Here is a 283,061-nt window from a genome sequence, read left to right on the forward strand (position 1 = left end):
TTTGTTTCCGTATGTGGCCTCGCTGGAAAAAGTGTGGGCACCCCTGGAGTAAAGGATGTATGCTCCTCAAGACTTGTTGGACAAAAGTCCTGTTCGACGATCTGCTAATGTTCCCACCAAAGAGACATCACTTGGGTGAAGAAATCATTTGTAAAGAACAATTAAAAAAGAACAAGTGTGGAAGGTTTGTTTGTCATGATTCTTTTTTTTAACCTGTCTTGTTTATACAGCGCGGGTGGGCTTATGTGTCTGGGTGAAGTCCGGGTGGCTTTGTAATGGCATAGCATGGCATAGCATTATCCCTTTGACCGCCTGCTTTTCAAGCAGTTTTTCCAGTGGGATTCATCATCTTCCTGCTTGAGCCTGCTGCTTCGTTCGCTGCCCAACTGTCCCTGCAAGGATTTCCCTGTCTCCTATTCATCAACTCTGAGCATCAATACTCCATCCGTCCATTTCCGCTTATCCTCACTTGGGTCACGGGTATGCTGGAGCCTATCCCAGCTGTCTTTAGGCGAGAGGCGAGGTACACCCTGGGCTGGTCGGAGCATCATATTTCATATTTTACTGTCACTTATGCAATTTAAGTGACTGCCTACTGTGCAGCCCTATTATTTTCTTGCCGTGCTTCTTTTATTTTGAAGGAGGCCGCTGGAAAGGAAGGGTAAAATATGGCTGTTTCCCCAGTGAAAACAGGGAGGATGGCCGCTATTAGTTATTCACATTGCAAAAAACATGTTGAATGTGATGACAAGATGGTCATTAATGTATTTCTCCTGAGTTTATTACTGATATTATTTCAGACATTTTTACCCTTTATTGACAAGCACACCACAAAGTATATTAAAAATAGAAACATGTGTTGTTTCTTCAAATTTTTGCTCTAAAATAGCCAAGCAATGTACTGATGGCTACTACCAAGTCACTTTTGGTTTAAATACCCTTTCAGTTATTTTTCTTCAGGTGTTCTTCACTGCAATTGACACAAGCTGACCTGGCAGCTGCGTGTTTTGTGGAAGCAAGGATATTTTACTCTAGAATAAAACATCAGCCAAATTTCATTTCTGCAAAAAGATAACAGTCAAATTAAAATATAATACATTTCTTGAAATAAAGAATAGACATGTAATTACTTTGTTGAGAGAAATAACTCCAAAGTCTACTAAAGAGATGCTTTTGGTTTTTTATGAATTCCACTGCTGTGTATTGATTATAAACCTTTTAATTGCTGATTTTCATTCAGGCATTGTCGCGATAAATGCAGTCATTCACATCCGGTCGACTCCCTTACGCTGGCGACTGTCTCCGGAAGTGGTATTACGTGGCGGAGTTACCTTGACGCTTCGCTCCAACGCCTCCCATCAATTCCTCTGAAGAAGACTTCCGGTGGTGTTAATGGCGGTGGCATGGTGAATCCCACGGAAAGAGAAAAAAATCGCCCCCTTTCGTCCTCTCCCATCGATTCAGGGCAGATTCATATGCGATTTTGACTTTGACAGATTGAGCCTCGTACCGTGGATTTAACAGCACAAGCATCGCGGTGTCTCTCCGCTCGGCCATGGCGGCTCACAAACCAGTGGAATGGGTCCAGGCCGTGATTACTAGATTTGATGAGCAGGTAAGATGGGGGAATTCTCCACATCGGGGCGTCTCTTCTGTCTGCTGGACTGCAAAATGAATATCGCGTCAAGCAAATGAATCCGCTATTTCAGCTAAAGAAGCATGTGACTGCTCAAATGTGTTTTCCTTGCGAAGAGGAGGCATTTGTAGCTAGCGTCGTCCCCCACCACGGATCGTCACATTTATCCGGCCAGGTTTGCACAGACTCGGCCGGTCATCGAGGCATTGAATACCTTACAAGTTGACACTTTGGCGAGGTTAAAATGAGCGCATACGTGGTGAAGTGTTGGCTAAATCCATCTTCCACATAGCCTGATCAGCAAACGTTAGCAGGCCTAGCTGTGCGTTGTAAACAAATCAAATGTGACAGGGCGTGCATACTGCTGGTAGGAAATACTCGTTTTATTCTATTTCCTGCTATTTACACACTCTTGCAAGCCCTTTTGCACGGTTTTGTTGCTTCGTTTGTTTCTAATATGCTGAATAAGTTCCATTCAGAAACATCACGTGGTAATATTTGCATAATTTAACGTGACCGAAAAGGAGTCGGAAGAAGCAGACCTAATGGTTCGCTTACGCTTACTTTCGGAGCATAATAAACCAGGAAACTGACACCGACTGAGGGTGCGTTCACGGTCCGAATCAGGAGTTTGAAAAAAAAACCAAACTTGGGTCACTTTGGTTCTGTCTGGTTTGTACAAACACTTGTATATTTTAGTCGTGGTACTCTAAGGTAATTATATACTGCAATGAGTACATTGCCAGAGGACCCCAAACCGTGTCCCGGGTGCCATGTAAAGCTAACATACGTATAATTGTACATACATTTATCACTATATTGTAACATTAAGTGAGCTTGCTGCTGGACTACCGACTACAGTTCAAGTTATGTACTTGTAGTTTAGATAAAGTAGTTACAGAATCTGAATCTTGTTAAAAATAACATAATCACCAAAATACCAATTGAAATATTTAACAATGAACAATCTGTATAAAGAGTATACATTGAGTCCTGGGTTATGGTAGCTAGTCGCAGTAGAGGTGAGCCATTTGTGTTTCAAGTACTTTCATGTACATGTATTACAAAACACATGTTTAAATGCGGGTGTCATGTTTGGGTAGAACTCTAACAGGTGAAGCAAATTTTCTTTGGTGAACTACTCGATATTAGTAGATGAGCTACTGCTAGCATGCGAGCTACCTGTTGGGGACCCCTGTGATAGCGTCACTATCTTAAAGCTGTACACACCAGGTGTTTGTTGAACATCTTCGACCTACAACTAGTGTTTTTAAGACAACCTACGAGTATTTTTATGATAACAAGAGCCCACCCAGCCTCTATTAGCTGGGACAAAGCGAGCTAGCTAGCTGATGGTGCCGCGAGTGATACCGGTGCATGTTTATCAAAATAAAGCGCAGGGTAACATTTTTAAATTGTTTTCAAACAATTGTGCCCAAATAACAAGCTTTGTATGTAGCTATATAGCATTATTATATTTAGTTTTGAAGTTAAAACAAACATGTTTAAGCATCTGATGTTAGCACAGGAGACGCTAGTTTGTGTTGCCCTTTGACTAGTTTATTAATAGATATGACTTAGATTGGGGGGAAAAAAGGTTTTATGCTTGTCAATAAAGACCCAAGTCTGCTGTGTTTAGACTTAAGCAGTCTTTGCACCCGCTGTTAGCACCCGCTGATTTATTATGGATTGGAGTTGGGCTTATCCGGATTACTCCAGTTAGGATAAAGTGGCGTTACCGCGACGTCTGGTTATTGCTACCCTAATTACCAAATAAATCCTCCTGAATTTACTTTACTCACAAAATACAGTTTTCTAAAGATGTCAGTGTGTGGACTGAAGATGCTACCGTGTGCGTATGTGTGTGCATTAGGGGCGTAGCCAGGGCTGAACTAACAATTATTTGATTCATTGGGTGATTTTAGGTGATTTTTTGATGAATCATATTTAAACAAAAAAAGTATTTCCTCTTCTTTATTCAGAAATAGAAGATTTGAGCTGAAAGAGCAAATAATTGTTAAAATAATGAAATGCAAATCAGAAAACCCGATAACAAGATTAGTTTCAACACTTGTGCATTACTGTAAATGTGGACAATAAGCAAACATGGCCGCTGTCACACACTCACTGATGCATACATTACTCAATAATATTTATGGTGATATGGTGAAATGATATTGCATTGCAATGCAAAAATGTTAGCATGTCAGCATGCTCCTGGCCAAGGCTGGCACTTTTCTTGGAGGTTATGATTCCCGCTCAGATGCTCGGATGGTGTTGATGTACCAGGCTGGTATCACCGACACCCAACATCAGGCGAGTGACCAGAGAGAGCATCGTTAGGTTTTTCCTCGCTTTAAAAGCTAGGATGTTGGGGTGACTTAAGCTGAATTTGGCGGAGCTTCACAAGGAGTGGACTGAAGCTGGACGAGATCCACTACGCACAGGCAAATCCTAGACATGGGCTACAAATGTTGCATTCCTCAAGTCGGAAGCGTCTTACCTGGGCTAAGGAGAAAAAACTGGACTGTTGCTTAGTAGTCCAAAGTCCTCCTTTCAGATGTTCATTTGGAAATCAAGGTCCCAGAGTCTGGAGGAAAAGTGGAGCGGCACGGAATCCATGTTGCGTGAAGTTTCCACAGTCAGTGATGATTTGGGGAGCCATGTCATCTGCCCGTGTTGGTCCACTCTGTTTTCTGAAGAGCAAAACCACCTACCAGGACATTTTAGAGCACTTCATGCTTCCTTACTTTCATTTGTTAAGATATGTGATTTTTTTTGCATGTCCAAGATGAAAATAGATTGTTAAAATTAGGCAAATACCATGTGGGGAAAATGTTTGACCTTCCTATTTAGGAGCAAGGCCAAGCTGCGGGGAAACAATGATCTCAGTGACCATGTTGTGGGGCACTGCACTGCGGACAGAGGAAAGGCCTGTTTCACATTGCGTGTTATTGGCATGTGATGTTCATGGCAGAACCATGGGAGTACGTGGAGCCGTGATGGTCAACTTGTATAAACCAGAGTTATCAGGACTTTTTAAGGAGGCATAGGCATTACTAAGTACTGTAGTTCAGTGGATCATTAACAATTTTGTCATTAGCCACATTTACATGAGGAGTTTTTCTCTTTCCGAAAACAATGGTATTCATGGAAAGGAATATTCCAATCTCTTGTCTACATGCGCCGCTATAATCAACCAGAATAGTCAATGGGGCATGCCCAGTAAAACGTAAACACCAACATCACGTGATACCGACTTCCTCCAGTTTTTCTTTCACTTGTTGGAATAACTCCGTATTGCCGTTTTTCCTTTGTCCAGTCTTGGCATTTAGTTTGGATTAAAAACAAACTTTCCTTAGCAGTCCAGTGCCGATTGCTGGCCTCCATTTTTAAAAGTGAAGAACGTCTTGCGCTGCGTGTTACACCATATCTCAGCATTCGCTGAAAGAACGCACCCGGGATAAATTTAAACAGGAAATGATAAAATGCTAATATTTGCTAATATTTTATAATCGAACTCAGGACATGTTTTATATAAATATATATTTTTTCTTTTTGAATGAAAAGTGTACTTGTGAACGGCGTATAGAAGGGTTTAGATTAGATGGGGTTTAGATGGCGCTAATGCACACCAAAGCTGCTTGCCAACCGCCAATAAACAACAGAAGAAGAAAAACACCAGGAAGAAGAACTCAGTCTGACAACTTTCCGTTTGAGCGGGTACAAGATACCTCAATCGGATTAGGGAAAGGAATATTCCACCCTTGGGAATCCCATGATATATTCATTGGGATTGGCACTTTTCTTTGGGAATGAGGTGTATACAAAGGTTACATTCTTTCCCTTTCAGCAAATAACACGAATGCAATTGTAATATTTGGCTCCATTAATGAAGTGTATTTGATCGATGAGTGGTTATTTATAGTCAATTTTGAAGAAGGGATTTTGGGCCCATAATGATTTACAAGTGATGAAAATATTTGAAATACATTTTAAGCCGCCTACATCTGGTCGGCTCAGTTCATGACTTTCATATTGTGATGTTTATGTACTTCCCTCATCAAATCAAGCCGGATGTACCAGTTGGATATAACTCAATTTTGAGGCTGCTTGTGTGCGTTTTTCCCCGAAACGGGTAAACGTCAAAAGCCTCAGCTTTAAAACGGTGATTCCATTCAGTTTCCCCATCTTGGTTTTCTTTCCCTGCAGCTTCCCATCAAAGTTGGACACCAGAACACCCACACTAAAATCAGCACGGAGCACAACAAAGAATGCCTGATCAACATTTCCAAATACAAGTTTTCACTCGTCATTAGTGGCCTCACAACCATCCTCAAAAATGTCAATAACATGGTAAGTTATCACGTTTCACTTCCATTATTTATGTTGCGGCCTCATTGATAATGAAATAGATCCCTGCTATTTGGAGATCATCTGCAAAAGGCAAAACAAGTATTTGATCCACCCGTGAAAATGTCTCTTTTTGACACAAGATGACGTTCTACTATATATAGACCATATAGATCAACAGATTCACATCTGTGATTAGATTCAGCTCCAGAACCCTCCACATCTCTCTTCAATTGCCATTGTTCATTTGAGACCAGGTTCAGTAGATCCAGCCGCATTTTTAGTTTTACCTTCTTTGATCTACACTTCTACTAATGTGGTTGCTATCCCAAACAAAACACTGGAAAGAGTATGGATCAAATATTGTGCTACTACTGAGACTGCTGCCCCCGTCACCCGGATAAGTGGGGTGACAGATATATATTTATATATCTTCTTTTCTGTGTTTCTCCACAGGGAGAACTTGACTATAAAAAAAGGTTTGAGGTTGAGAGCCACTGCTGTACTAATTGACTGCTTTTGTTTCCATATGGTAGCGTATATTTGGGGAAGCATCGGAGAAAAACCTCTACCTCTCACAGCTCATCATTCTGGACACATTGGAGAAGTGCCTGGCTGGGGTGAGTTTTTTTTGGTTCCTTTGTCTTGTGCCATTAGACAAGTTTTACAGGGTAACCCATTTAAGTCGGCCCTGGTTATTATATTCACGACCTCTCTGTCAACCAACTCATGGAAGAAAAAAAACCACGGGAATAGCGGCATACCCGGTAGTATCGGCAAAAAAAATACACTTCAAGACCTGAGAATACAATACAATAAACGGGATGAGTGATAATATTCACAGGATAAATGACGACGATGATGATGGATGGGTTTGCTTGAGACATTGTGATGAGCTGGTATCGCGGCGACGGGGATCTGACTAATTCTGAGCCTGGCGATGTCATAATATGCAAAGCAGATGCGTAAATTTACTCCCATCACAAACGCTGGGTCATTATGATTTTTCTCATTGATCGCTAATCAAGCGACAACCTTTTGAAATAGTGTAAAAAAAACTATGGCGCCTACAGGGTAAAGTTGTCATCAATGTAAACTGCTTTTGTTGACATAAAATGTTGACGCGCCGCTTGTGTCAACATGATTTGTAGTATTTAAAGTAGTAAAACCAATTGACAAATAAAAAAAATCAAAATTATTTTTACGTCTGTGGCCAAAATGACAAATAAATGTGCAAGCAAAGGTTATGTCAACAACCGCTTATGTTGATGTCGCGTGTCTTGTGGACAGATCTCGACACAACATACGCAATTCCTGAAAACGAATCTAATGTCTTTCTTTGGTAGCAATCCAAAGACTGCCTGCGCCTGGATGAGACCATGCTGGTGAAGCAGCTTCTGCCGGAGATCTGCCATTTTATCCACACGTACCGCGAGGGCCACCAGCATGTAGCCGAACTCCGAACCTCTGCCTCGGCGGTTCTCTTCTCTCTTAGCTGCAACAACTTCAACGCTGTTTTCAGCCGCATTTCCACCAGGTAGCCTGCCGCTATTTGCTATTAATCACTCCCACCCTTGTCAGACGGTGCAACGACTGGATACGCTACACATTTACTTTTTACTATAACCGCCTGCACACAGGATACTTTGTAATTCATGTTTGTTCCCGTAGGCTCCAGGAGCTGACGGTTTGCTTGGAGGATAATGTGGATGTTCACGACATAGAGCTGATGCAGTACATCAATGTAGACTCCTCCAAGTTGAAGAAGCTACTACAAGGTTATACTTTTTAGCGCTTGAAAGATATCTGATTTTTCCGGACTACAAGTTGCACTGCGCCTCATCTTTAGGTGTTGATAAAACGAAGAAATACGACTTGTATATGTTTATCATATGCTACATGACATGACAACTTGTACTCCGGAAAATATGCTATGCATGACTTTGCTGTTGGTTGCATCCCAAATGGTTAAATTTGTTCTATTTGTGTTGGCTTTCAGAAACCGTTCTCAAGTTTAAAGCCCTTAAAAAGCCTGCCCAGCTGGCAGTCATCAACAGTTTAGAAAAGGTGAGTTCAATGTTTTAATGTAGTAAGCTTTTCTATTAGTGTAAGCGCATCTTTTGTGTATGCAGTTGTCATTGTCACCGAATGCAGCAATGTAGTATACACCAAATTATTGACACTCATAGCCATTCAATTGAAATCGGGTACAGAGTTGCAATTTATTTGTTGTGCTGGGTGAGGATAATTGGTCAAGATGCTTGTGCATTAAGTTTTTAAAATTAAAAAATAATTCAAAATAGCCTGGAACTTATTTCAATTAAAGCAATGTACAGTAAAGTCTCGTTATATCGATATCGGTTAAAACGAATTACTACTTATTACGATACTATTTTCATTTCCCGGCAAATTTCTAGTCTTTTATGATATAATTAGCTCCGTTAGTACGATACACGGTTATTATGATAATCCGGTTACTACGATGCCCTTTTCATCTCCCGCCAGCCAATTTGGTCTGCTTATATCGATACAAAAGCAGCTTAAATCAATCTTTGCTTAAGGATTTCAATACCAAAAAAGAACACGGCGAACGGCTGCTTCCAGTCAACTTTATTTTTCACACTTCCACCACCAGAGTGCAGCACACACAGCGGAAAACACCCGTCCCTCGCGCCTACCCCTCCGGGTGGCTACACCTTCCCTATCGATAGTTCCGGGGTGAATTATGTCCCGGTAACCGGTAATCACTACAGCGTAAGTTCATTTTTATTTACTGTAGTACAAAATGTATTGTAGTACAAAAGCATGCTAGATACGCAATCCATGAACTCAAGGAGAAAATTACATGCCATATCAAAGATCCGCCCACTTTTAATGCAGTTCGGCGCAGGATCGGATATATGGATAGTCCGGTTATATCGGTATTTTTTCCGACTCCCGAGAATATCGATATAACGAGACTTTACTGTATATTTGGAATAAAGTAAATACGTACTCTTTCCATTTAAAAGGTTGTTTCCAACAGTGCTATGCTGTGGTTTATGTTTGCTGAAATGACACAAAAGACAAGGTCGCTAATTATGAGGCCTTGATAAATTGACATATAAGTGTATGCGTCTGCGTCATCCGTTATTCTTTGTGTGGTACACCGGCTGGATGACGAGGGGTCACTCTGAACGTGTCTATGTGCATTAGCTCGTTATGAAATGAACACAGAAGTGAGCATCTCCTAGCCTCGCAGCGGGGCTACACGAGTGCTAGCACTTTGCAAGAAGACGTGAATAGGAATGAAGGCACAACGGCGACAGGTTGAAAACCGAATGCCACACTTCCAGTGTCAACGCTTACTGATGCTAGGGTTAGGGTTAAGGTTAGGATGATCTATGGAGTAAATATTGGAGGAAACAATGGAATATGGTGCACTGTCATATCCATTATTTTAGCCAGCTCAAATATGAACCTCCCATGATAGTTTAACAATACATACTGTAACTGTGTGTAAGTTTTATTGAATTGATCATCTATACAATGTAGCGTCGCAGAGTGCTGTGCTGTACAGCAATTGTAAAAAAGGCTGGAAAGCACATGGTTAGAGCTCACATTTGGTTAATATTCTGCATTATACGTTGGTAGTGTATTGTCTGTTTTCATCCACCTATTGTGTTGCTGTGTGTAGGAGTAGGGATTGTGTGTGGCGTGGTGACGCGTGATTGGTAGTTAATATGGTCTGCCACACACAGGTACACTACTCTTGAGTACCATCTAGTGGCTCAAATGTGACATGAGACAAGGATCTTTGAATGATAATTGTTGTTGTTGATAATTGAAATAATTATTTTTTTTTAAAAAAGCCAAAATGATCGAATATCGGTCGATAATTGTGCCAATTTTTTTTATTTCTGCGCCGCTTGTTCATCTGTGTGGATGTTCTTATTCTTACTCTTCTGACAGTTGTTCTTCTGACTTATTGCCAGGCATTTTGGAACTGGGTAGAGAATTATCCAGATGAATTCACCATGCTCTACCAACGTCCTCAAGCGGATATGGCAGGTATAAAGACAACAGATTGTTTAGTAAATAACCATAGTAGAATGATTTCTGAATGAAGTATGTTAATTGGGGAGTACCCCAGGGTAGCTATGGATCCAGATGTAGGTTACCACCATGGGCGTGTGACTAAGGAGTGAATGAATAATGGCTTCACTTCATTGTGAAGCGCTATTTAAACTCTGATCCGTTATTATTAATCTCAATATAATTAAATAGGGAAGACACGTCACAGAAACGGTCTCTTCCATTTAAACATCTCCACCCACCACGGGCAAGACTAAAGGATCTGCACAGGACTGGAACGGCCTACAAGACCAGCAACTGTGAGCTGTCTGAGAAGGAGACTGGCACAGTAAATTGGAAGTGGAAGAAATAGTAAACGGCCCTTGCTCTGTAACACTATTTAAGATTTATCCTCGTTGGGAAAGGATGATTGTGGGAAGGGTCCGAGACCGGCCCAGTATTACAATGATTCAAACGGAGTTGGGAGCACAGTCGCCAAGAAAAGCATCAGTAACACATTTTGTTCTAATGGATTGAGATCCTCCAAGGTCCCAATGCTGGAGAAAACACATGTGCACACCCGTCTGAAGCTCAGCAATGAACACCTGAATGATTCCGACAAAGCCTGGGAGAGTGTGGACAGTTGGAGGCAGAGAGATGCTGAATGTGAGCCCATGGAGGGACACCATCCCTACTGTCAAACATGGAGGTGGAACCATTCTGCTTCGGACGTTTGCCTGACCAAAATTCTCCAAGGAACATCTGACTTCTGTGCTTGCCACAAAGGGTTTTTCCACAAAGTCCACCTACGTATAGATTTCAATGAGTGATATCACATTCCACACTACGCGACGGGGATATTGCTGCCTTTTCAATGCGTTTGTGTCGTCTTTGCAGAAGCCGCCGAGAAGCTGTTTGACCTCGTGGACAACTTTGCAGAGAGTGCCAAGAGGAAGGCTGCAGTGTGGCCACTTCAGATCATCCTCCTCATCCTCTGCCCAGAGATCACTCACACCATCTCCAAAGACAGCGTGGAAGATAGCAAAGCAAACAAGGTGGACGTGGGAGTGGTATTCAAGGGCAGCAGTGACGGGGACCATTGAAAAGTTGTACCCGAGTCTCCAGACTGACTGACTGCTGTCCTGTTGTGTCTGCAGAAACTGTTCTTGGACAGTCTTCGCAAGGCTTTAGCCGGTCAGGGTGGCAGCAAGCAGCTGATGGAGAGTGCGGCCATCGCTTGCGTCAAGCTGTGTAAAGCTTCCACTTACATCAACTGGGAGGATCACTCAACCATTTTTCTACTGGTCCAATCGATTGTCATGGATCTCAAGGTCTGAATGCACTCATTTTATTCTCTAGTTGCTGCTCATGACTGCTGGATAACATACACCTAATGTCACATTCTCCGACAAAAGTCAATGCAAATGGTCATGTTATGATTTAGCGTATTTCAAACATGCTTCATAATTTGTCATGTTTACAATTAGACATTACATGTTGGCACTCGTCTGAGAAGGAGTAAGAAGAAGCGGCTCCTGCAGTAGACTCCTACCCCTTCTCCACGTCTCAGCAATTATTGATACATTTAACCTGCAACAATCTGGCTATGACCAGCAACTCATCAAGTCCTGCACCCCCGTGTTCTTACTGCTGAAAGGTTTCATCCAAATACATGCTGGCCTGATTTTATCGACATAAAATCGACATGCTCTATTTATTCCATTTATGTTGTAGTATGACCACCATCGTTCTTAGAACAGCAGATATGTGCTTAGGGCACCATTCTTATTACTACACCAGCTTAAATTAAATTTAGTATTCTTCAATGAATAGTTTCCTCTACTACAGGGATTTTCAAAGTGTGGGCTACAGCCCCTTTGTGGGCCGTGGGGGTACTGCAGGTGGGCCATGAGCGGTCATTAAAAATATGATTCATTTTTGCAAATGTTATTCTTAAAATTACCGTATTTTCCGAAAGGCCAAAAATGCATAATCAGGTAGAAAAAAACATACATAAGTTGCATTGGAGTAAGTAAGTAAGTTGCATTTTTTGCGGGTAATTTATTTTCCAAACTACTTGACCAAAACAGACATTAGGTCCTCTTGGAAGGCAAGTTGTAACAATAAAAGAATAGAGAACAGGCTGAATAGGTGTAAGATATGCTAACACAATGCTTATTCAGCTACACTAAAAATAAACATGAACACAAAAGGTGGCCAGTGTTTATGGAACATAAACACTTTTTTCATTTACAAGTCGCAGGAACAGCCAACCTATGGAAAAAAAAAAAGTGTGACTTATAGTCCGGAAAATACGGTATTTTTATTGTAAAATATTTATTGCACGATTTAAAAAAAATGTATTTATAGGCCCAAGTAATAACCTATTGAGTGTTATTGACCTGTCACAGTATTTAAGGAACCCCCTTGTGGACCACGAGAGGGCTTTAAAAATATGATTTTCATGATTGGAACGTAGCTCTCTGGTCATCGTGCCAGGGGGTCATTAACGGAGGAGCACGTAGTACGTATGTAGTGGTGGGAAAAATGAATTCTGTTTTGTGTGTACACCACAGATTAAAAGTTTGGGCTTCCTTTATCCCTGTGCTTTCATTTCAATCCTGAATCTTTATAATAATAATAATAATGATGATAATAATAATAGTTAAGTGCCCTGAGATGGCAGCATTTTGCTTATGTACTGTTTATAGGACAAAGGTGGGCCGCAGACATTTTTTAGATTTTCAAGTGGGTCCTGAGTTGGTAAAGTTTGGGATTGTGTATCATTGAACCTGATACTCTTCATCCCACAAGGCTTTGCTGTTCAACCCAGCGAAACCCTTCTGGCGGGGGGCAGGCAGCCAGAATGCGGACGTGGAGCTGATGATGGACTGTTTTGTCTCCTGTTTCCGCATCAATCCTCACAACAACCACCACTTCAAGGTAGACTACAATAAAGTTGGGATCATGACTTATTTGAATCTTAATCTCAGTCAGTGCCAGCGAATGCATGTATAATTTCAGTTTGCTTTTACAACAATGAGTTGAAAATAATATTTCACACGTATGGGGAGTTCCCTCAAGCAAAGCTATGCTATGCTTCAAGCCGTATTTGTTTGCCGTTAGTTCTAATGATGGAAGTCTGATGTCCGCCTTGCTCTACTTGAAGGTCTGTTTAGCTTCCTCTTCGCCCTCCACCTTCCACTTTGTCCTGGTCAACTCCCTGCACAGAATAATTACCAATGTAAGTTTATAAATATTATATATATATACACTATATTTGGCTTCTTGAATGACATGAGTTCATTTTTCTTCTTTCAGTCTCATCTGGACTGGTGGCCCAAGATCGATGCTGTGTACTGCTACTCTGGGGAGCTCCGTTTTATGTTCTCGGACACCCTCAACCGGGTCATCCAAGGCGCTGGCACCCACGCTCCTCAACGAATGACGCCAGTGAGTGTACACTTGCTACAACTCGCGAGACAAACTGGAACACGTGCACCCGCAACGTCACTGTATTCCCATCTCTCCTCCTCCACAATAGAAGATTCCCGAATAACTCCAAACGAATCCACAATATCTCAATTGAATTCATGTGATCACTCCTCCCATGAGCACCCATGTTGAGACAGAAATGACATGCTATCATGTGAATAAGATGCTGCTGTATATTATGTATTATGTCATACATTGTAGCCTTTGAGTTTGGCCTACACATGATCCGCTTTGGGGTGCATCACCATGTTCACGCTAAAGAGATAGCTGCCACGATGCTCAGCATGCCGAACGAGGAAATAGTGCATAAGTCTGATAATAAGTCATAATAATGCATAAGTCATTTACGAGAAAACGAGAAATATCACATTTTAATCTTGTGACACCCCTAATAAGTACATAATCTTCCGTTACTTTCACATAATGTTGCGCAGGATGAATAATTTATGGAAGTGCGATGTAACCACAAAACATCATAACACAAGGACCGCCTGTATTTCCTTTAGGTCAACTTTTAGCATCATATGTCACGTCTTATTTTGTCTCTCAGAGTCTGACTTTCAAAGGCAAGATGACAACCAGCCTTAAGTTCAAAGAGAAAGCTACAGAACTGGACACTCGAAGTTACAAGTGCCTCCTCCTTGCGCTCGTCAAGCTCATCCATGCTGACCCCAAACTCATGTTGCATGTGAGTCGGCCTCCATATTCTCCATATTCCAGCCTTTTTTGTCTCACCTGGCTAATTTTTCTGTATTGTCCCGTAGAACCCAGTGAAGCAAGCTCCAGAGATGCAGAGCACCACGGCCGAGCTCATCATTGGCCTGGTGCAACTCGTGCCTCTGACCAACACCACGCAGCTCTCACAGGAAGCCATGGAGGTGCGAGGCTGGGTTCATTTTTACATTACCGGTCATCACACTGCAACTGCATTATTACCAGCTATGAAGAGTAGCGTTCAAAGACACTTCGGAACTTGTGTTGAAATCACATGTTGAGTCTAGATGTATTCTCTGGGATTTCCCGGCAGTATCAAATCGTACTTCCGCAGTAATATATGGGAATTTCTCTTGGAAATCAATAACGTATGTTACACCCGCAAACGTAATACAAATCTGCAGCTTTGAATGGAATAGTCCCGCAAATGTAATAAAATTTGCCTACTGCAAATGTAATACTGAATTTCCTGCAAATGTAATAACTATTACATTTGCAGGAAATTATTACATATGTGGGAAAGTGAAAATCTGTAAATAACTTCCCGCAAATGTAATATGAGACAAAATAATGATCTTTGTGGTTGTTCTCGTTGTTTGTTCTTTCTTCTTTTAATGAGGGCAAAGGTGTGGATGTCATTTTGGGGATTTTAACAAGATAATTCTTTTTTTTTGTGGAAAAAATATTATTTTTTATAATATTATACATTAAAGAAATCTTTAATTATTAAATTATAATTTATTTTAAATTAAAAAAGATAACATAATTGTGATAATTGCAATTGTTTTAATAAAATGTTATTACTATTATTATTATTATATTATTTCTTTTGATTATTTCTTCCCCATATACACACAAAATCACACATACAATAATATACTGGAACTAAAACGCACATGTACGACCACAAATAAAATGTAATAATTATAATAGTAATAGTAATGTAATAGTTATTACATTTGCAGGCAATTCAGTATTACGTAAATTTTATTACGTTTGTGGGAAATTTGCAGGGATTATTACATTCAAAGCTGCAGATTTGTAGTACGTTTGTGGTTTATTACGTTTGCAAGTGTAACAAACGTATCTATAATTTACAGCACTCATATATGCCTGGTAAAGTCCCTGTCCCTGTGTAGGCTCTTTTAGTGCTGCACCAACCAGAGACCATTGAGCAGTGGAATCCTGATGCTCCTATCGAGACTTTCTGGGATATCAGGTACTTTGCATTTATTGCATAATAAATGGGGAATCTCTGTGACATGTCCCATCCTGGTCATACATTGTGTTTAGAATCTGTTCAAGAGCTGCCCTAAAAGCATACATTGTATTTTTTAAATTTTTATACACAGGTGCTAAAACGGTTATCATATACGTACCTATACAGCATATTTTTTTATTTTACGTAAATAGTAGAAATGATCTGATCGATCGGCCACCAATAGGTATCAGCCAATATCAGTGAAAAAGCCCGTCATTGTAATGTATTACCTAGTTATAATTTTAGCAATATTACTGAAGTATTTCAATTAAGATTTTGTGTTTTGGCACAAAATTCCATAAAAATAAAAAGGCATTGTTTTTGGAAAAATGTGGATGTTTTTTAGCTTTCAGATGTACCGAATTGACCGCAGTGTTGGATGTAAACAAAACTCATCCCAGTACTAAAATGTGCTGCCAAACATAGAATACATACTTATTGAGATAACTGGACAGTAAAAAGTCAACAGGATTGCAGTCTTGATACTAGTCTTTCAATACCGAAATTGCAGCCTTGCATATCAGCCGATACTGATATTGATCCGATATCAATACAAATCATACATACTTTAATTATGTATTTTGTAGGGTGTAATGTTAGAAAAGGCTTCATCAGAAAAATAGGCAGCAATAGTAAATATGAGCAAAAACTCACCGGTTTACTTCTTGATGCAGGTGCGGTATCGTTGTATCCACAATGTACACTACCGCTCAAAAGTTTAGGATCACTTGGAAATGTTTTTGGCCAGTCTGTTGACACTGGTGTTTGACGGCTACTATTTAGTGCAGCTGCCAGGTCTTTGTCTTAAACTACACACTCTCAGATATTTGTGCAGCGTTTTTCTGTACTTGTTAGACCCAGTTTGTGCTGCTCTCTGAAGGGAGTAATTAACAGCATTTTTTAGATGTCTTTTCTAATCATCTATTAGCCTTATAAAATGATGAACTTGGATTAGCAGCCATACCAGGAGATTGATGCAGAGGACTGACAGTTGTTGATAGTAGGCCTCTATGCAAAAATATACATCCTTCTTTCTAAATCATCTCATTCATTTTCATTGTTGGAGAAATAGAAAAAATTGTATGTGAAATGCATGAAAATGTGTTTTTCTTTGGGAAAACAAAGAAATTTCCAAGTGATCCCAAACTTTTGAGCGGTAGTGTATGACAGTGAGGCATAATACGGCGAGAGTCCAAGTGCTCAATGAAGCAATTAAACCCAACATTACCCATCACCAGCAGTCCCATGTGACGCCGATTCATGTTCCTGATGAGATTGGTGGTGTTAAACTTTTCAGTTCTGTGCCACATGAGAACCATGTGCATAGCAAGTTTTACACTCAGCTGCCGCATCTTTGATATCAGTCGCGGGCACATTAGCAAACACTGTTGTTGTGATCACATGGACTCTATCGGGTCGCTGCTGGAAAGACGCGTTAGAGCGGAGTCTGGAATCGACTTCTTATACCAGAGTTTTATGCCGGCCAATGTAAACAGATATTGTTTTGTTGCTGATATCAGCCTGATACCGGTATCGGACTAGGATCACTACTTGATACAGATACTTGGGGGTCATTATTGAGCAGAAATGTATATCATGATCTTATCCGCATGGTCAACAGACATGACATTGAAAATCAATTTCTTCTTCCATAAGTTCACAGGTGCTGTTTCTCATCTGCCGCAAGCTGATTGGCCAGCAAATGGTCAACGGAACCGAAGTTCTCAAGTGGCTGAGAGAGATCCTCATTTGCAGGAATAAGTTTCTCCTCAAGAACAAGGTACCAACACCAAAGTACACGCAGACAGAGAATGGAATGTGATTGGTTTTTTGAAATGTGGTAAGCCAGTTAGTGACATTGTTGGCAAACGGCGGCTTCACGACGGTTGCTGTTATTTGCTGTTTATCGATTCGCGATTGAAATGTTTCACGGCGCTTAACTCCGCCTCCTCCTTGCACGGTGGTAGCTATAGGCCCAAAAACAAGTCTTCCCCTGAAAGAGGTTGATTTTCCAAAATCAGCAGGTGATGATCCACCCACCCTGTGATGATCCATGATGATAGCCTTTGTGCTTCTGCAGGAGTGCGCCACCATGGGCGGAGGCATCCCAATCTGCCGGCAAGCGCAGACCAAGCTCGAAGTATGTCTGTACATGTTCCTGTGGAGCCCGGACACCGAGGCAGTGTTAGTGGCCATGTCATGTTTCCGCCACCTCTGTGAGGAGGCCGACATCCGCAGTGCTGCCGACGAGGTGTCCGTCCAGACCATCCTGCCCAACTACGCCACTTTCAGTGAACTTGCCTCCATCAGCAACATGATGGGAACAGGTCAGTCGAGTCGAGCTGATCTTTCACATCTTTTCTCTAATAGATGCGTACGTTCTTTTGTTTAGGTCGCTCCACGTTGCAAAAGCGAGTAATGGCCTTGCTTAGGAGGATCGAGCATCCCACACCAGGAAACATTGAGGTGAACGTCATGTTGTCCCTGTTAACATTTTGTTCTATACATATGGAAGCAAATTGTATGAATTTTTCCCCAAGAAGCATCTTCAAACATAAAATATAAGTCACTGAAAAGGCGATTCAAATTGGGACTTTACATTGGTCACAAGGCGTCAATTGTTAGACTTGATCGCCAAAACAACAGGCTTTTATTGCGGCTTTAATTTCTCACAACAATAACAACCTACGGTACTGATGATGATAATAACACGGGCTACTATTGCAGCCATAACCCACGACAAGATAAAACTCCATTCTGAATCTCTGATGTCATTTCCTGTCCACCACCCATTGTGCTTCCCTACTAGCACCGGAGAAACGCGTATACTGCGACACTCACGAGCACAAGTCTTATTTGTCATAAATGACTTTTCTCATATGATTATATCTACTATATTAGGTAATATCGATGTAAAGGTAACTGTAGGGGTGTCATTTCATGTCTACAGGTTTCTAATAATGTTATGTACATTTAGGAAATTGTAAACACATTTCCATGCCATAACTCCAAAAATATTTCATTATGAAGAAGGAATCTTATTTTGTGGAACTTCATTTATCTTGATATGGTCTGGAACAACTACCCACTACATATGGGGAAAATAAAGCTAACAAAATATGATCTATATTAGCTAATATTTTATATATATATAAATGTTAGCTAATATTAAAACATAATATGACAATATTCATTTTGGTGTGTCTTCTACTCTGTTTACTTGCTTTTATTCAACTCCATTCTTCTGTAAAGTGTCTTTGAGTATTTTGAAAATGTATTATTATTATTTATTATTAATGTTACCAAAAATATGTTGAAAATGCATACAATCCCTCACACGTTCTCCTGTATGATCGGTACCGGTTAAATGATAATACATGGAGTCGGGCTGGAGTTTCTCTTGGTGGCTTGACTGCTAAAGCTGTAATGAAGAAATCAATATGAATTACATATATTTTACATTTGAATTTCTTTTAAAAATATGTATGTGTCAAAATGTAAATATGAGTCCAGCACTGTTAATAATCTTTGTTTGTGATGCTTCCATGCTCAGGCTTGGGAGGACACGTATGCAAAATGGGACCAGGCGACAAGACAGATTCTCAATTTCCCCAAAAACAAGGCAGACGATGGGCAGGTAGCTATTCTACTGAGGGCATTGAACTCAAGTGACATGTCGCAATAATGGCGGCAGATTTGGCACACAAAGCTGCTAAAATGAGTTCAGCACTTCCGGTAAAACTTCCCAGGCTGATTGTCTCTGTGGTCCCTAAACAGCAGGAGTGGATCAACATGACGGGCTTCCTCTGTGCCCTGGGTGGGGTGTGTCTCCAGCAACGCAGCACCCCCGGCCCCGCCACCTATAGTCCACCGATGAGCTCCATGAGCGAACGCAAGCACTCGATGATCTCCATGGGCCCGTGTGAGATCTCCAACCCTTTGGCCTCGGCGTCCTGCTCATCATCGGCCGCCAGTGAGACGCCGGTCAGCCGCTTTCTTGACCGGCTCCTGGCCTTACTGGTGTGTGGCCACGACCGAGTCGGCCTCCATGTCCGGACCAACGTCAAAGACTTGCTGGGGCTGGAGCTTAGCCCCGCCCTTTACCCCATGCTCTTCAACAAGCTGCGGAACAGTATTGGCAAATATTTTGAGACACAGGGACCGGTGAGTGATATCATAAACCCCAAAGTTGCTACTATTAATTAGTAAGTGCAAAAATGGCAAACTAGAAGTGACCGCTTTCTTTCCAGGTTCCAATCAACGACACAAACACGCAATTTGTGGAGCAGACCATCGCCATCATGAAGAACCTGCTTGATAACCACACAGAGGGCAGTTCGGAACACCTGGGACAGGCTAGCATTGAGACCATGATGCTCAACCTGGTCAGGTCGGGATAATCTTGGTCACTACAGTCACATTTTACAGTGGTGCTCAGTAGGGGTGTGTATTGGCAAGAATCTGGCGATACCATACGTATCGCGATACTAGGCTCACGATACCATATATAACACAATACTGTTAATAAGGCCATATATTTTTTTTTTAGTTAAAGATGATTTCCTGGGAAAAACTGAATTACACCAGCAATATGCACTTACTAAACACATTTTTATCCCATTAGAACAGTATGTTATGCTGTATCACAAACTTAAAGTGTAGCATTTGGATAAATAAAGTTTTAAATTTACAAAAAAACCCCATAAAAAACAAATAAATGAAATGATGTCTCAAGATCCTGCTCAAATGTTGACATTCTATTAGCTGTGAAAAAATGTATACAGTATACAGTCCCTGACTTATCCACCATCAGAAGAGTAACTAACATCAGTAAAAAGTCCTTTTAGGATGCTTGAAATAAGCATTATTTAACTAAATAGTCATATCAATTTGAAAAAGAAAATATCTGAAATATCACAGTACTACTTTTGTAGTATACAAAAGGACCTTGGCACTGCTTTCAGAAATCAGAAATCAACCTTTGCCGTGTCTGCACTTGAATAAATACCATATACAGTCTATGATAAATGCAGAAAAATATCCATATCATACTTTTTCATGTCGACACAGTATCGTGGAACGAAGTAGTGCGATATATATCGCCGACTTGATATTTTCTTACACCCCTAGTGCTCAGGGCTGCGGATGTCTTTGCAGTTTATTCATCTGGCGTGTTTCTTCTTCAGGTATGTACGCATTCTTGGCAACATGGTCCATGCTATCCAAATCAAAACCAAGTTGTGCCAGCTGGTGGAAGTCATGATGGAGAGGCGTGATGATCTTTCTTTTTGCCAGGAGATGAAGTTCAGGTAATTTCTTTCACATTTGCGCGCACATAATCTATTATTACTGTGAATCCCTGCGTATTTGCAATTATCAACCCAAACGCTTGCCTTATTCACAGTGCGACCCAAAGCAACACAACAGTTAATACATGTGGAAGACAGAACTGTACCACACACACCGTGGGTGTTGGAAAAACACACAGTGATGTAGCCCTTTATTCTTGTCACTTATACACAAGTACAAGCGGAATAGTGCTAGGTTTCGCTGGTCTTGCAACTTGTGCAACTTCCGGGGGTGTCTGTGTGCCGGTATCTGCTACTCCCCCCTCACTTCAGTACCACTTAAAAGTTACAATGTCATCATCAACTTGTAAAGAACTGAGAAAGACTGACCGCAAATCACATGACAGCCACAAGAGGGTGCCCTAGGGGTGTGTACCAGTATCTGCTGCTACTATCATTTTGGAGTGAGATCGAGAGTCCGGTTTGGTTTTACGAGTACTAGAACTCAAATCCACCCTCAAATGCCACTTATAGTCCAGTGCGACTTTATTTCAATTTCATTTTATCCACATTTTAAAGCTGGAACGCCCCCACATCCCTGATAGTTTACCCAGCATGCCTTGCGGATGGTAAATGAGTCTAAAATCTTATTTTGTTTTTATACCAGCATAGTCTAGTGCAATTACATTGTGTTCCACATGTTGCATATATATTTTTGGTTGCACCGTGAGTGAGGGGGGCGTTTGGTTGGTTGACCTCCTGTTGGTTTGTGTTGTGGAAAGATTACACTTCCTCAGGCGGGAAAATGATGACACCATTATTGTTGTATTGTTTTCAGGAACAAGATGGTGGAATACCTCACAGACTGGGTGATGGGAACCTCCAATCAAGCAGCTGATGATGACATCAAGTGTTTGACGAGGTACACACGCAATTTCCGTGTTTGAGTGTTTGACAAGGATATGTTACATCGCTCCTGTTTTCCTCTGTGTCGTTTCCAGGGACCTGGACCAAGCCAGTATGGAGGCAGTTGTGTCTCTGCTTGCTGGTCTTCCTCTACAACCTGAGGAGGGTGATGGGGTGGAGCTGATGGAGGCCAAATCCCAGCTCTTTCTCAAGTTAGACGACACTTCCTACATTTGTAGTTTGTTGTTGAGATCTTTTTAATCATTTGATAGGCAATCAATTGATAGGCAAGATCATACCTTTGTTTAACCTTCCTCTTGTGTTAGCTTTCTGGTATCATCTCTTATGTTAAATCAGCTATAAAATCAAATTCATCAAATTAGCTTCTCATGTCTTGGTTACCTTCTTAGGCTTCCTCATCCATGAAAATGTTGCTTTTAATATTTTGGTGTGGGCATGGAGGCCTTTTTGGCTGATTAAAAGTACATTCTTCAATTTATATTTGATGAATTTGGTGCATGTATTGGAGCTATATGAATACAAAATCAACAGAATAAAATAATCCAGATCAATATCTTTATCAAACAGCTTAAATTGTTACCGGGTAGAATCGGTGTCCAGGTAGCAGGGTATCAAACTGTCAACTATTTCTGGCTGCATTTACATTACATTACAAGCAGATGTCGACTTCCATCTTTATGCTATTTTGTGCTTATTTTGTCATTCTAATGAAGGCATAAAGTGTGAATTGAACAGAAACTACTACTCTTTGCATGGAGTTCTGCATTTGGAAAGAGGTAACTGTTCTAAAAACCTTTGTTTCTGTGCAGGTACTTCACCCTGTTCATGAATCTGCTAAACGATTGCAGTGAGGTAGAGGATGAAGGCCAGGCAGTGGGGGGTTGCAAGAGGGGGATGTCACGACGCCTCGCCTCGCTCCGCCACTGTACTGTCCTGGCCATGTCCAACCTCCTCAATGCTAACGTAGACAGCGGCCTGATGCACTCCATTGGTACTCTAACTTCCTGTATCATGTTACATTTCACTTTCCTTTCACCCCTAATGATTGATTCCCGCTAATACGCAGGTCTAGGTTACCATAAGGATCTCCAAACCCGAGCCACATTCATGGAAGTGCTGACCAAGATCTTGCAGCAGGGTACAGAGTTTGACACCCTGGCCGAGACGGTGTTGGCTGACCGCTTTGAGAGGCTGGTTGAGCTGGTCACCATGATGGGAGACCAGGGAGAACTGCCGATCGCCATGGCGCTGGCTAATGTTGTTCCAGGATCCCAGTGGGTGAGAATCTGCATGATTGGATATTCTTGGCCGTGTAGTAGGAGGCCTGTCGGGTAAAAAAAAAATTGTAATTGAATCTAGGGAGTACAGACTAAATCATTAGAAAGGTCAGAGAAGAAATGGTCACACTAAAAAGATGCTTTGATGATAATAGATTGTCCTTGAACCTAAATAAAACTAAAATCATGCTGTTTGCTAACAGCAGAAAGGACACGCACCAGCAAATACAAATAGACGGTGTAGACATTGAAAGGGTAATGAAAATACATTTATGGGGATCATAATAGATGAAAATATGAGCTGGAAACCTCATATTACAAATATACAACATAAGGTGGCCAGAAATATTTCAATATCGAACAAAGCAAAATTTGTTCTCAATCAGAAATCACTCCACACTCTTTATTGCTCTCTGGTTCTACCATATCTTACTTATTGTGTGGAAATATGGGCTAATCACTATAAAAGCAATCTTCACTGGCTAAATGTACTGCAAAAAAAGAGTAGTGAGGATAATTCATACTAACTCCTTATTTGTAAAATGACAAATACTTCAACTTGCTGATATAGTTCATCTTCAAACAGCTCAAATAATGCATAAGGCTAAAAATAAGCAATTAGCTTTTACTGTATAAATAAAAGCTATTTTTTGGTATTTTGCCTTTTATGCACTGCTATTATTCTGACCTGTATTCATTTCTATTTCAAGGATGAGCTGGCCCGGGTCCTGGTGACGCTGTTCGACTCTCGTCACCTCCTTTACCAGCTGCTGTGGAACATGTTCTCCAAAGAGGTGGAGCTTGCGGACTCCATGCAGACCCTCTTCAGGGGAAACAGCTTGGCCAGCAAAATAATGACCTTTTGCTTTAAGGTAGGGAAACACAAAAACTCCAGACCACATGTCTTAGAGAGAACCTTTACCCCTTAGATGCACGAGTGACTGGACCCTCCACTCTTCCATAAGTGGCTCCAAAATCACCCATACTACAATCAATGCCTTTTTATGACAATTTTGCCATTTTGGTTAGGAATAATCACTTGTATGATATTTAGTATTATATTTAGGACCACACAAGAATGATTTCATGTTAGAAACATCTTCATTTTTCACTTTTTTACATCTTTGAAAAAGAAAATGACCCCGTACAACAATAGAAAATGGGAGGATCCATTGTGTGTTGCATAAAGGTAAGTTAAAAATGTCAATGGCATGATATCAAAAATATGATTTTTGAGGAATACCTGGAATATGAGATGATAACAATATTTAATTACAAAGATATTTCAAGAAAACAACCTGACCGGGTCATTTTTGACCCACTTAGATACATTTGTGCTATGAACGTAACCTATAAAATCACTCTACCCTCAGTTCGGTATATGGTATCATCCATTAAACAGCACAGCCTGACTGTGGCATTCATAGTGCTGATTGGTTTGGAACTTCTATTGGTGGGAGGTCATTTATATTCAGAAATAGAACTGTAATAAAAAATATTTTCACTGCGATATTACCGCTATTTATTGTGTTTGTATGCTAGGTCTATGGAGCAGCATACCTGCAGAAGTTGCTGGATCCTTTATTAAAAGGGGTCATCACCACCCCAGACCACATCAGCTTTGAGGTGGACCCCACAAGGTATGAACCCCCTTAGGTCTGGTGCTTTTTCCTACTTTTCTACAAGTGTGTGGTGAGTTCCGAGTTCATCTGATCTGCAAACCCCCTTAATCATTCAGCCCCAGTTGGGTGACATCCACAAAAACACACATTTGTCCTCTCTATCCACATGAGCGGCGCTTCAAAACACACTCACCGACTCATGTGCTTTTTTCCAATTGAAAACCAGACACAGGTACCACAGCCGACTTGGTTAGGTATCAAAACATTCTCCAGCTACGTTACTGCAGTCCTTAATCTCCATGGGACCCTATGCCAACCTGAAAGTCAAGTCAAGACGGTTGTTAATGCCCCCCCATCCCACCCCCCGCCCCTTTCTTACCTCCCAGGCTGGAACAAGATGAGAACTTAGAAGAAAACCAGAGAAACCTGCTGCAGATCACCGAACGCTTCTTCCATGCCATCACCGGCTCATCCAGCGAGTTCCCTCCACAGCTTCGCAGCGTCTGCCACTGTCTCTACCAGGTAGACCCCCAAACGTCACGCCCCCATACATTCTAACCCAGCTCTGACCTGTCAGCGTCACTCCTACGTTTCAGGCACCTAGCTTTCCGTTCTCTACAGCTTCTCTTGAGCTGATCTGCAGCCTCTTTTCCTTCTTCATGATTATACCCCAATTAAGCTTTTGTCCCACAAGGCAAGCAATTGAAGCTTTACATGAAACAATAAGGGCCTTATGTTCTTGATTTTTGCCATCATGATAGCCGTTTGCCAGTTTTGACTCATCTAGGAATTTGTCATCTTCACAGTGCAGCAAACGTCACAGAGCGAGATAGTAAAACTAAGTGAACATTTGATTTGTAATCTTGGCTAGAGCATTAGCATTAATCATTAATCAGCCTAGCATTAATCAAAGTCTAATGTAGATCTAAAAATGACCGACTGGCTGCACTTGACATGATTTGACTGTTTTAGTAATGAAACGGTATCATGAAAGTATGATGAAAGTATGTATTAAACCTATTGTCATTTGCTTTTAATGATGGCAAAAACTGCTTAGATGAGGTCCACTGAAGTCCAGTTACTAGAGAGACTAGTACGGGGGTAAGGTTGCGGTCAAAACTAGCATTTGCAAGAAAATATGTGTGCGTATTAGTGTACAGTTGTGCATAATTGTATTTCAATTCTTTTATTATGAAGCTAGTGAAGACGAAGACAGGCGTGACACTGGATGGTACAACCTGTTCACATATATCCAAGTCAAACACATACAGTACATAACCCCCTCTAATCGACTATATGGCAGAGGTGTCAACCTGTGGCCTGGGGGCCATTTGCGGCCTGCATCTCACTTTTTATTGGCTCACTTGGAATATTCTGTTCACAACATTAAACACATCAAACATTATGAAATATGATCAGAAAAGCGAAAGGACGTAAATATCGAATGTTAGAACAAAATAACAGCTGATGTCACATGAAGGCTCGACAAAGTGCATTTTTTTTTGTATGTAAGTAATTGTTTTCTTTGACAGTAAAGTGTGTAGCTTTATTCCGCTCCATCAGACTTTCGATGCTTCATTTTGACATCAACACAAACTCGGCCATTTGTGCTTCTCCATTGTGCCGGGGCCACCTTTTATGTTAGGTTTATTTGAACGGAGACACAGAATGTAAAAAAAACATTAAATAAAGGCTATACTGTAAATCAAGGATAGATACACGACCGCTCAAAAGTTTGGGATCACTTGCAAATTTCTTCATTTTCAAATTTCAAGACATTTTCATGCATTTCAAACATTTTTTTTCCATTTCACAAACAAATAAAATGAATGAGATGATTTAGAAAGAAGGATGTATATTTTTGCATAGAGGCCTACTATCAACAACTGTCAGTCCTCTGCATCAATCTCCTGGTATGGCTGCTAATCCAAGTTCATCATTTTATAAGGCTAATAGATGAGTAGAAAAGCCATCTAAAAATCTCTTACCATGCTGTTAACTACTCCCTTCAGAGAGCAGCACAAACTGGGTCTAACAAGGACAGAAAAACGCTGCACAAATATCTGAGAGTGTGTAGTTTAAGACAAAGACCTGGCAGCTGTACTAAATAGTAGCCGTCAAACACCAGTGTCAGTATCAACAGTGAAGCGGCCACTTCGGGATGCTGGACTTCATGGCAGGACTGCCAAGAAAAAGCCAGATCTCAGACTGGACAAAAAAAAATGTCTAAGTCATCCCAAACTTTTGAGCGGTAGTGTAAGTACATGGAAAAACAAACCAAACCTGGCTGAAGACCCTTCAGCCAGGTCACCAGGGTTGCCCCCCCACCTCCGGAGGTTAATTTGGTCAGAGAAACACCGTCAAAAGTTCATTGGCAAAATTCAAGTTTATGTATCTTCTGGAGATCTTCTGGACCATCATAGGCACTAAGGCTTTTCTAGGAGACTGTGCTCCCAACTCCCTTGACATCATGAACCTGCTGCTTGGCTTGATGACCAGTGAGCTATGTTCCAATCATAAATTATATAAGGTTCCTAAAATATTGTGACAGGTCAATAACACTCAATAGGTTATTACTTAGGGCTATAAATATTTTTTAAATAAATAATTTATTTAAGTAAATAAATATTTTACAATAAATATTTTTACAAAATAACATTTGCAAAAATGAATCATCTTTTTAATGACCTCTCATGGCCCACCTGCAGTACCGAATCGCTGATCTAGACTATGACTCTTTGTGCTCTACATGGTGTTGAATCCAAGTGTTGACATCATGTCAATAACCGTACACATGTACATGCGTGCATATATTTCTTGCCTTTTTGACTGCAACCTTACGCCTGAGACTGGACTCACTGAAGACACCCTTCCCATCGTAGGATGTGCTCAAGAAGTTCCCTCATTTGTATGAGCAGTCAGAACCTACACATTTCATCCAAGGCTGTGATCACATCCGACACACCAGCACATGAAAAAACGTCAACTTGAAGTCCTATTGGATGTTTTAAAGAAGTCATTTTCTAACCATTGATGCCATTAGGATTATATAAAGATCAACAATAGGCCTCCAGGTTCTTTGACTTTTAGTTCAAATGATTGTAGAAGAAGAAGCTGATAACTGGCAGCAATGTTTCAACTTTACATCAACATATGTTCCGATCAGCTCCACCCCCGCTGAATCATTCAGATCAAGCACGTCTGCCGCGTGTGGGACTTCCTGTCCTTGTGGGAGTCCCCTGCAAAACCTGCCTCAAAAATATCTCACCGGGGGTGGCGCTTGAAAAAGCTTTAGATTGGTGCGGCATTAGCGCTTGGCCATTTTCATTGTGTAAAAGTAGCTCTCAGAAGGAGAAAGGAGAGCTTTAAATGTGTTGGTCCATTCTTAAACACATACAGGTATTTCTATAGAGGCTTGTGTTTGCATTGTAGCCACGCCCATGATTCCGACACCACAACAAATGCAGCGGGTGTGATCACAGCCTAATGAGTGGAAGCATCGTAATTCATCAATCATAACGCATTTCACCGACTTTCAGCTGCTGCTACTCTTGCCCTTACCACGGCGCTGCTCCTTTACACTACGTTTTGGCACTTCCTCACTCGTGTTGAGGTATTCAATGTGCCGCTGATCTAGTGTAACTTGCGCAACATCCACGGCCATGAAAAAGTTTGTTTTTTTTGGACATATGATTATTTTATATCTTTGCTTTTTTTTTCCCCATTCTCATTTTGAGTTACCTTTGACGGCCTTTTAATTTTCCCCCCTAAAGTACGCTAATTCCAGCAATGCCAGTGTATGCATGGCAAGCTTCTTTAGCCAAGCAGCAATTAACAAGTAGCTGTGTGACACCTCTTCTGTGCTTGACACAAAGTCTACACCTGAGCTATGTTTAAATCTGAATTGATAGGGTTGTGTGTGCGTGTGCGTGTGCGTGCACGTGTGTAGCTGGTGCCGTGACCATGATTGTGCTCGTCTCTGTTCTGTAGGCTACTTGCCACTCTCTACTGAATAAGGCAACTGTAAAAGAAAAAAAGGAAAACAAAAAAGCAGTAAGTTTGCAGAATCTATTTTCCCTCAGATACTTTCCCCCCTAGCAAAAAAAAACAATTTTTTTTTGCATTTTACTCACTTGGTTTTATTGTCTTCATTAAAAAAATAAGATTTTATTTGGTGTCCTTCTCAAGCTGTCAATTCTTTTCTGTATTTTCAACTCTGTACAATATGGATGCAGCGATTGATGACAAGATTTATCAATTTAAAATCTAAAAACATGTCGGGACTAACACTGCTGAATGATGTCGTATGACATCAAAGTCAAATTTGAACGTCTCGATAATCCTTTGTGGATCCCTTCCGCATACACGAGTTTATTGTCACAACCCCGCAAATTTACGATTGTTGGTCACTTGCCTTAAAATCTCCAGCAAGGTGAAAAATTGCAACAGACAATCTGTGAGGAGGCTAAAGATTCCATCTTACCATTCATTAGTGGTGAGTATCTAATGGTAATGGTAATGGTTTCATTTCATTTGAACATGCATCAGATTCCAATTGAGTACATCCCATAATCAGTTCCCAGTTCCACATGTCCAAAAGGAGTAGGAAGAAGCAAAGCTTATTAAATCCTACCCCTCCATCTGGTACTTTTACAATCACTAACTCTTACATTTGTTCACTTCCTGCTTTCCTAATATAATTGAAGTTATTTATTTCTTTATTTAATTAATTGTTGTATTTTTTTAATTTATTTTTGTATTTTTTCATTCATTTTTGTATTTTTAAAATATATTTTTTTTAAATAATGTTTAAATTTTTTAAATACATTTTTAAAATATTTTTTTTATTTTTTAAATATTTTTAAAAAAAATTTATTTTTTTCATTAGAACATGCATCAGATTCCAATTGAGTGCATCCCATAGGAAGAAGCAAAGCTTATTAAATCCTACCCCTCCATCTGGTACTTTTACAATCACTGTTACATTTGTTCACTTCCTGCTTTCCATAATATAAGTTAAGTATTTTTTTTGTAGTTTTTGTTTTAGTTTTATTTCTTGTCCCGTACCGAAATAGGAGGTGATATGAGCATCCAATGCCATAATGGGTACCATAGTAAGTGTCAATATAGTGATATATATAGCACATCATGACTGGTTCAAGACTCTTCATCCTTGTATTTAGCAAACATCAACTGCTTGTATTGTTTCTTGAATTGGCTCATGAAACAATACAAGCAGTTGATGTTTGCTACATTTTATCATTTTATACTTCAAAGGTTTAGAAATTGTGTCGGGAGTGAAGGAGTCGTGCCATTTTTTTGTGTAATCCTGCCAACAAAAGATGCATCTAGGCATTGAAAACTGGGTTCTAAAGCATGCTTTTATGTTTATTTGAAATATCATAACAAAAGAACAAAGAGATCAAAACGTACAGAAAATAACTGAATCATCATTTCCTGTATCGCTGCATCTCTAGTGTACAACCTTGTATTACAATCACTGTACTAATATTGGCACCATTTTATGCATTTTCAGTTCCGTTTTCCAGGAAGCCGTGGCATTCATTCTTCTCTTACTGTCGGAACTCATCTTTGCTCTTTTCACTCTTTCCTCAACATTGTCATAATTCTGATTTATAAACCTCGCATTTCATCTGCATGCTGCATCAGTTGACTTAACTCATATGACTTCAACAATCGGAAATATCCTGATAATATGTGACAGTTTTTAAAGATTTAAAGTGTTTTTTTTTCCTTTAAGCACCCCTTACAAGCCTAGCTCCCTTGCATGTCCCTTAAAGGGGCAGCACAGTCTTATTTCCCTGTCCTTCCCCCAGACACCACAGCACAATTGTTTGGTTGTCAATGAAATACACAAAACACTCACTGTGCAATTTGCATCCCAAAATGGACCCATTTTCATTCAAAGCCATCATTTCTCAGATGATATTGAATGTTTAGTGTTGTTTTCCCGCTAGGAAAGTAAGTTTGTCAGATCTTGAAAGTGTCTGAACTAAAATAAAATGTAGTCATTTTATGATCTTGATTGATAATTATCAAGCATTACAATTTGGGAGTTCTGGGTGTACACCACCGCTAACGTCGGCTAAATAGGCTCCACTTTACTTACTTTTTTTTTTTGCACTTTATTGATTTTACTTGAATTCAGTGCATTGAATTCTAACCGCTCTAATGTATATAAATGACGATAAAATGGATAAATGAACATTTCACATCACTTTTTCCTTTCCTGAAGACTCCTGAGTCACATGGGATATTTTTTCTTTTGGGTGTTTAATACCATGGGATTAGATATGAAAACACAGGCCATTGTTACTCTATACCGTAGATCCCTCCTGAGATGCGTACAACGCTAGTGACCAATTCACTCCTCTGTGCTCGCCAACAAGGGTTCCCCCGTACCAAGTACCAAGTCACATTTTGCGGTGATGGCAGACAAAATTTGTTCCAAAAGGTGTAATATCTCGGGCACATTATTCTATGTTCTGTATCTTTACTCACCGTTTGTTCACATAAAGCCAGCATTTGTCTCGTTATGGTCTTCTGCTCGTTAGGAATATTGATACTGCGCTGATATTTCTGATCATTGCTTCATTGTGACCTTTATCATATTCATGTTGGTCTGCTCTTTGCTAAATCTCGGCCCCCTTGCCCTAATTTCTCCTTTTTGTTTTATTTGTGACATTTCTTTTCTGTTTTTCACTTTTCAACTCGCCCTGCTTTTTTTTTTCCCCGTATTCCTTCCCACAGGTCGTGAGTCAGAGGTTCCCACAGAACAGTATCGGTGCGGTGGGCAGTGCCATGTTTCTCCGTTTTGTCAATCCGGCTATCGTATCCCCCTATGAGGCTGGAATCTTGGAGAAAAAACCCTTGCCGAGGATAGAACGAGGTCTGAAACTCATGTCCAAGGTACGGATGAAGTGATGTTTGTACTTTTGGTTGTCGAGTACCTTGAAATTTACATTTAGCTTCAGTTTTACATCAAAGATTGACAAAATGGCGTTCAACCCAAAGGAATTACCACCCTTCCAATGCTATTACTTTAAATAAAAAAAAATAAAAAAACATGTTGTCAAATCAATTAATTGACTATAAAAGATATATAAGCGATACATTCAGAGTAATTATGTGTTATATTTCACATTGAAATAATACATACTTTAGTACAGTTTCTTCATATTTATTTCTCTCCAACAAAATGGCAGACGTTATCAAAGCTAATCTCCCATACACATAAATGTACACATTCCGACACTTTCCAAGGAAAATAACATAGCACGTGAAATGAAGTCCACGGAGCTGGACACATCCAAGATGGAGAACTTGGACGCAGCCTTTCTTAAGAGATATTACCAATCTGTAGTCACAGCAAAGTGTGGCCTATTGTGGCTTTTTCGGTAAAGTTGTTGTTATTGTCCTCATTAACGTGTCAATTGTGTATTTTCTTGTAGATTTTGCAGAGCATCGCCAACCATGTGTTGTTCACCAAGGAGGAGCATATGAGGCCTTTCAATGATTTTGTGAAGAGCAACTTTGATTCAGCTCGAAGGTGAGACCCTCATGGTAACGACAGCCATGGAGTATCTCCATCGATGACTGTAGTTATAACCATAGAAATGGCTGACGCTAGCAACCACATGGGCACTTTAGACCAGGGGTCCACAACCTTTTTTTTGCACCACGGATGATGTGATTTGGGTTTTTTTTTCACGGCCCGACAATGTGTGGCAGAAAAATAACACGACTGGGCTAAAAGCAAATATTAAGTGCAGGGAAATATAACTCACCTGATGAATCAGTGGAGGTCTGAGCTAGTTTCGTTGAGACGAGATGGTTCCATCCTGGTGTGATGGGAGACGTTATTGAGTCCTTAATAAATTATTGATTATTTCTGTGTGGCCCGGTAGCAAACGCACCACGGACAGGTACCGGTCCCCGGCCCGGCGGTTGGGGACCCCTGCTTTATGCTACATCAGGGGTGGGCAAACTACAGCCCGGGGGCCACATTTGGCCCACCAAGCGTTTGAATCTGGTATTTCAGTACAGTAAAGTCTTGTTATATCGATATCGGTTATATCGAAGTACTGCTTATTATGATACTATTTTCATTTCCCGGCAAATTTCTAGTCTTTTATGATATAATTAGTTCCGTTAGTACGATACCCGGTTATTATGATAATCCGGTTACTACGATGCCCTTTTCATCTCCCGCCAGCCAATTTGGTCTGCTTATATCGATACAAAAGCAGCTTAAATCAATCTTTGCTTAAGGATTTCAATACCAAAAAAGAACACGGCGAACGGCTGCTTCCAGTCAACTTTATTTTTCACACTTCCACCACCAGAGTACAACACACACACCGATTCCCGCTCTTCCTGGTTCACAGGTCATGCTCAACCCGCCCCACATAGCTGGCCAAACACATGCCTGCAACAGAAGAACCAACTGACATAGCATTCACACCTATTCCAACGAAGACACAAGCGTACAAATACATGTATTTAATTGTGTTGTATTCAGATATCTTTTTATAGAATCTATACACACGAGAGAAACCACAAACGCAGTTGGTTCTTCTGTTGCAGGCATGTGGGGCGGGTTGAGCATGACCTGTGAACCAGGAAGTGCGGGAATCGGTGTGTGTGCTCTGGTGGTGGAAGTGTGAAAAATAAAGTTGACTGGAAGCAGCCGTTCGCCGTGTTCTTTTTTGGTATTGAAATCCTTAAGCAAAGATTGATTTAAGCTGCTTATTTGCAGCTTGCAGTGCATTATTGCCCACTTTTAATGCAGTTCGGCGCAGGATCGGATATATCGACAGTCCGGTTATATCGATATTTTTTCAGATTCCCGACAATATTGATATAACGAGACTTTACTGTATTTCAACTATTATTTTAGCAATGATGTATTTCAACTTTTTTAACTTTGAACATACAAACTGGCAACTTGACTTGCAAGTCGGATGTCTTACTTTTGTTGTTTTTTTTTATGAACTATAAAATGAAGTGACATAGTTTGATGTGGTGTGATGTTTAAAGTGCTCCTGAAAAAAAGAATATGAGAACATACAGATGATAGTATAACACTTTTACACATAAAATTAGACAAATAATTCAAGGAAAATTCTAAGCATAAAATAGTGTGTATTAACTATATGTTCTGGCTCCTTGGACAATTTTGTTAGCTCAAAGCTAATGCTCCAAATATTTTCTACACACTTAAAAGGGCCCTATGCTACATTTGAAGTTATCCGTGGTTTTATTTTGGTTTGAATTTTTTTGTCACAACCTTGACATATGTGGAGTGTTTTTTTGAGAATATTCTTTTGTGCTGGATCACTCATAAAACCACGGAAATGACTAGGTTAGCGCTCCTTTTAGCGAACAACTGCAGGCCTACTTTGGCTTCACTTTTCTGTGTAATTGTGGTCTTCTTTCCTTGTTCCCATAGTTTTTTCTTGGACATAGCATCGGACTCTCCGCCGAGTGACTCCGTAAACCACAGTCTGTCCTTCATCAGCGACGGCAACGTGCTAGCCCTCCATCGACTATTATGGAACAACCAGGAGAGGATTGGCCAGTACCTCTCCAGCAACAGGTTGGCATGTGCAGTACCAATGAGTAATACCACGCAGCAGTTACTGCGTATGATGACTATGTATGTGACTCTTTGCTAACTGCCTTTCCAGAGATCATAAGGCCGTGGGCAGGCGTCCTTTTGACAAAATGGCAACCTTGCTGGCCTATCTCGGGCCTCCTGAACACAAACCCGTGGCCGACACTCACTGGTCCAGCCTCAACCTGACCAGTTCCAAATTTGAGGAATTCATGACCAGGTAAGATTGAAGATATTCAAGATATTCAAGATATCACAGTGATTGGCAAGTGTGGGCCGTGGTGGTACTGCAGGTGGGCCATGAGAGGTCATTTAAAAATATGTGTTTTTGCAAATATCATAATTAAAATAAATAACTTTTACTGTAAAATATTTATTGCACAATGAAAAAAATATATTTATAGGCCTAAGTAATAACATATTGAGTATTATTGACCTGTGACAATATTTTAGGAACCTTATATAGTTTAGGATTGGAACGTCGCTTTCTGGTCATCGTGCCAGGGGGTCATTAACGGAGGAGCACGTAGTACAGGGGTGGGCAAACTTTTTGACTCGCGGGCCGCATTGATATGACAAAATTTACCGGGGGGGCGGGGGGGGGCAGACTATATATTTTACACGTAACAGTCCACCTGGTATTATTGTATCTGTAAAATTATTATTTATTATTTTATATTTATATTTAAATATTTTAAAAATAATTAAATATTATAATAATTACAATAAAATTAAAATAATAATAATTATTATTATTATGTAAAATATGCAAATATAACAATATTATATATAATAATATAATAATTAGCATTAATATAATAATTATAATAATCATAATAGTTCTAATAATTATTATAATAATCTAATAATAATAATAATTATTATTATTATTATTATTATTATTATTATTATTATTATTATTATTATTATTATTATTATTATTATTATTATGTGCTTGTGTCCCTTTTTTCAGGAGCACTTTGTAAACAACAGACCATGTCAAAAAATGAAATTGATAAAACCATCAAAAGGTTGGCTCAGGCCATGATGCCAGGTTGTATGTTGAGTTTAAATGAAATACTTTGGAAAGATTGGGCGGGCCGTATTCAAACACTTGGCGGGCCAGATGTGGCCCCCGGGCCGTAGTTTGCCCACCCCTGACGTAGTATGTAGTGGTGGGAAAAAAATTGAGAATGAATTCTGTCTTGTGTGTACACCAAAGATCATTTCAATCCTGAGTCTTTATTATAATAATAATAATAATATAATAAGTTAAGTGCTCTGAGAATGCAATCTTCTATGTACTGTTTATCGGACAAATTTTTTTAGATTTTCAAGCAAGCCCTGAGTTGGTAAAGTTTGGTAACCCCTGCAATAAAACATGGGTACCATTCATTTGACAAATGACCTTGCAGGGAAATGATTGATAAATCTTCTCTGTCTTGTAGACACCAGGTGCACGAGAAAGAGGAGTTTAAAGCCTTAAAGACCCTCAACATTTTCTACCAGGCAGGGACGTCAAAAACTGGCAATCCAGTATTCTACTATGTGGCTCGCAGGTAAGACCGGAAAAAATCATTATTCCTTAAATATACTCTACATTTAAATGACCTTGACACAGCAATTGAGTACTAAGTACTGGCCACACAGAGTGAATCCTTTGGATGGTAAAACATCTCCAATTCGGGCAAATCATGAGACCATCATTGTTTTGTTCATTTGAATGCCTGGCAACTAAACTAGAGCAACATGTCTTTGGACAAAAGTGTTTCTTGTATCATGCATTTATTCCGTAATTCAACATAAGCAGTCCGCAAAGATGAAGCAGGAGTTGGATCACCACTACCATCCAGTGTGGGTCTAAAACCTGTATAAACCCCTCCACAACGCAACCCAACACCTGACCGGCGCATGGCCGCAATTCTTTGTTCCCTGGAAGCATCTTGGCTTCCTGGTGAAACATGCCTGAGTGTCCAATGTGTGGCGTAGGGGCCATCTGTGGAACGTGGCTTAAACGTGCAGACGTGCATGATATCAAAAATATGTTTTTGAGGAATACCTGGAATATGAAATAACAATTTTTCATTACAAAGATATTTCAAGAAAACAAGGTTGGGGTAGTAACACAAAAACTAAAATGTCTTAAAATGTATAAAAAGTACGTTAAAAATGTGAATGGCATGATATCAAAAACATGTTTTTTGAAGAATACCTGGAATATGAAATGATAAAAAATGTTAATTATGAAGATATTTCAAGGAAACAACCTGACCGGGTCATTTTTGACCCACTTATGGAAGGTTGGGGTAGTAACACAAAAACTAAAATTTCTTAAAATGTATAAAAGGTAAGATAAAGTGAATGGCATGATATCAAAAATAGGATTTTTGAGGAATACCTGGAATATGAAATGATAAAAAAAAATTTCATTACAAAGATATTTCAGGAAAACAACCTGACCCGGTCATATTTGACTCACTTATGGAAGGTTGGGGTAGTAACGCAAAAAATAAATTTCTTAAAATGTATAAAAGATAAGTTAAAAATTTGAATGTCATGATATCAAAAACACGTTTTTGAGGAATACCTGGAATATGAAATGAGAAAATGTTTTCATTATGAAGATATTTGAAGAAAACAACCTGACCGGGTCATTTTTGACCCACTTATGGAAGGTTGGGGTAGTAACACAAAAACTAAAATTTCCTAAAATGTATAAAAGGTAAGTTAAAAATGTGATATGATAGCAAAAACATGTTTTTTTAGGAATACCTGGAATATGAAATGATAAAAAATTTTATTACGAAGATATTTCAAGAAAACAACCTGACCGGGTCATTTTTGACCCACTTATGGAAGGTTGGGGTAGTAACACAAAAAATAAATTTCTTAAAATGTATAAAAGATAAGTCAAAAATGTGAATGTCATGATATCAAAATCATGTTTTTTGAGGAATACCTGGAATATGAAATGATAAAAAATTTTCATTACAAAGATATTTCAAGAAAACAACCTGACCAGGTCATATTTGACCCACTTATGGAAGGTTGAGGTAGTAACACAAAAAATAAATTTCTTAAAATGTATAAAAGGTAAGTTAAAAATGTGAATGGCATGATATCAAAAACATGTTTTTTGAGGAATACCTGGAATATAAATTGATAAAAAAAATTTAATTACAAAGATATGTCAAGAAAACAACCTGACCGGGTCATTTTTGACTCACTTATGGAAGGTTGGGGTAGTAACACAAAAAATAAATTTCTTAAAATGTATAAAAGATAAGTTAAAAATGTGAATGTCATGATATCAAAATCATGTTTTTTGAGGAATACCTGGAATATGAAATGATAAAAAATTTTCATTACAAAGATATTTCAAGAAAACAACCTGACCAGGTCATATTTGACCCACTTATGGAAGGTTGAGGTAGTAACACAAAAAATAAATTTCTTAAAATGTATAAAAGGTAAGTTAAAAATGTGAATGGCATGATATCAAAAACATGTTTTTTGAGGAATACCTGGAATATAAATTGATAAAAAAAATTTAATTACAAAGATATGTCAAGAAAACAACCTGACCGGGTCATTTTTGACTCACTTATGGAAGGTTGGGGTAGTAACACAAAAAATAAATTTCTTAAAATGTATAAAAGATAAGTTAAAAATGTGAATGTCATGATATCAAAATCATGTTTTTTGAGGAATACCTGGAATATGAAATGATAAAAAATTTTCATTACAAAGATATTTCAAGAAAACAACCTGACCGGGTCATATTTGACCCACTTATGGAAGGTTGGGGTAGTAACACAAAAAATAAATTTCTTAAAATGTATAAAAGATAAGTTGAAAATGTGAATGTCATCATATCAAAAACATGTTTTTTGAGGAATACCTGGAATATGAAATGATAAAAAATTTTCATTATGAAGATATTTGAAGAAAACAACCTGACCGGGTCATTTTTGACCCACTTATGAAAGGTTGGGGTAGTAACACAAAAAATAAATTTCTTAAAATGTATAAAAGGTAAGTCAAAAATGGGAATGTCATGATATCAAAAACATGTTTTTTGAGGAATACCTGGAATATGAAATGATAAAATGTTTTCATTATAAAGATATTTCAAGAAAACCGGGTCATTTTTGACCCACTTGTGCATCTCAGGGTTAAATAAAAAAACCCAAAAAATCATACTTATATACTTTTCTTCATTCTGGTGTATGGTCTCTCATGAGTTGGGCGTCTCGGGACACTCCTACTGCATGACCCTTGGATCTTGTCCTCTTTGACCAGTCCATTCCATACTCTGTTTTATTGCGTACGTAATAAGCCTTTGTTATGTTTGCTCAGGCTCGTGATGTCGTCCAAAAGTAGACACTGATCTTATGTCGTCTGACTCCTCCCTTATTTCCGGTTGAAAGGACATCTTTTTGGAGAGTTTTTTAGGCAGGAAGGTGGTGAGACAAATCTGTCCCGATGAGCTCAGTGCTACTTGTCCATTGTCAGCTCCTCCGCTGACAAACGGTGTCGGTCCTGCCCAGTCGTTCATCGTTATGTGCTGTTTTTGCAGTTTACGTTTCTTGATATAGATAACCAAGAAGCTAACTATCATCAGCGCCAAAGCCAAACCTATTAGGCCTGCTACTACTTCACTGTCAAATGGTTTCTCGGGTTTTTCCTTAGTGGGTTTTATTTTATTATCTGCCTTTGTGGTGAGGATGGATGTTGTTCCCTCAGTGAAACGTGGAGCATGACTACTCGTAAACAGGATCGTATTAGTCGGTTTGTTTTCAAGAGTTGCCGAAACTGTGCTTGCGGCAGCTTTGAGAGTTGAGTCTGTGGACAAATATCTGTAGTCCATGTTAGTCGTGGAGAATTGGAGAGTCTGTCCTGTGTCCTGGTTTTGGGAAGACCCTCCCAGCACTGGACCTACAGTCGCCGTCATGGCGTCTGTGGCTATTTCTGCTGATGAGTTACTCGTGAGGCTGGTTGCTGTTGCTGCTGAGTCTCCATCTGACATGTTCCTGGAAATCAGAACGTGGGTTCGAGGAGTTGTTGACCAGAGTTTGTCGCTTTCCTTCTCGGTTTGATCCACCGCCATTGGTTGTGTAGTACTGTCAGGCAGTTCATTTAACCGATAGAAAGTGACTGTTGGGACAGAACGTTTACTAGTTGTCACTTGCGTTGTACTGACGAGATGGCGAGATGTCACTGCACCGCTTGATTTCAGTGTCAAAACTAAGCTTATAAAATGGAGGATCATCGTTTCTTCTTAGTCAGTCTTAGCACCTGGAATTATAGAAATTTATTTCAGATATAATGCTTATCACAGCATGTTAATTGGCTATGGTTTCATTTATTTTGAACATGCATTCAGTTTACTATTATTGAATGCTTCATGTTACGATTCCCAATTCCACATGTCCGGAAAGAAGTAGGAAAAAGCAGGTTAAGGCTTGTCACATTATTTAAGCCCTCTAGACATTAACTAACACCCCTATAGTCACCTTTACACGAGAGTCAACCAATATAGTTGATATAATCAGACAAAATAAGCCATAAATAAGACTCCTGCAAAATGAGTGGCGGTTGGGCAGGAAGTAATGTAAGTAATGAGTTTTCGCCGATGTTATTATTATTATGATGCATGTCGCGAGATCATTTAAACCTGCAATAAAGGCCTGTATTTTTGTTCATTTAACCATTTTATTTCTTGAAAATGCTTAATTTAGGCCAAACATACCTTAGATTTGCTCAAATATTGTGTGCTTATTTTTTTTTGTACTTTAGCATTCAACCACAAAATAGTATGATTTATGAATTAATATATATTTTTTTAAACATGAGGCTGAAGAAGTCACAGAATTTGAAGTCCAAAGTGGCGATGGATGAGCAAAACAAAAAATTATCAATGCAGTTGTTTTTACTTTTGACATATTTTCCATTGACTTTAAAGTAACCATCAAATAGGCACTTAGTGTAATAAATGTATATTAAATCTCTTATTTCCAAATCACCTTTAACAATAACATGAACTAAACTGACTTTGAGACTTTGATATATTTTAATGATATCTTTAATAAACCTTTTTTTTAATCTATTCATGCCAGAAACATGCTAGAAACATTTTTGTCATGTGTTCATGTGCATCAATTCATTGCATTTTGAGACTAATATGTGAGTCCTTTTATTTATAATTTTGAAAGCATAAAACAAAAATCAGTCAATTGTAAAGTAGTTGCTTACCAATGATCCTAGGGTCCTTGTCAACCACTTCAGCTGCGTCTTTCACCAATGGAGTATGTGGTAGCGGTACGGTATCATGCCCGTTTGGCAGCATGCCTCTTCATTTAAAGCAGGAACAACCGTTTTTAAAGTCATTTCTGTCCAAATTTGGGAAGACTTGACTTTTTTTTTTTCTTTCTTTTTTTTTTTTTTTTTACTTTGAGGAAGTCTCGGTTGTGAAACAGTTGATCCCAGTGCAATCTATGAAATCTACAACTGCGTTAACACATAGTGAAGCACTTACTGTGTTTTCTCTAATTTGATCAAAAATCAACACACCTTATAATCTGCTGCGCCTTATGTGTGCACTGAGTTCCAAAATCTGTAAAAATGTACAGAAAATGCGCTTAATGAAACAACATTGCCCCGATTTCGCCACTACTGAAAAACCAAACCAAGTCAAGCAAATGAACTCGCAGGGTATATAACTCGCAAATATTCCAATTCCATTGGGTTTATTTGCTGAAAGGGAAAGAATGTAACCTTTGTATACACCTCATTCCCAAAGAAAAGTGCCAATCCCAATGAATATATCATGGGATTCCCAGGGTGTTTTTCTTCTTCTGTTGTTTATTGGCGGTTGGCAAGCAGCTTTGGTGTGCATTAGCGCCATCTGTGGAACACAATCTAAACCAGGGGTGGGCAAACTTTTTGACTTGCGGGCCGCATTGATATGACAAAATTTAGGGGGGGGGGGTGGGCAGACTATATATTTTACATGTAACAGTCCACCTGGTATTATTGTATCTGTAAAATTGTCATGCAATCTGCTATTATTATTTATTATTTTATATTTATATTTAAATATTTAAAAAAATAATAAAATATTATAATAATTACAATAAAATTAAAATAATAATTATTATATTATTATTATGTAAAATATGCAAATATAACAATAATATTATATATAATTAATATAATAATTAGCATTAATATAATAATTATAATAATCATAATAGTTCTAATAATAATTATAATAATCTAATAATAATAATAATTATTATTATTATTATTATGTGCATTTGTCCTTTTTTTCAGGAGCACTTTGTAAACAACAGACCATGTCAAAAAACAAAATTGATAAAACCATCAAAAGGTTGGCTCAGGCCATGATGCCAGGTTGCATGTTGAGTTTAAATGAAATACTTTGGAAAGATTGGGCGGGCCGTATTCAAACACTTGGCGGGCCGGATGTGGCCCCCGGGCCGTAGTTTGCCCACCCCTGAAGGGTTTAGATTCTAAACCCTTCTATACGCCATTCACAAGTACACTTTTATTCAAATATTAAAAAATCTAAATATATATATATAATTTATATATTAATAGAAATAAATAAATAAATAATATATTTTTTTTTTATTTTTATAAAAACTTCAATTAAATATATGTATTTATATATTCTATTTTAATAAAATTAATTAAAATTAAAAAGAAAGCAGGCAAGGCAAGCAGCTTTGGTGTGCATTAGCGCCATCTGTGGAACAGAATCTAAACCCTTCTATACACCATTCACAAGTCCAGGTTTTTCTTATATAAACATAAAAACAAAAAGATTTAGATTAAAACTTTAATAAAAAAAATATATATCTATATAAAAAATGTCCAGAGTTTAATTATAAAATATTAGCAAGATTGAATTGTATCTTTTCCTGTTTAAATTGATCCCGGGTGCGTTCTTTCAGCGAATGCTGAGATATGACGTAACACGCAGCTCCAGACGTTCTTCACTTTTAAAAATGGAGGCCAGCAATCGGCACTGGACTGCTGAGGAAAGTTTGTTTTTGATCCAAACTAAATTTCAAGACTGGACGAAGGAAAAACTGGCAATACGGAGTTATTCCAACAAGTGGAATGTAGACAAGATTGGAATATTTTTTTCCATGTATACCATTGTTTTTGGAAAGGTCATTCGGAAAGAGAAAAACTCCTCATGTAAACGTGGCTAATGATGAGGGGGAACCCGGCATGTTTGATGGCAAAGTTGACCCAGCTGTTCAATTCAGATCCAGAAGATGAGGACTTGGGTGGATTTGGGGGAGAAGATTAAAAAATATATATGGTGAAATAGTAGAATAAATTCTGTTTTGCCTTTTTTTTGCTTATTATACTCCTTATAATACAATACACCTTATGTATGTATGTTATGTATCTGTTACAGTAGATCTAGCATAAAAATATGAACTGTTAGTGTCCTTGGAAAGGACAATAATAATTGACATTCTGAAGGAGACCGTTCCAAGTTAAAGAAGTCATTGATTTTAAACACAATCACACTCACAAATTACAAATACTTTTATTTAAAACATAAAAAATGAAAAGTGTGCCGCCTCTAATGAAGTTAATCCTGTAAACACAAGAAATATCCATTGATAGGCAGTTAGAAAATGACCTCAAATGCCAGTGCCGTAGCCACAGTTCATCAGAAAACAATGGAACATAACACACAATAGAACCGCAGGTTAGCGTCATGAATCTGTTCCGGTAAGCCGCACACAAAACACGTTTTTATCGTTTGAAACTTGAAGCCTAACTGTGTTAGTTGTTAGTCAGAAACTGATGACATCATAGACGCCAACTTCCACTTCCTGTTTTCGTGTATGACCAAACTAACAGGGCGCTTGGTGCAAAACGCCTTGTCAAATTGCTCCTTCAGTGGCGTTTGATGCTGGAGACTACCAGATGCTGGAGACTACCAGACTATGTCGACTGTGTCACACAACAAGCGGCATGTCCTCTAGATCTTTTGGGTTTTCCAAACAAGAGTCTTTTGAGCTTGAACTCACCATCTGACCGTCCCTATCGTCAAGATCCAAACCTGCAGCAGAGGCCCCGTGATCAGTTCCCGCCTGAGCCCCCTCATCTTTCTGGTGCTTTTCTTCCTCCGCCATGTTGTCTGCGCCCACATCATCAAGCATGACACTGGTTTCACAAGGCCCGACCAGTCCTCCCAGTTCCGGCGGGTTAGTGTCCCAGTAGTCTGTACTGCTCACCAAGTACATGTTGGAGTGGGAGTTTCGTGGAGCGTAAACCTGCCGCCGAATGTGGCAGACTTGGCAAGCTAACGCCACGGTAGCGACCAGCAGGCACACGATCAGACCCGCTGCTGTACCTACAGCAATCAGACCCGTCTCTGCATCAACCCAGCAGTATGCTCGCGTGCCATTGTTGAGCGCATCAAAAAGCTCAGGACCGTTTGTAGTTTGGTTGGGCTCGATCGATAAAAGCGAAAGGTTTGCTTTGGTGTCGCAGAGTAACGGCATGAGAAACAAACACAGAGCTCTCGTTCCTTCCATTCTTTTCTGTAATAAGACAAAAGATTACAGAGAGAAGGTTTTTTTTTTTGCTGCGGGGCTTAAAGTTACCATGAGTGTCAATTCAAGTATACATTTCAGGATATTGCCTAAACTTTCGAGTGTTGCACAAGATTGTGTAAAATACTTACTTCCTTTGTGAGTTCTTGGTGGAGTTGCAGAAGTGCTGCTGGTGTTCTTCAAATGGTTTGAACACCCTTTAAGTTGCGGTTGTTTTGGATCCTTCACTTTTGTAAAACGAATCTGCCAACAAAAAAAGAGACCTATCTTTATATTTGTTAAATACTCGGCCAGTGTTTCCCTGTCAATTTGCATCCTAATAATTATTTTTTTTGTATCATGCCAGATCACAACAGAAATAATTTAAAAATACATTTCACCTAACCTGGTTACCTTTTTTCATTGGACTATTTCTCTTATTTACACCACCTAACTCTACATTGATGCTGGTTTTGTGTGCAAACAAGCGCATATTTGTGTCTGTTCGTGCTGGGGTGTTTTTCACTGAAAGCCACATACTAAAAAATGAAAGGATGCAGGGGCCATTTTGATATTTGAAAGAATTTATATATCACGAAAAAAAACCTTCAGTCTTTGCTTTTTTCCGTATTTTTGCAGTGATTTTTAATTTGAATCTGAAATAATCTTTTGTAAATTTTCTTTTTGTAAAATAATGACTTTACACCAATAATATTTTAACAAAAACCCCCTTTGACCTAGTAGTGGAAACGCTATTCATTGTCAGACAGTACTTCCAGTCGCCACCACCTCCAAATATCGTTTTTACTTCCCTTATGAGCAAATTCTTGCGCAAATAGAAAAAGACGATTTTGTGGTGAATTGGCGCTGGAACTCTTCCGAACTTCACGGATCAGAGCACGTGCCTGTCTTTAGGTGTTAAGGCGCCCAAGCGCGCTACGAATAGCGAGTACCCAGTGACATGCTCTAAACCGAAACCAAAGTTCAACAATCGTGTTTTTCTGTGTTTTCTGTAGATTCAAAACCGGCCAGATCAACGGAGACCTGCTTATCTATCATGTACTCCTCACCCTGAAACCGTACTACGCCAAGCCCTACGAGATTGTCGTGGACTTGACTCACGTGGGCCCCAGCAACCGCTTCAAGACTGACTTTTTGTCCAAGTGGTTTGTGGTCTTTCCCGGTTTCGCCTACGAGAACGTGGCGGCCGTCTACGTCTACAACTGCAATACTTGGGTGAGAGAGTACACTAAATACCACGAGCGGCTACTGACCGGCTTGAAGGGAAGCAAGCGGCTCCAGTTCATCGACTCTCCGGCTAAGCTTGCCGAGCACGTAGAACCCGACCAACAGAAACTGCCTGCTGCCACGCTGACTCTTGAGGAAGACCTCAAAGTCTTCCATAACGCACTGAAACTGGCTCACAAAGACACCAAGGTTTCAATCAAGGTGAGCTATTTCATCAGTGAAGGCAACGTGACCGTTACTTAGGAACCATTACTTAGAAACCATTTCTTTGTGCTTATCAGGTCGGCTCGACAGCGGTGCAGGTGACCTCAGCTGAGCGAACGCGTGTTCTCGGGCAACCCGTCTTCCTTAACGATGTCTACTATGCCTCGGAGATCGAAGAGATCTGTCTGGTAGACGAGAGCCAGTTCACCCTCACCATGGCCAACCAGGGCACGCCTCTTACCTTCATGCATCAGGAATGCGATGCCATCGTTCAGTCCATCATCCACATTCGCACGCGATGGGAGCTATCGCAGCCGGACTCAATCCCCCAGCACACTAAGATCCGGCCCAAAGACGTTCCTGGAACGCTGCTCAATATCGCCCTGCTCAACCTCGGCAGTTCTGACCCCAGTCTGAGGTCAGTCCTCCAGATCTGTTGCCGTTCTCTTCAACGACCCTCTTATAAAAACACTCTGATAGTAATCAGCCAGAGGTTTTTCTTAGTCTGATTGACATCTCGAAGTGCTGCTCAATCTGTGATGAAACAGTTTCAAAGTAACCTTTTAGCAATGATTACCACATGACTATTTTTTCAAAAGATATACAGTACAATATCCCGGAAATTAATTGAATGGTATTGTGCCCAATGTCTATCAACTTTCAAAAATTGTCCAGTCAGACCAGGAAAAAAATAGCTACATATGCAAAATCCAGTGTTGCTAAATTGGCAACACTGATCCCTCTTGCCACATCTTCTTATTTTCTGGCAGACTTTGTGTGTAAATTATATGTTGATCTGTTTTTGCAGTATTTTCTGCTTTATTTAGGACTGAAAAGTTTGAAATGAACTTGAGCTTTATTCAGTTCAACCTCACGTCCTTAGGAACAGCACTCCTTTGCTGTATTTTGGCAACACTACAATCTCTTTTCCGTCCTTGCTCAGGTCTGCAGCTTATAATCTACTGTGTGCCTTGACCTGCACCTTCAACCTAAAGATAGAAGGCCAGCTGCTGGAGACGTCGGGCCTGTGCATCCCGGCCAACAACACTCTTTTCATCGTGTCCATCAGTAAGACGCTAGCGGCCAACGAACCGCATCTGACACTGGAGTTCCTGGAAGAGTGCATCTCCGGCTTCAGCAAATCCAGTAAGCACCCTCAACACCATTAGCAGCACTGACACCTACAGACGGCCATCTTGATGTGACGTAACGTGGCACATTCACCGTTCGCCATTCATAGTCCTGCACATTTATGGATTTTTGTCTAAATGTTTTTTTTCTCTTTCTTTTCTCTCCTTTTTTCTTTCTTCATTTCCTTTCTTTTTCTTTCTTCTTTTTCTCCTTTTTTTTTTTCTCTTTCCTGAAAATTCCGATCCATTTGGTTACCTTGAACACAACCAAACACACAAAAATCTAAAATCCTTGCTGTGCTTGGCAGAGTTAATAATAATAATCATCATCGATAATAATAATAATAGTCATCACCATCATCATAATCATCATAATTATAACAATAATCATAACCATAGCCATTGTTGTTATTATTATTATTATAGTTATTCTTATTATTTTTTTATAATAATAATTATTATTTTTATTTTGTGTTTAATTGTGTTCAAAACTACCAAATGGATTGTAACTAAACCCTCAGTAATCGTTGGAAATTTTGGGGGTGATCTGGATCGCCGTCAGGGTATAATAATGGTCACGAGTGAGGGAAAGTGGGAGCGTGAGGTCAACAGACGGATCGGTGCAGCCTCGGCAGTAATGTGGTCGCTGTACCGGACCGTCGTGGTGAAAAGAGAGTTGAGCCGGAGGGCAAAGCTCTCAATTTACCCCCCCCATCTATGTTCCCACCCTCACCTATGGTCATGAGCTTTGCGTCATGACCGAAAGAGCGAGATGGCGGATACAGGCGGCTGAAATGAGTTTCCTCCGTAGGGTAGCTGGACTCACCCTAAGAGATAGGGTGAGGAGCTCACAGTAGAGCCGCTTCTCCCTCACATGGAGAGGAGTCAGTTGAGGTGGCTCGGGCATCTAGTCCGGATGCCTCCCGGACGCCTCCCTGGTGAGGTGTTCCGGGCATGCCCAGCCGGGGAAGGGCCCCGGGGCAGACCTAGGACACGCTGGAGGGACTATGTCTCACAGCTGGCCTGGGAACGCCTTGGTGTCCTCCCGGTGGAGCTGGAGGAGGTGGCCGGGGACCGGGAAGTCTGGGCTTCCCTACTAAAACTGCTGCCCCCGCACGCCGGACCCGGATAAGCGGAGGAAAATGGATGGATGGATTATTATAGAACAATATAATAATAATAACAACAGTAACACTACCACTATTATTATTTATTTTATTCTTTTTCCCAAAATATTTTTTGAACTCTACCCGCAATGACCCAAACCTTGACCTCCAAACCAAGCCACGTACCAAAGCGTGATCACGGCGCACCGTTCCGCACTTGATGCCGCTATAGCGCGTACATAATGATTTGTTGTTGTGCAGGTATCGAGCTGAAGCATCTGTGCTTGGAGTACATGACGCCCTGGCTGCTAAACCTGGTTCGCTTTTGTAAGCACAATGACGACGCCAAGCGCCAGCGCGTCACCGCCATTTTGGACAAGCTCATCACCATGACCATCAACGAAAAGCAGATGTATCCCTCCATTCAAGCCAAGATCTGGGGCAGCTTGGGTCAGGTGAGTCCGCCACACCGACAACTTGTAGCGGTTCTAATATGTATTTCGACTTCAGGTATTTAGTTATCTTTGGAAATGCTTTCTCCTTAGATAACAGATCTGTTGGACGTGGTCTTGGACAGTTTCATCAAGACCAGCGCCACGGGAGGCCTGGGCTCCATCAAGGCTGAGGTCATGGCTGATACTGCAGTGGCTTTGGCATCAGGGAATGTTAAACTGGTCTCCAGTAAGGTGAGGTTAAACCCGGTCTGGCACCAAATACCTTTTCATGATGTCATATGTGCTATATATATCACTATATTGACACTTACTATGGTACCCATTATGGCATTGGATAGTCATATTATTATCATAACATTATAAAAAAAAAAGACCATAAACTGTATTATGGAAAGCAGGAAGTGAACAAATGTAACAGTTAGTGATTGTAAAAGTACCAGATGGAGGGGTAGGATTTAATAAGCTTTGCTTCTTCCTACTCCTTTTGGACATGTGGAACTGGGAACTGATTATGGGATGCACTCAATTGGAATCTGATGCATGTTCTAATGAAAAAAATTAAAATTTTTAAAAATTATTTTAAAAAAATAAAAACAAAAAATTGTTTAAAAAATGTATTTTAATTTTTTTTCAATTATTTAAAAAAAAAAAAAAAAAATAAAAAATGTATTTAAAAAAATCAAAAAATTAATTTAAAAAATACAAAAATTAATTAAATAAAGAAATAAATAACTTCAATTATATTAGGAAAGCAGGAAGTGAACAAATGTATCAGTTACTGATTGTAGAAGTACCAGATGGAGGGGTAGGATTTAATAAGCTTTGCTTCTTCCTACTCCTTTTGGACATGTGGAACTGGGAACTGATTATGGGATGCACTCAATTGGAATCTGATGCATGTTCAAATGATATCAAACCATTACCTTTTAGTCCATGAAAAATGATCAAAATACTTCTTACAATATGGCCCCATATTAAATGCTTCTTAATGCACGAGTTCATGTCACCGTTTGTAGTTCATTTAAACATTTTTATGGGCTCAAAAATCATGCAGTTTTACCCTCATGCTGACATAATCATACAGTACTACTGTTCTGTTGATCTGGTTATATTATCATACAGTATTATAGTCATGTTGAGGTTATCGTATAGGACTATCCTCACGTTGACATTGCAGCATATTATCCTCCTGTTGACGTAATAATACAGTATTTTATATGCACGGCATTGAATTAGTCTGTAAATAAATACTTACTTCTTTGAAGAAATAAGTCCAAATGAAATCTTCCACGTCTTGGGGGAAAAACTCTTCATCTGTGTACGCGCTGCATCAATGGGGCTTACGACTGGGATAAACAACACACACACACACACAGACACAATAGTAAGCCCAGGCCCTGGCTCCTTTTATTGCAGACGCCAGCGTTGCCGTAAAAGGGGGCCATTGTGTAGACCGTTTCATCAGAGCAATCAGTGTTGACTCAAGCAATCGTCAACTTAGTGTGCGTATTTGGCGTCGACCGTCAGGAGATTCTGCTTTACTTTTCAAATACATCCTAAATGACTTGTAATTTGTTATTATTTGTATTAATCAAACAGTTGGTTGCTCGCTAACTATAAGACATTTGTATGAATATATGTTTTTATAGGGGTTTAGCATAAAGTTGCAACATTTCTGGTTAATAGGAGAAATGACCTTGACAAGGATGTTTGAATGACAGTCCTCTTCCTTGTTCCCTGACAGGTCATCAGTCGAATGTGTAAGATCATAGACAAGACCTGCTTGTCGCCAACACCGACGCTGGAGCAGCACCTGATGTGGGACGACATTGCCATTTTGGCACGCTACATGCTCATGCTGTCGTTCAACAACTCGCTCGATGTCGCCGCCCATCTGCCATACCTATTCCACGTGGTTACCCTGCTGGTCGCTACCGGGCCGCTATCCCTCAGGGCCTCTACCCACGGCTTGGTCATCAACATCATTCATTCCCTCTGCACTTGCTCACAGCTTAACTTCAGTGGTGAGGATTGAAATCTGGGCCGCAGCCGTAGATATTTATTTCAATCGATGTACTTGGCGTTAACTGCGTTTCTGTTTTACACCCGTTTCAGAGGAGACTAAACAGGTTCTGCGGTTGAGCCTGACAGAATTCTCCTTGCCCAAGTTCTACCTGCTTTTCGGCATCAGCAAAGTCAAGTCGGCAGCTGTCATTGCCTTCCGCTCCAGCTACAGAGACCGATCCTTCTCCCCAGGATCATACGAAAGAGAAACCTTTGCCCTTTCCTCCTTGGAGACCGTCACTGAGGCCTTATTAGAAATAATGGAGGTCAGTCACCAAGTTGTGCTTTCACGCTTTCATATAGTTACAGCATGTACTGGGAGTAATGATGTTAAAATGGTAATGGTTTTATTTCATTTGAACATGCATCAGATTACAATTCATTTATTTTATTCATTTTTATAAATTTTGTTTAGTTTTAAAATGTTTTTTAAATTTTTGTCCCGTACCAAAGTACTCGGTGATATGAGCATCCAATGCCATAATGGGTACCATAGTAAGTGTCAATATAGTGATAGATATAGCACATCATGACTGGTTCAAGACTGTTCTTCTTGTATTTCTCAAATTTATTTTATTTATTAATTTATTTTATTAATTTTTATTTTTTTTTTTAATGTTTTTTTCATTTTTGTTTTCCATTTTTGTCCCGTACCAAAGTACTTGGTGATATGAGCATCCAATGCCATAATGGGTACCATAGTAAGTGTCAATATAGTGATATATATAGCATATCATGACTGGTTCAAGACTCTTCATCCTTGTATTTAGCAAATTTCTTTTATTTATTAATTAATTTTATTAATTTTTATTAATTTTTTTTTTAGTTTTTACTTTTTTTTTGTCCCGTACCAAAGTACTCGGTGATATGAGCATCCAATGCCATAATGGGTACCATAGTAAGTGTCAATATAGTGATATATATAGCACATCATGACTGGTTCAAGACTCTTCATCCTTGTATTTAGCAAACATCAACTGCTTGTATTGTTTCTTGAATTGGCTCATCGTTGTGCATTGTTTGATTTCCTTACTCAATCCATTCCATAGTTTGATTCCATATACTGTAATGCTATGCTAATGCTAACGTAGTCCTAGCATAGAAGTGTTTCAAATGTACTTCTTCCCTGAGATCATATTTCTCCTCTCTTGTAGAGAAGTATTGGATGACATTTTTAGCTAATTGCTTATTTTTAGCCTTATGTATTATTTTAGCTGTTTGAAGATGAACTATATCAGCAAGTTGAAGTATTTGTGATTTTGTTCTCTGTAGGCGGCATTATGAATGATCCTTACTGACAAGCCTTAATTGTTGTCTAATGAATTGCTAGCTAGTGACTTAACATGCACTAGCATCCATAGGATGTCTCCTTAGTCGGTGTTGTTCAGTACTACTGCTACACAGGAAACTAAATAGCTAGTCAAAGAGTTGTTGTTACATCCTCTGGGTAAAACACTGCCCCTTAGAGTTTTGGCAGAGAATTGCACGTCACAAGCTCACAAAGGCATGACTCGGATAAAAAACACTACTACAAATACGTTTACAGATTTGAAGTATTTTGAAAAAAATAACCAATCACATTGGTTTTTAAAATATATGAATTTATCATGCTGTTTTGTTGATGAATACACCCTATTAGTCAAAAATATGCATATTCAAGCAAATTTCAGGCCTAAAAATGGATAAATGAAACACAATACAAATAACGGGTGACAGAAAAAAGCCGGCCCTAAGCACAAAAATATTCTATATAGAAATAAGGAATCCCACTTGCAGAAATTCAATTCTCACAGTCGGCTGTGGAACCAATTAATTACTGTAATTCCGTTTAATTACATTCCTTTTTGGGAAATGAACTGTCACTAATTAGTTTTTCTGTGTTCTTGGTTTTCCAGGCTTGTATGAGGGACATCCCAGCCTGTAAGTGGTTAGACCAGTGGACGGAGCTTGCACAGAAGTATGTCGTTTTGTCTCACTTAAACGCAAATGCGTGCCAATGAGAAGAATGTAAAATGACCATTTGTGCCCAGGTTTGCATTCCAGTACAACCCGTCTCTGCAGCCCAGAGCTCTGGTGGTGTTTGGCTGCATCAGTAAAAGGGTGAGCCATGGTCAGATCAAGCAGATCATCCGCATCCTCAGTAAAGCCAGTCCTCTTCTCAGCATCGATCGGGTAAGAAAGAACGTCTGTTTTATCAGGCCGGGACATTTAGGAATTGAAAAATCTTGTTTTCAACTTTCCTTAGGGTCTTGAGAGCTGCCTTAAGGGGCCTGACAACTACAACAGCCAAGTGTTAATTGAGGCCACGGTCATTGCGCTCACCAAACTGCAGCCTCTGCTCAGTAAGGTATAGAACAACTCATGTTCCAATGTGTGGATGGATCCGTGTTTGCTGGGGCTCTAAGACCGCACAAAAGAACTCCAGTGTGTTGTGTTTCATGATTCCAAACGAAACTGAAAGGCTTTCTTCCGCAGGAGTCTCCGATGCACAGGGCGCTGTTCTGGGTTGCAGTCGCTGTGCTCCAGCTGGATGAAGTCAACCTGTATTCTGCTGGAACCGCTTTGCTGGAGCAGAACCTCCACACCCTGGACACCATGCATGTCTTCAACGACAAGGCAAGTCACATCTTCCAGAGCAAAGCCTGCACTGCAAAAAACATCTAAAAACGGTAGATGCACGTCAAAGCGACTGCTGTTTTGGCTTTAATTAGACAAGAAAAATTAGGAGAAATGATACATTTTCACGTTGGTGATCAACATTTACAATCGTCCCATTTTTATAGTAAGTATTTTGTATAAGTATTATATTATAAATAAGTCTCGTTATATCGATATTCTCGGGAGTCGGAAAAAATACCGATATAACCGGACTATCCATATATCCGATCCTGCGCCGAACTGCATTAAAAGTGGGCGGATCTTTGATATGGCATGTAATTTTCTCCTTGAGTTCATGGATTGCGTATCTAGCATGCTTTTGTACTACAATACATTTTGTATTACAGTAAATAAAAATAAACGTACGCTGTAGTGATTACCGGTTACCGGGACATAATTCACCCCGGAACATTATTCACCCCGGAAAGGTGTTCCCACCCGGAGGGGTAGGCGTGAGGGACGGGTGTTTTCCGCTGTGTGTGCTGCACTCTGGTGGTGGAAGTGTGAAAAATAAAGTTGACTGGAAGCAGCCGTTCGCCGTGTTCTTTTTTGGTATTGAAATCCTTAAGCAAAGATTGATTTAAGCTGCTTTTGTATCGATATAAGCAGACCAAATTGGCTGGCGGGAGATGAAAAGGGCATCCTAGTAACCGGATTATCATAATAACCGTGTATCGTACTAACGGAGCTAATTATATCATAAAAGACTAGAAATTTGCCGGGAAATGAAAATAGTATCGTAATAAGTAGTAATTTGTTTTAACCGATATCGATATAACAAGACTTTACTTTATATTAATTCATAAATCATGCTGTTTTGTAGCGGAATGCAGCCTATACATACAGTATGCATAATTCTATTCCCAACTTGGGCATTTTCAAGTGTAAGAACGACAAATAGACTTCTCTTTTTGGACACATGGTCCAAAAATTGTGAAGTGTAATATGTGATGTATACTAAAGTAAAACATATGTATGTTCAAATCAATGAAACAATTAGGCATTGGATGTCAGTAATGTTACTGTAGTGTTGGATGAGACACAATCATCGGGCTTGAGTTGTTACTGACTTTGAGCCTAATTTCTCACAAATGGGTGGGTTTCCCCACAATGACAAATATTTATGTCTATTTTTTTTTCTGGCTGCTTTAGAGTCCAGAAGAGGTGTTCATGGAGATCAGGCGTCCTTTGGAATGGCACTGTAAGCAGATGGACCACTTTGTTGGGCTGAACTTCAGCGCTAACTTCAACTTTGCACTCGTGGGCCACCTTCTCAAAGGTATTTCACCTTTGAAAAAGACTTGTTGGTAATGTGCATTTTCACCATACAGCCAACGTTTTGGGAAATCCATTGACGTCAGGCTGATGGCATATTATGTAGGGGCGTGTATTTCCAATGTATAATTCTGTGTCTTGTAAATTAAGGAAATGATTATTTCCCAACCGCAAGTAGATGGATTTACCAAAAACAATATGGTCAAGAAACGGCATGTTTGTCTGTGGAGTCCAAGACAAACAGGAAGCCGCCCAAGAAGCGCTTCCCGATTCTCACCGTTTGATGTTTTTGGTCATGTGCCTCCAGGTTACAGACACCCGTCAGCCACCACAGTAGCGAGAACCGTGAGGATCCTTCACACACTCTTGGCTCTCATCAGCAAGCATCTGAAATGTGACAAGTTTGAAGTCAACACCCAGAGTGTGGCGTACTTGGCTGGTATTGGCGCGCTTACCAACTGGCTGGAATCTCACAATCTTCTACTGTGTTTACTGATAATCGTATGGTTTTTTTTTTGTTTTTTGCAGCACTGCTGACTGTGTCTGAGGAAGTCCGAAGTCGCTGCAGTCTCAAACACAGGAAGTCGCTACTAATTTCAGACCTCACGATGGATCCTGTTCCGATGGACACCTATTCCAGTCTCATCAGTGATCCCAGCTGCAGGTCAGCCGGTTGACATGTTAATATTTTATATCATGCTCTTTTAAATCAGCTTTCTTATCGCTGTCCATTTCATAGCAGCACATCCTTATTCTGATTATTATGATGGTCGGGGCAGATGTATGTAACCATATTCTGATCATTTGATTATCCTTCATTTTCACATTCCTTTTCTTTGTTGAAAAAGAAGAGGGATATATTTGTGGGGTCCAATTACCGTATTTTCTGGACTATAAGTCGCTCCGGAGTAAGTCGCACAAGGCCAAAAATGCATAATTAGGTAGAAAAAAACATACATAAGTCGCACTGGAGTATAAGTCGCACAAGGCCAAAAATGCATAATCAGGTAGAAAAAAACATACATAAGTCGCTGCGGAGTATAAGTCGCACAAGGACAAAAATGCATAATCAGGTAGAAAAAAACATACATAAGTCGCTGCGGAGTATAAGTCGCACAAGGACAAAAATGCATAATTAGGTAGAAAAAAACATACATAAGTCGCACAAGGCCAAAAATGCATAATTAGGTAGAAAAAAACATACATAAGTCGCACTGGAGTATAAGTCGCACAAGGCCAAAAATGCATAATCAGGTAGAAAAAAACATACATAAGTCGCTGCGGAGTATAAGTCGCACAAGGACAAAAATGCATAATTAGGTAGAAAAAAACATACATAAGTCGCACAAGGCCAAAAATGCATAATTAGGTAGAAAAAAACATACATAAGTCGCACTGGAGTATAAGTCGCACAAGGCCAAAAATGCATAATCAGGTAGAAAAAAACATACATAAGTCGCTGCGGAGTATAAATCGCACAAGGACAAAAATGCATAATTAGGTAGAAAAAAACATACATAAGTCGCACAAGGCCAAAAATGCATAATTAGGTAGAAAAAAACATACATAAGTCGCACTGGAGTATAAGTCGCACAAGGCCAAAAATTCATAATCGGGTAGAAAAAAACATACATAAGTCGCTGTGGAGTATAAGTCGAACAAGGCCAAAAATGCATAATTAGGTAGAAAAAAACATACATAAGTCGCACTGGAGTATACTAAGTCGCACAAGGCCAAAAATTCATAATCGGGTAGAAAAAAAACATACATAAGTCGCTGTGGAGTATAAGTCGCACAAGGCCAAAAATGCATAATCAGGTAGAAAAAAACATACATAAGTCGCTGTGGAGTATAAGTCGCACAAGGCCAAAAATGCATAATCAGGTAGAAAAAAACATACATAAGTCGCTGCGGAGTATAAGTCGCACAAGGACAAAAATGCATAATTAGGTAGAAAAAAACATACATAAGTCGCACTGGAGTATAAGTCGCACAAGGCCAAAAATTCATAATCGGGTAGAAAAAAAACATACATAAGTCGCTGTGGAGTATAAGTCGCACAAGGCCAAAAATGCATAATCAGGTAGAAAAAAACATACATAAGTCGCTGTGGAGTATAAGTCGCACAAGGACAAAAATGCATAATCAGGTAGAAAAAAACATACATAAGTCGCTGTGGAGTATAAGTCGCACAAGGCCAAAAATGCATAATCGGGTAGAAAAAAACATACATAAGTCGCTGTGGAGTATAAGTCGCACAAGGCCAAAAATGCATAATTAGGTAGAAAAAAACATACATAAGTCGCACTGGAGTATAAGTCGCACAAGGCCAAAAATTCATAATCGGGTAGAAAAAAAACATACATAAGTCGCTGTGGAGTATAAGTCGCACAAGGCCAAAAATGCATAATTAGGTAGAAAAAAACATACATAAGTCGCACTGAAGTATAAGTCGCACAAGGCCAAAAATGCATAATTAGGTAGAAAAAAACATACATAAGTCGCACTGGAGTATAAGTCGCACAAGGCCAAAAATTCATAATCGGGTAGAAAAAAAACATACATAAGTCGCTGTGGAGTATAAGTCGCACAAGGCCAAAAATGCATAATCAGGTAGAAAAAAACATACATAAGTCGCTGTGGAGTATAAGTCGCAGAAGGACAAAAATGCATAATCAGGTAGAAAAAAACATACATAAGTCGCTGTGGAGTATAAGTCGCACAAGGACAAAAATGCATAATCGGGTAGAAAAAAACATACATAAGTCGCTGCGGAGTATAAGTCGCACAAGGCCAAAAATGCATCATTAGGTAGAAAAAACATACATAAGTTGCACAAGGCCAAAAATGCATAATCGGGTAGAAAAAAAAATAAGTCGCATTGGAGTATAAGTGTCATTTTTTGCGGGTAATATATTTTCCAAACTACTTGACCAAAACAGACATTAGGTCCTCTTGGAAGGCAAGTTGTAACAATAAAAGAATAGAGAACAGGCTGAATAGGTGTAAGATATGCTAATACAATGCTAATTCAGCTACACTAAAAATAAACATGAACACAAAAGGTGTCCAGTGTTTATGGAACATAAACACTTTTTTCATTTATAAGGCGCTCTGGAGTATAAGTGGCAGGAACAGCCAACCTATGAACCTATGAAAAAAAGTGCCACTTATAGTCCGGAAAATGAGTGTATGAGAAATACTGGAGTCGACACCATGCATGTTCAAGGTGCGGCTCGTGGGCCATTTGTTGCCCACAGCTTAGATTTTGTTTGTTTTGGGTTTTTTTGACTCGTGGCACATTGTTGAAATGAAACCAAATGGATATCATTAACACACGATGAAGATGTTGTCAAAAACCTGAGTAAAATAGTTCTTTAAAATGACATTTTAATGACACTGTTTGATTTCTGGTGATTATGTGTCGCACTTCTGCCCTTCAGAACGCTGCGAGAAACTCAACCATGGACATCCCCTCAGGTTTCCGAGCGCTACCTTTCAGCTCACCACTACCCCACAGTGGGCCAAATAAGCCCACGTACGCGCAAGTCGATGAGCCTGGACATGGGACAGCCGTCACAGGCCACCACAAAGAAACTTTTGGGTACGCCGCAATGATGCAAACACGCACCCAACATATGTGCTCAGTGAATTTTGCGTGCTTGCATGTTTGGTAGGTACGAGGAAAAGTTTCGATCATCTCATATCCGACTCCAAAGCACCAAAGAGACCTGAGATGGAATCGGGCATGACCACCCCTCCCAAAATGAGGCGTGTTGCAGAAAACGATTATGAGATCGGTGAGATGACAGATCAGCTGATATGATCCTGATATGATTGCTGGTGTGTTCAAATGCAATTCATAATTTCAGAGACACAAAGAATAGGAAACTCCCACCTCCGCAAGGTGTCTGTCTCGGAATCCAATGTTCTGCTGGACGAGGAGGTGCTCACCGACCCCAAGATCCAAGCTCTCCTTCTCACTGTGCTGGTAAAAAACTAAACAAAACAAAAAAAAAACATTCCACCCACCAAGTATCTACTGTTGAATTGTTTTGTGGTCTTGGTCTGGTTTTTCTTCCTAGGCCACCCAGGTCAAATACACCACGGATGATTTTGATCAGCGGATTCTCTATGAGTACTTGGCTGAAGCTAGCGTTGTCTTCCCAAAGGTTTTCCCAGTTGTGTAAGTAGTACCCGTAGTACCCAGTGTACCCAGTACCCAGACTTTGAGACATGAAATATCGCTTTTACACACTTATAACTTTCACTGTGAGGCCTTCAGGCGCTCTCGTAATTCTTACTTTTTATTGACGTACCCCTGGGAGTACGCCGACCCCACTTTGGCTACCACTGCCCAGGTAGACTGAGATCTGAGACATGAACAGGACGTTGCTGACGGGGACCACAGCTTGTGCTAGTCTTGTGTTCGTGTTGTTTAAAAATGTGTTTACTTGTGCAAATGCATGCTCTGGTTTTTTTAACAGTCCCACACGACGTTCCTTCATTAGGAGTTCCGTTTGGAATTGCATCCCCTCCGCTCTCCTCTTGTCGTTCCCCTGTCGTTCCAATAACCTATACAGCAGGGGTCTCAAACTCAATTTTCCTGGGGGCCACTGGAGCTAGGGTCTGGGCAAGGCTGGGCCGCATCAGGTTTTCCAAAACAAAAAAAAAACGCAAAAAAAATATACAAACTTTTTCAGTGCTTTGGTTCCGATTTTCTACAAGAAAAGCTCTGATAAAACATTCCACTGTTCTCAAATATCTTAATTTTTATTTTTCTACACAAAATAAGATGAAAAATAAATAAAAAAATAGTAATAAATAAATATAATAATAATAATAAAAGGGCAAATAATACAAACTTGAGAAAGCACATATAGTTGGTGGGTAGACAAATGATTTTTTTCAGATTAAAATGAACAAAGCATTATTAGAGCCCTGTAGACATGACAAAACACGACTATAGTCACATTTATACTCTTTTTATTTACAACATATTGCGCAACTGCAGCGTCTTGAGACACATGCTAACTCGCAAACTAGAGAGCTAGCCACCTAAACGGTAGCCTTCAAGTTATTTCCTTTCAACTTAAATAGCCAAAAACTTACCACTTCCACACGGATAGGGAGGATAACTATTAAGAGTTATTTAACCTTTAACATGAACATGAATCAAACGTAATAATTTTTTCTGGGTACATGATACCATACAGCATCCATATCAAACTTTAAACTTTCATATCAAGGCGGGGGCCTCAAACTAGTGTCCGGCGGGCCACATTTGGCACGCGGCCGCGTGTTTGAGACCCCTGCTATACAGTAACAAGATGTGGAATTTGAGTAAACAAAATGTAGTACTGCACTTGGATGAATGAGTGTTATTGCACATAAGTCCAGTATGGCCCGTTTGAAGCATTATTATACATAAAGGTGAGGTGTATGTTTTAGTAGTACAAAAATAAGTATGTTCATTTATGATTGTTGGCTTTGGGAAAGAAGCTGTCCCTGAGTCCGTTTTGTGTATTTCTCCTCCTTAGGCACAACCTGCTGGACTCCAAGATCAACACGGTGCTGTCCATGTGCCAGGACACCAACCTCCTGAACCCGGTCCACGGCATAGTCCAGAGTGTGGTGTATCACGAGGAGTCTCCCCCACAGTACCAGCCCTCCTATTTACAAAGTAAGAAGTGCTGCTTTCGCTGAACACACGGCTTTCCGCTATTTGGACCCTGTCACCCCACCCTGTCTATACCTCTCCCCCTTCTGTTCATTGTCCAGGCTTCGGCTTTAATGGACTGTGGAGGTTTGCCGGTCCTTTCTCAAAGGTAAGAGTCAGAGATTTGTACATAGATGGTGAAAATGCGATGAAAAAGCTCCAAAGAAGGAGGTCATGACTCTCGGTTTCATCGGTTACAAGCGACATTAAACTCGTCACACAGCGGCTTGACAGCAGCTATTTGAGCATCTAACTGCCAGAACAGGAGTTCATTTTGGAATGAGCACAAAGTGATGTCTCCTGTTTTCTGTTTTTCACCCCCACAGCAAACCCAAATACCAGACTATGCAGAGCTGATTGTCAAGTTCTTGGAGGCACTGATTGACAGCTACCTGCCCGCAGCCGAGGAGGAGCGAGGGGAGGAGCAGCTGCGGACGCCCACCTCACCTTACCCTCCCACCAGCCAGAGCCAGCTCAGCATCACTGCCAACCTCAACCTGTCCAACTCCATGACCTCACTGGCCACCTCGCAGCACTCGCCAGGTCTTCACACACGTAGCGATACCCGTAGACGCGGCGTTGGCGTGAAGTGAAGCGTTCCTGAATAAGACCTGCTTCGTGCCGCTGTGTCTTCCTCCAGGTGTGGACAAAGAGAACGTCCAGTTGTCCCCCAGCTCGGCTCTCTCCGGCGGGGGTCGAACTCGCCACGGCTCAGCCAGCCAGGTCCAGAAGCAACGCAGCGCCGGCAGCTTCAAGAGACCCAGCATCAAGAAGATTGTCTGATGGTCTGATTGTCCTTCCTCTCCCTCCTCTCGCCCCCCCCCCCCCCCCCCTCCCATTTGCCGACTCGGCGTCATGCTGCATTTTTATCTTTTTACGATTTTAAATCCTTCGGCGTAGTTGCTTCCGCACAGAGGGAATATTCCACCGACTACGTTCTCTGCTGCTTGAGATGAGTTGCAAACGTTCAAGACGGAGAAGCTGCTGTGTGGACTCTGCTCGGCGCCAGTTTGATTCCCTGCAGCCAAGACGGCCCGCACGTCAACCATGACACTAATATTCATCCGGTTTGGACACTCCTGTGAACAAGGCGCTTCTCCGTGGTCGGACGTCGATGGACCACGCTCGTCCTGTGAAGAGCCTTCCTCGTCTGAGCGGATGCCAATCTCCTTTGCGTGCTTCGCCCAGCCGGAAAGGACGACTCCAGATATAAAGATGTTGGCGTTTTCTCCATAGTGTGCCTTTGTCTGGATTTTCAGTGTGTACAATTTGTAAAGTAAACGTCAAACCTCGGTGTGGACACGGAACAGGTACTAATTACGAAGGTGCAATGTGGACGTCACAGCAGGCCCGCAGTCATCGCCGGATATACAATCATCCATGTTGCCTGCGAGTACGTCAGTACGTGTAAATAGCGCTCAGCTCCGTTTTTGTTTTTCTTCATTTCACCAAATCCTCTCGCTTTTTTGTGTGTCATTTGTTTTTCAGCACTGTACAGTTTTAATTTGGACAAGGAAAGATTATTCGGTTTGATTTTTACTTGATTTTTATCATCTAGACGGACAATTGGCATTCTCCGCAATGTTTATTTTAATGTCATCCATGTTTTATTGGGTTGTAAAAAGGCAATGATCCCCGCATATTCATTATTCAGCTTTAACATCCCCACTCATTTTTGGTTTAAATCTTTGCTTTTTTTTCTCTCTTGATTTTTTTTTTTTTACAGAAAACAAATCTCAGTCACCCCAAGTCGGTAAAAATGTATGAATACGTGATAATCCAGCATACATGTCGAACATAACGTGTCCTGTGTGCAAAGATGGCGGCGTCCTGTTTGGCTACGGAAGCTTCTAGAGTCGACTCTCTTCCAACAAAGTAAGCAGAAGTTAATATTTAATGGTAAATTGTTCCAGGAATTACAACAGGGGAACAGTGTGGATTATGTAGACGCGGCTCGGCGTCACCACCAGGCTAAAGACTACACCGTGACCTGTCCGTCATCTGTCCACTGATGATCTGACATTCTCATTCCTTGGGGATTTTATACTATAAATGGATTTAATTCAGCCTCCCATGTAAATATAGATATGTGAAATTAGCGTGGGACGTTCAAGGTCAGCTTTCCTTTGTTGGACACACAACTATAAATAATGTACATAATGAAATGAATTGACTTATGTTCATCTCCAAAAAATGTATTCAATCTTTCCCTTCATGTCTGATTCGGTTGCGACCTGGCCAAACCAAACCTTCTCATTTGGACTTTTCTCCTTTTTTTTTACCATCGCTTCCACGACGTTCCAATGAAACATCTTCAACTAAACGCAGCCAGGGCCGTTTGGAAGCCGGTTTTTGTTTTTCTGAATGGAAATGGTAAGGATGACGTGTCCATGACCTCTTAATCAAGCGGTTAACTTGCACTATTTTAATAACGATCATGGTTTGTCAAGCAAAGCTAAAAATGTGGCATGTTTTATTTGATGCTTATGCAACGTTCATGTCACTGGTATTATTAGTCTTTAGTTTTTAATGCAGTATGTGTAACAGCTGTAAATACTTTATGTACAATTTGAGATGGTATATTTACTACACTGTATATACATGTGATATTGTATCATTTTGTTTTTGTAAAGCAGTTGGTTTCTGTATAATAATATACATATTGAGCTATTCCAGTGTTAGTAATAAAATGTTTCGCTCTCCATTCTTTGGACTGGTACCATTTGTGCTGCTTTCCAAAATGCAGGTGAAAGTGGGTGTGGATTAGCCACGATGCTCCATCGAGATGGTCGAGGAGAGTGTCACATGAGTACAGTAATCCCTCATTTATCACTGTTAATTGGTTCCAGATCTGACTGTGATAAGTGAATTTACACACAGCTTATTTATAAATTGTAGTAGGTAACCTGTTTACGACCTTCTAGATATGCTTTTTAAAGTCATTATTAGAGCTCTCCAGACAGGGAATAACACCCCTATAGTCACTTTTACACTAATACCACTCAATATAGTAGACATTGCGTGTCTCATGGAACATGACAGACATAACATTTGCTTAAAAATATGCTTATTTTGGGGCTATTAATAGGTCATATTCAACCATAAAACACCCGTTTGAGTGCTTATATTTTGGGAAAATGTGATGGGGAAAATCCACAACAATTCTGTATTGTCTATACCAGGGGTCGGCAACCTTTACTATGAAAAGAGCCATTTTACCCAATGCCCACTGAAGAAAAATAGCCTGGAGCCGCAAAACATATAGTATGTTTAAAACAACATTGGAGGGAATTTGGGGGTATCAAAGTAGTTCAGATAAGAAAAGACGAGTTGGAGTACTCTTGCTAGTTTTGGAGATAAACTTACATAAATGTATGTGTAAACTACTGTAAACGTAAAAACAAGTTCCCATGCCGCTGTTTTTAAATTATCTCGAATTTATTTTTTAGATTTGTAGGTAAGTATTACTTGTTTTTCTTCATGTACTGAACTGGATAGCAGTCAGAACTCACTCAGGATGCATTCATGGTCTCAGACAAAGTTGGATTTTTTAAAACTCATTACAAAAGACGTGCATTTTCCCCACTCGGGTGTTAAAAATATTCAAGCATCGCAAAGGGAGCCACAATAAAGAGGCTGAAGAGCCACATGCGGCTCTGGAGCCGCAGGTTGCTGACCCCTGGTCTATACCCAAAGTTGGGATCTCAATTGGTCCACTTCCATGCTGAAAGGACACACACATAGGGTGCTACCAGGGATTTTGGACCCCATGAGAACCAATCACATTGAAGCACCCCCTTTTTGTCAGTATCAATCCGCTGTAAGGATTCGCTGCTTCTCCACCCCTAGTCGGAATCGAACCAGGCGCGCAGTCTAGCGTTTTTGTCATGGCTGGTGGGGGCAATGTCGTTATTTTTACTTCCTGTGTTAAAGTGTCACCATTTTCTAAGAGAACGAGAAAAATTGTAGAGCGTATGAACATTATGGGGTTATGAATAAGATAGCATTTTCCGTCTGCGGCTTCCGCGCTGGTGTAGCTCAGTGGTTACTTCGTCTAGTATCAATTCTCATTCAGAATTCGCTGCTTCTCAATCCCTACCCGGGATCGAACCACGGGCGCGGTCCAGTGCTTTTTGTTATTTTGTTTTTTTTCTCTTTCATATAAATGAGTGGTTGTATCCATCTTTACCAGTCCGTATATTGTTATCACATGTCCCAGAATGCATTGCGACATAGTCTCCGTGTCGAGTTATGAATAAGACAGCATTTCTTTCACGTGCGTCCCGCGCTGGTGTAGCTCAGTGGTTACTTCGTCTGGTATCAATTCTCATTCAGAATTCGCTGCTACTCAATCCCTACCAGGGATCGAACCACGGGCGCCGTCCAGTGCTTTTTATTATTTTGTTTTTTTCTCTAATATAAATGAGTGCTTGTGTCCGTCTTACCACATGTCCCAGAATGCATTGCAACAATTCGTGTTTGCCTTCAAAGTTTTAAAGGTCAGTCTTCTCAGAGTTATGAATAAAACAGCAATTCTCTCTCCTGTCACCCGCACTGGTGTAGCTCAGTGGTTACTTCGTCTAGTACCAAATCACTGTCAGATTTCGATGCTTCTCCATCCCTACCCGGGATCGAACCACGGGCGCCGTCCAGTGTTTTTGTCATGGTTGGGACCAATGTTGTTATTTTTACTTCCTGGGTTGAAGTGTCACCATTTTCTACGAGAAAGCGAAAACTTAGTAGAGAGTGTCTAGCAATGGACGGCTGTATAGATGGATGCCAGTTATATCGCTATGTCCGTTTTTTATTACTATGTATGGAGTTATGAATAAATTAGCATTAATCCCGCTATGTTGCCGCACTGGTGTAGCTCAGTGGTTACTTCGTCTGGTAACAATTCTGTCAGAATTCGATGCTTCTCCATCCCTTCCCGGGATCGAGCCACGGGCGCCGTCCAGTGTTTTTGTCATGGTTGTGATAAATATCGTTATTTTTACTTCCTGCGATGGAATATATGGAATCAATTAAATAAAAATAGAGAATGTGTTGCAATGGATAGATAGTGATAGTATATTATGTATTACATAACACATGATACATAATCAAATATTATTATCAGTTAGACGTGGACTATACTCAATAATTATTCATTTTGAAAAGGGAAATATTGGTCACATGCCACTTAAGAAGGGAAAAAAAGCGATGTGTGCAACTCAAAGGTGCAATGCGCTCTCTGCTGGTGACTTGCAGTACTACATGACTCTCATTCGGCTGCAATATGAAATCAATTATTCTCACATCCAATGGCAATAAATATATTCAATAAATGAAATAAAAACATTTTTCTCCGTGTCCTGTTTGTAGTTTATTTTCAGACCACGACGACGGAGTTTTGAAGAAGATAGGATTGATCCCACGTTTTTGTCGCACTGGTGTAGCTCAGTGGTTACTTCGTCTAGTAACAATTCTCTATTCAGAATTCGCTGCTTCTCAATCCCTACCCGGGGTCGAACCACGGGCGCCGTCCAGTGCTTTTTTTAGTTTTTTGCTCTTTAATACAAACGAATGTCAATTTATTAGCAGGAAAACAGAGCACACGTTGTCTTTCCGGTAGATGTTAGCCACTGCATTAACAGTGCAGTAACATTTACTGAAGCTCTTATTCTACGCATTTGCATCCAAGTTACTCTATCCAGCATGCTGATTATACTGCCCTCTACAGTCCACATGCTAAACAGCAGCTTCAAACTACACAATACACCGGTCGCTACAATTTGATATTCGGTTTTCGTTCGCTCCATCGCAGTTCACTTTTTACAAACTCCCAGTTTTGGGGATTTTTAAGTATAATTTTAGTGCTTTTGAAAATGTTCTACTGCGTATGAGTGAGGTTAAAAACCTAGCTTGGCCCTTTAAGATAAATTGCATTATGGGAAGTTGAGTGTTGTAGTCTTTCTGCGTCCCGATTGGCTATTGTCCCCTGTTGTGGTCGCCATATTCGGCTAATAAACTCGTTAACAATTAACGACAATTAATAGGCTCCACACGACCTCATTAAGGACAAGAGGCGGACAAAATGGATGGAGGGAATGTTCGATTAAAAGACCAAAGTTTTCCAGAACAAAGTGGAAGGTAAATAGAGTTTTAATCATTTTTCATTTAGTTGAGCTTACCCATATACCGCACCTAAGGTTATATTTTTCAGTAAATGAAGAGCTAGAAATGTCTCAGAAAGTAAAGGAAGTCGGCGACTTGATGACATTTTATTTGCAGCCAAAGCGAAGCATTCAGTTTCCTAAAAAAAGGATTGACACTGATTAGCACCATGACTAGTACAATGGACCCCTGTACAGTCACTGCTCCGTAAATTCAAAAATATTTGGTAAAATATATATATAGAGTACATATATTTGTTTTAATTTATAAATACATGATAATAGAGGTAAAATATAAAGCATACATGTACCACATGTACTAAAAAAAAGTCCACAAGATTATGCTTCACTGATCGTGTTTGTTCGACGGTACTTGAATGCACCATAGTGGCTTGCGTGTCACAGAAGTTTTGTGGTCTATTGAAGTACTATCTTCAACAATCAATCCGACTTCAAAACTTGCAGGACTCAAGTTAATAATATATGATAGTAAATTGTCTGAAATTACAACCGCAAGCAGTATAAATGATGTTGGCGGCGCTTGGTGAAACGCCTTCTCTAGCCTGCTAGCCTGCTAGCTTACATCATCATTCCTTAGTGGCGAGTACCTCTAGGTTTCATACTGGAAATGTGTTTAATGAGCGTCTGAGGCATATTTAGGGCTTGAAGCTGCATTGTGTCACAAGTGAACAATGGCAGTTGTAGAGACCAGAGCTGAATCTAATCACATAATTACATTAGCCACGTATACATGGAGCCAAATATTCCAATTCCATTCGGGTTATTTGCTCAAACGGAAAGAATGTAACCTTTGTATACACCTCATTCCCAAAGAAAAGTGCCAATCCGAATGAAAATATCATGGGATTCCCAGGGGTGGAATATTCCTTTCCCCAATCCGATTGAGGTATCTTGTACCCGCTCAAACGGAAAGTTGTCAGACTGCGTTCTTCTTCCTGGTGTTTTTCTTCTTCTGTTGTTTATTGGCGGTTGGCAAGCAGCTTTGGTGTGCATTAGCGCCATCTGTGGAACACAATCTAAACCCTTCTATACGCCATTCACATGTACACTTTTATTCAAAAAGAAAATGCATATCTATATAAAACATGTGCCGAGCTTAATTATAAAATATTAGCAAGATTGAATGTTATCTTTTCCTGTTTAAATTTATCCCGAATGCTGAGATATGGTGTAACACGCAGCTTGAGATGTTCTTCAATTTAAAAAAATGGAGGCGAGCAATCGGCACTGGACTGCTGCGGAAAGTTTGCTTTTGATTAAAATTAATTTCAAGACTGGACGAAGGAAAAACTGGCAATACGGAGTTATTCCAACAAGTGAAAGAAAATTTCGAGGAAGTCGGTATCACGTGATGTTGGTGTTTACGTTTTACTGGGCATGCCCCATTGACTATTCTGGTTGATTATAGCGGCGCATGTAGACAAGAGATTGGAATATTCCTTTCCATGGATACCATAGCTTTCGGAAAGAGAAAAACTCCTCATGTAAACGTGGCTAATCATTGCAAGTGTTCACCTGAAATGGGAGAAGTCAATGTCAAGCTGGCAGGATGGCAAGTATCCAAAGTAGACATTTTAATGGTCATGTCAATTACTCCCGGTCTTTTGCTATTGGCTGGTGGGCCAGGACAGTCACTCCCACTAAAAGTGAGGATCTACGGTCTATGACGATGTTGCATCAACAAATGTAATGACATCCGATGCTCCAGCAACTCTGACACTAACTTCATACAAACAAAAAAACATTAACGATGTAAGAATCCTTTAATTGTGGTTACCTCCTACGGGGCAGGGACACTTGAAACGAACGCGATAATCCGAGCACGTGCCACCACTCTGGTCCTCGTTTTTACAGATGAATCCTGTAGACGTGTCAGATCTGTTGGGAAACACAATCATAGCCTTTTACTATCAAGTGTATTGATATTAATGGTATAACAATAGCATGACCAGACTTTCGGTTTGGTTGATTGTTTTTTGTTTTGCCCATTTTACTTTATTTGAGTTTAAATGTTTTGTCAGGTAACGTTTGTTCCAGGAAGATCAGTGAGCACTCACACATGAATGACATCGCCCGTCGAAGCCACGCTCAACCCCGATGTAGTTTGGACTTCAATTTCAGATGGCGTGGCGCAGATTTGACCCGGATTTTCTTTGCGCAGGTCAGCAAGTACCTCGTGGTCTGCGGTGAAAGAGGGGTCGTCTCGATCGTACCATGCAGTCCAGCATTCTGCACAAGGCGTGTCAAGGTAATGCCATGATAATGAAATCGGATATATGCAGTATGTTTTTCAGTCTATTTAAAATTGGAATTGATATCAAATGTACAAATTTCTGAAGTGGTTACCTGGCGGGCAAGGACACTTGAAACGGACACGATAGTCTGAGCACATGCGATTGTTCTGGTCACTGTTTTTACAGGCGAATCCTGTCTTGGTGTTGGCTCTGTTGGGAAATAAAAGCAAGCCAATCAGGACCACTGAAGCCCTGTAACCGTTTACTGTCAGTTTAGATATGGATCAGTCCAAAAATCAATTGTATTGATAGCAAGGGTCGTATTGGTAATGTGATGAGGGGGATATTTTTCACTTTGTATATTCATTTAGTTTCACAAATATTCTTTTGGTTGTGTTGAACACGTTGCTGCATCGTTGATATTGCTATATTTGCCGTAATTTCCTATGTATACTTTTTGTTCACGTTTTGAACCCTGCAATTTGTACAGTGATGTAGCTCATTTACAGCAAAAAGTACAGTTGCCTTTTCCGGACTACAGAAAAGGATAGCTCGATGGCTAATTTTCCTGGAGACAAAAGTGACAACAACAGCAACGATGTGGCGAAAGAATAATGACACTGTTCAACTGCGATGCTGAAGAAGACGACTTTAGTGGTTTTAGTTTCCAGGAGGAGGAAGAGGACAGCAATGAATGACTTTTCCGGTTACTGTTAAACTAATCATGTTACATTATTATTGTGCGGAAATATGGGCTAATAACTATAAAAGCAATCTTCACTGGCTAAATGTACTGCAAAAAAGGTCAGTAAGGATAATTCATAATGCCGCCTACAGAGAACATACTAACTCCTTATTTCTAAAATCACAAATACTAAAACTTGCTGATATTGTTCATCTTCAAACAGCTAAAATAATGCATAAGGCTAAAAATAAGCAATTAGCCAAAAATGTCATCCAATACTTCTCTACAAGAGAGGAGAAATATGATCTTAGGGAAGAAGTACATTTGAAACACTTCTATGCTAGGACTACGTTATGCTAGCCATAGCATTTCAGTATGTGGAATCAAACTATGGAATGGATTGAGTAAGGAAATCAAACAATGCACAACGATGAGCCAATTCAAGAAACAATACAAGCAGTTGATGTTTGCTAAATACAAGGATGAAGAGTCTTGAACCAGTCATGATGTGCTATATATATCACTATATTGACACTTACTATGGTACCCATTATGGCATTGGATGCTCATATCACAGAGTACTTTGGTACGGGACAAAAAATATAAATTAAAAAAAATTAAATAAAATGTTATTTTATTTTTTTATTTTACTTTTTAATTTAATTTAATTTAATTTGAAAAAAATCTTAAACTATATTAGGAAAGCAGGAATTGAACAAATGTAACAGTTACTGATTGTAAAAGTACCAGATGGAGGGGTAGGATTTAATAAGCTTTGCTTCTTCCTACTCCTTTTGGACATGTGGAACTGGGAACTGATTATGGGATGCACTCAATTGGAATCTGATGCATGTTCTAATGAAATTAAACCATTACCATTACATGTAAAAAATGTAATCAAAACATCTTTCTTGAGTAATATATTTCCCATGTTACGACATGGACCCTTGCGGCTTAAAGACGGGTGCACTTCATGTTCAAGTCCGGAAATGTTGGTATATATTGTTACATACAACCAAGAAAGAAATGTACTTACACATGAATCACATCGCCTGTGGAAGCCATGCTCAAGCCAGATGTAGTTTGGACGTCAATTTCATAAAAGTCACTGCAGATTTCACCTTGTCTTTCCCTCCACAGGGAACTAAGAGTCTCATAGTCTCCAGTATAGGACGGGTCGTCGCGATCAAACCATTTAGTATAGCAGTCTGCAGAAGGCATGCCAAGTTCAAGGAGTTCATCAACATCGAAAAAAATGCATTTCATTGTGAGGGGAAGCTTGTTACTGAAGAATGAGAATACTTGGACACGATGTCACTTAGGAATAATTTAGAAGAGATGTCCAAAGTGCAAAATCTCAACACATGACGAAAAAACGACTTCTGCCCTCACCAGGGCAAATAATTGCTATTGTCTCCACTTTGCACTCTAACGATGAAGTAAATGCTTGGAATATAATTGCTTATACGTACCGTATTTTCTGGACTATAAGTCGCACTGGAGTATGTCACACAAGGCCAAAAATGCATAATCAGGTAGAAAAAAACATACATAAGTCGCACTGGAGTATGAGTCGCACAAGGCCAAAAAGGCATAATCAGGTCGAAAAAAACATACATAAGTCGCTCCAGAGTATAAGTCACACAATGCCAAAAATGCATTTTTTGCGGGTAATTTATTTTCCAAACTACTTGACCAAAACAGACATTAGGTCCTCTTGGAAGGCAAATTCTAACAATAAAAGAATAGAGAACAGGCTGAATAGGTGTAAGATATGCTAACACAATGCTTATTCAGCTACATTAAACACAAAAGGTGTCCAGTGTTTATGGAACATAAACACTTTTTTCATTTATAAGTCGCTCTGGAGTATATGTCGCAGGAACAGCCAACCTAAGAAAAAAAGTGCGACTTATAGTCGGGAAAATACGGTATATCCAGTATGTAGTCAACCAAATGTAGCCTGCTTACCCCTGGCTTGCACCTCAGGTCCTAAAAAGAAATAAAAAGATGGATATACATATAAATCAAGGACCATGATGGGAGACAACACAGAGCGCTATAATATAATATCATTCATGTGTAATGTTACATATATTGTTCATGGTAAATGTATTTTTATTTGAAGGTAACCCAACTTATACTACCACAAAAGTACTTAGAGTTGAGTTGTAAGGGTTTCCGTAGCATTTGTAAGGCGAAAAGTCGATATTTATCTTGCTTGTTTTATATGAATTTGTGGAATTTAGCAACAGTTCAATTGTAATCCAACACATATGTCTATGTTAAAAGCGGACATTTTAAAAACTTTATTATCAACTGCAGTACCATTTATCAACTCTTATATAGTTTTGGAGTGTGACCAACCGCGGGGAAGTGGGTGTGCCTGGAGGCGGGCCATGGGTGGAATAAATTAAAACAGTTTTTTGGCGAAATGCACAAAATTCAAATAAATACAGCTGGAATAGGTGCAGATTCTGTAAGATCTAGAAAGCTTTCTGTGGCGGTTATTGTGTGTAGCTGCTCTATAGGAGTCCACAACTCTAAAAATGAGCATAATAGGTCCCCTTTACGGCTTCTGAAGTATTGGCGATCAATGTCGGGAGTAACAGCTTTCAAAAATAGCAGTATTATTTTTCTTAAAGAAATCCGATATAGTAGAACAGTTATTTTAATTAATTTAGTTACTGTATTTCGTTGGGTTACTTTTTTTTATAAAACCTTCAAATAAATACTCTTGATGAAAGTGCCTTATCGTTAGTCCTTTACGTATGTTTGTATACGCTATTAAAAAGCGAGACCTTAAAATCATCTCACCAGTATGCAGGGCGGCAATCAGGACACATGCCTGTGGGATGATTATTATTATATATTATTGGCACAGTGCTGCATCAAATCCGACATACGTTATTGAACTTTATACATTACCCATGCGATCATTGGCGGCGATGCCATGTTTCGATCAAGAGGGGAGACCTAAAGATGAAGTTTTTATCATGTTAACAGTCACAGTGAAGCTGGAGCCTATCCCGGCTGACTTGTGTCTGCCCTGGACCAATCAGTCAGTCAGTCCCACGTTTATTTCGCTTATCAAAATATATGCCAGTCGATGATGAAGGCGTTCTTGGAAGTCAGAACTGCATGAATTAATAATGAAGAACGAGAGTAAGGATATTCTATTTTCAGGTGACGGAGTTCTTACCTTGCCAAACGCAGTTGTTGCTTGTCCTCCGTCAAAACGGTCAAAGTGTGCAGCCTTAAATACTTAAATACCGCGCCGCTTCCCACAGCCATAGATGCCATTGTTGACGAAGTTCTTGGGGGCTGGTTGGAGGGCGTATTAAAGTTTGAAGTTCATTTAATGTTCTATTTAATGTTATTTTTGGATTTACATTTTATGAACAGACAAACAAAGTAATCACCTTGTTTAAAGAAGCAGATGACTGGAAGTCTTTGATCTAATATGAAGCTTTCTGCTCCTCCACAGCAAATGAATAACATGTTGAGGAAAATGTGTACAAAGCCTTGATTGACAGCGCCATCTAAGGCATGCTTGCATATCTGAAGGAGATCCAACCGACAAAAAGCTATCTAATTGTATCTTACGGCATGACAAAAAGTGTCAAGTGGGGATCAAAACCCGCCATACTTGTGTACTTGTATGTGCTGTGTACTTCACATTACACACTAAATGACTTACATATGCACGACTTGACTTTGAATACTATTTACATTTCTTTGATGATCTGAAACATGGCCAACACGGTGGACGGGTGGTTAGCAGGATGGCCACTGGGAAGACCTGCATTCGAATGTCCGCTTGGGGATCATGTGTAGTTTGCATGTTCTTCCCATGCATGGGTTTTTTCTGGGTACTCGGCTTTCCTGCCATATTCCAAAATTGGGGGAGCAACTGGCTCGAACTTCCTATCGTGGTGGGGTGGGAGTGTCCCTCCTGATGGGTTGGGGAGGGTGGTAGTGGATCTAAGTTGGTTCCTGCCTGAGCTGCCCCTCGGGGGTACTGGGGGTGTACTGTATGCAGTACCTCAGTATCTGCCTCTGGGCGGGGGTCCCGGCCTCTGCTGTTATGGCCCTGGTCCATGGTCAGGTTTCTGGCCGGATGGGGGCGGAGGCCGGCCATGTTGGTGGGCACCCCAACATGGGGGGGTTGCAGCTGCAGGCTCCGGTCTACTTTATTGGGGGGGGTCTGCGGTGGGGACTTCCTGGACCGCTCAGTGCTGGGTTTGTTTGCTCGGTGGAAGAGGATGGATGCCCCCCTGACCTGACGGGTTCTTGGGTGGGGTTGCCTTTTGGCGAGGGATGCTCTTGCTATTCACTGCAGATCCCCTGGAGGGTTTGGCACGGGGCTAGGACCAGAAAATGCCCCATAGCAGGTCGTGTCAAGTGAAAGAACAAAACATCCTTGTTTTTTTTCAAACGTTATGCAACATTCAAGCAATAAAAAGAACAAACTCTGGGCCATAAATAGCCCCCAGGTACACACAACAAGGTGTGTCATCTTATTCATGGTCTTGTTCAGGTTGGCAAAGGTTTCCAGCTAATTACAAGATTATGACAATATTAATTTGCCAAGGGCGTTTCTGCTTAAATCAATCTAATAATACAAATGAACCTTAAACAGGAAGTGGCCAAAGTACAATAAAATGCAAGCATGCCAGCGCCACAGATCGTTAGAGCATCAACTTCACTGCCTGCTTCTGTAGGGCTCCACGGGCCAGATAGTCAGTTCCTGCAGGAACAGTAGGAATGTCCTGAGAACCGATTGAAGAACCTTGCCGCTGCATATGGAGCCTAGTTGGAGAACCTTGGCATGTTTTTTTTTCATTTTCATGTACTTTGTCTCATCACAATATTGTCAGGATCCCCTCCCCCCTCCAGACCCATCTTTACCCCCCCCGTTCCCATGACTGCACCCTTTGGTAAGCATCATCCTTGATGCCTTGGAAGCTTTGTGGCGTCATCCTTGACGGCAGCCCTTAAAAGCCCACGGAGAGGTGGAGACTCCACCAGATTGTTATCAACCTTGGAGTGGTAACGCTTGTTCGCTTATGTTCATGTATCATCGAGATTCCTGTTTTTGATCATATTTTGTGCATCTTGGCACTGGGATACATCTTTGGCCTGCTGCCTTGCTCGCTGCCCTGCCGTCCTGGTCAAGCCTGTGTGGATTTTCCCTTCTGATCCTTCAATAAAGGGTCTTCTTTAACCATACAAAGGCGTCTGCAATTTGGAGTTCATCCACAACGCCGACAGAAAAGCCTATCTTTCTATGGTTACACATTTTTTATTCGTTTCTCTTCCTAGAAAACGGCTACATTTAAAGACAGGAAGTGAAGGAACTATCAGTAATATGGAGAAGGGGCGAAGGGGTAGGATTCAATGAACTTTGCTTCTTCCTTCTCTTTGGACATGTTGAATTGTGGAAATGTAATCACGTGATGTTCTTTCATGTAACTTGCATGTCAGAAACCAATAAACATGACCAGTTGTAATCTGCCATCTTTATTTGATTGGGAAATGGGCGTTTACAAAGATGATCAATTACAAAGACAACTTTGACAGAGAAGGGAAGGGAAAAAAAGGAAGGTCAATTTGGACTTTAATCATTTTTCACTAGATTAACTTTACCCATATGCCGTACTTGAATTTACATTTTTAGCAGAAATGAATCAACGTTTCATTTGTCTCTTAGGGTGTTGAGGAGGTCAGGGACTTTGCGTTGTTTCATTTGCATCCAAAGGGTACTTCAACTTGAGGATTGGAAAAGGCGTTGGAGGGGCCATATCTGGAAAAGGATTCACATTGACTCATCAGTTCATGTACGTACACGGGTTGATTATTACGATTATGCTGCACTGATAATGTCATTCCGTGGAAACTTTTTCGGGGGGCCCTTGAATGCACCATAGTTGTCTGCTCTCAGATGCAAAATTTGTTTCGGCAATCAGTTTGGCCTCAAATTGCAGTGAGGTGAACACAAGTTAATATGTGAAAATCCATATTTTTATGACTCTGGGTTTTATCTTGCATGGATTCATGACATCCAACGCCCCAGCGACTCCCACACTGACTCTGTACACAAAACCATCATCATCAACAAATCATTTAAACGTGGTTACCTCGTGGGTAGCAGAAATCGAAAGGACACTTGAATCGAACACGATAATCCGAACACGAGCCACGCTTCTGGGAAGACTTTTTACAGATGAATCCTGTAATCGGGTCGGCTCTGTTGGGAACGTAAGGCAATCACTCCATCAATCAATCAGGACAACATCGTAAAGCTGCAACTTTGAACACTTTAGCTGCAGAAAAGCCAGTCGGGGGGTTGACTCGTCCACAGTTCGATCGTATCAACACTGAACATTACCTTGAATTTATTTTCAATGAAACAGAAGAAGATCTCGTACTTACACATCAATCACATCGCCCGTTGAAGTCATGCTCTTCCCAGATATAGTCTGGACTTCAATATCAGATGGTTTTAGGCAGATTTTATCTGGATATTGTCTGCGCAGGTGAGCAAGAGTCTCATAGTCTCCAGAACCAGTGGGGTTGTCCCGATCAAACCACTGAGTCCAGCAATCTGCAGAAGGCATGTCAAGTTGGAAAAGATGAGCAATAGCAATAGCAGTATGGTTGCCGGATAGCACTGCACAGTTCCAATGGACGTTTGTGGAAATAATGGCCTATTTTTCAGATAATAATAATAAAATCGTATGTTTTGCCCATTTGCGGGGCCACGCAGGACAATGCCAAACCCTGCTTCAGCCCTCGCAAGGGAAAATCATTCAATTCATGAAGTGGTTACCCGTTAAGGAGCAGAACTCATTGGGACACTGGAAACGAACACGGTAGTCCGAACACGAGCCAAACCGCTGGGCTGAGTTTTTGCAGATGAATCCCGTAACGGTGTCGGCTCTGTCGGGAAAACACAACTGTGTCAATCAGACTGAAACCTTTGACTGTCATTGAAATATGGACAGTATAGCAGTGTGTGGTGTTGATGTTTGGAGTATCGATCTGTGGCTGAGCCTCACTGGTGGAGAATGAGACAGTGTTGTACAGTACAACCGGTCGTACTTACAAAGTAATTACGTTGCCTGTTGAAGCCATGCTCGTCCCGTGTGTAGTTTGGACTTCAATATCAGTTGGGTGTGGGCAGATTTGACCGGGATATTCTCTGCGCAGGTCACAAAGAGTCTCATAGTCTCCGGTAACGGTGGGGTTGTCCCGATCAAACCATGGAGTCCAGCAAACTGCAGAAGGTTGATTGACCGATTTGAGTGGCGTATACTAATACAACGAGCAAGTGACTGATGACCTTTACCGGGCGGGAAGCAGAACTCGATGGGACACTGGAAACGGACACGATAATCCGCGCACCGGCCATGCCTCTGGGCAGAATTTTGACAGATGAATCCTCGAGTTGTGTCAGCTCTGTTGGGAAACACAATCCAGCCAATCAGGACATCTTAGTAACACTAGAACCTTTTACAGTTTTGATATGGACCATAGGGCGGATGAGCTTTGGGGGGAAAAAAGCCAAGCTGCCAAATATTTTTTTTTCAATCACACAAATGGCTTGCAGGTCTGCTTCCAGAAAGAATGCTAGTACTTACACAGTAATCACATTGCCGGTTGAAGCCATGCTTATCCCAGACGTGGTTTGGACTTCGATACCTAAGGGTGTTGGGCAGATTTTATCTGGATATTGTCTGCGCAGGTGACCAAGAGTCTCGTAGTCTCCGCTACCAGAGGGGTTGTCACGATCAAACCATTGAGTCCAGCAACCTGCAGAAGGCGTGTCAAGTTGGAAGAGTTGATCAATACCAACAAATAAATACAAATCCTTAAATTAGTTGATTGACCATTTTTGATTCTTTCATAGTGCCTGCTACACCTATCACTGCTGTACCACCGACATTTTACAATGTAAACATCAACTTATGAAGACAACTGAATTGTAATCTCGTAATCCCATTTGCATTTATGTCTGAAATACGGCCATTTTCACGGTTAACAGAAAGTTCAAGTCATTAAGTATTTACCTGGTATGTAGCAGAAATCGAGGGGACACTTGAAACGAACACGATAATCCGAGCACCGACCACGCCTCTGGTCAGCGTTTTGACAAATGAATCCTCTCCTCGTGTCAGCTCTGTTGGGAAACACGATCACATAAGTCGGTAGAACTTTGTACCACTGTAACGTTGGACTGTCGGGTTCGATGTCCCCTTTGGGGGTGGGTGGACCAGTCCAAATATGGATCGTATTGCTGCGATCATTCTTATTCTTATTCGTATCAGAAGCATGATGAGAATTAGTATTTTTTTCTTCAAATATTTTCTTTAAGCTACGTTCACACCGACGCCAAATCGATGGCGAATTAAATCGCCGAGCAAAGCGGCGGCAAAGCGTAACAAAGCTTAATGAAAGCGTAAAGACCGTAATATAGCGTAAGAAAGGCCCCCACCCCCTGGTGCATTCACATTCACCCGGAACAGTCGGACACCCAAGAGCACAACGTCAACATGAATACGTCAGGGTCGCTACAATATGCTCTGGATCAGAGGCGGGATGCAGTCGGGATCTCGAAATTTTCCATTGCGTAACAGAGCTTAAACATATCTGAGGAGATCGTGAGATTTTTTGAAAAATGACGCCAAATTCGTCGCCGATTCAAAGCGCGACATTCGGCGTCGGTGTGAACGTAGCTTTAATATTTTTGTTCAGTCTGTACAGTACAAATAAATAAATAGATATAACCAGTTTGCCAATAGTACTTCATAGTGGGGTGGGGGTGGGGGGTGTAAAAACATTTCTGTCTTCCAGTGGGGCCATGACAGAAAGTAATGGACAGAAAGAACGTCGAGTACTTACATAACAATCACATCGCCTGTTGACGCCATGCTCAACCCGGATGTAGTTTGAACTTCGATATCGATGGGGTTTTCGCAGATTTTACTGGGATTTTCTTTGCGGAGGTGAGCAAGAGTTTCGTAGTCTCCTTTCCCAGAGGGGTTATCTCGATCAAACCACGGAGTCCAGCAATCTGCAAAAGGCATGTCAAGGTGAAAGAGTTGATCAATACCAGGATCACGAAGAACGGAAAATCGATTGATTGAGGCATAGATTGAGTCTACCTGTTTTTGAAGAAAAAATATTATATTTGAGTCCCTACTCGATGTCCTTCCCCTCCCACTCAACCTTGAAACGGTCGCCCATGAACAAAATACCTTCACCAATATCGATCTTTATGTTTGTTCCCCCTAGGACCAACTGAATGCGGCCGCCCAACCCACTTTTGGTTGCGACCCACCAGTTGACAACAGGTAAAACTCTTATTTACATTTGAGACCTCATACAGTAGAGAGGGAATAAACAAAATGGAGCCTATTTACCCTTTGGGACTTGTGGCGCGACGTTTCCTGGAAAACAAACAAGAGGATGGATGGTAAACACACAACACGGTAACATCATGGTAAATGCATTTATTATGAGATAACTCAACTTTTACAAAAATGTAACTGCAGGCTTTCCATAGCAGTTATGAAGGATTGTTGATAGGCAAAATTCCCCCCAAAGTGCAGTTTTCCTTTCAGGCTTAAAGTCAATCAAGGTTTATTTAGATCACGTTCAAATATTTCAGTAGTTATTCACGCTAAAGCTCGAATTAGTCAATTGCCGTAAAGGGGCCGCCTTCTATGGTAAGGTACTTTACTTGACATTCATCAGGGAAAACCAGGATGTGGAACAACAGTATCTTCTAGGAAAGTGCATTCACAGCACAGAAACATTGTGTAGTAATAAAAATATAAAGTATATATTATGTAAATAACGGTAATAATGATCTTACCAACATGCAGGGCCGCAATCAGGACACACACCGTTACCCATCTGATCATCATTGGCGATGCCATGTTTCTACCAAGAGAGGAGACATTTTCAGGAAAAAAATATATTAATCTGACGTTATTATTTTTACGGGAAGGCTGGAGCCTATCCCAGCTGACATGGGCCCTGGTGATTGGGCATGCAAGGATAAGGATCCTTGGATCAAAGGCCACTGTGATTGTTTTTGGTACAGTGGATATGCTAAAAAGTCATTTATACAAGAACATGTTTGGTTTTTTATTATAGCTTGACAAAGTAACTTTAATATTTCAACTCTATGCTACTAAAATGACAGGATTTTTAAATCATGCAATCATCAAATTGCGTTCCTTTTCTTGTTAAAATACAACTTTCTTCTCGTAATATTTTGACTTTATTCTCGTAAAATTTATTTTCCAAATATTACTTTGTTATTGTAGATTTTCTTCTTGAATTTTGACTTTATTCCCATAGGGATTTGACTCTATTATAACTTTTTTCCAAATTCACATTCGAAAATTACGACTTTTTTTTGCTTTGTTTGTCTCTTGTTATATTAAAAATGGAAAACAATAAGGTATTTTTTCTTTATTCAACTTGAGTCCCAATTGCAAGTATACAAACACGTAGTTCTGAAGAAAGAGAGCATCCTAAAGTTAACAAATGATATCGCATGCAAATAAAAAAGTGACAGTACTTACAGGATAGGATGCTGCGGCTGGTCGTCTTGCCAAAATGGTCAACGCATCCAGCCTTAAATACTTTAAGGCAAGGACATTTTCCATTTCAAGGCATTTCACACGCCCAAAAATGCTAAAGACGACAGACCCCCAAGGCAGTGGTCCTCAGTTATTTTCTGCCATGCCCTGCCTTGGGGACACAAATGTTTTTACACCGGCCCCTCAATTGAAAATACTATATAAAAAAAAAAAAAACTAACACAATATATACTTCTTTCTCTGTACAAATCACCTGGCATGGATAACACTGTGGAGCAGGGCTTGATGAGTTGGCCGGGTTGTTGTCAACTTAATAGGGTTGCACTGTAATCCATCTCCGTTGCTATGGAGACATAAACGGTATCTGCTACTCCTGAGATATTCAAGTCAAAAACCAGTCCAAGATTCCAAAGAGTAGCAGTATCATGTCTTATCTTCCAAGTACGTATATTTCTATTTCTATTTCTATCATTGTCTGCATGTTATCTTTCTTGTACGGATTTGACTGGTAAGACAAATCAGTGGCCTGAAAGTATTTGGTGATTCCGGACTATCCGAGGACGGATCTCCTTTTAATGTGACCTCTTGCACAAGACACACCAGCCCCTGTTGGAATGTGGTTCTTTGCTACGACTGATTTGCATGTCTTAAACTCAGAATCCGGCTTGACCAGACGGATCCTGAAAAGCGGACCGTTCCGCATTCTACATCTGTTTGCAAAGATTTGAATCTGTGTAAGTCCTTCTATTTGATTCTATTTGGGCTTTTTCGCCACAGCACTTCTGTTTCTTAAACTGTTATTTCATGATGCAGTGGAAAACGTGTCTACCTGGCCAACCCTTTTTAATACGCCGCAAATTTGGCTGCATCATCGTTTGCATCATCATTTGCGTATCTAATGAACAGCGTGTAGCTATTTTGACTCAGGTTACTCAGGTACTCAGGTTATTTACGCAACCATTAAGAAATTAGATATAATTATATTTATCATCGGATTGATTAGAATTATGATATCAACTACCTGTAAACTTTGAAAATGTGAATGTAAAATACTAAAAATTAATATTAGTATACAATAGTATTTCAAATTTTATATCCAGTATATGTTTAGTGATAGAGATGATTTTGACTTGTAGCTTGCATGCTGCAAAAGTGAGTCCAAAACGGCAAGAAGCACAAGAACATACTAAATAGCAGCGGTTGGCAAACAGGAAAAAAGGCAGAAAAATGAATGACTGGGACGATCGGCATGAGAGGACATGATTGACGCTAGGGAAGGTTGGGGAAACAATGACTCTGGGGGATGAAGTAGCACTACTCCAAACAGAAAGCAGATGGCAGATTTGGGTGAAGGACCGCCTTCTGTTTTTTTTTTGTTGTTGTTGTAATGCTTTGGATCTTTCAAAAAAAAATGTGCAAAATGCAAATTTCCAACTGGTTTTAAGATTTTGATCACTTTAATGGTGGAATTCATGTCGATTGTGTCTGATTTGGCTATTGTGTTGCTGTTGTGTCAGTTCGCTGCTGATGCCTTCACTGACCTTCTATGATCTGAAATGTCTTTTGTTTCCTGCCAACTGTGCATTCAACGACAATTAGATTTTCCAGTAGAACTGACAGAAATAAGAGTAATTGCCTTTATTGTACGGTTTTGGTGGTTTAATGTATTCATCTGGATTTAGATATCTTTTTTGTGTCTTATACAAACCATAAACTCTATCATTCATTGTAAACATCTTACATACACTGCTTATGCAAACATAATCATGTGATGTTTTAATGTCTCTTGCATGTGAGAAACAAACACATTGACCACTTGTAATATGCTACCTTTATTTGAGACTGATTTGATCCAAATTACAGTTCTAATTCATTTACATTTAGTTGAATTTAGCCATATTCCATAAATGAGTAATTTTTTTAGAGTAAATCAATAGCTTTAAAGGAGTTGTCAGGAAGGGCCGTGACTTGATGGTATTTAAACAGGTCAGACCCGATGAATAGGAACCATTTCTGGAAAAAAAGGATTCACACTGGTTAGTCATATACGATACATATACGTACATACATACATACATATACCGTATTTTCTGGACTATAAGTCACTGTGGAGTATAAGTCGCACAAGGCCAAATAAGCATAATTAGGTAGAAAAAAAACATACATAAGTCGCTCCGGAGTATAAGTCGCACAATGCCAAAGATGCATAATTAGGTAGAAAAAACATACATAAGTCGCACTGGAGTATCAGTAGCACAAGGCCAAAAATGCATAATCAGGTCGAAAAATACATAAGTCGCACTGGAGTATAAGTCGCACAAGGCCAAAAATGCATAATCAGTTAGAAAAAAACATACCTCAGTAACATTGGAGTATAAGTGTCATTTTTTGCGGGTAATTTATTTTCCAAACTACTTGACCAAAACAGACATTAGGTCATCTTGGAAGGCAAGTTATAACAATAAAAGAATAGAGAACAGGCTGAATAGGTGTAAGATATGCTAACACAATGCTTATTCAGCTACACTAAAAATAAACATGAACACAAAAGGTGTCCAGTGTTTATGGAACATAAATATTTTTTTCATTTATAAGTCGCTCTGGAGTACAAGTGGCAGGAACAGCCAACCTATGAAAAAAAGTGTGACTTATAGTCGGGAAAATATGGGATAAATACAGGTGGTCCTCGGGTTATATTTGAGTTGCGATCCTAGACTGTGATTTATTTTTAATAATTTGATTGATTTAAATAGGGAACAGCAAATATTAATGAACATTTTTACAAATGTAAATATGCCAGATTAGATTATAGATGCCATATATCGATAGTGATGTAAATCATACCTAACTCAAATCCGAAGTCAGTGACTGTACCACATTTGGCCTATGAAAATGCTTCAATTCACAAAGTGGTTACCTGAAGGGGGACAGAAGGGACACCAGAAACGAATGCGATAATCCGAGCACATCCCATGCTTCTGATCCATGTTTTTACAGATGAATCCTGTCTTGGAGTCGGATCTGTTGGTAAAGCACAGTCATGTCAATCAGGTGGATAAATGGAATGATAAAAAATATATATTTTTGTTGTTGTTGTGTTGCTCATATTGTTACATTTTTATGTTGTTATTTGTGCTCTGAAAAGAGTAAAAGGAATTTAACAATGTTTACTCAATGATTAATTAAGATGGCGCCGCCCGAGTGCAAGCGAGTTAAGGCAGCCTTTTTTAGTTTTTAATATTTATGACTTTCTTTCAAATTGTTAGACTTGGAGAATTTGACTTTTGTCCAATTTTAACAAAAGCAGCATTGATGTAAATTTGGTAACAATAATTTTGACACAAAGACAAATTTCTTCATCCAAGGGAGGCTCTGGGGGCAAATGGTACATTTTGCTTTTCTTTAGTCATTTTGCACTATTGACCTTTATTTCATTTGTTAAATAGAAATAGAAAAAATAAAAAGAAATGTTTTTGCAGGTAATACACGCTCCCCTTACAGCAAGTACTTACGTATGAATCACATCGCCTGTTGAAGCCACGCTCATGCCAGATGTAGTTTGGACTTCAATATCTCGGGGTGTTTGGCAGATTTGACCCGGATGCTCCCTTAGCAGGTCACGTAGAGTCTCGTAGTCTCCGTTACCGGAGGGGTCGTCTCGATCAAACCATTTAGTATAGCAACCTGCAGAAGGCGTATGAAGTTGAGTTGATCAATACCAACATAATCACATACCTCTTTTAGTAATTCAGATCCAATACATTCAGATCCAATACATTAAGTCGATATAATTGCGATGTTTAAGTCATGAGGTTTTTACCTCTTCGGGAGCAGAAATCGAGGGGACACTTGAAACGAACACGATAATCCGAGCAAAAGCTGTTCTTCTGGTCAGAGTTTTTACAGATGAATCCCACCTTGCTGTTCCATCTGTTGGGAAACACAATCATGTCAATCAGGACCAGTTTGGAACACCATAACTATGCCTGCAACTAACAATTATTTTAATCGTCCACTAGCCAGACATCTTTTTTGGATTAGTGGACTAGCTAAATGCTAATTGTGTTTATGAACTGCTGGACATGTTGGAGTCCACAGCTTGTTTTGAACTCGCAACTCGCTGTCAAAACCTACTCTAATAAATTCCCAAGTGTGGATACTCGGAGGAGAAATATCCACCCAAGTCAGATGTGAGTGTGGAAAATAACCGTCCTTGCATTGTTGATATTGTTGATATATTTATACCTTACTAACAAACTCTGGGAATACATTGGTGGACACAGGAGACTTTGAGGGGAAAAAAAGGAATGAAATGACCGCCAATAGTCTATTTTGCGCTTGTTTAGTTATTTTTAGTTATTTTGAGTTATCTGGTTTCAATTTCAATCAAAGAAATGTTTTTGTTGGTAATACACGCTCCCCTACAGCGAGTACTTACATGGCAATCACATCGCCGGTTGAAGCCACGCTCATCCCAGATGTAGTAAGGACTTCGATATCAGTGGGGGTTTTGCAGATTTGACCCGGATTCTCCTTTTGCAGGTCACGCAGAGTCTCGTAGTCTCCGTAACCAAAGGGGTCGTCTCGATCAAACCATCTAGTATAGCAACCTGAAGAAGGCGTATGAAGTTGAGTTGATCAATACCAAGATAATCATGTACCGTATTTAGTAATTCATATCATTTTTACAAAGCGCTGGTGTATTGGATGTAGATCAGATCCAATACATGAAGTCCATATAATCGGGATGTTTAAGTCATGAGGTTTTTACCTTTTGGGGCGCAGAAATTGACCGGACACTTGAAACGAACACGATAATCCGAGCAAAAGCCGTTCTTCTGGTCAGAGTTTTGACAGATGAATCCCACCTTGCTGTTCCATCTGTTGGGAAACACAATCATGTCAATCAGGACCAGTTTGGAACACCATAACTATGCCTGCAACTGACAATTAATTTAATGGTCCACTAAGTCAGACATCGTTTTTGGATTAGTGGACTAGCTAAATGCTAATTGTGTCTATCTGATTTCATTTTCAATCAAAGGAATGTTTTTGCTGGTAATACAGCGAGTACTTACGTGGCAATCACTTCGCCCGTTGAAGCCACGCTCATCCCAGATGTAGTAAGGACTTCGATATCAGTGGGGGTTTGGCAGATTTGACCTGGATTCTCCTTTTGCAGGTCACGGAGAGTCTCGTAGTCTCCGTTACCGGAGGGGTCGTCTCGATCAAACCATTTAGTGTAGCAACCTGAAGAAGGCGTATCAGGTTGAAAAACTTGATCAATACCAAAATGGATACAAATATTACCATGAGTTGATTGGCTACTATGAGGTTCTGAGGTTCTCTCTGAGGTTTGGCACCCTATAAATGTCACCCCAAATGTGTGTTTGTGTGTTCTTTAGAGTGGTGTGACTGAGGATGTCAGACCAGGCGGGAGGCGCGAGACATGGCTCTGCTGGACCCGATCTCAGCTGACTTTGGGAGATACAGTAGGTGGGTCGCCAGCCAATCACAGTTCATTGAACTAAAAGCTTGTATCATCATTGCTTGTCGTCAAAGGTCATGCCGAGTACTTCAGTCATACTTTAAAGGCAAGGCTTTGGGTAGTAATACTGTTTAGTACCTTTGATAGCTCATATATCCCAAATAAACAACATGTAGCCTGCTTACCTGTTGCGGCTTCCACATTGTTTCCTAAAAATGGGGAAAAAAAGAGGCTAGCTATAAAAACCAAGGAAATGATGATGGATCCAGCACAGACCAAATGGAAGCCATAGAAGAAAATACTACCATATACCACATATACCAATACCATTTGTATGTAAACGCAACCTAGTAGACATGGAGGAGCATTCACAGCGAAGTTTCTTTAAAACATCACATGCCAATTTCACATAAATTATGACGCTTTTTCAACGTCAAATCCATTTATTTAAGTTGTATTATTTTGACATTCTTGATCAATGTATAATTCTATAAATAATCAGTATTCATTAAAAATAAGTAATCATTTTTAAATGGTCTTACCAACATGCAGGGCCGCAATCAGGACAAACGCCTGCAGGATCAAATGTATTATTATTATTATTATTATTAGCACAATGTACTTTTAAATCTTATTAGCAGTATTTCAATAAATTTTATACATTACCCATACAATTATTATTGAGGATGCCATGTTTCTATCCTTTAAAAAAAAATGAAGAAATGTGTTAATTTGTTTTAAGAGTCCATAATAATAATAATTATTACGCGCTGTTATAAGTGTGAAAGCTCTTACCATACAGGATGCTGGTTGTTGGTTGTCGTCCGTCCAAATGGTGGAAGCGGGCAGCCTTAAATACTTTTGGCGAGAGATAACCAATCATTCAAAGAAACATTCCACTTGACAGACTTCCACGCACCCAAAGATGCCAGAGGTTACGGGGTTCCTAAAGCAGCGGTAGTCCTTTATCCAGTGGACATATCATTCAGAAATGCAATTCCGAGCCGGATAATATATGAATATTTATTAATATGAATTGCTGGCATTGCTCAAGCGTGAATAAAAACACTAAAGGCTTGCTAACCTTGGAAGAAATCAAACTGGTGGCACAAACAGTCCGATAAAATGAAATCAGGGCTCAAGTTGACCCGTTGTTGTGCTTTAGTCGTTCCGTCCTCGTTATCTGCACACCAAGCAATTTATAAGATAACGTGGCATAAGTTGGACTTGCAACTTGTATATTTTACATCACATCACAACTCTCACCACTGTATGAATTCATAAGCAGAATAATATACAGTAATACCATGTTTATCATATTAATTGGTTCCAGACCTGACCCTGAAACCGAGTAGGATTCCTATTTGTCTTCATGTGCGGCTTTTAAAATGATGTGAAATTCTTTGGACATTTTCACATCGAAGTGTACTCAGTTTTCTTGCCAGGGGTTTATGAATAAATGGCAGTGTACTTATTTTGAGAGTACAGTAAATGTACATTTATAAAAGTTCACTGACTACTTTATATTGTATTAAAGTATGATTTATTTGCAGAAATTTAAGCGGGCACTTTTGACGAGGGATGTAAATCGCGTTGTGATGGACAATTCCAATGGAATCCAGACACGCAGGTTCCCATACGATACATTTTAAAACCAGAATGATCCAGTGCGGTGCAATCGATTTGATTCAATTCCACAGTTAACGGTTGTTGACGTAGACATCTGAAACCGAGCATTCGGAGCCACAACCCAAATGTCCTTCAGAGCTCAGTGAAGAACCAGTCAGTATCCTGAAGGTCTTCGGTGATACAGGACTATCTCAGGATAGCTGTGACCTCTTACACGAGACACACCAGCACCGGTTGGGATGTGCTACTTTTTGTTGTTTCCATGTTATGAGTTATTGAAATCTTGACCAGTTTGACCAGACCGACCCTACAGATCGGACAAACCGTCCTGCAATCCGTATCTGTTATCTGACCTCATTGCAAAGATAATAGTCCCTTTGTCCTTCTTTCCACAGCGTTCTGCACCCTCCATCATAGTCATTCATACGTTTATTCATTCTGTTGACTCCACTTTCTTTCAGATATAATTCTAGGATCAGTAAAAACTATCAGGACCACAGGAATACCAGAATTTGCACACATCTACTTCAGTCCTTGTCTATGTTGTTGGTTCCTATACTAAATCATTTCAGTTAGTTGTGTACTAAATACGCTAGCTTTCGTATGTTATGTTACTATTTGCAGTGTCGGAAAGGCTTATTGTTTTGAAATGCTTATTGGAACGCCGCTTGGAATGCTGTAAGACAACAGCCACTAACACAATCAATACATAATAACATGTTATTACTTATTGTTTTCTTCATTCACTCGCACAACCACGTCTAACGGCTTTTTCTGCAGAGAAGCAAATTCAAGTCCAACACCTCAAACATTTCAACAGGAGAAAATGATTTTCATACCAAAATAACTACATTTATTCACAGATTTACAACCAGGGGCGTCACTAGGTTCTGAGGACGGGGGGGCTTAGCCCCCTGGAGACACACAAGATATGAATGAATGTAGTAGACATTCAAAAAAATCCCCCAAAATCCAAAAAAACAAATAAGGAACAAGAAGCGCCATATAACTTTCCCACTTTTGGACAGATTTAGTAGAGATACCATTAAATGTACACAAGTACACACAATCTATACTGCAAAACCAGTGGACATCAATTATATAATAATCATTATATAATATTATTAATTAGCCTATTATTATTATTATTATCATCATTATTCTTATTCTGATTATTACTACTTCTACTACTACTAGTAGTAGGCTAGTATTAGCTTGCTTATTGGATTGTTTATTAGCCTGCTTTTGCCCTATGATATGAACTTTGTCAGAGATTTTTTTTGTAAAAAAAAAAAATCTACAAAAAATAAAACAATCTATAAAAATATCAAATTATTTAGGGGTGCATAAGAACATTTTAGGGGGGCTGAAGCCCCCTAATAAGCCGAATGCCGCCACTGTTTAGAACAGGGGTGGGCAAACTACGGCCCGGGGGCCACATGCGGCCCACCAAGCGTTTGAATCCGGCCCGCCAGTTCCTTTCCAGGTCTTTCAACTTTCATTCATTTTCTACCGCTTTTCCTCACAAGGGTCGCAGGGGGTGCTGGAGCCTATCCCAGCTGTCTTTGGGCAAGAGGCGGGGTACACCCTGGACTGGTGGCCAGCCAATCACAGGGCACATATAGACAAACAACCATTCACACTCACATTCATACCTATGGACAATTTGGAGTCGCCAATTAACCTAGCATGTTTTTAGAATGTGGGAGGAAAACCCACGCATGCATGGGGAGAACATGCAAACTCCACACAGAGATGGTCGAGGGTGGAATTGAACCCTGGTCTCCTAGCTGTGAGGTCTGCGTGCTAACTACTCGACCGTATTTCAATTTTTAATATATTCATACAAACTAGCAACATGACTTGCTAGTCGGATGTCTTATTTAGTAAAAAAAACCCCAACAAAACTGTTAAATTAAATGACATAGTTTGATGTGGTCTGATGATTAAAGTGCTCCGGAAAAAAAGAACATGAGAACATACAGCTGATAGTATAACACTTTTACAGATAAAATTAGATTAATAATTAAAGGAAAATTATAAGCATAAAATAGTGTGTGTGTGTTAATACATTTTTATTTAAATATGTAATGATATATTTAAATATTTAATATATATATATATATTTTATTTATATAAATAAATGTATAAAAATATATATATATTATATTATATACATATTTAAATATATAAATATTTATTTATATAAATATATATGTTAAATATATGTTCTGGCCCCCCGGAGAATTTTGTTAACTCAGTGCGGCCCACAAGTCAAAATATTTGCCCACCCCTGGTTTAGAACATAACAATGTAATAATAATGGTACCCATTATGTCATTGGATGGTCATATCACCTCATACTTGCATTATTAAAAAAACAAAAAAACACAAAAAAAACCTTAAACTGTATTATGGAAAGCAGGAAGTGAACAAATGTAAGAGTTAGTGATTGTAAAAGTACCAGATGGAGGGGTAGGATTTAATAAGCTTTGCTTCTTCCTACTCCTTTTGGACATGTGGAACTGTGAACTGATTATGGGATGCACTCAATTGGAATCTGATGCATGTTCAAATGAAATTAAACCATTAGCATTAGCATTACCATTACCGTAACAGATTCTGAACTATTCACAGATGTTTACATGTGTGTGTAAACGATTGACGTGTGTGTGCATACAACAAGTACAACAACGGCGTCACCAAGGTCACCTCTATCTTTTGCGATTGTGACAGATTCCCAGCAGGACAAACTCTGTCCCAGTGGAAGCTGCCTGTACTTTTGTCTCTGCTGGATTCGTCCGTTTTCCTCTGGAAGTCCACAGTTCAGCAACTTCTGTTGCCGCCAATCACAGGAAAATAGAACTATTCCCCCCTGCTGGGACAGAAAATACATTGAGTACGAGTCTGAAATTCACACCCAGGATGCGTAAGACTTGTTGACCTGTTGCTCCCGCAGGAAAAGCAAAAGACGTTGATGGACGTCTTTACTTTTGGTCGTTAGGTTTTGAAAAGACGTCAACAGATGTCTTTGGCACTGAATGAGTTACCAACAGTGTTGGGCACGTTACTTTCAAAAAGTCATTCGTTATCGTTAGTAGTTACTTCTCCAAAAAAGTAACTGAGTTACTCCACTACAAAAGTAACTAGTTACCAGTAAAGGTAACTATTGTATTACTCGCGCCTCTGGATTTGCAGACCAGGGTGGTAGTAGGTTGGAGGTTGTGGGACAACTATAGGGGGTTCACACTCAGCCTCCCTAGGAAAGTCTTATCCAGTGTGCTGGAGGGAAGGGTAAGGGGATAAGGGTAAGGCCGTAAGTCCAATCTCCGCTACAGCCTTGCAGGTGTACTGGGGGGTACATAGGAATTTGCCCATCCGGTCTACATGTGCTTTGTGGTCTCGGAAAAGGTATTGGACCGTGTCCCTCGAAGTGTCCTGTGGGGGGTGCTCCGGGAGAATGGGATTGGTGCCATACGGTTTCTTGTCCACTTGGAGCAGAAGCCTGGTTCGCATTGCCAGCACGAAGTCGAGCCTGTTTCTGGTGAACTTTGTCACTGATTTTCTTCGTAATCTTCATGGACAGAAATGTTATGTACAGCTCAAACATCAATGGAGTTCAGTTTTGGGGCCTACGGATCTGGTCTCTACTGTTTGCAGACGATGTGGTCCTGATGGCCTTATCGGGCCGTGACCTTCTGCGTTTACTCGAGTGTCAAGCTTCTGGGATCAGACTCATAAGTCCAAATCTGAGGCCATGGTTCTCAGTTGGAAAAGGGATTTGACCGTGTTGGGCGTGAGTTCTTGCCCCGGGTGGACGAGTTCTTGTATCTCAGGGTCTTGTTCATATTTAGGGAAGGTTGGAGTGTGAAGTTGTTGTACCAGACCAGACAAAGCTGAGCCAGATGTAATCATGTGACATTCTTCTATGTAACTTGCATGTCAGGAACAAATCAACCATGACCAGTTTTGATATGTTACCTTTATTTGATTGCGAAGTCAGTGATGACAAGAAGACAAGTATGAATCATATTTCATTTCATTCTGTTTACCCATCCACCGTAACTGATTTTTTTAGAGGAAGTCTTGACCTCTGAATGTTTCAGGAAATCAGTGGCTTGCTGTTATCTCATCCGCACAGGCATCCAAAGCGTACTTGGTAGTCATAGCAGTCTTCACCCTTCTGGTCACTGTGGCGACAGGCAAAACCTTCAGAAGGACTGAACCTAAAAAAAAAAGGGTTCACACCATTTAGTCGTGTTTACTCTTTAGTAACAAAGAAATTTAGGTTTTCATATTTCTGTTTTAATATGTAGTTGGACTTTGAATAAATCGTTTATTTTTCAACTTGCAACCTGGCCGAGAACAGGCGTATCCACATGTTTTCAACCAAGGGCCAAATACTCAAAAAATGAAAGGATGAAAGGGACACTTTGGGATTTTGTGGAGAAACATGAGTGGCTATGCTAAGAAGGTATAGCAATGTATTCACAATGTAGGCGAATAAGTGTATTATTAGTATGAACTTTTTGATATTTTTTCCCCAAATATTTGTTTCTTAAATAATCATTGTAAATTTATTTTTGGGATGCTGACGTTATTCCCATAATGCCTTTTTTCATGTTAGAATACAGCTTTTTTTTTCATTTTTCCATTTTAACTCATTTCCATTTTCGCCGTTGTGTGTTCAAGTATTCCAACATTCTATTGTAAGTTTTCATTTTTAATTATGACTTTATTTCTTCTTTAATATTTCAATTTTATGCTATAATCTTACAAGCTTGGAATTTTTTTGGGCCAGTTTGAGATATGGCTTTTTCTTGGCAATCCAGGTTACGACCTGCGAGGCGTCTTTGTCTTAAACTACATACTCTCAGATATGCATCGTTTTTCTGTCCTTGTTAGACCCAGTTTGTGCTGCTCTCTGAAAGGAGTAGTTAACAGCATGGTAAGAGATTTTAGTTTGGCTTTTCTAATCATCGATGCAAAAATGTACATCCTTCTTTTAAAATCATCTGATTCATTTTCATTGTTTGTGAAATGGAAAAAAATGTTGGTGAAATGCATGAAAATGTGTTTTTTTTTTTGGAAAACAAAGACATTTGATCCCAAACTTTTGAGCGGTATTGTACCTTCTGGTTGACCGCATAGTGTACAGTAAAAGATATACTGTACATCTGAATCTTAACCACAATACTTTTTAAAACTTACTTGTAAGGTATCTGCCCAGAATTGACGAATGGATATCCGTCTTCAGCAGTGACAACTTCTATGGAGACAGGGTGGTCACAGATGACATCGGGATACTTGGTGGAAATTTTTTCGAAGAGCTCAAAGTCCCCCGTTCCATTTGGACTGTCACTATTGAACCAATCGGTGAAGCACACTGTTGGGCAGAGCATCGTTATCGTTAGTTGCATTTCATTTGTATGGATTTCCATGATTGTTTTTTTTTTTAGGAATGATCCCTGTCTTACCGTTCGCGTGGCAAAAGTCAAGAGGACACTCAAAACGTACACGATAATCGGAACAAATTCCCTTCTTCTGGTCTGAATTTTTACAGATGAATCCAGTGTCGGTGTCAGCTCTGCAAGCAGACAAGTTCAGTGAGAACATTGTGAGGCGTCCGGCCAAATATCAGGTGATTATTACAGGAGACATATTACACGAGTTCCAATACTAGAGAAACCCATATACTGTGAATGTATAAAGTACCGCTGGTGCATTCCATACTTACACATAAATCACATCGCCTGTCGAATCCACACTGCCTCCGGATTTAGTCTCGACCTTAATTTCAATCGGAACGTCGCAAATTTTGTTTGGGAATTTGCTTCTCAGTTGAGTAAGCGTCTCAAAGTCACCCCCGTCCCTGGGGTTGTCGCTGTTCAACCACTCGGTCCAGCATACTGATGCAGAAATGACATACAAATAAAATCAGTTCTTGTTCCGGGACAATTGATACTCTCTTAGCACACAACACAACGTTAAATGGTTGAATCGGGGTTACCTGGTGGGTTGCAGAAATCCAGGGGACACCTGAAGCGAACGCGATAATCTGAGCACAAGCCGCCATGAGGCTGACCGTAGTTTTCACAAACGAATCCTGTAATGGTGTCAGCTCTGTTGGGGAAAACACCAGCATGTCAATCGGCACAGCTTTGGAACTTTGATCGTGGCAGGATAGGAGCCATATTTTTCACTTTATTGTCACAGCTGTCCGATCATATTTTTACCTTGTTGATATTGTTCAATTCGAGAAGCTTTTGAGGGTAAGAAAAGCAGACGGCCGATATAGCCAAAGACAAAATCGTATAAAATATGTGAAAATGGTATTTTAAACAATAAAAAAATAAGATAAGATATGCCTTAATTCGTCCCTCGGTGAGGAAATTAGCATTGCACAGCAGCAAGAGAACAGAATCAGTTAAGCAGTACAAAATACACAATATAAAAATAAAGAATATTAACAACCCAAGTATTAACAAATTAACAATTTTACCCAGGGTTATATACAAATACAGTGTGCAAGATAATATGAAATATGAGATGAAATTAATTAATTCATCAAATTACAATTAATGAATCAAATTTTTTAATCATCAAATTAAAATTAATTAATCAATTAAGAAATACTATAATACAAATACTATATCAATTAAGCTTTATTCACAATTCACACCTTTACGTTTATGATCAGTCATCGTTTCAACGGACAAATGATCAAAGTATCAAGTATTTGACTTGAGAAAGGATTTTAGAGCATGAAGAGCTGTTCTCGGAAGTATCGCCATATCATGGCAAACATACGCGTACATGTTTTTGCAGGTAATATCTGCTCCCCGTACAGAAAGATCAGCAAGCGCTTACACAGCAATCGCATCGCCCGTCGCAGCCACGGTGAAACCATCTGTCGTTTGGACTTCGATATCAAGTGGGTGTTTGCAGATTTCATATGGATTTTCATCACGCAGGGATGCAAGCGTCTCAAAGTCTCCTCGACCAGCGGGGTTGTCACGATCAAACCATTTAGTGTAGCAATCTGCAAAATGCATATCAAGTTGATCAATACCAAGACTGTCAAATGAATGCTTTCAATTAGACTCATTTTTTATTGTGCGACATATACAGGTCACAAGAAATGAGAATACTTAATAATAATAATAATATCACTCATAAATACCTCAACAACAACGGATTTCACAGGATTACCTTGGTCTTTGCAGAAATGGCTGGGGCAGATGAAACGAACTCGATAATCAAAGCAAATTCCGCTCTTCTGGTCGTCATTTTTGCAGCTAAAGCCGATGGCAGGGTCAGCTCTGTGGATGAGAAAGAGGTCGTTTTAATCCATACAGCCTGGAGAGCCCACAACTCAATTCAATAGACCTGATTGCATGGAAAAGTATGGAAGCTTTCACCTGTGCTCTGACAAAAAATTGCATGGTGTCGCTAAAGTCTGGACACATAATGATAATAATTAAAATAATTTAAAATAAATTATATAGTATGAATTAATTAATGTAATATTATGCAATATATTTAGATTTACTATAGACTTTTTTTAATTCATAAAAAAAGAACTTTGTAGTTTTATATCAGCATTACTCCCATAATAAGTGATACATAAAGTACTTACATATGGATGATGTCGCCTGTTGTAGACGGTTTATGTCCGTCTACGGTTTCCACCTCGATGTCAATTGGGTATTCGCAGATTGCATCGGGGAATTTGCGACGTAGCAGGCCAAGTAACTCAGAGTCTCCGTTCCCTTTGCTGGGGCTATCTTGATTAAACCAGCGAGTATAGCACACTAAAGAAATAATAAAAAAAAAAACATTCTCAGCTGTAGTTTGAAGTATTTCATCCGTAAGCGCTCAGTCATTTGCTCTTCGGGTACAATGATGGGAGATATACGGCAGAACAAGTGGAACACGTACAGTAGACCACAATGATGTGTTTTTGTAATAAAGTACCGTATTTTCTGGACTATAAGTCGCACAAGGCCAAAAAAGCATAATTAGGTAAAAAAAAAACATACATAAGTCACACTGGAGTATAAGTCGCACAAGGCCAAAAAAGCATAATTAGGTAAAAAAAACATACATAAGTCGAACTGGAGTATAAGTCGCACAAGGCCAAAAATGCATAATCAGGTAGAAAAAAACATACATAAGTTGCTCCGGAGTATAAGTCGCACAAGGCCAAAAATGCATAATCAGGTAGAAAAAAAACATACATAAGTCGAACTGGAGTATAAGTCGCACAAGCCCAAAAATGCATAATCAGATAGAAAAAACATACATAAGTCGCACTGGAGTATAAGTTGCACAAGGCCAAAAATGCATAATTAGGTAAAAAAAACATACATAAGTCGAACTGGAGTATAAGTCGCACAAGGCCAAAAATGCATAATCAAGAAGAGAAAAACATACATAAGTCGCACTGGAGTATAAGTCGCACAAGCCCAAAAATGCATAATCAGGTAGAAAAAAACATACATAAGTTGCTCCGGAGTATAAGTCGCACAAGCCCAAAAATGCATAATCAGATAGAAAAAACATACATCAGTCGCACTGGAGTATAAGTTGCACAAGGCCAAAAATGCATAATTAGGTAAAAAAAACATACATAAGTCGAACTGGAGTATAAGTCGCACAAGGCCAAAAATGCATAATCAGGTAGAAAAAAACATACATAAGTCGCACTGGAGCATAAGTGGCATTTTTTGCGGGTAATTTATTTTCCAAACTACTTGACCAAAACAGACATTAGGTCCTCTTGGAAGGCAAGTTGTAACAATTAAAGAATAGAGAACAGGCTGAATAGGTGTAAGATATGCTAACACAATGCTTATTCAGCTACACTAAAAATAAACATGAACACAAAAGGTGTCCAGTGTTTATGGAACATAAACACTTTTTTCAATTATAAGTCGCTCTGGAGTGTAAGTGGCAGGAACAGCCAACCTGTGAAAAATAGTGCCACTTATAGTCCGGAAAATACGGCAATACCAATTAATGTTAAAGTTGTATACTTTCATAGTTCATGATATATTCCTTATTTGAACGCCAGAGTTTTTATGTACTTTCAATTGAACAAAAGAACACAAGAACTGAAATTGACAAATACAAGTTTTCATGGAACGTTTAAGGATAAAAGTTGATACTTCCTTAGCTGGTTTCATCTGAATTCGTTGAAGAAATATTGGTGACTTGTTACAATGACTCCAAAGCCACATTTCAACAGTTCATTTGTTTGGTTTAGACAACAACAAAAAACTGAAAGTGGCGTATGATTACCTTCTGGTTTGCAGAACTCAAGGGGGCACATGAAACGAACTTGATAATCCGAGCACAAACCCTTTGGCTGGTCGCAAGTTCTGCAGACAAATCCGGTTTTTGTGTCGGCCCTGCAGGGACAAAAAGAGGACTGGGTCAGTATGTATTCATCCTACTGTACGTAGGATGAATTGAGCACTTCAGACATGTTGAAAAGCCAAAACACCACACAGACACACATATTGTATGAAAAACATCAAGTACTTACGCATAAATCACATCGCCCGTTGACTCCACACTCTTCCCCGATGCCGTTTTGACCTGGATTTCAATTGGGTGTTCGCAGATTTGCCACTCATAAGTGTTTTGAAGATCAACAAGAGTCTCAAAGTCCCCATCACCGGATGGCTTGTCTCCATTAAGCCACGGCGTCCAGCATTCTAGAGTAATCATGACAAAGGTGGGACATTTTTCCATCATCCATCCAGTTATATCTACTTGCGTATATCTAGCTGTAGGGCACATGGGCAATTGCCCAAGCCGGCAAGGATGAGAGGGATCATATTTATATGTGCTGTTAGGAATGGAATATTTTCCCTCTGCTATCAACAAGCCTTCAAAGCAGAGGGAAAATATTAATCCTCTGCTTTTGAAGCAGACATGTTCAAGGCCTGTTCCTAACGGTGCCCAGCATTTATTTGCGCGTCAGGTCAAAATACAGTATATGTGTCAGATGAGTGCCCTCTACAGGCTGCCAGGTGAGGTTGTCAACAAACATGTCAAAGAGACGGTCAAAACCGTTGGGTGCACAGTATAAAAATAGAGTAAAGAAGAAGAGGTACAAAGGATGACCTTCTATGGGGCAGAAGTTGATGGGGCACTTAAAACGAACACAATAATCCGAGCACTGGCCGCTTGACTGGTCTTCATTTTTACAGATGAATCCTCTGGTTGCATCAGAACTGCACAGGGAAACAGATTCAGTTGCACTTCAAATGATTCATCAAATGTATATTTCACTTCATACTTCATACAGTGGAGCTTGCTTAAGTCCAGATTCCTCGGAGTGGCTGACTCGGATCGACACAACCAAAACTAGCCATTCCTCCGAGATGTAAGTCAAGGATTTGTAAAACCTTTGTTGTTTAGCAACCACCCTGCCTTATTTCTTTTCATTGACTTCAACGTCATTCGACGTAAACTCATACGTTTTTCACTGAATGATGGACAAAAGTGGTAGACCATTCAGCATTTAGACGGGTTGTCAACTTAAGCCAGTTCCACTCTGTTAATTGTGTTGCAAGTTTCTAAACTTTGCAATGATGGTTGATCTCTTAAATATCAAACATATGTACACTGCCGCTCAAAAGTTTGGGATGACTTGGAAATGTGTTTGTCCAGTCTGAGATATGGCTTTTTCTTGGCAGTCCTGCCATGAAGTCCAGCATCCCGAAGTGGCCGCTTCACTGTTGATACTGACACTGGTGTTTGACGGCTACTATTTAGTGCAGCTGCCAGGTCTTTGTCTTAAACTACACACTCTCAGATATATGTGTAGCGTTTTTCTGTCCTTGTTAAGACCCAGTTTGTGCTGCTCTCTGAAGGGAGTAGTTAACAGCATGGTAAGAGATTTTTAGATGTCTTTTCTAATCATCTATTAGCCTTATAAAATGATGAACTTGGATTAGCAGCCATACCAGGAGATTGATGCAGAGGACTGACAGTTGTTGATAGTAGGCCTCTATGCAAAAATATACATCCCTCTTTCTAAATCATCTCATTCATTTTATTTGTTTGTAAAATGGAAAAATAATGTTTGTGAAATGCATGAAAATTTGTTTTTCTTTGGAAAACAAAGACATTTGCAAGTGTTCCCAAACTTTTGAGCGGTAGTGTATATATTCACGCTATATCCAGTTCTTACACAGTGATATTATCTCCCGTTGAAGACACATTGTCTCCAGATACCGTCTGAACCTCAATTCCGATGGGCACCGGACAGATCTCTGACGGGTGTTCAAGGCGCAGTTTTTTCAGAGTCTCAAAGTCCCCGCGCCCAGAAGCGTTATTTCTGCTAAACCATGGAGTCCAGCATTGGCGAGCTAACGTCCAGGTAGGATATGGTGGTTGCAGTTGGTTTTGCATGGGGGGTGACAGAAGACAAGTCACAAACAAAGGACTTTTGTAAAGCACCAGAATAACCAAGCTGAAAACACAAACTTACATGAACGACCGTTCAGAAAACCAGCTTGCACCTCGTTTCCTAGAAAAAGACGTAAAAATGGACATAAAAATATAGCAAAACGATGGAGGGGCCAAGTGAAACTCATAGAAGTCTTTTTGAGGTTTTATCTAAAATATTCATTCATTTTCTACTGCTTATTCTCATGAGGGTCGTGGGGGGGTGCTGGAGCCTATCCCAGCTGTCTTACACCGTGGACTGATGGCCAGCCAATCCCAGGGCACATATAGACAAACAACCATTCACACTCACATTCATACCTACGGACAATTTGGAGTGGCCAATTAACTTAGCATGTTTTTGGAATGTGGGAGGAAACCGGAGTACCCGGAGAAAACCCACGCATGCACGGGTAGAACATGCAAACTCCACACAGAGATGGCCGAGGGTGGAATTGAACTCGGGTCTCCTAGCTGTGAGGTCTGTGCACTAACCACTCGACACCGTGCAGCCCAGCTTGTTTTATATATCAATTAAAAAAAAGAAAAATTCCTGTGGAGAGTCCGACTATGCCAAAGAATTAGTTTTGATGTTCTTGATCAAAAATATGTCATATGGAATCAATGTAAGATGATCATAATAACAGATCATAAAGCAGTTTTTACCATGGATGATAATACTGTAGATAAATGATATCGTGCATGGTTGCATGATTTAAAAATGATCGTACCAGCATGCAGGGCCACAGTAAGAACACACACCTGTCGGATAAAACATATTATTAGCACAATGTTCTATTAAATCTAATGTACAGTATTTCAGTTGATACATTACCCATCCGATCATGAACTGGGCCGCCATGTTTCTATCTAAAGGGGAAAAAAAGTGATGAGTGTTGTTAGCTATCCCAGTTGACTTGTTTACGCTCTGAAGTGATCAATCCCTGATATATTTTCTTACATTTTCTTCACATGCAGTGTAAGAAAAGACAAGTCAAAATAAAACAAATGAAATAGCAGTTGAGAAAATGACAGTAAAACTGGAATGTTAGAATAAGAGATTGAGAATAAATATATAAATACTGGAATAGCACAATTCATAAGAAGCGTAATGATAAAGCATTATTAAAAGTCACAAGTGCAAGTACACATATTAGTTGTTTACAAATAATAATCTATGCTGTGAAAAATGCCAAAGCTCTTACAGCGCAGGATGCCGCCGTTGGTTGTCCTCGATCAAAATGGTCAACGTATCCCAGCTTAAATACTTGAACATCCAAGGAAGATCGCCCACAGGAACATTCCAGTTGATGTCATTTCACACACCCAACCATAAACGAGCGACAATTAGTTTGCCATTTAAAAGTGATTATAGATAATCAGAGAGTGTCTACTAAGTGTTTTGCTGAATCATTGAGCAACTTAACAAACAGAAAATGGAATTGGACCTTGTGCAGATGCAGCAAGGGTGGCTTGCCGTGTCCACCCGGTGGACGGTGAGGTCCGTTGGTGGCTGAGCGCCGGTCTTGACTTCTCGGCTCTGGTGCTTGGCCTCCCCGTGGCTTGGAGCTGTGGAACTTCCTCTCCGGGGGTGAGCTGTTGGGCAGGTGTCGGACGGCTCGCCTGTGCGCCCCCTCCGCTTGCTCATGTGCGGGCCTCCCCGCCTCGCCCGCTCCTTTGTCTGCCTCGCTGCTGTAGCCCCGACGCCGTGGTCAAGGGGGATCTGGGGTGCTATCCCCTGGCGGTCCGTGTCTCCCTAGGCTCGGGGCCTGGTTGTGGGTCTGGGACCTGCCCTATAACGCCCCGCACACCCCACCCGGGGACGTCCACGGTGTGCTTGCTTGTGTGCATATTGAGTGGATGGGGTGTGCATGTATGTCTGAGCTATTTTTATGTATTTATTAAATACTTATTAGTTTTATTATGATTACATGTGTGTGTATATATATATATATATATATATATATATATATGTGTGTGTGTGTATCTATAGCTATATAGATATACAGGGGGTGGGGTCTGCGGGGGTCTGGCGCTGGGTGTTCCATCTCTGCCGCCCGGTCCTCCATCGGGCAGTGGGTCCGGGCCTCTTCTGTCCCGGCTGGGGCAGTCCTGTGTCAATGATCGGGCCTGGGGTTACCTGGGGCGAGCTGGGTTCCGCTTCCTGGGGGTGTGTGGGGGTGCGAGGGGGCGGTGCCTCCGGCCGTGGGCTGGGGCTCCCTTCCGGTTGTCAGGAGCGCCCTTCTGCCCTAGCGGGGTATGGTCTCCCACCAGTCTCGGAGGTGTGGCCCTCCTCCAGCCTGCTGGCGCCCTGTTGCTGGTTGGGATTGCTCTTCCATGGCCTCTTGCTGGTCTCTTCGGGGGGGATGCTTCGGGGGTGGGTCTAAACATATCATGCCAAAACATATTTTGCCATGAAGCAAATATGCGACAAACACGGCAAAACATTGGGAGAAAGAGTACCACAAGCTACCCAGCATGCCTTGCGACAGAAATATAGGAGTGTAATTTCTGCATGGAAATTGCACATAGATATGTTTGTCAGTCGGTTACTTTGTGTGTCGTGTGCGTTGACATGTTGTGTTGTTTGCATGGCCTTCAGATGGCATAGGACTATTTTGGTGACTCAAGCGTGCCGCAATCGCACTGCAAGTCATGTTGCCAGCTACGCTTTACGTGTACACCCGACCTCTCGCCAAAGTCAGCTGGTATAGGCTCCAGTTCACCCACCACCCTATAGGATATGAAGGGCTGGATTAGGATGTTTATATGCACTATAACAAGCAGGCTTTAGAAAACCCCTGACGTTTCAGGTGTGTCACCTCATTTTCATACCATCGGAGGGTGGCAAAATATCATTTTGGTCACATCATTATTCATCATTATTGTGCAAAGGGCGTCTCTGCTTAAAATTAGTCATTGTAAAAGTTCAACTTGGAACCTGAGTGAGCCAAATCCAATTAAAGCCTTGTAAGGAGCAAGGAAACAAGAACAGATTCAGTCGCCAGCCAATCAGGGCCACAAGTGCAAACACTCGCATTCACCACAATTAAGCTAACATTCATATTTCTGGAATGTGGGAGGACCCGGATAAAACAAACACACACAAGGGAGAAAATGCTCCACACAGAGATGCCCAAAAATAGATTTGGATTCAAATCTCCTGAGCATGTGCAGGCCAACGTTCACCACAAGCAGACTCAATGCTGACAATGCCAAACAGGCTCCTTCTCCGCTTGTACAAGAACCGAATGGCACCGGCTCCCATGGCATCCCGTACTGCCAGGACACCCCCCGCAGGACACCGCAAGGGACACGGTCCAAGTCCAGAAAGCACATGTAGACAGGTTGGGTTGGCAAAAATGTAGAACTTGTCCAGTGTTCCGTGACTGGGACTAAAACCCCATTGCACCTCCTGTAGCTGAGGTTCAATGAACGCCCATACCCTGTAGTTGTACCCTGTGACCCACCTGTCGTTGGAACACACCGGTCACCCTTCTTAAAAGTGGGGACAACCACACCAGAGGTACTGTCCCTGACCCCGACTCAATATTAGTCGAGAGAGTCTTGACTCTGCTTCCTCTATGGAAGGGATGTCGGTGGGATTGAGAAGGGCCTCAAAGTATTCCTTCTACCGTCCGCCTGTATTCTCATCATTGGAACTCCTTCTGTGTGAATTTTAAACATGAAAATATGAGATGTCACCTTTCAGCTGCATTGCACCGTTTTTTGCATTCTTGCATTCTTCAATCAAGCGTTGACTTGGCAGCTCCAAGCAAAAACTGTCCAAACAATAGATTGGGCTTGGTCTTAGTTTATTTGCGCAAGTTAAAGATAAACCCTTGCAACTGTTCATTGGGCTTAATTGTTTGTTGAATGTTGTCTTTTAATTAATACTCCGCCCCACATAATAGCTGTACTTTATTCCAGGTGGACATACCTGGGATGTCGGTGGCATTGGCCGTCCACCTCACTGACGTGAGCTCGAGTATGTAAACTCATTTGACACGCCTGCCACGTTCCGCTGTTTTATTTGGAACCCTCCCAGCGCTCATTTCCTGGTTTGGATATTTTCACCCATGACAGAATGAACAGAAACACTTTCTACTACAGAAGACTAGTATGGAGTAGAGGTGCTCCGATTGATCGGCCACCGATCAGTATTGACCCATATCAGTGCTGCTGTTTTTGTCTCTCTCTCTCTCTACCGGGCCGCACGGTGGCCGGGTCAGATGATCGGGAAGACCTGGGTTTGATTCTCCACTTGGGCATCTCTGTGTGGAGTTTGCATGTTCTCCCCCCGTGTTTTCTCCGGGTACTCCGGTTTCCTCCCACATTCCAAAAACATGCATGTTAGGTTAATTGGCCACTCCAAATTGTCTATAGGTATGAATGTGGGTGTGGAAGGTTGAAGTTCGCATTCACTTTAAACGGTTGTAAGTAAGGCTTGGGAATTTCACAATGTTGTTTATGAAGCCATCTTCACCACTTGGAGCAAAGTTCCCAATAGCCTCCTGGAAACACTCACATCAAGCATGCCCAAACTAATTTTTGAAGTGATTAACAAGAACGGTGGGGTTACTCTTTACCGAGTCCGGAGATTTTTTTTTTGTTCTGGTTTGGAGAGTTGTCATTTTTTGAGCAATAGTCTTAAACTTTTGAACAGCCAAAAACACAAAATCATTAAAAATTCAAAAATTTCAAGTAAAACGAATGGGTGTCAGTATTGGGTGTCTGTATTGGCAATAGGATCAATAGCAACATTCCCAGTACTGCCCAAGCCAATTAGAAAGTGCAGTGCAGTGTAGTGATGGCAGTCAGGGACATGTTTGCTTGTGCTACAATTCAACAGCACCACCTGGTGGAATTTCAGCGCCGTACACATTATTCAACTGAGGATTAACCAATCACCATTACATACAGTGTAGTACACAACAGTACTACAAAAGTGTAGGTCTAACTCAGGAATATGAAATGTTATGAAATATTCAGAAATATGAAAAGGGTGTCAAGGCCACAATATGTTCAGAAGTAATATATATTTCAAGAAGAAACTGCATGTCAGCTTTGTGATATAGGTTAAAAAAATCGTATTGTTAGGATGTACTTCTGTCTTTGCTCTTTGTTCATTTCGCAAATATTTATTTTATTTATTATAAATATTTCAACTTTACTTTAAATAATCTTTGTAAATTTTATTGTTGTTCTCATAATTATTTTACTTTATTCCCACAATATAAGTTATCTCAAGCTGAAACCAACTTGGGTCTAAAATACGGTAATAAAAACACTAAATACACAAATTTAATGAAACCATAATAATAAATAAAGAATTTCTGACATTTATCACCATTGCTTTTTGTGAGGAGGAAGTAATAGAGTCAGGAGAAGCATTGATGAGCTCCAACCAAAGCACTAGCAACTTTTCCATCTCAATAAGACCACGACACTTCTTAATTATTGCTGTCGCTCTGATAGAAGCAGATTCTTGAAGAGTTTAGTGATTTCCGATGCTCTGTGGGGACATGAACACACCATAAATCCTGACTCTGTGTGTTTTTGTGTGGATGGGGGCGGAGGATGATGCCTACTGCAGGGAGGACAGTTGAGTTTGCTGATGTTGTTTTTTTTCGTTATTATACCCTGTTTATTGTATAAAAAAATAATTGTAAAAGTTCATATGGTATTTTTACATTTAAATTAAATTATTCAGAAATAAGTTGAGAAAGAGACATACTGTAGGCTGAATCATAAAATCATTCAAGAATCTCATTTGTTGCAATTAAAAACGACAAGTAAAACGTATCGGTATCGGCCTCACTCAATCCTGTATCGATACCTAATTTTGCCGTATCGCCCTTACCCAGTGTGGAGCATGGCAATCACTGCTGTTGGCCATGATGCCATTGCCGCATCGTCACTTATCGCGAGACTACAACGCGAGATTTGAGCAGCTGTTGAGTGTATGTGTTTTTTAGACTAGTTCTAGTCGGACAACACGTGGGGGGAAGAGGTTGACTTTGTATGGGACACTTTTTTTATATATAAAGAAAAACCCGACACTTACTTTGACACCAGCCTTGCTCTCACCGTGGCGGCATCAAGGACTCGAATTTTCCGTAAGTGAAACCGATACATGTAGAAATGGTGGCAAGGGTTTGTAACTGCATGCTCACGCAGCATGGCCTGGGTCACACAAACTCGCCGCGATGTGACGGCCTTTTACACACACAACTTGTGTTAATGATGGTCGTGCGTTTCTTCCAAAGTCGCTTGACTGGCCATGTCATTGAGCAGCTAGCTTGTGCGGCGTTACCAAAGCTAGCTCCATGTTTCTGACATAACAAGACAAATGTCTCCCCGAGTGTTAGTAAAGCGAACGCCCGAACAAAATGAACATTAACAGTCGTGACAAGCAGTCACAAGCAGCGGTAACTCTTTCATTTTAGTCAGGCTGGTTAGCAAGCTAACGCCGAGGTCTGAGGCCGATCCGGTAAAGATGGACTCTTGTTGGCTAGAATGTCCTTAGGTTACATCGAGACGCCGGTGCGTTACATTGTGTTTCAATCAAAAGCATGAAAAACGATGTTTGTCGACACCATTAGGTTGTCCGGGCCGACAATAATGTCATATTCTTGTCACCGTTCTTTGACTTTTGTACGTCATTCCTAAAATGACGTATAAAATGGTATCCTCAACGAGGCATGCTTTATTCCCAGCAGTGCCAGTTAGCTTAATGCTATCAGCGAAGCTTTTTGGAATTACTCGTATGTTTCGCGATACACACTATTTATTAAACACATATTTACATATTATTATACATCTATAGCATGCATACATATTGTTGGATTTTGATATTATTCAGTGGTACTAACTTCGCATTTCCCTTGGTCAGCCACCAGCCTGGTTGGGTTATTTAAATTCAAAGGTTGTGTTTTCAGCGTTTATCAAAAGCATGCCTTTTTCAATCAGTAAAACAAATGTTCCGATGTTTAATATTTGATTTGTCCTTTATGTCATTTCAAGGGGACAGACGTCCCTGTTGTAGCTTCCGGTTCACGCTGTGGTACATGATGCTAACTTGTCGGCTAGCTAACGCCAGATTAAAAAAAAAAAACTCCAACGCGACTTTTATTATATTTTAGAATGTTTTAAGCAATACCTCCACCAAATTAATTGTTTGTGGGGATTTATTGTTTAACGTTTTGGCGTTAAGAGTGACCTTAGAAGTTGGTGTTATGACCTTTTAGTGTACTTTTAGAGCACCAACTAAATGCTTTGTTAGTGTCACGTGGGGTTCTTACTGTCTGGCGATAGGCTAGGTTTTAAATTGGACAGGCTGAGAATAGTGCACAAGGAGCTGTTAGCACTATACCTGTCGACTAACCAGACACAATTCACAATGTAACATGTTCGTGACTGGAACAATAAAACCTGTTCAACAATTTTTCTAGAAAGACATGCCCAAAATGAATCAAGGTTTTTTCTATAAAGTTGATTTCTGTATCAAAGTAAAGGGGGAAACTTGAATACTTTAGCATGGATAAGAGAATGTAGGTAACTGTGCTACCGGGATACACAAAAACGTTCCTGGGATTTCTTTTGGCAGATTGGAAAAAAAAATGGTCATCCACATAAGTCCCATCCGGACGGAACGGATTGCTGGGTGAAAATGAGGTAATACACAAAGTACACCTTTGTGTGGTGCTGTAAACAGACACACTCGGGCTGAATGAGTATATTTCACGGTTTTTACACTGCTTAGTGACGAGCGTAAAAGACGGCATGCACCTTTTTATTGTTGTACCAAACCCGCGACACACACGGAGGACATACTACCGGCCTTGAAAATGAAAGTGCCCTTTGCGGTCTGTGTAAACAAGTGCCATAAAAATATCTACATATGCAGTTGGAATTGCATGGGTGACTCCATCTTCCTTAACCACAAGCACAGGCATTACAATTTGTCAAATATTTTGTTGCAATGTGTGCAGAGGCTGACATCCCATTGGAACAGGTCGCCGCTTTGTTACCAAATACTAAATGCGCTTTACAATTTGAGACAACTGTATTTAATTATGGCTGTTCTATAAAAGTCTCAGCTGAATTTAAATTGTATACCATTTTTATGGTCATATCGTGATACATCTGAAAAATATCGAGCTGTGTGCTAAAGTCTACATCACCCAACCCTAGTCACCGATAACAGAGGTTTTGTTCATATATTGACCTACATTGGATTGGTTAGCGTCTTTATGCACAAAATGTATCAAAGAGCCCCTCGCATGTTTACATTTTTATCTTTCAAGCTCGGGCCAGGTTTGTCACATCAGTCTTTTTTATTTAAATTGTATTTTTTTATGAGATTGACATGACAAAGACTTTCAGTAATAATACCGTACATCCTTTTATGATGAGACCCAAGGTCTGTTAAGGAAAGGCATGTGCGCAGGACCTTTTTTTAAACATGGAGGGAGGGAGTCATTCCTGTAAGTGGCCATATGGTTGCTCTAGGTGTGCCTTTGGATGTATTTTATTTCTGCTGAAGAAAAGCCTGCATGACAATTTAAAGTCTTTAGAATAAGTGCACTTAATGATTTAAATGAAAAAAAAACAGCAGGGGTGAAATGTGCAATATCTTTTGAATAAAAAAGCTATCAGGTCATGCAACCTTTAATTATAACATCATCTTTGGCAAAAGGGCATTCTAATATTTTGCTGGTCATGTTGGACAATGATTTGTTTTGTGTTGAACCTCCCACCGTTGTTAAGTCAAATATTAAATCACAAAATATAACAACAAAAAACTGAAATGTTGATACGAAGAACTGTTTTTTTTTCTTGAAAAGGGGAGTACCACCATGAACTCCGGACTACACTCGGCTACACTCCCTTTTTTTTTTAATTATAATTTTTTTTACAGTTTTGAACCCTGCCACTTCAGGAAATGATACAGCAAATTGGCTGAACGAACTACAGTTCCCATGAAGCTTAGAGTGCAGTGTCAGGAAGTAGTGCATTTCTGAAGTGGACACTAATATCAAGTTTTGAGGTCTTATGCAATGATTATGTTTTGATCTGACTATATTCTTCGATTGGGGTTTGGAAGCATCTCACGGCGCATCACCAGTGCTAGCAAGTGATGGCGGGGACATTGAGTGGAGGTAGGATTGCAAGGTTTATAGTGTCTTTCTCTTACAAGACACTGAGCTAATCTGTCTTTGTTGCTCGTTTCTCAATTTGTTTAGACAATTTCTTACATTTTTTTTGTCGCATATGGCACGTATGTCATCAATAGCAACATTTATTTACCATGCACAGCCTTTGTTTTTGTGGATTGGGTCAGGGCACACAATTTTTGACGTAGCTTCAGACCCTTTTTCAATCTTTGCGTCCAACTTTTAAGTCAAACATATTTTGCTAAGTATATATTGGTTTAAAATAGGAACAATGTAGAAACATCTTCACTGAAAATGTAAATGTGTGCCTTAATATCCCACCACCTATTTAACAGATCCGCCATTGTGCGCCTCAGCTTGCTGCCACTCGCTCATTTTCATCATGGTCATAGTGCCATCGCGGTGTCCTCCAAATGTTTTCGTCGGCCCTGCAGCTCTCCGACTTAGATTTCCACTTTGGTTTTGGAAAAGTTTCGCTTCGTCGTCTTTGGCTTCTTGGCTGCCACGATTCAGAAGAACCGAGCGAAATACAATCGAGAGTCATTAAATATGGATGCCACTTTACATCGACCATTCATGGTGAGTTGAAGGCGTGGCGAGGACGTGATGTGAGGTGCATTTGGACAGCGGCAGGTATAAATTTCAGTAGGGAAACGCAGGGATGGGTTTACACTTGTAACTTGGTGTCTTGCAAAATGGAGATCTCGTATTGCAAATGAGCTACAGCTTTTTCTCTCTCTACCTGCAGGTGTAGCTAGTGTCCTGAGGAGATGCCGCTGAGGTTTCGCTCGGTCGTGCCCTACACACTACCCGGAGTCCTCGTATTGATTGGTTGGTGGTGGTACACCTCCCGTAAGAAAGAGCGCCTCACCAGCCATGACAAACCGTGTGAAGCTCCAGCTACCGCGGCCCTGAGGACGTCTCTAGCAGTGGGTAGCAATGGCGTGTGTGACAAAGGCACTGTCACCCCTACAAACGACACGGAACATCACCTCCTCTGCAGACATTCAACAGTTACCAGTCAAGACGAGGGTCATGAAAACATCTCCCAGACTCTTGTTCAGGATGCATATGCAACATGTTCGGTCGGACAAACTTCCAAAGATGCGGTGTCTGATACTAGTGGAATGAGACTGAATGTGGATAGACCCCCGGTCTCAAGCCTGCCACCACATGAGCGGGGGGGCGACAGTCACAGAAAAGAACACGGCTGTTCGCAGAAAATCCCTGAACACGCCTTGGCGACAGAGACGGAGCTCTACATAAAGAGCGACCTAACTTGTGCTGTCAAAGAGATTGTCTCGCCCTGCCGATCCACCAAAGTTACGCACTCGGTCTCCACGTCGGTGTGCCTTTTGGACAAAGAGAGGCCCGAGCCAGAGGGAGAAGTTGCAGAGAACCACAACACCATAATGACGCAGAATGACGGCTGTGTAGTCACCCCCGCTAAAGTGCAGAGAGTGACTTCATCACAGTTTGATTCCCTAGATGATCACACGTCGCTGCACGACTTCAATCAACACATTTTAACCAGCACCCCTACCTCCCCGCTTCTGACCTCTGATGCCCAGACCGCTTCATTGACTGAGCAGGAAGTCCCAATTCATAGCGCGCAGCAGAATTTGGAGGTTCTGGCAGCTGGACTCATAACTGAGGTCATCTCGGCAGCCACCCAGCAGGTCCTCGGTGTCGCCAGCTGCCAGGTGGCAGACAAAGGCAAGAAGTGCCACCACCGTGGATTGTCTGACGCATCTCAGACAGACCACGAGCCTCTACAGGTGGAGGTCAAACGGAGCACAGAGCAAGTGATGCCCAATGGCTGTTCTGCGGCGTCTGTCTGGGGGTCTGAAGTCAGTGGGTCGGCTCACCAGGCAGACGATACGCGGGGAGACCCCTTGCCAAAACTGTCTCACCAAGCAGCAACGAGTACACCTCTACCAAGCCTGGACCCAAAAGGTGTGGAATCGGCCACACAGGCTGAAGACTCTGCTTGTAGTACATGCTACTCCGAGGATGGCATCAGCACAGAGGACCAGCAACTGTTTGACAAGAAGCGGGACATCTTCCAGGTTAGAGACTTGTCCGAAAAAGAAGACGCACTACCCCAATCACTGGTTGAGACCGCTACAGAGGCCATGATTTTGGCTTTGACCGAAGAAGATTCAGTGAATGTAAATAGACCTGACGGAATGGACTTGAGGAATGGAGCTCATGGTGCGTGTGAAGTGGAAACAGACCAGTCTGGAGGTGAGTTATGAGTGTTTCTCTCTCTATGTCGGGGGGTCTCAAAGTCAGCTTATCTGTGGGCAGCTGGAGGTAGAGACCGGGCGAGGCCGGGCTACATGAAGTATTCCACAAATTGGAATGCAAATATGGAAATGTATTGGGATGTAAAACCATGTACTGTTGGTTCTGCCCAACATGGTTTACACTCGACAAGCATCATCATGCCTTGGTGTTATTGTAGTGTCAACAGTATGTAACGCTGTTTCTTCTTCTCTTAGGCAGTTGGCATCCACAGTTGAATGTTGACTTTACTTAGCCTGGCTGCATTCCCTGGCATCATTGTGTCTAAGTAGAGAAACAGGTTTTTGCATTTCTGGTCCCAGCTTTATTCCCTGCCATATTGCTTTATATTGCATTATTTAATAATCTATTATTTACATTTCTAAAATCAATTCAGCATCGTTTCACTGTCCCGTGAGATGCACTGAGTGTTTTTTTCTGCCACTCCCAGGTTGCAATAGGAAAATGAAACAAAGTGTTTAAGATAAAGTCAAACCCAAAATTATATATTTTTAGGTTTCAGATGATTTCCCTTGCACACCTAGTATAAAAATGTTAACTCAAACTTGAGTATGATAAATAAAAAAATAACTAATAAAAAATAAAATGCTGAAAGTTAGTCATCCAATCAGATATGTTCAGTGCTGCAAGAAGTGTTTGTAACAAAAGCTTATTAAAATAAGACAAAGGATCAGATGGGCATAACATTGAGATAATGGCCACCAAAATCTATTAACGCTGACAAGCATATTATAGCACGATGTAATGTCTCCTGTCTAAGATGTCTTAGATTCTTTTATGTCAACTATATTGGGTAATACAAGCGTAGAACTCGGTTCCCTTTGTGAACGCATGCACACGCGCGCAAACACTTCAGTTACACATGTGAAAATTATAATAAATTATTTTCATGTAAAACAACCATTTTTTGTTTAATATTGTGGCATAGTTGTTTACATATTTTGGCTTCATTTTTGTCAAAGTGAAAGTTGTGCTTCAAATATATTCTTTCACACAAAGCTGTTTTTCTCCCCAAACTGAAACTTAGCCAAGTTCTACTGATAATTGGTAAAGAACGGAAAACGGTATGAACAAGCTTTCTTTGATGAAGGATGAGTCTAATCTTTCCCGTGTTTATGTATGTTTATATATGCCTTGAAAGAGACATCATTCCTTCGAGTTTGGCAGGTCTGCTAAAGTTGCTAAAGTGATGATCTGATGACGTGAAAGTGAATAAATGATGTGAGGATGCCGGACTTGTTAAATCGCTCCCTGGAACAGGCGGCAAAGCCACACATCGACTTAACTGCAAACCTGGTGGGTTGCCTGAACGCAATTTGAGAGCGATAAAACAAAACAAAGTCCACCAAACCTTTAGACTCCAGAGTTCTCCTTCATGTACTTCTTGCATCGCGTTCAAGTGATATTGCATAATATGCTGATAACGTGCTATCACATAAGTTATACTGCTTAAGTCTGAACAGTGACGCTTTTCCCTCATGTAAAGGTATAACTGCTGTTACTAACATTGTGAACATGACTTTCAAATAGTCTGATTACATTTTGAAATTGGAACATAAATACAATCCAATGTGACAAAAAAAAATTCACACCTACAGCATTCGGAGTGTGCCGATACAACCTTTTCACTTACGATGGGATACTGATATTGCAGCCTTGAGCATCAGCAGGTCATATGAAGTCTTGCCAGGATCCTCTCACCTTTTTGAAAAAACATTTTTGTGGTGCAACTTTGAATGCGCGGTAGGGTTGGTTGTGTTCATCTTTTTTTTAATCATAAGCTGTTGTTACAAACATGGATTTGTGGAATTGGGTACAGTTGTGAAAATAGCCCTTCGTCGCATTAAAAATCTAACTTTTTCTTACACACCATCACCAATGATATTGTTTGGCTTTTGTAACAAACCTGTCAATCAAGTCCCTAATCCAATAAAACTTCAATAAAAGTCCATGCTGTAGAAAATAAATTGGAACGATGGGTGTGCAGAATACTTTTAGGGTAGGACTAATCATTTGACATGGTGTTGGATCAATTTGTGGTGTGATTAAGAATATGTGACATTTATGATGCAATTCTAATTTGACGGCCCCTTGTACAAACAACCAGCAGAACATGTTTCCCAAATTACGTAATTATTGAATTAAATCCAAATCTGTTTTTGCATAGATCAGCCTTTCGGAAATATGCAAACGCGCTACGTTTGGTTGATGTTCCCAGTCAAATAAGCACATTGAAATCAGCAATAATTCAATGGAAAAATGGCTGTGATCATTGCAGCACATGTGGTGCACGTTGTATATTGGCTAAGTAAAAACAGGCGTCTTGTTAGATGTTTTTAACATTGTTGTGGAAATAGAGGCCTAGACTGCAAGCGAGTAAACTCTGGTGTGGAAAAAGTAGCTTGCTCTGGACTGCAAAAAAGAAGTCTTTAGAAAGAGGCATCGACTGTTTTGTTGATACATTACTGGCCCAAATTGCATACCGCTGTACTGAGAGCAACAAATACACTGAATATTTGAATTTGTGTATAGTTTGTGTATATATTAACGGCAAAGGACAGTCTTGTCTGTAAATACTGTCAAGGTTCGTTACTTTGAGTGTTGTTCTCAGACATTGTTGCTGGAGAACATCAAGCTTGTGTGCCAACCATTTAGTGAGAGACCAGGTCTCACTGGCATTGACAGACTACTATTGACTTGATGGATTTTGGTGTGTATGCCAATCACGGGGGAAGACCGGATAATGTGATCAGCTTTCAAGGCTTTTTCCAATTTCCTACCCCATCTGTGGTCACGGAGCTTCCATGGAAAACAAAGGAGCCAACCTTGTCCAGCTTTTTGTTAGCAATTGTGAGTTTTGACTTGTCTTACGGCCGACGCACATGATCTTAATCCTTTTGTTCTTATTCACAGCCCAACTTGACTGACCAAGTGGTCCGTCATCCGTTGCAGGCAATATTATGTTGGTGCCAACAGCACAATATCGATGGAGAAATCTAAATTCAAATTGAGGCGGATGATTTTGTTGATTCCGTAGGATGCTTAAGGTTGGCTGCTCTATTTTACGGCTCAGAAGAAAGTCCAAGAAAGGACAAACAGGAACACAGAAAGGATTCAGTAAAGTAAAGTAAAAGCCGCCACACCTTTTTTTTACGTGAAAACAATGTTAAGTTGTTTTATGAATGGACATAATGTATATGCCGGGGGTCGGCTACCTTTACTATGAAAAGAGCCATTTTACCCCCAAAGTATGTTCAAAACAACATTGGAGGTAATTTGGTATTTTTTTGGTATCATAGTTCAGATAAGACAAGTTGGAGTACTCGTGCTAATATTGGATATAAACTTCCTGATTTGTTTACTCTGGCGCAAACAAGTTCCCATGCCGCTGTTTTTAAATGATCGCTAATTTATTTTTTAGACTTGTCAAATAGCTCTGGGAAAGTATTACTTATTTTCCCTCATGTTTACCTGTGTGAGAGAGAACTGAATAGCATCCTGTCTGCTCATCCTCATGCTCATCCAATCACCAGCCAGAACTGTCAGGACACAGTTGGATTTTTTTGAACTCATCACAAAGACATGCATTTTCCCCGCTCAGGTGTATGCTACGGCAGAGGTGCCCGTTACGGCTATCGCGACGGTGTGGGTCGCGTGTCGCCCACATCGTAACCATCACTTTGTAGATGTCATATGACATCAGTCATCTGACATTAAGCCCCCTCCCGATTGGCTCTTTTGCTTTGGCCAAAAAAAGTGCATGTTGGCAACCACACACACGGATCATGCAACTTTCATCTTCATTATTCAGATTACGGATAAACTAACTCAGCAGTCAGATGCCTAAATCTTGAACAAAAGTTACCCGTTCGCTTGTAGCGGCTGGTTGTGTAGGACAAAAGTCAGTTGTTTCATGAACCCTCCATAGAAATGTGTTTCCTTGACTTAATCCTTTTCATTTCTTGTATGAAATGTGTACTGTTTGACAGCAAATGCTAACTGGACTTAAATGGCATATTACTCACTTTATGTACACAAGTACTGGAATTATGTTTGATACCCTTTACTTGCCATGTTGATTTGAATTGCTGAATGATACTAATTTGATGTCCTGTTAACTTTGAAGCTGTGAATGTGAAATGCTAATCATCAATATTTAGTATAGTAGTTGCAAAGTTTAGCGGTTAGATTTTGTTATATGCTATGTTTTTGGTACCCTCCGGGACTGGTTCCCGGCTAATGACACCGATGGACAATTCAGAGTCGCTTTTTTGGCAGACAACAAAGTTAATAAGCAGCTGTATGCTTTCTTCATTTTCTTTATGAAATCCTTGCTTACCAAAGTCCATCCATCAAAAAAAATCTACGCCATCATTTTAAAGTTCTCAAATTGATTTCAGCAGAGCTGGGCTGATAAAGATTTTAGCCCAACATTTTTGCAATGATTGTGGTGCACCGTTTGCTTTTGAATAACTACCTGTCACTACCTGTCCAGGCTCTGATGTGAACAGCATGGACTCGGGTGACAGTGGCTGCACGATGGGCGCTGGGGAAAGTCACAGAAGCCAAGCTTCCTCCTCGAGCTCAGACATAGTCTTCTGGGAGATAGAGGTTCCAAAGGTGAGACAGAACTGTCTTAATGTGTACACTCCATACCCAATTTCACCCACGTCATACTTATTGAGAGCAGCCAGCTATTTTTACTAACTTATTTATGATAAATGCCTTTGCCAAGGCATTCATTTGCCATAATAATTGCATACACAATTTGTCATATTGAAGTCGGGGGGGGAATCAAGACAAGTATGTAGTCCTTTTCTCTGCTTTAATGGAGAAATATACGGCAACCCACTTAAGTTGGACCGGTTTGTCGACAACTAGTCTTCCGACCAGCTTGTCAAGTCCTGGTTCACTGTGTTGTTCTTAGTCTGCTGATGACGTCACCATTTTATTGTGTTGTTAACTTTATCTTTCTAGTTAAAGGGTTGCCTAATATACTCATTTTCTGGCCTTTGTTTTGAGCTATGGAGTCCTATAGAGCGGCTCCACGTGTCCAGATCATCCTGATTCTGCACTTCTCACTGCAGCCTTTCCATTGATGCCTTCCTACCCAAATGGGTAAAAAAAATGTGTTGTCTTGCTGGAAAGGACATAACAACCACGTTAGTTGAATACTTTGAATGAGGACACATTTTGCCCAACTAAGTCATCATCCTAAATTGCGAGTCAAGTTGAGGCTGAGTCCATAGTAAGACCCCAGTCCATGTTGCTTGACTCAAGTCCATACTTCTGGTTTTATTATTTCATTGCACCTTTCAGCAAAATGACTGTGAATGTTGATGTTTTCATTCTTGGCCAACCCTTTTTCACACTCTTGGATGTTTGTGACTGCAGCAATAGTTAATTAGTACCTGTTTCTTTATCGTGGCTCCAAGACTGTACTTACATGAGGCTGTTTGTGCCGTGCTGGACTTTGTGAGCCATGCAGTGAGGTTTATGGCTGGAGAGGCAGTGACTTCATTGGAGTCACATTTACATGTATGATCCCTCCTGGTGTACCACAACCATGTCTGTCCCACCTATTGCATTTTCTCTTCAGCAAAATAAGCATTTTTATATTTTATCTCAATTACTCGTGTTTTTTTTTCCCATTTTAACCCCCGCACACATTATGAAATGTATTACCCTTAATGACCTGCAAGGAGTGATGACATTATGGCCATTCTATGGTTGGTATACATTGCATGCCTGCACGTGCATGGAATTGTGCTACCGGCTGGCTTGCCTCTTCCAGTCGTGATGAAAAAAGGGAAGCGTGCTTTTCCTGGGCGCCAAATTACTTCTCTTAAAATTTAAAAAGATCCTGGTGTTAGTACACCCTAAAAATGTCAGTGAATAATCTTACAGTGGCATCTTTTATCATACTTCTCACCCTTATCTACGTATGGCTGTTTTCTGAAAACTAGTGCCTCAGGTATCATTACTACTATTACCTTTTCATGTATACGGATAATGATGCAGGTAAATGAGAATGGAACAATTTGAATGATTTATTTTCTGTACTGTAAGTAAATTAGAATTTATCATCAGTTGAATTTGTTTGAGAATGTTTTTGCTGTCTGTCTTGTCCAGCTTCTTGTCGGCCGCTTAATTGGTAAGCAAGGAAGATATGTGAGTTTCCTGAAGCAGACCTCGGGTGCAAAGATCTACATCTCAACTTTGCCTTACACCCAGGAGTTCCAAATATGCCACATCGAAGGTGAGTCGGGGTTTCATGTCCACGTCTCAATAGGGCCAGCATTGGTAGTCTGACTGAGCAGGGAATTGGATGAATTTATCACCGCTGTGTTTGACTGAAGTGGGTCTAACCTCATATTTTGACGTCAACCCTGCCAGGTATGCAGCAGCAAGTTGACAAAGCTCTCTCTCTGATTGGGAAGAAGTTTAAAGATCTGGATTTGACCAACCTTTATGTACCCCCGCAACCACCCCTGACATTGCCATCGCTCCCCATGACTTCCTGGGTAAAAATGGATGTTTGCTGAGTCATTGTTTCACACAGTGTTCTTCATAGTTGGAATAATGTCCTATAATATTATATATACATATATAATATAATAATACAACATCAAGGGTGTCCAAACATTGTCCACTGAGGGCAGAGCTATAAAAAAGATGAATGTGGGGGACCAATAATATCACTATTATTGTTATTAATTAGTTGTTACTTTGCAAAAAAATAGTAATAATGAACAGCAAGACATCATTGCTTCAAAAGTTGAGTTTGCAACAATTGGTTGTTGATGATAAAACAAAGAAAGGTGGTGATTTAAAATACTCATTTAAAAACAGTATCTACATACATCAAAATACAACAACCATTACAATACAATATAATAAAATACAATGCAAACAACCAACCCAGATTAGGCACAGCAAGTGAAGACTGAAGGCTGGAGCTGGTCATCGCTTTGAGCACAGACCTAAAACCTTGCTTTTTAATGCACAAGACTAGACACACACAAACTAAAAAGCACGTCTAGAAGCCTCAAGGTGGGGCTTAACAAGAAGAAACTGATGTTTGGGTCGGTCACCTGTCCAGACACAGTCTCAAGTTCTTGTTTTTTAATGCACAAGATTAGACACATGCGATCCAGAAAATGATATGTAAATGTTACACTGAGGGGCGGGGGGAGTGGGCTAATAAATTGACAATAAAAGCACAAATACTGTGGATTTCAGAAAACAGATGGAATGATATGGCACTCTACAAGAAGCAATGAAGTCTGGAAAATTAAATAATAAAAAAAAATCCAAAAACTGTTACAACTATAATGATGAAAATGGTAATATTAATGATGATTATAATAATGGTAATAATGATAAAGATTATATCAATAATGATAATAATATTACAATGATGATAATAATAAGAGGGGAAAACAAGACTGTGGCATGAACATGATTATATCTTGCAAAAAGGGCTAGGCATTTATAAGCTTTTGCTTCAGCCTACTCCTTTTGACCTACTCCTTGACCGGGTCACAAGCCCGTTTTGGGCTTGTGATCAGATAGCTGAATACAAATGGAAATAATGGAAAGTTATATTTTCATTGATGTAAGAAATGCACTGTAATGTTTCATATATTTGCCCCCCAAAAAAAAAATAATAATAAAAAGCAATTAAATAAATCCAAAGAAAAAACAGCTTAATGTCAGCTTTGTGGTACAAGTGTAGTAAGCAATCAAATGCTATTGTCATTTACTGGTTTATAAAACAGAAACACAATGTCAAATGAAAATCACCAGAGGAATGCCGTCGGCACGATAATGGCATGGTTTATTGTGAGTGACGGGCACAATGTGTTTGTACCGGATGCCAATAGATACCGAACAACAAGCCCTGTGCAGCCATCATAATCATGAAAGTTGATGTGCACTTACTGGGCGTGGCACACGATTCATGCTCTACATCCATGTATCCATTTTAGATTCATGTGATCCAACTACATCCATCTGTGTTTGGCAAGTTGCCATTCTGGATGACATGTCCATCTAACATAGTTTAAAAGGTCCATGGATTGCATCCATACTAGGAATAAAGCATTGGATTTAAGCACAGCAGGCTTTATACGGATGTGTGGCATGAAACGGCATCAACATAACTACTGAAGAATTACGCTAACAGGAGGCGAGACATGGACTTGGTGGATGTCCGTGCTTATGTGTGCTCTTATTTTTTTATTCTCAGGTTGTAACATCATGTTTGTGCTGTACTTTGTTGTCCAGCTTCTTCTGCCCAGTGGCGTGACCGTGGAAGTGATCGTGGTGAACATCGTATCAGCCGGGCACGTCTTTGTCCAGCAGCACACTCATCCCACTTATCACGCCTTGAGAAGCCTGGACCAGCAGATGTTCCTGTGCTACTCCCAGCCGGGCACACCCACCCTTCCGTCGCCGGCTGAAGGTAACCTGACTTGCACAGCTTCAGAATGACATCATTAGTTTTTGACAACGTCATGACAACAAAAGAATCAACAAAAGTTATGACATTGGATTTTTGCAACGATCAGCAAGAGCAGAAGAGCCGTCTTAAGTGATGCTCTTTTGTACAAATTTAGCACAGTGTCTCACTGCCTTTTTCCCTCCAGTTGGAGTCATATGTGCTGCTCCGGCAGTGGAAGGAGCCTGGTGGAGAGCTCAGGTCATCACTTTCTACAAAGAATCAAATGAGGTGGAAATAAGATATGTTGATTATGGCGGCTATGACCGGGTCAAGATTGATTCACTACGGCAAATACGGTAAGATTTGGTTGCTTGTGCTTTCAGTGTTGCTGTAACATGTGGACGATGGAGAAGGGTCACTTGGGCATGAATGCAGAAATGGCTTTTTTGTGCTGAAATGAAGTGTCAACAAATAAATGGCTAATTTAATATTAGATTATAGAGCGTGTGGAGAAGCTAGTCGCTGGTTGGTGTGGTGTGCCGAGGTGTCACTACGCCAGTCATGTAGTTCTTCGGCATAACCATGTTAAAAATATATGTTCTAAGAAAATATTGAATTTATTGATAATGAATCCTACTTTGTGGAAATTCGCTTAATGCGGTCTGGTCTGGAACCAATAAACTTGTGACTGTAGAGCTGACTGTATATTGGCATGTTCTCAAAAAAGATTTGTATTTACCACATCCAGCTATTCGGGGGTATTGTTTAGTAGAGTGATAAAATGACATCGAGGTGTGTTTTACATTCAGCATCTTGATGCCTCTTTCTTCCAGGTCTGATTTTGTAACGCTACCGTTTCAAGGGGCTGAAGTATTACTTGACAACATAGCGCCCCTACCAGGTACGCTAGTATTGCCGTTGAAATGCTAATAGTTGAATTCTGGTTAGTTATGTATTCTTTATGTCTACGACATCAATCAGGAGAAGATTGTTTCTCGTCTGAGGCCACATCAACACTAGAAGAGATGACACGAGGTGTTTCATTGCTTGCACAGGTAAGCTTTGGCCCGTCAAGTCCTTCAGACCGTTCACGTTGATTTGGTGTTGACCGCTTCTTTCTCCGGCTCTTAAAGGTCTCAAACTACGATAGTAATACAGGTCTCCCACTGGTTCATCTGTGGAACATAATGGGGGAGGAGGTAAGGCACCCCAGCAGAATGTTTCTTATTCATGGATTTAGCTGTACTTGCATGCGTACGTGTGTTACGAAGAAAAGGTTGCAGTGGAACCAAATGGGATTTAAACACACAAAGTAAAACGGCCGCTTACAGCCAGCAACTTGTGTCTTTGTAAAGTTACACACGGCTAGCATTGGAACGTTATGAAGCATGATTAGCGGCACACTCACAACCATCAAAAGGTTATAAGAAATGTCAAGAATATTGTAAAATATTGCATTCACATATATACAGACCTTTATACTATATAGACCTTTATACAAGGTCACCAAATGCACACACAGCATCAGCATTTTTGGACAATGATAGGAAGGGGAAAATATCAACCTGAGAGAGTCAGACTTTCACACAAGCATGGTGCATTCGAGGACCACTGGGAATAAACAATGAAACATCAGCAGACAAACATGCAAATCTTTGCTTCTGAAAGTTTTCAATAGGCTTCTTTTTTTTATTGGCCTGTTTTGTCTGTAAATATTTAACTGCCTAGGGGTGGCCAATCTGTGGCCTGTGGGCAATTATTAGACATTAAAATGCCTTTTAATGTGTGAGGCATGTTAAAGAGATTATTGCAAATGTTGATTTGAAATCGTGTCAAGTCAGTTTTTATGGGCCTAACAATTATTTGAGGTTTTCAACCATTCGGTGGTGTCCCCCAAACATAGCCCCCCATGTAATATGGGGATCTACCGTATGGATAGATTCATTTTAAAAATGGTTTGTTTTGTCGTATTTTGCTGTCAAAGCGTTATTTGTTGTCTTCTTCAGGTCATTTCAATTAACCGCTCGCTGGCAGAGAGGGGCCTGGGGGCCTGGGTGGATGGATTTTGAACCATCGCATTCAAAGACACATCACTGGATGAAGAGTGTTTAGTTTTGTTTGGTTTTTTTTTTTGTTTGTTTTTTTTGGTCCTGTTGTTCCTTTTCGTTAAAAAAAAAAGGATGAAATAAAAATAGTTTTCAGGCATACACAAACAGCACTGGTCCACAATTAGATCATTTAAATGACATTTTTGGTATAGGATGTAAGTGAATAAAGGTTCAACTCGTATGTTTTTCTCCCAACACACACTGGGTCTTAGCACACTAAAAAAATCAAACCTGTGTAGACACTGAACTAGAACTTCACTCACAACTCTGTCAGAACATTTCTTTTGGTTGTAAGAACTCTTTAAGAAAAAAAAAGTTTCCATCAGCCATCTATCGGAAGGGCATGTCATTGCTTTGTCGAGGCCTAACAAGGCTATATTAGTTACCCGAGGTGTGGACTTGACTATACAATATCATCAAAGACTTGCGACTCGACTTGGATTTTGACATCAATGAGCTTTTCAGTGAATGCGTTGAGTAAAGTGTCTAATTCACTTTTTCGGGGATCTAACAGAATATGGATTTAGCTTTGCTGTGAGAGAAGCGTTTCAAGAGAGTAGAAGCTGAGGGCTGAGTTGGTTACTTGCAGTTTTCTATCCAACCACTTGGGGGGCAGTGTTGTGCTTAGAGTTGCTTTCGAGCAATTTCGTTTCCTGTGGAGAAGTCGTGAACAATGTCGACAATTAACGGCCACATGATAACACAACGGCGTAACTCTGAAATAGTAAATAATTGCATTACCAGTTACCGAAGAGCATTTTAACGCTATTAGTCCCAACATGGATTATTTCCTCCTCGATTCTGTCCATCCTTATCCAAGCGTTTTACTCACAAGGCCAGATGTGGACTACGCATGTATGGAAATACGATAGACCGGTGTGATTTTCTGATCAAGATCCTCAATGATGACCCAAAGGGAAACAAAGCTCCTAGACAAACACCATCAGTGAATGTTCATTCAAAACAGTGTGGTTGGAAGAACACAAGCTTTCTTGTCTTGAAACATTTCATGGCGGCCTCTTTTTGAAATACAGTACTGACAATTGTGCTGGATTGTCATTTAACATCTACTCCATTTTTATAAGAGCCTGCTAAATTTAAATCTTTATACTTGCAGTACCGCTAAACCGACTTGTGACATATTGGCCTAACGCAGGACTAACTAATGTATGGTATGTGGGTGGTAAGGTTCATTAGGAAAAGTGTTTGACTGCTGCCAAGGTCTTAACGAATGGGGTGTCCAAACTTTTCTGAATGAGGCCCTTGCTGGAAACAGCTTGGACACCCCTGTCTAAATGTGTTGGATTTGCAGACATTTGAAGGAAAAAAACAAATACAAAGAGGGGACATCAAAAGGTTACATGGAAAAGATGCAATAAAGAAAACAAAATCAAAGTTGCAGAGTTAAAACAACTAACATTTACGCTTACTAAAATGCTTGTGAAGCACACTTGAGAACTAGTCCACAGTCCTCTTTGTGTGGTCAGACTTGCAAGGGAAGGGCCCCGTGTACGGTCTATCCCCATATTTCCATTCGCCGTTCTCAAATCCAAACTACAGTAAAGTCTCGTTATATCGATATCGGTTAAAACGAATTACTACTTATTACGATACTATTTTCATTTCCCGGCAAATTTCTAGTCTTTTATGATATAATTAGCTCCGTTAGTACGATACACGGTTATTATGATAATCCGGTTACTAGGATGCCCTTTTCATCTCCCGCCAGCCAATTTGGTCTGCTTATATCGATACAAAAGCAGCTTAAATCAATCTTTGCTTAAGGATTTCAATACCAAAAAAGAACACGGCGAACGGCTGCTTCCAGTCAACTTTATTTTTCACACTTCCACCACCAGAGTGCAGCACACACTGCGGAAAACACCCGTCCCTCGCGCCTACCCCTCCGGGTGGCAACACCTTCCCTATCGATAGTTCCGGGGTGAATTATGTCCCGGTAACCGGTAATCACTACAACGTAAGTTTATTTTTATTTACTGTAGTACAAAATGCATTGTAGTACAAAAGCATGCTAGATACGCAATCCATGAACTCAAGGAGAAAATGACATGCCATATCAAAGATCCGCCCACTTTTAATGTAGTTCGGCGCACAATCGGATATATGGATAGTCCGGTTATATCGGTATTTTTTCCGACTCCCGAGAATATCGATATAACAAGACTTTACTGTATTTTTATCCACAACGTGACAGTACCATATGGAATATGTGGGTATCAAACACAAATGCACTAATACGTGCGTGACATTCATAACCCACAAGGCATGCTGGGAAGCCCAGGTTCACACCTCCCCAATGGGGTTACCCAGCATACCTTGTGGAGTCCATATGCTAGCATAGTTATGAGTGTGTAGGTGTTTTTTTTTTCGGTATCCACATTGTCCGTGTGGTTTTACTTTTGGTTGGTAGGCATTTTGGGTTGGGTACACCCTGGACCGGTCGCCAGCCAATCACAGGGCACGGCTTGAACAGCGCGTCAAAATTTGACGTCTTCAGCCACTCAATGTTGCTAACAAGCGGGGCTCTACTGTACACTTAAAAATAAGCAGTTAAAATGTGACATTTTTGTATTGTTTCTAAATCCTCACTCTCGTATGGAGACACGTGTGGAATGATGGATGTGAAACTTGTTTTTAAACACAGTGTGTTGCTTCCATAATCAATTCCCCAAATCTATTTGGCCAGGGGTATGCAAAGTGCGGCTCACGGCTCATGTTTGGTTGGTCGTTGGCATTTTGTAAAAAAACAAAGTCATTAAGATGTTTGATTAGTGATTAAACGCATTTGCTTTATCACCGATTACGCAACTCTTTCATATTTTGTCTTAAATGTACAAACTGTACCCACAAGCATCCTTTAACAGAAGAGTTTGGACATCCCTGTGTGAGAACCTGTACATACGGAGGCCTTTTGTATTTAAACACTTCCATTCAACAACAATAGCGGAGCAGTGGCCATGTTGTTACTGTCTCTCGGGAACGGGTGTATTCTTGCTCTTCCAATTCTTCCAATGCCAATGTAAATGAATCACGTCCCACCGTACCTACTATAGTTTCTCTGTAAATAAGATCTATTACTCTACTTTTCTAGAATACTGATAGAAAGGAACATAAAGGGAAAAGTCTTATTTATGTATTCCTGTCCTGGGTCGTTCCGCCTCAACCGTTCAGTCACGCTTACTATTTTTTTTGAAGCTGTGGGACTGGTTTTTGTGTTTGCATAGCTAGACAAGTCATTATTGGATTATTTTTAAACAAGTGTTGCTGTGCCCAAATGAATTAAAACATGTACAGATGAGGGTTTTGTTGTAAGACTATTTGGATTGTACAGAACTATTGGGGGGAACAATAAAGTGTGTCAAACGTGTTTGTGTTCACTTTTTTCAAAGTTGTCTTCATTATTTGAAGTATAAATAAATTGATCTGAAACATTGGAATTTGATGTTGGAATATAAATGTAATGCTACTCGAATTATTGACTTTTGAGTTAATGGCATTAATCTATAAGAATTACATCTAAACATTACACCAAAAATCAGACATATTGTAAATATTAAAAAAATCACATATGTCGATGTTATGACGTTAGAATCGATACTGATACTACAAGGTATTGATATTCGGGAATACTCGGGCAACATCGGCTAACATCCTGGAGCATGGAGAGTCGGCACATCAAAATAAAAGCACGCCAGTAAAATAACACGGTTGTATTACAGTTTTGGTGTTAATGTTTAATTTTGGTGTTAATATGTTAATAGACAGTTGAGTCACAGATCACAATGTGGCTCATTTTCTTGGAAATGTTTCCCGAATTTTATGACGTAAATGACAGGTGTGGGTCTACGATTATACTGTGTGTGTGTGTGTTTCTGTGAATTACCAATTTTTAATGCTGTGAAAGGCTACTTTTAAAAGGTATAATTTCAATTAGAATTTTTTAATTATTATTTTGGACTTAGTATATGAACGCTCAACAGGCTAACGTGACACATCCGGTTGCTAGCTTCGGTAGCTTGGTGCTAACAGCGCGAAGGGACAGTTATACTTCACGAAACTGTCCACGATGTCTGGTCTAATGTGAATCATCTCCACTGTGGATACTTGTATCTTTTCAGCCGGTGTGCCAGTGAGTACCAGCGTCCTTCCCACTGTATTTCGACTCGTAGTTTGTTTGATTTGATATAACGGGGCCGAGGCCTTAAGGGTCAATTTGTCAGCAGCATCACACACAAACGTCCGTTAGCTGCGGTCGCTAGCATCAGCGGAGTCCTTATATTTTCCCATTAAAAACGGATTCTATTGTTAAAAGTTACACATTCACCAAACGAGTCTGATTGTTGTTTGTGAGTCGAAATTTGGTGCGTACTGGTTAGCAGCGGGTTGATGCTGCCACACAGGCAAGGGAGGGTCGAGCGAGCGTCAAATGCAAACAACACAATATCTACTTCCATATTGGAAAATAATGACTCCGCGTTACTTTAGATTAAACGTGCTTGACCCAGACAGGTAAACTACTAGCTGTCTACTCATGGAGTCGTTTGCGTATACACTGATTCGCATCCTCAGATTCCAAATTTGTTCCTGATGCCTCAGGCATAAAAGTAGCTATTGGCTGTCCCAAAAGCCTCGTCTTCCACTTTCAAATCAACATTCGCATTAAAGGTGACTGTTGGAACACATCTGTCAGTTCCAGCTCTCTTTTATTGCCATTGTTAGTTCACAGCAAGGACGTAAGGTTGTGGTTGCACACTTGAGTTGACGCTCCGGAAAACAGCGCCCCCTGGCGCTCCGTCAGAGAACTGCACGTCAAATCCTGGCATAAGAACGACGTGCGATTTTCAAAATCTCAAATAACAGCATAAAAAGTCTCTCGATTTGTCGCCAGGGCCTGGGGGGTTGGGGGACGGGGTGTTTCAGAACACTTGCTAAATATAACTGAGGTGTTCTGTCCCATTTGGCTTATTTGGGATATATTATTAGATATATTACATAGATATATTAGATATTGTTAAAAACAAGTCACATGCCTGTATGTGTATTCATCAAAGAGCATGATACAAACCCTTGATACAAATTATTGTGGCCATTATGATGACTTCTTTAATACCCATGTGACATAACTGTGACATGCTTTGTGATGTTTGTACAAAGCAATCTAAAGAAATGACTATGAAGACTATTGAAATATTGTCACGGCTTCTAACAGGAGTCGACTGGAGAGACCACTGTTGTGTACGGTAAGGAGTATTGTTCCTATGTTACAATTTGATGTTATTGGTTACCAACCAAACGTGTGTTCCTGTAAATTGAAGTCAAAGTGTGACATTTTTTCTTTTTCTTTTGACACAAGTTTCTTTGAATTCAATAGTGTTTCTCACCTCCAAACCGTAAGTCAAAATGGAGTGCCACCGTATGGTCAAATAAAGGTGAGAAACTCTATTTAATTCAAGAACCAACATATGACAAAAAAGGAAGATGGTGTCTTTGGGAACCTTAAATGATCATTGATCCCTTCCATTTCCATACATCTGTAATTGTTATTAGCCAAAATAGAATTACAAAAATTAGAAGCCGCTGATGACATCATAGACGGGCGACTGATTAAAAAATCTATTCAGAATGTAGGACTCTCAACGTTTTAATAACCTGACAAAACGCGCCATATTGTATGCTAACCGGAGGCAAAATTGCAGTATAGATTTTCAAAGTTAACCAAAAACACGCTGACTGCTTTCTGCCTCGGTCATGACCAGTATACCCGACTAATTGTGAACAAAGCCAAACCCGTCAATTAAAGTCTTTGTAAATGAATAAAATACCCTATGCAATATAATAATATTGAGGCTTTTTTTCCTTTTTTCTCCCGTTGTAGGTTGTCATAACCTGTAAAAGTGGCTGTAGTTTTCAACAACAACATGTAATGAGCCATAAAGGGCTACCATGGCTATCTTATAAAGGGGCATAAATTGGGGCGGCTGGAAGAGAGGACGTACTGTGTTGGGAACAACACGTATCGGCCATCCTAGCTGTAGGTTGGCCAGAACTGGAGGATGACCAGCCTGTTCAAGCGCAGCAGTAGCAATGGAGGGTCCAGAAGTGGTGGCGGCAGCGACGGGCAGGGTGAGCTCAACAACAGCAGGCCCAACCGGCAGGTGCGCCGCTTGGAGTTCAACCAGGCAATGGAGGACTTCAAGACCATGTTTCCATCGATGGACTATGAAGTCATCGAGTGTGTCCTGCGTTCCAACAACGGAGCCGTGGATGCGACGATTGATCAGCTTCTGCAGATGACCATTGATGGACAGGTTTCAAACGACAGCTCAGACTCTGATGACAGCATCCCGCCAGAGGTCAGTGGAAAGCGTCTAAGGCAGGGGTCTCAAACTCAATTTACCTGGGGGCCACTGGAGCTAGGGTCTGGGCAAGGCTGGGCCGCATCAGGTTTTCCAAAAAAAAAAAACGCATTTATTAAAAACAGAAAAATATACAAACTTTTTCAGTGCTTTGGTTCCGATTTTCTACAATAAAAGCTCTGATAAAACATTCTACTGTTCTCAAATATCTTAACTTTTATTTTTCTGCACAAAATAAGATCAAAAATAAATAAACAAATCAAGAATAAAGAAAATCAATCAATCAGATTAATAATAAGGCAAATAATAAAAACTTAAAAAACCACATATAGTTGGTGGGTAGACGAATTATTTTTTTCAGATTAAAATGAACAAAGCATTATTAGAGCCCTGTAGACATGACAAAACACGACTATAGTCACATTTATACTCTTTTTATTTACAACATATTGCGCAACTGCAGCGTCTTGAGACACATGCTAACTCACAAACTAGAGAGCTAGCCACCTAAACGGTAGCCTTCAAGTTATTTCCTTTCAACTTAAATAGCCAAAAACTTACCACTTCCACACGGATAGGGAGGATAACTATTAACAGTTATTTAACCTTTAACATGAACATGAATCAAACGTAATAATTTTTTCTGGGTACATGATACCATACAGCATCCATATCAAACTTGCGCAGGCCGCACTAACATTAAACTTTCATATCAAGGCGGGGACCTCAAACTAGTGTCCTGCGGGCCGCGTGTTTGAGACCCCTGGTCTAAGGTCATCATCATTAGTTTGCAATAAAAGCAATTTAAATAACTCAACAAATCTAAACAACGATTTGAATGGTAATACTCGTTTACTGTCCCCGCAGATCCTGGAGAGGACTCTTGAACCAGACAGTTCGGATGAGGAACCGCCTCCTATCTACTCCCCACCCACATATGATATGCACATTTATGACAGAAAATTTCCCGAAGCCACACCAGCGCCCCCGCCAAGGTAAGTAGGAAGAATTGGACTCAGTAAGCGCACCCCTTGGCTAGGCTAGGCAGTTCCAACATCGCTCCCTCACTCCATTGGGCTTTTTTTATTGTTTACATGAAGACATTTGAATGGAGGAAGATGCTGCATTGTCATAGTCACCTCTTAAGGATATGTGTTCTTGGTAGAGCTAGCTATCACTCTACTGTTGCTACAGTTTTGGTGTTAGTATCGGTATTAGTTAGAATTATATCTCAAAGTAAACAGCTTCAATTACATGATGAATAAATATGAGAGGGAGGCGTGGCAGCATACAAAGTCTCCGCTAAAGGTGTGTGCACCTCCAAAAGCAAACAAATTTAATCGCTGTAGTATGGAGAGCCAAATAGTGCTTTTCTTGGGTTATTGTCATAAAATGCTAGCAGCATGAGAAATGTGGCAACCTGATTGCTGCAGAGCACAGCTTCTTTTCCTTCAATAACCTGTTACTCAATATTATTACCCAAATGTTGTTGTAATGTGTTTTTTTTTTTTTTACTTTGCCTCCCTCACAGATTTGAAGCCCAGCCGCCTTCAGGTCATAAGGAGGTCAGAGGTTTCAGAAACTGGAACCCTCCTTTGCTTGGGAATCTCCCGGATGATTTCCTGAGGATCCTGCCACAACAATTACAAATTATAAAGGTAAAAAAAAAAAACGATCATATTTAAAGACTCATCTGGTCTCCACAACAGTTGTAAGACTTGTGGAAATAATAAAGGATAACTAATCAATTACAAGTTACTAAAAAGTAGGGTTCTCAAACATAGCTAATTAATTTCATTATGTTAACATTTTTAATGTAATGAATTGATATGCATCATGGCAAGCCGCAGAGTAGAGATGTGGCGACCATAAGAGACCATAACATGCAAAGTTTGCAAAGCAATGGTGATGGCAAACATGGCAAATGAGTTTTCCCATCTCAAGCACAACACAAGAGTTGTGTACGACAAGTCTCTCATGAAGTGCTAAAACGGGTAAAGGTTTGGAGGTTTTTATACAAAACTATTATATCATTATATTGCGATACATTTTGTGAAACATGCTAAGGTCCGTATCGCCCACACCTAAAGGGGTTTTTTAGTTACGCAGCCTCGGCAAACTAAAACTTATCTAAGTATTGACATTAAAGGAGGCAGGTGAGACCTCATTTACAATGGATGCTGAATTATTTTGATTGTAACTGTTTATCCTGTTGTCCATCGCAGAGCACTCAAGGCCATCTCCCCCCACCTGGTTCGTCATCCTCATCTTCAGGCTCTTCAATGAACCACTGGACAGCCCGGTCAACCGCTCGATCTGGAGCTGCAAGCACCCCCGGTGGTACAGGTGCTACAGAGCAAGACAAGAAGCTAAAGCAGTATCTGGAAGACGAGCGCATCGCCCTTTTCCTCCAAAACGAGGAGTTCATGAGAGAGCTGCAGCGAAATCGGGACTTCCTTGTTGCCTTAGAGAGAGGTATGAGTTTGAAACATAGTGTGGGGCGGGTTAGTAAAAAACAGGTCTAATGTGGAATCAACCACCTTCAGCTTTTTTGCTCATTCCTGCATTGCCGAGTATCAGAAGCAAGACATTTAAAAAGCAGTTTTGGGACTTGTGGACCCAGAGTTGAGCATGAGCCACCACTACGCTAAAGGCTTTAGGCTTTAGGCCAGGGGTTCTCAACTGGTATCAACCTGGGACCCGCGTTCTCTATGGTCATTTAGTCGTGACACACTTTTACATCCATCTTATTTTTATGCGTCCATTCATCCAGTTTCTCACCTTATGTTGACCTTTACCAGATCTTCTGTACGTGAACGTCTTAAGATGCGTACAGAGCTCCCCAGGGGGTAAACTAGTTGCTACACCTCCATGTAGTATATTGTGTGTGCATTTAGGTATATTTATGGCTAAATATGTACCGGCATATTAACTTTGATCTCTGCATTTAGATCGCTTGAAGTATGAATCCAAAAAATCAAAGCTTGGTTCATCGAGCGTGGAAAACTGCGCAGGTAAGAAATAATCCCACACATGTATAAAATTACAAATCCATTATTACCTAAATAGCTGGCAACAAGTGAGTACCAAGGTCACAGTCTCCCACAACACACATCTGAGACAACAACATCCTTGCGGAGGAAGGGGGAGTGGCCGCGTGTGTCTTTGGTGTCATCATGGAGGAGTGGAAGAGCCATTTTGACTGTGGAGGTTCCATCACTTGTTGCCAGCTATGTAGTAAATCTCCGAAGCCAAGTATGACAATAATGTAATATGGTGAGGAAAAATACCATGGTTTTCATAGCATAAAGTTGAAATGTGAATAAAGATGTTAAGTGAAAGAAAAACAAATAAAGTTGTAATTTTTGGAAAATTAGGTTGTTACGAGAATAATTCAAAATATTTTGGGATTTAAATCATAACATCTACAAAAAAGTTTGAATAATTGGAAACAACAGAACAATACAGAAAAAAAATTAGTCTAACACTAAGAAGTATGCATTTTCACAAGAATAAACTTGTAATATTTTGTGCTTGTTAATGCAATATTTTCTCTGCTCTGCAGGGGGCAACAGTGAGGCGTAGGCGTTAGGATGAAGCAACAGTAGATGTCTTCCATTTAAATATAACTCATTCATTCATTCACTACCGCTTTTCCTCACGAGGGTCACGGGGGGTGCTGGAGCCTATCCCAGCTGTCTTCGGGCGAGAGGCACCCTGGACTGGTCGCCAGCCAATCACAGGGCACATATAGACAAACAACCATTCACACTCACATTCATACCTATGGACAATTTGGAGTCGCCAATTAACCTAGCATGTTTTTGGGATGTGGGAGGAAACCGGAGTACCCGGAGAAAACCCACGCATGCACAGGGAGAACATGCAAACTCCACACAGAGATGGCCGAGGGTGGGAATTGAACCCTGGTCTCCTAGCTGTGAGGTCTGCACTAACCACTAGACCGCCGTGCCGCCCTAAATATAACTCAACACTTAGAAAAAACAATAGACACTGAAAATTTGACTTTAAACCACAGCCATTATGCAAAATGTCCATTTATCAAATATAATGACACAATAATCTGATTATTTACGGATGGAGCAGCTCTGTGTCCAAAACAGACATTTTTACAGGCTTCTTGTTGTGTTGTTTTTGCCATTCACGACGTAACCCTCGTTAAAAGCAGAGCTCTACTCTCTTTGTCTTTATTGATTTTTCTGTTCTATATAAAAATGTTGTTTTATGAATGATGATGTATTAGATAAAGAAATTGTCCTAGTGCTTCATCTTCTCCGTATGCAACCTTGATGGATAACAGTTTGACAACCAAAAACAATAATCTAGTGCCCAGATTTGATATAGCGTTCATTCCCATGATGAGCGTTATGTAAACTTCTGAGCAGAACGCGTGGCTGTATATCTGTCTAGAGTACATCCCGTATGAGTACAATGTGTCTGTGTTGTTGTCTTTGCGCAGGGGAACCGTTATCTGCGTCTTCTTGGGAGGCCGTGTCAGACGATGCACTCTTCAGAGACAAACTCAAACATATGGGAAAATGTACGTATTCTGCTTCGGAATAGAAAGATTCCATATGTGTGTAGTAGCACTTTCATTCCTTTTCAGATGCTCACAATAATTTTTTTTTTTTGTTTCAGCCACAAGAAGGAAGCTGTTTGAAATTGCCAAAACCTTCTCAGAAAAGACAAAAAGAAGAAAGTCAAAAAGGAGAGCACTTCTAAAACACCATTCGTATCCTTACTTGTGTATTTCTGAAACATGATCAGTAAAGTTGACACATAAAAGGAAATGAATTTATTCATCTGGTGTAATCCACTGTTTTATTCTGGCGGTAAGTCTCATGTTGAGGTTTCTGACTTCCTGTTTGCTCATAGTTTGATGTCAATATTTGACGGTCACGTACGTAATCTTGCAGTATTAGCTTTTCTTAATTAAGGTGCTTACCAGATTGGGGACCGCTAATTCCACAGCCAATCTCCTTGACGATGTTGAAGGGAACTCCTGCGGTAAGAAATTCATGTCGTCTTTTTCCACCGACCAAACTACAGTGGTGTGAAAAAGTGTTTGCCCCTCCCTGATTTTTTATTTTTATATTTTTGCATGTTTGTCACATTTGAATGCTTCAGATCAGCAAATAAATTAGAAAATTCAGTTTTTGAATGAAACTTTTTATTTAGGGAGAAGAAAAAAACCTACATGGCCCTTGTGTAAAAAGATGATTTAAAACATATCTGGTGTAACACACCCGAGTTCGGAAAAGGTATATCAAGGTATTTCTAAAACGTTGGGACTCCAGCAAACCTCAGTGAGAGCCGTTATCCACAATCCATTATACACGTTCAAAACATTGAACGCTGGTGAACCTTCCCCGGAGTGACCAGCCAACCAAGAGGTCAAAAAAGACCCCACTACACTGAAAGACCTACAGGCCTCACTTGCCTCACTTGAGGTCAGTGTTAATGACTCCACCGTAAGAAAGACGCCGGGCAAAAACGGGCTGCAATGGCAGAGTTCCAAGACCAAAATAAGACATTGATGATCCCTAAGACCTTTGAGAAAGTACTATGTGGTCTGATGAAACAAAATCTTGACATCTGACGTAAAAGCAACGCCGCATTTCAGAAAAAGTTTCATCATACCAACAGTAAAATATGGTGGCGGTAGTGTGATGGTCCGTGGCTGTTTGGCTGCTTCAGGACCTGGAAGACTTGCTGTGATAAATGGAGCCATGAATTCCGTGTGTCTGCCAAAAACCCTGGAAGGAGAATGTCTAGCCATCTGTTGGTGACCTCTGGCTGAAAACCAAAACACACCAGCAAGTCCACCTCTAAAAAAAACAAGAAAAACAGTCCTGACCTGAATCCAATTGAGATGCTGTGGCATGACCCTAAAAAGGCGCTTTGTGCTGGAAAACCATCCAATGTTGCTAAATTGCAAGAATTCTGCAAAGATGAAATTTCCTCCAAGCCAAAATCAGCTGGAATAGATTTGTGTCCACACGATGTTCAACAGGATAAGCAGAAGATTTATCAGTGACTGAATAATCAAGGGCGGTCTAGTGGTTAGCGCGCAGACCTCACACCCTCGGGCATGCGTGGGTTTTCTCCGGGTCCCACATTCCAAAAACATGCTAGGTTAATTGGCCACTCCAAATTGTCCATAGGTATGAATGTGAGTGTGAATGGTTGTTTGTCTATATGTGCCCTGTGATTGGCTGGCCACCAGTCCAGGGTGTACCCCGCCTCTCGCCCAAAGACAGCTGGGATAGGCTCCAGCACCCCCTGCGACCCTCGTGAGGAAAAGCGGTAGAAAATGAATGAATAATCAAAAAGGATTAAGTAGTCCCTTTCTAACGAACCTCAAGTCCAGCCCAGTATCTTAATCTCTACAAATTCAAATTGTGTCCATGATCACCTGTATTTTGGAAATGTGTGACGCCAATGAACAAATCACACTTTAACGGGAGATGGATTCTGATGTTTCTGTGCCGGTCCCCAGAGGAAGAATGTCAATCTAGAAGAGGGGTCACTCAGGAAGAGAACGAGCAACGCAACGAGCCAGACTCATGGTAAGGACCTGTCTCCCACTCATCCCACACAGTCTTACATAATACAGTCTCTGGCTGACTTCAGCCTCCATTTTGCACATTTGATTGAATACAGTTTAATTTGAGCTGTTGGTGGCAGTAATGACATAGTAACGCATGCTAGATTAATTGCCATAGGTATGAATGGTTGTTTGTATGTATGTGCCCTGTGATTGGCTGGCCACCAGTCCAGGGTGGACCCCGCCTCTCGCATGAAGTCAGCTGGGATAGGCTCCAGCTCAACCCCAGTGAGGATAAGCAGCATAGGAATTAGATGCATGGATGGGCATTTGGAAGTGCATTGTTTGTGTTTTGTAGTATTTGTGCATTGCATTGTAGTTAGAACGTTATGCTAGTCAGGTTCTTAAAACTTTTTATATTGATAGACATTTGAAGACATTTGTACTATATTTGTACTGTGCATCTATCCGTTTACCTGCATGATGCTGTACATCCTGGAAATGTGGGAAATTCTGCTCTTCCATGAGAAAGATACTTGTGGTGGAGTTACATACACTTCCTGTATTTTATAATTTTATAATGCAGATGTTGACTTTTTAGTAACAACACGGTGAACCAGGACTTGATGGGTTGATCCGTGTAAGACGGGGCTGTCCGCATAAGCCACTGGTTTTGTATACGTTGTTTTGGACCAATCATCCAGTGATAAAAGAAATGATCTTCTGCATTTCAGATCCTCCCAGTCTCCATGGTATCATGGTTGCTTCGGTTGAATGAGAATCGGTGATGGCCTCGCCCAAAAACCAGCCAACTGAAAGCTCTGCTCCCCTCCTTCCCATCCTAAGGAGAGAAAAGCGGGCTCTTCTTCTTTGGATGGACTGTCAATTCTTATGTTATGAAATACAGTATTCCTGTATTGTTTATGTACCATTTTAAGTGTAAAGGAAAATGTATTAGTCCCTTCTTTTTTTTTTTTTTTATGAACCGCTTCCTCAATACCTCTCTTTCAGGGGTGCACTAGCTATAGCGATGTATCTTTTGTTACTTGTTCAGTCGTATACAGTAGCATTTTTGTGTGTTTGAGACTCTGCATCCTCAGGTTGGGCATTATAAATCCAAAACTTGGAAAGTGCCCCTTTCTGTACACTATAAACCGGTGGCTTTCAAAGTGAAAGGCGATCCTTCCTGAGGGTATGCAGCTTTAGAAAAATCAAGACAAAATATATTTTTAAACCTGCTAAGCTAATGGATAGTTTTGTTTTTGTTCTTACAGTGAGAGAAACATGTTTTGGGTTTTTTCGTCAGTATCACCTTTAATTGTTAAAAGTACCACATTGTGTTTTATCTCCTTTAAGGGAGGCTCACCGTCTTACATTTTGACAATTCCCACAGTAAGCCATGTGAGGATTTAGTTTCCCCCTCCCTCCCCATATTGTATTTCTTGTTTCAACTTTATTTTTCATGTATCAGAATATTCCGGTCATGGAAGCTGAAGCCGACCAGAAGTAAACATAAAGTTGGCAACAAGTTCAGTGGTTGATTGCGATCCAAACGAGCACCTTAAGAACGGCTGAAATTAGGGATGGCCTGACACCACTTTTATATGACTAATACCTTTGCTATAGTAATATATTACTGTAAATCTGCTGTTTTTTTGTCTTTCATTCAATTCTCAGAAAATAGGCCGTTTGCTTCTTCACCATTAGTAGTACGAAATATGTGATAACCCAGGTAAAATGTATAGCATGCATGTACCACACTAGGTTTTGACACGTTTTTGTCTTTATGCTTCACTGATTTTCAGGACGCGTTCAGATTTTTGCACTTTGTTGGGCAGACTTTGAGTTGCAAGTTTAAGCTGCAGAAGCGCTGCTTCGACAGTCAGCCTGGTCTCAAAACCTGCAGCAAAGCCAACAGAAGTTAGTATGTTATGTTTAAGTGTAACATTGGTACCAACAACTGCGAAAAAAATGCACAAAACCAAAAATTCTGGATGTTGATCATTCATGAAGGTCCAGCGACTTTTGAGACAAACCAATGTTAGGTGCTGGAGGACAAGCAGACAAGAACAAACGTATGGTGACTTCAACCCAGACCACATCAACCACAGGGAACAACTTGCTCGATCTGCAGAAGATCCTTAAAAGCTCAACTATCAGCCTCCCAAGGGTACAACAGTCCCAAAAGAGACCATTATGGAAGAGCCAGCCAAATACCAGGTACATCATAATCAGAATAAAACAATTTATGAATACAATATAAGACAGTATAAACATTCACAGTGGGGGTGAAGTGTCTTGCCTATGGACACGACTGACTCTGGCTGGAGGGGGTGATGATCAATCCGCCACCCTTCCAGTTTCTGGACAACCTATCTCCTGAGCCACTGCCACCCATGTATGGTTTGGATCTGCAACCAAACAGGAACAGATTACAAAGTTCCGGCAACTCTGCAGAAAATTGAAGCCGACCTTCCCTCCATGTGACCTGTATCGGTCCAGGGCCAGGAAGCGGGCAGGAAACGTGGCTGCAAACCCTCAGGTAGGCGCTACAGAGCACTGCATACCAAAACAGTTTCTTCCCCAGGCCACCATGACACACTTGAACCTGTCAGTGTTGAGCAGTTGAATGTAAATACCACCCCCCCCCCACTAAATGTAGAAACTTGAATTGCACTTGACAATTGTCATATTATCATCCCTTTTGCACATCTTAATCTTACGTTTTATTTATTTCTCAGTGTTTGTGTATAATTACAGTGAGAGCTAATTTTAACCAGAGGCTAATTTCTAGTTTGTGTAAGCATACTTGGCCAATAAAACTGAAAGATTTTTTTTTTTAAGTAAAAAGCACAAATAATGAACATTTTGGGTCTCGACCTCTGTTTTGTTTTGTGTGTAAGGAGTACATACGTCAATAATTACTAACTCTTGTGTGTTTTACATTGCATCAACTGAGGAATCCACGCCAAGGTGAACTTAATAGTATTGCCATGGTAACGCTAATGACGTTAGAAATCCCGCCCACACATAGGCTCCTCCCCTTAATGAAAATAGCCTGCTTCCAGTCGAGAAGCCATAAAAGTGTACACTGTGATTTGAATGACTGCACCTGAAACGGTTTTATTAGACAGAACAGTACCGGGCAGTGAAGTATTGTAGTAGAAGTCATATTTCAAGAAGGTTTTGCGACAACTGGGCTCTCCGCACAGGACTACTGGTTTGACGCGGAGGGATATTTTCTGACGGGAGCTCACGTTGGAAGTGGAGGAAAAAGGCGCTTTCTACATCCGCATCGTCACTCTCGAAATAATCCGTGTTCTACCGTCGGTGCTTGACTTGTCTTCTCGGCCTCTGCTTTTATTTAGATGGCAAGCTTCCCAGACTCTATAAGCGAAAATGATATAGGTAAGTAAAGTCCGACGTGTGCCATTTTTTGTGTGCGCCTGAAGGCCCCGAGTCTCTGCTAAACATTGTACGTTTTGTCATCATGCCCGCCGCCTATCAAAACATCGTGGCTTCCGCAAATATATATATTGTATATACCATAATGGCGGAGGCGAGTCGTTAAAAATGCTTAACGTCTGAAAGATAAGGTATCGTGGGTTTGAAAGGGTTTTATACGACATAGACGTATTTCCAACCAAATCCGTCGCCTTCACGTAGCACAGCGCGTCACGTCCTACTTCTTATCGTAGGACAAGAATGTGTGTCCATTGCTGCGAATTGTTTGCTTTATATGCGCATTTCCTTCGCCGATGTAAAGTTAAATACACGTTTTAAAATATTGTGGATGTAAAGATCAATGTCACCGTGTCGGACCAGTCCCTCCCCCACACTGGTGTCAAGTAATGGCTTGGCCACTCTCTCTGCTCAATGACGTTTCAGCATAGTCGTTAGAATAACGATTAACTGCACTTGAATCAACTCACAATAACGTTTTGTTTTTTTGTTGTTTAGTAGCTCGAAAACCACAGAATGATTGACTTATGTTATGTTTTCATAGAGAAGCCAGTGAAGCGGGACTATGCTGTGACTGTAAAGTGTAAACATGGAATCAACGTGGATTCTTAGCATTATTAGCTGCCAGGTGATTTAGTACCGGTTGTTTTTGTATTGAGCACAGATACCATGTATGACTGCACTGTGCTGGTATGTAGTATGCTCAAGTTAAGTTGGGTGAGTTTGAATTGCATAAGCCGCACATACTGTATTTCTTAAATAGCATAACAGCTTCTCCTCCTGGGCTTTGTTGTATTCGTTTTAATTTTCCATTTGGTTTGGGAGAGCAGATGCTTCCTGGGCTTCAGTGTCAAGGCTTTTCCCTGGTTTAAGGGAGACATTTCATGTCTTAGGATCTTTTCAACTATGGCTGCACCATATTGGTAATTAGTGAGATATGCGATCTGGGTGTCTAATTTTGCGATAACGATATTATTGCGATATTTTTTTGTTCCCCCTAGAAATATAATCTGCATGAGCCATTCATTCATTCATTTATTTTCTACCGCTTTTTCCTCACGAGGGTCGCGGGGTGCTGGAGCCTATCCCAGCTGTCTTGAAACTTAATAATTTGACCCAATTAGCAAGTTAGCATCGTACTCAGTTCCATCTGGGAGCAGCGCCGTAACTTTAACAACATGTTTGATGAGATGCTTTATCTTGACGTGTATTTTCCCTTTTATTCCAAATCATTTCCTGCATTTATTTGTACCCAGCATCATAAGCCTTTAGCTTCATTGCTAATCCAAAGCAAAACAGGGCGGGGTAACAGGGTAGGGTAACAGTATGGGCGGGGCAAAAGGTTTTCCAAAAAAAACGCATTTATTAAAAACAGAAAAATAGACAAACTTTGGTTCTGATTTTCTACCATAAAAGCTCCGATAAAACATTCCACTGTTCTCAAATATCTCAATTTTTATTTTTCTGCACAAAATAAGATGAAAAATAAATAAACAAATCAAGAATAAAGAAAATCAATCAATCAGTAATAAATAAATATAATAATAATAATAATAAAACGGCAAATAATAAAAACTTAAGAAACCACATGTAGTTGGTGGGTAGACAGATTATTTTTTTCAGATTAAAATGAACAAAGCATTATTAGAGCCCTGTAGACATGACAAAACACGACTATAGTCACATTTATACTCTTTTTATTTACAACATATTGCGCAACTGCAGGGTCTTGAGACACATGCTAACTCGCAAACTAGAGAGCTAGCGACCTAAACGGTAGCCTTCAAGTTATTTCCTTTCAACTTAAATAGCCAAAAACTTACCACTTCCACACGGATAGGGAGGATAACTATTAACAGTTATTTAACCTTTAACATGAACATGAATCAAACGTAATAATTTTTTCTGGGTACATGATACCATACAGCATCCATATCAAACTTGCGCGGGCCGCACTAACATTAAACTTTCATATCAAGGCGGGGGCCTCAAACTAGTGTCCTGCGGGCGACATTTGGCCCGCGGGCCGCGTGTTTGAGACCCCTGACCTAAAGTCTTGCCCAAAGTAGCTTATCGCATTATTTTGCAGACAAACTAAAAATGACTCAAGCATTTCAAACGCTGCATTTACTTGCATTAAAACACATGAATATGTTCATGTGTATTTTTCATGCAAAATGGAAACTGTTTGATGCAAAAGCTTTGACAAAACCTTAACATCTACATTCAGTTTTGTACCTGGAAAAATACAATCTTTAAACTTAAAGTGCAGTTTGAAGCAGGAGCTTTGCCGTTTTGTTCCTATAATATAAACATTTTTATACTTCCCATTCACCAAACTGAAAAGACCCCACGTATATGGGACCCTATGATTTCTGCATTCATGGAATTGGCCACAAAAACAGACATTTTGCGCCGAATCTTGAGGAGTTGATATAATGTGAATGAAATGCTGTCCTTGTGAGGATGAGGAACGTTTGTGTGGGGAAGTGCTATGTTCCCTGCGGGCCGCTCAACCGTGGCCGAATTTCATGACAAACACTAGCTTGACCCCTAGCGAAATATACACGCCTAAACAGCGACCCGAAACGCCGGGTTTGAAACTCCTCTCTTACGGAGTGTGGATGGAAGCCAGTAAGCTTAGTTTAGTTTAGCAGAGCATGCTAGTGCAGCCGATAGGACTTTCCGATGAAACAAACGGCCCGTGAGATGTTTTACATGTCTGAACACCGATTGGTTACAATGCATTTGTGTTTTTACAGGTAAGGCTAAGTTCATTGGTGAACTCCTGGTGCCTGTTGCTCCCTTTGACCAGAAGTCGGGGCGCGAGGCGTGGACAGTAGCCTTTGCGCCCAATGGTTCTTACTTTGCGTGGTCTCAGGGTCATCGTATTGTCAGGCTTATTCCCTGGACAAAATGTCTGACAAACTTGTAAGTGATGAAGTTTTAAACAACACAAGTTTAATTCCCCCCAGAACTACTAATCGTGGTGGCCCTTGTGTTTACTTTCTCATTTTTAGTTCTATGAGCCAGGTCGGAGAGGGCACCAATGCTTTAAGCCCCCGACACTTTTCCCGTCAGAACAGTGATGGAGGCCAGCTAATACAGGCGGCGGGCGATCCCCGAGAGCACACGATTGACTGTGGCGACATCGTCTGGGGTTTGGCCTTCGGCTCGTCTGTGCCTGAGAAGCAGAGCCGCTGTGTGAACATCGAATGGCATCGCTTTAAATTCGGCCAGGACCAGTTGCTGCTGGCAACCGGGCTCAACAATGGTCGCATAAAGATCTGGGATGTTTACACAGGTAAGAACAATTACAACATTTTTACCGTGCAAAAGACCTTCTGCTTATAATGTTGACACTGTCGGCAATACAGGGTGACCCAAAAAAAACGGGCCCCAGCTCTAATTAGGCCCCGTTTCTTAGTGTTTTGTCTGAATGAAATGAAATGAAATGAAACTTTGGTCATAATTAGTTTATTATTTTCAAAACATCACATCGAAACACTAGGGTCTTTGGCCTTTTTTTCTCCGTTCTGCAGCATATGTTCTAGATGGCCTCCATTTAGCTCCGTGCATTTCTTGAGGCGCAGCACGAAGTTGTCCATGACGTTCTTACAGACTGAATTGATAATGGCTCTCATCTCCTCCCTGATGGCCTTCTTGAGTTCCGTAATGGTTCTGGGTTTCCCTGCGTAGACTCTGTCCTTAAGATAGCCCCAAAGAAAAAAATCAGGGGGTCTTAGGTCACTCAAAATCAGTCTTGAGACTGAACCCTCCGAAGTTCTCTTTCAGCCAATCGCGGGACATGTTTGAAGTGTGAGAACTTGCTCCGTCTTGCTGGAAGCAGAACTTGCTCATGAGCGATGGGTAGATGGTCTGGAGTTCATTCTTGAAGGTTTTGAGGACCTCCACATACCGCTCCTTGGTGACCGTCACTGCTGCGGCAGATTCTCGGCTGTTGGCTTCTTGGGACGTCCCGAGTGGCTTCTCACTGGCAGCATTGAGGTTCTCCCATACTTCTCGAAGTGGTCCACCCAGTTCTGAATTCTGCTTTTGGATGGAGCCTTTTCACATTCGAACTGACGCATGAAACTGTCCTGGGCTTTCTTAAACGAGCCTGTCTTGTAATAAAATCTAACACAGTGTATTCTTTGTCCCAGCTCCCACTGGGGTCTTGGTGTACTCACGGTCGTTGATTCTGCCATGTCCTGTAAAATAAGGGCAATCAGTGACTAAATAATGGCGATATCACAAAGTGTACAGGGGCCCGTTTTTTTTTGGGTCACCCTGTACAGTGGAACTGTCAACCAACTCATCAACTTCTGCTACGCTGTGCTGTTCCTATCATTTAAAAAGTGCCAGCTTCAGCCATTGTGGACATGCTGTATGTGGTTGACTCCTTTTGTTGAGGAAAAAAATCAGTCCATTTATGTCAATGTGTTGTAGTATGCTTAACCTCCACATTATGGCTAAGCAGGGTGAAAAGGCTACAGCAACATAACTACTTCTAGCAACACTTGCAGTAGTCAAGTCATAGTGTAAAATTACAGCAGCAGCTCAATATAAAATATGAAAACAGACGTTTGCACAAATGAGATAAATCTGAACAAAGTCCCAAGTAAATGTGTAAGGTGCGATGGTTATTATTAGTTTTGATTTTGATTCATGTTAACAATCACTTATGCAGATGTGAGGCAGCCAGCCTGAAGGCCGTAGACTGAAACAGGTTCCCTATTCCATATTGCCGTTTATTTTTCTCTTGACATGTTTGTACATACTAGTTTTTTAATGATTAATGATGTTGGGCTGCATCTTTATACACACTGTAGTGTGAATTACTTAATGACTTACTCCATGTTGGAGTTCCACAATCATATAATCAAATCATCACAATCAAATAAAAGACACTGCACTTGACGTTTGCACCAGGGGCGCACGATAAATATTGGCCTAGGAACGATGACGTCAAACCGATAACATTAGAAAATAGCTGAGATAACTGTTGATTTAGTACTGATGTCATATTTGGTAAGGGCAAATGGAAAACAAATATATAGTGCATCCCCAGTTTGCACGCATCGTTATTACATTTTGGTTGCATTTTGCAGGAAAGCTGCTGCTGAATCTGATGGATCATTCCGACATAGTCCGAGACTTGACCTTTGCTCCAGATGGCAGCCTCATGCTGGTCTCTGCATCCAGAGACAAGACCCTCCGTGTGTGGGACCTCAAAGATGATGGTATGTACTGCTGATACGGTATATGTCAAACGCCTATCTTCTTTTTGCATTTTTGGAGGTAATTTCTGCCCAGCATCCTGTGCAAAGGTTTTCCAGCAAATAACCAAGTCCCACATGCTTGGGCTTCAAATACTTCCTTTCCTGCAATCCAATACAAATTAATTTTTAACCTTTTCACACTTACTTTTTTTGCACTTTACAATAAACTGACCATAAAAATGCCAAATACCAGAAAAAAGACAAACAAAATGTGTTTTTTCTTTAGGTAACATGGTGAAGGTTTTGCGGGGTCATCCAAACTGGGTCTACTGCAGCGCCTTTTCTCCCGACTCGTCCATTCTGTGTTCTGTGGGAACAGGCAAAGCTGTACGTATACACATTTCTCCTGGTTTACTGTGATTGCATTGATTTGCTAGCTTATCGGTGTGCTGATGCTTGTGAATAGCTATGCTCAATCAACCAAAAAATGGAATGAAAACCCATCACGGCACTGCTATCTTTTTTCCACACTAGAAACGACTACGCTCTGACTCAAAACTGACTCGCATCTAAATCTTGTTTGATTTTGTCTACTGTGGGGGAAATGGATCTGGTGTCCTGAAAGTTCCAATAAGAGCTTTTCTTAGGGTAGGAATCTCAGGGTACCTCACAATACAATAGGATTGATTCTCGGCTCATGATAATGATGGTATCTTCATAGCGTGAAAACAAAAACAACATTTCATAGATATTTTCAACATAATATAAGCAGGGCAGAAACGGTGACAGTGACACTATTTGAGTGCAACATGACTCTCAACAGCGCTAGCAGTGACTCGCATGTCTCGCAGTCGTATCACAGGGATATTCTGCCAAGCGAGTTGAATGGAAAGCCGGACTCGCCTGTTCCTTGAAGGTAGCTCAGTTCGAAAGTAGCTCTATTACTATGGTAACTCATAACCTAGTCCCCACCAGGTTATGTGTGTAATGTATTTTAGTGAAACAAATGTCACATTCTGACAAAAGTCCTCATCCACACTAAAGAAAAGCCCGAGTCAGTCCCACCAGTGAACCTCATAGCGCCGTTCTTCCACCGTGTCATGTAAAATGGTGACTCGGTGATCAAAATAAAAATAGTGGTGAGAGCGCATCCTATAGTTTGCCGTATCGATATTTCATCATCATCCAATTTCCTTTCAATTGCAGTGTGGGAAACGGAAGTATGAGTAGGTAGTTTTAACTAAAACACAAAGCAACAAAAACTCCAAAAGCTCCTAAAAGGTGTTTAACAAAGAGTTCATTCATAGACGGGCCATCATAAACCTTGCAATTGTCAAATGAAGCAAATCAAACATGGTAGTAGACGTGGTGGTAGCTTTGACAGGCTGTGTGTCCCTACAGTGTGTGTGTCTTGCTCTCCCTGTCGCAGGTGGTGGCAGAGCTCAGTGTGTGATTGATTTTGAAGGGAGCGCCGCGCTGACATTTTGCGCAGCCGGTGTAAACCTGGGACGCACATTGCCCAAAGGCCCGGCCAGGGGCAGCTTGGCACCTGACCCGCAAGGTCATTCTGTACGTAGGTGCTGCTCCGTGTCTGTCTACCTCTGCTGTCGCAGTTCCTCCTATTTATTTGATTAATTTTCATCTTTAAAAAAAAAAAAGATCATTAAACTGGTCATTTATTATTCCCTCTGTCCACCCTCTCACCACCACCTATCTGCTAAACCCACAACACACCACCCTTACCTTTTAAGTGGTAGCTTCACCATCTACTGCATCCACATCTTCTAGTCATTTGGTCAGATGTATTTAGTTATTATTATTATTAGTTGCCTTCAGTGCCACCCGTGTAGCCTCACACTCACAATAGGCAGCCGTCGGGGCTTTTGCCATTGACTTGGTACAAAGGCTGTGTTCACAGTTGTATCACTGAACTAAAGGCGTGCCGTGAAAACGCATCAATTCCAGTCTGATTGGTGATCTCCGTGGCGTAGTACATACACGGTGGAACACGTTGATGTTGACATCCGATTGGTGATCTCCGTGGCGTAGTACGTACACGGTGGAACACGTTGATGTTGACATCCGATTGGTGATCTCCGTGACGTAGTACGTACACGGTGGAACACGTTGATGTTGACATCCGATTGGTGATCTCCGTGACGTAGTACGTACACGGTGGAACACGTTGATGTTGACATCCGATTGGTGATCTCTGTGACGTAGTACGTACACGGTGGAACACGTTGATGTTGACATCCTGTCTACTGTAGTAATTACAATCAGCAGAATCAAAATCGAAACTTGACATTTCTTGCGCAGTTCCTCGTGAATGTAGTCCAGGGGTGTCCAAAGTGTGGTCCAGGGGCTATTTATGGCACGCAGCTGGTTATTTGTTGGCCCGCCGTAATTTCTCAAGAACTAAGTCAAAATATTAAGAGAAAAAAGTCACATTTTGATCAATAAAAAGCAAAAGAATGCCACACATCTCAAAGTGTGCATGCACGTTCCCTTGTGCTGCTGCTTCTGCTCTAGGAAATGAACTTATCACTCACGTTATTACGATCATTCCAATTTGAAACGGTTGTTTTACTGCAGTTCATCATTAATTGCGGTAATCGTTCCATCCCAAGTCATAGTATTATATTACGAAAATGTATGAAGATTATTTTAGGAGAAGTTGAAATATTTGGCAAAACATCGGAGCAGAGTTCATGCTAATATGTGTTGCTTTACAAAATATCAAGTGTCCCTTCATCCTTTCGTTTTGAAGTACGAGGGACCTCACTGGAAAAGTGTGGATACCCTCACTTGGGCGATAATGAGGAATTTGACAATTCCAGACCCCTGTCGACATAAACAGACTGATTTTTCATAGATTAGGTTGACAAAAGCGCTCAACCGTGTTTGACCAGAACAGGCCCACACAGGCTCGTCCGTGCTTTCTGCTATGATTTGCCACACGGCCGTGTCTGTGCTCTGCGTCGTGTTCACATTGGATGTGCTTTAAGTCCGCTTTACACCAGGTTCCGGGTTTATCGTATGACCTACAGAAGTTCCATTTTAAGCGCGGCAAGTGTGAACACAGCCAAAGAAAGGCGTACCTCGCACGTTCAGAGTCTGTGGTTATTGTGATGACTTCATCCACCACGCAACGTTTTCTTTTGGCAACCTTCAACATTCCCAATCCATCCATTTTTGAAAGTCGCCAATTTCCATGCTTGTAATTAATTCAATGATTGAATTGGTTAAATAAAATGTAATGAGCATTTTAGATTGCCTCTACTAGCAACTAGCCACACACCCACACAAAATGTCCCCAAAACAAACACGGTGAGGTGCAGAAGTAGCATATTTGTAGCATATTTGTAGCATTAGACCTTTTCCCCCAGTTAAAAAAAGACTGGTCATAGATGGCTGCTAAAAGAAAGATGTCAACTAAATCTTTGTGTGTAAGTGTGTGTATGTGTGTGTGTGTATGCTTAATGCTTTTGCCAGAGGTGTCAACCCTTTGGCCATAAAATATTCTTTTCTCTTGCAGTATCTGTCGTAGGCTTCTGCCGGAGGTGCGAGCCTATTGTAAACAGAGAGAACTAAAACTCTGAAAGGGGAAACCAGTGGAGTAACATTATGTTACCTTAAGTTACTACTTGTTTCATTTTCTCTTTTTTTTTGTTCAATGACTAGGAGTAATGATGTAGCTTCTTAAATATTGATAAATGAGTAGTGTGTAGAGTTAAATGATGTTGTAGTTTTGAAATGTTAGCCATGTTGTAGTGTGAAGTGACTGTTAATATGTTTCATAGAAGTATTGCAACATGTAGCCTTGCTTCTTGGTTTTAAGTTATTCATCTGCATATTAACACCAATTATCTATAATTGCTCCTAATTGAATTGCTAAACTATGTATGTGCAGACAGTCATGTTAGGGGTAAAAAAACAAAACGTCCATACTGATTTTAACATCACTATTCTTCATATTGCAGGTGTTCTTATGGAACATGGATAAGTACACGTTGATCAGAAAGTTGGAGGGGCACCACAATGACGTGGTGTCCTGTGAGTTTTCACCAGATGGGGCGCTTTTGGCCACCGCCTCCTATGACACCCGGGTCATTGTGTGGGACCACCACAAGGCCACCATCCTCCTGGAGCTGGGGTAAGACCCGGATGATTTGGACGCTGTTCCATACTTTTGAAGTCATGCGGTCGAATCGATCGTGAGATTATTTATTTGACGACGCAAACCTGTGTTGTTTTTCTTTCTTCGTCTTTTTCCAGTCACCTCTTTCCTCCTCCGTCACCGATTTTTGCTGGGGGGTCGAATGACCGTTGGGTGCGCTCCCTGAGCTTCTGCCCTGATGGCCGCCACATTGCCAGCATTACTGACGACAGGTAAGACATCCATTTCCTTTCGCTGGCCGTGTCTGCATAACAGACATCCTCAAATAACCTTGGGAATTGCACGCGGCCTCACTTCTCTTTTTTTTTTTTTACTTCCTGGTTTCTGTATTTACAGTCTCCTCTGTGGTTAGCGGTGCAGTCATGTCCCATGACCAAGTTAATGTTTTCTTAAAATGTTTACACAATTCCCTATTGTTTGAGCAAGATCTGCCAAGAAACAAAAACCTTGACGAGGCCAAAAGATGACGAGATGAAGTCGAAACTAATGTGGGTGGGGTCAATGTCTCAGTGTCAATTTTAAGGAAAACTTACATTTTGTCCATCATCCACAATCCACATGTGAGACATGAACATATGTCTCTCCTTTCTGTGCATTCTAAAGATATAAAAAGGGGTAAAAAGATGCAGCTAAAGTTAGTGTCCTTGTTTATAGTGTGGGTATTGCACACTTGGTTGTTGGAACAGTTTATCTTTATAGAGGCTGATAGCTGAGGGAAGGAAAGATCTGAGATATGCGTCCTTCACACACCTTGTATTCTGCGTTATCTTATGGATGTAAAAGGATTCAATGTTGTGGTTGGTGTTTTTCATAGCGGGCTTTGTAGGCGGCGTAGGTGTGTCTGTTTTTGTTTCTCCTGAATTGTAGACGCTTCCAAATAGAGCTGTCCTACCTAGTCTTTGAGCATGAGGTGCCGAAGCCAGCTCTGGCGAGGGGCGATATGTCTTCTAGATTAGAGCACTGCTTGGACGAGAAGTGAAAGGTTTTCTATACTAGTGCTGTCCTATCTAGTCATTCTACAGCTGTCCTATCTAGTCATTCTACAGCTGTCCTATTGAGGCTTTGAGAACACACTGACAAAACATGACAAAATCTACTTCATTGCAAACACCAAAGGTTGTCAGTAGCAGCCCAGGTTGTTCAGATTATTTAGTTGAACATTCTCTTCTGTGGCGTCTCTTCAAGGTTGTTGCTTGTCTCGGTGTAAACATTTTTAACACAAAACAAAACACAACAATTCCAGTTATGACCGTTGGCGCGCTGTTCAACCGCTGGCCTCATCTGATCCCTCAGCGTTTCCATGCGTGCAGCAGAGAAGCTCCACCGCCGCCTGTTGTTTTGACCGTCTTGAGCCCACAGGGAGCTACAGTATGTGGCTTTGTTTGGATAGGTCACATGGCTGTCACAAGGTAGCTATTTATCAAGATGACCGCTGGCTGACCGAGCAGGAACTTTTATTTGGACGTGAAGCAGGGGAAGTTCCATGAAATGAATTTTTTTTTCTGGCAGATCACTTTGGCCATGAGTTTCAAGTCATCTGATTAAATGAGCAGATCTGTTACAGACAACAACTGTAGGCCCTGTAGGTCAATGCTCCATTCTGACATAAACCTGTACTGCCGAAATCCTTTTTTGGACACAAGTAACACGAGTGTAACAAGTATAAATGTACAAGTACTCGTCACTGAATCATATTGTAAGACAGGGGTCACCAACCTTTTTGAGGCCGAGGGCTACTTTGTGAGCACTGATGAGCATGAAGGGCTACATGACCTGTTTGCGGTGAACTTCCAAAGTGACAAAACTGCACGGATCACTTTTTAGTAATCAGAACAAAAGGAATAGTAGTAGTAACACTATGTGAAGCGACTGCTCACATATCAATGTTCATTATTTTCCACAATAACGGTAACAAAAACATATTTTTTAACAAGAAACATTTATTTATGTGCTCACATATTTGAAAGTCAGAGGGAACACCTTTCTGTGATTTTTTTTTTTTCACCTGCCTAGTGAAAAAGTCCTTTGTTTGTCCAAAGCTGCCTTTAACAAACGGGCCCTTTCCGTCCTTAATGCGCTGCCGGGTGGGTAGCTCGCATTGAAGGGTTCGTGACAAGTTTTGAAGTTTGAAGTTTTGGTATTGCAACAGTCGTCCCGCAAATAAGACACATACATTTTTCTTCAAAATACGTAAAGAAAAATTCTTCCTCCCAATCACTGTGGAAAATGTAAGTCCTTTTTCGCTTTTCTGCCATGTTTTTGGGGGCCAAACTGCACAAGTAAGTTAACTCCTCATCACCGCTGCACTATATCAGAAAAGTGGTGAGCGGACGCGTGCGCACACATGAACTTTGACTTGAGGTAAGAGTTTGTTATAAAATATTTTTGTTTTAATTTTTGATGTTATAAGACAATTTAAAAAATACATTAATGTAAGCAATTCTGATTCAAAATTTAAAGCACAAAATAACTGATAATTTGTGACCTTAAGTGGTCCACAGCGTTGGTGACCCCTGTCGTAAGACAATCCATGAACAGATGGAATTGGAGTTAGCGCTGGAGGCTAGGAAAGGTGTTTACCCAAGCCACGTCTAGATAGTCCCTAACCCTAACCAGTTTACCAGTACAGGTTAACTGGTGCTCACTTGACTCCACGTTCATAGGCTCGTGCTTCCATAGCCAAACAAACTTTAGAGTCACAGCACACAATTATGGTGTGTTCAAGGACCAGTGAAATCTCAAGCATAAAGACATAACATGGAAATTGTGATCTTTCTGACAGAATGCATGTATGCTGTATATTGGACCTAGATTATCACATATTTCTACACTGGGACTGATTTAACCACAACTCTTGTTGACTAGCTGTTTAGCTTCCTGTGTAGTAGTGAATAGTGGTAACTGAAGCCACATACAGATGTTGCTGGAGCTTACTGATGTGGGACAGCAGTCACTTATTTATTCTCATTTTCATATCATACTGCAATATGTATTTCTGCCGCCTCCCCCAGCAGGTTCCACTGTAGATGGTTTTGACCGATTGTGTTTCCTTCCTCTCCATCAGACTGGTGCGTTTCTGGAGTATTGAAGAAAGAGCTCCTCAGGCCGTGGCCTCCCTGTCCAACGGCCTTTGCTGTGCCTTCTCTCCTGAAGGAAGTGTCCTTGCCGCTGGGTGAGATGATGTGGACACATATCGGAGGGGGGGGGGGGGCACACATCTCCACTCTTCCGTGACCATCCACTGATTTCCATGGATTTGCTGCCGTTGTCAAACATGTCCATGTCGTTTCCAGGACTCGGGACGGTGGCGTGCACTTCTGGGAGTGTCCTCGTAGCACTGCCTCGCTGCAGCACTTGTGCAGGATGGCGCTCAGGCGGGTGATGACAACGCAGCAGGTGGAGTCTTTGGCCATTCCCACACCGCTTCGTGACTACTTGTCCTACAAAGTCATCTGATTCTTCTCCGCCGGTCCAACCCCGCATCACGAAAAGACGGAAATAAACACTTAGTCTCTGTTTTGCTCTTTTTATAAGATCTCTGAAGCCCTTAAATAATAATTTAATTAGAATCATCCTCTCCAAATTCCCAGCACAGTGTCCCAGATGTTATTTTGTATATATTTATTTTTGTAATTGCTTGTTAAACTGCAGTATGCTTGAGTTATCATTGCGCTATCAATGCAATCCTGAAGGTCAACTTCTTCCCCCTCTTGTCTCATCAGTATCTGCATCCATCACCACTTTTGTCCTTGAAGTATTCATCTCTTCACGCGCTTTCTGGGATTATTATCAGTAACTACACAAGCAGTCTTAATCTTTTCCTCTGACTTGAAATGGCTGTTGCACTTAAGTACAAAGAGCTTTTTGCGGGAATGTGTTTTTTTTTTCTGTTTTCTTGTGATTGAGATGATGCGTGTGAGTTTTATGTTTGGGAATGTTTTGTGAATATTTAACACTGTCACTTTTTAAAAAAAAAAACAAAACAACTTTGATTAGCACTAGAACATGGCAGACCCAGACACTCTTTTATATGGTATCCACCAACCAGGCAAAAAGTTAGAGCATATCAATCAACCCAAGCTGTTTTTGAAATGGGCCTATTGAGGGCGGCTGTAATGCTTTTGATTTGCTCAGTAGCGTCTCACATGATCCATGTCTGACAGAGGTTGGAAGTGTTGGCTCTGTGTACAATTTGCTGCAAATTCCACGTAAATATGAGTGTGTGCAGAAACGCACTTGTGTTCATCATGCAGAGCAAAGACATATCGTCCATTTAGTGTGAGCCAACATAAACAATACCCCCCTGAAACTGCTTTGCAAAGAAAAAAAAACCCACTAGGCTCTACTTTTGTTTAATCTGTCCTGGAACCATGATGTGATGTGCTTAGCAAATGTCTACATGTATATGTTTTATTATCAGTGTTGGATGACCTCTCATGAAAGCAAAGCAGAGTCCGTGCTCAAGTGCTAAATTGTACATAACTTTTATAGGCAGTTCAATGAGGTATGTAATACATAACTTGAGCTTTTTCCACCCAATGTGTAAGTACTTTTCAATATTTTTTTTGTATTGTTTTCTTTATGAAAATATATAAGCAAGTCATACTCAAGCCGACATTTAATGGGCAGCGCTGATAAATAGCAGCCGGGAGAAGTATGCACAATCCAAAGTACCGTTTTAAGATGCTGCGTTTGCTCACGTTGGGTTTGTGTGCCAGCAGGACGACGTGGATAAGCTTTGTGTTGTTTCAGTCGGCAGGTCACTACGGAGTTGTCACATTGTTCTGAGCAATAAGGTTGCATCACCAAAACTTGTGTGAGTACTTGTGACCTTTGGAGTGAGAAGTCTCAGTTTCATGCAGTATCAATTGTTGGTTATCACCTCTGAATGTAATTTCCTGCCGTTTTAGGATACTTTTTTTTTTGTTTCAATAAAGGTTTTTTGAAGATAGATCTGATGGAATCTTGTCTTATTCCAGGGATTTTCTTCAATGCCACCGTGTCACTAATGTTGGAAGGGCAAATAGGAACAATGAAATCGGTTTCGCAAACACCAAATGGGACGTGTGCATGTTGGGTTCCTGCAGATAGTGTAGTCTTCCCCTTCTTCTCTGCTGTCATCACGTGCTTCCATATGGACACGAGTCACAGTGAAAGACAGGAAGTGAGTCACTGTTGTGTTATGGAGCTTCAAGGCCAAGAGGGGTGGGGGGGCCGTAACCAGAGCAAAGGTCGTGGGCGTCTCTTTCCCGAGTGAATGGTCTTATATGGTAGAAGCACATGCATGCAGAAGCCAACTTTTAACATACACTTGCATACTTGGACTTAAGTGCGTTCACACTGTGTACAAGCAAATACAAATGTCAGTACCCGGCTGGATGTGTGTAGTGAGTGTGCATAATATACAGTGTTACAGTATTGTATGTTTTTATCTCATATGTCGCAACAGTACACATAGTAGCTTTTAGCCGTTGTTGCCCCCTAGAGGCCTTTTGACTTACTTACACACTTATAATGTACTACTGTTAGTTACTTTCCCCCCAATATAGTAGTCATGGAATTACTCCCTTATAAATAGAATTAGTTCTTGCCCTCTGATTTTCTTACCGTAGTACAGAGGCTCAACAAGCATTTTATGACAAAATGCGAGAGGGTACGGCCCCACTGCAAGCGGTGCACACAGAACAGAGACCTCTAGTGCCAAAACGCAGAACTACAGCACACAGACTTCCCACGATGCCATTTTTCTTAAAGGGCCACGCTTGGACTGAAACATGACGCATGACGCACCGGAAATGACGGTCGTAAGATTCAAATGAAGCACGGCCGGCCGGAAGCGTCGCCCGGCACGCTATAGAGCGGTTTCAAATAAAAGCGGGACGACCGGAAGCCCCGCCAGAATTGTATGAAAATGAGGGCAACCTGCCTCTTATGCACTTAAAATTAAGTGTGAGTAGTAAGTACGCAAACTCTCTGAAAAACAATATTTTGTACACGCTATTAAAGCATTATAATTGTTAAATGGCTTTAAGTAACCTTTAAACGGCATACATTGAGCTAGCTTAAGTAGCACACGGCCGTCAACTTCAGAGGCTCATATTCGAAAAACTAAAGCAGACAACAGGCTGAATTCTATATAGTTTAAAAGCATATTGACTGCGCTTTCCCTCCTCTTCCCCCCCCCTTTTTTTTTTTTACAGAACTCCCGTCTCTGGCAGGAGGCTGGTCCACCGGGCACACCTGTAATTGATTGCAGCAGCTATTAGCAGTGAATATGGCCACCTTGTGGCAATTTGCGCATGCGTCAGAGGATCGTTTGCACTGAGACTTCCCAAGGACAAGTTCGAGGGCGCCATGTTTTCACTGGAAGACTGTATGGACAGTCGTTTAACAAGGAAATTCATCGATGTGGAGCCATATGGGTAGGTCATATGCTTATCTGACTTTTTTCTGTCACCTTTCCTGTTTCTGTTCAATGTTTACGTCAGTGTTATAATTTGACATACTCGACGTTAGCATTAGCTTACCTTTAGCCTGCCAGCTAGCTAGCTAGCTAGCTATCAACTGCGAGCTTTGTGGAGTTGTTTTCGGTTGCAGAACAGGAGATTTTTATGTTTATTAAACGTGTAAGGATTCATCCCTTTTATATATGTTATTTGATTATTTTGGCATCAGCAGTGTCCTCTAAGCCACGGGAACCGCGTGTAGCTTAAACATTTGTTGAAGTATGCTAGCGACCTGAGTCTTGTGGATACCGTCGGGGAGCGGGAGTTTTTGTTTGTGACAAGTATTCCATGGAAGTGAATTTTGGAACTTTAATTTCACCTATACACATACGCGACACATGATATTTTCATGATTTGTCACTACAATGTTGTTTAGTCCTCTATGTGTAAAGCAGCAGCTTGCACCAACTAAGACGCCTGACTGACAAGTGAAGGAATGAAGGGACTTATATTTTATCCTTTGATACAAAGGTTTTAGTTTTACTTGATTAGCCGTTGTCTAAACTTAAACCAGGCTCCACCCTGGCCCCCCCAGCCTTCCACATTTCGGCCTTTCCCTTAATACTCTTTTCATATAATTATAAGTGCATATACAGTGCATCCGGAAAGTATTCACAGCGCTTCACTTTTTCTACATTGTGTCATGTTACAGCCTCATTCCAAACTGTATTAAATTAATCTCTTACCTCAAAATTCTACACAAAATACTCCATTATGACAATGTGAAAAAAGGTTTTTTTTTTTTACATGTTTTGAATTGATTAAAAATAGAAAACAAAAAAATCACATTTACATAAGTATTCACAGCCTTTGCTTAATACTTTGTTGATCCACCTTTGGCAGCAATTACAGCCTCAAGTCTTTTTGAATATGATCCGACAAGTTTAGCACACCTATCTTTAGGCAGTTTTGCCCATTCAGTCTCAAGCTCCATCAGGTTGGATGGGAGACGTCTGTGCACAGCCATTTTCAGATCTCTCCAGAGATGTTCGATCGGATTCAAGTCTGGACTCTGGCTGGGCCACTCCAGGACATTCACAGAGTGGTTCTGAAGCCAATCTTTTGAGATCTTGGCTGTGTGCTAATGTCTACTGTCTATATGGTCAAGGTACATGACCAGTCTACTGACGTCAAGAGCGTTGTGGAGCAGGTTTTCATCCAGGATATCTCTATATATTGCTGCATTCATTTTCCTTCTATCCTGACTAGTCTGCCAGTTCCTGCTGCTGAAAAACATCCCCACAGCATGATGCTGCCACCACCATGCTTCACTGTAGGGATGGTATTGGCCTGGTGATGAGCAGTGCCTGGTTTCCTCCAAACATGGCGCCTGGCATTCACACCAAAGAGTTCAATCTTTGTCTCATCAGACCAGAAAATTTTGTTTCTCATGGTCTGAGAGTCATTCAGGTGCTTTTTGGCAAATTCCAGACGGGCTGCCATGTTCCTTTTACTAAGGAGTGGCTTTCGTCTGGCCACTCTACCATACAGGCCTGATTGGTGGATTGCTGCAGAGATGATTGTCTTTCTGGAAGGCTCTCCTCTCTCCACAGAGGAACGCTGGAGCTCTGACAGAGTGACCATCGGGGCCTTGGTCACCTCCCTGACTAAGGCCCTTCTTCCCCGATCGCTCAGTTTAGAAGGCCGGCCAGCTCTAGGAAGAGTCCTGGTGGTTCCAAACGTCTTCCATTTAGGAATAATGGAGGCCACTGTGCTCATTGGGACCTTCAAAGCAGCAGAAATTTTTCTGTATCCTTCCCCAGATTTGTGCCTCAAGACAATCCTGTCTCGCAGGTCTACAGACAGTTCTTTTGACTTCATGCTTGGTGTTTGTGCTCTGACATGCACAGTCAACTGTGGGACCTTATATAGACAGTTATTATATTTCCAAATCATGTCCAATCAACTGAATTTACTGCAGGTGGACTCCAATTAAGCTGTAGAAAGATCTCAAGGATGATCAGTGGAAAAAAGATGCACCTGAGCTCAATTTTGAGCTTCATGGCAAAGGCTGTGAATACTTATGTAAATGTGATTTCTTGGTTTTCTATTTTTAATAAATTCAAATAAACTTTTTCACGTTGTCATAATGGAGTATTTTGTGTAGAATTTTGAGGTAAGAGATTAAATGAATACAGTTTGGAATGAGGCTGTAACATGACAAAATGTGGAAAAAGTGAAGCGCTGTGAATACTTTCCGGATGCACTGTATAAGTAATAAATAAAACGCTTTAATATCCAACTCAACAGGTGATTTGAATCATGAGGGTTGACTCATGTGATTCTGTGCACCCAATCAGGATACCACCCCTTGATCACATGACACACCTTAACCTATAAATAGCCAAGAGGAAGACACACATGGGGAAACACCTGCTGCACAGGTAGGCTTGCAAATGTATTTCAAAGCAACAATATGTTTTAACACTGCTGCATCTAAATGAGTTCTAGGCACCAACTACCATTGCTGCGACCGGGAGCACTACCTAGGAGCATTTCATAGATCAGGGGTGCTCATTAAGTCGATTGCGGAGGTGGTACTGGTCGATCGCGGCGTGACATAAAAAAAATATCATCCTAGCATCAATGCTACTTGATTGATATACAGAGCAGCCATTCAGATGACAACTGAATGTTGCCCTTTGGGTGACCAATCAAATCAAACAACGTCTCTAAGTGCAGCAGAACTTACGATGTCAGCCTATCATCCATCCCCGTTACTTGATTGACATACAGGACAACCAGTCAGATGACAACTGAATTTTGACCTTTAGGTCACCGCTCATGCGTAAACAACGATGCAAAGCGCTAAGCTAGTCGGCGAATTGCGTCAGATTTTAAGCCCTCGCTAAAGTTTATGGTCACTAAAATGAGTGAAGGAGCTGGACCAAGTAAAAAGGCAAAAACATATCACTTCCATACGGAATGGGAGGTGGACTTTTTTTTTCACAATGTCTTTTTCGAAGTGCGTTTGCCTGGCTAACCTGGCTAACCTGGCTAACCTGGCTAACCTGGCTAACCTGGCTAACCTGGCTAACCTGGCTATCAGCAGCTACTGTCCGGACTATGCATCCCTGGCTGATTCAATTCAGTGCAAGTCATCAAAGTAAACTCAGGTAATTACAAAAAATGTTAATAGTTAATTATGTGTGTTTTGCAATATTGGCTCATTTGGTTATGTAAGGTACATCAACATACATTGTACGTACAAATAGTCCTCAATACATTTGAAAATAAATAGATGTTTTGCATTTTTGTAGCGGGTAGATCATTGTGACTCGGTCATTTTAAAAGTAGCTCGCATGTTGAAAAAGTGTGAGCACCCCTGTCATAGATTATGGATTGAATGTGTTGCTAAAATTAGCTTCACTTAGCTTAGCCACCCAGCCTCATTGTGTAGGCTGGTCTGATCTGGTTAATTCTTCTTCCTTCTTAATTTATTTCGGACATGCATACTATGTATACACTTACAATATCTATATATATATATATATATATATACTATATATACTATATATATACACACACACACACACGACACCTCATTACTACACATGTCTGAAAAGGAGCAGGAAGAAGCAAAGCTTAATCGATGTGGCTCTGTGTTTACACAGGTGAGTTTTGGTACAGGAAATTGATGGTCTCCACGTGGATGAGCTGATGACGACCCACCTGCTCCTTCAGGGCTGGTAGGAGGTTGGTTGCACTGCAGCCAACCTGAACTGTTCCCCAATTTTTTCCAATTTATTTTTTTTTGGTCACTACCTCTCACACAAAGTCCTCATTATTGGGTCACCAAGACTCCATGGACTAATTATCAGTGGAACCATTGGATATACTTGTATATCCTAGTAAATAGCACCCACTGAATGGCCATTCAATCAGCTACACCTTGAGCACTTCAACTTTGAAACGTAATTGTCACTGTATACCTTGTATTTTATTTTATTTTGTTTATGCTTGTAGATATCCATACACTACCTAAAGCAAACTCAGATTTGTGTATTTTTCCCTCTCTCCCTGAGTCTTACCTAGCACTTCTGGTCATAGTCAGATATTTTCCCGACAGGCAACTAATTACTGCTAACTGCAACTAATTAAACACTGGTTACATATGACTTATTTAAGACTATTTTTTTCCAATATGGCCCTATTACTCATCCCAGTTTTGTCACATTGAAGGATGTGATTTCCCTTTTTCGAGGACATATAGATGGGATTTCCATATTAAATATGCTTTTTATGTTTGTCATGCTGGATTGTGGCTGAAGTCAATGCAAGATAGGTTCTCACATAATAGTGGAAGGAATGAACATTCCCCATATATTAAAATAGCGGTGCTGTATTCCAAAACAGTAAATATGAAATAATCACATTGTTTGTCTAATTGTATGTTGCACAATTTCATTGTCATCTCCTGTTTCTTGTCTGTAATATTTTATATTTGTCCTGTATATTCGATTTTAGTGACTCCTTCGGCTTTTATTTTGAAGCTGCAACTATACAGGAAGTCCAAAGGCGCTTGCGTCACGACGCAGGCACGTGTGCGGAAGTCAACTGCCTGACCCGCCCCACGTGGCGTGAAACAAGGCCATCGCGAAAATAAAGGTAAGTGTTGTCTTGCGTGTTTGCTGGACCAAATCCACACGTGGTTCTCCGTCATGCCGATCAAGAAGTGAAAATATGAACTTGCTTGATTGGCACTGTCAAAATTGTAAACGATAACTTGGTTATTGTGATTGTAGCTTTCTGTGTTTTAGAACCGCATAACATTGCAACGAGCTATGGTAAGATTTTGCCAAACTAGTAGTTTATTTCCACCTGATGATGAATAAAACCCAAAATTTATCATTTACAATGGTTAGTTAAACTTCCTGGCAAATGACATGGTAACATTTGAAACGGTCTACATTGTTGTCATTGAATGATTGCATGTTTGTCTTTCATAGGAAGGGTATCTGTGATTGCCCTCAGCAAAAAGCAAAGAAAAGAGCAAAGGAAGATGGACAGAAGGAACAAAGCCAATCAGCTACGCAGGAATAAGAGACATGGTATTTCCAAATGGTAATTAAGCGCAAATAATACTCTAAAGCTTTCACATCTTTGTTGTTTTAGCTTCTAAGCGAGAAACGTGGTTGAGGCAGCAGGGATGGTCCTCATCTGGTTGCTGAACTTTTTGCTCAACTGAAGAGAGTACCAGGCATCTGCTGGGGATACAGGCGTCCCTTGTTTATCGCGATGAAGTGCTTTCACAGCTGACTGCAATAAGGGAATTTTTGTCAAGTAAGATTCACTGCATGAACCAAGAGATGGCCGCCGCCTTAAGCATAGCATGCTACCGAGCTAACTACTTTGCGTTGAATTGGTTTATTCTAAACTGAAAAGGGTTTCAAACCGAGTAGGAACAAAGCTTGACACTTTCAGTTGGAATCCCAGAACTTTTTTCCCTCTTGTTGGACACGACATGGCCGACTCCATACAGCGTTAAAGTCATGTCAGCTAAGCAAATGTCTCATCACTATAACATGACTGACATGATTGCAATACTTTTTGACTAATAGGCCATAGTCGACCACAAAACAACAATCATAATTCATTTTTGAAAAAACGCAATTTAGCAAGGAGACGACTATGCTGCATGTAAATATGGTTTTATAATAGAATGTGAATCAAGGTGACTATTATTGAAGTTTTTGTTCATCTTACTGCCAATCAATATGAGTTGAGTGAATCATTGTGCATTGTATTGAAGCTCGGATGTGATTTTTGCACACATGACATCCACTCTCTGCCGGATTTAGCAAAGATGGCAGATGGCCTCGTACTTCTGCTGAAGGATGGGACGGCTATGGAGATTGTCTCTCCTGTCTTTGTGCTCAGGGCCTCCCCAGCCATGGTAAGTGTAACTCTTAGTGTGTACTATACAGTATTACGTTTGTGTTGACACCCTTGTCGCTCTTGTATGTCAGGGTGTGTCTGACCTTCCTGTAAAGAAGAAAGTGGAGTGTCCAAGATCACAGAGCTCCATTTCCCAGAGGCCCGTCTCTTTTGTCTGGACACAGAACAGGATGCCACCCTGCTGCTCAGATATTTGGCCACTCGAAAGCAAAGAAAGTTAGGGTTCCGCTCCAGACGTTCCCATCTTGTAGCTCAGTGTGTCACTTTTACCCCAAACGCCACTGACGAGGGCATGTCGGGTGGACGCACTGGCCTTGGCACCCTCTTGGAGTGGACAGACGTTAGTGGACACGGAGACTTTAGGCCAAGTCGGATGGATGCACCAAAGGACCCTCTGCCCTTGAACACAACTGCGCCCAGACCAGCGAAGCCTGGCAAAGACGGAGAGATTGACATGCAGGTAGGGTTGAATTTCATTCATGGATAGGTAGCCATGTAGGTTAAGTCAATTTTATTTTTAGAGCATCAATGAATTGCAGAAGATGTCATGACGCTTTCTAGAGCAGGTCCAGGACCACACATCGGGGGAAAAAAAGGGAACCTGAAGAGTATAATGGTGTTTACCATATGTCTGTCTCCCTTAGGATGGTGATGATACGGAGGCACCAGTGTGGATTCTAGTGAAAGCAGACCCATCCTGCAGACTGAAGTGGAGGTGGATCCCATGGATGGAGAGCAAACATGGCCCACAGAATCAGAGCTTTAGGAGGCTGAAGGTGCATTTTTAAGCATACAGTGGGAACTTTAAATTGTATTTATTTTTGATACCCGAGCATCTAATGTATGTTGTTTAGAAGCCAGAAAGAGCAAACGTCTGAAAGTCCAGAAAGGAACGTCTGACCAACAGGCTGCATGGATTGTTGATGAAGATGACCAAAATGGTGCCCTGGATGAAGAAAGCAGTGAAGATGATGATGGAGACGACATGACATGGAGGTACGCATATTATGTGGAACATATTTAGAGTTTGTGTATGTTGAATACTTTAGTGTTGTATTGCACATGAAATGATGTGGCGGGTCAGAACATTGGGCTATGAAAAGTCCCAAGTCCTTCGCCACAAGGCTTTTTAAGCTGACACAACAGCATTGGACATGTTTACTATCTTGTTCAAGTTGAAATCCATGAGATAACACAACAACGACAAACACCACCTAGACCCGTCATTTCCCAAGTCCAACACCCCTCTGTTTCTGTACCTTCATTTTCTTCATTCTTCCTCTCCTCCTTTATGACCGACAACTATGCATCTCTGGTTTTGGTCAGCATCACAGACGTTGTAGGATATTTTTGGAGCGACACATCTGTGTGCGTACGTGACCCACACTTTGTGCAGTGAAATTGAACTGCACTGTATCATACTGATATTTAACATACACAACATTCATTAATTTTCTACCGCTTATCCTCTCGAGGGAGCCTATCCCAGCTGTCTTGTCGAGAGGTGGGTGGCCAGCCAATCCCAGGGCACATATAGACAAACGACCATTTGGACCCGGAGAAAAGCCACGCATCCACGGGGAGACCATACATGCAAACTCCACAGGGTGGATGGCCCAGGGTGGAATTGAACTCGGGTCTCCTAGCTGTGTGGCCTGCGGGCTAACCACTCGCTTTAACGTTGTCACCAAATGTACCTCAAACAATAGCAGCAAGTAGCCAAGAGTATCAGCTGATGTACTCGTTTCCACACATGCACTGCAGCCGTCCTCCCTCATCAGGGTGAGTGTGGGTGTTCTCTTCTAGCTGCCTTTGCTGATATTCTTTTGGCGTGGTTGCATATTAAAGCCGGATTGGATCGGAAGTGACAAATCCCCAGTGAAATTCTTCCCATATTATTTGTAGCTGTGACTCATGCTCACCAGCTGCTTTGTGATTTGCATCCCAAACATGACGTCTCTTGTGTCCTACTCACTCAGGATGCCGAGGAGGAGGAAGAGGACGTTATGATGATGAGACGGCGGCGGCGGAAGAAGGTCTTCAACGTTATGGTGAGGCCCGAGCCAATGAGCTGTTTCCAGATGAGGTGGACACCCCCCTCGCCACAGCTGCCAGAATCGGGTTGGTTGGGCGCAGTTTCCTAGTATCAGTATATGCTCATATTGGCAGGTTTCTTAATGTCATCACTCCAAATACCTATGAAATGGAAAAGTGGCTGGAATGCAGATTGACACGTTTCTGTTCATGGCTTGACCTCTTGTATCTTTGTCCTGTACTGGCAGATTCTGAAAACCTGCCTCACAACTATTCACGTATCTTCCGCTTCCAGAGCTTTGACCGCACCGTAAAATGAGCACGTCTCCATCAAGCTCTACAATCTTTGCTTTGTACTTAACTCTCCTGTTGCAGGTGGGCTGGTATGTCACACTGCATGGTGGTAGAATAAAATGTAAATACAATTATTAGAGTGTTAAGTTATCACCCTTATCTGTTTGCTTAGACAATAGTCTTGAGTGTTTTAAAGCAGGAGCATTCCATGATGCTGACCAGCTACTCACAGCATCAGTAATCCTGCAGGTGCCTGGGAATGCCAGCAGCAACCTTGAAGAAGTTTAATCATTCAAAATGTGCTTTCACTGTCACTGGTGAGTAGCATATCTTTATCTTTATCATGTAATATTCTTGTATTAAACCATCATTACCACAGACGTATTGTGAGCTAAGACGATGGGAAATTTGCAAAAGGGCTTGTTTGAACTCTGCTAATGTTCTAGCTAACAAGTGTTTTGGCTAACCTTCTAGCTAACGTTTATAGTTAATTAAACCTAATTAGTCGACTGGTCTCGGGTATATATTGATGTAGTATATAGTATTGCGTTTTAGCATTGAACATTCTGCCAATCGCCGTCTGACAGATAATAATCAGGTTCCAAAGTGAGGTGGGTTTGATTGGAAAGCTCATTTTGAGTGGGATTTTCTTGGAGGGAATTTCGTCACTACTGTTAGCCAAATGAAAAAACTTATATAGACAGAGCTGCTCAAGCCTTGAGTACAGAGCTTGAGCTAGAGTACAGAAACAAAGGTGCTGTAGTACGACGGTGCCAGATATTGACCCCAATCATTTAAGAAGGGGTCTTTTTTTGGTCTTGTTTATGATAGTGTTACTTAACAGCTTAATGTGTAGCTTTCAGGGATTCAATGAGTTTAATTATCATCTCATCAGTTGATGTGTGTGAGTGCATCTGACATAATAATTTAGAAAACATGGAGAGAAAAAGTCGCCCATTGTTCAACATCTAGGCTGGCTGTACAGTCATAGCTAGTATATAGTTTGTGCTAAAATTGTGTATTTGACCTGAAATTGTATTTTATAGTTAGTGGGTGAATGTTAACCACAAAGCATTTACCTGTGCAAAAACAATTATAGAAAGTGCCCCTTGTTAACTTCTCTCAACCGTTGTCTTCCTGTCCCATTTAGAATTGTCCAGATCACACTGCCAGAAAGTGTTCTTTGCCACGTGAGTCATTGAAATGTATTAGTTTGCCACATTTGCACAATGTACATGTTGTCAGTTTGTCCTAATCTGTCATTTTCAGTTCTGATATTACCGCACTTGCAAGCTCAAATTGCAGTAGGCCATGTGACATGCATGATGACCACTAGTTGGCGGTACATACCAAGTAGAAACAGCAGTAGATTACAGTGACCCCTAGTTGGCAGTACATAGCAAGTAGAAATAGCAGTACATTAAATTGACCACTAGATGGTGCTATTTACCGAGTAGAGTAGCAGCAGTACATTAAAGTGAACAGTAGATTAAAGTGACCACTAGATGGTGCTATTTACCGAGTAGTGTAGCAGCAGTACATTAACTTGACCACTAGATGGTGCTATTTACAGAGTAGAATAGCAGTACTTTAAAGTGACCACTAGTTGGCTGTACATAGCAAGTAGAAACAGCAGTACATTACAGTGACCCCTAGATTGCGGTGCATAGCAAGTGGAAATAGCAGTACATTAAATTGACCACTAGATGGTGCTATTCACCAAGTTGAATAGCAGCAGGGACCACGGACTGACTTTTAAAAACAGGGGCCGCTGGCTTTAAGTAGCCAATGACTTGTGGTTTTGTATTAACCACAAGTGATGATCCCCCGTTGACAACCAGGGTTAGGGTCCGGGGTAGGATAAGGGTTGGAGTCAGGGGTTAGGATGAACTGAAGTGTCCGTGCTGTCTTCTACAGGCTGGATGAAGGCGAGCCTTGCTAGCGCTCTCCACTCACACCAGGCCTGTGGGACAAAAACAGTATCTGCAGCTTCTTCAACTCTGGGTTCTTCTCCCCATCTTAACCAATGGAAGGGTTAGGAAGCGATGGAAGCGATAGTCAAGAGTTGGGTAGAGTCAAAAGTTAGCAAAGGTGCTGTGTTTGTGCTTCTGGGTTCTACTGTTGATCCCAAAGGACAACACCAGTTTTTCCACCTTTTGTGTGAACGATTGCCTTGGCAAGAAGAGCCTCGGCATTCCTGAATGTGGCCCCTGGAAAGCTGTCCACCTGCAGGTCTGGGAAGTCATGTGGTGGGAACCGGGACAGATTGGAATCTCCCTGGATGACGAATCTCTTCCGCACGGTAAGTTGCCAATCGACCATTTTCCTGGTGGTGTTCCGCCTTAGAGGGCCAGCCTTAGAGGGCCCAGCCTTAGAGGGCCCAGCCTTAGAGGGCCCAGCTGGCCCTCTAAGGCTGGCCCTCTAAGGCTGGCCCTTTAAGTCTGGCCCTCTAAGGCTGGCCCTCTAAGGCTGGCCCTTTACGGCTGGCCCTTTAAGGCTGGCCCTTTAAGGCTGGCCCTTTAAGGCTGGCCCTTTAAGGCTGGCCCTTTAAGTCTGGCCCTTTAAGGCTGGCCCTCTGAGGCTGGCCCTCTGAGGCTGGCCCTATAAGGCTGGCCCTCTAAAGCTGGCCCTTTAAGCTGGCCCTTTATGGCTGGCCCTTTAAGGTTGGCCCTCAAAGGCTGCCCTTTAAGGCTGGCCCACTAAGGCTGGCCCTTTAAGCTGGCCCTCTGAGGCTGGCCCTCTGAGGCTGGCCCTCTGAGGCGGGCCCTCTGAGGCTGGCCCTCTGAGGCTGGCCCTTTAAGGCTGGCCCTTTAGGGCTGGCCCTCTAAGGCTGGCCCTTTAAGATGGCCCTTTAAGATGGCCCTTTAAGGCTGGCCCTCTAACGCTGGCCCTCTGAGGCTGGCCCTCTGAGGCTGGCCCTCTGAGGCTGGCCCTCTAAGGCTGGCCCTCTAAGGCTGGCCCTCTAAGGCTGGCCCTCTAAGGCTGGCCCTCTAAGGCTGGCCCTCTAAGGCTGGCCCTCTAAGGCTGGCCCTTTGAGGCTGGCCCTCTGAGGCTGGCCCTCTGAGGCTGGCCCTCTGAGGCTGGCCCTCTGAGGCTGGCCCTCTGAGGCTGGCCCTTTAAGATGGCCCTTTAAGGCTGGCCCTTTAAGGCTGGCCCTCTGAGGCTGGCCCTCTGAGGCTGGCCCTCTGAGGCTGGCCCTCTGAGGCTGGCCCTCTGAGGCTGGCCCTCTGAGGCTGGCCCTTTAAGGCTGGCCCTATAAGGCTGGCCGTCTAAAGCTGGCCCTTTAAGGCTGGCCCTTTAAGGCTGGCCCTTTAAGGCTGGCCCTCTGAGGCTGGCCCTCTGAGGCTGGCCCTCTGAGGCTGGCCCTCTGAGGCTGGCCCTCTGAGGCTGGCCCTCTAAGGCTGGCCCTTTAAGCTGGCCCTTTAAGCTGGCCCTTTAAGGTTGGCCCTCAAAGGCTGCCCTTTAAGGCTGGCCCACTAAGGCTGGCCCTTTAAGCTGGCCCTTTAAGCTGGCCCTCTGAGGCTGGCCCTCTGAGGCTGGCCCTCTGAGGCTGGCCCTCTGAGGCTGGCCCTCTGAGGCTGGCCCTCTGAGGCTGGCCCTCTGAGGCTGGCCCTCTGAGGCTGGCCCTCTGAGGCTGGCCCTCTGAGGCTGGCCCTCTGAGGCTGGCCCTTTACGGCTGGCCCTCTGAGGCTGGCCCTTTAAGGCTGGCCCTATAAGGCTGGCCGTCTAAAGCTGGCCCTTTAAGCTGGCCCTTTAAGCTGGCCCTTTATGGCTGGCCCTTTAAGGTTGGCCCTCAAAGGCTGCCCTTTAAGCTGGCCCTCTGAGGCTGGCCCTCTGAGGCTGGCCCTCTGAGGCTGGCCCTCTGAGGCTGGCCCTTTAAGGCTGGCCCTTTAGGGCTGGCCCTTTAGGGCTGGCCCTTTAGGGCTGGCCCTTTAGGGCTGGCCCTTTAGGGCTGGCCCTTTAGGGCTGGCCCTCTAAGGCTGGCCCTTTAAGATGGCCCTTTAAGGCTGGCCCTTTAACGCTGGCCCTCTAACGCTGGCCCTTTAAGGCTGGCCCTTTAAGGCTGGCCCTCTGAGGCTGGCCCTCTGAGGCTGGCCCTCTGAGGCTGGCCCTCTGAGGCTGGCCCTCTAAGGCTGGCCCTCTAAGGCTGGCCCTCTAAGGCTGGCCCTCTAAGGCTGGCCCTTTAAGGCTGGCCCTCTAAGGCTGGCCCTCTGAGGCTGGCCCTCTGAGGCTGGCCCTCTGAGGCTGGCCCTCTGAGGCTGGCCCTCTGAGGCTGGCCCTCTGAGGCTGGCCCTCTGAGGCTGGCCCTTTAAGGCTGGCCCTCTGAGGCTGGCCCTCTGAGGCTGGCCCTCTGAGGCTGGCCCTCTGAGGCTGGCCCTCTGAGGCTGGCCCTTTAAGGCTGGCCCTATAAGGCTGGCCGTCTAAAGCTGGCCCTTTAAGGCTGGCCCTTTAAGGCTGGCCCTCTGAGGCTGGCCCTTTAAGGCTGGCCCTATAAGGCTGGCCGTCTAAAGCTGGCCCTTTAAGCTGGCCCTTTATGGCTGGCCCTCTAAGGTTGGCCCTCAAAGGCTGCCCTTTAAGGCTGGCCCTTTAAGGCTGGCCCTTTAAGGCTGGCCCACTAAGGCTGGCCCTTTAAGCTGGCCCTTTAAGCTGGCCCTCTGAGGCTGGCCCTCTGAGGCTGGCCCTCTGAGGCTGGCCCTCTGAGGCTGGCCCTTTAAGGCTGGCCCTATAAGGCTGGCCGTCTAAAGCTGGCCCTTTAAGCTGGCCCTATAAGGCTGGCCCTTTAAGGTTGGCCCTCAAAGGCTGCCCTTTAAGGCTGGCCTTTAAGGCTGGCCCATTAAGGCTGGCCCACTAAGGCTGACCCTTTAGGCTGGCCCTTTAAGCTGGCCCTTTAAGGCTGGCCCTTTAGGCTGGCCCTTTAAGCTGGCCCTTTAAGGCTGGCCCTCTAAGGCTGGCCCTGCAAGGCTGGCCCTCTAAGGCTGGCCCTGCAAGGCTGGCCCTCTAAGGCTGGCCCTGCAAGGCTGGCCCTCTAAGGCTGGCCCTTTAAGCTGGCCCTTTAAGGCTGGCCCTCTAAGGCTGGCCCTCTAAGGCTGGCCCTCTGAGGCTGGCCCTTTAAGCTGGCTCTTTAAGGCTGGCCCTTTAAGCTGGCCCTCTAAGGCTGGCCCTTTAAGCTGGCCCTTTAAGCTGGCCCTTTAAGGCTCGCCCTCTAAGGCTCGCCCTCTAAGGCTGGCCCATTAAGGCTGGCCCTTTCAGGCTGGCCCTTTCAGGCTGGCCCTTTCAGGCTGGCCCTTTCAGGCTGGCCCTTTCAGGCTGGCCCTATCAGGCTGGCCCTTTCAGGCTGGCCCTTCAACTCTGTTCCTCTAAGGCTGGCCCTTTAAGCTGGCCCTTTAAGGCTGGCCCTTTAAGGATGGCCCTTTAAGGCTGGCCCTTTAAGCAGGCCCTTTAAGCATGGCCCTTTAAGGCTGGAGCTTTAAGGCTGGAGCTTTAAGGCTGGCCCTCTAAGACTGGCCATCTAAGGCTGGCCCTTTAAGCTGGCCCTTTAAGGCTGGCCCTTTAAGGCTGGCCCTTTAAGGCTGGCCCTTTAAGGCTGGCCCTTTAAGGCTGGCCTTAAGGCTGGCCCTCTAAGGCTGGCCATCTAAGGCTGGCCCTTTAAGGTTGGCCCTTTAAGGCTGGCCCTTTACGGCTGGAGCTTTAATGCTGGCCCTCTAAGGCTGGCCATGTAAGGCTGGCCCTTTCAGCTGGCCCTTTAAGGCTGGCCCTTTAACTCTGTTCCTGTAAGGCTGGCCCTCTAAGGCTGGCCCTTTAAGCTGGCCCTATAAGGCTGGCCCTTTAAGGTTGGCCCTCAAAGGCTGCCCTTTAAGGCTGGCCTTTAAGGCTGGCCCATTAAGGCTGGCCCACTAAGGCTGACCCTTTAGGCTGGCCCTTTAAGCTGGCCCTTTAAGGCTGGCCCTTTAGGCTGGCCCTTTAAGCTGGCCCTTTAAGGCTGGCCCTCTAAGGCTGGCCCTGCAAGGCTGGCCCTCTAAGGCTGGCCCTCTGAGGCTGGCCCTCTAAGGCTGGCCCTTTAAGCTGGCCCTTTAAGGCTGGCCCTCTAAGGCTGGCCCTGCAAGGCTGGCCCTCTAAGGCTGGCCCTGCAAGGCTGGCCCTGCAAGGCTGGCCCTCTAAGGCTGGCCCTTTAAGGCTGGCCCTCTAAGGCTGGCCCTCTAAGGCTGGCCCTCTGAGGCTGGCCCTTTAAGCTGGCTCTTTAAGGCTGGCCCTTTAAGCTGGCCCTCTAAGGCTGGCCCTTTAAGCTGGCCCTTTAAGCTGGCCCTCTAAGGCTCGCCCTCTAAGGCTGGCCCATTAAGGCTGGCCCTTTCAGGCTGGCCCTTTCAGGCTGGCCCTTTCAGGCTGGCCCTTTCAGGCTGGCCCTTTCAGGCTGGCCCTTTAACTCTGTTCCTCTAAGGCTGGCCCTTTAAGCTGGCCCTTTAAGGCTGGCCCTTTAAGGATGGCCCTTTAAGGCTGGCCCTTTAAGCAGGCCCTTTAAGCATGGCCCTTTAAGGCTGGAGCTTTAAGGCTGGAGCTTTAAGGCTGGCCCTCTAAGGCTGGCCATCTAAGGCTGGCCCTTTAAGCTGGCCCTTTAAGGCTGGCCCTTTAAGGCTGGCCCTTTAAGGCTGGCCCTTTAAGGCTGGCCCTTTAAGGCTGGCCTTAAGGCTGGCCCTCTAAGGCTGGCCATCTAAGGCTGGCCCTTTAAGGTTGGCCCTTTAAGGCTGGCCCTTTACGGCTGGAGCTTTAATGCTGGCCCTCTAAGGCTGGCCATGTAAGGCTGGCCCTTTAAGCTGGCCCTTTAAGGCTGGCCCTTTAACTCTGTTCCTCTAAGGCTGGCCCTTTAACTCTGTTCCTCTAAGGCTGGCCCTCTAAGGCTGGCCCTTTAAGGCTGGCCCTTTAAGGCTGGCCCTTTAAGGATGGCCCTTTAAGGCTGGCCCTTTAAGGCTGGCCCTTTAAGGATGGCCCTTTAAGCATGGCCCTTTAAGGCTGGAGCTTTAAGGCTGGCCCTCTAAGGCTGGCCCTCTAAGGCTGGCCCTCTAAGGCTGGCCCTTTAAGGCTGGCCTTAAGGCTGGCCCTCTAAGGCTGGCCCTCTAAGGCTGGCCTTTTAAGGCTGGCCCTCTAATTCTGGCCCTCTAACGCTGGCCCTCTAATTCTGGCCCTCTAACGCTGGCCCTCTAAGGCTGGCCCTTTAAGCTGGCCCTTTAAGGTTGGCCCTTTAAGGCTGGAGCTTTAATGCTGGCCCTCTAAGGCTGGCCATCTAAGGCTGGCCCTTTAAGCTGGCCCTTTAAGGTTGGCCCTTTAAGGCTGGCCCTTTAAGGCTGGCCCTTTACGGCTGGAGCTTTAATGCTGGCCCTCTAAGGCTGGCCCTTTAAGCTGGCCCTTTAAGGCTGGCCCTTTAACTCTGTTCCTCTAAGGCTGGACCTCGAAGGCTGGCCCTCTAAGGATGGCCCTTTAAGGCTGGCCCTTTAAGGCTGGCCCTTTAAGGATGGCCCTTTAAGGCTGGCCCTTTAAGGCTGGCCCTTTAAGCTGGCCCTTTAAGGCTGGCCCTTTAAGGATGGCCCTTTAAGGCTGGAGCTTTAAGGCTGGCCCTCTAAGGCTGGCCATCTAAGGCTGGCCATCTAAGGCTGGCCCTTTAAGCTGGCCCTTTAAGGCTGGCCCTCTAAGGCTGGCCCTCTAAGGCTGGCCCTCTAAGGCTGGCCTTTTAAGGCTGGCCCTCTAATTCTGGCCCTCTAACGCTGGCCCTCTAACGCTGGCCCTTTAAGGCTGGCCCTTTAAGGATGGCCCTTTACGGCTGGCCCTTTAAGGCTGGCCCCTTAAGGCTGGCCCTCGAAGGCTGGCCCTCTAAGCCTGGCCCTTTAAGATGGCCCCTTAAGGCTGGCCCTTTAAGCTGGCCCTCTAAGGCTGGCCCTTTAAGCTGGCCCTTTAAGGCTGGCCCTTTAAGGCTGGCCCTTTAAGCTGGCCCTTTAAGGTTGGCCCTTTAAGGCTGGAGCTTTAAGGCTGGCCATCTAAGGCTGGCCCTTTAAGTCTGTTCCTCTAAGACTGGCCCTCTAAGGCTGGCCCTCTAAGGCTGGCACTTTAAGGCTGGAGCTTTAATGCTGGCCCTTTAAGGCTGGCCATCCAAGGCTGGCCCTTTAAGCTGGCCCTTTAAGGTTGGCCCTTTAAGGCTGGAGCTTTAATGCTGGCCCTCTAAGGCTGGCCATCTAAGGCTGGCCCTTTAAGCTGGCCCTTTAAGGTTGGCCCTCTAAGGCTGGCCCTTCAAGCTGGCCCTTTAAGGCTGGCCTTTTAAGGCTGGCCCTTTAAGGCTGGCCCTTTAAGGCTGGCCCTTTAAGGCTGGGCCTTTAATGCTGGCCCTCTAAGGCTGGCCATCAAAGGCTGGCCCTTTAAGGTTGGCCCTTTAAGGCTGGCCCTTTAAGCTGGCCCCTTAAGGCTGGCCCTTTAAGCTGGCCCTCTAAGGCTGGCCCCTTAAGCTGGCCCTTTAAGCTGGCCCTTTAAGGCTGGCCCTTTAAGCTGGCCCTTTAAGGTTGGCCCTTTAAGGCTGGCCCTTTAAGGCTGGAGCTTTAATGCTGGCCCTCTAAGGCTGGCCATCTAAGGCTGGCCCTTTAAGGCTGGCCCTTTAAGTCTGTTCCTCTAAGGCTGGCCCTCTAAGGCTGGCCCTTTAAGGATGGCCCTTTAAGGCTGGCCCTTTAAGGCTGGCCCTTTAAGGATGGCCCTTTAAGCATGGCCCTTTAAGGCTGGAGCTTTAAGGCTGGCCCTCTAAGGCTGGCCCTCTAAGGCTGGCCATCTAAGGCTGGCCCTTTAAGCTGGCCCTTTAAGGCTGGCCCTTTAAGCTGGCCCTTTAAGGCTGGCCCTTTAAGGCTGGAGCTTTAATGCTGGCCCTCTAAGGCTGGCCATCTAAGGCTGGCCCTCTAAGGCTGGCACTTTAAGGCTGGAGCTTTAATGCTGGCCCTTTAAGGCTGGCCATCCAAGGCTGGCCCTTTAAGCTGGCCCTTTAAGGTTGGCCCTTTAAGGCTGGAGCTTTAATGCTGGCCCTCTAAGGCTGGCCATCTAAGGCTGGCCCTTTAAGCTGGCCCTTTAATGCTGGCCCTCTAAGGCTGGCCATCTAAGGCTGGCCCTTTAAGCTGGCCCTTTAAGGTTGGCCCTTTAATGCTGGCCCTCTAAGGCTGGCCATCTAAGGCTGGCCCTTTCAGCGGGCCCTTTAAGGCTGGCCCTTTAAGTCTGGCCCTTTAAGTCTGTTCCTCTAAGGCTGGCCCTCTAAGGCTGGCACTTTAAGGCTGGAGCTTTAATGCTGGCCCTCTAAGGCTGGCCATCTAAGGCTGGCCCTTTAAGCTGGCCCTTTAAGGTTGGCCCTTTAAGGCTGGCCCTTTACGGCTGGAGCTTTATTGCTGGCCCTCTAAGGCTGGCCCTTTAAGCTGGCCCTTTAAGGCTGGCCCTTTAACTCTGTTCCTCTAAGGCTGGACCTCGAAGGCTGGCCCTCTAAGGCTGGCCCTTTAAGGATGGCCCTTTAAGGCTGGCCCTTTAAGGCTGGCCCTTTAAGCTGGCCCTTTAAGCTGGCCCTTTAAGGATGGCCCTTTAAGGCTGGAGCTTTAAGGCTGGCCCTCTAAGGCTGGCCATCTAAGGCTGGCCATCTAAGGCTGGCCCTTTAAGCTGGCCCTTTAAGGCTGGCCCTCTAAGGCTGGCCCTCTAAGGCTGGCCCTCTAAGGCTGGCCTTTTAAGGCTGGCCCTCTAATTCTGGCCCTCTAAGGCTGGCCCTTTAGGCTGGCCCTTTAAGCTGGCCCTTTAAGGCTGGCCCTTTAAGGATGGCCCTTTAAGGCTGGCCCCTTAAGGCTGGCCCCTTAAGGCTGGCCCTCGAAGGCTGGCCTTTTAAGCTGGCCCCTTAAGGCTGGCCCTTTAAGCTGGCCCTCTAAGGCTGGCCCCTTAAGCTGGCCCCTTAAGCTGGCCCTTTAAGCTGGCCCTTTAAGGCTGGCCCTTTAAGGTTGGCCCTTTAAGGTTGGAGCTTTAATGCTGGCCCTCTAAGGCTGGCCATCTAAGGCTGGCCCTTTAAGTCTGTTCCTCTAAGGCTGGCCCTCTAAGGCTGGCCCTCTAAGGCTGGCACTTTAAGGCTGGAGCTTTAATGCTGGCCCTTTAAGGTTGGCCATCCAAGGCTGGCCCTTTAAGCTGGCCCTTTAAGGTTGGCCCTTTAAGGCTGGAGCTTTAATGCTGGCCCTCTAAGGCTGGCCATCTAAGGCTGGCCCTTTAAGCTGGCCCTTTAAGGGTGGCCCTCTAAGGCTGGCCCTTTAAGGCTGGCCCTTTAAGGCTGGCCCTTTAAGGCTGGCCCTTTAAGGCTGGCCCCTTAAGCTGGCCCTTTAAGCTGGCCCTTTAAGGCTGGCCCTTTAAGCTGGCCCTTTAAGGTTGGCCCTTTAAGGCTTGCCCTTTAAGGCTGGAGCTTTAATGCTGGCCCTCTAAGGCTGGCCATCTAAGACTGGCCCTTTAAGTCTGGCCCTTTAAGTCTGTTCCTCTAAGGCTGGCCCTCTAAGGCTGGCCCTTTAAGGCTGGCCCTTTAAGGCTGGCCCCTTAAGCTGGCCCTTTAAGCTGGCCCTTTAAGGCTGGCCCTTTAAGCTGGCCCTTTAAGGTTGGCCCTTTAAGGCTTGCCCTTTAAGGCTGGAGCTTTAATGCTGGCCCTCTAAGGCTGGCCATCTAAGGCTGGCCCTTTAAGTCTGGCCCTTTAAGTCTGTTCCTCTAAGGCTGGCCCTCTAAGGCTGGCACTTTAAGGCTGGAGCTTTAATGCTGGCCTTTTAAGGCTGGCCATCCAAGGCTGGCCCTTTAAGCTGGCCCTTTAAGGTTGGCCCTTTAAGGCTGGCCCTCTAAGGCTGGCCCTCTAAGGCTGGCCCTCTAAGGCTGGCCCTTCAAGCTGGCCCTTTAAGGCTGGCCCTTTAAGGCTGGCCCTTTAAGGCTGGCCCTTTAAGTCTGTTCCTCTAAGGTTGGCCATTTAAGGCTGGCCCTTTAAGGCTGGACCTTTAATGCTGGCCCTCTAAGGCTGGCCATCTAAGGCTGGCCCTCTAAGGCTGGACCTCTAAGGCTGGACCTCTAAGGCTGGCCCTCTAAGGCTGGCCCTTTAAGGCTGGCCCTTTAAGGATGGCCCTTTAAGGCTGGCCCTTTAAGGCTGGCCCTTTAAGGATGGCCCTTTAAGGATGGCCCTTTAAGGCTGGCCCTCTAAGGCTGGCCCTCTAAGGCTGGCCCTCTAAGGCTGGCCCTCTAAGGCTGGCCATCTAAGGCTGGCCCCTTAAGCTGGCCCTTTAAGGCTGGCCCTCTAAGGCTGGCTTTTTAAGGCTGGCCCTCTAATTCTGGCCCTTTAAGGCTGGCCCTTTAGGCTGGCCCTTTAAGCTGGCCCTTTAAGGCTGGCCCTTTAAGGCTGGCCCCTTAAGGCTGGCCCCTTAAGGCTGGCCCCTTAAGGCTGGCCCTTTAAGCTGGCCCTCTAAGGCTGGCCCTTTAAGCTGGCCCTCTAAGGCTGGCCCTTTAAGCTGGCCCTTTAAGGCTGGCCCTTTAAGCTGGCCCTTTAAGGCTGGCCCTTTAAGGCTGGCCCTTTAAGGCTGGAGCTTTAATGCTGGCCCTCTAAGGCTGGCCATCTAAGGCTGGCCCTTTAAGCTGGCCCTTTAAGGCTGGCCCTTTAAGTCTGGCCCTTTAAGTCTGTTCCTCTAAGGCTGGCCCTCTAAGGCTGGCACTTTAAGGCTGGAGCTTTAATGCTGGCCCTTTAAGGCTGGCCATCCAAGGCTGGCCCTTTAAGCTGGCCCTTTAAGGTTGGCCCTTTAAGGCTGGAGCTTTAATGCTGGCCCTCTAAGGCTGGCCATCAAAGGCTGGCCCTTTAAGCTGGCCCTTTAAGGTTGGCCCTTTAATGCTGGCCCTCTAAGGCTGGCCATCTAAGGCTGGCCCTTTAAGCTGGCCCTTTAAGGCTGGCCCTTTAAGTCTGGCCCTTTAAGTCTCTTCCTCTAAGGCTGGCCCTCTAAGGCTGGCACTTTAAGGCTGGAGCTTTAATGCTGGCCCTTTAAGGCTGGCCATCCAAGGCTGGCCCTTTAAGCTGGCCCTTTAAGGTTGGCCCTTTAAGGCTGGAGCTTTAATGCTGGCCCTCTAAGGCTGGCCATCTAAGGCTGGCCCTTTAAGCTGGCCCTTTAAGGTTGGCCCTTTAAGGCTGGCCCTTTAAGGCTGGCCCTCTAAGGCTGGCCCTCTAAGGCTGGCCCTTCAAGCTGGCCCTTTAAGGTTGGCCCTTTAAGGCTGGACCTTTAATGCTGGCCCTCTAAGGCTGGCCCTTTAAGCTGGCCCTTTAAGGTTGGCCCTTTAAGGCTTGCCCTTTAAGCTGGCCCTTTAAGCTGGCCCTCTAAGGCTGGCCCCTTAAGCTGGCCCTTTAAGCTGGCCCTTTAAGGCTGGCCCTTTAAGCTGGCCCTTTAAGGCTGGCCCTTTAAGGCTGGAGCTTTAATGCTGGCCCTCTAAGGCTGGCCATCTAAGGCTGGCCCTTTAAGCTGGCCCTTTAAGGCTGGCCCTTTAAGTCTGGCCCTTTAAGTCTGTTCCTTTAAGGCTGGCCCTCTAAGGCTGGCACTTTAAGGCTGGAGCTTTAATGCTGGCCCTTTAAGGCTGGCCATCCAAGGCTGGCCCTTTAAGCTGGCCCTTTAAGGTTGGCCCTTAAGGCTGGCCCTTTAAGGCTGGCCCTCTAAGGCTGGCCCTTCAAGCTGGCCCTTTAAGGCTGGCCCTTTAAGTCTGTTCCTCTAAGGCTGGCCCTTTAAGGTTGGCCCTTTAAGGCTGGACCTTTAATGCTGGCCCTCTAAGGCTGTCCATCTAAGGCTGGCCCTTTAAGCTGGCCCTCTAAGGCTGGACCTCTAAGGCTGGCCCTCGAAGGCTGGCCCTCTAAGGCTGGCCCTTTAAGCTGGCCCTTTAAGGCTGGCCCTTTAAGGCTGGCCCTTTAAGGATGACCCTTTAAGGCTGGCCCTTTAAGGCTGGCCCTTTAAGCTGGCCCTTTAAGGATGGCCCTTTAAGGCTGGAGCTTTAAGGCTGGCCCTCTAAGGCTGGCCCTCTAAGGCTGGCCATCTAAGGCTGGCCCTTTAAGCTGGCCCTTTAAGGCTGGCCCTTTAAGGCTGGCCTTAAGGCTGGCCCTCTAAGGCTGGCCTTCTAAGGCTGGCCCTTTAAGCTGGCCCTTTAAGGCTGGCCCTTTAAGGCTGGCCCTTTAAGGCTGGCCCTTTAAGGCTGGCCCTTTAAGGCTGGCCCTTTAAGGCTGGCCCTTTAAGGCTGGCCCTTTAAGGCTGGCCCTTTAAGGATGGCCCTTTACGCAGGGCCCTTTAAGGCTGGCCCTCTAAGGCTGGCCCTCTAAGGCTGGCCCTCTAAGGCTGGCCCTCTAAGGCTGGCCCTTTAAGGCTGGCCCTTAAAGGCTGGCCCTTTAAGGCTGGCCCTTAAAGGCTGGCCCTTTAAGGCTGGCCCTTTAAGGCTGGCCCTTTAAGGATGGCCCTTTACGCAGGGCCCTTTAAGGCTGGAGCTTTAAGGCTGGCCCTCTAAGGCTGGCCCTCTAAGGCTGGCCATCTAAGGCTGGCCCTTTAAGCTGGCCCTTTAAGGCTGGCCTTTTAAGGCTGGCCTTAAGGCTGGCCCTCTAAGGCTGGCCCTCTAAGGCTGGCCTTTTAAGGCTGGCCCTCTAATTCTGGCCCTCTAAGGCTGGCCCTCTAAGGCTGGCCCTTTAGGCTGGCCCTTTAAGGCTGGCCCTTTAAGGCTGGCCCTTTAAGGCTGGCCCCTTAAGGCTGGCCCCTTAACGCCTGCCCCTTAAGGCTGGCCCTCTAAGGCTGGCCCTTTAAGCTGGCCATCTAAGGCTGGCCCTTTAAGCTGGCCCTTTAAGGCTGGCCCTTTAAGGCTGGCCTTAAGGCTGGCCCTCTAAGGCTGGCCCTCTAAGGCTGGCCTTTTAAGGCTGGCCCTCTAATTCTGGCCCTCTAAGGCTGGCCCTCTAAGGCTGGCCCTCTAAGGCTGGCCCTTTAGGCTGGCCCTTTAAGGCTGGCCCTTTAAGGCTGGCCCTTTAAGGATGGCCCTTTAAGCATGGCCCTTTAAGGCTGGAGCTTTAAGGCTGGCCCTCTAAGGCTGGCCATCTAAGGCTGGCCCTTTAAGCTGGCCCTTTAAGGCTGGCCCTTTAAGGCTGGCCTTAAGGCTGGCCCTCTAAGGCTGGCCCTCTAAGGCTGGCCATCTAAGGCTGGCCCTTTAAGGCTGGCCCTTTAGGCTGGCCCTTTAAGCTGGCCCTTTAAGGCTGGCCCTTTAAGGCTGGCCCCTTAAGGCTGGCCCCTTAAGGCTGGCCCCTTAAGGCTGGCCCTTTAAGCTGGCCCTCTAAGGCTGGCCCTTTAAGCTGGCCCTTTAAGGCTGGCCCTTTAAGCTGGCCCTTTAAGGTTGGCCCTTTAAGGCTGGCCCTTTAAGGCTGGAGCTTTAATGCTGGCCCTCTAAGGCTGGCCATCTAAGGCTGGCCCTTTAAGCTGGCCCTTTACGGCTGGCCCTTTAAGTCTGGCCCTTTAAGTCTGTTCCTCTAAGGCTGGCCCTCTAAGGCTGGCACTTTAAGGCTGGAGCTTTAATGCTGGCCCTTTAAGGCTGGCCATCCAAGGCTGGCCCTTTAAGCTGGCCCTTTAAGGTTGGCCCTTTAAGGCTGGAGCTTTAATGCTGGCCCTCTAAGGCTGGCCCTTTAAGCTGGCCCTTTAAGGTTCGCCCTCTAAGGCTGGCCATCTAAGGCTGGCCCTTTAAGCTGGCCCTTTAAGGCTCGCCCTTTAAGGCTGGCCCTTTAAGGCTGGCCCTCGAAGACTGGCCTCTAAGGCTGGCCCTTTAAGCTGGTTCTTTAAGGCTGGCCCTTTAAGGATGGCCCTTTAAGGCTGGCCCTTTAAGGCTGGCCCTTTAAGGCTGGCCCTTTAAGCTGGCCCTTTAAGGATGGCCCTTTAAGGCTGGAGCTTTAAGGCTGGCCCTCTAAGGCTGGCCCTCTAAGGCTGGCCCTCTAAGGCTGGCACTTTAAGGCTGGCCCTTTAAGCTGGCCCTTTAAGGCTGGCCCTTTAAGGCTGGCCTTAAGGCTGGCCTTAAGGCTGGCCCTCTAAGGCTGGCCCTCTAAGGCTGGCCTTTTAAGGCTGGCCCTCTAATTCTGGCCCTCTAAGGCTGGCCCTCTAAGGCTGGCCCTTTAGGCTGGCCCTTTAAGCTGGCCCTTTAAGGATGGCCCTTTACGGCTGGCCCTTTAAGGCTGGCCCCTTAAGGCTGGCCCTCGAAGGCTGGCCCTCTAAGCCTGGCCCTTTAAGCTGGCCCCTTAAGGCTGGCCCTTTAAGCTGGCCCTCTAAGGCTGGCCCCTTAAGCTGGCCCTTTAAGGCTGGCCCTTTAAGCTGGCCCTTTAAGGCTAGCCCTTTAAGGTTGGCCCTTTAAGGCTGGAGCTTTAATGCTGGCCCTCTAAGGCTGGCCATCTAAGGCTGGCCCTTTAAGTCTGTTCCTCTAAGGCTGGCCCTCTAAGGCTGGCCCTTTAAGGTTGGCCCTTTAAGGCTGGACCTTTAATGCTGGCCCTCTAAGGCTGGCCATCTAAGGCTGGCCCTTTAAGCTGGCCCTTTAAGGTTGGCCCTTTAAGGCTGGCCCTTTAAGCTGGCCCCTTAAGGCTGGCCCCTTAAGGCTGGCCCTTTAAGCTGGCCCTCTAAGGCTGGCCCCTTAAGCTGGCCCTTTAAGCTGGCCCTTTAAGGCTGGCCCTTTAAGCTGGCCCTTTAAGGTTGGCCCTTTAAGGCTGGCCCTTTAAGGCTGGAGCTTTAATGCTGGCCCTCTAAGGCTGGCCATCTAAGGCTGGCCCTTTAAGCTGGCCCTTTAAGGGTGGCCCTTTAAGTCTGGCCCTTTAAGTCTGTTCCTCTAAGGCTGGCCCTCGAAGGCTGGCACTTAAAGGCTGGAGCTTTAATGCTGGCCCTTTAAGGCTGGCCATCCAAGGCTGGCCCTTTAAGCTGGCCCTTTAAGGTTGGCCCTTTAAGGCTGGAGCTTTAATGCTGGCCCTCTAAGGCTGGCCATCTAAGGCTGGCCCTTTAAGGTTGGCCCTTTAAGGCTGGCCCTCTAAGGCTGGCCCTTTAAGGCTGGCCCTCTAAGGCTGGCCCTCTAAGGCTGGCCCTCTAAGGCTGGCCCTCTAAGGCTGGCCCTTCAAGCTGGCCCTTTAAGGCTGGCCTTTTAAGTCTGTTCCTCTAAGGCTGGCCCTCTAAGGCTGGCCCTTTAAGGTTGGCCCTTTAAGGCTGGCCCTTTAAGGCTGGACCTTTACGGCTGGCCCTTTAAGGCTGGCCCCTTAAGGCTGGCCCTCGAAGGCTGGCCCTCTAAGCCTGGCCCGTTAAGCTGGCCCCTTAAGGCTGGCCCTTTAAGCTGGCCCTCTAAGGCTGGCCCCTTAAGCTGGCCCTTTAAGGCTGGCCCTTTAAGCTGGCCCTTTAAGGCTAGCCCTTTAAGGTTGGCCCTTTAAGGCTGGAGCTTTAATGCTGGCCCTCTAAGGCTGGCCATCTAAGGCTGGCCCTTTAAGTCTGTTCCTCTAAGGCTGGCCCTCTAAGGCTGGCCCTTTAAGGTTGGCCCTTTAAGGCTGGACCTTTAATGCTGGCCCTCTAAGACTGGCCATCTAAGGCTGGCCCTTTAAGCTGGCCCTTTAAGCTTGGCCCTTTAAGGCTGGCCCTTTAAGCTGGCCCCTTAAGGCTGGCCCCTTAAGGCTGGCCCTTTAAGCTGGCCCTCTAAGGCTGGCCTTTTAAGGCTGGCCCTCTAATTCTGGCCCTCTATGGCTGGCCCTCTAAGGCTGGCCCTTTAGGCTGGCCCTCTAAGGCTGGCCATCTAAGGCTGGCCCTTTAAGCTGGCCCTTTAAGCTGGCCCTTTAAGGCTGGCCCTTTAAGGCTGGCCCTCTAAGGCTGGCCCTCTAAGGCTGGCCTTTTAAGGCTGGCCCTCTAATTCTGGCCCTCTAAGGCTGGCCCTCTAAGGCTGGGCCTTTAGGCTGGCCCTTTAAGCTGGCCCTTTAAGCTGGCCCTTTAAGGCTGGCCCTTTAAGGATGGCCCTTTAAGCATGGCCCTTTAAGGCTGGAGCTTTAAGGCTGGCCCTTTAAGTCTGTTCCTCTAAGGCTGGCCCTCTAAGGCTGGCCCTTTAAGGTTGGCACTTTAAGGTTGGCACTTTAAGGCTGGACCTTTAATGCTGGCCCTCTAAGGCTGGCCATCTAAGGCTGGCCCTTTAAGCTGGCCCTTTAAGGTTGGCCCTTTAAGGCTGGCCCTTTAAGCTGGCCCCTTAAGGCTGGCCCCTTAAGGCTGGCCCTTTAAGCTGGCCCTCTAAGGCTGGCCCCTTAAGCTGGCCCTTTAAGCTGGCCCTTTAAGGCTGGCCCTTTAAGCTGGCCCTTTAAGGTTGGCCCTTTAAGGCTGGCCCTTTAAGCTGGCCCCTTAAGGCTGGCCCCTTAAGGCTGGCCCTTTAAGCTGGCCCTTTAAGCTGGCCCTTTATGGCTGGCCCTTTAAGGTTGGCCCTCAAAGGCTGCCCTTTAAGGCTGGCCCACTAAGGCTGGCCCTTTAAGCTGGCCCTTTAAGCTGGCCCTCTGAGGCTGGCCCTCTGAGGCTGGCCCTCTGAGGCTGGCCCTCTGAGGCTGGCCCTCTGAGGCTGGCCCTCTGAGGCTGGCCCTCTGAGGCTGGCCCTCTGAGGCTGGCCCTCTGAGGCTGGCCCTCTGAGGCTGGCCCTTTACGGCTGGCCCTCTGAGGCTGGCCCTTTAAGGCTGGCCCTATAAGGCTGGCCGTCTAAAGCTGGCCCTTTAAGCTGGCCCTTTAAGCTGGCCCTTTATGGCTGGCCCTTTAAGGTTGGCCCTCAAAGGCTGCCCTTTAAGCTGGCCCTCTGAGGCTGGCCCTTTAAGGTTGGCCCTCAAAGGCTGCCCTTTAAGCTGGCCCTCTGAGGCTGGCCCTCTGAGGCTGGCCCTCTGAGGCTGGCCCTCTGAGGCTGGCCCTTTAAGGCTGGCCCTTTAGGGCTGGCCCTTTAGGGCTGGCCCTTTAGGGCTGGCCCTTTAGGGCTGGCCCTTTAGGGCTGGCCCTTTAGGGCTGGCCCTCTAAGGCTGGCCCTTTAAGATGGCCCTTTAAGGCTGGCCCTTTAACGCTGGCCCTCTAACGCTGGCCCTTTAAGGCTGGCCCTTTAAGGCTGGCCCTCTGAGGCTGGCCCTCTGAGGCTGGCCCTCTGAGGCTGGCCCTCTGAGGCTGGCCCTCTAAGGCTGGCCCTCTAAGGCTGGCCCTCTAAGGCTGGCCCTCTGAGGCTGGCCCTCTGAGGCTGGCCCTCTGAGGCTGGCCCTCTGAGGCTGGCCCTCTGAGGCTGGCCCTTTAAGGCTGGCCCTCTGAGGCTGGCCCTCTAAGGCTGGCCCTCTAAGGCTGGCCCTCTAAGGCTGGCCCTCTAAGGCTGGCCCTCTAAGGCTGGCCCTCTGAGGCTGGCCCTCTGAGGCTGGCCCTTTAAGGCTGGCCCTATAAGGCTGGCCGTCTAAAGCTGGCCCTTTAAGGCTGGCCCTTTAAGGCTGGCCCTCTGAGGCTGGCCCTTTAAGGCTGGCCCTATAAGGCTGGCCGTCTAAAGCTGGCCCTTTAAGCTGGCCCTTTATGGCTGGCCCTCTAAGGTTGGCCCTCAAAGGCTGCCCTTTAAGGCTGGCCCTTTAAGGCTGGCCCTTTAAGGCTGGCCCACTAAGGCTGGCCCTTTAAGCTGGCCCTTTAAGCTGGCCCTCTGAGGCTGGCCCTCTGAGGCTGGCCCTCTGAGGCTGGCCCTCTGAGGCTGGCCCTTTAAGGCTGGCCCTATAAGGCTGGCCGTCTAAAGCTGGCCCTTTAAGCTGGCCCTATAAGGCTGGCCCTTTAAGGTTGGCCCTCAAAGGCTGCCCTTTAAGGCTGGCCTTTAAGGCTGGCCCATTAAGGCTGGCCCACTAAGGCTGACCCTTTAGGCTGGCCCTTTAAGCTGGCCCTTTAAGGCTGGCCCTTTAGGCTGGCCCTTTAAGCTGGCCCTTTAAGGCTGGCCCTCTAAGGCTGGCCCTGCAAGGCTGGCCCTCTAAGGCTGGCCCTGCAAGGCTGGCCCTCTAAGGCTGGCCCTGCAAGGCTGGCCCTCTAAGGCTGGCCCTTTAAGCTGGCCCTTTAAGGCTGGCCCTCTAAGGCTGGCCCTCTAAGGCTGGCCCTCTGAGGCTGGCCCTTTAAGCTGGCTCTTTAAGGCTGGCCCTTTAAGCTGGCCCTCTAAGGCTGGCCCTTTAAGCTGGCCCTTTAAGCTGGCCCTTTAAGGCTCGCCCTCTAAGGCTCGCCCTCTAAGGCTGGCCCATTAAGGCTGGCCCTTTCAGGCTGGCCCTTTCAGGCTGGCCCTTTCAGGCTGGCCCTTTCAGGCTGGCCCTTTCAGGCTGGCCCTATCAGGCTGGCCCTTTCAGGCTGGCCCTTCAACTCTGTTCCTCTAAGGCTGGCCCTTTAAGCTGGCCCTTTAAGGCTGGCCCTTTAAGGATGGCCCTTTAAGGCTGGCCCTTTAAGCAGGCCCTTTAAGCATGGCCCTTTAAGGCTGGAGCTTTAAGGCTGGAGCTTTAAGGCTGGCCCTCTAAGACTGGCCATCTAAGGCTGGCCCTTTAAGCTGGCCCTTTAAGGCTGGCCCTTTAAGGCTGGCCCTTTAAGGCTGGCCCTTTAAGGCTGGCCCTTTAAGGCTGGCCTTAAGGCTGGCCCTCTAAGGCTGGCCATCTAAGGCTGGCCCTTTAAGGTTGGCCCTTTAAGGCTGGCCCTTTACGGCTGGAGCTTTAATGCTGGCCCTCTAAGGCTGGCCATGTAAGGCTGGCCCTTTCAGCTGGCCCTTTAAGGCTGGCCCTTTAACTCTGTTCCTGTAAGGCTGGCCCTCTAAGGCTGGCCCTTTAAGCTGGCCCTATAAGGCTGGCCCTTTAAGGTTGGCCCTCAAAGGCTGCCCTTTAAGGCTGGCCTTTAAGGCTGGCCCATTAAGGCTGGCCCACTAAGGCTGACCCTTTAGGCTGGCCCTTTAAGCTGGCCCTTTAGGCTGGCCCTTTAAGCTGGCCCTTTAAGGCTGGCCCTCTAAGGCTGGCCCTGCAAGGCTGGCCCTCTAAGGCTGGCCCTCTGAGGCTGGCCCTCTAAGGCTGGCCCTTTAAGCTGGCCCTTTAAGGCTGGCCCTCTAAGGCTGGCCCTGCAAGGCTGGCCCTCTAAGGCTGGCCCTGCAAGGCTGGCCCTGCAAGGCTGGCCCTCTAAGGCTGGCCCTTTAAGGCTGGCCCTCTAAGGCTGGCCCTCTAAGGCTGGCCCTCTGAGGCTGGCCCTTTAAGCTGGCTCTTTAAGGCTGGCCCTTTAAGCTGGCCCTCTAAGGCTGGCCCTTTAAGCTGGCCCTTTAAGCTGGCCCTCTAAGGCTCGCCCTCTAAGGCTGGCCCATTAAGGCTGGCCCTTTCAGGCTGGCCCTTTCAGGCTGGCCCTTTCAGGCTGGCCCTTTCAGGCTGGCCCTTTCAGGCTGGCCCTTTAACTCTGTTCCTCTAAGGCTGGCCCTTTAAGCTGGCCCTTTAAGGCTGGCCCTTTAAGGATGGCCCTTTAAGGCTGGCCCTTTAAGCAGGCCCTTTAAGCATGGCCCTTTAAGGCTGGAGCTTTAAGGCTGGAGCTTTAAGGCTGGCCCTCTAAGGCTGGCCATCTAAGGCTGGCCCTTTAAGCTGGCCCTTTAAGGCTGGCCCTTTAAGGCTGGCCCTTTAAGGCTGGCCCTTTAAGGCTGGCCCTTTAAGGCTGGCCTTAAGGCTGGCCCTCTAAGGCTGGCCATCTAAGGCTGGCCCTTTAAGGTTGGCCCTTTAAGGCTGGCCCTTTACGGCTGGAGCTTTAATGCTGGCCCTCTAAGGCTGGCCATGTAAGGCTGGCCCTTTAAGCTGGCCCTTTAAGGCTGGCCCTTTAACTCTGTTCCTCTAAGGCTGGCCCTTTAACTCTGTTCCTCTAAGGCTGGCCCTCTAAGGCTGGCCCTTTAAGGCTGGCCCTTTAAGGCTGGCCCTTTAAGGATGGCCCTTTAAGGCTGGCCCTTTAAGGCTGGCCCTTTAAGGATGGCCCTTTAAGCATGGCCCTTTAAGGCTGGAGCTTTAAGGCTGGCCCTCTAAGGCTGGCCCTCTAAGGCTGGCCCTTTAAGGCTGGCCTTAAGGCTGGCCCTCTAAGGCTGGCCCTCTAAGGCTGGCCTTTTAAGGCTGGCCCTCTAATTCTGGCCCTCTAACGCTGGCCCTCTAATTCTGGCCCTCTAACGCTGGCCCTCTAAGGCTGGCCCTTTAAGCTGGCCCTTTAAGGTTGGCCCTTTAAGGCTGGAGCTTTAATGCTGGCCCTCTAAGGCTGGCCATCTAAGGCTGGCCCTTTAAGCTGGCCCTTTAAGGTTGGCCCTTTAAGGCTGGCCCTTTAAGGCTGGCCCTTTACGGCTGGAGCTTTAATGCTGGCCCTCTAAGGCTGGCCCTTTAAGCTGGCCCTTTAAGGCTGGCCCTTTAACTCTGTTCCTCTAAGGCTGGACCTCGAAGGCTGGCCCTCTAAGGATGGCCCTTTAAGGCTGGCCCTTTAAGGCTGGCCCTTTAAGGATGGCCCTTTAAGGCTGGCCCTTTAAGGCTGGCCCTTTAAGCTGGCCCTTTAAGGCTGGCCCTTTAAGGATGGCCCTTTAAGGCTGGAGCTTTAAGGCTGGCCCTCTAAGGCTGGCCATCTAAGGCTGGCCATCTAAGGCTGGCCCTTTAAGCTGGCCCTTTAAGGCTGGCCCTCTAAGGCTGGCCCTCTAAGGCTGGCCCTCTAAGGCTGGCCTTTTAAGGCTGGCCCTCTAATTCTGGCCCTCTAACGCTGGCCCTCTAACGCTGGCCCTTTAAGGCTGGCCCTTTAAGGATGGCCCTTTACGGCTGGCCCTTTAAGGCTGGCCCCTTAAGGCTGGCCCTCGAAGGCTGGCCCTCTAAGCCTGGCCCTTTAAGATGGCCCCTTAAGGCTGGCCCTTTAAGCTGGCCCTCTAAGGCTGGCCCTTTAAGCTGGCCCTTTAAGGCTGGCCCTTTAAGGCTGGCCCTTTAAGCTGGCCCTTTAAGGTTGGCCCTTTAAGGCTGGAGCTTTAAGGCTGGCCATCTAAGGCTGGCCCTTTAAGTCTGTTCCTCTAAGACTGGCCCTCTAAGGCTGGCCCTCTAAGGCTGGCACTTTAAGGCTGGAGCTTTAATGCTGGCCCTTTAAGGCTGGCCATCCAAGGCTGGCCCTTTAAGCTGGCCCTTTAAGGTTGGCCCTTTAAGGCTGGAGCTTTAATGCTGGCCCTCTAAGGCTGGCCATCTAAGGCTGGCCCTTTAAGCTGGCCCTTTAAGGTTGGCCCTCTAAGGCTGGCCCTTCAAGCTGGCCCTTTAAGGCTGGCCTTTTAAGGCTGGCCCTTTAAGGCTGGCCCTTTAAGGCTGGCCCTTTAAGGCTGGGCCTTTAATGCTGGCCCTCTAAGGCTGGCCATCAAAGGCTGGCCCTTTAAGCTGGCCCTTTAAGGTTGGCCCTTTAAGGCTGGCCCTTTAAGCTGGCCCCTTAAGGCTGGCCCTTTAAGCTGGCCCTCTAAGGCTGGCCCCTTAAGCTGGCCCTTTAAGCTGGCCCTTTAAGGCTGGCCCTTTAAGCTGGCCCTTTAAGGTTGGCCCTTTAAGGCTGGCCCTTTAAGGCTGGAGCTTTAATGCTGGCCCTCTAAGGCTGGCCATCTAAGGCTGGCCCTTTAAGGCTGGCCCTTTAAGTCTGTTCCTCTAAGGCTGGCCCTCTAAGGCTGGCCCTTTAAGGATGGCCCTTTAAGGCTGGCCCTTTAAGGCTGGCCCTTTAAGGATGGCCCTTTAAGCATGGCCCTTTAAGGCTGGAGCTTTAAGGCTGGCCCTCTAAGGCTGGCCCTCTAAGGCTGGCCATCTAAGGCTGGCCCTTTAAGCTGGCCCTTTAAGGCTGGCCCTTTAAGCTGGCCCTTTAAGGCTGGCCCTTTAAGGCTGGAGCTTTAATGCTGGCCCTCTAAGGCTGGCCATCTAAGGCTGGCCCTCTAAGGCTGGCACTTTAAGGCTGGAGCTTTAATGCTGGCCCTTTAAGGCTGGCCATCCAAGGCTGGCCCTTTAAGCTGGCCCTTTAAGGTTGGCCCTTTAAGGCTGGAGCTTTAATGCTGGCCCTCTAAGGCTGGCCATCTAAGGCTGGCCCTTTAAGCTGGCCCTTTAATGCTGGCCCTCTAAGGCTGGCCATCTAAGGCTGGCCCTTTAAGCTGGCCCTTTAAGGTTGGCCCTTTAATGCTGGCCCTCTAAGGCTGGCCATCTAAGGCTGGCCCTTTCAGCGGGCCCTTTAAGGCTGGCCCTTTAAGTCTGGCCCTTTAAGTCTGTTCCTCTAAGGCTGGCCCTCTAAGGCTGGCACTTTAAGGCTGGAGCTTTAATGCTGGCCCTCTAAGGCTGGCCATCTAAGGCTGGCCCTTTAAGCTGGCCCTTTAAGGTTGGCCCTTTAAGGCTGGCCCTTTACGGCTGGAGCTTTATTGCTGGCCCTCTAAGGCTGGCCCTTTAAGCTGGCCCTTTAAGGCTGGCCCTTTAACTCTGTTCCTCTAAGGCTGGACCTCGAAGGCTGGCCCTCTAAGGCTGGCCCTTTAAGGATGGCCCTTTAAGGCTGGCCCTTTAAGGCTGGCCCTTTAAGCTGGCCCTTTAAGCTGGCCCTTTAAGGATGGCCCTTTAAGGCTGGAGCTTTAAGGCTGGCCCTCTAAGGCTGGCCATCTAAGGCTGGCCATCTAAGGCTGGCCCTTTAAGCTGGCCCTTTAAGGCTGGCCCTCTAAGGCTGGCCCTCTAAGGCTGGCCCTCTAAGGCTGGCCTTTTAAGGCTGGCCCTCTAATTCTGGCCCTCTAAGGCTGGCCCTTTAGGCTGGCCCTTTAAGCTGGCCCTTTAAGGCTGGCCCTTTAAGGATGGCCCTTTAAGGCTGGCCCCTTAAGGCTGGCCCCTTAAGGCTGGCCCTCGAAGGCTGGCCTTTTAAGCTGGCCCCTTAAGGCTGGCCCTTTAAGCTGGCCCTCTAAGGCTGGCCCCTTAAGCTGGCCCCTTAAGCTGGCCCTTTAAGCTGGCCCTTTAAGGCTGGCCCTTTAAGGTTGGCCCTTTAAGGTTGGAGCTTTAATGCTGGCCCTCTAAGGCTGGCCATCTAAGGCTGGCCCTTTAAGTCTGTTCCTCTAAGGCTGGCCCTCTAAGGCTGGCCCTCTAAGGCTGGCACTTTAAGGCTGGAGCTTTAATGCTGGCCCTTTAAGGTTGGCCATCCAAGGCTGGCCCTTTAAGCTGGCCCTTTAAGGTTGGCCCTTTAAGGCTGGAGCTTTAATGCTGGCCCTCTAAGGCTGGCCATCTAAGGCTGGCCCTTTAAGCTGGCCCTTTAAGGGTGGCCCTCTAAGGCTGGCCCTTTAAGGCTGGCCCTTTAAGGCTGGCCCTTTAAGGCTGGCCCTTTAAGGCTGGCCCCTTAAGCTGGCCCTTTAAGCTGGCCCTTTAAGGCTGGCCCTTTAAGCTGGCCCTTTAAGGTTGGCCCTTTAAGGCTTGCCCTTTAAGGCTGGAGCTTTAATGCTGGCCCTCTAAGGCTGGCCATCTAAGACTGGCCCTTTAAGTCTGGCCCTTTAAGTCTGTTCCTCTAAGGCTGGCCCTCTAAGGCTGGCCCTTTAAGGCTGGCCCTTTAAGGCTGGCCCCTTAAGCTGGCCCTTTAAGCTGGCCCTTTAAGGCTGGCCCTTTAAGCTGGCCCTTTAAGGTTGGCCCTTTAAGGCTTGCCCTTTAAGGCTGGAGCTTTAATGCTGGCCCTCTAAGGCTGGCCATCTAAGGCTGGCCCTTTAAGTCTGGCCCTTTAAGTCTGTTCCTCTAAGGCTGGCCCTCTAAGGCTGGCACTTTAAGGCTGGAGCTTTAATGCTGGCCTTTTAAGGCTGGCCATCCAAGGCTGGCCCTTTAAGCTGGCCCTTTAAGGTTGGCCCTTTAAGGCTGGAGCTTTAATGCTGGCCCTCTAAGGCTGGCCATCTAAGGCTGGCCCTTTAAGCTGGCCCTTTAAGGTTGGCCCTTTAAGGCTGGCCCTCTAAGGCTGGCCCTCTAAGGCTGGCCCTCTAAGGCTGGCCCTTCAAGCTGGCCCTTTAAGGCTGGCCCTTTAAGGCTGGCCCTTTAAGGCTGGCCCTTTAAGTCTGTTCCTCTAAGGTTGGCCATTTAAGGCTGGCCCTTTAAGGCTGGACCTTTAATGCTGGCCCTCTAAGGCTGGCCATCTAAGGCTGGCCCTCTAAGGCTGGACCTCTAAGGCTGGACCTCTAAGGCTGGCCCTCTAAGGCTGGCCCTTTAAGGCTGGCCCTTTAAGGATGGCCCTTTAAGGCTGGCCCTTTAAGGCTGGCCCTTTAAGGATGGCCCTTTAAGGATGGCCCTTTAAGGCTGGCCCTCTAAGGCTGGCCCTCTAAGGCTGGCCCTCTAAGGCTGGCCCTCTAAGGCTGGCCATCTAAGGCTGGCCCCTTAAGCTGGCCCTTTAAGGCTGGCCCTCTAAGGCTGGCTTTTTAAGGCTGGCCCTCTAATTCTGGCCCTTTAAGGCTGGCCCTTTAGGCTGGCCCTTTAAGCTGGCCCTTTAAGGCTGGCCCTTTAAGGCTGGCCCCTTAAGGCTGGCCCCTTAAGGCTGGCCCCTTAAGGCTGGCCCTTTAAGCTGGCCCTCTAAGGCTGGCCCTTTAAGCTGGCCCTCTAAGGCTGGCCCTTTAAGCTGGCCCTTTAAGGCTGGCCCTTTAAGCTGGCCCTTTAAGGCTGGCCCTTTAAGGCTGGAGCTTTAATGCTGGCCCTCTAAGGCTGGCCATCTAAGGCTGGCCCTTTAAGCTGGCCCTTTAAGGCTGGCCCTTTAAGTCTGGCCCTTTAAGTCTGTTCCTCTAAGGCTGGCCCTCTAAGGCTGGCACTTTAAGGCTGGAGCTTTAATGCTGGCCCTTTAAGGCTGGCCATCCAAGGCTGGCCCTTTAAGCTGGCCCTTTAAGGTTGGCCCTTTAAGGCTGGAGCTTTAATGCTGGCCCTCTAAGGCTGGCCATCAAAGGCTGGCCCTTTAAGCTGGCCCTTTAAGGTTGGCCCTTTAATGCTGGCCCTCTAAGGCTGGCCATCTAAGGCTGGCCCTTTAAGCTGGCCCTTTAAGGCTGGCCCTTTAAGTCTGGCCCTTTAAGTCTCTTCCTCTAAGGCTGGCCCTCTAAGGCTGGCACTTTAAGGCTGGAGCTTTAATGCTGGCCCTTTAAGGCTGGCCATCCAAGGCTGGCCCTTTAAGCTGGCCCTTTAAGGTTGGCCCTTTAAGGCTGGAGCTTTAATGCTGGCCCTCTAAGGCTGGCCATCTAAGGCTGGCCCTTTAAGCTGGCCCTTTAAGGTTGGCCCTTTAAGGCTGGCCCTTTAAGGCTGGCCCTCTAAGGCTGGCCCTCTAAGGCTGGCCCTTCAAGCTGGCCCTTTAAGGTTGGCCCTTTAAGGCTGGACCTTTAATGCTGGCCCTCTAAGGCTGGCCCTTTAAGCTGGCCCTTTAAGGTTGGCCCTTTAAGGCTTGCCCTTTAAGCTGGCCCTTTAAGCTGGCCCTCTAAGGCTGGCCCCTTAAGCTGGCCCTTTAAGCTGGCCCTTTAAGGCTGGCCCTTTAAGCTGGCCCTTTAAGGCTGGCCCTTTAAGGCTGGAGCTTTAATGCTGGCCCTCTAAGGCTGGCCATCTAAGGCTGGCCCTTTAAGCTGGCCCTTTAAGGCTGGCCCTTTAAGTCTGGCCCTTTAAGTCTGTTCCTTTAAGGCTGGCCCTCTAAGGCTGGCACTTTAAGGCTGGAGCTTTAATGCTGGCCCTTTAAGGCTGGCCATCCAAGGCTGGCCCTTTAAGCTGGCCCTTTAAGGTTGGCCCTTAAGGCTGGCCCTTTAAGGCTGGCCCTCTAAGGCTGGCCCTTCAAGCTGGCCCTTTAAGGCTGGCCCTTTAAGTCTGTTCCTCTAAGGCTGGCCCTTTAAGGTTGGCCCTTTAAGGCTGGACCTTTAATGCTGGCCCTCTAAGGCTGTCCATCTAAGGCTGGCCCTTTAAGCTGGCCCTCTAAGGCTGGACCTCTAAGGCTGGCCCTCGAAGGCTGGCCCTCTAAGGCTGGCCCTTTAAGCTGGCCCTTTAAGGCTGGCCCTTTAAGGCTGGCCCTTTAAGGATGACCCTTTAAGGCTGGCCCTTTAAGGCTGGCCCTTTAAGCTGGCCCTTTAAGGATGGCCCTTTAAGGCTGGAGCTTTAAGGCTGGCCCTCTAAGGCTGGCCCTCTAAGGCTGGCCATCTAAGGCTGGCCCTTTAAGCTGGCCCTTTAAGGCTGGCCCTTTAAGGCTGGCCTTAAGGCTGGCCCTCTAAGGCTGGCCTTCTAAGGCTGGCCCTTTAAGCTGGCCCTTTAAGGCTGGCCCTTTAAGGCTGGCCCTTTAAGGCTGGCCCTTTAAGGCTGGCCCTTTAAGGCTGGCCCTTTAAGGCTGGCCCTTTAAGGCTGGCCCTTTAAGGCTGGCCCTTTAAGGATGGCCCTTTACGCAGGGCCCTTTAAGGCTGGCCCTCTAAGGCTGGCCCTCTAAGGCTGGCCCTCTAAGGCTGGCCCTCTAAGGCTGGCCCTTTAAGGCTGGCCCTTAAAGGCTGGCCCTTTAAGGCTGGCCCTTAAAGGCTGGCCCTTTAAGGCTGGCCCTTTAAGGCTGGCCCTTTAAGGATGGCCCTTTACGCAGGGCCCTTTAAGGTTGGCCCTCTAAGGCTGGCCCTCTAAGGCTGGCCATCTAAGGCTGGCCCTTTAAGCTGGCCCTTTAAGCTGGCCCTTTAAGGCTGGCCCTTTAAGGCTGGCCCTCTAAGGCTGGCCCTCTTAGGCTGGCCTTTTAAGGCTGGCCCTCTAATTCTGGCCCTCTAAGGCTGGCCCTCTAAGGCTGGGCCTTTAGGCTGGCCCTTTAAGCTGGCCCTTTAAGCTGGCCCTTTAAGGCTGGCCCTTTAAGGATGGCCCTTTAAGCATGGCCCTTTAAGGCTGGAGCTTTAAGGCTGGCCCTCTAAGGCTGGCCCTCTAAGGCTGGCCATCTAAGGCTGGCCCTTTAAGCTGGCCCTTTAAGGCTGGCCTTTTAAGGCTGGCCTTAAGGCTGGCCCTCTAAGGCTGGCCCTCTAAGGCTGGCCTTTTAAGGCTGGCCCTCTAATTCTGGCCCTCTAAGGCTGGCCCTCTAAGGCTGGCCCTTTAAGGCTGGCCCTTTAAGGCTGGCCCTTTAAGGCTGGCCCCTTAAGGCTGGCCCCTTAACGCCTGCCCCTTAAGGCTGGCCCTCTAAGGCTGGCCCTTTAAGCTGGCCATCTAAGGCTGGCCCTTTAAGCTGGCCCTTTAAGGCTGGCCCTTTAAGGCTGGCCTTAAGGCTGGCCCTCTAAGGCTGGCCCTCTAAGGCTGGCCTTTTAAGGCTGGCCCTCTAATTCTGGCCCTCTAAGGCTGGCCCTCTAAGGCTGGCCCTCTAAGGCTGGCCCTTTAGGCTGGCCCTTTAAGGCTGGCCCTTTAAGGCTGGCCCTTTAAGGATGGCCCTTTAAGCATGGCCCTTTAAGGCTGGAGCTTTAAGGCTGGCCCTCTAAGGCTGGCCATCTAAGGCTGGCCCTTTAAGCTGGCCCTTTAAGGCTGGCCCTTTAAGGCTGGCCTTAAGGCTGGCCCTCTAAGGCTGGCCCTCTAAGGCTGGCCATCTAAGGCTGGCCCTTTAAGGCTGGCCCTTTAGGCTGGCCCTTTAAGCTGGCCCTTTAAGGCTGGCCCTTTAAGGCTGGCCCCTTAAGGCTGGCCCCTTAAGGCTGGCCCCTTAAGGCTGGCCCTTTAAGCTGGCCCTCTAAGGCTGGCCCTTTAAGCTGGCCCTTTAAGGCTGGCCCTTTAAGCTGGCCCTTTAAGGTTGGCCCTTTAAGGCTGGCCCTTTAAGGCTGGAGCTTTAATGCTGGCCCTCTAAGGCTGGCCATCTAAGGCTGGCCCTTTAAGCTGGCCCTTTAAGGCTGGCCCTTTAAGTCTGGCACTTTAAGTCTGTTCCTCTAAGGCTGGCCCTCTAAGGCTGGCCTTTTAAGGCTGGCCCTCTAATTCTGGCCCTCTAACGCTGGCCCTCTAAGGCTGGCCCTTTAAGCTGGCCCTTTAAGGTTGGCCCTTTAAGGCTGGAGCTTTAATGCTGGCCCTCTAAGGCTGGCCATCTAAGGCTGGCCCTTTAAGCTGGCCCTTTAAGGTTGGCCCTTTAAGGCTGGCCCTTTAAGGCTGGCCCTCTAAGGCTGGCCCTCTAAGGCTGGCCCTTTAAGGCTGGCCCTTTAAGGCTGGCCCTTTAAGGCTGGCCCTTTAAGCTGGCCACTTAAGGCTGGCCCTTTAAGCTGGCCCTCTAAGGCTTGCCCCTTAAGCTGGCCCTTTAAGCTGGCCCTTTAAGGCTGGCCCTTTAAGGTTGGCCCTTTAAGGTTGGCCCTTTAAGGCTGGCCCTTTAATGCTGGCCCTCTAAGGCTGGCCATCTAAGGCTGGCCCTTTAAGCTGGCCCTTTACGGCTGGCCCTTTAAGTCTGGCCCTTTAAGTCTGTTCCTCTAAGGCTGGCCCTCTAAGGCTGGCACTTTAAGGCTGGAGCTTTAATGCTGGCCCTTTAAGGCTGGCCATCCAAGGCTGGCCCTTTAAGCTGGCCCTTTAAGGTTGGCCCTTTAAGGCTGGAGCTTTAATGCTGGCCCTCTAAGGCTGGCCCTTTAAGCTGGCCCTTTAAGGTTCGCCCTCTAAGGCTGGCCATCTAAGGCTGGCCCTTTAAGCTGGCCCTTTAAGGCTCGCCCTTTAAGGCTGGCCCTTTAAGGCTGGCCCTCTAAGGCTGGCCCTCTAAGGCTGGCCCTTCAAGCTGGCCCTTTAAGGCTGGCCCTTTAAGGCTGGCCCTTTAAGTCTGTTCCTCTAAGGCTGGCCCTCTAAGGCTGGCCCTTTAAGGTTGGCCCTTTAAGGCTGGCCCTTTAAGGCTGGACCTTTAATGCTGGCCCTCTAAGGCTGGCCATCTAAGGCTGGCCCTTTAAGCTGGCCCTCTAAGGCTGGACCTCTAAGGCTGGCCCTCGAAGACTGGCCTCTAAGGCTGGCCCTTTAAGCTGGTTCTTTAAGGCTGGCCCTTTAAGGATGGCCCTTTAAGGCTGGCCCTTTAAGGCTGGCCCTTTAAGGCTGGCCCTTTAAGCTGGCCCTTTAAGGATGGCCCTTTAAGGCTGGAGCTTTAAGGCTGGCCCTCTAAGGCTGGCCCTCTAAGGCTGGCCCTCTAAGGCTGGCACTTTAAGGCTGGCCCTTTAAGCTGGCCCTTTAAGGCTGGCCCTTTAAGGCTGGCCTTAAGGCTGGCCTTAAGGCTGGCCCTCTAAGGCTGGCCCTCTAAGGCTGGCCTTTTAAGGCTGGCCCTCTAATTCTGGCCCTCTAAGGCTGGCCCTCTAAGGCTGGCCCTTTAGGCTGGCCCTTTAAGCTGGCCCTTTAAGGATGGCCCTTTACGGCTGGCCCTTTAAGGCTGGCCCCTTAAGGCTGGCCCTCGAAGGCTGGCCCTCTAAGCCTGGCCCTTTAAGCTGGCCCCTTAAGGCTGGCCCTTTAAGCTGGCCCTCTAAGGCTGGCCCCTTAAGCTGGCCCTTTAAGGCTGGCCCTTTAAGCTGGCCCTTTAAGGCTAGCCCTTTAAGGTTGGCCCTTTAAGGCTGGAGCTTTAATGCTGGCCCTCTAAGGCTGGCCATCTAAGGCTGGCCCTTTAAGTCTGTTCCTCTAAGGCTGGCCCTCTAAGGCTGGCCCTTTAAGGTTGGCCCTTTAAGGCTGGACCTTTAATGCTGGCCCTCTAAGGCTGGCCATCTAAGGCTGGCCCTTTAAGCTGGCCCTTTAAGGTTGGCCCTTTAAGGCTGGCCCTTTAAGCTGGCCCCTTAAGGCTGGCCCCTTAAGGCTGGCCCTTTAAGCTGGCCCTCTAAGGCTGGCCCCTTAAGCTGGCCCTTTAAGCTGGCCCTTTAAGGCTGGCCCTTTAAGCTGGCCCTTTAAGGTTGGCCCTTTAAGGCTGGCCCTTTAAGGCTGGAGCTTTAATGCTGGCCCTCTAAGGCTGGCCATCTAAGGCTGGCCCTTTAAGCTGGCCCTTTAAGGGTGGCCCTTTAAGTCTGGCCCTTTAAGTCTGTTCCTCTAAGGCTGGCCCTCGAAGGCTGGCACTTAAAGGCTGGAGCTTTAATGCTGGCCCTTTAAGGCTGGCCATCCAAGGCTGGCCCTTTAAGCTGGCCCTTTAAGGTTGGCCCTTTAAGGCTGGAGCTTTAATGCTGGCCCTCTAAGGCTGGCCATCTAAGGCTGGCCCTTTAAGGTTGGCCCTTTAAGGCTGGCCCTCTAAGGCTGGCCCTTTAAGGCTGGCCCTCTAAGGCTGGCCCTCTAAGGCTGGCCCTCTAAGGCTGGCCCTCTAAGGCTGGCCCTTCAAGCTGGCCCTTTAAGGCTGGCCTTTTAAGTCTGTTCCTCTAAGGCTGGCCCTCTAAGGCTGGCCCTTTAAGGTTGGCCCTTTAAGGCTGGCCCTTTAAGGCTGGACCTTTACGGCTGGCCCTTTAAGGCTGGCCCCTTAAGGCTGGCCCTCGAAGGCTGGCCCTCTAAGCCTGGCCCTTTAAGCTGGCCCCTTAAGGCTGGCCCTTTAAGCTGGCCCTCTAAGGCTGGCCCCTTAAGCTGGCCCTTTAAGGCTGGCCCTTTAAGCTGGCCCTTTAAGGCTAGCCCTTTAAGGTTGGCCCTTTAAGGCTGGAGCTTTAATGCTGGCCCTCTAAGGCTGGCCATCTAAGGCTGGCCCTTTAAGTCTGTTCCTCTAAGGCTGGCCCTCTAAGGCTGGCCCTTTAAGGTTGGCCCTTTAAGGCTGGACCTTTAATGCTGGCCCTCTAAGACTGGCCATCTAAGGCTGGCCCTTTAAGCTGGCCCTTTAAGCTTGGCCCTTTAAGGCTGGCCCTTTAAGCTGGCCCCTTAAGGCTGGCCCCTTAAGGCTGGCCCTTTAAGCTGGCCCTCTAAGGCTGGCCTTTTAAGGCTGGCCCTCTAATTCTGGCCCTCTATGGCTGGCCCTCTAAGGCTGGCCCTTTAGGCTGGCCCTTTAAGCTGGCCCTTTAAGGATGGCCCTTTACGGCTGGCCCTTTACGGCTGGCCCTTTAAGGCTGGCCCTCGAAGGCTGGCCCTCTAAGCCTGGCCCTTTAAGCTGGCCCCTTAAGGCTGGCCCTTTAAGCTGGCCCTCTAAGGCTGGCCCCTTAAGCTGGCCCTTTAAGGCTGGCCCTTTAAGCTGGCCCTTTAAGGCTAGCCCTTTAAGGTTGGCCCTTTAAGGCTGGAGCTTTAATGCTGGCCCTCTAAGGCTGGCCATCTAAGGCTGGCCCTTTAAGTCTGTTCCTCTAAGGCTGGCCCTCTAAGGCTGGCCCTTTAAGGTTGGCACTTTAAGGTTGGCACTTTAAGGCTGGACCTTTAATGCTGGCCCTCTAAGGCTGGCCATCTAAGGCTGGCCCTTTAAGCTGGCCCTTTAAGGTTGGCCCTTTAAGGCTGGCCCTTTAAGCTGGCCCCTTAAGGCTGGCCCCTTAAGGCTGGCCCTTTAAGCTGGCCCTCTAAGGCTGGCCCCTTAAGCTGGCCCTTTAAGCTGGCCCTTTAAGGCTGGCCCTTTAAGCTGGCCCTTTAAGGTTGGCCCTTTAAGGCTGGCCCTTTAAGCTGGCCCCTTAAGGCTGGCCCCTTAAGGCTGGCCCTTTAAGCTGGCCCTCTAAGGCTGGCCCCTTAAGCTGGCCCTTTAAGCTGGCCCTTTAAGGCTGGCCCTTTAAGCTGGCCCTTTAAGGCTGGCCCTTTAAGTCTGTTCCTTTAAGTCTGTTCCTCTAAGGCTGGCCCTCTAAGGCTGGCACTTTAAGGCTGGAGCTTTAATGCTGGCCCTTTAAGGCTGGCCATCCAAGGCTGGCCCTTTAAGCTGGCCCTTTAAGGTTGGCCCTTTAAGGCTGGAGCTTTAATGCTGGCCCTCTAAGGCTGGCCATCTAAGGCTGGCCCTTTAAGGTTCGCCCTTTAAGGCTGGCCCTCTAAGGCTGTCCCTTTAAGGCTGGCCCTCTAAGGCTGGCCCTCTAAGGCTGGCCCTCTAAGGCTGGCCCTTCAAGCTGGCCCTTTAAGGCTGGCCCTTTAAGTCTGTTCCTCTAAGGCTGGCCCTCTAAGGCTGGCCCTTTCAGGTTGGCCCTTTAAGGCTGGCCCTTTAAGGCTGGACCTTTACGGCTGGCCCTTTAAGGCTGGCCCCTTAAGGCTGGCCCTCGAAGGCTGGCCCTCTAAGCCTGGCCCTTTAAGCTGGCCCCTTAAGGCTGGCCCTTTAAGCTGGCCCTCTAAGGCTGGCCCCTTAAGCTGGCCCTTTAAGGCTGGCCCTTTAAGCTGGCCCTTTAAGGCTAGCCCTTTAAGGTTGACCCTTTAAGGCTGGAGCTTTAATGCTGGCCCTCTAAGGCTGGCCATCTAAGGCTGGCCCTTTAAGTCTGTTCCTCTAAAGCTGGCCCTCTAAGGCTGGCCCTTTAAGGTTGGCCCTTTAAGGCTGGACCTTTAATGCTGGCCCTCTAAGGCTGGCCATCTAAGGCTGGCCCTTTAAGCTGGCCCTTTAAGGTTGGCCCTTTAAGGCTGGCCCTTTAAGCTGGCCCCTTAAGGCTGGCCCCTTAAGGCTGGCCCTTTAAGCTGGCCCTCTAAGGCTGGCCCCTTAAGCTGGCTCTTTAAGCTGGCCCTTTAAGGCTGGCCCTTTAAGCTGGCCCTTTAAGGTTGGCCCTTTAAGGCTGGCCCTTTAAGGCTGGAGCTTTAATGCTGGCCCTCTAAGGCTGGCCCTTTAAGGCTGGCGCTTTAAGATGGCCCTTTAAGGTTGGCCCTTTAAGGCTGGCCCTTTAAGGCTGGAGCATTAATGCTGGCCCTCTAAGGCTGGCCATCTAAGGCTGGCCCTTTAAGGATGGCCCTTTAGGGCTGGCCCTTTAAGGCTGGCCCTCGAAGGCTGGCCCTCTAAGGCTGGCCCTTTAAGCTGGCCCTTTAAGGCTGGCCCTTTAAGCTGGCCCTTTAAGGATGGCCCGTTAAGGCTGGCCCTTTAAGGCTGGCCCTCTAAGGCTGGCCCTTTAAGGCTGGCCCTCTAAGGCTGGCCCTTTAAGGCTGGCCCTTTAAGCTGGCCCTTTAATGCTGGCCCTTTAAGCTGGCCCTTTAAGGCTGGCCCTTTAAGGATGACCCTTTAAGGCTGGCCCTTTAAGCTGGCCCTTTAATGCTGGCCCTTTAAACTGGCCCTTTAAGGCTGGCCCTTTAAGGATGACCCTTTAAGGCTGGCCCTTTAAGGCTGGCCCTTTAAAGCTGGCCCTTTAAAGCTGGCCCTTTAAGGCTGGCCCTTTAAAGCTGGCCCTTTAAGGCTGGCCCTCTAAGGCTGGCCCTTTAAGCTGGGCCCTTAAGGCTGGCCCTTTAAGCTGGCCCTTTAAGCTGGCCCTTTAAGGCTGGCCCTCTAAGGCTGGCTTTTTAAGCTGGCCCCTTAAGGCTGGCCCTTTAAGCTGGCCCCCTAAGGCTGGCCCTTTAGGCTGGCCCTTTAGGCTGGCCCTTTAAGCTGGCCCTCTAAGGCTGGCCCTCTAAGGCTGGCCATCTAAGGCTGGCCCTTTAAGCTGGCCCTTTAAGGCTGGCCCTCTAAGGCTGGCCCTCTAAGGCTGGCCCTTTAAGGCCGGCCCTTTAAGGCTGGCCCTTTAAGCTGGCCCTTTAAGGCTGGCCCTCTAAGGCTGGCCCTCTAAGGCTGGCCCTTTAAGGCCGGCCCTTTAAGGCTGGCCCTCTAAGGCTGGCCCCTTAAGGCTGGCCCTCGAAGGCTGGCCCTCTAAGCCTGGCCCTTTAAGCTGGCCCCTTAAGGCTGGCCCTTTAAGCTGGCCCTCTAAGGCTGGCCCCTTAAGCTGGCCCTTTAAGGCTGGCCCTTTAAGCTGGCCCTTTAAGGCTAGCCCTTTAAGGTTGACCCTTTAAGGCTGGAGCTTTAATGCTGGCCCTCTAAGGCTGGCCATCTAAGGCTGGCCCTCTAAGGCTGGCCCTCTAAGGCTGGCCCTTTAAGGCCGGCCCTTTAAGGCTGGCCCTTTAAGCTGGCCCTTTAAGGCTGGCCCTCTAAGGCTGGCCCTCTAAGGCTGGCCCTTTAAGGCCGGCCCTTTAAGGCTGGCCCTCTAAGGCTGGCCCCTTAAGGCTGGCCCTCGAAGGCTGGCCCTCTAAGCCTGGCCCTTTAAGCTGGCCCCTTAAGGCTGGCCCTTTAAGCTGGCCCTCTAAGGCTGGCCCCTTAAGCTGGCCCTTTAAGGCTGGCCCTTTAAGCTGGCCCTTTAAGGCTAGCCCTTTAAGGTTGACCCTTTAAGGCTGGAGCTTTAATGCTGGCCCTCTAAGGCTGGCCATCTAAGGCTGGCCCTTTAAGTCTGTTCCTCTAAAGCTGGCCCTCTAAGGCTGGCCCTTTAAGGTTGGCCCTTTAAGGCTGGACCTTTAATGCTGGCCCTCTAAGGCTGGCCATCTAAGGCTGGCCCTTTAAGCTGGCCCTTTAAGGTTGGCCCTTTAAGGCTGGCCCTTTAAGCTGGCCCCTTAAGGCTGGCCCCTTAAGGCTGGCCCTTTAAGCTGGCCCTCTAAGGCTGGCCCCTTAAGCTGGCTCTTTAAGCTGGCCCTTTAAGGCTGGCCCTTTAAGCTGGCCCTTTAAGGTTGGCCCTTTAAGGCTGGCCCTTTAAGGCTGGAGCTTTAATGCTGGCCCTCTAAGGCTGGCCCTTTAAGGCTGGCGCTTTAAGATGGCCCTTTAAGGTTGGCCCTTTAAGGCTGGCCCTTTAAGGCTGGAGCATTAATGCTGGCCCTCTAAGGCTGGCCATCTAAGGCTGGCCCTTTAAGGATGGCCCTTTAGGGCTGGCCCTTTAAGGCTGGCCCTCGAAGGCTGGCCCTCTAAGGCTGGCCCTTTAAGCTGGCCCTTTAAGGCTGGCCCTTTAAGCTGGCCCTTTAAGGCTGGCCCGTTAAGGCTGGCCCTTTAAGGCTGGCCCTCTAAGGCTGGCCCTTTAAGGCTGGCCCTCTAAGGCTGGCCCTTTAAGGCTGGCCCTTTAAGCTGGCCCTTTAATGCTGGCCCTTTAAGCTGGCCCTTTAAGGCTGGCCCTTTAAGGATGACCCTTTAAGGCTGGCCCTTTAAGCTGGCCCTTTAATGCTGGCCCTTTAAGCTGGCCCTTTAAGGCTGGCCCTTTAAGGATGACCCTTTAAGGCTGGCCCTTTAAGGCTGGCCCTTTAAAGCTGGCCCTTTAAAGCTGGCCCTTTAAGGCTGGCCCTTTAAAGCTGGCCCTTTAAGGCTGGCCCTCTAAGGCTGGCCCTTTAAGCTGGGCCCTTAAGGCTGGCCCTTTAAGCTGGCCCTTTAAGCTGGCCCTTTAAGGCTGGCCCTCTAAGGCTGGCTTTTTAAGCTGGCCCCTTAAGGCTGGCCCTTTAAGCTGGCCCCCTAAGGCTGGCCCTTTAGGCTGGCCCTTTAGGCTGGCCCTTTAAGCTGGCCCTCTAAGGCTGGCCCTCTAAGGCTGGCCATCTAAGGCTGGCCCTTTAAGCTGGCCCTTTAAGGCTGGCCCTCTAAGGCTGGCCCTCTAAGGCTGGCCCTTTAAGGCCGGCCCTTTAAGGCTGGCCCTTTAAGCTGGCCCTTTAAGGCTGGCCCTCTAAGGCTGGCCCTTTAAGGCTGGCCCTTTAAGGCTGGCCCTCTCAGGCTGGCCCTCGAAGGCTGGCCTTCTAAGGCTGGCCCTTTAAGGCTGGCCCTTTAAGGCTGGCCCTCTCAGGCTGGCCCTCGAAGGCTGGCCTTCTAAGGCTGGCCCTTTAAGCTGGCCGTATAAGCTGGCCCTTTAAGGATGGCCCTTTAAGGCTGGCCCTTCAAGGCTGGCCCTTTAAGGATGGCCCTTTAAGGCTGGCCCTTCAAGGCTGGCCCTTTAAGGGTGGCCCTCGAAGGCTGGCCCTCTAAGGCTGGCCCTTTAAGCTGGCCCTTTAAGGCTGGCCCTTTAAGCTGGCCCTTTAAGGCTGGCCCTTTAAGGCTGGCCCTCTAAGGCTGGCCCTCTAAGGCTGGCCCTTTAAGGCTGGCCCTCTAATTCTGGCCCTCTAAGGCTGGCCCTTTAAGCTGGCCCTTTAAGGCTGGCCCTTTAAGGCTGGCCCTCTAAGCCTGGCCCTTTAAGCTGGCCTTCTAAGGCTGGCCCTTTAAGCTGGCCGTATAAGCTGGCCCTTTAAGGATGGCCCTTTAAGGCTGGCCCTTCAAGGCTGGCCCTCGAAGGCTGGCCCTCTAAGGCTGGCCCTTTAAGCTGGCCCTTTAAGGCTGGCCCTTTAAGCTGGCCCTTTAAGGCTGGCCCTTTAAGGCTGGCCCTCTAAGGCTGGCCCTCTAAGGCTGGCCCTTTAAGGCTGGCCCTCTAATTCTGGCCCTCTAAGGCTGGCCCTTTAAGCTGGCCCTTTAAGGTTGGCCCTTTAAGGCTGGCCCTTTATGGCTGTTCCTCTAAGGCTGGCCCTCTAAGGCTGGCCCTTTAAGGTTGGCCCTTTGAGGCTGGCCCTTTAAGGCTGGACCTTTAATGCTGGCCCTCTAAGGCTGGCCATCTAAAGCTGGCCCTTTAAGCTGGCCCTTTAAGGTTGGCCCTTTAAGGCTGGCCCATTAAGCTGGCCCCTTAAGGCTGGCCCCTTAAGGCTGGCCCTTTAAGCTGGCCCTCTACAGCTGGCCCCTTAAGCTGGCCCTTTAAGGCTGGCCCTTTAAGCTGGCCCTTTAAGGCTGGCCCTTTAAGCTGGCCCTTTAAGGTTGGCCCTTTAAGGCTGGCCCTTTAAGGCTGGAGTTTTAATGCTGGCCCTCTAAGGCTGGCCATCTAAGGCTGGCCCTTTAAGCTGGCCCTTTAAGGCTGGCCCTTTAAGTCTGTTCCTCTAAGGCTGGCCCTCTAAGGCTGGCACTTTAAGGTTTGCCCTTTAAGGCTGGCCCTTTAAGGCTGGAGCTTTAATGCTGGCCCTCTAAGGCTGGCCATCTAAGGCTGGCCCTTTAAGCTGGCCCTTTAAGGTTGGCCCTTTAAGGCTGGCCCTTTAAGGCTGGAGCTTTAATGCTGGCCCTCTAAGGCTGGCCATGTAAGGCTGGCCCTTTAAGCTGGCCCTTTAAGGCTGGCCCTTTAAGTCTGTTCCTCTAAGGCTGGACCTCTAAGGCTGGCCCTTTAAGGCTGGCCCTCTAAGGCTGGCCCTCTAAGGCTGGCCCTTTAAGCTGGCCCTTTAAGGCTTTCCCTTTAAGCTGGCCCTTTAAGCTGGCCTTTTAAGGATGGCCCTTTAAGGCTTTCCCTTTAAGCTGGCCCTTTAAGATGGCCTTTTAAGGTTGGCCCTTTAAGGCTGGCCCTTTAAGGCTGACCCTTTAAGGCTGGCCCTTTAAGCTGGCCCCTTAAGGCTGGCCCTTTAAGCTGGCCCTTTAAGGCTGGCCCTCTCAGGCTGGCCCTTTAGGCTGGCCCTTTAAGCTGGCCCTTTAAGGCTGGCCCTCTAAGGCTGGCCATCTAAGGCTGGCCCTTTAAGCTGGCCCTTTAAGGCTGGCCCTCTAAGGCTGGCCCTTTAAGGCCGGCCCTTTAAGGCTGGCCCTTTAAGCTGGCCCTTTAAGGCTGGCCCTCTAAGGCTGGCCCTCTAAGGCTGGCCCTTTAAGGCCGGCCCTTTAAGGCTGGCCCTCTAAGGCTGGCCCTCTAAGGCTGGCCTTTTAAGGCTGGCCCTCTAAGGCTTGCCCTCTAAGGCTGGCCCTTTAAGCTGGCCCTTTACGGCTGGCCCTTTAAGGCTGGCCCTTTAAGCTGGCCCTTTACGGCTGGCCCTTTAAGGCTGGCCCTTTAAGGCTGGCCCTTTAAGGCTGGCCCTCTCAGGCTGGCCCTCTCAGGCTGGCCTTCTAAGGCTGGCCCTTTAAGCTGGCCCTTTAAGGCTGGCCCTCGAAGGCTGGCCCTCTAAGGCTGGTCCTTTAAGGCTGGCCCTTTAAGGCTGGCCCTCGAAGGCTGGCCCTCTAAGGCTGGCCCTTTAAGCTGGCCCTTTAAGGCTGGCCCTTTAAGCTGGCCCTTTAAGGCTGGCCCTTTAAGGCTGGCCCTCTAAGGCTGGCCCTCTAAGGCTGGCCCTTTAAGCTGGCCCTTTAAGGCTGGCCCTTTAAGGATGGCCCTTTAAGGCTGGCCCTTTAAGGCTGGCCCTTTAAACTGGCCCTTTAACGATGGCCCTTTAAGGCTGGCCCTTTAAGGCTGGCCCTTTAAGCTGGCCCTTTAAGATGACCCTTTAAGGCTGGCTCTTTAAGGCTGGCCCTTTAAGGCTGGAGCTTTAAGGCCTGCCCTTTAAGGCTGGCCATCTAAGGCTAGCCCTTTAAGCTGGCCCTTTAAGGCTGGCCCTCTAAGGCTGGCCTTTTAAGGCTGGCCCTCTAATTCTGGCCATCTAAGGCTGGCCCTCTAAGGCTGGCCCTTTAAGTCTGGCCCTTTAAGCTGGCCCTTTAAGGCTGGCCCTTTAAGCTGGCCTTTTAAGGCTGGCCCTTTAAGGATGGCCCTTTAAGGCTGGCCCTTTAAGGATGGCCCTTTAAGGCTGGCCCTTTAAGGCTGGCCCTTTAAAGCTGGCCCTTTAAGGCTGGCCCTTTAAGGCTGGCCCTTTAAAGCTGGCCCTTTAAGGCTGGCCCTCTAAGGCTGGCCCTTTAAGCTGGCCCTTTAAGCTGGCCCTTTAGGCTGGCCCTTTAAGGCTGGCCCTTTAAGGCTGGCCCTCTAAGGCTGGCCCTCTAAGGCTGGCCCTTTAAGGCTGGCCCTTTAAGCTGGCCCCTTAAGGCTGGCCCTTTAAGCTGGCCCTCTAAGGCTGGCCCTTTAGGCTGGCCCTTTAAGCTGGCCCTTTAAGGCTGGCCCTTTAAGGCTGGCCCTCTAAGGCTGGCCCTCTAAGGCTGGCCCTTTAAGGCTGGCCCTTTAAGCTGGCCCCTTAAGGCTGGCCCTTTAAGCTGGCCCTCTAAGGCTGGCCCTTTAGGCTGGCCCTTTAAGCTGGCCCTTTAAGGCTGGCCCTTTAAGGCTGGCCCTTTAAGGCTGGAGCTTTAAGCCTGGCCCTCTAAGGCTGGCCTTTTAAGGCTGGCCCTTTAAGGCTGGCCCTCTAAGGCTGGCCCTCTAAGGCTGGCCCTCTAAGGCTGGCCCTTTAAGCTGGCCCTTTAAGCTGGCCCTTTACGGCTGGCCTTTTAAGGCTGGCCCTTTAAGGCTGGCCCTTTAAGGCTGGCCCTCTAAGGCTGGCCCTTTAAGCTGGCTCTCTAAGGCTGGCCCTCTAAGGCTGGCCCTCGAAGGCTGGCCCTCTAAGGCTGGCCCTTTAAGCTGGCCCTTTAAGCTGGCCCTTTAAGGCTGGCCCCTTAAGGCTGGCCCTTTAAGGCTGGCCCTCTAAGGCTGGCCCTTTAAGCTGGCCCCTTAAGACTGGCCCTTTAAGATGGCCCCTTAAGGCTGGCCCTTTAAGGCTCGCCCTCTAAGGCTCGCCCTCTAAGGCTGGCCCTCTAAGGCTGGCCCTTTAAGCTGGCCCTTTAAGGCTGGCCCTTTAAGGCTGGCGCTTTAAGGCTGGCCCTCTAAGGCTGGCCCTCGAATGCCGGCCCTTTAAGCTGGCCCTTTAAGCTGTTCCTTTAAGGATGGCCCTTTAAGGCTGGCCCTCTAAGGCTGGCCCTTTAAGCTGGCCCCTTAAGGCTGGCCCCTTAAGGCTGGCCCTTTAAGCTGCCCATTTAAGGCTGGCCCTCTAAGGCTGGCCCTCTAAGGCGGGCCCTTTAAGCTGGCCCTTTAAGGCTTTCCCTTTAAGCTGGCCCTTTAAGGCTGGCCCTTTAAGCCGGCCTTTTAAGGATGGCCCTTTAAGGCTGGCCCTTTAAGGCTGGCCCTTTAAGGCTGACCCTTTAAGGCTGGCCCTTTAAGTCTGGCCCTCTAAGGCTGGCCCTCGAAGGCTGGCCCTCGAAGCCTGGCCCTCTAAGGCTGGCCCTTTAAGGATGGCCCTTTAGGGCTGGCCCTTTAAGGCTGGCCCTCGAAGGCTGGCCCTTTAAGGCTGGCCCTCGAAGGCTGGCCCTCTAAGGCTGGCCCTTTAAGGCTGGCCCTTTAAGCTGGCCCTTTAAGGCTGGCCTTTTAAGGCTGGCCTTTTAAGGCTGGAGCTTTAAGGCTGGCCCTCTAAGGCTGGCCATCTAAGGCTGGCCCTTTAAGCTGGCCCTTTAAGGCTGGCTCTCTAAGGCTGGCCCTCTAAGGCTGGCCCTTTAAGGCTGGCCCTCTAAGGCTGGCCCTTTAAGCTGGCCCTATAAGCTGTTCCTTTAAGGATGGCCCTTTAAGGCTGGCCCTCTAAGGCTGGCCCTTTAAGCTGGCCCCTTAAGGCTGGCCCCTTAAGGCTGGCCCTTTAAGCTGGCCCTTTAAGGCTGGCCCTTTAAGCTGGCCCCTTAAGGCTGGCCCCTTAAGGCTGGCCCTTTAAGCTGGCCCTTTAAGGCTGGCCCTCGAAGGCTGGCCCTTCAAAGCTGGCCCTTTAAGCTGGCCCTTTAAGGCTGGCCCTTTAAGGCTGGCCCTTTAAGGCTGGCCCTTTAAGGCTGGCCCTTTAAGCTAGCCCTTTAAGGCTGGCCCTTTAAGGCTGGCCCTCTAAGGCTGGCCCTCTAAGGCTGGCCCTCTAAGGCTGGCCCTCTAAGGCTGGCCCTTTAAGGATGGCCCTTTAGGGCTGGCCCTTTAAGGCTGGCCCTCGAAGGCTGGCCCTTTAAGGCTGAACCTCGAAGGCTGGCCCTCTAAGGCTGGCCCTTTAAGCTGGCCCTTTAAGGCTGGCCCTTTAAGCTGGCCCTTTAAGGCTGGCCCGTTAAGGCTGGCCCTTTAAGGCTGGCCCTTTAAGGCTGGCCCTTTAAGGCTGGCCCTTTAAGGCTGGAGCTTTAAGGCTGGCCCTCTAAGGCTGGCCCTCTAAGGATGGCCCTCTAAGGCTGGCCCTTTAATGCTGGCCCTTTAAGGCTGGCCCTCTAAGGCTGGCCCTCGAAGGCTGGTCCTCTAAGGCTGGCCCTTTAAGCTGGCCCTTTACGGCTGGCCCTTTAAGATGTCCCTTTAAGGCTGGCCCTTTAAGGCTGGCCCGTTAAGGCTGGCCCTTTAAGGCTGGCCCTCGAAGGCTGGCCCTCTAAGGCTGGCCTTTTAAGGCTGGCCCTCTAATTCTGGCCCTCTAAGGCTGGCCCTCTAAGGCTGGCCCTCTAAGGCTGGCCCTTTAGGCTGGCCCTTTAAGGCTGGCCCTTTAAGGCTGGCCCTTTAAGGATGGCCCTTTAAGCATGGCCCTTTAAGGCTGGAGCTTTAAGGCTGGCCCTCTAAGGCTGGCCATCTAAGGCTGGCCCTTTAAGCTGGCCCTTTAAGGCTGGCCCTTTAAGGCTGGCCTTAAGGCTGGCCCTCTAAGGCTGGCCCTCTAAGGCTGGCCTTTTAAGGCTGGCCCTCTAATTCTGGCCCTCTAAGGCTGGCCCTCTAAGGCTGGCCTTTTAGGCTGGCCCTTTAAGCTGGCCCTTTAAGGCTGGCCCTTTAAGGCTGGCCCCTTAAGGCTGGCCCCTTAAGGCTGGCCCCTTAAGGCTGGCCCTTTAAGCTGGCCCTCTAAGGCTGGCCCTTTAAGCTGGCCCTTTAAGGCTGGCCCTTTAAGCTGGCCCTTTAAGGTTGGCCCTTTAAGGCTGGCCCTTTAAGGCTGGAGCTTTAATGCTGGCCCTCTAAGGCTGGCCATCTAAGGCTGGCCCTTTAAGCTGGCCCTTTAAGACTGGCCCTTTAAGTCTGGCACTTTAAGTCTGTTCCTCTAAGGCTTGCCCTCTAAGGCTGGCACTTTAAGGCTGGAGCTTTAATGCTGGCCCTTTAAGGCTGGCCATCCAAGGCTGGCCCTTTAAGCTGGCCCTTTAAGGTTGGCCCTTTAAGGCTGGAGCTTTAATGCTGGCCCTCTAAGGCTGGCCATCTAAGGCTGGCCCTTTAAGCTGGCCCTTTAAGGTTGGCCCTTTAAGGCTGGCCCTTTAAGGCTGGCCCTCTAAGGCTGGCCCTCTAAGGCTGGCCCTCTAAGGCTGGCCCTTTAAGGCTGGCCCTTTAAGGCTGGCCCTTTAAGGCTGGCCCTTTAAGCTGGCCCCTTAAGGCTGGCCCTTTAAGCTGGCCCTCTAAGGCTTGCCCCTTAAGCTGGCCCTTTAAGCTGGCCCTTTAAGGCTGGCCCTTTAAGGTTGGCCCTTTAAGGTTGGCCCTTTAAGGCTGGCCCTTTAATGCTGGCCCTCTAAGGCTGGCCATCTAAGGCTGGCCCTTTAAGCTGGCCCTTTACGGCTGGCCCTTTAAGTCTGGCCCTTTAAGTCTGTTCCTCTAAGGCTGGCCCTCTAAGGCTGGCACTTTAAGGCTGGAGCTTTAATGCTGGCCCTTTAAGGCTGGCCATCCAAGGCTGGCCCTTTAAGCTGGCCCTTTAAGGTTGGCCCTTTAAGGCTGGAGCTTTAATGCTGGCCCTCTAAGGCTGGCCATCTAAGGCTGGCCCTTTAAGCTGGCCCTTTAAGGTTCGCCCTCTAAGGCTGGCCATCTAAGGCTGGCCCTTTAAGCTGGCCCTTTAAGGCTCGCCCTTTAAGGCTGGCCCTTTAAGGCTGGCCCTCTAAGGCTGGCCCTTCAAGCTGGCCCTTTAAGGCTGGCCCTTTAAGTCTGTTCCTCTAAGGCTGGCCCTCTAAGGCTGGCCCTTTAAGGTTGGCCCTTTAAGGCTGGCCCTTTAAGGCTGGACCTTTAATGCTGGCCCTCTAAGGCTGGCCATCTAAGGCTGGCCCTTTAAGCTGGCCCTCTAAGGCTGGACCTCTAAGGCTGGCCCTCGAAGACTGGCCCTCTAAGGCTGGCCCTTTAAGCTGGTTCTTTAAGGCTGGCCCTTTAAGGATGGCCCTTTAAGGCTGGCCCTTTAAGCTGGCCCTTTAAGGATGGCCCTTTAAGGCTGGAGCTTTAAGGCTGGCCCTCTAAGGCTGGCCCTCTAAGGCTGGCCCTCTAAGGCTGGCACTTTAAGGCTGGCCCTTTAAGCTGGCCCTTTAAGGCTGGCCCTTTAAGCTGGCCCTTTAAGGCTGGCCCTCTCAGGCTGGCCATCTAAGGCTGGCCCTTTAAGCTGGCCCTTTAAGGCTGGCCCTCTAAGGCTGGCCCTTTAAGGCCGGCCCTTTAAGGCTGGCCCTTTAAGCTGGCCCTTTAAGGCTGGCCCTCTAAGGCTGGCCCTCTAAGGCTGGCCCTTTAAGGCCGGCCCTTTAAGGCTGGCCCTCTAAGGCTGGCCCTCTAAGGCTGGCCTTTTAAGGCTGGCCCTCTAAGGCTTGCCCTCTAAGGCTGGCCCTTTAAGCTGGCCCTTTACGGCTGGCCCTTTAAGGCTGGCCCTTTAAGCTGGCCCTTTACGGCTGGCCCTTTAAGGCTGGCCCTTTAAGGCTGGCCCTTTAAGGCTGGCCCTCTCAGGCTGGCCCTCTCAGGCTGGCCTTCTAAGGCTGGCCCTTTAAGCTGGCCCTTTAAGGCTGGCCCTCGAAGGCTGGCCCTCTAAGGCTGGTCCTTTAAGGCTGGCCCTTTAAGGCTGGCCCTCGAAGGCTGGCCCTCTAAGGCTGGCCCTTTAAGCTGGCCCTTTAAGGCTGGCCCTTTAAGCTGGCCCTTTAAGGCTGGCCCTTTAAGGCTGGCCCTCTAAGGCTGGCCCTCTAAGGCTGGCCCTTTAAGCTGGCCCTTTAAGGCTGGCCCTTTAAGGATGGCCCTTTAAGGCTGGCCCTTTAAGGCTGGCCCTTTAAACTGGCCCTTTAACGATGGCCCTTTAAGGCTGGCCCTTTAAGGCTGGCCCTTTAAGCTGGCCCTTTAAGATGACCCTTTAAGGCTGGCTCTTTAAGGCTGGCCCTTTAAGGCTGGAGCTTTAAGGCCTGCCCTTTAAGGCTGGCCATCTAAGGCTAGCCCTTTAAGCTGGCCCTTTAAGGCTGGCCCTCTAAGGCTGGCCTTTTAAGGCTGGCCCTCTAATTCTGGCCATCTAAGGCTGGCCCTCTAAGGCTGGCCCTTTAAGTCTGGCCCTTTAAGCTGGCCCTTTAAGGCTGGCCCTTTAAGCTGGCCTTTTAAGGCTGGCCCTTTAAGGATGGCCCTTTAAGGCTGGCCCTTTAAGGATGGCCCTTTAAGGCTGGCCCTTTAAGGCTGGCCCTTTAAAGCTGGCCCTTTAAGGCTGGCCCTTTAAGGCTGGCCCTTTAAAGCTGGCCCTTTAAGGCTGGCCCTCTAAGGCTGGCCCTTTAAGCTGGCCCTTTAAGCTGGCCCTTTAAGGCTGGCCCTTTAAGGCTGGCCCTCTAAGGCTGGCCCTCTAAGGCTGGCCCTTTAAGGCTGGCCCTTTAAGCTGGCCCCTTAAGGCTGGCCCTTTAAGCTGGCCCTCTAAGGCTGGCCCTTTAGGCTGGCCCTTTAAGCTGGCCCTTTAAGGCTGGCCCTTTAAGGCTGGCCCTCTAAGGCTGGCCCTCTAAGGCTGGCCCTTTAAGGCTGGCCCTTTAAGCTGGCCCCTTAAGGCTGGCCCTTTAAGCTGGCCCTCTAAGGCTGGCCCTTTAGGCTGGCCCTTTAAGCTGGCCCTTTAAGGCTGGCCCTTTAAGGCTGGCCCTTTAAGGCTGGCCCTTTACGGCTGGCCTTTTAAGGCTGGCCCTTTAAGGCTGGCCCTTTAAGGCTGGCCCTCTAAGGCTGGCCCTTTAAGCTGGCTCTCTAAGGCTGGCCCTCTAAGGCTGGCCCTCGAAGGCTGGCCCTCTAAGGCTGGCCCTTTAAGCTGGCCCTTTAAGCTGGCCCTTTAAGGCTGGCCCCTTAAGGCTGGCCCTTTAAGGCTGGCCCTCTAAGGCTGGCCCTTTAAGCTGGCCCCTTAAGACTGGCCCTTTAAGATGGCCCCTTAAGGCTGGCCCTTTAAGGCTCGCCCTCTAAGGCTCGCCCTCTAAGGCTGGCCCTCTAAGGCTGGCCCTTTAAGCTGGCCCTTTAAGGCTGGCCCTTTAAGGCTGGCGCTTTAAGGCTGGCCCTCTAAGGCTGGCCCTCGAATGCCGGCCCTTTAAGCTGGCCCTTTAAGCTGTTCCTTTAAGGATGGCCCTTTAAGGCTGGCCCTCTAAGGCTGGCCCTTTAAGCTGGCCCCTTAAGGCTGGCCCCTTAAGGCTGGCCCTTTAAGCTGCCCATTTAAGGCTGGCCCTCTAAGGCTGGCCCTCTAAGGCGGGCCCTTTAAGCTGGCCCTTTAAGGCTTTCCCTTTAAGCTGGCCCTTTAAGGCTGGCCCTTTAAGCCGGCCTTTTAAGGATGGCCCTTTAAGGCTGGCCCTTTAAGGCTGGCCCTTTAAGGCTGACCCTTTAAGGCTGGCCCTTTAAGTCTGGCCCTCTAAGGCTGGCCCTCGAAGGCTGGCCCTCGAAGCCTGGCCCTCTAAGGCTGGCCCTTTAAGGATGGCCCTTTAGGGCTGGCCCTTTAAGGCTGGCCCTCGAAGGCTGGCCCTTTAAGGCTGGCCCTCGAAGGCTGGCCCTCTAAGGCTGGCCCTTTAAGGCTGGCCCTTTAAGCTGGCCCTTTAAGGCTGGCCTTTTAAGGCTGGCCTTTTAAGGCTGGAGCTTTAAGGCTGGCCCTCTAAGGCTGGCCATCTAAGGCTGGCCCTTTAAGCTGGCCCTTTAAGGCTGGCTCTCTAAGGCTGGCCCTCTAAGGCTGGCCCTTTAAGGCTGGCCCTCTAAGGCTGGCCCTTTAAGCTGGCCCTATAAGCTGTTCCTTTAAGGATGGCCCTTTAAGGCTGGCCCTCTAAGGCTGGCCCTTTAAGCTGGCCCCTTAAGGCTGGCCCCTTAAGGCTGGCCCTTTAAGCTGGCCCTCTAAGGCTGGCCCTTTAAGCTGGCCCTTTAAGGCTGGCCCTTTAAGCTGGCCCTTTAAGGTTGGCCCTTTAAGGCTGGCCCTTTAAGGCTGGAGCTTTAATGCTGGCCCTCTAAGGCTGGCCATCTAAGGCTGGCCCTTTAAGCTGGCCCTTTAAGACTGGCCCTTTAAGTCTGGCACTTTAAGTCTGTTCCTCTAAGGCTTGCCCTCTAAGGCTGGCACTTTAAGGCTGGAGCTTTAATGCTGGCCCTTTAAGGCTGGCCATCCAAGGCTGGCCCTTTAAGCTGGCCCTTTAAGGTTGGCCCTTTAAGGCTGGAGCTTTAATGCTGGCCCTCTAAGGCTGGCCATCTAAGGCTGGCCCTTTAAGCTGGCCCTTTAAGGTTGGCCCTTTAAGGCTGGCCCTTTAAGGCTGGCCCTCTAAGGCTGGCCCTCTAAGGCTGGCCCTCTAAGGCTGGCCCTTTAAGGCTGGCCCTTTAAGGCTGGCCCTTTAAGGCTGGCCCTTTAAGCTGGCCCCTTAAGGCTGGCCCTTTAAGCTGGCCCTCTAAGGCTTGCCCCTTAAGCTGGCCCTTTAAGCTGGCCCTTTAAGGCTGGCCCTTTAAGGTTGGCCCTTTAAGGTTGGCCCTTTAAGGCTGGCCCTTTAATGCTGGCCCTCTAAGGCTGGCCATCTAAGGCTGGCCCTTTAAGCTGGCCCTTTAAGGCTGGCCCTCGAAGGCTGGCCCTCTAAGGCTGGCCCTTTAAGGCTGGCCCTTTAAGCTGGCCCTTTAAGGCTGGCCTTTTAAGGCTGGCCTTTTAAGGCTGGAGCTTTAAGGCTGGCCCTCTAAGGCTGGCCATCTAAGGCTGGCCCTTTAAGCTGGCCCTTTAAGGCTGGCTCTCTAAGGCTGGCCCTTTAAGGCTGGAGCTTTAATGCTGGCCCTCTAAGGCTGGCCATCTAAGGCTGGCCCTTTAAGCTGGCCCTTTAAGACTGGCCCTTTAAGTCTGGCACTTTAAGTCTGTTCCTCTAAGGCTTGCCCTCTAAGGCTGGCACTTTAAGGCTGGAGCTTTAATGCTGGCCCTTTAAGGCTGGCCATCCAAGGCTGGCCCTTTAAGCTGGCCCTTTAAGGTTGGCCCTTTAAGGCTGGAGCTTTAATGCTGGCCCTCTAAGGCTGGCCATCTAAGGCTGGCCCTTTAAGCTGGCCCTTTAAGGTTGGCCCTTTAAGGCTGGCCCTTTAAGGCTGGCCCTCTAAGGCTGGCCCTCTAAGGCTGGCCCTCTAAGGCTGGCCCTTTAAGGCTGGCCCTTTAAGGCTGGCCCTTTAAGGCTGGCCCTTTAAGCTGGCCCCTTAAGGCTGGCCCTTTAAGCTGGCCCTCTAAGGCTTGCCCCTTAAGCTGGCCCTTTAAGCTGGCCCTTTAAGGCTGGCCCTTTAAGGTTGGCCCTTTAAGGTTGGCCCTTTAAGGCTGGCCCTTTAATGCTGGCCCTCTAAGGCTGGCCATCTAAGGCTGGCCCTTTAAGCTGGCCCTTTAAGGCTGGCCCTCGAAGGCTGGCCCTCTAAGGCTGGCCCTTTAAGGCTGGCCCTTTAAGCTGGCCCTTTAAGGCTGGCCTTTTAAGGCTGGCCTTTTAAGGCTGGAGCTTTAAGGCTGGCCCTCTAAGGCTGGCCATCTAAGGCTGGCCCTTTAAGCTGGCCCTTTAAGGCTGGCTCTCTAAGGCTGGCCCTCTAAGGCTGGCCCTTTAAGGCTGGCCCTCTAAGGCTGGCCCTTTAAGCTGGCCCTATAAGCTGTTCCTTTAAGGATGGCCCTTTAAGGCTGGCCCTCTAAGGCTGGCCCTTTAAGCTGGCCCCTTAAGGCTGGCCCCTTAAGGCTGGCCCTTTAAGCTGGCCCTCTAAGGCTGGCCCTTTAAGCTGGCCCTTTAAGGCTGGCCCTTTAAGCTGGCCCTTTAAGGTTGGCCCTTTAAGGCTGGCCCTTTAAGGCTGGAGCTTTAATGCTGGCCCTCTAAGGCTGGCCATCTAAGGCTGGCCCTTTAAGCTGGCCCTTTAAGACTGGCCCTTTAAGTCTGGCACTTTAAGTCTGTTCCTCTAAGGCTTGCCCTCTAAGGCTGGCACTTTAAGGCTGGAGCTTTAATGCTGGCCCTTTAAGGCTGGCCATCCAAGGCTGGCCCTTTAAGCTGGCCCTTTAAGGTTGGCCCTTTAAGGCTGGAGCTTTAATGCTGGCCCTCTAAGGCTGGCCATCTAAGGCTGGCCCTTTAAGCTGGCCCTTTAAGGTTGGCCCTTTAAGGCTGGCCCTTTAAGGCTGGCCCTCTAAGGCTGGCCCTCTAAGGCTGGCCCTCTAAGGCTGGCCCTTTAAGGCTGGCCCTTTAAGGCTGGCCCTTTAAGGCTGGCCCTTTAAGCTGGCCCCTTAAGGCTGGCCCTTTAAGCTGGCCCTCTAAGGCTTGCCCCTTAAGCTGGCCCTTTAAGCTGGCCCTTTAAGGCTGGCCCTTTAAGGTTGGCCCTTTAAGGTTGGCCCTTTAAGGCTGGCCCTTTAATGCTGGCCCTCTAAGGCTGGCCATCTAAGGCTGGCCCTTTAAGCTGGCCCTTTACGGCTGGCCCTTTAAGTCTGGCCCTTTAAGTCTGTTCCTCTAAGGCTGGCCCTCTAAGGCTGGCACTTTAAGGCTGGAGCTTTAATGCTGGCCCTTTAAGGCTGGCCATCCAAGGCTGGCCCTTTAAGCTGGCCCTTTAAGGTTGGCCCTTTAAGGCTGGAGCTTTAATGCTGGCCCTCTAAGGCTGGCCATCTAAGGCTGGCCCTTTAAGCTGGCCCTTTAAGGTTCGCCCTCTGAGGCTGGCCATCTAAGGCTGGCCCTTTAAGCTGGCCCTTTAAGGCTCGCCCTTTAAGGCTGGCCCTTTAAGGCTGGCCCTCTAAGGCTGGCCCTTCAAGCTGGCCCTTTAAGGCTGGCCCTTTAAGTCTGTTCCTCTAAGGCTGGCCCTCTAAGGCTGGCCCTTTAAGGTTGGCCCTTTAAGGCTGGCCCTTTAAGGCTGGACCTTTAATGCTGGCCCTCTAAGGCTGGCCCTTTAAGGCTGGCCCTTTAAGCTGGCCCTCTAAGGCTGGACCTCTAAGGCTGGCCCTCGAAGACTGGCCCTCTAAGGCTGGCCCTTTAAGCTGGTTCTTTAAGGCTGGCCCTTTAAGGATGGCCCTTTAAGGCTGGCCCTTTAAGCTGGCCCTTTAAGGATGGCCCTTTAAGGCTGGAGCTTTAAGGCTGGCCCTCTAAGGCTGGCCCTCTAAGGCTGGCCCTCTAAGGCTGGCACTTTAAGGCTGGCCCTTTAAGCTGGCCCTTTAAGGCTGGCCCTTTAAGCTGGCCCTTTAAGGCTGGCCCTCTCAGGCTGGCCCTTTAGGCTGGCCCTTTAAGCTGGCCCTTTAAGGCTGGCCCTCTAAGGCTGGCCATCTAAGGCTGGCCCTTTAAGGATGGCCCTTTAAGGCTGGCCCTTTAAGGATGGCCCTTTAAGGCTGGCCCTTTAAGGCTGGCCCTTTAAAGCTGGCCCTTTAAGGCTGGCCCTTTAAGGCTGGCCCTTTAAAGCTGGCCCTTTAAGGCTGGCCCTCTAAGGCTGGCCCTTTAAGCTGGCCCTTTAAGCTGGCCCTTTAAGGCTGGCCCTTTAAGGCTGGCCCTCTAAGGCTGGCCCTCTAAGGCTGGCCCTTTAAGGCTGGCCCTTTAAGCTGGCCCCTTAAGGCTGGCCCTTTAAGCTGGCCCTCTAAGGCTGGCCCTTTAGGCTGGCCCTTTAAGCTGGCCCTTTAAGGCTGGCCCTTTAAGGCTGGCCCTCTAAGGCTGGCCCTCTAAGGCTGGCCCTTTAAGGCTGGCCCTTTAAGCTGGCCCCTTAAGGCTGGCCCTTTAAGCTGGCCCTCTAAGGCTGGCCCTTTAGGCTGGCCCTTTAAGCTGGCCCTTTAAGGCTGGCCCTTTAAGGCTGGCCCTTTAAGGCTGGAGCTTTAAGCCTGGCCCTCTAAGGCTGGCCTTTTAAGGCTGGCCCTTTAAGGCTGGCCCTCTAAGGCTGGCCCTCTAAGGCTGGCCCTCTAAGGCTGGCCCTTTAAGCTGGCCCTTTAAGCTGGCCCTTTACGGCTGGCCTTTTAAGGCTGGCCCTTTAAGGCTGGCCCTTTAAGGCTGGCCCTCTAAGGCTGGCCCTTTAAGCTGGCTCTCTAAGGCTGGCCCTCTAAGGCTGGCCCTCGAAGGCTGGCCCTCTAAGGCTGGCCCTTTAAGCTGGCCCTTTAAGCTGGCCCTTTAAGGCTGGCCCCTTAAGGCTGGCCCTTTAAGGCTGGCCCTCTAAGGCTGGCCCTTTAAGCTGGCCCCTTAAGACTGGCCCTTTAAGATGGCCCCTTAAGGCTGGCCCTTTAAGGCTCGCCCTCTAAGGCTCGCCCTCTAAGGCTGGCCCTCTAAGGCTGGCCCTTTAAGCTGGCCCTTTAAGGCTGGCCCTTTAAGGCTGGCGCTTTAAGGCTGGCCCTCTAAGGCTGGCCCTCGAATGCCGGCCCTTTAAGCTGGCCCTTTAAGCTGTTCCTTTAAGGATGGCCCTTTAAGGCTGGCCCTCTAAGGCTGGCCCTTTAAGCTGGCCCCTTAAGGCTGGCCCCTTAAGGCTGGCCCTTTAAGCTGCCCATTTAAGGCTGGCCCTCTAAGGCTGGCCCTCTAAGGCGGGCCCTTTAAGCTGGCCCTTTAAGGCTTTCCCTTTAAGCTGGCCCTTTAAGGCTGGCCCTTTAAGCCGGCCTTTTAAGGATGGCCCTTTAAGGCTGGCCCTTTAAGGCTGGCCCTTTAAGGCTGACCCTTTAAGGCTGGCCCTTTAAGTCTGGCCCTCTAAGGCTGGCCCTCGAAGGCTGGCCCTCGAAGCCTGGCCCTCTAAGGCTGGCCCTTTAAGGATGGCCCTTTAGGGCTGGCCCTTTAAGGCTGGCCCTTTAAGGCTGGCCCTCGAAGGCTGGCCCTCTAAGGCTGGCCCTTTAAGCTGGCCCTTTAAGGCTGGCCCTTTAAGCTGGCCCTTTAAGGCTGGCCCTTTAAGGCTGGCCCTCTAAGGCTGGCCCTCTAAGGCTGGCCCTTTAAGCTGGCCCTTTAAGGCTGGCCCTTTAAGGATGGCCCTTTAAGGCTGGCCCTTTAAGGCTGGCCCTTTAAACTGGCCCTTTAACGATGGCCCTTTAAGGCTGGCCCTTTAAGGCTGGCCCTTTAAGCTGGCCCTTTAAGATGACCCTTTAAGGCTGGCTCTTTAAGGCTGGCCCTTTAAGGCTGGAGCTTTAAGGCCTGCCCTTTAAGGCTGGCCATCTAAGGCTAGCCCTTTAAGCTGGCCCTTTAAGGCTGGCCCTCTAAGGCTGGCCTTTTAAGGCTGGCCCTCTAATTCTGGCCATCTAAGGCTGGCCCTCTAAGGCTGGCCCTTTAAGTCTGGCCCTTTAAGCTGGCCCCTTAAGGCTGGCCCTTTAAGCTGGCCCTCTAAGGCTGGCCCTTTAGGCTGGCCCTTTAAGCTGGCCCTTTAAGGCTGGCCCTTTAAGGCTGGCCCTCTAAGGCTGGCCCTCTAAGGCTGGCCCTTTAAGGCTGGCCCTTTAAGCTGGCCCCTTAAGGCTGGCCCTTTAAGCTGGCCCTCTAAGGCTGGCCCTTTAAGGCTGGCCCTTTAAGCTGGCCCCTTAAGGCTGGCCCTTTAAGCTGGCCCTCTAAGGCTGGCCCTTTAGGCTGGCCCTTTAAGCTGGCCCTTTAAGGCTGGCCCTTTAAGGCTGGCCCTTTAAGGCTGGAGCTTTAAGCCTGGCCCTCTAAGGCTGGCCTTTTAAGGCTGGCCCTTTAAGGCTGGCCCTCTAAGGCTGGCCCTCTAAGGCTGGCCCTCTAAGGCTGGCCCTTTAAGCTGGCCCTTTAAGCTGGCCCTTTACGGCTGGCCTTTTAAGGCTGGCCCTTTAAGGCTGGCCCTTTAAGGCTGGCCCTCTAAGGCTGGCCCTTTAAGCTGGCTCTCTAAGGCTGGCCCTCTAAGGCTGGCCCTCGAAGGCTGGCCCTCTAAGGCTGGCCCTTTAAGCTGGCCCTTTAAGCTGGCCCTTTAAGGCTGGCCCCTTAAGGCTGGCCCTTTAAGGCTGGCCCTCTAAGGCTGGCCCTTTAAGCTGGCCCCTTAAGACTGGCCCTTTAAGATGGCCCCTTAAGGCTGGCCCTTTAAGGCTCGCCCTCTAAGGCTCGCCCTCTAAGGCTGGCCCTCTAAGGCTGGCCCTTTAAGCTGGCCCTTTAAGGCTGGCCCTTTAAGGCTGGCGCTTTAAGGCTGGCCCTCTAAGGCTGGCCCTCGAATGCCGGCCCTTTAAGCTGGCCCTTTAAGCTGTTCCTTTAAGGATGGCCCTTTAAGGCTGGCCCTCTAAGGCTGGCCCTTTAAGCTGGCCCCTTAAGGCTGGCCCCTTAAGGCTGGCCCTTTAAGCTGCCCATTTAAGGCTGGCCCTCTAAGGCTGGCCCTCTAAGGCGGGCCCTTTAAGCTGGCCCTTTAAGGCTTTCCCTTCAAGCTGGCCCTTTAAGGCTGGCCCTTTAAGCCGGCCTTTTAAGGATGGCCCTTTAAGGCTGGCCCTTTAAGGCTGGCCCTTTAAGGCTGACCCTTTAAGGCTGGCCCTTTAAGTCTGGCCCTCTAAGGCTGGCCCTCGAAGGCTGGCCCTCGAAGTCTGGCCCTCTAAGGCTGGCCCTTTAAGGATGGCCCTTTAGGGCTGGCCCTTTAAGGCTGGCCCTCGAAGGCTGGCCCTTTAAGGCTGGCCCTCGAAGGCTGGCCCTCTAAGGCTGGCCCTTTAAGGCTGGCCCTTTAAGCTGGCCCTTTAAGGCTGGCCTTTTAAGGCTGGCCTTTTAAGGCTGGAGCTTTAAGGCTGGCCCTCTAAGGCTGGCCATCTAAGGCTGGCCCTTTAAGCTGGCCCTTTAAGGCTGGCTCTCTAAGGCTGGCCCTCTAAGGCTGGCCCTTTAAGGCTGGCCCTCTAAGGCTGGCCCTTTAAGCTGGCCCTATAAGCTGTTCCTTTAAGGATGGCCCTTTAAGGCTGGCCCTCTAAGGCTGGCCCTTTAAGCTGGCCCCTTAAGGCTGGCCCCTTAAGGCTGGCCCTTTAAGCTGGCCCTTTAAGGCTGGCCCTTTAAGCTGGCCCCTTAAGGCTGGCCCCTTAAGGCTGGCCCTTTAAGCTGACCCTTTAAGGCTGGCCCTCGAAGGCTGGCCCTTCAAAGCTGGCCCTTTAAGCTGGCCCTTTAAGGCTGGCCCTTTAAGGCTGGCCCTTTAAGGCTGGCCCTTTAAGGCTGGCCCTTTAAGCTAGCCCTTTAAGGCTGGCCCTTTAAGGCTGGCCCTCTAAGGCTGGCCCTCTAAGGCTGGCCCTCTAAGGCTGGCCCTCTAAGGCTGGCCCTTTAAGGCCGGCCCTCTAAGGCTGGTCCTCTAAGGCTGGCCTTCTAAGGCTGGCCCTTTAAGCTGGCCCTTTACGGCTGGCCCTTTAAGATGTCCCTTTAAGGCTGGCCCTTTAAGGATGGCCCTTTAACGCTGGCCCTTTAAGGCTGGCCCTTTAAGTCTGGCCCTCTAAGGCTTGCCCTCTAAGGCTGGCCCTCGAAGGCTGGCCCTCTAAGGCTGGCCCTTTAAGGATGGCCCTTTAGGGCTGGCCCTTTAAGGCTGGCCCTCGAAGGCTGGCCCTTTAAGGCTGAACCTCGAAGGCTGGCCCTCTAAGGCTGGCCCTTTAAGCTGGCCCTTTAAGGCTGGCCCTTTAAGCTGGCCCTTTAAGGCTGGCCCGTTAAGGCTGGCCCTTTAAGGCTGGCCCTTTAAGGCTGGCCCTTTAAGGCTGGCCCTTTAAGGCTGGAGCTTTAAGGCTGGCCCTCTAAGGCTGGCCCTCTAAGGATGGCCCTCTAAGGCTGGCCCTTTAATGCTGGCCCTTTAAGGCTGGCCCTCTAAGGCTGGCCCTCGAAGGCTGGTCCTCTAAGGCTGGCCCCTTAAGGCTGGCCCTTTAAGCTGGCCCTCTAAGGCTGGCCCTTTAAGCTGGCTCTTTAAGGCTGGCCCTTTAAGCTGGCCCTTTAAGGCTGGCCCTTTAAGCTGGCCCTTTAAGGTTGGCCCTGTAAGCCTGTAAGGCTGGCCCTTTACGGCTGGAGCTTTAAGGCTGGCCCTCTAAGGCTGGAGCTTTAAGGCTGGCCCTCTAAGGGTGGCCATCTAAGGCTGGCCCTATAAGAATGGCCCTCGAAGGCTGGCCCTTTAAGCTGGCCCATTAAGGCTGGACCTTTAAGCTGGCCCTCTAAGGCTGGCCCATTAAGCTGGCCCTTTAAGGCTGGCCCTCTAAGGCTGGCCCTCTAAGGCTGGCCCTTTAAGCTGGCCCTTTACGGCTGGCCCTTTAAGATGTCCCTTTAAGGCTGGCCCTTTAAGGATGGCCCTTTAAGGCTGGCCCTTTAAGTCTGGCCCTCTAAGGCTGGCCCTCTAAGGCTGGCCCTCGAAGGCTGGCCCTTTAAGGATGGCCCTTTAGGACTGGCCCTTTAAGGCTGGCCCTCGAAGGCTGGCCCTTTAAGGCTGGCCCTCGAAGGCTGGCCCTCGAAGGCTGGCCCTCTAAGGCTGGCCCTTTAAGGATGGCCCTTTAGGGCTGGCCCTTTAAGGCTGGCCCTCGAAGGCTGGCCCTCTAAGGCTGGCCTTTTAAGGCTGGCCCTCTAATTCTGGCCCTCTAAGGCTGGCCCTCTAAGGCTGGCCCTCTAAGGCTGGCCCTTTAGGCTGGCCCTTTAAGGCTGGCCCTTTAAGGCTGGCCCTTTAAGGCTGGCCCTTTAAGGATGGCCCTTTAAGCATGGCCCTTTAAGGCTGGAGCTTTAAGGCTGGCCCTCTAAGGCTGGCCATCTAAGGCTGGCCCTTTAAGCTGGCCCTTTAAGGCTGGCCCTTTAAGGCTGGCCTTAAGGCTGGCCCTCTAAGGCTGGCCCTCTAAGGCTGGCCTTTTAAGGCTGGCCCTCTAATTCTGGCCCTCTAAGGCTGGCCCTCTAAGGCTGGCCTTTTAGGCTGGCCCTTTAAGCTGGCCCTTTAAGGCTGGCCCTTTAAGGCTGGCCCCTTAAGGCTGGCCCCTTAAGGCTGGCCCCTTAAGGCTGGCCCTTTAAGCTGGCCCTCTAAGGCTGGCCCTTTAAGCTGGCCCTTTAAGGCTGGCCCTTTAAGCTGGCCCTTTAAGGTTGGCCCTTTAAGGCTGGCCTTTTAAGGCTGGAGCTTTAATGCTGGCCCTCTAAGGCTGGCCATCTAAGGCTGGCCCTTTAAGCTGGCCCTTTAAGACTGGCCCTTTAAGTCTGGCACTTTAAGTCTGTTCCTCTAAGGCTTGCCCTCTAAGGCTGGCACTTTAAGGCTGGAGCTTTAATGCTGGCCCTTTAAGGCTGGCCATCCAAGGCTGGCCCTTTAAGCTGGCCCTTTAAGGTTGGCCCTTTAAGGCTGGAGCTTTAATGCTGGCCCTCTAAGGCTGGCCATCTAAGGCTGGCCCTTTAAGCTGGCCCTTTAAGGTTGGCCCTTTAAGGCTGGCCCTTTAAGGCTGGCCCTCTAAGGCTGGCCCTCTAAGGCTGGCCCTCTAAGGCTGGCCCTTTAAGGCTGGCCCTTTAAGGCTGGCCCTTTAAGGCTGGCCCTTTAAGCTGGCCCCTTAAGGCTGGCCCTTTAAGCTGGCCCTCTAAGGCTTGCCCCTTAAGCTGGCCCTTTAAGCTGGCCCTTTAAGGCTGGCCCTTTAAGGTTGGCCCTTTAAGGTTGGCCCTTTAAGGCTGGCCCTTTAATGCTGGCCCTCTAAGGCTGGCCATCTAAGGCTGGCCCTTTAAGCTGGCCCTTTACGGCTGGCCCTTTAAGTCTGGCCCTTTAAGTCTGTTCCTCTAAGGCTGGCCCTCTAAGGCTGGCACTTTAAGGCTGGAGCTTTAATGCTGGCCCTTTAAGGCTGGCCATCCAAGGCTGGCCCTTTAAGCTGGCCCTTTAAGGTTGGCCCTTTAAGGCTGGAGCTTTAATGCTGGCCCTCTAAGGCTGGCCATCTAAGGCTGGCCCTTTAAGCTGGCCCTTTAAGGTTCGCCCTCTAAGGCTGGCCATCTAAGGCTGGCCCTTTAAGCTGGCCCTTTAAGGCTCGCCCTTTAAGGCTGGCCCTTTAAGGCTGGCCCTCTAAGGCTGGCCCTTCAAGCTGGCCCTTTAAGGCTGGCCCTTTAAGTCTGTTCCTCTAAGGCTGGCCCTTTAAGGATGGCCCTTTAAGGCTGGCCCTTTAAGCTGGCCCTTTAAGGATGGCCCTTTAAGGCTGGAGCTTTAAGGCTGGCCCTCTAAGGCTGGCCCTCTAAGGCTGGCCCTCTAAGGCTGGCACTTTAAGGCTGGCCCTTTAAGCTGGCCCTTTAAGGCTGGCCCTTTAAGGCTGGCCTTAAGGCTGGCCTTAAGGCTGGCCCTCTAAGGCTGGCCCTTTAAGGCTGGCCTTTTAAGGCTGGCCCTCTAATTCTGGCCCTCTAAGGCTGGCCCTCTAAGGCTGGCCCTTTAGGCTGGCCCTTTAAGCTGGCCCTTTAAGGATGGCCCTTTACGGCTGGCCCTTTAAGGCTGGCCCCTTAAGGCTGGCCCTCGAAGGCTGGCCCTCTAAGCCTGGCCCTTTAAGCTGGCCCCTTAAGGCTGGCCCTTTAAGCTGGCCCTCTAAGGCTGGCCCCTTAAGCTGGCCCTTTAAGGCTGGCCCTTTAAGCTGGCCCTTTAAGGCTAGCCCTTTAAGGTTGGCCCTTTAAGGCTGGAGCTTTAATGCTGGCCCTCTAAGGCTGGCCCTCGAAGGCTGGCCCTCTAAGGCCGGCCCTTTAAGGCTGGCCCTCTAAGGCTGGCCCTCTAAGGCTGGCCTTTTAAGGCTGGCCCTCTAAGGCTTGCCCTCTAAGGCTAGCCATTTAAGCTGGCCATTTAAGGCTGGCCCTTTAAGCTGGCCCTTTAAGGCTGGCCCTTTAAGGCTGGTCCTTTAAGGCTGGCCCTTTAAGCTGGCCCTTTAAGCTGGCCCTTTAAGGCTGGCCCTTTAAGGCTGGCCCTTTAAGCTGGCCCTTTAAGATGGCCCTTTAAGGCTGGCCCTTTAAGGCTGGCCCTTTAAGGCTGGCCCTTTAAGGCTAGAGCTTTAAGGCTGGCCCTCTAAGGCTGGCCATCTAAGGCTGGCCCTTTAAGCTGGCCCTTTAAGGCTGGCTCTCTAAGGCTGGCCCTCTAAGGCTGGCCCTTTAAGGCTGGCCCTCTAAGGCTGGCCTTTTAAGGCTGGCCCTCTAATTCTGGCCCTCTAAGGCTGGCCCTCTAAGGCTGTTCCTTTAAGCTGGCCCTTTAATGCTGGCCCTTTAAGCTGGCCCTTTAAGGCTGGCCCTTTAAGCTGGCCCTTTAAGGTTGGCCCTTTAAGGCTGGAGCTTTAATGCTGGCCATCTAAGGCTGGCCCTTTAAGCTGGCCCTTTAAGGCTGGCCCTTTAAGTCTGTTCCTCTAAGGCTGGCCCTTTAAGGCTGGCCCTTTAAGGCTGGCCCTCGAAGGCTGGCCCTCGAAGGCTGGCCTTCTAAGGCTGGCCCTTTAAGCTGGCCGTATAAGCTGGCCCTTTAAGGATGGCTCTTTAAGGCTGGCCCTTTAAGGCTGGCCATGTAAGGCTGGCCCTTTAAGCTGGCCCTTTAAGGCTGGCCCTTTAAGTCTGTTCCTCTAAGGCTGGACCTCTAAGGCTGGTTCTTTAAGGCTGGCCCTCTAAGGCTGGCCCTTTAAGGCTGGCTCTGTAAGGCTGGCCCTCTAAGGCTGGCCCTTTAAGCTGGCCCTTTAAGGCTGGCCCCTTAAGGCTGGCCCCTTAAGCTGGCCCTCTAAGGCTGGCCCCTTAAGCTGGCCCTTTAAGGCTGGCCCTTTAAGCTGGCCCTTTAAGGCTAGCCCTTTAAGGTTGGCCCTTTAAGGCTGGAGCATTAATGCTGGCCCTCTAAGGCTGGCCCTCGAAGGCTGGCCCTCTAAGGCCGGCCCTTTAAGGCTGGCCCTCTAAGGCTGGCCCTCTAAGGCTGGCCTTTTAAGGCTGGCCCTCTAAGGCTTGCCCTCTAAGGCTGGCCCTTTAAGCTGGCCCTTTAAGGATGGCCCTTTAAGGCTGGCATTCGAAGGCTGGCCCTCTAAGGCTAGCCATTTAAGCTGGCCATTTAAGGCTGGCCCTTTAAGCTGGCCCTTTAAGGCTGGCCCTTTAAGGCTGGTCCTTTAAGGCTGGCCCTTTAAGCTGGCCCTTTAAGCTGGCCCTTTAAGCTGGCCCTTTAAGGCTGGCCCTTTAAGGCTGGCCCTTTAAGCTGGCCCTTTAAGATGGCCCTTTAAGGCTGGCCCTTTAAGGCTGGCCCTTTAAGGCTGGCCCTTTAAGGCTAGAGCTTTAAGGCTGGCCCTCTAAGGCTGGCCATCTAAGGCTGGCCCTTTAAGCTGGCCCTTTAAGGCTGGCTCTCTAAGGCTGGCCCTCTAAGGCTGGCCCTTTAAGGCTGGCCCTCTAAGGCTGGCCTTTTAAGGCTGGCCCTCTAATTCTGGCCCTCTAAGGCTGGCCCTCTAAGGCTGTTCCTTTAAGCTGGCCCTTTAATGCTGGCCCTTTAAGCTGGCCCTTTAAGGCTGGCCCTTTAAGCTGGCCCTTTAAGGTTGGCCCTTTAAGGCTGGAGCTTTAATGCTGGCCATCTAAGGCTGGCCCTTTAAGCTGGCCCTTTAAGGCTGGCCCTTTAAGTCTGTTCCTCTAAGGCTGGCCCTTTAAGGCTGGCCCTTTAAGGCTGGCCCTCTCAGGCTGGCCCTCGAAGGCTGGCCTTCTAAGGCTGGCCCTTTAAGCTGGCCGTATAAGCTGGCCCTTTAAGGATGGCCCTTTAAGGCTGGCCCTTTAAGGCTGGCCCTTTAAGGCTGGCCATGTAAGGCTGGCCCTTTAAGCTGGCCCTTTAAGGCTGGCCCTTTAAGTCTGTTCCTCTAAGGCTGGACCTCTAAGGCTGGCTCTTTAAGGCTGGCCCTCTAAGGCTGGCCCTTTAAGGCTGGCTCTCTAAGGCTGGCCCTCTAAGGCTGGCCCTTTAAGCTGGCCCTTTAAGGCTGGCCCTCTAATTCTGGCCCTCTAAGGCTGGCCCTCTAAGGCTGGCCCTCTAAGGCTGGCCCTTTAAGCTGGCCCTTTAAGCTGGCCCTTTAAGGCTAGCCCTTTAAGGATGGCCCTTTACGGCTGGCCCTTTAAGGCTGACCCCTTAAGGCTGGCCCTTTAAGGCTGGCCCTCTAAGCCTGGCCCTTTAAGCTGGCCCCTTAAGGCTGGCCCCTTAAGGCTGGCCTTTTAAGCTGGCCCCTTAAGGCTGCCCCTTTAAGCTGGCCCTTTAAGGTTGGCCCTTTAAGGCTGGAGCTTTAATGCTGGCCCTCTAAGGCTGGCCATCTAAGGCTGGCCCTTTAAGGCTGGCCCTTTAAGTCTGTTCCTCTAAGGCTGGCAATTTAAGCTGGCCCTTTAAGGCTGGCCCTTTAAGCTTGCCCTTTAAGGTTGGCCCTTTAAGGCTGGCCCTTTAAGGCTGGAGCTTTAATGCTGGCCCTCTAAGGCTGGCCATCTAAGGCTGGCCCTTTAAGCTGGCCCTTTAAGGCTGGCCCTTTAAGTCTGTTCCTCTAAGGCTGGCCCTCTAAGGCTGGCACTTTAAGGTTGGCCCTTTAAGGCTGGCCCTTTAAGGCTGGAGCTTTAATGCTGGCCCTCTAAGGCTGGCCATCTAAGGCTGGCCCTTTAAGCTGGCCCTTTGAGGTTGGCCCTTTAAGGCTGGCCCTTTAAGGCTGGAGCTTTAATGCTGGCCCTCTAAGGCTGGCCATGTAAGGCTGGCCCTTTAAGCTGGCCCTTTAAGGCTGGCCCTTTAAGTCTGTTCCTCTAAGGCTGGCCCTCTAAGGCTGGCCCTGTAGGGCTGGCCCTTTAAGCTGTCCTTTTAAGGCTGGCCTTTTAAGCTGGCCCTTTAAGGCTGGCCCTTTAAGCTGGCCCCTTAAGGCTGCCCCTTTAAGCTGGCCCTTTAAGGTTGGCCCTTTAAGGCTGGAGCTTTAATGCTGGCCTTCTAAGGCTGGCCATCTAAGGCTGGCCCTTTAAGGCTGGCCCTTTAAGTCTGTTCCTCTAAGGCTGGCCCTCTAAGGCTGGCCCTTTAAGGTTGGCCCTTTAAGGCTGGCCCTTTAAGGCTGGACCTTTAATGCTGGCCCTCTAAGGCTGGCCATCTAAGGCTGGCCCTTTAAGCTGGCCCTTTAAGGTTGGCCCTTTAAGGCTGGCCCTTTAAGCTGGCCCCTTAAGGCTGGCCCCTTAAGGCTGGCCCTTTAAGCTGGCCCTCTAAGGCTGGCCCCTTAAGCTGGCCCTTTAAGGCTGGCAATTTAAGCTGGCCCTCTAAGGCTGGCCCTTTAAGCTGGCCCTTTAAGGTTGGCCCTTTAATGCTGGCCCTTTAAGGCTGGAGCTTTAATGCTGGCCCTCTAAGGCTGGCCATCTAAGGCTGGCCCTTTAAGCTGGCCTTTTAAGGCTGGCCCTCTAAGGCTGGCACTTTAAGGTTGGCCCTTTAAGGCTGCAGCTTTAATGCTGGCCCTCTAAGGCTGGCCCTTTAAGCTGGCCCTTTAAGGTTGGCCCTTTAAGGCTGGCCCTTTAAGGCTGGAGCTTTAATGCTGGCCCTCTAAGGCTGGCCATGTAAGGCTGGCCCTTTAAGCTGGCCCTTTAAGGCTGGCCCTTTAAGTCTGTTCCTCTAAGGCCGGACCTCTAAGGCTGGCCCTTTAAGGTTGGCCCTTTAAGGCTGGCCCTTTAAGGCTGGAGCTTTAATGCTGGCCCTCTAAGGCTGGCCATCTAAGGCTGGCCCTTTAAGGCTGGCCCTTTAAGTCTGTTCCTCTAAGGCTGGCCCTTTAAGGCTGGCCCTCCAAGGCTGGCCCTCTAAAGGCTGGCCCTCTAAGGCTGGCCCTTTAAGCTGGCCCTTTAATGCTGGCCCTTTAAGCTGGCCCTTTAAGGCTGGCCCTTTAAGGATGACCCTTTAAGGCTGGCCCTTTAAGGCTGGCCCTTTAAAGCTGGCCCTTTAAGGCTGGCCCTTTAAGGCTGGCCCTTTAAAGCTGGCCCTTTAAGGCTGGCCCTCTAAGGCTGGCCCTTTAAGCTGGCCCCTTAAGGCTGGCCCTTTAAGCTGGCCCTTTAAGGCTGGCCCTCTAAGGCTGGCTTTTTAAGCTGGCCCCTTAAGGCTGGCCCTTTAAGCTGGCCCCCTAAGGCTGGCCCTTTAGGCTGGCCCTTTAGGCTGGCCCTTTAAGCTGGCCCTTTAAGGCTGGCCCTCTAAGGCTGGCCATCTAAGGCTGGCCCTTTAAGCTGGCCCTTTAAGGCTGGCCCTCTAAGGCTGGCCCTTTAAGGCCGGCCCTTTAAGGCTGGCCCTTTAAGCTGGCCCTTTAAGGCTGGCCCTCTAAGGCTGGCCCTCTAAGGCTGGCCCTTTAAGGCCGGCCCTTTAAGGCTGGCCCTCTAAGGCTGGCCCTCTAAGGCTGGCCTTTTAAGGCTGGCCCTCTAAGGCTTGCCCTCTAAGGCTGGCCCTTTAAGCTGGCCCTTTACGGCTGGCCCTTTAAGGCTGGCCCTTTAAGCTGGCCCTTTACGGCTGGCCCTTTAAGGCTGGCCCTTTAAGGCTGGCCCTTTAAGGCTGGCCCTCTCAGGCTGGCCCTCTCAGGCTGGCCTTCTAAGGCTGGCCCTTTAAGCTGGCCGTATAAGCTGGCCCTTTAAGGATGGCCCTTTAAGGCTGGCCCTTTAAGGCTGGCCCTTTAAGGCTGGCCCTCGAAGGCTGGCCCTCTAAGGCTGGCCCTTTAAGGCTGGCCCTTTAAGGCTGGCCCTCTAAGGCTGGCCCTCTAAGGCTGGCCCTTTAAGCTGGCCCTTTAAGGCTGGCCCTTTAAGGATGACCCTTTAAGGCTGGCCCTTTAAGGCTGGCCCTTTAAACTGGCCCTTTAACGATGGCCCTTTAAGGCTGGCCCTTTAAGCTGGCCCTTTAAGCTGACCCTTTAAGGCTGGCTCTTTAAGGCTGGCCCTTTAAGGCTGGAGCTTTAAGGCTGGCCCTTTAAGGCTGGCCATCTAAGGCTAGCCCTTTAAGCTGGCCCTTTAAGGCTGGCCCTCTAAGGCTGGCCTTTTAAGGCTGGCCCTCTAATTCTGGCCATCTAAGGCTGGCCCTCTAAGGCTGGCCCTTTAAGTCTGGCCCTTTAAGCTGGCCCTTTAAGGCTGGCCCTTTAAGCTGGCCTTTTAAGGCTGGCCCTTTAAGGATGGCCCTTTAAGGCTGGCCCTTTAAGGCTGACCCCTTAAGGCTGGCCCTCGAAGGCTGGCCCTCGAAGGCTGGCCCTCTAAGGCTGGCCCTTTAAGCTGGCCCCTTAAGGCTGGCCCTTTAAGCTGGCCCTCTAAGGCTGGCCCTTTAAGCTGGCCCTTTAAGGCTGGCCCTTTAAGGATGGCCCTTTAAGCTGGCCCTTTAAGGCTGGCCCTTTAAGGCTGGCCCTCTAAGGCTGGCCCTCTAAAGCTGGCCCTTTAAGGCTGGCCCTTTAAGCTGGCCCCTTAAGGCTGGCCCTTTAAGCTGGCCCTCTAAGGCTGGCCCTTTAGGCTGGCCCTTTAAGCTGGCCCTTTAAGGCTGGCCCTTTAAGGCTGGCCCTTTAAGGCTGGAGCTTTAAGCCTGGCCCTCTAAGGCTGGCCTTTTAAGGCTGGCCCTCTAAGGCTGGCCCTCTAAGGCTAGCCCTCTAAGGCTGGCCCTTTAAGCTGGCCCTTTAAGCTGGCCCTTTACGGCTGGCCTTTTAAGGCTGGCCCTTTAAGGCTGGCCCTTTAAGGCTGGCCCTCTAAGGCTGGCCCTTTAAGCTGGCTCTCTAAGGCTGGCCCTCTAAGGCTGGCCCTCGAAGGCTGGCCCTCTAAGGCTGGCCCTTTAAGCTGGCCCTTTAAGCTGGCCCTTTAAGGCTGGCCCCTTAAGGCTGGCCCTTTAAGGCTGGCCCTCTAAGGCTGGCCCTTTAAGCTGGCCCCTTAAGACTGGCCCTTTAAGATGGCCCCTTAAGGCTGGCCCTTTAAGGCTCGCCCTCTAAGGCTGGCCCTCTAAGGCTGGCCCTTTAAGCTGGCCCTTTAAGGCTGGCCCTTTAAGGCTGGCGCTTTAAGGCTGGCCCTCTAAGGCTGGCCCTCGAAGGCCGGCCCTTTAAGCTGGCCCTTTAAGCTGTTCCTTTAAGGATGGCCCTTTAAGGCTGGCCCTCTAAGGCTGGCCCTTTAAGCTGGCCCCTTAAGGCTGGCCCTTTAAGTTGCCCATTTAAGGCTGGCCCTCTAAGGCTGGCCCTCTAAGGCTGGCCCTTTAAGCTGGCCCTTTAAGGCTTTCCCTTTAAGCTGGCCCTTTAAGGCTGGCCCTTTAAGCCGGCCTTTTAAGGATGGCCCTTTAAGGCTCGCCCTTTAAGGCTGGCCCTTTAAGGCTGACCCTTTAAGGCTGGCCCTTTAAGTCTGGCCCTCTAAGGCTGGCCCTCGAAGGCTGGCCCTCGAAGCCTGGCCCTCTAAGGCTGGCCCTTTAAGGATGGCCCTTTAGGGCTGGCCCTTTAAGGCTGGCCCTCGAAGGCTGGCCCTTTAAGGCTGGCCCTCGAAGGCTGGCCCTCTAAGGCTGGCCCTTTAAGGCTGGCCCTTTAAGCTGGCCCTTTAAGGCTGGCCCTTTAAGGCTGGAGCTTTAAGGCTGGCCCTCTAAGGCTGGCCATCTAAGGCTGGCCCTTTAAGCTGGCCCTTTAAGGCTGGCTCTCTAAGGCTGGCCCTCTAAGGCTGGCCCTTTAAGGCTGGCCCTCTAAGGCTGGCCCTTTAAGCTGGCCCTATAAGCTGTTCCTTTAAGGATGGCCCTTTAAGGCTGGCCCTCTAAGGCTGGCCCTTTAAGCTGGCCCCTTAAGGCTGGCCCCTTAAGGCTGGCCCTTTAAGCTGGCCCTTTAAGGCTGGCCCTTTAAGCTGGCCCCTTAAGGCTGGCCCCTTAAGGCTGGCCCTTTAAGCTGGCCCTTTAAGGCTGGCCCTCGAAGGCTGGCCCTTCAAAGCTGGCCCTTTAAGGCTGGCCCTTTAAGGCTGGCCCTTTAAGGCTGGCCCTTTAAGCTAGCCCTTTAAGGCTGGCCCTTTAAGGCTGGCCCTCTAAGGCTGGCCCTCTAAGGCTGGCCCTCTAAGGCTGGCCCTCTAAGGCTGGCCCTTTAAGGCCGGCCCTCTAAGGCTGGCCCTCTAAGGCTGGCCTTCTAAGGCTGGCCCTTTAAGCTGGCCCTTTACGGCTGGCCCTTTAAGATGTCCCTTTAAGGCTGGCCCTTTAAGGATGGCCCTTTAACGCTGGCCCTTTAAGGCTGGCCCTTTAAGTCTGGCCCTCTAAGGCTTGCCCTCTAAGGCTGGCCCTCGAAGGCTGGCCCTCTAAGGCTGGCCCTTTAAGGATGGCCCTTTAGGGCTGGCCCTTTAAGGCTGGCCCTCGAAGGCTGGCCCTTTAAGGCTGAACCTCGAAGGCTGGCCCTCTAAGGCTGGCCCTTTAAGCTGGCCCTTTAAGGCTGGCCCTTTAAGCTGGCCCTTTAAGGCTGGCCCGTTAAGGCTGGCCCTTTAAGGCTGGCCCTTTAAGGCTGGCCCTTTAAGGCTGGCCCTTTAAGGCTGGAGCTTTAAGGCTGGCCCTCTAAGGCTGGCCCTCTAAGGATGGCCCTCGAAGGCTGGCCCTCTAAGGCTGGCCCTTTAAGGATGGCCCTTTAGGGCTGGCCCTTTAAGGCTGGCCCTCGAAGGCTGGCCCTTTAAGGCTGGCCCTCGAAGGCTGGCCCTTTAAGGCTGGCCCTCGAAGGCTGGCCCTCTAAGGCTGGCCCTTTATGCTGGCCCTTTAAGGCTGGCCCTTTAAGCTGGCCCTTTAAGGCTGGCCCTTTACGGCTGGAGCTTTAAGGCTGGCCATCTAAGGCTGGCCCTTTAAGCTGGCCCTTTAAGGCTGGCTCTCTAAGGCTGGCCCTCTAAGGCTGGCCCTTTAAGGCTGGCCCTCTAAGGCTGGCCCTTTAAGCTGGCCCTATAAGCTGTTCCTTTAAGGATGGCCCTTTAAGGCTGGCCCTCTAAGGCTGGCCCTTTAAGCTGGCCCCTTAAGGCTGGCCTCTTAAGGCTGGCCCTTTAAGCTGGCCCTTTAAGGCTGGCCCTTTAAGCTGGCCCCTTAAGGCTGGCCCCTTAAGGCTGGCCCCTTAAGCTGGCCCTTTAAGGCTGGCCCTCTAAGGCTGGCCCTTTAAGGTTGGCCCTCTAAGCCTGGCCCTTTAAGCTGGCCCCTTAAGGCTGGCCCTTTAAGCTGGCCCTCTAAGGCTGGCCCTTTAAGCTGGCCCTTTAAGGCTGGCCCTTTAGGCTGGCCCTTTAAGCTGGCCCTTTAAGGCTGGCCCTTTAAGGCTGGCCCTCGAAGGCTGGCCCTCGAAGGCTGGCCGTTTAAGGCTGGCCCTTTAAGCTGGCCGTATAAGCTGGCCCTTTAAGGATGGCCCTTTAAGGCTAGCCCTTTAAGGCTGGCCCTCGAAGGCTGGCCCTCTAAGGCTGGCCCTTTAAGCTGGCCCTTTAAGGCTGGCCCTTTAAGCTGGCCCTTTAAGGCTGGCCCTTTAAGGCTGGCCCTCTAAGGCTGGCCCTCTAAGGCTGGCCCTTTAAGCTGGCCCTTTAAGGATGGCCCTTTAAGGCTGGCCCTTTAAGGCTGGCCCTTTAAACTGGCCCTTTAACGATGGCCCTTTAAGGCTGGCCCTTTAAGGCTGGCCCTTTAAGGCTGGCCCTTTAAGCTGGCCCTTTCAGCTGACCCTTTAAGGCTGGCTCTTTAAGGCTGGCCCTTTAGAGCCAGCCTTAAGATATAAAGGCATATCTTAAGGCTGGCTCTTTAAGGCTGGCCCTTTAAGGCTGGAGCTTTAAGGCTGGCCCTCTAAGGCTGGCCATCTAAGGCTAGCCCTTTAAGCTGGCCCTTTAAGGCTGGCCCTCTAAGGCTGGCCTTTTAAGGCTGGCCCTCTAATTCTGGCCATCTAAGGCTGGCCCTCTAAGGCTGGCCCTTTAAGGCTGGCCCTTTAAGCCTGGCCCTTTAAGGCTGGCCCTTTAAGGCTGGCCCTTTAAGGCTGGCCCTTTAAGGCTGGCCCTTTAAGGCTGGCCCTTTAAGGATGGCCCTTTACGCAGGGCCCTTTAAGGCTGGCCCTCTAAGGCTGGCCCTCTAAGGCTGGCCATCTAAGGCTGGCCCTTTAAGCTGGCCCTTTAAGGCTGGCCCTTTAAGGCTGGCCCTCTAAGGCTGGCCCTCTAAGGCTGGCCTTTTAAGGCTGGCCCTCTAATTCTGGCCCTCTAAGGCTGGCCCTCTAAGGCTGGCCCTTTAGGCTGGCCCTTTAAGCTGGCCCTTTAAGGCTGGCCCTTTAAGGCTGGCCCTTTAAGGCTGGCCCTTTAAGGATGGCCCTTTAAGCATGGCCCTTTAAGGCTGGAGCTTTAAGGCTGGCCCTTTAAGGCTGGCCCTTTAAGGCTGGCCCTTTAAGGCTGGCCCTTTAAGGATGGCCCTTTAAGGCTGGCCCTTTAGGCTTGCCCTTTAAGGCTGGCCCTTTAAGGCTGGCCCTTTAAGGCTGGCCCCTTAAGGCTGGCCCCTTAAGGCTGGCCCCTTAAGGCTGGCCCTCTAAGGCTGGCCCTTTAAGCTGGCCATCTAAGGCTGGCCCTTTAAGCTGGCCCTTTAAGGCTGGCCCTTTAAGGCTGGCCCTTTAAGGCTGGCCCTTTAAGGCTGGCCCTTTAAGGCTGGCCCTCGAAGGCTGGCCCTCTAAGGCTGGCCCTTTAAGCTGGCCCTTTAAGGCTGGCCCTTTAAGCTGGCCCTTTAAGGCTGGCCCTCTCAGGCTGGCCCTCTAAGGCTGGCCCTTTAAGCTGGCCCTTTAATGCTGGCCCTTTAAGGCTGGTCCTTTAAGGCTGGCCCTTTAAACTGGCCCTTTAACGATGGCCCTTTAAGGCTGGCCCTTTAAGGCTGGCCCTTTCAGCTGACCCTTTAAGGCTGGCTCTTTAAGGCTGGCCCTTTAGAGCCAGCCTTAAGATATAAAGGCATATCTTAAGGCTGGCTCTTTAAGGCTGGCCCTTTAAGGCTGGAGCTTTAAGGCTGGCCCTCTAAGGCTGGCCATCTAAGGCTAGCCCTTTAAGCTGGCCCTTTAAGGCTGGCCCTCTAAGGCTGGCCTTTTAAGGCTGGCCCTCTAATTCTGGCCATCTAAGGCTGGCCCTCTAAGGCTGGCCCTTTAAGGCTGGCCCTTTAAGCTGGCCCTTTAAGGCTGGCCCTTTAAGCTGGCCTTTTAAGGCTGGCCCTTTAAGGATGGCCCTTTAAGGCTGGCCCCTTAAGGCTGGCCCTCGAAGGCTGGCCCTCGAAGGCTGGCCCTCTAAGGCTGGCCCTTTAAGCTGGCCCCTTAAGGCTGGCCCTTTAAGCTGGCCCTCTAAGGCTGGCCCTTTAAGCTGGCCCTTTAAGGCTGGCCCTTTAAGGATGGCCCTTTAAGGCTGGCCCTTTAAGGCTGGCCCTTTAAAGCTGGCCCTTTAAGGCTGGCCCTTTAAGGCTGGCCCTTTAAAGCTGGCCCTTTAAGGCTGGCCCTCTAAGGCTGGCCCTTTAAGCTGGCCCTTTAAGCTGGCCCTTTAAGGCTGGCCCTTTAAGGCTGGCCCTCTAAGGCTGGCCCTTTAAGGCTGGCCCTTTAAGCTGGCCCCTTAAGGCTGGCCCTTTAAGCTGGCCCTCTAAGGCTGGCCCTTTAGGCTGGCCCTTTAAGCTGGCCCTTTAAGGCTGGCCCTTTAAGGCTGGCCCTTTAAGGCTGGAGCTTTAAGGCTGGCCCTCTAAGGCTGGCCCTCTAAGGCTGGCCCTCTAAGGCTGGCCCTCTAAGGCTGGCCCTTTAAGCTGGCCCTTTACGGCTGGCCCTCTAAGGCTGGACCTGTAAGGATGGCCCTTTAAGGCTGGCCCTTTAAGGCTGGCCCTTTAAGGCTGGCCCTCTAAGGCTGGCCCTTTAAGCTGGCTCTCTAAGGCTGGCCCTCGAAGGCTGGCCCTCTAAGGCTGGCCCTTTAAGCTGGCCCTTTAAGGCTGGCCCTTTAAGGCTGGCCCTTTAAGGCTGGCCCTTTAAGGCTGGCCCTCTAAGGCTGGCCCTTTAAGCTGGCCCCTTAAGGCTGGCCCTTTAAGGCTGGCGCTTTAAGGCTGGCCCTCTAAGGCTGGCCCTCGAAGGCCGGCCCTTTAAGTTGGCCCTTTAAGCTGTTCCTTTAAGGATGGCCCTTTAAGGCTGGCCCTCTAAGGCTGGCCCTTTAAGCTGGCCCCTTAAGGCTGGCCCCTTAAGGCTGGCCCTTTAAGCTGCCCATTTAAGGCTGGCCCTCTAAGGCTGGCCCTCTAAGGCTGGCCCTTTAAGCTGGCCCTTTAAGCTGGCCCTTTAAGGCTTTCCCTTTAAGCTGGCCCTTTAAGGCTGGCCCTTTAAGCCGGCCTTTTAAGGATGGCCCTTTAAGGCTGTCCCTTTAAGGCTGGCCCTTTAAGGCTGACCCTTTAAGGTTGGCCCTCTAAGGCTGGCCCTTTAAGCTGGCCCCTTAAGGCTGGCCCTTTAAGCTGGCCCTTTAAGCTGGCCCTTTAAGGCTGGCCCTTTAGGCTGGCCCTTTAAGCTGGTTCTTTAAGGCTGGCCCTTTAAGGCTGGCCCTTTAAGGCTGGAGCTTTAAGGCTGGCCCTCTAAGGCTGGCCCTCTAAGGATGGCCCTCTAAGGCTGGCCCTTTAAGGCTGGCCCTTTAAGGCTGGCCCTCTAAGGCTGGCCCTCGAAGGCTGGCCCTCTAAGGCTGGCCCCTTAAGGCTGGCCCTTTAAGCTGGCCCTCTAAGGCTGGCCCTTTAAGTTGGCCCTTTAAGGCTGGCCCTCTAAGGCTGGCCCTCTAAGGCTGGCCCTTTAAGCTGGCCCTTTACGGCTGGCCCTTTAAGATGTCCCTTTAAGGCTGGCCCTCTAAGGCTGGCCCTCTAAGGCTGGCCCTTTAAGCTGGCCCTTTAAGGATGGCCCTTTAAGGCTGGCCCTTTAAGGCTGGCCCTTTAAACTGGCCCTTTAACGATGGCCCTTTAAGGCTGGCCCTTTAAGGCTGGCCCTTTAAGCTGGCCCTTTCAGCTGACCCTTTAAGGCTGGCTCTTTAAGGCTGGCCCTTTAGAGCCAGCCTTAAGATATAAAGGCATATCTTAAGGCTGGCTCTTTAAGGCTGGCCCTTTAAGGCTGGAGCTTTAAGGCTGGCCCTCTAAGGCTGGCCATCTAAGGCTAGCCCTTTAAGCTGGCCCTTTAAGGCTGGCCCTCTAAGGCTGGCCTTTTAAGGCTGGCCCTCTAATTCTGGCCATCTAAGGCTGGCCCTCTAAGGCTGGCCCTTTAAGGCTGGCCCTTTAAGCCTGGCCCTTTAAGGCTGGCCCTTTAAGGCTGGCCCTTTAAGGCTGGCCCTTTAAGGCTGGCCCTTTAAGGCTGGCCCTTTAAGGCTGGCCCTTTAAGGCTGGCCCTTTAAGGCTGGCCCTTTAAGGCTGGCCCTTTAAGGATGGCCCTTTAAGGCTGGCCCTCTAAGGCTGGCCCTCTAAGGCTGGCCATCTAAGGCTGGCCCTTTAAGCTGGCCCTTTAAGGCTGGCCCTTTAAGGCTGGCCCTCTAAGGCTGGCCCTCTAAGGCTGGCCTTTTAAGGCTGGCCCTCTAATTCTGGCCCTCTAAGGCTGGCCCTCTAAGGCTGGCCCTTTAGGCTGGCCCTTTAAGCTGGCCCTTTAAGGCTGGCCCTTTAAGGCTGGCCCTTTAAGGCTGGCCCTTTAAGGATGGCCCTTTAAGCATGGCCCTTTAAGGCTGGAGCTTTAAGGCTGGCCCTTTAAGGCTGGCCCTTTAAGGCTGGCCCTTTAAGGATGGCCCTTTAAGGCTGGCCCTTTAGGCTTGCCCTTTAAGGCTGGCCCTTTAAGGCTGGCCCTTTAAGGCTGGCCCCTTAAGGCTGGCCCCTTAAGGCTGGCCCCTTAAGGCTGGCCCTCTAAGGCTGGCCCTTTAAGCTGGCCATCTAAGGCTGGCCCTTTAAGCTGGCCCTTTAAGGCTGGCCCTTTAAGGCTGGCCCTTTAAGGCTGGCCCTTTAAGGCTGGCCCTTTAAGGCTGGCCCTCGAAGGCTGGCCCTCTAAGGCTGGCCCTTTAAGCTGGCCCTTTAAGGCTGGCCCTTTAAGCTGGCCCTTTAAGGCTGGCCCTTTAAGGCTGGCCCTCTAAGGCTGGCCCTCTAAGGCTGGCCCTTTAAGCTGGCCCTTTAAGGATGGCCCTTTAAGGCTGGTCCTTTAAGGCTGGCCCTTTAAACTGGCCCTTTAACGATGGCCCTTTAAGGCTGGCCCTTTAAGGCTGGCCCTTTCAGCTGACCCTTTAAGGCTGGCTCTTTAAGGCTGGCCCTTTAGAGCCAGCCTTAAGATATAAAGGCATATCTTAAGGCTGGCTCTTTAAGGCTGGCCCTTTAAGGCTGGAGCTTTAAGGCTGGCCCTCTAAGGCTGGCCATCTAAGGCTAGCCCTTTAAGCTGGCCCTTTAAGGCTGGCCCTCTAAGGCTGGCCTTTTAAGGCTGGCCCTCTAATTCTGGCCATCTAAGGCTGGCCCTCTAAGGCTGGCCCTTTAAGGCTGGCCCTTTAAGCTGGCCCTTTAAGGCTGGCCCTTTAAGCTGGCCTTTTAAGGCTGGCCCTTTAAGGATGGCCCTTTAAGGCTGGCCCCTTAAGGCTGGCCCTCGAAGGCTGGCCCTCGAAGGCTGGCCCTCTAAGGCTGGCCCTTTAAGCTGGCCCCTTAAGGCTGGCCCTTTAAGCTGGCCCTCTAAGGCTGGCCCTTTAAGCTGGCCCTTTAAGGCTGGCCCTTTAAGGATGGCCCTTTAAGGCTGGCCCTTTAAGGCTGGCCCTTTAAAGCTGGCCCTTTAAGGCTGGCCCTTTAAGGCTGGCCCTTTAAAGCTGGCCCTTTAAGGCTGGCCCTCTAAGGCTGGCCCTTTAAGCTGGCCCTTTAAGCTGGCCCTTTAAGGCTGGCCCTTTAAGGCTGGCCCTCTAAGGCTGGCCCTCTAAGGCTGGCCCTTTAAGGCTGGCCCTTTAAGCTGGCCCCTTAAGGCTGGCCCTTTAAGCTGGCCCTCTAAGGCTGGCCCTTTAGGCTGGCCCTTTAAGCTGGCCCTTTAAGGCTGGCCCTTTAAGGCTGGCCCTTTAAGGCTGGAGCTTTAAGGCTGGCCCTCTAAGGCTGGCCCTCTAAGGCTGGCCCTCTAAGGCTGGCCCTTTAAGCTGGCCCTTTACGGCTGGCCTTTTAAGGCTGGACCTGTAAGGATGGCCCTTTAAGGCTGGCCCTTTAAGGCTGGCCCTTTAAGGCTGGCCCTCTAAGGCTGGCCCTTTAAGCTGGCTCTCTAAGGCTGGCCCTCGAAGGCTGGCCCTCTAAGGCTGGCCCTTTAAGCTGGCCCTTTAAGGCTGGCCCTTTAAGGCTGGCCCTTTAAGGCTGGCCCTTTAAGGCTGGCCCTTTAAGGCTGGCCCTCTAAGGCTGGCCCTTTAAGCTGGCCCCTTAAGGCTGGCCCTTTAAGGCTGGCGCTTTAAGGCTGGCCCTCTAAGGCTGGCCCTCGAAGGCCGGCCCTTTAAGCTGGCCCTTTAAGCTGTTCCTTTAAGGATGGCCCTTTAAGGCTGGCCCTCTAAGGCTGGCCCTTTAAGCTGGCCCCTTAAGGCTGGCCCCTTAAGGCTGGCCCTTTAAGCTGCCCATTTAAGGCTGGCCCTCTAAGGCTGGCCCTCTAAGGCTGGCCCTTTAAGCTGGCCCTTTAAGCTGGCCCTTTAAGGCTTTCCCTTTAAGCTGGCCCTTTAAGGCTGGCCCTTTAAGCCGGCCTTTTAAGGATGGCCCTTTAAGGCTGTCCCTTTAAGGCTGGCCCTTTAAGGCTGACCCTTTAAGGTTGGCCCTCTAAGGCTGGCCCTTTAAGCTGGCCCCTTAAGGCTGGCCCTTTAAGCTGGCCCTTTAAGCTGGCCCTTTAAGGCTGGCCCTTTAGGCTGGCCCTTTAAGCTGGTTCTTTAAGGCTGGCCCTTTAAGGCTGGCCCTTTAAGGCTGGAGCTTTAAGGCTGGCCCTCTAAGGCTGGCCCTCTAAGGATGGCCCTCTAAGGCTGGCCCTTTAAGGCTGGCCCTTTAAGGCTGGCCCTCTAAGGCTGGCCCTCGAAGGCTGGCCCTCTAAGGCTGGCCCCTTAAGGCTGGCCCTTTAAGCTGGCCCTCTAAGGCTGGCCCTTTAAGCTTGCCCTTTAAGGCTGGCCCTTTAAGCTGGCCCTTTAAGGCTGGCCCTTTAAGCTGGCCCTGTAAGATTGGCCCTTTAAGGCTGGCCCTTTAAGGCTGGAGCTTTAAGGCTGGCCCTCTAAGGGTGGCCATCTAAGGCTGGCCCTATAAGAATGGCCCTCGAAGGCTGGCCCTTTAAGCTGGCCCTTTAAGGCTGGCCCTTTAAGCTGGCCCTCTAAGGCTGGCCCTTTAAGCTGGCCCTTTAAGGCTGGCCCTTTAAGCTGGCCCTCTAAGGCTGGCCCTTTAAGCTTGCCCTTTAAGGCTGGCCCTTTAAGCTGGCCCTTTAAGGTTGGCCCTGTAAGCCTGTAAGGCTGGCCCTTTAAGGCTGGAGCTTTAAGGCTGGCCCTCTAAGGCTGGCCATCTAAGGCTGGCCCTTTAAGCTGGCCCTTTAAGGCTGGCCCTCTAAGGCTGGCCCTCTAAGGCTGGCCCTTTAAGCTGGCCCTTTACGGCTGGCCCTTTAAGATGTCCCTTTAAGGCTGGCCCTTTAAGGATGGCCCTTTAAGGCTGGCCCTTTAAGGCTGGCCCTTTAAGTCTGGCCCTCTAAGGCTGGCCCTCGAAGGCTGGCCCTCTAAGGCTGGCCCTTTAAGGATGGCCTTTTAGGGCTGGCCCTTTAAGGCTGGCCCTCGAAGGCTGGCCCTTTAAGGCTGGCCCTCTAAGGCTGGCCATCTAAGGCTGGCCCTTTAAGCTGGCCCTTTAAGGCTGGCTCTCTAAGGCTGGCCCTCTAAGGCTGGCCCTTTAAGGCTGGCCCTTTAAGGCTGGCCCTCTAAGGCTGGCCCTCTAAGGCTGGCCTTTTAAGGCTGGCCCTCTAATTCTGGCCCTCTAAGGCTGGCCCTCTAAGGCTGGCCCTTTAAGCTGGCCCTTTAAGGCTGGCCCTTTAAGCTGGCCCCTTAAGGCTGGCCCTTTAAGGATGGCCCTTTAAGGCTGGCCCTTTAAGGCTGGCCCTCTAAGGATGGCCCTTTAAGGCTGGCCCTTTAAGGCTGGCCCTCTAAGGCTGGCCCTCGAAGGCTGGCCCTCTAAGGCTGGCCCTTTAAGCTTGCCCCTTAAGGCTGGCCCTTTAAGCTGGCCCTCTAAGGCTGGCCCTTTAAGCTGGCCCTTTAAGGCTGGCCCTTTAAGCTGGCCCTTTATGGCTGGCCCTTTAAGCTGGCCCTTTAAGATTGGCCCTTTAAGGCTGGCCCTTTAAGGCTGGAGCTTTAAGGCTGGCCCTCTAAGGCTGGCCATCTAAGGCTGGCCCTATAAGGCTGGCCCTCGAAGGCTGGCCCTTTAAGGCTGGCCCTTTAAGCTGGCCCTCTAAGGCTGGCCCTCGAAGGCTGGCCCTCTAAGGCTGGCCCTTTAAGCTTGCCCCTTAAGGCTGGCCCTTTAAGGTGGCCTTTTAAGGCTGGCCCTTTAAGCTGGCCCTTTATGGCTGGCCCTTTAAGCTGGCCCTTTAAGGCTGGCCCTTTAAGGCTGGCCCTCGAAGGCTGGCCCTCTAAGGCTGGCCCTTTAAGCTTGCCCCTTAAGGCTGGCCCTTTAAGCTGGCCCTTTAAGGCTGGCCCTTTAAGCTGGCCCTTTATGGCTGGCCCTTTAAGCTGGCCCTTTAAGATTGGCCCTTTAAGGCTGGCCCTTTAAGGCTGGAGCTTTAAGGCTGGCCCTCTAAGGCTGGCCATCTAAGGCTGGCCCTATAAGGCTGGCCCTCGAAGGCTGGCCCTTTAAGCTGGCCCTTTAAGGCTGGCCCTTTAAGCTGGCCCTCTAAGGCTGGCCCTTTAAGCTGGCCCTTTAAGGCTGGCCCTTTAAGCTGGCCCTTTAAGGTTGGCCCTGTAAGCCTGTAAGGCTGGCCCTTTAAGGCTGGAGCTTTAAGGCTGGCCCTCTAAGGCTGGCCATCTAAGGCTGGCCCTTTAAGCTGGCCCTTTAAGGCTGGCCCTCTAAGGCTGGCCCTCTAAGGCTGGCCTTTTAAGGCTGGCCTTTTAAGGCTGGCCCTCTAAGGCTGGCCCTTTAAGCTGGCCCTTTAAGGCTGGCCCTTTAAGCTGGCCCTTTAAGGATGGCCCTTTAAGGCTGGCCCTCTAAGGCTGGCCCTTTAAGCTGGCCCTTTAAGGCTGGCCCTTTAAGCTGGCCCTTTAAGGATGGCCCTTTAAGGCTGGCCCTTTAAGGCTGGCCCTCGAAGGCTGGCCCTCTAAGGCTGGCCCTTTAAGATGGCCCTTTAAGGCTGGCCCTTTAAGCTGGCCCTTTAAGGCTGGCCCTTTAAGGATGGCCCTTTAAGGCTGGCCCTTTAAGGCTGGCCGTCTAAGGCTGGCCCTCGAAGGCTGGCCCTCTAAGGTTGGCCCTTTAAGCTGGCCCCTTAAGGCTGGCCCTTTAAGCTGGCCCTCTAAGGCTGGCCCTATAAGCCGGATCCCAAGATACCTGAGGAGTCCAGTTGTGGAGCGGACAAGACAGAAAGACCGTGACCACGGCAGACAAAACTCTTCTCAGCTCAACAAGTAGGAGCTGAAGGTTGACGGGATACCGACGGAAGAGAAGACAACAAACAGTAAGACATTTTTGATCAGAGTGTGAGTAAAGGGCGCTGTCCCTTTGTGTTCAAGCAGGGGTGGAAAAACTGAGACCTGGGGGCCGCATGCAGCCCATTAATCCAATCCACTTTCCAGAGAATAAAAGTGGGTTTTAAGACGAGACTTAAAGACTTGGGAGGGGAGAGAGTTCCATAGCCTGGAGAAGACTTGGTCTCCCCTGGTCTTGAGTCTCGTCTTGGGCACCACAAGTTGGAGCTGGCCCTCGGACCTCAGTGACTGTGCTGGAGAGTAAATTTGGATGAGGTCTGAGGTGTATTTGGGGGCCAGCCCAATCAACGCCTTAAAAGCAAACAATAAAATCTCAGAATGAATCCTAAAGCGAACAGGCAACCAATGCAGGGAGGCCAGAAGGGTTCTTGACCCCTAGAACTGAGTGCGGCCCGCGGGTCAATAAGGTTTGTCACCCGGTGCTAAAAGCCTTGTGTATACTAGTCGCTGGCAAGCAAAGAGACAGACTTGACAGTCTTCTGTAGGAAGACGAGCTGGCAGTCTTTTGTGATAAGGTGGACTTGGCAGTCTTTGCAGTAAGACGGACTTGCAGACTTTTTGCAATAAGACGGACCCGGCAGTGTTCTGACTGTAGAAAGGAGTTGTCTTGTGTAATAAGACGGACCCACAGTGTTCCTGCCATAGAAAGGAGTTGTCTTGTGTGATCAGACGGAGTTGGCAGTTTTTTGTATTAAGACGGAGTTGGCGGTCTTTCACAATAAGACAGAGTTGGCAGTTTTTTGTACAAAGACGGAGTTGGCGGTCATGTTAGGCTAGAAAAGGAGTGCCTCTGCAGTGAAAGGCCTTTTCGGGGTTTGAATGTGAAAACGTTTTCAAAGTACGAATGAGTGTGTGAATGGGAGATTTTGTCACTAGACAGGTCTTCATATTAAAGAGTGAGAAAAAGAGTAAGTCTTTGAGGAAGCAGAGGCAAGAATTCTCCGCCCTCACCGGGGGAAAAACTTGAGAATTACCTCAAAGAAAAGTTCATTACTCTCTCACTGACAAACAACCCTGTTGTTAGTTTTCCCTAGGAAGCTCATCACATAAGGGACCAAATTATTCCCAAGATGGGAAATAAATGTGGAAATCCACAAGTCAAAAGGGAGGAACTAAATTGCAAGGATTGGTGTTACGTGTTTCAGCACCAACCAACCAAAATAAAACATCTAGAAATATGGATTAACAAGTATGGTTTTGACGGACAATTATCGATCCCTAAATTAATAAAATTGCAACAGGATATTGCGAAACAAAACAAGGATCAAACCAAAAAAATGCAAAAGGAAGGGTATGATGAAAAAGACAGAAAGGCCAGGCTAAAATGAAGGAAGAAAGGAAGGCGAGAGATAGAGCAGAAAGTGAAGGTTGTAAAAAGGAAGAGTTATACAAGATAGTAAGGGAAGTTTTACTTCATGAGTATCAGAGAGATGAAGGAAAAGTAAGTGAGGAGAAAGACTCAGACACATTTTCGACACGAAAGGAAGGTAACGAAAGTAGGGTTATGCCAACTAAAGGAGTGAGCAATAGTAGTCAAAATGATGGTGTAGTAGGTGGACAATCACGATTGTATCCACAGTTCCCTGAACCCCCACATTATGACAACCACGATGTCAGACCATCAGCGCCATACCCACCACAAACAAGAGCTAAACCTTTTTCTGTTGAGTGGTCAAAACAGATGGGAGAAGTATTTTCTCCTAAATCACCACCTAGGGTTTCACCGGAAACCGATGCGTTTCATATGATAGAGGTACCAAACCCTAATGTAGACGCAATACATGCCAATGCAAATCCTGGCATAAAAGGGTGGGTTGATAAACATTCCATCGGAATGCCCACAGCAACTATGGCATACTATATCACATACGCGCAGCAAGCAGAAAAGGTGTTAAATAACAAAAATAAGATGCAAAAAATAGACATCTTTGTTACAGATAACTGAGAAATCCTCTTCCAAAGTCAAGGACGATTCAGAGGAAAAGGTAGAGGAAGAGGAAGAGGTAGAGGAACAGGTAGACAGAATGTACGAAGCTATCCCAACACTACTGGATGTTGGAATTGCGGTGAAGAAGGTCACTTCTCCCGTGATTGTGACAAAGGCCAGTTCAAAAGGAACCAAAAGCCAATATTCAGCATGACAAGGCTTGTCTTAACAAATACAACTAGAACCAAATGATGAATCAGTAGTACAATTAGAATTCACAAGAGATATTTGCCTTTGAACATCGCAGAAGTCACATTGAAAGTGAATGATAAGACAATCAGATTCTGTTGTGACTCAGGAGCATGTAAACAACTTGCAGATATGAGTTTCTACATTCCAGATCTGCAGGCAATACATGGCTCAGGACAGCAGGAGGGAGATTTGACAATAGTGGTCAACTCCCTACCAATAACGTTGTGGTCTCTAGGTCCATCAGATGTAGGACTAATTAAAAGAGCCCAACCTGTACAAATTAAAGCTAAAAATGATTACAGACCATGTGTTAGGCAATACCCAATAAAACCAGACGCATATAAAGGAATAAAACCAGTGATAGAAGATTTATTAAAAGCTAAAGCCTTAGTAGAATGTAACAACTCAAAATGGAACATCCTTAATTTTTTCCAGTGGGAAAAAAGTGCCACTCTCTGTGGGATGGAGAATGATACAGGACAAGTTGTAAATCAAGCTGTGGTGGCAAGAGCACCTTGTGTGCCTGACCCACACACATTGTTAAATTCTTTACCAACAGATGTCACATCGTTCACCATAGTAGACATCAGTAATGCATTCTTCTCCATTCCAATAGAGAAAGAAAGTCAGTTCTGGTTTGCATTTACGTTTTGCGGAAAAAATATACATACAAACGCCTACCGCAAGGATATTGTGAAAGCCCGATAATTTATTCACAAGCAATGATAGCCATTATGTCTATGTTTAACCCCCAAATGAAAGCCAGATATTACTATATGTAGATGACATCCTACTAGCGTCACCAGATAGGAAGTCATGTGCAGAAGACACAATAGCCTTTTGCACCATTTAGCGAAAAAAGGCCATAAAGTGAGTAAAGACAAGCTACAATTTTGTAGGCAATCAGTGAAGTATTTGGGCCATCAGTTTACAGGACAAGGACGAACTATTCTAGCGGATAGGAAACAAGCAATTTTAAATGCACCTAAACCACAAACAAAAAAGCAAATGATGTCCTTCTTAGGACTCACTACAGTAAAGCCTTGTTATATCGATATCGGTTAAAACGAATTACTACTTTTTACGATACTATTTTCATTTCCCGGCAAATTTCTAGTCTTTTATGATATAATTAGCTCCGTTAGTACAATACACGGTTATTATGATAATCCGGTTACTAGGATGCCCTTTTCATCTCCCGCCAGCCAATTTGGTCTGCTTATATCGATACAAAAGCAGCTTAAATCAATCTTTGCTTAAGGATTTCAATACCAAAAAAGAACACGGCGAACGGCTGCTTCCAGTCAACTTTATTTTTCACACTTCCACCACCAGAGCGCAGCACACACAGCGGAAAACACCCGTCCCTTGCGCCTACCCCTCCGGGTGGCAACACCTTCCCTATCGATAGTTCCGGGGTGAATTATGTCCCGGTAACCGGTAATCACTACAGCGTAAGTTTATTTTTATTTACTGTAGTACAAAATGTATTGTAGTACAAAAGCATGCTAGATACGCAATCCATGAACTCAAGGAGAAAATTACATGCCATATCAAAGATCCGCCCACTTTTAATGCAGTTCGGCGCAGGATCGGATATATGGATACTCCGGTTATATCGGGATTTTTTCCGACTCCCGAGAATATCGATACAACGAGACTTTACTGTAATTAGATGTAGATGTTGGATTTCAACCTATGCACAAATAGTGTCACCATTACCAAACTTAATGTATAAAAATGATGTCACTCTTACAGTGGAATGAGGAGGCAGAAAAAGCATTCTGTGAAAAAGAGTACTGGTAAGAAGTACGATTCTAGCACTGCATGATTACAGCAAAACATTTAAACAAACAGTAGATTGTAAAGGTGTGAAGTGAGACTGAGGTCATGTACTCAGTCTTAATACAAGAGTATAGTGCAAAGAAACGACCAATAGCGTACTACTCTTCTAAGCTAGATGCAGTAGCATGCGCCATGTGTGTGCATGTGCTAAAATTTCCTGACAGGGCAGAACCCTGTGCACACTACACTCCTCCACGCTCTCTCATGATCCAAATGTGATTTGTTCGTTAACATGATCCCTACCTATAGCTCTCAAATGCATTTCTGCCACCTTGTGGTTGTTTTAATGGCTTAAAAGTGCTCTGAAGGGAATTCCGTCAGTGGAGAGTTGCTTCTAGTGCAAAAAAACGTAAAATACATCGGGTGTTCAGAATTATAAAAACATAATGTACAGTAAAGTCTCGTTATATCGATATTCTCGGGAGTCGGAAAAAATACCAATATAACCGGACTATCCATATATCCGATCCTGCGGCGAACTGCATTAAAAGTGGGCGGATCTTTGATATGGCATGTAATTTTCTCCTTGAGTTCATGGATTGCGTATCTAGCATGCTTTTGTACTACAATACATTTTGTACTACAGTAAATAAAAATAAACTTACGCTGTAGTGATTACCGGTTACCGGGACATAATTCACCCCGGAACATAATTCACCCCGGAACTATCGATAGGGAAGGTGTTGCCACTCGGAGGGGTAGGCGCGAGGGACGGGTGTTTTCCGCTGTGTGTGCTGCACTCTGGTGGTGGAAGTGTGAAAAATAAAGTTGACTGGAAGCAGCCGTTCGCCGTGTTCTTTTTTGGTATTGAAATCCTTAAGCAAAGATTGATTTAAGCTGCTTTTGTATCGATATAAGCAGACCAAATTGGCTGGCGGGAGATGAAAAGGGCATCCTAGTAACCGGATTATCATAATAACCGTGTATCGTACTAACGGAGCTAATTATATCATAAAAGACTAGAAATTTGCCGGGAAATGAAAATAGTATCGTAATAAGTAGTAATTTGTTTTAACCGATATCGATATAACGAGACTTTACTGTACTTAGTATTAGGGTTTGTTGATATTGTCAATGCACATCTCTGAGCCTCAACACAACAATGTGCCAACAAACACTCAAACCCACACACATGGCAATCTTCATCATCTCCTTCTCAGACAGACAGGAAGAGAGGAATGAGGTGAGGAACATAACACACCACTCGTCTGAATTTCCATTTAAAACCTCTTGAGGCCCCCAAATCAACCCCCCCTCCCTTCACCTTCCTACACACATAATGCTTTTTCCTCATTGCACTACTTTCCTCAGCCTCCCACATCACCCTCTGACCTCTGAGTCATGACTGTCGCTTTTTCTCCAAACCACAAGTCTGTTGTTGCTCAGCAGAAACGCTGAAGGTAAACAAGCGTGGCAAACAGGAAGCTGACAAACTGCAAGGATGGGAGCCTTAATCTTCCGTCATTGAGAGGTTATGGAAAAGGCGATGGTGAGGAACGCTGGTGTTTGAAGGCAAACAAATAGAAGTCACGGTGCTGCAACAGCCGCCCACTGACCAACTGTGATCTCTCACCCTGAAGAAAAAAGCAGTTGATCATCTAGTCACTGTCAACATAGACGGACATAATCTTGTACTGCACGGAGAGTGGTCCACATTTCTGACTTTATGCATGGATGTTTGTGTCTATGCGCGCATTTCTAAAAGAAGCCTCCACGCAGTTGAAATGTGTGGGTCACACTTTTTATTTGAACAGTATAAGGTTTCTTTGAGCTACTGCTGCCGGTCTGCTACGGAGCGCTGGTGCCAGGGTCTGTGCTCCACATAGCCATCCCAAAGCTGCCCCCATGCTGGGAAGCCAAGATGGATTACAGACATAATACACTGTCCTCTCTGTCTCTGTCCACTCACTAATGTTTACAGCTGGGGTGTCCTAACTTTTTGGGGAAAGTCAGTGAAAAATGTGATTATGATTATGTCTAAAAATGAAAAATGTGCATCATGTCAAGCCATATTTCTTTGTTATGACGACAGATAGAAGCATAGTGTCGTGTCCCCACACAGTCACAGTCTGACACTCCTTTATAACTTTATTCTGACCTGAACACACAAACAGCAGTACACTTTAAACACCATACTGAATCTACCCTGCTGGAAAACATATAGACCAGCATACGTTTTCATGCTGGTGTGCAGACCAGTATGGAAACACAACATGCAGCATGCTGGTAGCTGGTCTGTGCTGGTAGCTGGTCTACGCTGTTTATTTTTTTTCCAGCAGGGTACTCCAACTCACAAAACACATCTCTCGTCCTCTTCGGAACCACAGATGCATTCACGGACACTTCTTAATCATGCGTCAATACGTTTTAATTATGCGCATATGAGCAGTCTAAATAAACAGAAGGACAGTAAGTGGAAATTCTTACCTACACATACTCCTATTATGATTAATTCAGTGGAAAATTGTGATTAATTTTTAAATCATTTGACCGCCCTGGGGAGAATATTACTTTTAATTTTTTTATTTATATTTATATTTAAATTTATATTATTTATTATTATTATTATTATTAAAAAAATTATTACTTAATATTTTGACTTTATTTGGGTATGATTTTCTATTTGTTTAATTTTTAAAAACATTGTTCTCATCTATTTTCTTTTTATGATTATGACTTTATTCCCATAATATTCTGATAAAATATAAATTTACTTTTCCCGCAAAATAATTACAGTTTATTAGTTTTTTTTCTCCTCATATTACTAGTATAAGAAAAATGTTTTCTTTCTCTAATATTTCAACTTTATGCTACTAAAACGATGTTACTTTACTGTTTATGTTACTTTATTCTTCCATTTTTTTCATTTTTGCTGTTGTTTTTGTTTAGTATCCCTGTTAAATTCTAATTTTCGAATGCATCACGGGCCACCAATGGCCCCCTGGCCACACTTTGGACATGCCTGGGATAGATTTTATTTTTAGTTAGAGCTTGCAAAGCATCACTTAGGGATGATGACAAGAATAGAATAGTGTCTATAACGCATATGTTATGCCCTATTGAGGGCGCCGCACCATTCTCATGAGCCCCTTGTGTCCGGTTTGATCCAGGTTCTAGAGTTGTCTGCTTTACAAGAACACTTAAATATACTGTGGTGGATCAATTTGGCTCACTGGGCTTCCTGTCTAGCAGGAATGATGTCGCTGCTTCCATGCTGGCCTCCTGGCAACTGTTTGACTGGGTCTGGATTGTTGCAAAGAAAACACTGGACAGCAATGTATTAGCGTTATGGTGTATTTGTCTAAGCAGGGTTGCAACCTGCTAGAAATCTTCCCAATTTTCCAGTGGATTATTGTTCAACACTCATTACCTGACTTTTTTCCTGATGGAAATTCCAGCCATGCAGAACAACACTTCCTGGACAAACCGGTTACCCCCACGAATAAGTAAGACCACATGAGAACATAACCTGTCTCACCACGCACTTCATTTGCATTTCACAATTTTCATACAACAGTCGTCCCTTACCACGCTTTTTCTAAAAGATATTCATTCATTCATTCGGTCATGTTGTTTTGTGGCTTATTATGGCCCGTTATTAGTCAAAACATTTCACTTATCTTTTCATTCAACCCCTTCAGAACCAGCCATTTTTTTACAATTTTGACTGATCTTTGAAGGTACAGACAATATTGTGTTCTGGAACATACCAAATGAAAAATTAGACGGAAAAAAAGTTTCTTCCTTTTTCCATTCTTTAGTAATCAGAAGTAAAACATAGTTAAGTTTCAGGGAAATATCAGTTCCCAACTAGAAAAGGGAGACAGACAGCTTTTAAGATACATTTTCAAGCATAACTTGCACTCTCACAGAAATATTTGTTGCTCTTGTGACAGTAAACAACTCATGCAAGGGTTGTTTTAACCTTTATCAAAATAACTATTTATTTACAAATATAACACAATGAACTATTTATGATTTTCACACTTGGAACTGAAACGTGTGTGCACGCGTGTGCATATGGATGTGTTAAAATTTCCCTACAATGCGTAGTAACCTTCTGCGCGCAACACTCCTCCACCGTCTCTCACTTCATCCTCCCTTGCATGTGTGATGTGTTTTCCATCTATGATTCCTGCCTAGCTCTTATCAAATACACTTTTTATGGCTTAAAATGGAAAGTGAAATGCTCTCACAACAGGCACAATAATCTACTCTGGGTGGGTTGCATACAGTGAGTGAAAAATTAAAAAAATAAAATAAAAAAATGAAAAAATAAAACATAATAATAAAAATCAAAATAAAAAAATATATATATTTAAAAAAATACAAAAAAATTAATAAAAAATAAAAAATAAAAAATATAAAAAATTAAAATAAATAATAAATAATAATAATAAATAAGAAAATAATAATGATGAAAAATAATAATATTAAAAATTAAAAATTAAACAATGTTTGAGGTGTCTGTTTTTTCATTTTTAAAGTTAAATTTTGCAATATTTTCTCATCTTCCTGTATGGTGTCTATTCATTGCACGATTATATGTGAAATATGTAATTTAGTGGTCTTCTTTATTGCAATGTCGGCATTTCATTTTAATTAATGCATTATTTGTATGCATGTAGTTATGTTCTTCCTTGTTTTCTTGACAAAATGTCTTCATAAATTCCTTTAAAATGCACTTTCAACATGCAAGTTTAACAAACTGATGTTGGCAATAAAAAAAATACATTTGCTTGGTTTAACTTAAAGCACAAATAAATTAATCAATAAAAAATATTTAAAAATGACTTAAATAAAAGCGTATAAAAGCAAATGACCAGTGAAATACATGGATGGAATGGGAGCACATTTATAGCAGCACACGGAAGCACTAGTCTTATTTTCTCTTATGCCTAAAAATATTGGGTATCAGGAATGTGACTATAGGGGTGCTAGGTCATGTGTAGAGGGCTCTAATAACGTGTAGTCAGAAGGTCCTAAACATGTTTTCTATGCTTCAACTTCAAGGATATTCCATTTCTATACAATTATTGTATAAATAGCCTGCAACACAAGTACCACGGTGGTGGCAACGTCATGGTCTGGGGCTGCATGAATGCTGACAGTATTGGGAAGCTGTGGCCCATTGCCAACCTGTACTGTGCTGTGCTAGACAATCACAGTGAAATAGCAGGACTGGCATGTAACTATTCTTTAATTGGCCGATTGAGTTATGTTTGAGTCCTATGAACTCTGTCCGGGAAAATGAATTTGAGGAGAATCAAAATGAGAAAACCACCAATAAGAGAGAGTAGTATATATTTGGTGGTATAATATGTAAGCTGGTACTTATGTGCCTGCTGCACCACCACATATCTCCAACAGAATGTCAAGGCCACTGCTCATACGTTATACTGTATGTGTGCTTTGACCGTGCGTTCTTCCCTCACAGGATGAGGAGAAGTGTCTTACGGAGGGGGGAGGAAGACAACGGCTCCCTTTGAGAGGTTGGCCAAGTGGAGATACCTCACATATTTAACACAGCGTCTCTGTGTGCTCAGCAGACACACAAGAGCGCATGGACGGGCCAGAAGCGAGAAGACATGTCAGTGTCAGATGCTAGCTCTGACGATGGAAGAATACAGAGCCGTGCACACCAACTTTACGCCCCAGTATAGGTGCACATGAACAATCTGATAAGATCTTGAAGAGCTGCAACACCCTAGTCTACAAATATGATGATACATCTTATCAAAGGATGCTGTTTGAGTAAAGTAAAGATGCACCTCGCTAAGTCAACACTATTAACAGTGTGATGTCATTGAGGTATGTGAGCCTGCTAAGTGCTGCGAAGAGAGATGCAATGCAGCATGTGGGCGAGCGATAATGTCATGTAAGTATCTTAGACTGGATGGACAAATGGATGGCTCATAGCAGCAGTGTCCAACATGCGGCCCCTGGGCCCGCTGTTTTTGTATTGGCCCACTGCAAAAAATACGTAACTTAAAAAGCATTCAAAAATACAATATAACAAAAACAAAAAAAAGGAAACATTTGCAGTAATATTAAGAGAAAAAGTTGTAAAAGTTGTAAACATTAAAAAGCCATAGCATTTCAGTATGTGGAATCAAACTATGGAATGGATTGAGTAAGACCCTCAAACAATGCACAACGATGAGCCAATTCAAGAAACAATACAAGCAGTTGATGTTTGCTAAATACAAGGATGAAGAGTCTTGAACCAGTCATGATGTGCTATACATATCACTATATTGACACTTACTATGGTACCCATTATGTCATTGGATGGTCATATCACCTTGTACTTTGGTACGTGACAAAAAAAAAATTAAGAAAAAAGAAAAAAACACTATCTTGGGAAAGCAGGAAGTGAACAAATGTTCCAGATGGAGGGGTAGGATTTAATAAGCTTTGCTTCTTCCTACTTCTTTTGGACATGTGGAACTGTGAACTGATTATGGGATGCACTCAATAGTAATCTGATGCATGTTCTAATGAAATAAAACCATTACCATAATTTTACAAGAATGTCATGTTTGTTTCACCTTTACGATGAAGGTGAGATGCAGTTTTTTCTTTAAATATATACAAAGTTGCATTCTTATGTATGTATTGTAACCTATGCCATAATCCAGCAATGCTTTGATGAATGTTGGTGTGAATGTAGCGTTCAACATAGGTAAGGTTACAGCAGTGGACTCCATCATCTGGTTCACCTGGTTAACGAGCACATCTGCATCCAATCAGAACAGAGAACCCCCCACTCAAGTACTTCCACTATCCTCAGGCCAGACAAACTACAATATATGGGTCAGTTAAAAGTCTATACAGCATTCCTTAAGATAAGCACAATAAGCAGCACCACGACAAGCACAATAAATCGCTGATAGCGTCCATGAAAGCTGAGCATTAGAGAGAATATGAAATTTTAGCGTAGAAAAAGACTACGGAATCCTCATGAAAATTGGCCAGAGTCGATGTTTGTGACGGCCACAGCATGACACATCTTCCCCGAAGACGATGTGCAAAAATCATTCCATCTTACTTGTGGCTAAATGGCTGACATGAGGATTGTACCACTCTGGTGTGAAATTCCATCATCACCACAGGTACTGACGAATAGGAATATTTACTATATTCTATGTTTGTCAGGGCTTTGGGAATGCTGCATTGCGTCTTTTCACGTTTCAGCAACTATCCCAAGGAGAGCTGAGTGGCGGGTGGACAGGAAGTGTCGGGGTTTCAGGGTTGGGTTTCAGATTGGCGTGGCTTACGACTGCGACAGTCATCCGTGTTTTTAAATCTGGTGTTCCGCCAATCAAATCAGGTGCCCAACATTACAGTAACGTCACTGATGTCTTTGAATTATGTCTTTATATTTTATTTCATTTCACCATTTTTATGCATGAAAATGCATCATTTATATAAATAAAAACACAAGGTGCTTCAATATGCATTTTTATCGACAGTATGGCCAAGTATGGCATTTAAACTATGAACTATAAACTATTAAACTAAAGAAAAAGCACTGTCTCGGGTTGCTTCTCGACAGCCTGCCAAGATTTCCTCATTCAGTTCGATCAGTACCAAATTCAGACCAAAAGCCAGGGGTGTCCAAACTTTTTCCAGTGAGGACCACATAGTGAAACATGAAAGGATGCAATTTTGCTGCTTTGATATTTTGTAATGCAACACATGTAGATATGCTAAGAAGTTATATATATTTCAAGAAAATCTGTATCTCATCTGCATTTTTTTCAATTTTTTTCTGAAATAATTGAAGCTTTCTTTTTCATAATATTTTTACTTTGTTCACAAAATATTTTTTATTCGATTTAAATTTTCCAAAACGTGTTTGGTTTTGTTTGTTTCTCCTAATATTTTTTAAAGACAAATTTTATTTTATATTTCAGCTATAAAATTTTTTTCTTAAGTATTTTTTGTAAATTTAAAAAGCTATTAAAAAAATTTTCTAAGTATTTTTTTGTAAATTTTAATATTTTGACTTTATTCACAAAAATATTTTTTACCGCAATTTAAGTTTTTAAAACTTTTTTTTTTTTTTTAAACACATACCATATTTTTTGGACTATAAATCAAATTTTTTTTCATAGGTTGGCTGTTCCTGTGACTTATACTCCAGAGCGACTTATAAATGAAAAATTTCACAGATAGCCACAAGAGGGCACTCTAGACTTTCACACCGATATCTCCCACCTCTTAACAATTCAATATTTACATGCATCATGGGAAAACTTTACATTTTTAACTTGTATTGCTATTTGTACATCTCCTTGGTACCTTTTGAGTGTTAAGTTACTGTGTGATGATTTTAGTGTTCTTTACAAGACGACACTGTGAGTCAGATAAACAGTAACGTTAGTTTACAACTGAGACAACTTGTGTTAGCATATCTTACAACTATTCAACCTGTTCTCTATTTTATTAATGTTAGAACTTGCCTTCCAAGATGACATAATGTCTGTTTTGGTCAAGTAGTTTGGAAAATAAATTACTCACAAAAAATGCGACTTATTGATGTTTTTTTCCACCTGTGACTTATTCTCCGGAGTGACTTATAGTCAGGAAAATAGGGTATTTTCCTTTTGTATTTCGAGTATATGCTACGTACAACTTATACTGATCAGATTATAACTATTTTCTGTCCATATTTTGACTCCATATTTTTAAAATTATGACAGATTAAAACAATTTTTAGCTTTCTTGTTAAACAATATTATTAGAATGTGCTACAATAATAAAAACAGACATCCTGCCTTAAGGTAAAAAAAAATGTGACACCTTTCCCTGTTAGCCTCGGCTATCAATGTGCATTTTTCTCACTTCATTCCAGGTGATCAGCGTTGTGAGTGCGGCCCTGGAGACGGTGAAAAAGTCAAGAACCTTGAGTCGTAGCAGAATTGCTCTGTTTTTTCAGAATCTTCAAGGTGGCCGAGGAACACCCTCCTAGTCGTCTCATTTTGAGCAAAAGCCCTCAATGTTTATTCAACTTGAAGCGAGTGTAAGTCTCTAGCCGGCAGCTGTGGTCTTTCAGCCAGACAAAACACACACTTCCTTTCGGTAGCCGCATATTAACCACATTTCAAACGATGATAGACCTTTCCTGTCCTTTAAACACCCAAATGGGGGGGATTAAAATGGAAAAATCCACATTTTAATCCTGTATTAATGTCAACGGGAAGGTTATTTCTCCATGTGAAACAATTCGCTATTATAGTCCATTTCAACACTCAAAGAATCCAATCAACACCCTCTTATATTTCCATGTCATTTTTTACTGATTTGTGGACAAAACAGCCTCACAAGCAGTAAGAACCTGTGCAAAAGGGAAGTTGAGAGGCGGGGTACACCCTGGACTGGCCAGCCAATCACAGGGCACATATAGACAAACAACCATTCACACTCACATTCATACCTATGGACAATTTGGAGTCGCCGATTAACCTAGCATGTTTTTGGAATGTGGGAGGAAACCGGAGTACCCGGAGAAAACCCACGCATGCACGGGGAGAACATGCAAACTCCACACAGAGATGGCCGAGGGTGGAATTGAAACCTGGTCTCCTAGATGTGAGGTCTGCGCGCTAACCACTAGACCGCCGTGCTGCCCTAACAAAAACTAACCAACCAGCAAACATATTTCAAAGTATTACTAGCTACTGTAGGCCTCTCATAAATGCTGTATAGTTCATTGATTTCTAGTGATGGATGATCAATACCATAATGTTACGTATATACATCTTTTTACAGTCATCCCATTAATCAAAAAAAGATGCATTTGCGTTTTTTTGCAATTTATTATGCATTTTCAGGCATAAAACTGCATGTCTAAATGAAATAATCTACAATCTAAATCTACAAGTCATGTCAACAAGTCCCACTCCACCTTTGTGTTAGTATTGCTAGAACACACCAGCTTGAGTTGACATCAACATACAGTTGCTTTTGTTAACGTAAAATTTGAGCTCCAAAGGGAGTGTCTATGAAATATTGATCTGTTTTCAGTTGTATTGTGTTTTAAAATTGAGGCGACAACAGCAACATATTCAGCTCAGTGGTTAGTTTTGTTTATGTTGACACCTTGCACTGCCTGACAGATGTCGATAGATGCCACTGCATTTATTTCCTTAATTGTTATCAAGCGTTGAGTATTAGTATTAAGCTCCAGTTTATGTGGTACCATATTGAGAAATTGCTTCACTACTGCAGCAATTACTGATTTTCAAATCAAAATATATTACCAGTAATTTCCAGACAACGAGCATCTGCTTTTTTCACACACTTCAAACCCTGCAACTTAAACAATGATGTGGCTAATTTATAGCTAAAAAAAACTATGCTATCATTACATGTTTTGAAGTCTTATGCAGCGATTATGTTTTGATGTAACAAATCTTGTACGTTTGATGAAGAACATGGATCGTGGTAGCTGTTGAACGAGTGATGCGGGGAACACCGAATGTAAGTAGGATTGCAAGGTTTATGTGTGTCTTTCTGTGTAAATATCTCAAGTGTGTCGTATAGTGTATAACACTTGTTTCTCTTTGGTGGGTGTACTCAATTGTCTGGAATTCACGGTAATGAAAAGGAAAACTCCCAAATCTCTTTCATTTGATGGTTTCCTCTTATCATATTTGTACAATATATATTTAGCCCCCTGCCTTAGTAGTTTGCTGTTAAAGAACATGTTGTTGATACAGTATGTGCTGTAATTGCATCCATGTGTTGCCAGCAAAGCCCCGGCCCCCCGCCCCCCACCCCCAACACGTTCTTACTTTGGTTTGGACTGTATGAACACATTCAGCTCCTTGGGAGAATCACCCTACATGAATGAGAGCCAACTACTGTATGATTTTCTAGACGTTCACTTCTAAGTTACAATAACAAATTTCACCCCCCAGCTGTGTTTTGGCATTTAAAAAGGTTTTGTTCTCATTCATACCAGATATATATATATATATATATATATATATATATATATATTTTGGAGTATGCTGTGATTCTCTTAAATTTACATACAAAAAGGCAGTGAATACGTGAATACCCAAGTGAATACGTCAGCCCTGATTTATTTTGCTACATCACACGCACATAAACAGCCTTCAGGTCTGTACCAAGGTGGTTCTTGGCCAGACACTTATAAGTGCCAGAGTCTAAGGCTGTGAGTCTCTGAATGATAAGCGTGCCCTGAGGGTGAAGCAGTTCACTTCCCATCAGTCTTCCTCGTTGTGCTGTTGACAAAATGGAATAATCCGGCAACTCCCAGGTGATCTCTGGTTTGGGTAATCCAACGGCAGCGCAGTTTAGCTTGATAGGTGTCCCAGCCATTACGGTTAAACTAGGGGGTGGCATTGTAGTGATCCGTGGAGGGTATGCGATGATAACAACAGGGACTGTGATCAAAGCCTCACCGGCATCGTTCCGAGCTTGGCAGACATAGTTTCCTCTGTCATGGAGAGTTGTGCCTTGGACAACTAGAGTACCGTTCTCTTGCAGCTTATAGCGGCCCAAGACTTGTGGCCAAGTAAGAGTGTGGCCCCCAGGGAGGGTCCAGTAGACTCTAGGTTTTGGGTTTCCATCAGATAAACAGTGAAGGTATAAAGGATCCCCAAACATACTGCGTATGATGCCTCTCGGCCTCGTCAGGATGAAAGGCTTCTGCCCAACATCCAAAATAATTAGCTTTTCTATGTAGCCCATGATATTTTTGGCACCACAGCGATATTTCCCAGAATCCTCAATGCGAGCATTATAGATGACCAAATTCCCATCGTGGGAGTTATGTCCACCTGTACGCCGAGTTCCATTAGGCAGGATCCAGATGATCTCTGGCTTTGGGTGTCCATCAGCAGAGCAGTTCAAAACATTGGTCTTCCCCAATGGAGAGACGATACGCTCGTTGAAAGGGTTCTTAAAGATGGGCCTTCGGAGCGTATCGGTCACCTCAAGCTGTATCACCATTACCGCCTCACCTCCGTCATTCCTGGCCATGCAGATGAACTCTCCCGTATCGGTAGTACGCACATTACGAATTTCTAAAGTCCCATTATGATGAACATTAATTCTACCACCAAAGTATGGTGCTCTTAAAAATATGTTATCGGGCATTATCCAGGTGATTGTCGGAGTGGGATTTCCTTCAGCTTTACAGTCCATAAGCTTCCTTGAATATTTTGTGGAGAAATCTTTCATTACTGTCCTATTCTGATGGTAGCCATTGATCACTGGTGGGTTACCATCGATTTCAAGTCTGTACACTTTTCTGTTTTCACCAGCAGGGTTTCGAGCCATACAAACATATTCTCCAGTGTCAATAGGCTTCACGTTCCTTATATCTAGAGAGCCATTTACATGCAGTAAGTAGCGCTCGTTGGACGCTGCGATGATATCATTGTTAGGCAACGTCCACAGGATCTTAGGTTTGGGTTCACCGACTGCTTCACAGTCAAAGCGGATGTTACCTCCAGGTTTTAGTCTGGCAAAAGCCTTGCTGTCTTGGCGTATCTTCGGAGCGGCGGTCACCACAGTGATATGTACGTGCATCTCATCTTTTCCTCCTTGGTTCTCAGCAATACATGTGTAGTCTCCTTCTTCTGACATACTGACCTGACAAATAATATACAAATGTAAGCCATCAGGACAGGATTTCATATGGAAGGCGAGTACATACAGTGTTTATGTACTTACTTCATTTAGGTAGAGTGTTCCATTGTCAAACAGAGTGTAGCGTCGTACTCTTCCCCCTCCACTAAAGGAATCTGCCTGCAGAGCACTGTTAACAAGGGTACCATCTGGAAGTCCCCAGGAGATTTCTGGCTTTGGAGCCCCAGAGGCTTTACAGTCAACCTTTAAGTCATTACCATAGAAAACTTTCTTCTTGCCAGAAGAGAGCTTATGCTCGATCTTAGCTGGCTTCATTGACACCTTGACCCTCAGAAGTTGCCGGTCATCACCAGTTGCACTGTTAGCGATACAGTGATAGTCTCCTGCATCTTTATCAATCACAGAGTTGATGATGAGTGTGCCATTTTCCAGAACCTGGACTCTGCTACCCATCCTAAGGAAATGAATGAAAATGAGAAAGACGTAGATATTATCAGGATCAGTGAAAGTAGTGAAAGCAGCAGTAGAATTAAAGTCATTTCTGCTCTTTCAGTCTTGAATGTTACCTGTGCCACTGGTCCACCACTGTTTCAGAGGGTAACCTCCACATAATCCTGGGTTTAGGGTCTCCTTTTGCTGAGCAGTCCAGTTTCAGCTGATCCCCAAAATACAACTCAGTCACATACTGGGATGTCGCCACTATTTTCGGTGCAGATTCTTTCTTCTCGACTGTCACAGTCACCACCCTTCGTTCTGAGCCTGTAGAGCTGGTTGCAATACATTCATATTTGCCCTTATCATTTAGAGTCACATCCTTGATGTGCAAGGTTCCATTCTCATGAACAGATATCCTCTTGTCCCAAGAATATCTATTTGGACTGACTACCAAACCATCATGCAGCACCCAGTGAATCCTAGGTTTAGGATCGCCTTGTCCTGTGCAGTGTAGCCGTAAGTTTTGGTTGAAAACAGTCTTCACGTGCTGACGTTTCTCCTCCAAGATATCTGGCGGAGCAGCTACCACATACAGACGGACTGTAGCAGTATCAGCCCCAGCTGGGTTACTAGCAATGCACTTGTAATGACCTCTATCAAAAACAGACACATGTGTAATGACGAGAGCCCCACCAGCAGTCACTGTCACCCTTCCGTTTGCTGTGTTTTGGCCTCTTACTTGTGTCCGGTTTGCTAGAATCCAGGATATTGTAGGTGCGGGTCGACCCTCTGCGTTACATTTCATCTCTACAGTATTTCCTGCATGAGACTTCATTTCACGCATTTTGGGCTCCAGGATACGTGATGGGTAAGCCACTACAGAGAGGGTGATAATAAGTTTATCTGACCCATGATGATTCTCAGCCAGACAGAGATACTGGCCACGGTCCTTGATGTTGGCATTCCGTATTGTCAATGTGCCATTGGTCAACACCTCAAACTTGCCGATTCTCCCCTTGATGGTTACCATGTTTCCTGGAAGGAAGAGAATAAACACTATACAGATCACAAAAACATTTAAAGACAAGAATTTCCAAAGACAATTATTGAATGTTGATTGCTTGTACACACAAATATACAAACTGTACTATGAATAGTGCAACTAATTTAAATATTACACCTTTTTGGAATCAGTCAAGTCTACCTGTGCTTGAGGAGAAGCGTTTCCAGGATATTTCTGGCTCAGGGTCTCCAACGGCCTCACATGGCAGGAAAGCATCCGAGTTGGACAAGACCGTAAAACTGGCTGCATTGCCACCAACTATCCTTGGTTTGCTCGATGCGACCTTAGTCGTTGGTTCTAAGCCAGCAACAGTGGGACTCATAGTGACATGGACATGTTGTACATTGTTCCTGCTGTATGTGTTGGTGTAGTTTTGCTCTGCTGTGTATATGGTCATTGTAGCAAAAGAAATGACTTTATCTGCACTCTTTTTGGCACCACTTTGCACGGTAGGTCTAGTTATCCTTGTAGCTGTTGTGTGACCCTTATTCCTCTGTGTTGGGGGTCTATATGTACTGTAGACGCTGTTCTGAACTGTTCTATAAGATCCTATTGATGTAGATGGCATTTGTGGTGTTGAATGGATGGAAGGTGTTTTGGTTGGACTATAAGAAATGCCCCAGTCGACTTCTTTGTAAGCATATGTCTCCTGCTCTGGAGTTCTGTCTATTGGCCTCGATGGTCTATGCATGGGTTTGGAGACACTCTTTTGGGGCATTACAGTTGTGTGGACTGTCCCTCCCATGGCGCTTGTAGCCCTTGTAGGATACAATTGAGTGGTTTTAGGTTTCTTTAAGGGTCTTTTTTCCTTAGATGGTCTCCTTCTCCTTCCTTGCCGGTTTCTCTTTCCACTGGATACTCGCTTGGTTGTAGAAAAATCATCTGGGAGTCCACCAGAGCCATATACAAATTCTTCGTCAGATTTTCTCCCTGAAGGCGGTTTGACCGTCGGAGGTGAAGCAAGGGTTAGTGATTCTAGTGGCGTTTCACGAGTGGTGGGGTAATACGTGGGGCTAATTGTAGTTACATGCTGGACACTGGGCTTCAGATTTGGTACTTCAAAATCTGCAGAGAATGACTCTCCATAGTCGTCGTCTTCAAATAAGCTTACTGTGGTCTCAGCTTTTCTGGAAGGGGTGAAATTCTCGGGTACAGTCATCGGACGGTCAGTGATGGGGGATGGAGTAGCAGAGGATGTAGTTAATGTTACTGTTGAAGTCTGAGGAGTTGTTACAGTTTCAGTGGTAATAAATGGTTTCTTTTGTCTTTGAGTTGTTTTTTTGTTGCCTCCTTTCTCTTGTCCCCCAAATGGCGTAGAAACGGATAACTCCTTACCTGCAGTAAGAAAAAATAAATAAATTGTCCGTAGTATATGTATTGTACTGTGGGCCATATGGTTGTGAGCATATTCAAATCAGTGTCATACTGTCCTATAGTAAAATGATCGTGAATCATTGTTTGAGTGGGTGAATCAGGCGACCCTATAAAACAGTTTTGATCTTGTCGTTAGAAAAGCTCTATATAGGTATAGCTATATACGTAGCTCTATATGGCCTGAGACTGGTCCGTGGACAGGGCCAAACTTTGAAGCGAAAATATTTCAGAAGAAAAACACAAACAAACAAAAAAATCAACGCATTGGTATTTGTCAGGAAGGGCACTCATTCATTTTCTACCGCTTTTTCCTCACGAGGGTCGCGGGGGTGCTGGAGCCTATCCCAGCTGTCTTCGGGCGAGAGGCGGAGTACACCCTGGACTGGTCGCCAGCCAATCACAGGGCACATATAGACAAACAACCATTCACACTCACATTCATACCTATGGACAATTTGGAGTCACCAATTAACCTAGCATGTTTTTGGAATGTGGACGGAAACCAGAGTACCCGGAGAAAACCCACGCATGCACGGGGGAGAACATGCAAACTCCACATAGAGATGGCCTAAGGTGGAATTGAACCCTGGTCTCCTAGCTGTGAGGTCTACGCGCTAACCACTCGACCGCCGTGCCGCCCCATCCAGACTATAACGTGCTAAAATGAATATAAAGTGCTCAAGCCAAAAAATCAGTATGAGCTTCTCTCTGGAAAACAAGCTTGTAGGAGTGCTGAATCAGTAGTAATTTTGTGGTTTTAATTTGATGTAGTGCTATTCTTTCTTTCATACATTGGGAAAAGACAATAGCATTATATTTCTATATTCGATAGGGGACAGCTGCTGTAAGTGGAAAATAAGTGATAAATTTGCTTACCTGTGGAAAGCTCAATCCTGGATGGTACTGTAGTATTCTGCTCTGATGGCTGAATGAGCTTATTGATAATTGACTGTATGTCAGTTATCCTGTTGGGTTTTAGGATTCTTCTGCGACCATGGAACTTTCTTCTGCGCCCCCCTCCTCTATTGTTCTTGTGTGGGATGATATGAATGTGTTGCTGGGAGATAATGGTGGACCCCAAAGGGGGAGATTTTATTGTTTGCGTCGTGTGGAAGGTGATTTGATCTTCCCGTCTCTGTGTAGTGGTGACGGCTGTGATTGTAGACTGGCTTTCTGGATCAGAATGGACAAAATACTCCATTGGGTCTGTGCCATCCCTCATTGGCATTACATTAGGATCAATTGTAGATGACAAGGCTGCCTCAGTGGATGTTTCTGGATCTGCAGGGTGCTCTCCAGAGAACTGGAGCTGAGTTTCTTGAGAGGAATCTGTCAGAGTTTGTGGTTTGGTAGTTCTTTCAAGGGGATAATGCTCAGTAGTTCCATCAAAACGAAAGATGCCTGTGTTGTGTGAAACTCGGTCATGTGGTGTGACTCTCTGTCTTTCACTTTCCGCTGGAATGTGTGTAAATACAGATTTTTGGATTGTCATAGAATCCGTTGTGAGTTTGTCCTCTTTGCTGTTTTCCGTGGTTATGTCAGACTGTCTGTTTCCTGTCCCAAATACATTACCTTTGTGGCGGTTATGTGAATTTGGAAAAAGTGTAGTGAGCAAAATGAGATTGTCGTCATGTACCTCGCCAGACCCAATTTCATCATTGTTTGAAAAATCATTATTTGATTCTTTTTTCATCTTTCTCCCTGTTTGAGTATTTTTTTTGGCTTTATCTTGAGCCTTCTTCATCAGTTCTGCAAATTTCGCTGGATCCACTTTCCTTGTTCCTTTATCAGAGCCCCTACTGCCAAATGTTCGTCTGTTGTTGACTGAATACCTCCTCTGTCCCGTTCTACCTCTTGTACCTCCTTTTCCCCGTAACCTTAGTTTGGGATGAAGTTGATGTAAAGTGATGCCCACAGATTCCTCAGTATCTCTGTCAGTGGGGGTGACTGCACTGTCAGTTAAAGTTGGATCCACCTGGCTCTCCATCTCCATCCCCGATCCATCTGTATTAAAACCTGTCACCGCCTCAGTGGGTTCACTTACCATTACTTGAGAAACCAAAAGGTCAAATCCCAAGTAATTGGAAACCAAACACCGATAAAATCCTTGATCCCTCGCAGTGACACCCTCAATCAGCAGAGTGCCATTCTCATACATCTTCCTGTTTCCATGGGACGTATCCAGTACTGAGTGGTCTGGGAGTATCCATTGTATCGACGCTCCAGGAAGTCCCGTGGCACTGCAGTCAAAAAGAATATTCTCCCCCAGTCTCTGTGATATCTGGACACCATTGATATCGGCCTCCTCTACATCAGGGGAGAGAACCGTCACTCTAAAAATTAGAATGTCTGCATCCAAGTAGTTCGTGGCAATGCAGCGATAGAGCCCTGTGTCCGAAACATCTGCACCCCGAAGAGTGAGTTTCCCTTCAGCGGTGATTATGATCCTACTGTCATCACTTGTGTAAGGGGCTCGAACCTTAATTCCATCTGGTAAAATCCATTCCAACAAAGGCTTTGGCTCTCCGCAGACTTGACAGATAAGCTGTACCACACCACCTATATTTCAGATTGAAATACAAAAGACGTTAATGTTTTTGGGTTAAGGTTTAGCTATGCAACAGTGCAACATCGATCCCTAACACCCACCTGTTAGTACGGTGTGTTCAGTCTTGGTTTTGTTGTCTTTCTTTATCATGGTCCACGAATAGCTGTTCTTCCTAGGGGCTGTGTTTTCTATACGTAAGTTGACCACAGACTGGTACTTGATGTGCAGAGTAGAAAAAGTAGTGGTAGCACGGTCAAGCTGCAAGTTAACTTCACTTTGCATCAACCATGCTGGAAGGGCTTTGATTTCAGCATCAATATTCGAGTGTGGTTCATCCTCCACCTTTTTTTGACTATATTTGTACACCATTTCTGGACTTTTAGCCAACATTAAGCCTCGCTCCAGTCTCATGGGAGTCTCGCTGTAGGCTGCTAGGACTTGCCACAAATGTCTAATGTGTTCATAGTCGGTGTTACAGACCAAATATGTTGTGATGCTTGCTGTAAGTGCTGTGATATTGTTACCAGCCTCCTCCTCTAAGGTAAGTGAATGGTTGTCAAAATGAGATGGCCTTTGGACAGTGCACAATAGGCTGGCACCACTGTGAAACTGATCTGTTAGGTTCATTTGTATGGACCCAAGTGGGGCAACAAAGTCCCTAGGAGAAACTGGTGTAAAATCCCCTTCATCCAAGCTGATGTTTTTCTGCTTGAGATGGGAGCGAATCCAGGGTTTAGTACAAGTGAAGGCATCAGTAGGAAGAAGAGAGAGAGGTCTCTTGTGGTAAAGGGAAGGATTATCACAAACAGGACACAGCTGGCCTCGAGGATACCTCCGATCCCGCTTGCATTTTAGCACTCCTGGAAACATTTGAATCAAGTGTTAAAAACTACTATTTTACACATGGGTACATTATTTTTGTCATTTATTTTTCGCTTTCATAGAAGTCAAGTCGGAAATTATTTCCTCATTCTGACTATATTTTGGACACATTTTTTTCTCATTTTTTTGATAATTTTATCTATTGGAGCATTAAATATAATTTTCAAATACAAATAAAATATAGCAGTCCACTAGAGGAAAGGCCTCTCACCCATTCAGGTTGGGTTGGGGGCGTGGTTAGATGACTGTTCCTACATAGACAATCCTGACTGTTGGATCACGTCAGGTGCACCAACCCGGACGTTGTGAGGAACACGTAGTGATGACCTCAAGGAGGTCTTCATTATCCAAACGCCGACAACAGAATGAGTGTATAGACAGCAAACTCCTTTATGGCGCCATTACTTAACGCCCAAAACAGTCTGGCCTTAATACTGAGGGATGTATCGAACCATGTGGATGCTGTACTGTTAGACCCCTAGTATTTGTTCATTAACACTGGGATTTTTAAGATCAAAAAGTCTGTTTCAAGGTAAAATCAAGCAAACATTACATGATTTCTTCCACAAGGAATAATAGAAATATAAATAATCTGTCACAATCAACCGTTAATTCCGGACTACTGAGGATACCACACCCACCAAATTTCAAGTGCAACATTTCTATATATAGGCAACACTTGTTTGTAAGCTGCAGATGTCCACGTTATAACATGGGACATTTACAGAGAAACCTTGCAATCCTACCTACACTTGGTGTTTGCAGCATCACTCGTTCAACAATTGCCATTATTCAAGAGCTTGATCAAACTTACTTAAGAGTTGTCAGATCCGATTTTTTAGCTCCAGTGAGATGTTTTTTCATCTGAACTCTACAACTACCGTGGGTGGTACAAAGAGTAGTCCAAGCAGAAACTGTAGTAATTCTACACTTGATTCAATGTAAGATTTGTCAGATCAAAACAAGTTCGCTACATAAGATTTCAAAATGCTATATTGCATATGCATATGATATGCACTCTAAACATCTTGGGAACTGAAGTTATTTTAGCCAAAAAATAGAACTCATTAGAAATGAACCGCAGTGTTCAAAACATGTGAAAAAGCAATAGTTTATATTCCGGAATTTATGGTAAATCCTTTATACGAAAACAGACGAAAAAAAGTTTAAGGATAATTTTAAGATTCCTATTGGGCATAATAGTAGATTGCAAAAAGGCAAACTCTTAAATCTTAATTTTAAATGAGAAACACAAAGATGAGTCACAATGTTCCTCAAGCATCCCATTTTTCCTTGTAGGAAATGTAATAAGTGATTTGGTAACAAATGAAAAGGCAACAATTCCACATCTTCTTTTCTGAAATTCTATTTTTCTAACATGCTGAGGTCCTAGGTAGCATTTTGCATGTAGGTGTTTTGAGTCAAATTCCGACTTGGATTTCAGAAGTTCCATTGTCATAACAAATAAAGGTACTGCTTGAAATGTTTTTCTTCCACTCACCTGTGTGCCTCTGTGTCCACAGTGCAAACCATTTTATTCGACAATCACACGACCAGGGGTTCCCATGGAGGAAGACGTTCTCCAAGTGGCCGCACCCTGAGAAAATCTCCTCGGGCAAGCTGGTGAGAAGGTTGTCAGACAAGTAGATGGTCCTGATCGAGGACACCTTGAACACCTGACTGTGTCTCAGAGTGATGAACGTGTCCGGGTGAAGCTGCTGCAGGTGGTTACCCTCCAGATGGACCAACTGCAGACCGGTGAGGCTGTAGAAAGCTTCTGGACTTATGAACTCAATGTGATTGTGGTCCATGTAGAGTCTCTGCAGACTCTCCAGGCCTTTGAATGTTTGTTTGTTGAGTTCCTTTACTTTATTATAGGACATCTTCAGGACCTTGCAGAACATAACAGATAATTAAGTATATCTCTCAAAAGGTAGGGGAGACATTAAATTAGAAAATGCTATTAACACATTATATTGTTTGAGATAGACCTGTTGTCTTTGAGATAATTGTTAGAATGTGACTCACTTGTAGCGATTTTAAGTCTTGGAATGTTCTGTCCTCAATAGTGTGGATAAGGTTGCTATGAAGCATTAGTAATTGTAATTTCTCAAGTGCCAAAAGAGCATTCTCTCGTAAGACAGTTATACTGTTGTATCTGCAAGACAAAAAAATAATACAAATAAAAATCAGTCTATGTTGTTGCATCAATAGAAGGTTATCTTTATACGTGGTTTGATCAGTCAATTTGAGATGACTAGTATTGTTTTCATTGCTGTAATGGAAAGTATTTTCACTAGGTGTAGACGGAAAGACTCCTGTTGATTTGCTAGCCTGTTCGGTCATTTATTTTACACCAGGCTTCCACTTAGCTACATCTGGATTATATGAGGACACCACAGTGAACATCAACATCAATAACAACTGTTAGGAATGGAATATTTTCCACTCTGTTTTAGATAAATGCAGCAACATGTGCCTATCTGCTGCAGAGACATAACACATACCAAGCCCTTAATACATCCATCCATCTTCTACCAAGGTCGGGTCACGTAGAGACATAGTCTCTCCAAGGTGTCCTAGGTCTTCCCCCTTCACCAGCCGAACATGTACTGAACACCTCCCCAGGGAGGCGTCTTGGAGGTATCCTGACCAAATGCCCAAGCCACCTTATCTGGATCTTCCCAATGCGGAGGAACATAGGTTCTACTCCGAGTCTCTCCAAGATGACAGTCCTTGTCACCTTATTTCTGAGAGACAGCACAGCAACCCTATGGAGAAAACTCATTTTGGCTGCTTGTACCCACAATTTTATCCTTCTGGTCAGTACTCAAAGGTGATGACCGTAGGTGAAGGGAAACAGAGCTATGCCTTCCTGCTCAGCTGTCTTCACCACAATGGACTGCAGCGTTTGCATCACTGTAGATGCTAAATTAATTCATCTGTCAATCTCCATCATCGCAAGACCTTTCACTTGAAACTGGTATTACAATTGTTTGTATCTACTCCTGTTTGAATTCCATTGTAAAGTGTCCCTCGGACATTTTTCTGAAATGTTCTAGAATTTCAGTATCGGTTCGGGAAGGAAATCAGTGGTATCGGACATCACAACTAAACATGACTCAGTTTCAACACTGGCTTATGCATGACTTAACATAAAGTACTTCCTACCAACTGTGTGTCATTTAAGGCAAGGAATCGATAGTACACTCACCTTCCACTGTGCTCCTGTTACGTATGTTGGCTACACATGACTTAAGTGTCAAAGTATCAAAATTAGTTTTTTTAGAGCATAAAGATCGTGGTATTGACATTTCAGTATCGGTCCCCACACCACTAACACAAGCTTATAAGACAAATACCCGTGTTTGCACAATAAACAAAGAAGAAGAGTAAACAGACAAAGAAGAACAAGCAGCAGGAGCTAGCGGCCGTGCTAATGAACAGGTATACGTTTGGGTGTGTGTACCTCATCAGAGAAGAAAATGATAAGGCAGGGGCTAATTTGGTAAAGAATGGAGTTAATTAAAAGGTAACCTACTAGAAGGTTTTGGAAGTTGAAATGCATTAGCTAGCTTGAAACAGCAAGCACAGACTGGAGGCATTGTTTAACTGTTTCCTTACTGTATGAATTGTTTTATTGTGTAAATAATCCTATCATAACAACTTGGAGTGATAGTGCCTCATTTTCAACATAGTAAATGTTAAAATTGCATATTAATTAAACTAGTGAAATTGGTGAATGGATACACTAAAATGTCAAACAGAATCGTATTAGAGCTCACCCAAGATTAATTCTTTCCACAGTTGGTTGGATGTGGGCAGGTACTGCGTTCAGGTACCGGAAGGTGCAGTGCACTTCACTGGGTACGGAGCACACGCAAGATTGGGGACAGTCGCCCCTCACCGGCAGCACAGCGGCCAACAGGATCAACAACAACAACAACGCAGCCCCCCCTGGGAGCACACACCTCTGCAGGTAAGACCCTCTGCAGGCGCTCATCGTGGATGTAAAACTCATTTGGCCCTGGATGAGAAATAGAAATGCACCCAGAGAGAGCACACAGCACATGGTGTATATTTGCAGCATTGTTTGCCAAATGGTTAACAGATGATCATTTATTTGGCAATGTTAGCAAATTGTTGAATGGTATTTTGGAAGCTAAGTAAGTAAACAATGCTTTATGCAGCTCAGAGGTGTCGAAACCATTTCCAACGAGGGCCACATAGTGAAAAAATGAAAATGAAAAATGAATGAATGCCCTACCCTCCCTCGTATTTTTTCCGTTTTTATTTTCCAAATATGTCAAATTTCCTAACTAATCTTAATGACTCTTTATTTGACTTTATATATATCGCTATATGCTTTATATTTTATTCCTCAACCTAATTTTCCAAATATTAAAACTTTATTTTTTTGGTTGTTTTTTATATTTTTAAAATATTTTTATTGAATATTTCAAGTGCTACTAAATGCTAATAAATGCTAATAATGCTACTAAAGGGACATTATTGTTTTAGAAGTTTATTCTTATGAAATTCTGACTTTTTTCTCTTAATATTTTGACTATTCCATTTCAGCTGTTTTCCCCATTTGTGTGACTATTTCAACTTTATTCTTATAAATCGTCTTTAACCTTATAAATCAACTTTATTCCTGAAATATTTTGACTTTATATTTAATAAAAATGTAACAAATTTTACAGAAACTTTACTTGTTTTGTTTCTTATATTATTCCATCTTATAAATACATGTTTTTCTTAAAAAATTAAAATGTATGCTATAAAATAATATAATTTTTCCTCATAATATTATGACTTTTTATGGTTGGATTACAAATTTTCTTTATTCTTGTAGAATTACTACTGATTTTTGCTGTTCATTTAAAACATTTTTGTCACATGATATTTTTAGACGGTGCTGCGGGCCAAAAAAGCAACACCTGCGGGATGCAAACGGCCCCCCGGGCCACCCTTTGGATACCACTGATGTAGCAACCTAGTTTAAAATATATAAAAATCATATTAAATACAAACAGTTGAACTCTAAAATTGGGGAAATGAACAGCTTTATAATTTTCTAGCAGAGATAAACATTTTTTGTGCATATGCTCATTCAGGATTATTCTGTTTTCCATACAGTTTCTATGGAGACTATATGAACTTCTCTTTTATTCTAGCAGTCATCCTAGCTGTTGTCTATCTTCCATATTGTTGTAATGTCGTGTCTCCATTCCCCCAGGCTTCATGAACATATATATACATATGTCTATATATGTTTTACAGAATATACTGATGTGAAACAGCACAGTATAAACAAAAGACTTATCTTATCTTACCTCTCAAGAAATAGCACTTCAAACAAAATAGAAATCCAGTGGAAGATCCCAATCCCAGTAAGCCTCCAGATAGAATTCCCAGATGAGTCCGCTGTGTGTGGAGAGCTTCTCTGAGGGGCCGCCTGAAGTGGAGAGCTCCTTTTTGGTCTTCTCCGCCCCCCCAGACCTTCCTCACTCTACAACCTGCACCAATGTAAATCCTGGAGTTGCAGTGAAGACGACGGCCTCCTGGAAACAGCACACATCTGTTTGGGAAGCGCTAAAGCGTGCCAAAACAGTGGAATTACTCATCGCTGCCAAGATAATAGTATTTCACTGTTGTTTTTATGTTTCGGAACTCATAGAAGAAAAGAAGTAGAAGAAACTTTTAAAATGAATACAATTATTTTTCTTCCATATTTAGAATTTTTTATTTTGGCATGTCTTTTTAAATGAATAATGGAAATCTTCTAGTATTGGTTTCAGTTAGAGATGAGTTCAGAAAGCATTGTGCTGTTCTTCTTTGCTCGACAAAGAGTAGATCAAAGTCAGGCTGAGTGACGTTATGCCATTACAGTGCTGTACATCGGTGCTCTTACTTGGCATGACCAACATTCACAAGTATTTCAGAGCTTGATATTGACGTGCTCCAATTTTGGATCAACATTTGCAATCAAAGTGACAAATTATTAGATTAGAGTCTGCTCTAGAACCCAAACCTTCTCTCCTCAACTGGCGGTATTCACTTGCAACAAAGGAAACCATTCTCTCCCTGGACGCGGTCTATCGTCAACAGTCTATCGTGTTGTGGCGATCATGCAGGTTTCTGATTGTGGGTTGGGAACAGCCCATACGCCTGGCTATATCACTGTAGCTCAAACCGGTCTCCACCATACCCAGTGCCCTGAGAATTTGTTCACGTGATAGACGTTGTATGATGCCGTTCACTGGACTAACAATGCTGGTCTTTTTTGGGCTTTTACATCCAAAACCAATCCTAAAATGATGCAGACACCCACTGTGTTTTGCCCAATGTGTATTTGGTTACCTCAACTACCCAAACACTAAGTCACAAGGTAGAATTACAACCCTACAAGTAGAAATACTATGTATTTCAAACTTTCTACTGACTGCCAGTGTTTTTTGTGGGGGGATGCTTATTTTCTGAGTAAAAATACTGTTTAAAAAATTACTAATTTGCGGTGTATAAAACATGCCGGGCACATTCAGTAAATTTAGAGATAAAAACAGCTTGTTAACCCATTGAAAATTGCAGGAGGTCAAGACTCTGTATAACAGTCTGGCTTACAGTGTTTTACGAAGAATGCTAAACTCATCACACAGCAGCTTAACAATTAAAAGGTAGCTGGGAAATATACAAATACTAATACAAGTTCAAAAAAAAAAAATAACAACTATTTTCCCATAATGCGTCCCATTTTGTCCCAGCAAAACATTTCATTGGAGGACAAACAGCACTGAAAATGGATGGCTGGCTGCCAAGGTGCTGAAATGCTTCTTCTGTCCACCAGAGAAGCCCAGGTCACAGAGGGTGGCTGACATCATTGTAGCCTCCCAGCAGAAACCAATGAAATGCTCTGCTTGGACAAAATGCATTATGGGAAAACATTAAAATAGTTAGTTTTTTTTAATTTTCAACTTGTTTTGGTACGAGTTTTGCGGTGTATAAAACATGCCGGACACATTCAGTGAATTTAGAGATAAAAACAGCTTGTCAACCCATTGGAAATTGCAGGAGGTCATGACTCTGTATAACAGTCTGGCTCACAGTGTTTTACGAAGAACGCTAAACTCATCACACAGCAGCTTAACACTTAAAAGGTAGCTGGGAAATATACAAATACCAATGCAAGTTCAAAATAAAAAATAACAACATTACATAACAACAACATAATAACATTTTCCCATAATGCGTCCCATTTCGTCCCAACAAAACATTTCATTGGAGGACAAACTGGATGGATGGCTGCCAGGTCACAGAGGGTGGCTGACATCATTTTAGCGCCCCAGCAGGCACCAATGAAATGCTCTGCTTGGACAAAATGCATTATGGAAAAACATTAAAATAGTTTTTAAAAATGTTAAACTCGTATTGGTACGAGTTGGTACTAGCTATATTTTAAATGTTAAGTTGCTGTGTGATGTGAAAAGACTTCCAATGAGCTGACAAGCTCGGTGTGAGTTCAATTACAGCTCGTGATTGGCTCCTACCAAAGGGTTCAGAGATTAAGAAAAAAGTAGCTGCTTATACACCAAAAATTACTGTATATACAAAAAAAAAAAACATAAATCCACAAAAATCCCAAACACTCGTGTTTTGGGTTGTGAATGCTCTGTGTTTGTGGTTTGTGGCCTCAGCATCTCTCAGTCATTCGGTTGTAAAGTCTATCCATGAAACAGGACCCGCCAGCAACAACCATCCATGTTTTAGCATCCTACATAATTCCTAATCTCCTAAAGATGCTGGTTTACCACCACCCACATCCTAACTGTTTAGCATCAACACAGGAGTGCACTTTTGGACAGACATGAACATCACATCACATGTGACCACAACAGTTCATTGTACTCACTTACGTCCCACCAAAGGCTCTTTTCTCTGTAAGAAAGGGACATAAGAGATCTATTTATGGACAGGTTGAACTTTCAGTCACACTGGAACCACATGGAAATAAGCAAGCATATCAGATAACCTTCTCATAAATGTGTTGATGGACTATTCATGTGGACGTCATGAAGCATATTAGGGATCCCTTTCATGTGTTGATTCACATCACTGGGGACATTAAAGTTGTTACTTGTTATGTCTTCGCTCCTTGTTTACACTAACATCTGGACGCCATATTATTTGGACAACAGTCTTCTACTTGTAAGTGCATGTTGAAGGTTAAAGGTCCTGTCTTCTTCGCCACATTGCTCACCTGGTAATGCAAACATTCTCATCCTTCTTGTTCTTATCCCTTTCCTTACAAGCATGAATTAATTCAATTATACAAGATTGGGGGCTTATCCCCTCAAGCCAGAGTCAATTTAATCTGCTAACAGAGCTGATTTCTCTCCTTGCCAGAGTTAATTATGTTCTGGCCCAAGTCATGATTATAAATGAAAAGTTAAGCCTCTTCTTAGGTAGCAATAAGACGCTTAGGGAGCTGAGGGAAGAGGATGAATAGGGAATGGCGTAGATTTGTGATATTTTGTGTGTGTCTGTGTGTGTTGGATGGTAACACTTATGAGCCCCGGAGGAGAGGATGGGGATTGTTTGTTTGTTGATTCTGTTTCATGGTCTTCCTCAGCCAAGGAATTTGCATCGTCAGTTGAAGGAAGACTTTTTTTTTGTTCTTAAAGCAACAACACTTCAAATTTGGTAAAACTGACATTGTCGGTGTATTTAGTTTTCCGTGTATGCTCGTTATTTTGAGTCACTGCAGATTTTATTACGTACGCGTACCCTCGGATCGGGCCAAAGGGATGACTCAAACTACAGTATTAAAGTCACAGCAGGCTGGGAGGCTCTCAGGAAGCTGTGGGACGCATGCACTCCAATCAAATTATATCCAATTCCATAACTGTATCAAAAATATCTACCTTTCCAAAGACAATACATTTGTGTCTCACTTTATCATGTTTTTAAAAAAATGTGAATTAATAAACGATCGCTGTTTTGTGGTAGACTATGGCGTATTATTCATTATAAATATTTAAACAAATGTCCTGTAGTATTCTGATCACTAGAGATCAGTAATATTACATTACCTTACATTACATCACCTTAAAACTACATGGCCAATCCAACAGGAATATTTTGGAAAAAAAAGTTATCCTCCCATTTCATGTGGAAGTGGTACATTTCTCACTTTGTCTTTCTTGCCCACTCTTACCCACACTTTCAGAAGACAGTTCAGAAGAAATAAATCAGATGCTAACTGGTTAGATTGGCCGCTTTCTATATGCTAAGAGCGGCGACCTTGCAGTGTCACGATAATGGGTATATCGATTTATTGAATGAGAAAAAAAACAGGTGAGCAATTATGAGCCCTCGATGAATTGACATAGTGTATGCGACTCCGCTCCATTAGTGGAGACGGGGGCTACACGGAGTGCTAGCGGTTAGCAAGCAGACGGGAATAGGAATGAAGGCACAAAGGCAATAGTTAGCCATATGTGACAGTTCCAGTGTCATGTTCAGTGTCGTTGGCTGTGGTTCAGCTTGTAATGCACAGGAAGCGGTGATGTTGCATGGTTGATGATCGTTATTAGAATCGGCAGCGTAAAACCTGTATCGGAGCATGTTTAGACTGAAGCAGGGCGTTTTCAAAGTAATCTTCCTATCAGCATATAAATACAGTTGGGGCCTCCTATACGCCCCCCAAAATTATAATGGAAAGTTTTATGCTCACCCCAAAATATCTTGTTTTGTAATTGTTTTTCTTTATTTTTCACATTGTGCTGCACATTGTGCTGATGATGTGTTATTGCAGTAGTAATCCTTTCAGGCACCTCCAGGGAGATCCGTCTCACACTTTGAAAACCGGACTAAATGGTAGATGTCACCGTCACGTGAGGTGTGCCTTTTTAGATCTGATGTACTGATTGTGTTTTCTTACTGCGGCCTATCTCACATTTTGTTGACTATAAAAGTGAGGTGATGATTCTAGTTTATCTTGGCTAAGTTATGGGACAGCCCATAAGGCATTGCTGTTCATCATGCACGGAGCCGCATGATGACACAATAATAAGTAAACTAATAATCGGCTTAAGGATTTCTGCTATTTCTGCTGGGCCACAGTTAGAAACTGGAATTTGGTGATATTTTTATCCTGAAATGTTATTGGCCGGCTTAAATCCCACGTGGCCAGTTGGCATTGACCTCATCGTGATGATTTACAAACGTGTCACTGACTGTCATCCATGTTGGTGAGCCTATAAATCACGGTGGTGATAGAATGGCCACAGCGACTTATGACAGCAAGGTGCGGCATGTTCGACAACGTTATGTGGGATCTACAGCACTGTGCTAAATGTAGTCTAGAGGTTTGTCATGACACATGCTATTGTCTGTTCAATGCCGTACTAAAAGCAGGCCAATGCTAAGGGTTTCATGGATGGATCCTTTATAATACTACTTAGAGTACCAGACATGGATACAATTGCATTTAGATCTCTGGCATAGATGCCCACCTTCTGCATAATTATGTCACTGTGGTTTAATATGACTTAAAAGTATGGGTGTCACAAGATCTTGCAAGATTAAAACGTGATATTTCTTATTTCAAGTAAACTGTCTCGCAGGAAGACTGTGAACTATGGCATCGCTATGGTGAATGATAATGCAGGTAATATGGAACTGTTATGGAGGCTGTGTGCAAGGCAGGATTGGAACTACACACCATAAACCAGTGATCCCCAACCTTTTTGAGTCCGAGATCCCTGCTCTGAGCTGAGTGTGTTGTGACACTCCTACTTGCGTCTCATCGAGTGAGGTTTTTATGATTATAGGGATACTAATACATACATTTTGCGGAAATATAGTGTAGTATTTTGTTGTACCTGCTGTAACAGATCATTTATTAGGGATGGATATTACTTCAATACCGTAATGACACCTGTGCCATAATGAATGGCAGTAGCCAGGCTGAAAAACTACACACAAATATATATATATATATATATATATATATATATATATATATATATTTTTTTTTTTTGTTTGTTTTTTTTCTTCTTCTTCTTTTGCTGTGCAATTATAATGCTGTTAATCACCTCATTGAGAAACCATGATGAAAAATAATCGCTTATGAAAAATAAACAATAAGAGCGATATAGAGAGAGATACTGCAACTGGAACAAATCAATGTGTAACAACATTTTTATGGTGAATGTTGATCCAAAATTGGCGGGGAAGAAACATGTCTACATGTAATTCCACCAGGAATAACCCAAATTGAAACTTTTTTTTCAACTCAAAATGATCAAATATTGAAAGTGACAGCGGTGAGACACTGTCCCTCCTATTGCTCACTGTTCTCCAGCAGATATCTGCAGCTGTGTGTTACACGAATGGAAAAAGCTTGGCAATGTCGCACGGAAAAATAGCATGTACCCCGTGGCAGCATATAACTGACAAGAATGCTCAGGCATAAACCCGCAACGCACTGAAAACAGCTCTACGACCCACTTTTGTGTCCCAACCCACCAGTTGAGAATCACTAATATAAACAATACCTCCGCCTACTCTTAAATTTGCGTCCCCCTCTGCTGCACATTACCATTCTTCTGATGTATAGCAAACATACTGCTCCCATGCTGAGCAGCAATAGCTCAAAGTCATTCCAGAAGAACACATGGGCGACATACATTAGGTTACTGATCTAATAAGACACAATATGGCCTTGGTGAGCCTGCTGTTCTATGCTACCTTCATTTTGTCTTAATGCATTCCTGCTTCATGTGCCTCGGGGGCTCAGCAGTCCCAATAAAACCTGTGGGGTTCATTAGAGCCGTTATAGGATGCTAAAGTCCCGCTGGTGTTGTTATAATGCTGTCAGTTTGCCACCAGTAACCCTGATCAACACTTACATAAAAGCAGCACCTTGTACACACCTGGGATCATTTAATGCTACAGCCTGACAAGTTGCTTGTGATGCCCTTATCCTAGGGGACGGGTGTCCAAAGTGCGGCCCGGGGTCCACTTGGGGCCCGCGGCTGTCGTTAATATTGGCCCCCGACACACACTAAAAATACAATTTAAGAATAAAATCAAGAACACAAATGAAAAAATCTGAAGTCATATTATAATTATAGTTTTACTAAAATAATGTCATATTATGAGGAAAAAAAGGATGCCATTTTAGTTTAGTCTTTTTTTTAAAGTAGAGAAAAAAGATGTTTGGTTTTAGGTCATAGTAATATGACAAACAAATGAAATAGTAAGGTTTGGGAAATTGTTTTAGTGAAAAAGTTATATCATGTGAACAAAGAACATTTTCAAGAACAAAATAGGAAATAGTTCTAAAAAGCAGCTGCCATTTGACGAGAATAAACTCTATATATTAAGAAAAAATTGTAATTCTAACCTGAAAAAATCAAAATTTTACAAGAATTACCTCAATCTTGTCTATAAAATCATTTTAACTATATAAAAATATTTTTTTAGGTCATACATTTAAGAGAAAACAACAAAGCAATTTCTGGAAATATAGGTTTTTTTTAAATATAGTATGTATAACTTATTAGCATGTGCTTTACCAAAGTGGCAAAGTTGCATCCTTTTATTTTCCACTCTGTGACACCCCTGTTTTGGGGTGTATTTTCTATTCGAAACCAAATATTGTAAGCTGACTTTGCTACACTTTGTCACCTGTAGGGGTCACCAGAGTAACAAAAACAACCTGAAGGATGATTGTAATTCTGAGATCTCCTCTATACTGTAATGGATAGGGGAGTAATTTGAAAATGATTCTCCATGTGACTCTAGCATTGCAAGAGATCATGCACATGCGCCAAATGTGACTTCCTTACTTTACCTTATTTTATGCTTAGTAATGTTACAACAATGTTTGTGTGCCACTAAATGCTCATAAAATTCAAGTACAACATTACTTTTTTTAGAGTAAAAATAGATAAAATACACAGTATCTACCTTTAAACCAACTGTATACATTTGGTTGCTGCAAGAGTATTTCTCAAGATGGAGTTATGTCATAGCACCATCTGCTGGACACTAAATGAGAATTCATTGCAACTGACTTGTTTGTTGGTAGTACTAAATTCTGTCAAATTCACATTCTGAGTTATTTTTCATTGAACAAAAATGTATGTATTATTTACACTGTGAAAGAGTAATGCACATTCTGCATGGAATCATGTCTGCCTTCTGATAGCAGCGTTCACGTGGAATAGAGTGGAATAGTCCAGTATTCCTCATTACATCACACAAGTGTTGCACAGGTGTAGGAAAGAACTAATCCTCTGCTGTTTCTTGCTACCAGTCCCGTGATCATGAAGCACAGAGTGGAAATAATACATCTTGAGTTCCCAAGTCTGTTGACCTGCCCATTGTGGTCTGTGTCATGATTGGCTGGAGACCAAGCAATCACTTTCATCCCAGAGCAAAGTGTATAAGTTCCAATAAGCAATAGAAGAAGAACCAACTAAAGTAGAATTGTTGAACAAGAATACAAAGACAACGCGCCATGGTCAGAGGAGTGAATATGCGTCAGTCACTTGATAATCTTTTGTGTCCTAGCTAGTCCATCCATACATCCTTTTTCCTTCACTTATCCGGGTCCGGGTCGCGGGGACAGCAGTCTCAGTAGGGAAGCCCAGACTTCCCGGTCCCCGGCCACCTCCTCCAGCTCCACCGGGAGGACACCAAGGCGTTCCCAGGCCAGCTGTGAGACATAATCACGCCAGTGTGTCCTAGGTCTGCCCCCGGGCCTTTTCCCGGCTGGGCATGCCCGGAACACCTCACCAGGGAGGCGTCCGGGAGGCATTCGGACTAGATGCTTGAGTCACCTCAACTGACTCCTCTCGATGTGAAGGAGAAGAAGACTCGCTAGCTAGTCGGTTGATCATTAAAATGAAAACAAATGTATAACTGTAAACACATGAGGCTGGCTACTTCACGGATTTCACTTATTGTGGGTTATTTTTGGAACTTATGCCCCGCATAAACGAGGGAACACTTTCACAAAGCTGAGATGCAGGCTGTTTTTTCTTGAAATATATATATATATATATATATATAGAATGGGTTGGTTTACAAAATGTAAAATATAAAAGTGGGTCCTCCATCAATGGAAAAAGTTTGGACACCCCTGCTACAAGGTATATTATTGTATAGCTGCTGCATTGCATTTTATCTGGAGATATATTGCCTGTTTCTACTCTGTTTTACACATGGTTTACAATAAATGCGTGTTTCCATTGGATTTTTGCACAGCTTCAAACTAATAGTGATTTGTATCAAACTGTCAAAATGAAAAAAATGTTGTTTCGGCTTCTAGTGTGATCTTCTTGAATTAAAGTGAGCAACATCATTTCGTACGAATCATGTCAAGCTCAATCTTTCATGTACAAATGAATTTGTTTTTACCCCCATATCAGTTTTAATGTTTCATGCCAGTTACTGGCTGTGTGATATAGCAAAACACTCATCAAGTGTATATTGATGCATATTGGTTTGGACACAATATGGCATTGATGTTTGGCCGGAAATTAAAACAAACAAGCGCAGATGTGGAAACATGGTGTGAGTGGAGATGCACCATTATGAGGTATTTGGCAGGACAAATACCCACAAATGGTTCTGGTGTTGCATTGTCTGGCATATAGCTCGAAAAAGCTTATGGGGTAGCAGTTTGACAACTGAGGTTTGGTTTGTTTTTAAGATGAATATACTGTAATCCCTCGTTTACTACTGTTAATTGGTTCCAGAACCGACTGTCAATTCCCACAAAGTTGGAGTACAGTGATTTCAATATATTGACAGTTACTATGGGACTATTACTATGGTACCCATTACTATGGTACCCATTATGTCATTGTTTGGTCATATCACCTCGTACTTCAGTACATGACAAAAAAATTTGTTTTAAAAATTACATTTTTTTAGCTATATTAGGAAAGCAGGAGGTGAACAAATGTAACAGTTAGTGATTATAAAAGTACCAGATGGAGGGGTACGATTTAATAAGATTTGCTTCTTCCTACTCCTTTTGTGTGCACTCAATTGTAATCTGATGCATGTTCAAATGAAATAAAACCATTACCATTACTAATTTTGCGGAATGCTTCTGGAGGCCACACCGAATTCAGTGTGGGACAAGGGCAACCATTTTCAAGCTACGATCCTTTGAAATAGTAACATCAAAACTGAAGAAAACATGTTGCTATAAATGTGTTCCCGAGGGGAGAAGAATGGACTGGCAGGTGGACAGGAAGTGGCGAGGGATGACTGTATCAGGACTTATGTTGACACTTGTATGGCTGTTAAGAAACACATTGCATGAACTAAACTGCCTTCAGCAAGTACTTGCTCTGTACATCAGAGCATTTTGTATATCATTTATGAAATATTATTTGACATAAACTGTTTTACTTATTTTTCCATATGAAATAATTAATGTAGTGTCGAAGCCAACAACTGAGTTTCACTTATGATGTCAGAAAAAGTACTTCTAACTTCAAAAGTTTGAAAGTTTTCACAACTCTAAAGCTGTTGCAATACATGGACCTCCAAGTGATAATTTGAAGTTTGTGCGCATAAAATAGGAGTAAAACATGGTCTGCACTTTATGAACATGGACATGCACACACACACTTAGAGTGATGCAAGAACATACATTCACTCATGCGCAGCAGGGTGTTTGGAGTCCACGAGGCAGCGCACAGCACGCCTCAGCGTAGATGAAGACATCTACACCCACACTCCCTGACACCCGTCATCTTGACTTACATGACCAGAGTGAAGGGCTTGATGAAAGATCTACCAGCCAAATAACGTGATTCCCCCTGAAGCTTGTAGTGGAGGATGCTTGTTGAGGGGAGAAGGAGGGTCGGGCATTTCAGAGGGAATCCCTGAGTGTCTGAAGTATCATTTTGTATTCAAGAAGTCATTTAGTATTCCACCACTCAGCAGTGATCATCTTCGCTGAGCCGCCTGTCACTCCTTGGATGCTGCGTTTCTTTATCGCATCTCTATAGCATGTTGGGGGGTACTGTCTAATTTCCAGCTAATTTACAATTCTAAACTTACTAAGAAGAAGATTTGAAGCTATAAAAGAAACCCAATGCCGGTAGTTTCTAGAAGCAACACAAAACCACCGTCAAGTATGCACATTAAGACTCAACTCCACGGTGACTGTGTTCTGCGTCCGTTCTCCTCCCGTCTCTGAGGAGTTCTCACATAAAAATGATGATGGCACGGGAAGAAAGTCCAGAGTGCCTTTCAGTACACTCATGCCATTTGAGGATACTGTTGGCTAAAGAATATTTCAAAATCTTCTTGTAAACCCCAAGGATAGAAAATGACCAAATATAAAACAGACTTTTCTCAATGGGTTCCTTATGCAGGTTCCTTCCCACTTTAAAAGTGTGTCAATAACGTCAATAGCAGCTGGAATTCCAATTTTAGCTGGCAGTTCAATGCAAAAATCATCAGAGAGTAAAGTCTCTGGCAGGCGATGTAATTCATGATAAGCCAAACGACTGTCAGCGACAGTAGATACAAATAATTTTAGTCTTGCTACTAGAGCCATCTGCCAGGGCTTTGAAGCTAACTTTGCCAATCACAATACTCTTTTTTTCTCCATTTCTGCTCAATATTTGTTGCAGCTTTCTGCAACCTTTTTACAGCTCCTTGTGTTCCATGTTTTTCCCTCGCGACTAGGTCCGAGGTTTTCTTCTGTTGTACTTTGTTTTTGTGGCTTTTTTCACATGTTGGACATCTTTTGTTTAATAAACTCTTTTTTGTTACTCAAAGCCTGTGCATCTTGGGGTCATAATACTCTCCGGTTGTCACCCAGCCTAACAGAACAATCTGGCCAACCATGGACCCCGCAGAGTTTGAATACTTTAAATCCGCCCTGTCCCATCAAGGACAGTTTAGTGGGGGATCACAAACGCTGCCTTAGGGAGATCATGGAGGCTATCACTGACCTCTCTGCTAATGTCGGGGCCATGGACCAACGTCTGGAACGTGCACTCGCCCCAGCCAATCCTGAGGGAGCCCTGCCTTTGCTCAACCTGGTCTCCGCTAGCTTGTCACACTCTCCAGCTCTCCCTAACCCTCCACTTGTGAACCAAACATCCCTCACCCTACGTTTTTTTGGGTGAACTATTTTTACACCAATGCTCGTTAGTCTTCGATCAGCAGCCTAGCTTGTATGCCACGGACCCAGCAAAGAGAGCTTTTGTCATGAGCCTGTTAACTGACATGGGTGATGTCTATAAGCAATGCCAAGCCGGCTGTTCACTCATCATGACCTTGTTTTTTGGCCGAGATAAGAAATTTTTTTGATCACCCTATTAGGGGTAGGGTGGGCGAAAGCTGGCTGCTTGACCCTAAGCAGAGGGGCCATTCAGTCGCAGCCTTCTCTATCGATTTCCAGGTTATGGCGGCAGACTGCGGCTACGATGAGGTGGCTTTGCGCAGAATTTTCGCAAAGTCCTCCATATGAGAGTTAGGAACGAGCTAGCTGTCAGGGACGACACCGCTACCCTAGACATGGCCATTTGTTTGGACAGTCACTGATGAGGCCGGTTGCCTCATGGAGACGTCCACCACGGAGATCCCCATGCAGCTCAGAGGTCGTCGCCTCACCTCAGCTGAATGCGCTTGCCTTCATCTCTGGCTCTTCGGCGGCCAAGTCTTCGGATCGACCCCGAAGCCGCCCTGTATCGCTGCTGTGGCTCAGAGGTTCTGGTGGCCTTCCCTGTCTGCTTATGTCAAGTAATTTGTGGCGGCCTGCCCTGTCTGTGCCAGGGGCAAGTCCTCCCACCGTCCCCCTGCCGGATTGCTCCAGCCCTTGCCCATCCCTAACCGCCCTTGGTCCCACATCGCCCTCGACATTATCACTGACCTTCCACACTCTTACTATTGTGGACAGATCATCCCAAATCACACACTTTGTTGCCTTGCCCAAGCTGCCTTCCTCTCGAGAGACTGCTGGTTCGGCACATATTCTGCCCTCCGCCTTCACGGCATTCCTACTGACATCGTTTCTGACAGAGGACCTCAGTTTGCATCCCGTGTCTGCAAAGCCTTTTGTAGGGTTTTGGGTGCATCCGTCAGCTTGACATCCGTTTACAATCCATAATCCAATGGATGGACAGGACCTGGAGTCGGCACTACGGTGCGTTTGCCATCACACCTCCCCTGGATTGAATACGCCCACAATTCCCTCATTAGCTCAGCTGCAGGTATGTCCCCCTTCAAAGCCACGTATGGTTATCAACCGCCACTGTTTCCATCTCAGGAGTCCGAAGTTGTCATTCCTTCTGTCCACCTGAACCTCTGTCAGGCCTACCGTGTCTGGCAACTCTGTTGGTGGCTGAGCTGCAACTATTGGCTATCCTCCCGGACTTACCGCAGACAGGGGTCAACAGGAAGCTGGCACCTAGGTTCCGTCAAGCTCAAGTTACCACCATCTCTGAGGACACATCGTGTGTTCCCCGTCTCCTGCCTGAAGCCTGTGTCCACAAGCTCGTTGTGGCCTCCGGCAGAGGCTCCTCCTTCGCCGTGCATCATTGAGATGGTCAGCCAGCATACACGGTGAGAGCCATCTTTGTTTCGAGGTGCAGTATCTGGTGGACTGGGAGGAACGCTCCTGGGTTGCCTGCCCCTGTATCCTTGATCCCTCTCTTATCTGTGACTGTCCCCAGGGGGCGCCTTATGAGAGGGGGAGGTACTGTCATGTCCTGAATGTGCTGCTTTGCTGCCACCTATCTCTCCCTTGTTACAGCACACTGAACCGCTGGAGGATCCTGCTTCACACACCTGTTGCCAATCACTGATTGGTATTTAAACCCCCCCAACCCCCCCCCCCCACACACACACACACCTGCGCCAGATTGTACTGCCTTGTACAGCCAACCTGCCACAGCTTGTGTCTTTGCTCATAGCTTCTCTCTGCTACCGTGAGTTTTATTTTCCTTTGTCCTCCGTTGGGACAAAGAAAACGGAGAGACCTTTGTCTATTTTCGTTCCTGCCTAGTTTTCGGCAGTGAGCTCTCACGATAAGGTTACAGCTATTGTTTCTACCTGGTTTTCAGCAGTGAGTTTTTGTTTTGCACTTTTTTATCCCTCCTTGATTGTTCAGCAGCACTTTAAGGTCTTTACTTTCTGCAACCTTCTTGCAGCTCCTTATGTTACATGTTTTTCCCTCACGACTAGGTCTGACATTTTTTTCTGTTGTACTTTGTCTTTTGTTTTTGTGCGTTTTTCCACATGTTGGATATCATTTGTTTAAAATAAACTCTTTTTTTTGTAACTCATAACACTCTCAGGTTGTCACCCAACCAAACAGGTTAATGCAATGTAAGGGATGATTGTATTATCACATTTAAAAATATGATGGTGTAATCTCTTCAGTAACGCGTGGGTTGTATGTGTGAATGGCGCAAGAATATGAGTAAATCCACGGCCGTTTTTTCACTACTCCCCCCCCCCCCCCCCATCACCAGTACAAGTTGCAACTCTTAGCGCATTATTTATCCTTCCGCGTACACACCTCCCCACCCCCCGATAGTCCTCCCACCCCCTGCGAGAACTGCATCTGATCCAACCAGAGGCACCTGAAGAATTCGCGTCGCTGGCCAAGGTGGGACGGTTCCTTCCTACTAGGCGTCCTCCAGTGTGTGAAAGTGTGTGTGTGCGTTTTTGTCCACACTCAACTCCAACTGGACGGGACATGCGCACCGAGACGCTCGTCTTGACCATGCACGCCGACAACTATCAAAGGACACTAAACAAGTCGTGCAGACACTTCTGCTAAAAAAAAAAAAACATTTTAAAACAGGAAAGAAAATATAATCAATTTGTGAGTTGCAGTGTGTGAATGTGTGTGTGCGCACAATCCTGAGTGGGGGTCGTCTCTTTTACACACAGGCTGCACGATGAGGCTGGGAAGCATCATTTTATTCGTGGCTCTCTGCTCCTTTAGCGCATATTACGTTTATGAGCCCATTCCGGAGGAGATCGAGGAGAGATGGAAACTCATGCTGACCAACACTTTCTTCAGAAGTCTCAGCCACCTGGTAAGCACTAAACATTCTTAGAGTTGTCCTCCATTATAAAATATTAGGGATTAAATATCAATTGCATTCATGCTTGGTATCACTTTAAATCCCCATACAGTAATTAGCAATTAAATGAAAACTATTCTGCTTTATAAACCATTTTATTGTGCAGAGCGTTCCTGTATTACAAGTGGTGTTAATGCATTTCGCTGATGTAGTTATACATATCGGCTACACACAGATTATGTCAAATGCTAATCCATGTGTAGTATAGTCCTGCTCACACCTTCTAATAATAGAGCCTATTAAGGAAACTCTTATGTGCATGCAGTATAATATTTCTTATCCCCCTGGCAGTTATTAAGCTCTATTTATAGTTTAAAATTCACAACTGATGCACTGTGCAATCACATGGAAGTTTCATTTATATATTTTTGATATGTATTGATATGACACTGTTGTGGGATGTTGTATTTAAAAAAAATGTATTTCAATAACAATGCAGATAAATGTCAAAAATTGAGCAATATTGCAGAAAAGACAGAAAAGTACTGTTGCAAAAGGCTTGCCCTGCTCGGATTAAGAGAGCGGACAGGTTTGTTGTCATGCGGTTGTTGTGATAAGAGTATCCTATCAGGTGATCAGCCTCATGCCTGCCTCAACAGTTATGGTTAGGCAAGTCATGCTTTTAGAATGTCATTATTACTAATCAAAACATGGCTGCAGGGCCATGTTGACATTTATCTCCCCGTGTGGTTGTCCTAACTTCTCCTCCTTGCTGAGCAGAGATTATTAAACGAATGTGAAATCACTGGACTTCATGGGGGGTTGGGAGGACACATTTTTGGGTTATTTCATAATGTTGTGTTTCTGCATATGCTCTGATGCTTATGTTCCTGGACAAGATTAACAATAGAACTTTGTTTTGTTTTGCCCTGCAGGCAGACTTCAGTGAGTTAGTCGGACTGAAGGACTACATGGGAGTGATGTACGTCATCACCCTGATTGAAAACATTGTGCCTGTTTCCGATGAACATGTCACAGTGACAGTGGAGAATTTTGACGGCGTGGAGGTGGTGCTGTACCAACCCAAGCAGCAAAGTGGCGCCGCAGAGCTCAGGAGAGCGGTCGTATATTTGCACGGTGGAGGGTGGTGTTTGGGGAGCTCCCGTAAGTACTCTCCATTGGTACACAATGTCAAAAGCCACGTTTACATGGACCCAAATATTCAAATTCCATTCGGGTTATTTGCTCAAACGGAAAGAATCTAACCTTTGTATAGACCTCATTCCGAAATAAAAGTGCCAATCCAAATGAATATATAATCGGATTCACAGGGGTAGAATATTCCTTTCCCCAATCCGATTGAGGTATCTTGTACCCCGCTCAATCGGAAAGTTGTCAGGGTGCGTTCTATCAGCGCATGCTCAGCTGTGACGTAACACGAAAAAACACGAAAGAAAATAGCAGAAAAAACAGCAGAAAGTTTGTTTTTGATACAAACTTTAAAAGAACTGAATGTTAAAGTTGCTGCTTTAAAAAAAGCGTAGCAACTGTCCCAACAACCGTGGTAATCACACTCTCGTCCGCCATCTTCGATGAATCACGTGATGTTGTTTACGTTTTACTGCGCTTGCCCCATTGACTATTCCGTTTGATTATCGCGGTGCATGTAGACTGGAGATTGGAATATTCCTTTCCATGTATACACTGTTTTCTGGTACATCATTCGGAATGAGGAAAACGTGGCTACTGTCAACTTAGTGTAGGAAAGTACTACTTTGCGATGAACCGCCTGGTTTTGCCTAAATGATTGCATTATTTGCGAGATTTCTAAAGACTCCACATAACAATGGCTAGAATAGACCCACGGATGACAAAGCTGTCAGATATAATCCATTCCCATCCACGGCTGAGGAAATAACACCGTCTGTTGCAACGGTGGGGACCTCAGAGGGTGCTCAGCCTCGCTAATGCAGTCGCCTTAAGACACCATTCAGTTGACACATGTCATGCTGTTATTGCAATCTGTTGATCCCCACCATTTCCATGCCAAATAAGCACGGGAATTTAACAAAATGTGTTTTATCGACTTTGGGAAAAGTCAAAAGGAAGTATGTCTTTTAAAAAAAATGTTTTTACGTGTATAGAGAAATTTCTTGCAGAATAAAGAGTTTGCATTGTGGAAGTCTTCGTAGATTCAGCTCAACTTCCCATGTTGCACTTCTCTAGAAAGCAAAGCAGTCGAGGCTGAATCAACAGCACCAGCTGGTGCATTCCATTTGGCCTGACTTGATATAATACGACTTTGAATCAATAATCAATTCCATACAATTGACCAAATTCCCAATGAGCTCATTGACTAGGCAACCGAATTTGAATTGCCGTAAGGTGCAGATGAGATAGCAGGTTCATCTGCAGCATTCAGGAATGAGCGAATATCAGTGTCACAGTGTTATAGTGGTGCTCTATGTTGTCTCCTAAGCCCTTTGTGTTATGTGTGTTCTCACAGGCATGAGTCCATATGACCTGCTAGCCAGAAAATTGGCCATTGAGCTGAATGCGGTGATACTCTCTGTAGAGTAAGTATATAGTATTCCGAGTTTTGGATAGTAAGTGTAAGGAGTGTCAGCAGACTTTATACGGGGTGAGATGATGCAAGAGATTGGGTCTGCGAGAACATGATGAGACAAGATTTTAACTGTACTTTTAAGAAAAGTACAATGACAAAACACGTACATGATTATATGAGGTCGGTAAAATGATCAAGTTTGTTTTCATTTTTTGTGTGATTAATTAATTTAATATCAACCCAGTCCTAATGCCTATCCATTCATTTTTATTTACACCACTTATCCTCCTTAAAGTCAAAGGGGTATGCTGGAGACTATCCCAGCTGACTTTGGGCGAGAAGCAGGGTACACCCTGGACCGGTCGCCAGCCAGTCACAGGGCACATGTAGACAAACAACCATTCACACTCACATTCATACCTATGGACAATTTGGAGTCGCATGTTTTTGGAATGTGGGAGGAAACCGGAGTACCCGGAGAAAACCCACGCATGCACGGGGAGAACATGCAAACTCCACACAGAGATGGCCAAGCGGAGATTCAAACCCAAGTCTTCCCGATCTCCAACATGCTAACCCTTGGAGTCCACGAAAATGTTTTTTTTTTTTTCCCCTGAAAGAGAAAACAGCGGCACGGCGGTTGAGTGGTTAGCGCGCAGACCTCACAGCTAGGAGTCCAGGGTTCAATTCCACCCTCGGCCATCTCTGTGTGGAGTTTGCATGTTATCCCCGTGCATGCGTGGATTTTCTCCGGGTACTCCGGTTTCCTCCCACATTCCAAAAACATGCTAGGTTAATTGGCGACTCCAAATTGTCCATAGGTATGAATGTGAGTGTGAATGGTTGTTTGTCTATATGTGCCCTGTGATTGGCTGGCCACCAGTCCAGGGTGTACCCTGCCTCTCGCCCGGAGACAGCTGGGATAGTTCAAAGCATTTCAGTCTTATTGTACTATTTATCTGTTGCGCAAAACTGTTTGATCACCTCCTGGTGAGGTTGGCTATATAATCCCCCATCATGGCAAGCAAATTCTTTAATTCATTTATTCAACAGAGCATAAAAATATATTGCATTTAACTTGTTTATAAATGTAGCCCTAGCCAGCACAGCTGTTTGTGTATTACAGTAAAATAAATAAATCCAAAAAATACGCTAATTTTTCCTCCCTGTGGAAGGATGGCAGTGACCAGCACCATCCTTCAGGATGAAGCGAGTAAAGTTTCTGTGTATTTTATTGTCCGGTTAGCAAGAATAATGATATCACACTTATATTAAATACATTATGCTGGCTGTAGAAAGTCTGTGTAATAAATGTTTCTGCAACATTATATAATTGGCCCATGCGGACAAACAGAAACTGGCAGGCTCAATATTAAACCTCGAGGAGAGATGCTGGCGGGAGCCTCAGCTTGGGTTTCTGCCTTGTTTTTTTTATCAGGAAATGTACAAATTCATGTTATAATAACTCAAATTCAATGTTAAAAGTGATTGCAATTATACAGAAAAAATATTTATAATACAGTTAATTGGCCAAATGTATATATTTATTTGATATTATTGTTATAGGTTGTGAGGGTCTGCCTCGCCTGCCTCCCTTGACTGCATGTCACTGCATTAGTCCATACTTGTCAACCCTTGTTAGAAACCCTCTAAAAATGTGACTTGTGAATCTTTCACAATAACGTCAATAATTCTGGAGTACATTTGAGCCGTTGTATGAATTTAAGATAGTAGGATTTTGTGGGGTCACTCAAGCATCGTGGGAACTTCTATGATCAGAAAGATGAAACGGTAAAAAACTAATATAATATAAAGGGAGAGAGATTAATG

The 283,061-nt window shown here is 45.0% G+C and overlaps 8 protein-coding genes, 2 long non-coding RNA genes and 1 pseudogene across 16 annotated transcripts in view; 6 read left to right on the forward strand and 5 right to left on the reverse strand.

Moving 5' to 3' along the window:
* Positions 1-1,337: 1,337 nt before the first annotated feature.
* On the forward strand, positions 1,338-62,409 carry nf1a (neurofibromin 1a). 3 transcript variants are annotated; one of them, XM_058080478.2, is made up of 57 exons: positions 1,338-1,615; positions 5,849-5,992; positions 6,526-6,609; positions 7,336-7,526; positions 7,661-7,767; positions 7,989-8,056; positions 9,964-10,039; positions 10,940-11,097; positions 11,200-11,373; positions 12,857-12,985; positions 13,212-13,286; positions 13,364-13,495; positions 14,088-14,225; positions 14,302-14,415; positions 15,391-15,470; positions 17,169-17,292; positions 17,593-17,839; positions 17,905-17,978; positions 19,066-19,149; positions 19,290-19,676; positions 19,763-19,902; positions 20,699-20,821; positions 21,639-21,722; positions 21,802-21,918; positions 22,537-22,718; positions 22,794-23,005; positions 23,715-23,876; positions 24,547-24,644; positions 25,013-25,148; positions 28,617-28,679; positions 31,398-31,556; positions 32,099-32,196; positions 34,099-34,245; positions 34,337-34,483; positions 35,712-35,822; positions 44,867-45,299; positions 45,380-45,720; positions 46,246-46,448; positions 47,800-47,993; positions 48,084-48,224; positions 49,738-50,017; positions 50,109-50,323; positions 51,953-52,014; positions 52,088-52,229; positions 52,303-52,404; positions 52,533-52,673; positions 53,868-53,994; positions 54,298-54,429; positions 54,519-54,654; positions 57,434-57,594; positions 57,668-57,790; positions 57,863-57,981; positions 58,076-58,176; positions 59,531-59,673; positions 59,772-59,818; positions 60,036-60,252; positions 60,350-62,409. In XM_058080478.2, the coding sequence occupies exons 1-57, from the start codon at positions 1,556-1,558 to the stop codon at positions 60,490-60,492; spliced, it is 8,328 nt and encodes a 2,775-aa protein (XP_057936461.2). In that variant the 5' UTR covers positions 1,338-1,555; the 3' UTR covers positions 60,493-62,409. The 3 variants fall into 3 exon arrangements, with proteins under 3 accessions (XP_057936461.2, XP_057936462.2, XP_057936463.2); XM_058080479.2 differs by having other exon boundaries at positions 19,293-19,676; XM_058080480.2 differs by lacking the exon at positions 28,617-28,679.
* Positions 42,842-49,345, reverse strand: LOC144899642 (uncharacterized). Its single transcript, XR_013627946.1, has 3 exons — positions 49,249-49,345; positions 44,003-44,114; positions 42,842-43,859 (listed from the first exon to the last, which is right to left on the reverse strand). It is a non-coding gene; the product is annotated as an uncharacterized LOC144899642 (long non-coding RNA).
* Positions 62,410-65,781: 3,372 nt separating the features above from the next.
* Positions 65,782-72,047, reverse strand: LOC144899623 (uncharacterized). The gene is made up of 9 exons (XM_078792568.1): positions 72,007-72,047; positions 71,733-71,780; positions 71,622-71,652; positions 70,776-70,796; positions 69,841-70,012; positions 68,232-68,329; positions 67,943-68,114; positions 67,663-67,763; positions 65,782-66,004 (listed from the first exon to the last, which is right to left on the reverse strand). The coding sequence occupies exons 2-9, from the start codon at positions 71,757-71,759 to the stop codon at positions 65,997-65,999; spliced, it is 630 nt and encodes a 209-aa protein (XP_078648694.1). The 5' UTR covers positions 71,760-71,780; positions 72,007-72,047; the 3' UTR covers positions 65,782-65,996.
* A 9,256-nt stretch (positions 72,048-81,303) lies between these two features.
* On the reverse strand, positions 81,304-83,086 carry LOC144899624 (uncharacterized). Its single transcript, XR_013627906.1, has 3 exons — positions 82,933-83,086; positions 82,338-82,441; positions 81,304-81,433 (listed from the first exon to the last, which is right to left on the reverse strand). It is a non-coding gene; the product is annotated as an uncharacterized LOC144899624 (long non-coding RNA).
* Positions 83,087-83,220: 134 nt separating this feature from the next.
* On the reverse strand, positions 83,221-96,027 carry LOC131134906 (mucin-5AC). The gene is made up of 16 exons (XM_078792962.1): positions 95,996-96,027; positions 95,841-95,950; positions 94,177-94,351; positions 93,750-93,859; positions 93,408-93,579; positions 92,548-92,660; positions 92,275-92,446; positions 92,015-92,124; positions 91,749-91,923; positions 90,694-90,763; positions 89,292-89,412; positions 85,094-85,117; positions 84,499-84,670; positions 84,192-84,301; positions 83,859-84,030; positions 83,221-83,350 (listed from the first exon to the last, which is right to left on the reverse strand). Exons 1-16 carry the CDS (start codon positions 96,025-96,027, stop codon positions 83,221-83,223), a joined length of 1,968 nt encoding a protein of 655 aa, XP_078649088.1.
* A 7,914-nt stretch (positions 96,028-103,941) lies between these two features.
* Positions 103,942-122,092, forward strand: akap1b (A kinase (PRKA) anchor protein 1b). Of its 3 annotated transcripts, none has more exons than XM_078792688.1 (11): positions 103,942-104,119; positions 107,928-109,426; positions 113,982-114,106; positions 115,619-115,745; positions 115,883-116,010; positions 117,776-117,953; positions 118,138-118,288; positions 118,766-118,833; positions 118,914-118,987; positions 119,066-119,131; positions 119,939-122,092. In XM_078792688.1, the coding sequence occupies exons 2-11, from the start codon at positions 107,950-107,952 to the stop codon at positions 119,999-120,001; spliced, it is 2,457 nt and encodes an 818-aa protein (XP_078648814.1). In that variant the 5' UTR covers positions 103,942-104,119; positions 107,928-107,949; the 3' UTR covers positions 120,002-122,092. The 3 variants fall into 3 exon arrangements, with proteins under 3 accessions (XP_078648814.1, XP_078648815.1, XP_078648816.1); XM_078792689.1 differs by lacking the exon at positions 103,942-104,119 and adding an exon at positions 104,459-104,546; XM_078792690.1 differs by lacking the exon at positions 103,942-104,119 and adding an exon at positions 105,620-105,677.
* A 1,928-nt stretch (positions 122,093-124,020) lies between these two features.
* Positions 124,021-134,585, forward strand: cuedc1b (CUE domain containing 1b). Of its 3 annotated transcripts, XM_058080496.2 has the most exons (12): positions 124,048-124,182; positions 125,271-125,301; positions 125,937-126,414; positions 127,285-127,412; positions 127,949-128,075; positions 128,643-128,892; positions 129,369-129,431; positions 130,898-130,978; positions 131,077-131,170; positions 131,387-131,445; positions 132,938-133,007; positions 133,720-134,585. In XM_058080496.2, coding segments are annotated over exons 3-12 (1,173 nt in total). In that variant the 5' UTR covers positions 124,048-124,182; positions 125,271-125,301; positions 125,937-126,114; the 3' UTR covers positions 133,721-134,585. The 3 variants fall into 3 exon arrangements, with proteins under 3 accessions (XP_057936478.2, XP_078648817.1, XP_057936479.2); XM_058080495.2 differs by lacking the exon at positions 125,271-125,301 and having other exon boundaries at positions 124,021-124,182; XM_078792691.1 differs by lacking the exon at positions 125,271-125,301 and having other exon boundaries at positions 124,047-124,190.
* Positions 134,586-136,075: 1,490 nt separating this feature from the next.
* On the forward strand, positions 136,076-149,832 carry wsb1 (WD repeat and SOCS box containing 1). The gene is made up of 9 exons (XM_058080494.2): positions 136,076-136,393; positions 139,210-139,378; positions 139,468-139,751; positions 141,559-141,690; positions 141,956-142,056; positions 145,653-145,825; positions 145,948-146,061; positions 148,914-149,021; positions 149,143-149,832. The coding sequence occupies exons 1-9, from the start codon at positions 136,354-136,356 to the stop codon at positions 149,303-149,305; spliced, it is 1,284 nt and encodes a 427-aa protein (XP_057936477.2). The 5' UTR covers positions 136,076-136,353; the 3' UTR covers positions 149,306-149,832.
* A 6,115-nt stretch (positions 149,833-155,947) lies between these two features.
* Positions 155,948-160,606, forward strand: LOC144899668 (pre-rRNA-processing protein TSR1 homolog; annotated as a pseudogene).
* A 90,041-nt stretch (positions 160,607-250,647) lies between these two features.
* Positions 250,648-262,749, reverse strand: igsf10 (immunoglobulin superfamily, member 10). The gene is made up of 9 exons (XM_058079077.2): positions 262,367-262,749; positions 260,610-260,739; positions 260,083-260,473; positions 257,801-258,559; positions 256,028-257,710; positions 253,919-255,112; positions 252,846-253,749; positions 252,364-252,733; positions 250,648-252,282 (listed from the first exon to the last, which is right to left on the reverse strand). Exons 1-9 carry the CDS (start codon positions 262,669-262,671, stop codon positions 250,753-250,755), a joined length of 7,266 nt encoding a protein of 2,421 aa, XP_057935060.2. The 5' UTR covers positions 262,672-262,749; the 3' UTR covers positions 250,648-250,752.
* A 15,337-nt stretch (positions 262,750-278,086) lies between these two features.
* The window catches only part of aadac (arylacetamide deacetylase), a 9,451-nt gene continuing 4,476 nt past the window's right edge, over positions 278,087-283,061 (forward strand). The window contains exons 1-3 of the mRNA XM_058079080.2: positions 278,087-278,677; positions 279,601-279,829; positions 281,172-281,241. Coding sequence (XP_057935063.2) covers positions 278,537-278,677; positions 279,601-279,829; positions 281,172-281,241 — 440 coding nt within the window. The 5' untranslated portion in view covers positions 278,087-278,536. The remainder of the gene's footprint in view (positions 278,678-279,600; positions 279,830-281,171; positions 281,242-283,061) is intronic.

Source organism: Doryrhamphus excisus, linkage group LG8 (assembly GCF_037039965.1).
Source record: "Doryrhamphus excisus strain RoL-2023G ecotype Guam linkage group LG8, RoL_Dexc_Guam_v1.1, whole genome shotgun sequence".
Lineage (NCBI taxonomy): Eukaryota > Metazoa > Chordata > Actinopteri > Syngnathiformes > Syngnathidae > Doryrhamphus > Doryrhamphus excisus.

Bases quoted from the DNA above. Each gene is read 5' to 3' on its own strand.
- nf1a (XM_058080478.2), top strand. From the start codon at position 1,556: ATGGCGGCTCACAAACCAGTGGAATGGGTCCAGGCCGTGATTACTAGA. The intron at 53,995-54,297 runs GTATTTCACCTT...ATGTGCCTCCAG, and splicing joins CGTGGGCCACCTTCTCAAAG to GTTACAGACACCCGTCAGCC. The intron at 58,177-59,530 runs GTAAGTAGTACC...TCTCCTCCTTAG, and splicing joins CCAAAGGTTTTCCCAGTTGT to GCACAACCTGCTGGACTCCA.
- LOC144899623 (XM_078792568.1), bottom strand. From the start codon at position 71,759: ATGGCATCGCCGCCAATGATCGCATGG. The intron at 68,330-69,840 runs GTAAGTACATTT...ATTTCCCAACAG, and splicing joins ACAGGCGATGTGATTCATGT to AGCCAACACCAAGACAGGAT. The intron at 67,764-67,942 runs GTGAGTGCTCAC...GTTTCCCAACAG, and splicing joins ACGGGCGATGTCATTCATGT to ATCTGACACGTCTACAGGAT.
- LOC131134906 (XM_078792962.1), bottom strand. From the start codon at position 96,027: ATGTCTGAAGTGCTCAATTCATCCTACGTACA. The intron at 91,924-92,014 runs GTAAGACAGGGA...TCTGCCCAACAG, and splicing joins TGACTTTTGCCACGCGAACG to TGTGCTTCACCGATTGGTTC. The intron at 83,351-83,858 runs GTAAGTACTCGC...GTTTCCCAACAG, and splicing joins ACCGGCGATGTGATTGCCAT to ATGGAACAGCAAGGTGGGAT.
- akap1b (XM_078792688.1), top strand. From the start codon at position 107,950: ATGCCGCTGAGGTTTCGCTCGGTCGTGCCCTACACACTACCCGGAGTC. The intron at 109,427-113,981 runs GTGAGTTATGAG...CTACCTGTCCAG, and splicing joins GGAAACAGACCAGTCTGGAG to GCTCTGATGTGAACAGCATG. The intron at 117,954-118,137 runs GTAACCTGACTT...TTTTCCCTCCAG, and splicing joins CCTTCCGTCGCCGGCTGAAG to TTGGAGTCATATGTGCTGCT.
- cuedc1b (XM_058080495.2), top strand. From the start codon at position 126,115: ATGACCAGCCTGTTCAAGCGCAGCAGTAGCAATGGAGGGTCCAGAAGT. The intron at 126,415-127,284 runs GTCAGTGGAAAG...CTGTCCCCGCAG, and splicing joins ATGACAGCATCCCGCCAGAG to ATCCTGGAGAGGACTCTTGA. The intron at 131,446-132,937 runs GTAAGAAATTCA...GCCGGTCCCCAG, and splicing joins TGTTGAAGGGAACTCCTGCG to AGGAAGAATGTCAATCTAGA.
- wsb1 (XM_058080494.2), top strand. From the start codon at position 136,354: ATGGCAAGCTTCCCAGACTCTATAAGCGAAAATGATATAG. The intron at 142,057-145,652 runs GTACGTATACAC...TTCATATTGCAG, and splicing joins CTGTGGGAACAGGCAAAGCT to GTGTTCTTATGGAACATGGA. The intron at 146,062-148,913 runs GTAAGACATCCA...CCTCTCCATCAG, and splicing joins GCCAGCATTACTGACGACAG to ACTGGTGCGTTTCTGGAGTA.
- igsf10 (XM_058079077.2), bottom strand. From the start codon at position 262,671: ATGCTGCAAATATACACCATGTGCTGTGTGCTCTCTCTGGGTGCATTT. The intron at 260,740-262,366 runs GTGAGCTCTAAT...TTTGTCTTGCAG, and splicing joins GTGGAAAGAATTAATCTTGG to ATACAACAGTATAACTGTCT. The intron at 252,734-252,845 runs GTAACATTCAAG...TCATTTCCTTAG, and splicing joins GTGGTGGACCAGTGGCACAG to GATGGGTAGCAGAGTCCAGG.